The 288358-nt window shown below is 42.6% G+C and overlaps 10 protein-coding genes and 1 non-coding gene across 24 annotated transcripts; 7 read left to right on the top strand and 4 right to left on the bottom strand.

The window, feature by feature from the left end:
* Window positions 1–93476: 93476 nt before the first annotated feature.
* On the top strand, window positions 93477–93566 carry Trnam-cau. The gene is given in 2 exon segments: window positions 93477–93513; window positions 93531–93566. It is a non-coding gene; the product is annotated as a tRNA-Met (tRNA).
* Window positions 93567–96715: 3149 nt separating this feature from the next.
* On the top strand, window positions 96716–140369 carry LOC112556620 (E3 ubiquitin-protein ligase SMURF2-like). The gene is made up of 18 exons (XM_025225789.1): window positions 96716–96865; window positions 104132–104170; window positions 104569–104677; window positions 106701–106834; window positions 110998–111166; window positions 122208–122291; window positions 123614–123897; window positions 124185–124269; window positions 128769–128939; window positions 129434–129584; window positions 129755–129858; window positions 130329–130443; window positions 130782–130960; window positions 131266–131403; window positions 134121–134241; window positions 134430–134631; window positions 134918–135002; window positions 135826–140369. Exons 1-18 carry the CDS (start codon window positions 96814–96816, stop codon window positions 135923–135925), a joined length of 2322 nt encoding a protein of 773 aa, XP_025081574.1. The 5' UTR covers window positions 96716–96813; the 3' UTR covers window positions 135926–140369.
* LOC112556627 (sn1-specific diacylglycerol lipase beta-like) lies at window positions 139902–154245 on the bottom strand. Of its 3 annotated transcripts, none has more exons than XM_025225818.1 (13): window positions 154006–154245; window positions 151997–152485; window positions 151425–151515; window positions 150325–150635; window positions 149625–149754; window positions 148964–149047; window positions 148260–148415; window positions 147905–148035; window positions 147432–147573; window positions 146726–146863; window positions 146190–146213; window positions 144047–144153; window positions 139902–141091 (listed from the first exon to the last, which is right to left on the bottom strand). In XM_025225818.1, the coding sequence occupies exons 1-13, from the start codon at window positions 154098–154100 to the stop codon at window positions 141088–141090; spliced, it is 1902 nt and encodes a 633-aa protein (XP_025081603.1). In that variant the 5' UTR covers window positions 154101–154245; the 3' UTR covers window positions 139902–141087. The 3 variants fall into 3 exon arrangements, with proteins under 3 accessions (XP_025081603.1, XP_025081585.1, XP_025081594.1); XM_025225800.1 differs by lacking the exon at window positions 139902–141091 and adding an exon at window positions 141241–142957; XM_025225809.1 differs by lacking the exons at window positions 139902–141091; window positions 146190–146213 and adding an exon at window positions 141241–142957.
* Window positions 154246–154347: 102 nt separating this feature from the next.
* On the top strand, window positions 154348–160923 carry LOC112556661 (DNA polymerase subunit gamma-2, mitochondrial-like). Of its 6 annotated transcripts, none has more exons than XM_025225869.1 (11): window positions 154348–154465; window positions 155017–155227; window positions 155899–156030; window positions 156680–156723; window positions 157561–157696; window positions 158035–158140; window positions 158557–158742; window positions 158896–159042; window positions 159535–159710; window positions 159870–159966; window positions 160482–160923. In XM_025225869.1, exons 2-11 carry the CDS (start codon window positions 155052–155054, stop codon window positions 160551–160553), a joined length of 1272 nt encoding a protein of 423 aa, XP_025081654.1. In that variant the 5' UTR covers window positions 154348–154465; window positions 155017–155051; the 3' UTR covers window positions 160554–160923. The 6 variants fall into 6 exon arrangements, with proteins under 6 accessions (XP_025081654.1, XP_025081671.1, XP_025081662.1 ...); XM_025225886.1 differs by having other exon boundaries at window positions 154356–154465; window positions 155058–155227; XM_025225877.1 differs by having other exon boundaries at window positions 154465–154582.
* LOC112556726 (ER lumen protein-retaining receptor 2) lies at window positions 160886–166137 on the bottom strand. Its single transcript, XM_025225994.1, has 4 exons — window positions 165977–166137; window positions 164449–164708; window positions 163749–164001; window positions 160886–163540 (listed from the first exon to the last, which is right to left on the bottom strand). Exons 1-4 carry the CDS (start codon window positions 166065–166067, stop codon window positions 163506–163508), a joined length of 639 nt encoding a protein of 212 aa, XP_025081779.1. The 5' UTR covers window positions 166068–166137; the 3' UTR covers window positions 160886–163505.
* A 52-nt stretch (window positions 166138–166189) lies between these two features.
* LOC112556715 lies at window positions 166190–174038 on the top strand. 2 transcript variants are annotated; one of them, XM_025225974.1, is made up of 5 exons: window positions 166190–166253; window positions 167010–167053; window positions 169808–169986; window positions 172422–172573; window positions 172909–174038. In XM_025225974.1, the coding sequence occupies exons 1-5, from the start codon at window positions 166206–166208 to the stop codon at window positions 173176–173178; spliced, it is 693 nt and encodes a 230-aa protein (XP_025081759.1). In that variant the 5' UTR covers window positions 166190–166205; the 3' UTR covers window positions 173179–174038. The 2 variants fall into 2 exon arrangements, with proteins under 2 accessions (XP_025081759.1, XP_025081765.1); XM_025225980.1 differs by having other exon boundaries at window positions 166196–166253; window positions 169829–169986.
* Window positions 174039–174166: 128 nt separating this feature from the next.
* On the bottom strand, window positions 174167–177594 carry LOC112556642 (tripartite motif-containing protein 3-like). Of its 4 annotated transcripts, none has more exons than XM_025225830.1 (3): window positions 176700–177594; window positions 176136–176312; window positions 174167–175537 (listed from the first exon to the last, which is right to left on the bottom strand). In XM_025225830.1, the coding sequence occupies exons 2-3, from the start codon at window positions 176295–176297 to the stop codon at window positions 174371–174373; spliced, it is 1329 nt and encodes a 442-aa protein (XP_025081615.1). In that variant the 5' UTR covers window positions 176298–176312; window positions 176700–177594; the 3' UTR covers window positions 174167–174370. The 4 variants fall into 4 exon arrangements, with proteins under 4 accessions (XP_025081615.1, XP_025081632.1, XP_025081641.1 ...); XM_025225847.1 differs by having other exon boundaries at window positions 176144–176312; XM_025225856.1 differs by lacking the exon at window positions 176700–177594 and adding an exon at window positions 176592–176630 and having other exon boundaries at window positions 176144–176312.
* A 390-nt stretch (window positions 177595–177984) lies between these two features.
* LOC112556597 (probable chitinase 10) lies at window positions 177985–213847 on the top strand. Of its 3 annotated transcripts, none has more exons than XM_025225763.1 (29): window positions 177985–178089; window positions 178443–178519; window positions 178967–179141; window positions 179387–179639; window positions 179783–179907; window positions 180797–180899; window positions 182705–182890; window positions 188885–189004; window positions 189209–189339; window positions 189834–189913; window positions 190499–190612; window positions 191228–191402; window positions 191646–191898; window positions 192049–192173; window positions 193945–194047; window positions 195956–196141; window positions 197594–197713; window positions 197925–198064; window positions 199680–199834; window positions 200593–200709; window positions 201110–201284; window positions 201987–202239; window positions 202390–202514; window positions 203166–203268; window positions 207035–207220; window positions 209109–209228; window positions 209520–209659; window positions 212608–212693; window positions 213112–213847. In XM_025225763.1, the coding sequence occupies exons 4-29, from the start codon at window positions 179484–179486 to the stop codon at window positions 213285–213287; spliced, it is 3753 nt and encodes a 1250-aa protein (XP_025081548.1). In that variant the 5' UTR covers window positions 177985–178089; window positions 178443–178519; window positions 178967–179141; window positions 179387–179483; the 3' UTR covers window positions 213288–213847. The 3 variants fall into 3 exon arrangements, with proteins under 3 accessions (XP_025081548.1, XP_025081543.1, XP_025081535.1); XM_025225758.1 differs by having other exon boundaries at window positions 177986–178089; window positions 190496–190612; window positions 200596–200709; XM_025225750.1 differs by having other exon boundaries at window positions 177986–178089; window positions 190496–190612.
* A 2129-nt stretch (window positions 213848–215976) lies between these two features.
* Window positions 215977–263476, top strand: LOC112577121 (probable chitinase 10). The gene is given in 46 exon segments (XM_025260086.1): window positions 215977–216124; window positions 217329–217383; window positions 217791–217983; window positions 218343–218595; window positions 219169–219293; window positions 219514–219637; window positions 219851–220036; window positions 220258–220377; window positions 221017–221162; window positions 221423–221484; window positions 222107–222312; window positions 226339–226395; window positions 228777–228834; window positions 229152–229344; window positions 229550–229767; window positions 229770–229801; window positions 230594–230718; window positions 230905–231028; window positions 231541–231726; window positions 231921–232040; window positions 232482–232626; window positions 233463–233747; window positions 235182–235342; window positions 237388–237445; window positions 237614–237806; window positions 238731–238801; window positions 238804–238982; window positions 239129–239253; window positions 239412–239535; window positions 239792–239977; window positions 240274–240393; window positions 255698–255843; window positions 256357–256427; window positions 256950–257039; window positions 257042–257124; window positions 257126–257142; window positions 257972–258224; window positions 258639–258763; window positions 258921–259044; window positions 259212–259397; window positions 259693–259812; window positions 260621–260766; window positions 261258–261328; window positions 261878–262204; window positions 262785–262966; window positions 263177–263476. Coding segments are annotated over 45 exon segments (6177 nt in total). The 5' UTR covers window positions 215977–216124; the 3' UTR covers window positions 263183–263476.
* Window positions 251403–253859, top strand: LOC112556709 (acidic mammalian chitinase-like). The gene is made up of 5 exons (XM_025225960.1): window positions 251403–251495; window positions 251897–251954; window positions 252123–252315; window positions 253062–253313; window positions 253730–253859. Exons 1-5 carry the CDS (start codon window positions 251418–251420, stop codon window positions 253857–253859), a joined length of 711 nt encoding a protein of 236 aa, XP_025081745.1. The 5' UTR covers window positions 251403–251417.
* A 946-nt stretch (window positions 263477–264422) lies between the features above and the next one.
* On the bottom strand, window positions 264423–286833 carry LOC112556615 (exportin-6-like). The gene is made up of 25 exons (XM_025225776.1): window positions 286675–286833; window positions 286370–286460; window positions 285866–285978; window positions 283464–283661; window positions 282781–282940; window positions 282480–282614; window positions 281714–281959; window positions 281163–281364; window positions 280718–280844; window positions 280401–280510; window positions 279931–280039; window positions 279438–279530; window positions 278931–279160; window positions 277505–277597; window positions 277084–277234; window positions 275956–276102; window positions 273796–273985; window positions 273181–273336; window positions 269291–269405; window positions 268921–268980; window positions 268366–268477; window positions 267858–268013; window positions 267226–267324; window positions 266486–266716; window positions 264423–266248 (listed from the first exon to the last, which is right to left on the bottom strand). The coding sequence occupies exons 1-25, from the start codon at window positions 286675–286677 to the stop codon at window positions 266147–266149; spliced, it is 3429 nt and encodes a 1142-aa protein (XP_025081561.1). The 5' UTR covers window positions 286678–286833; the 3' UTR covers window positions 264423–266146.
* Between the last annotated feature and the right edge of the window lie 1525 nt (window positions 286834–288358).

Here is a 288358-nt window from a genome sequence, read left to right as displayed (position 1 = left end):
CCGCTCTGTCTTCCGTTTTTTCTCCTCCTTCCTTCTAGAAAAAGTGTAGGTACCGGTGTCAAGTGGCTTGGCGGGGGAGTGGGTGGTGTAGGCTGTGGGTGAGGGGGTCAGAATGTTCTAGTTGCTGGCGGATGCACGAAAAAGCAGCTTTGCTGCATGGTTGTCATGAGTCAGAAGGTGTGAGAGTTTCTCTCCGTGACATGCGTGTGAGTGAGTCTGGTCTTGACTCACTCAGACCCACCAACCCATCTACTCACTTACTCATAAGCATAGCGGTCTGTACAGTGACCAATGCCTCATCGGGAGTAGTGAAAAAACAAAACAAAACCCGCAAACACCGACACATACACCTGACAGACATGACCTCTCTGACATGACATGACATGACATGACATGACATGAGTATGACACAGCGTCGTGATGTCAAACAATGCCGTCGTTGCTCATGGCTTTTACACTCGCAAACCTCGTCATGTTTGTTTGTTTTTAACTTGTTTTTGTCAGGTTTTCTCAGTACTGGCCTGACGTGATGACACACCTGTGTGTGTGCGGAGGTCTGCCCACGTTTGCTAGACACGTAGATGTGTCACGTGACCTAGGGACACGCAGAGCTCAGTCGGTGCAAAAGGAACATGAAAGTTATGCGTCATTCATCGTAAAAGCTGATGTGAAAATAGAGCGAACGCCAAAAACAAACAAACAAACAAACAAAAATACATCGAATTTATTCGTCACAAAGATTATTCAACAGGATCAAAGACGGCAATGAATAAGGGCGCGAATATGTGTTTGCGTGTGCGTCCGTGCGTGTCTGTCTGTTTGTAGGGGAGCGTAGCGACAGGCGAGCAGCAGCAGCAGCAGCGTGACAGCAGTCGGCGGAGGCAGACGTTGGCACCGACGCAGCCACCACCACTACTACTACCACCACCACCACCACCCCTCACCCCCATCTGCGCGCATGCGCGACCGTTTTGGCGATCACGTGCGTGACATTCCGCAACATCTGGCGTCTGTCAAGCAGCACGTGCAGCGTGCGAGGTGCGCCGACTAGCGCGTGCGCTGTGCCCCATGGGAGCGCGTGTGGGTGAACACGCGCAGGGCACCAACCATGACGTCTGCTGGGGAAAGCAATTTCTCTGGCTGTTGGCCGCCGAATAAAAATTAAAAGGAGAGAAAAAGGAAGGACGGAACCGGAATGGACGGTGGACAATATGTTGGCGGCCAGAATTATTAAGGCAAGGACTCAAGAAAAAAAAAAAAAAAATTAAATGAAAAAAAGCCATTTTGTGAAAGAACCTGTCATAATACATTCAGACGTTGTCTTTACTAATATCACACACCCTAGCATCACACACCCTGTCCCCACCCCTTCAATGAGCATCTCGTGTAATTTTCAGGCCCGTTTCACCAAATTCGAGAACAAATCATTTTTTAAAGATTATTATCGCCTTTTCACTGCTGTTTGGACGAAGGTTTTTTTAGGATAAAAGCTTTGGGTTCTTTGCCCAGACAATGAAATATTTCGACTTTTTTCTGTCATTTGGGTTTGGTGTGAGAAGCAGAGCGAGGGCGCGATTGAGATGAATCAGTGGACGAAGAAAACAATTTTTTTTCAGTGATAATCGCCTGGGCTGAACAGGCCAGCAGTGGTTGTGTTTAGTCGCCATGTCAAGCTTACCTTGTAAGCTTTATTTCGTCCCATATTCAGGACAGTATTTTGAAACAGAAATTTGAAAAACTTATCTGAGTAGGTAGGATTTATCCTCTCAAGTATCATCTACAAATACCAACGACCAGTTCCATTTAACAACTAGCGCCTACCATCTAAACTAAGTTTTGTTTGTTTGTTTTGTTGTTTTTTTTTTGTGTTACAATGTTCATCGTAAAGGGGGTGTTAGATGCCAAACACTGGTGCTAGGAGCTGGGTGGTTATAAAACAATGTACGTGTTGAATCTGCTTAGTTCTGTGCAGCGACAAATCCAGAAGAAAGAGAGACGGAAGCAGGTTCGACTGAGTTTGTTAGTTCGTTGTGTAGAAAGTGGTGATTAAAGTGCTTTACGAAAAAAGGTGTTCGATTCCTATAAAAATGTCACATACATAAAGACATTGTAGATGCCGGAAAAGATAGATTATTGGCCAAAGTCGACGATTGTCACTGTCTTGATTACCGCTGCGCCACCGCGGCAGCCAGGGTTCAGCCGGTGCAGAATATCTCGGAGTCAGCGGTGCACGACGCACGACGGCGACAACAAAGTGCAGTTAGGTCAGTTACAGACACTTTGTCATCTACAGGACAACAGAGGAATGTGAAAAGAAAAGTGGGGCTGGGTGGAGAGGTCAGGTGGGTTCACCGGCCAGCCTCGGTATCAATGATCATCGTAAATGAGAAAACAACTTGGACAGAGCGACTACCTACCTTTGTTTTGTTTTGACTTGAAATGAGCATGAGCGAAAGGTAGGTAAGCTATCAGACATGATAAATATAACTATTTAACTAAAACATTTTACTATAATGCAAGCTGAGATTCTAGCTTAACAAAATAACATTTTTGTACGGTTTGATTCATTTCTGGAACCTTTTCTCCTCCATGGGAGAATTTGATATTTATAGCATCATTCGCAGGCCATACAAAATTATCTACTTACAAATAGTCGACTGTGTTTGGTCAAACTGTAGTTTTCCACAGTTTGTTAATACTTTCTCAACATGTACAATCCCAGCCTGCCTGCCACTGCTGTCCTCTTGGTCACCACAATCCGCCTTTGTGTAATTAGGTGCTTGAAAAATATGATAGGAAAAGCACAGCTAGACAACTGTCTGGAGTGTGCAAAATATATATTTATAATACAAAAATTCCTAATGTACCATTTTTCTTTTGGTGAAAATACTCTAATACTAATAATGGAGGTGTTAGTGACATTTACAGTGTTTATACACCTGCTACACACACAGCAATGCACGCACATGCACAACTAAACTAATATATCCCACCCGGAATGTTACCACCCAAAGCTTTTCATTTGCTCATCCTTTAGAAATCCATGACAGGATAATGTTGGACAAGAACTGAACACTGGAGTACATCGATGTGGATGATGTTATTTTTATTGTAGGAGGGGACAATGTGGAGGAACTACACACACCAAAAGCCGACATCACACTGAATGTTGTCTACCATCGGCTTGGGGTTAAAGGTCACACTTCAAAATGGTCCACAGAGACCTCGGGCAGCCACCCTTCAACCCTCGTGTGTCCTGTCTACCCCGCAATGGATGTTCCCTGCTTGTCTCTCTTAGCTTATTATTACCATTCCCTTAATACAATTTTATGTTGCTTTAAAAAAAAAAGGTCAAAGATTTACTGAACTCCGAGTCTCACCTGCGGTTGTCTTAACGTTCTCCACCCTTGCTTTGTGCACACATTAGTCTGTCATTCACAGGTGATAAGCTACCCGCCTTCACGTCATCACCCGTATCACGTGCAGGCCAGGTATTATCTGAGACAGACTTTGTTAGGACTACGACAGGTAAATTGGTGAGCACACAACCATATGTAGAGAGAGACGAGCCGTAGATATTCCAGTTTGAGGGTGAAAGGAGAGAAATAAGTTTTAAAGAATTACATATATGTCATCCAGACCTCGTGCTTCGTCAGGTTCCAGGGGCTCAAAACTCTGCAGGTTCAGTCTCCAAGCAGTCGACAGACACCATGATGTGGCGATGTGACTGTGACACACGCTGACCTTTCTGCACTGCAATTACTACACTGTGGAGGTCTCCGAGGCCCTCGTCAGCAGCCTGTCTCTGTCTCCTGTGGCCGGCAGCTCGGAGACTCGGACGTCGTCACGAAGCCTCGCTATCGATCCAATGAGCCAGGAGTTAATTACGAGCCGCGAGATATTTTTCAGAAACAAAAATCAAGTCACAAGTAGCTGCGGTTGATGACACCCAGCCTCGCATTTCTCATCTACCCTTGATGGACCAATCAATTACAGGCTTACTTGACGACACCAATCAATGACGCTAGTCTCGCGTCACGTGATCACGAGGAGGGCGCACTCGTCAAGGTCTCAGTGGGGGCGGCAGGGTGGGTGGAGATGTGGGTGTGGAGGTTGGAGAGGTGATGTTGTCAGTGGGTGGACTGTCAGACGACAACACGCAGAGACAGAGACTGCACGTGCACAGCGACTACGTCATCAACTACGTCCACCTGTGATGGACACACAAACACACAAACACACACAAACACACACACTCCCAAACAAACTCAACATTAAACAAGAAACTCAAGAATATCTAAATTACATAAGGGAAACAAAATGACGAAAAAAAAGTCAAAAAATAATTTTCGACCGCAGTTTCATTTCGTGTGGATTCCCTTCTGTATTGTAAAAGAATGAACTCGTTGAAACTTTCATCTTTTACCGTTTTTCAGACATTAAGTCCGCTTGGTTTTGTTTAGTAGAGATGATATTATGTTAAGATGTTTTCATATAGGTCTTGTGATAGATCTTGTGATATTGGCATTAATCGTCTTCACCAGACCTCAACTCAAACTCGAAATAATAACGGAGCATGCCAAAAGGTTTATAACTCTACTAACTATCTGAATAGAAATTTGGAGGAGTTTTGTGTTATTCATAAATTCAATTTTACTTATAAGAAACTGTTAATTAATTTAAATTGTTTTAATAGGAATTTTCTGTGTTCGGTGTAACATTTTCCGACCTGTATACATTACATATGTATTAGTCGACATAATTTCTAATAGAAGAACTGAAACTGAGACCAGCATGCATAATTATTATGTTTGTGTGATTTTCTTTCTAGTAAACGCTTTCAACCCACAATTAATGGTGGGGTAAAGCAACATGTAAACAAACATATTATTATTGTTGTCATTAAATTAAGAACAAAGTGTTTAACTAAAAACTCAATACTTGAGCATGAAGATAGTATCATCAGGTGGTGGTGGTGTCTGTGTTTGTTGTTGTGTTTGTGTGTGTGTGATGGGGTAACTGCACTAGTGGTGCACACACCCAGTCAAGTCTATTCCCACTTCACCTTTCCCCAAAACTCTTCCCTCTGTATATTATTAATAACTTACTGGATTGAGTTCAAAATTATAAATGAACGATATGTGAACATGTGTGAGAGAAAGAGGGATAGCTTATCACACACACACATACACGCAGACACACAACACAACTTGCATTGTTCACACGCGCGCACGTGCAGGTTTGTAAGCGTTCACAGGTCCGTGCTGCTGACATCAGGCAGTGACAGGCTCAGGTGCCGTGTGTTTGACGTTTCGCTGGTGTCACTCGTAAATCAGGCTGGCAGGCCGCACGTCTGGCCTTCCTCAATGGCCGCACGCCTCGTGGGGAGGTAGTGGAGGGGAGGGAGGCTAGTAGTGGGAGGGTCGTTTTCTACCCCACATCACACCCCACCCAACCCCACACCCCACCCCACACCCCATGCGCTCTAGAAAAGAACGGGTGGACGTGCACGTACCAGACGCCTGCAGGCGCTACCCTCCTCCTCTGGTTCCCTTCCTTACTTTGAGAACAAACAATATACCTCCCTCCCATGCGAGGCTGCGCCCCCTGGCCCCGCTCCCTTATCACACTCTGTCGGTGTCGAAGTCCAGGGTTCGGAGGTTGCTCCCCCAAGGTGTCTGACATGGTAGATATGGTTGAGATGAGTTAATCAGCCACTTGTTTGTCTGTAACAAATGAGTTGATCACGTGTATACGAGGGTTGTGCTTTAAGCATGTCTTAATCTTCCTCCTCCTCATCGTCTTCTCCTTTTTCTTTGCTTCCTCATATGTAAGAAATCGTATACACATTTTAAAACCATCGTGGGAAAAAAATAAGGAACCGTTGCCATATTGGACACTACTTTCCTGGCACTTGGCTATCCCAGCATAGACGAGTTATTAAAGACTAACACCAATGAGACATAACATTAAGGTATAGGTTATCAATGTTTTACATATTTGTTATGACTTTTATATTAATGTTCTGAGAAAATGCACATCGACTGATCTCCTTCCTGACTTTTGATGTTTTTGAAGGACGTAGGCAAAGTGAGAACTTTGACCTCGTTAGCTACGGACAGCCTCGACATCGTCTTTACTTGTGAGTTGTGACCTCAGAGAAGGCGTGGTCTGTTATCTTTCTCTAGCAACGCACCAAAACAAACAAACAAATAAACAAACACACAAAAAGGCACCGTTCACAAGCCAGGACAGGAAAGGACAAGTTACTAGCTCGTATCTTGATTAAAAGTATTTTGTATAGAATTCAACTCGGCCATTGGACAATAATTTTGTCTCAGGACTACTAACATGGATCAGTCGGTGTGTTGGGTAGTCTGTAATACATTAATGCTTATAACATTGCACTGGGATATGTTCACCGTCTTCTCAGAGATGAGCTTTGGCAACTCCAGGTGACTGAGCATGCTGTTGTCTGTGCCTCTTGTTTGTCTACTGTTCATGGCTGGTTGGATTTCCACCCAACGGTTCATCTGCACTGTGTTGATGAGGGTGATGAAGGTAAAACGAATTAGGGTCGTAAGTGATAAGTCGAGATTCGAACTTTGGGATTCCCCGTGTGGTGGCGACAAACCAAGCTTGTACCACTCGTACCACTGCGCTATCGGGGGCGTCGTCCCACTGTGCACTTGGCGTCGTCTCAATAAGTCAGTCGAGCACTTTTCTTCATTAAACTTGCCTCTAGAGAGTTTTCATCAGCAAAGTGGACCGGAGCCGGCATGAAAGACGATGATAGGGCCGACTTTGAAGGAGTCCGACACGTGGGGTGAGTTGAGAGTGAGAGCGGCGACATCAAGGTCCACCGCACCTCGTTATCGCCTCCAAAGTGTCTCGCGCGCGCCGACCAGTCACCTGAGACCGCCTGTGAATAAATCCTGGCGTCAATGTGTCCCTTGCGCTACCGAGGACGACTGGGCGACGCGGTCTACCTTTTAGCACGGCTCTGTGTTCACCCATGCATGAAGCCGCCAGCCACCCCACCGACGGCGTACGGCATGACTCAAGCAAGTCTGATAACCGTCGATAAGAGTGACGTAGGCAGGTTCCTTTGATAAAAATATATCTCAAGAAATGGTAGACTGCCTGTTGGTGAGACCACCTCGCGGTGTACCCGTATCCCGTGTTTACCGAGTATTTCTGACTTTGTAGAGGGCTGAGGCCGTCAGACACTTGTGGTTCTTTGTTCTACAGCAGGTATCCCAAAGTGTTGAAGACTCCAGATTACCTGTAGCGGAGTTGCGGGATCTTGTATTTACAAACAGGCCCAAACATTCAAGCCGCTTTGGGTACAGAGAGCTTGCTAGGGTTGTCGGTACTTACCGGAAGTGATCAAATGTGGAAGTACTGATTCATAAGTTACGCTCCGATCAATCACTGTCCGGTGGCCGTGTTATTAGTGGGTTCGACTTCTGCGCAAAAGGTCGCTGGTTCGAATCTTTCTTACATTTATGAGGGCCAACTCCTTGTGCCCATCCTCGCTTGTTCTTTCGACGAGTGGTTTTGGTTTAAGGTGTCAGGGTTGGGAGGGGGAAGAACGGAAATGGAAGGGTTCCCAGAGAAGACCATCCCACACAAGAAGCTGTGCAGAAGATCTGTCGCCATCATCTCCAGCGTCCCTCGGGACTTGGCAAGACGAATGGGACGGCCGTGAGCAGACCACATCCATCGAAGCCGTTAGCGCCAGTAGCTTTTGCAATGAGACGGATGACTGACTCGGCGAATCCTCTTGGCACTGCTGACAGTGCCGACACGTGCGGCTTGGACATTCACCGGCGCATGCGCAGACTTATGGAACCATGGAAACAGAGAGCGCTTTTTGGGCGCCACCTGTCGTCAGTCAGTGCGGCATATGGAAGCAACACTCGCGATGTCATGCTGCTACCTGTAAACTGCTTTTATGGCCTTTTTTTTTTTTTTTGCAAGGTATGCGACAATCGAATAGGACAGTGCAAGTGGCTTGTTTGTCAACTTTAGTCACTGGGGTCAAAGGGTCACATGTTGCTGATGAGGAGAACGGACAAGCAAACCTCGATGCGACATCGCTACAAACGAAGGGTTTGAAAACTCAACTCATTCTCTATAATGTGTCAGACATCCTCATCTAAAGATCAACAAAAGCCGCAGGTCAAAAGTCAGGCAGCGACAGGCAGTTGTAAGAGAAACTTGGCGAACTTGTCACCAACAAAATAAGTCCGCAAAAATCACCCGCAACAAACAATTTGCTAAAGACACTTTAGGTAAAACAAAACTAGTCGGATTTTTAAAATATTTACTGAAAATGCAACGACAAATGCACTTGACAGTTTTCACAGAATGGAGGCTGATGACTTGTGTACTCGTTGTTGTCTATAAAGATTTATTTACACAATACGAGTTAATTTCTTTTTCGTCATTAAAATATCGTTAAAAATGCGATAAACCCTGATTCTAATGTAGACTTCTATTTTAAAGTTTTTAAAAAGTCTATTATTTGGTGAAAAAGATGAAAAAATTTCCTCACTGAACATTTTATGATAAGCAGAGTGATATTATAAGTGTTGTTAGTTTGTGGAAGACAGTCGATGATTAAACGCTTGAATGTGTTGAAAGGACAAATGCGCTAATGATTTAGGATTTAGAGAAGAACCAAAATCCATCCAGTCCAGAATAACCGTGTGCCCGGACAACCATGAAAATCTGGCTGTAAATGCAAAAGTAATCCCAGATCGAGGGTTGAGCCGGAAGTCGGCTTGTCTCCTAACTCTTAGTTTCTGTAAACTAAAGGTAGAGTGAGAAATGCATGCATGGTGTTCCTGGGACAGCTGTTCATCTTGTTGCTGATGTTATCGCGAATTATCTGTACAAAGAGAACAGAATAAATGTATTTAGAGGAGTGTAGTCGACTGCGGGGTTGCTACAGCGACAACAGAATGGATGGCAGTTGCTGATCAGCTGACAGGAGGGGATAGCTGGTGCACCCACTGGCCGACTGGTGTAGGGGAATCTTTAGTTGACCAAGCTGTCCAACAGGGAGAAAAGTCATGAAGCTAAAGAAGAAGGGATACGCCTTCTCGAGGTACATATACTTATCAGCCAAGAGACAAGGAATGAAGAAATATGAGAAAACATAAACAGGAAATTTTCAGGCTTGAGGTCACTCAGAGGAGGAGTGGATGAGGTAAGTTGTTTACAGTTCCTCGCGCCACTGTTGCGCACAGGCAGACAGACAGGCAGGCAGACAAGCAGACCGGCAGGCAGACAGACAGGCAGACAGACAGACAAGAATGTACAGATGGGTTCTGTAGGTAACATGTACAAGCAGCTGTCATGACGACTGGGCCGCACCTTGATGGTGTGAGAGAGAAGCAAGAGCGGATGAACACATATTCAGTTCCTCTCACAAATGCCACCTGTGTGTCACATCCACCACCGTCAAGGTGTCAGCCTTATCGTGCTGTGTACTGCTGGTTATCAGGCTAGCCAGGTAGAGGCACTCGTGACACCTGGTCCTGTCTTGCCTCCAACAGATCTGGTGACCTTGATATCATTTCGTAGCAGCGGTTGGAAACTCGCAGTTTCTCGTAGTTCCGTTAATCTGACGAGAGGACACGTCAGCGGGAAACAATGCATGCTGGGAGAAAATTTAAGGTTATTTGAATGTCTTGCATGACACCACCATCTGACATGCGAGGACACCCCACACGATGACCCACTCACCGAGTGCCATGGCTGCGACTCCATTAGACGACGGCCCAGTCAGTCCTCAGACCGTTGGAAATCGCCAATTAGTCCTGCCTGCTGGCTGGATCCGTGTCGCTCTTGCCATGCCACACACAGCCATTAGCCTCCATAAACGCTCGGTGCAGTTCGTGTCGAGGGAACATCTAGCTCAGGTCCTCGATGAAAGACGACGATGTTACATAAGACGACGCGTTGGGTGGATAGGACTGACTGCACAGGAAGAAAGGAGAAGAAGAGATAAATGGGTGATAAATTCTCAATGCTCATAACCAAGGTCCTTCTCACATCTCAGAAGACATTCTGAAAGCAGCTACTACACTTGTAAATAGCAACAACAGTTTACTAAATATTTTCGATAATGAATTTTCAATCGGAGGAAGTTATAAGAAATCGTTATTTCAGACACAGACGCGAGGTTTTAAAAGCGAAAACACTTTTATCCTTCTTGACTTCTGCCTCCCTGTTGTGTGACACGGAGGCAGAGTTCATCCCAGACACGAGGGTCATCATGAAACCCAACAGCCGCAGGGGGAGGTTACCCATGCAAAGTGAAGGGGAGATAAGCAGGACTGTAGATCGTTCGCGCAGCATTTGTATTTGCATATCCCAGCCCCGAGATTAGCACGTTGGTAATCATTGAAGCTGATAGCAATATTAACAATAACAGCTGACAATTGTAACTCCAGATATCGTCTGTGCGACAATAAACAGTGCGACACTCGGCCATCGAACCCTTCACTCTGGTCCCCAGACCTGGCTAGTCTTGGGGTGTGAATGGGGGAAAAGAGTCGTAGGGGGGGAGGATAAGGGACGAGTAGGAAGGAGCAGGGTGGGTTGGCGTGTAGCATTTCTCTTATGAGATGGGTTGAGTGTTGGCAAGCAGGCCGGACATTGGAAGAACTAGATGCTCAAACGGTTCTTTTCTCCTTCTCGAAGACGAGCCTTAAAGAAGGATCCTTCCCTGATGGTTGGTCTTGGAAAGTGAGTTGTTGCGAATATAATCACTTCAGCCATACTTGCCCCACCTTAATATCACTAGAAAGATTTCTTGTAATCCAAAGACACTCAGGACAACTCCGAGATGCTGAGTAACAAATTTCTACACTCACCTTTCGCATGAGCACAGGTCATGGTGATGTGGGTACTCGTCTCTTTAGGACACTGCAGACACAACCTTCTTGCTGATGCTTTACGCCCGACTACACCCCTTCCTGCATTCTCCACGAATACCCCCCACACAAAACAAACCGCCAAGACATCAGGAAATAGCTCTAGGGAACATCAATTTTGAAATAATGATGATGATGATGATGATTGCTGCCTGGGTCAGAAAAAAGACATCTTTAATGAGTGTGACTAAGTAGACTGTTGACTGCGTCGTTTATAGACAAACACACAGCAGCCGACACACATACACACCAGACTAACCAAGATTCAGCGATTTAAAAGAGGAAAATGTAATTTCTCGACAGAATATCTCCCAGGGGGCGTGGCCAACAGGAAGCACTGTCCCAATGGCGGGCCGAGAGGCAGACGCAAGGACCGCCATATCAAATCAGTCCTCTTTGCGGCCCGCGCCACCGGACAGTTTCCATGGCAACCGTTTGGTAGTGAACACAGCTGCTGATGGCATCGAAAGTTCATCCCTTTCTCCACTGCACTCCCCTGCACACACCTTTTTCAAGCCTTAACGACCTCGTCCTTTCCGCTTCATCCCATGCCCGTAGGAAGTCCGCATTCTCTCACTCCTCCTCCCCGCCACTTATCAAATCCTCCCACCACCACCACCACCACCACCGTCACCACCACCACCACAACCACTCCCACCCACCACATCCACGAGGTTGGTGTCGATGCCAGCAACAGCCCGTCAGCTGTCGCTCCAGCGGGAAGTAACTTGCGGTCGCCTGAAGAAATTAGATTTTTCTCGCTTTCCCACCTTCAAAAAAGCAGAGCTGCAAGTTTTTCAAGAAAAAGAAATCAGTAAGTTTTACTTATGTAGTATTTACTATTATATACTATATTCTCAGTCAGGAAGTAGATAACGGACTCCCGAAAGACCGCAGGAAAGGTGAAAGTGGGAGGACAGTAGTGGATCTGTCGGGTCGCCACCAGCCGCAACAAAAATTGCTCTGCTGTCCACACCACGTGGAAAAGCTTGCGATGTCAACACAAACTCGTGAGCAGGGAGAGTGAGTGGTCTGTCATGACAACTCAGAAGGTTCCAAGGTTTAAACACAGCATCTTCGGCGATCCTTCCTCTTGGTTTCTGCAACTCGCAACTTCGTCAAGCAGACAGGCCTTCCAAGAAAGGCAAAAAGGAACTCTTGCTCGTACGCTTTTTTTGTTCCTCTCTCTCTCGCCCAAGTTCCCCTTCTCTCCTCTTTGCCACAGCATCCTGCCTCCCACTGCCAATAACTATTATCCGCCAGCAGGCTGGACACGCCCACTGGTGACACGCCCCCCGCCCCTAGTCCCCTGGCCGCACACCACGCCCATCAGCTTCACGACTCCCTGCCAAGCCGCCTTGGACGCCTTCGATCAACGCACCATCCTTCACACGTGCTCGGCCCTCCGTCCTCCCCTTACCCCTCGACCCTCCCACCTCTCCCCGTGCATCCCTCCTGTACACCGGCCACGACCATGCACACCACCACCACCACCCACATCATCTCCTAAAGGCTAACCCTTTCCTTCATTTCCGTTCTGCTGCCTGACACTTTCCGCCGCCTCTCAATGAAAAAATAAAATAAAAAAACTGAACACGTCTCCTCCCTGCTTCAGTCCTCCCTTCTCCCCCCCCTTCCCCGCCACACACACACATCTTCAAGGCTTTCGTCGTTCCTCTCCGCCCTTCCGCCACCCCTGCTGGCAGTTATCCTGCCGCTACAGCTGTCTGACAGGGCGGTTATCCTGCCGCTACAGCTGTCTGACAGGCCCCCACCTGAGCACAGCCGGCCTACTGACAGGCGACCCCGGGCGCACAGGTCGGCGAGAAAGCAGCGGGAGGATCTGTTTGCGCATCCCTGGCGTTCTAATCACCAGACGCCATCGCGCTCTCGCGAAATCCGACCGTTTCCCCATCTGTGACCGGCGGATAAAAACGCTCGTTTTTTTCATCCTTGCTTTTTTCTCTCTCTCTCTGCGCATGCGTGTGTGTGTCCACCGTTTTCTGTTTATGTTTTTCAGTAGGCATGCGTCGGTGGAGGTGGGAATGAAGACCACTGATTTTTTTTTTCGAAACGTGACAAACGTTTTTATATCTCGTGACTTGTATCATTTTTTGCGAATAATTTTTTTGTTAAACTCTTTCGTCGGTTTTAATTACTTGGAACAAACGCTCGTGCATGCTGAGATTTCCAGTGGACATCTTGGCAGTAAGTCGCGTGGCTAGTCATACAGCCTCCCGTCCTCTCCCCCATCACACCAGCAAACTTTCTGTTGGTGTAGCGAGAAGTCACCTGGTGCTCATGTTTATGGTTTGAGTTGAATGCTGTGAGCAGCTTGTTCCTTTTCTACTGCTTCATTCGTCTACTTTTCTGTTCACAATATTGCTGTGTTGTTGCCTGATTCAGATAGTATTTACTACCCTGTAGCGACAACAGCAAACGTCATCCGAGTATTGGGAAGAAAGTAAGAAAAAAAAACCCCGCTAAACTCGTGAGAAGAAAGAACAGGTTTCTATTATCTTTCAAGTCTACAGACGACAGCTGCCCGCGTCATTCACGTGCTGCACGTCCAGAAAGTGGCTAACAGGACCAAACTACTCTGTATTTATAGCATCCCCCTTGCACACCTCCAATCCCAGGAGCTAGAAGTTAGTGTGGTCAGTGCCAGGAGATGTCTGCCGTCCACTGCCATTTCCTCTCGTGCTTCCACTGCTCTACTCCCAAGCTCTGTGTGTGTGTGCTCGTGTGTGTGTTTACAGTTAATGACGTCACACTGTCAACAATATTTTTGTTCCACCTCAATGACTTACATCCTTCAAATACTTTTCATTCAATTTATTTTTACTTTCTTCACTTTAGTTTTGCTTTCTTTCATTGCTTTCTTTATCATCATCTTCTCTGTGTGCGCGCGGGCTAGAAGACCGGCAGAGCAACATCATCAAGGGGCGGGGAGGGCTGCTAATGACTGCTTGCTGCATTACCGCCCTTGGTAACGCGCACCACGACACCTGCTCCAGCTGCGTGCACGTCACTCCACCCTCACAGCGTCACCTGTGTCCACTCCACAAACGGCACGTGAGTCTTTGAAACTTAAAGGCTTTCAAGAGTTGAAAATATTCATCATCATCATCATCATCATCATCATCAACCACACCCAAAAGTTAGTTACTCCATAAAAACAAACCAGGACAGATTTACTGAGGATGAAGTAGACTCGTCTGTCCATCTCGCCATTGTCGAGATGCTCGCGCTCTGTCTGGAGACTGGCAGTGCACGTGAGTAACGAGGCATTGAGTCTGTTGCGTGAGTAACTGTGAGATGTGTGTCCTGGACTTTCCGCAACTAACCTAGTTGCAAAGTGTTGCTGGCAAAACATGAGGTGAGTGAAGGGCGATGACGGTGGGACGCCAGTTCAAACCAAAGTTCAAACATGTTTTGCTGCCGACTCCGGCATCTGTGGCTGTCAGTCTCACTGAATATTAGCTTCCTTCTACACTTTTTTTCTTTCCTTCGCTCACTTACTTTAACAAAAAGGGAAGGATAAGTCTCTACAGCAACACCTACCATTAAAAACGGTAACTGACGAATTCAAGACACAGGACACACGCATGATTACAAACACAGTCGCTAAAGGGAGAGTTTCTTTCTTTTCTTCTTTGTCTCTCAACTCAGCAGACAGAACCCACAGCCGCCTCTGTCTGCCCAACAAAACTGTTAGCCAACATTGCATTGCACACCCCGATGACTACCCCTTCTTTATCTTCACAGTAGTTTCCTTTTCGTCTACCTGTCCTCTCCTCGTCTACCTGTCTTCTCGTCTACCTGTCCTCTCTTCGTCCACCTGTCTTCTTCGTCCTCTACTTCCGTGCAGCTGCAAAGTTTTTCTGGAAGCAAGCCCGTGGCAGCGCATGCGCGGACTGGAAGGCAGGCGCCGCGGTGTGAAATGAGTGGAACGGGCCCCCGGCAGCACAATTACGCTTCATTTTGTGGGCGCCGAGGCGCGCAAGAAAAGTAGTGCCCGCCGACCCGTGCGCGCGGCCATTGCGTGCAAGCATGCCGTCGTGCGCCTGCGCGACTTTGTTTCCGCCAGCTTCCGGTTTCCGATGTGTCGGCTCCATTGTCCTCGGCTCGTGAGGGGAGAAAGTGTGTCCGTGCGGGGAATGTCGATGCGACCAGAACTGAAAGCCCCAGTGGGCTTGGTTGTAGAGTGCTGGCGAGGGCGTCGACTTGAGAAGATATGAAAGCTCATTACTTGGGTAGAGTTGTAATCCAGGGAGAAAAGGCTGTGTACGTGTGTGCGTGTGTGTGCGTGTGCGTGTGCGTGTGTGTGTGTGTGCGTTTGTGGGTTTGTTCAGCGTTGTGCAAATTTACGCACTTTAATTCTAACCTCATCTTATATGGGTTGTTTACAAACTATGTATATTTACTCCAATTGTTTTTTGTATGAAGCATCATTACTGTTTATATCTACCATGATGAGGTTATAGGTTGTTCTATCAGCAAAGAGAAAATGTTAACTTTATCACACCACGGAAAACGATTCAGGGGTAAGTATGACATACAGAGTCGAAACCCAAGAGGCAGCTACTCGTCGGTGAATTTTCTCTCCTTTAAGATTGCTGTAAGGAATGAGACAGGGAAAAGCCTCGGACAGACTGTTGGAGAGTCGTAAAATAGGATTTCAGTAGTGACCAAAGCGAAAAAGAAATGTGATAATGAATGTTTGAACACAAGAGGCTGAGAGTGGGTTGCTCGTATTACCTAGAGAGGTGTCGTGGAGAGAACTCGAGATTTTTCGGTGCTGGGACATATCACTGATAGGCTGGACTATCTCACTTTATCTCCTACGCGGAGGTAAATGTTGGACAAATATTCTTCATTTCTGCGTGAGGAGAATATTTCCATTTGGAGTAGAGGGAACACTTTCATCAACATCGCGCTCCACTCCCGGCGTTCACCCGATGCTCATCATTGTGGTGGAAGCAGCGGGTCTCAGCAACAAGCGGAGAGTGGACGAGGGTTAGGGTGGATGGCGGTGACAGTACCACCGTAAGCAAATTCTCACAACATCAAGGACAATCCCTTTTCAGTACATATATGGAAGAGGAAATGAACAGTTTATTATAGCTTACAGTTCTTATATATAACCTGATTCTGTAGGTCAAGAGCACAGATATTTTAGTCAGTCAGTCGGTCAGCCATGTTTTGGGACACAGCTGTGACTGTGAATTATCTTAGCCATTAAGAGGATGCACTGAAGAAGGTCTTCATCGTGAGCTCTAAAAGAGAAACTTTTATATTTTGTGTATATATAACATTAGTGTATTTCCTGTATTACAACAACGATAATGTTTACTTGTGCTGTAACATAACTTTGACATCTTTTATTCTCACACAGATAATTTAACTTGTTTGGTCAGGCATGTGATCTTGTTTGTCTTTTAGAGATAGCAGAGGAACTCCTGACATCTGGAGATTGTGAATCTCTGGCTTCACACTCACACAATAAACAGTGCAGGTGAGTTTCACGGTCTGCTTCATCATCATGTCTGATGGTGTCCAGGAAGACCATACGATGTCCTATCTTCATTGGCAGCATGCTTTGGTCCTGAATGGCAGTCGTCGAGTTCTTGGTGGTGTCTCTATCACCATGACAACACCTAAGCAGTGACCCTACCTCAGGTTCCCACCCTCCAGTGTTTTAGCCTTATATACATTGAAAAAGTAAAATTCAAACCAGTTTTCCTTGGCACCGCTTCTACCAACGTCACACATTTTTTTAACATTTGGTCTTTTCTCTTTTTTCTTTCTCGTTCCCTCCTCGCCCCTTCCCCCACGTTTGCCTGCTAATAACGGTGCTTGTGGTGATGAGGGGGGGAGTTGCGTGGGTGAATCGATAGCTCAAGCTGTGCCATCGATCACGGCTCCAATAAGTGCGATGTCCTGGGCGGGTAGCGAACAGCCGGGCGCCTGGTTGTGGGAGAGGCGGCCGGCCACAAACCCTGCGGCGCTCGATGGCTGGTCGGCAGAAGGTGCTTCAGGGTGCCTCGAGGTCGTGCTGTCACCGGCAGTCAGTCGCCGTTTGAGGTCCTGGAGCTGCCCACCACAATGCTTTCTCAGCCAAAGCTCGTTGGCAATAAGGATTGTGACCGAAGTCGAAATGGGCGTGTTTTCAAATGGTTTCATCCGTGCGAGGGAAGGTAGGAGTACACGGGGTCAGTACCAGCGGTCAGTCTTCCCTAATTGCTACCCTGGCCCCGAGGCAAAGTGGAGATCGCAGGCGATAAACCGTCTTTCTCAGTCGAGTTCTTGGTGTTGCGGTTAGAAAGGTGAGTGAAACGGTTTGCAACTGAACATACTGTCAGGTTAGGTTGTCCTACCAGACAAAGTGAGGCGAAACGGCTTCCATCTGAACATACTGTCTTTCCTTACATCTTTCTTTACTCATAAGAGGGGATAATAATATTTAATACTTTCAGTTCATTCCTCCTGATGACTGACATAAAGTACACCTCGGTTTGAGTCCAGTCTTTGAACTTTTACAAATGGCCAACAATTCACGACTGCAACATAGTGCCCCCACGATCTTTTCTCTTCTTATCTTACCCGACCATTGTGGAGGTCATCGGTGCTTGCGTCTTCCTGAGTCCACAAAACCGAGAACTGGACGCGGAGAAGACTTGTATAATCAAAAGGGTTAGGACCAGTTTAGCACCCCTGGTTTTGTTTGTGTGTTCTCCCTTGTGAGAGAGAGGACAGGAAAGGAGACAAAGGCAAACAACCCAAATAACACAAACAAAAAGGCAATGGAATTTTTAAACTTAGGTTTTATTCATCTTGTTTAGGTTGTTGTTTTTTTTTATTCCCATTGGTGACCGACATACGGCACTGCATCTGGGTTTGGGTACAGTGTTCGTACTTTTTGCACAACGCAAGTGGGCATCACTTCACGTCTGTGGCACAGCATCCATTCACCTTCTGCCAGAGCGATTTTTCTATCCAGGTATCTCCTGTCCCTCCAGAGTCCTACGAATTCTAGCATTTGTATATATGCTATTCCGAATTGCTCGATTTTGAGACAGCCACCTGTCCCTTCCCGATAAACTCGACGTCGCGACCTCCTGCTGTTTATGCAGGTTCCTGGAAGCAATGTGGACATTCAGTATCGCGTTCTAGGTCCGGGGGGCAAAGTTTCTCCACCCTCACTGGCCACTACATCGCCATCCCGCGTATCTGTATTCACTTGGTATCTTCCTCCTAAAGAAAAGTGTACAAAATCATGTGTATAATTGTAAAATCCATAAAATTTCATTTGTGCGCGCATTCACCGCACGCTTTATCTCTCATGCAAAGATGTATATCTATCCATTATCTATAGTAATACAGTAGAATACATATATATATATAATACAGTGGAATACAGATTTGGAATGACTTACGTTTTCTAGAAGTTTGGTGTGGGAGTCGTTCGGCATTATAGGACCAGCCATTTATTTCAAACAGCTGACGAATTGCCCTCTCCTTTTCTTCATCTAAATTCCGCAGTATCACAGAGAAACTCATTGTGAATGGAAAAAAAAAAACTTGTACTCAAACTAGCACGACGCAGACAGAATGAGAGCCTGGAAAAGTCAGATAGTCACGTGGTCTGTGCCAACAGACATACTATCATCTGGAGCTCGTCGTCCCCACTAGGTGACAGTTATTTTGCTAATGAAAGAATGTACCTTGCGTACATTACGTCGGGATCATCCCCATTCAATATAAAAAATTTTCTAATTTTGCTAATTTGGGACATGTGAATGATGCATTTTTGAGAAAACGGCTTCCACGGTTTTCTGCAGTCGTTGACTTCTTGAAGCGCCAGTCCGTCGCAGCTGCACTTGCAGCAGAACAGTCTCCTGTGGCCGACGGATCAGTGTGATGACAGATGCAAGGCATGCTTGCCGGAAAAATTCGTATCACACTGATCATGTTACTTTAGGACTGTCGACTCTCAAGGTTGTAAACCTCCAGCATATCACCAAAGAGACGACGTGTGCACCCAGCTGCACGAGGCAGTGGGATGTGAGAGGATGTATGCAAGTATGAATGAGTCAGGTGTTAGAATTCAAGAACACGTTCACGATCGTAACGTGACAATAAATAAGTTAGTAAAAAATAAAGGTGTTAGAAACATCAACGAGAGGTGGGCACGTCGCTAAGAGTATCAAAGCTGGGATGAAAAAACTGGCGCAAGGCAGTAAAGTCAACATCGGCAAGACGTGGCATCCTCAGCTCAGCGACAAGACAGCAGCGGTCAGATCATGTGTACTGTGATAGATCATTGCGATGGCGACCCTGTGAGACTTAGCACTTGTTGGATGGATGTATTACACATTTCCAAAACATCCACGACAAGTGTAACCAAGCCTCACCTTGCAGGCAATCCGCTCTATATACCATCTCTAATAGTGCTGACTGATCCTGCTGCTGTCAAGCTGCTGAGCGACTTTCTACACGGCCATGTCCTGTATAAACATCCTGAGGACTACGTGATGTCTAGGGACACATTTTATGTTGAAAGTTTTAATAATATATGTCTGATGTATCTGCCTAAGCGTGTTCATATTAAAAACACGATGCACTATGACATGCGCATGGGTCTCGCTGTTTTAGACTGGAATGAACATGTTGATAGAGATTCTACTTCAAATTACAACAAAGCAAGTGTACAGCACAGCCGGAGACAGCTTGGACAACGCACATTAAAAAAGAAAACTTATAATTTAGTAGAGGATATCTGGAGATGTATCACTGAACAATACAAATTTGATTCCGAACATGAGGAAAACACATTAATTGAAACAGACAGTAGTTCTGATGAAGATTTGGAAATGAATAATATAATTTAAATAACAAAATCCAACCATCATTGATAAATGAGATAATAATTTACCATCGATATTTGCACTTTCAAAACTGAAATTATTCTAACCACGGTACAACTCCACACGGACACATGTATTGTCTTTATAGACATGTTCATTCCAGTCTAAAAACTGCAAGACCCACTCGTATTTTATAGCTGATTTTTATCTTGGTCACTTTACGTTTGTTATTCTGTGATATCAATTATATCAGTAATAGTGTTAAATTTTGTGCTTCCATTGTTATACTGGTGATTTTGCTTTGTTGTGTATCAATCTGTATCATAGTGCCTCCAGCCATTGATTTTGTTTGAAAATTCACTTGTTTTTATGTTCGTGTCATTTGAGCTGTTCATTCTTCTCTCCTTTGTATATTCTAGTTTTGTTTGTTGGTGGAGAATACATTCAGTCCTAACCCTGACAGTGTGTTCAGTTGGAAACTTTTTCACTTCAGCTTTCTGACCGCCAACACAAGTACTCAGCTCAGAAAGACATTGCATTGCTAGGTTAGAGCCTGTGACAGTAGGTTCACATAGAAGTCGTTTCGCCTCAGCGATCAGACCCTGCGGCAAGTACAATGGTCGGGTGAGGAAGAAGTTTTATTGCCAGGCTACTCATCGGTGCCTGTGATGTCCACCCGCCTTTTGTACGGGTAGTAATTGGAGACGACTGGCCGCTAGCAGTCCGCACCGCGTGTACTCCTACCTTCCCTCACACGGGCGATACCACTCACTTCACTCAGGAGGGAAAACTTCGGCCTTTAATACCTGAGAAACATCTCAGCCTGACTGCTGATAACAGAATCGTGATGAGACACTTCTGGAGCTGGACAGAGGGGTGTGTGTGTGTGTGCGTGCGTGTGCGTGCGTGTGCGTGCTTGTGCGTGTGTGTGTGTGTGCGTGTGTGTGTGTGTGTGCGCGCGTTCATGTATGTGTAAAGACGATTAAAAACGAAGGGTAGAAGTATTCTTTCGGTTTTCAGGCTTTCTTTGTCGGGTTACCATTCTAACGGCAGACGGGAAGTACGCTACCCACCATCCTAACCCCCACCCAGAACACCCCCCGGGTATCTAATAGGCTTGTGTGCTGTTATTCTCTCTCGTCTATCCATCCTCTCCTGTCAAGTGATTGCGGCATAACCTTGGTAAATGCGAGGAGGGCGCACGGTGACACTGGGTAGAATAATGAACCTCACGTTGCTTGTCCACGATGAACAGTAACGTCACGTGTAGCGCGTGAGCTGCCGACAGTCGCGAGCCTCCGACACCACGAGCTCAGTGGAGGGCGTCACCGGGACTTAGCCGAGTGTAATGTTACTTCATTGTACACCTGACACCCGTTACGCAACCATCCATGGCGCCAAGGTCAGACGTTATTCTCGTAAAAGTGCGCGTGACCTTGCGAGACGACCTTGCTCAAGGTCACGCTTCATTTACGCATGCGCTGTTGTGAAGGTCAGGCGAGTGCACGGCGCCCTCCGTAGTTGTCTGCCCTCTGCGCCCTGCACTTTTTTGAAAGCTGATATTCCAGTTTCTTGTTTTTTTTTTTATCTTTATTTTTTTGTTTCTCTCAAAGTGAGATGTTTACCGTTAGTGTTGTCTCTTGTGTCCGCGAGCTTAATGAGGTTGACTTGTTTGTGACACAGAAACAAAAGACTCGGCGACAACTAGACTAATAGAGGTTGAGTGTCGGCTACCCTTGGTTCTGTCCTGGTAGAAATCAGTTGATACACATAAATCTCAGTCTGCGGACAGGAAGACTGGAGAGAAAGAAAAGTAAATGTGAGAAGAAAGGTGTGAGAGGAGGGAGGCAGTGAAGAACTGTGAGTGGTCCACTGTGTTCAGACCACGGTAGCAAAAGTCCCCAACCCTCTTTTCCCTTTCCTTTCCACTAACTGCCAGACAATAGCACCTGTCTCTGTCTCTCACTGCCAGACAATAGCACCTGTCTCTCAGTCAAAGCTTTTCCTCTCCGTGTCCACGACTCCACGTGGAAACTTCACGTACGATCATCATGCTTGGTAGCATCTCCTCCAACTGCTGCAGCTTTCTCTGTCTGCTTCCCTGCTATCCCCCTCTCCACCCACTTGTACCTGCACTGGATGTGAGCGTGACGCACAGGTCACGTGACCACTGCACTGACAGGTGCCGTGACCGTACGTAACGCGGCTTAGCCCGAGCTTAGCCGGGATGTGATGGACGGAGCGCCTGCTGCTGTAGCCCGGATTTTCCTCCTCAATTGTCTTCTTCCTTCAAGCTGTCCGGCTCCCGGCTGTGCTTCTGGTCAGACCCCAGGACATTGACTCGGGGCGAGTGGACTGGTCTGTGTATAACTGTGTAATGCTCGGCTAGACTACCCAGCTGTACACACACATGCTGAACACATTCCGGTGTGTGTGACACGAAGTCTACCTGTCTACCTATCTAGTTTTTAAAAAGTTTCAACCTGTGGTGGTACACAATACTAGCGACACCGTAATACCACGCGGCCTAGAAATGACAGGTTGCACACAATGGAAGTGTCGGGACAGGCCGGGAGATCTCCCAGCACGTGCCTTGCTCCAGGCCGACCCACCATCCAGCCAGCCAGCGGGCCCATGGTGTCGGACGCCGCGGTCTTTCCTCCTGCCGCACACCGACAGCTTCGCCAGCGGTGGTCGCGACGTCGTCGTCGCTGTGGGGGAGCGTTGCGCCCAAACACCAGCGGCAGCCGGCTGAGAGCCACTCGGCGGTGGCCCCCTGTTTGATTTAGGCCCTCCGCAGGGCTCTCTAATGTGGCCCGCATTGATCAAGGAGTGGCACGCCAGTCGAGCCGTCAGACCTGTGCACCGAGCAAACATCGCCGAGAGCCTGTTGGCCAGGTTTACCGTGCGGCCTGCCTCCGTCTTCCTCTCCCTTCCTCTCTCTGTTTCTCTTTCACATCTCTCTCTCTTTCACCATCTCTCTCTCACTTCCCCCTCCACCCTTCCCAGTGTGAGGTGGCGTGGTAACTACCACATAGGATCTCAACGGTCTGGTTCATTGCTTGATTGAGCTCGCGGTATGTTATTTAGGCCGTTGCTCAGGTACCCATCATTCCACCACCCGCTCCCTACCCCACCCTGCGACACAAAAAAATTCTGTTTCGATCGACCGTAGATAGGCCAAGGAGGCAGTTTCTCCCACGCCAACTCCTATATATCTACTTGTTTTTTCTTTCCTTCAGTTTTCTTTTTTGCAGTCGGGTTCTTTGCCCGACATCCACGCCGGCAAAGGTGAGGACTTCCTCCTGTGATGACCTTTGAGCTTCGTGATGACACCGAGGCCAATGGTGACCCTGGTGTCTGAGGCCCGCACGCGAAGTGTCGTCAGGTCTTGTTATTGAACTCAGGCTCTAGTTGGTCGTCTATCTATAGTCAATCACAATTGAAAAAACAAAATAACAAAAATAAACCACGTCGACTAAGTTGTTTGTCTCCACAGGTGGGGCAATCAGAAAAAAGAACAATTCGCATCGTCAGGATTTTTAAAAATGTAAAAAATAAATGTCCACCATTGACACAAACATTCAAATGACTTTCTTCTCGCTCAGTTTCTCTATTTCTCTCTCTCTTTCACACACACACACACTCACACACAAATTAATACACAAGATGGCTGGTTCAATCAAATGATAAAATCGTCATTTCTGGTAAGACTTCCATAACTTAGGGAAAAAAAAGAAAGTATAATCTGTTGACGACCTATATAAGACCACTCCATGCGTGCATTGTGTCAGCAAAACTGCTTTGTGTTGTATGCCTTTCATGTCTGACAACAGAATATTCAAGGCGAAACAATGACCAGTCGTTTATTCCCACAAAATCTGAGAGAAATGACTGCAAGTAGTGCCACCTGCGCAAGGAGTGGGAATGCGGCCTTTACAAGAAAAAGTAGAGAGCTGAGGTGTACTCGCACAAAAACCGTAACCAGACTGAGTGAGTACCCCTCAGCCATCCTTCAATTAGCGTCCTCTGGTGGGCTGGCTAGCCGGGACCGTCGATGTCTCGGCGATAAACAGCGTACCGCGGTAAACTGTGACGTGGGCACGCCTCGGCTCGCAGGTATCGCACCGGTCGCCAGCCACTTCTGCCGCTGATAAAGTGCGGCTCCCCATCCTCCCACCGCCGCCGAGCGCGGTTGTCGCCCCTGTGCTGGGCTTGGCAGGGTACGGCCCCCCTCCGCGCCACTGATAACCACCCCACCCCCGCCCCTCCCTGCCGCGCGTGTCGGGTGTAGACGGATCGATAAGGGGTGGTGGAGGTGGGGGAAGGTGCTGATGGTGGTGAGTGGGGCTCCGCCAGGAGGTGGTATGTACGACGTGTACGTCAGTGGCCGCACAACGGCCGTGTGGTGGGTGGCGGGTGGCGGGGCTGACGATGGACGCTCAAGTGCGCGCGGACGGAGCGAACTTTGCACTCAGCGTGCGAAGGGCGCAGATGCGCACATGGCGGCGGAGTGTGACGTGACAGGCGGGTGGAGGCGGACCGCGGACCGTTGTGAGTGCGCCGTGACGAGTTGACACCCGGGCTGAGAGAGAGAGAGGATCGGGTGCAGGGTTGGGAGGCGGGAGGCGCAGGTGATCTATTGACGAGCGGGTCAAGCAGACGTGTGACGTATACCCGCCGCCATATGTGACGTGCTCGCTGTGGATGGCGCCTGACGAACACAACAAGCAGCACGTACACGGGTACAGGAAATAAGACACTCGGAGGACAGCTGGAGGAGGGTAGTTCTCGTGAGGTTTGTTTTGAACAACTGGTCTGCAGACCCCTTACCTCTCAGTGCCGACTGCTGAGTGTTCTATCAACATAAATATATTAAAAGTATTTCAATAAATTTCTTGTCTTTGCCTTTACCTCGAGTTGGAAACGGATTTACTTTCACGCTGTTAAACTTACTGTTAAAAAATAAATTCTCAAATAGAAAACAAAACTCAATCTTCATTATTTTTCCCTAGAGAGAAATAAGCTGCGCTTCACGCTCGTCGGATGCACTTTAAGGCCAACCTGTGATACATGTTGCTGACAGGTGAAGCAGATATAGCTTTATTGTTTGTTCGCCACGATTTATGTGTTGCTTTTTATTACAGTCTTTTGCTAGAGAAAGCGCATGTCTTCATTTTTGCCTGAATTGTGATGTCTGACATCTGTTCTAAATGGTTTCAAGTCTAGGACTTGCGGCGTCTGTCAAGCGTTAGGACAGTCAGACATAAACTGATGTAAGTCAGACATTTCCGAGCATGTCCTCTTCTTTCTGCGTGAAAACGAGGTTGGTGTCCTCGTCATTGCTGTACTCCTCTCCACACCTGCTTCTCTCTGTCGGATGTTGTTGTGTGGTTTTGAGATGACATGATTCACTCTCGTCAACACGGCAGAGTCAACACAACCTGCTTTACCGGTCCCTCCCTCCTGTGTTCCCCCAGACCCTTGTTCAAACACCCGCTGTTCTCCATCTAAACACTCGGTTTTAACGAGTCTCACAGACGTAGGTGAGGTCACCGCGGTCTGTGGTGATAACATAAGCGATGTGAGCGGCGATGAGAGAGATTCAGAGGAGAGGAAGAGAAAACACAGAAGTTTACAGCCAACGACTTCCATCTCACACTCATCACCTGAATGCGCCCACTGATCCACCCCAGCCTCATACCCCGCCACCCGTGCACCCGTGCACCCGTCCACCGCGAGCCGACAGCGACGACGGCGATAGCTCGACTACGCCGGAGGCCACGCCGGGTGGAGTTTGATTGGCGATAAGGTCGCGGTCGTGACAGATTGTCTCCCGGGTGGCAGAGGGTGGAGCCTAGTGGCATGACTAACGGATGGTGACATCGGGGTAGGTGTGAAATACCGGCAAGCGGATACCCGGCGCTACGCCTTTGGCGCCAACTGGGGAGAGCGGTGCGCACGGCCGGGAGAGGGCTTACTTCCCCTTGAGTTGCGCGTACGCACCGAGTCACCTGTATTTTTTTTTCTTTTCTTTTCTGTTTTATTTTTTATAAGCTGCTCGCCAGGGGGCGCCTCTCTCGGCCTGAGGAATGCACCGCAGCGCCAGGGTTACGTCAGGCGAGCGGTGCGAGCTGCGCGCGGGGCAGAGCCGGGTGTTGGGCACTGACGGCGCCAAGCGTGCTCTCCACCCGGGGTAGATTGACATTTCAATAGTGGAGCTGTCCAGCGTTGCTGCGCACGATAAAGATGATTTGGTCACCTTGGGTGGTGGTGGGGTGGGATTCAGTTTCAGTCTCAGTTCAGTGTTCACTGTTCCTTCTCTCTCTCTCTTTTTGTTCCCTCGAGGTCTAGGTTGAGTTGGGCTTGTGATAGATAGTGGTCTAGGTTAGGGTGATCTACACGAGAGTGGTCTAGGGTAGAGGTAGGTTAATGTTGTCTATAGAATGTTCAAGGTTAGGGTGGTCCAGGCTAATGTTGCTTTCATCAGTTATGCTATAAAGGTCTCACTATAGACGACTGACAGAAAAAGACGGTGAAGTTAATTGTGTCGGCTGTTGTTAGGAATTATTACCTATTAGGTGAGGGAAAATTTCATGTACATTTTCTGTTGTGCCCAAATCCTGTAAACAGCCTGTCAGTCAGTTGCGAAGACTATAAGTTAAATCTTAACATTTATTTTACGAATGGTTTTATTACATGGAATTGTACGATTCTACGTTGTATTTGTTGTTCATGTTGTGTTCTCTTCCCTTCTGGGGGACAGTACTTTACAATGAATTAATTAATCCAGTAAATTAATCTGTTTAGATATATGTTTTACAACCAAAGTTGAGAACTGCGATGTGCAGGATTTTTATTTTTTGCTTGGGGCGCACACGGAACATTTCATGTCCAACATGTTAAAACAATTTTATAAACGCTGAGAAACGATCGTAGTTCATCGCATTCAGAGCCAAGCAATCAGTAACAGACGACAGGTAAAGAACGAGGAACAATATAAACTTTCTAGGTTTGATATGATAGCTTCTCAGTTTCTTACAATAAAAATATTTTGTGTGATCACATTTACATGACAGCGCGTTTGGTGCATGTCACAGTACGACTGATTAAAGTACACAAAACACAAAAATATATTAAAATTTGATGTACATATTTCTAAAAATTGTCACCTGTTTTTGTAAAAAGTTCGATTCCAGCATTGGATGCGTGATCACAAACTTTGAGAGTTGTCTCCCAGTGACGTTTGCAGGGAGACTACTCTGTGCTGGTATTGAGCACATGGCCGCGTCAGCCTCGTATTGAATCCAAACAACAGAGAGAATGGAGGCCGAAGGAGGAATAATATTTTTGTTCATTTGTGTATTTGTTTCTGCTGTGTTACTGCGGTCGCTGAAGGAACGCACAGTCCACGCCTGTTCTCAAGATATTGATTCATCGTCATTCTCATCGTTATCATCATCACCATCATCTCTTTGTCGTCACCACCACCGTAGCATTGTCTTAGTGAAGATTTGTGTACAGTTCAAACTCTGCCTAAACATCGATTCCAGTGGAACTAAAGTCTGGATGGTGGCTGGATTCCCTTTAATGGAGTCCGTGTGACGAGAGATCGCCGAGCCCCTCGCCGCCATCTTGTAGGACTTGTGGGATCTGTCCCAGCCAGCAGCCAATGGTTGAGGTGGATTAGTGTCAGCCATGCACCGCTAGCCAATCGATCACTCGCCTGTCGCCTTTCCTTCCACCATCTTTGCTCTGGGACTACTCTAGTCCGCCACATTATTGGACTGCGTCTGAGTTGTCTTTTCTTTCTTCTTTGGTCCTTCTTGACAGTTGCCTTGTAGCGGGTTAAACTTTGGTTAACCCTGCAGCGGCTAAACTCTTTGCTAATTTGGTTCTCGTCTATTTTCTATAGTGTCATGGTCATGGTCATGTTACATTTAGTTGTTGTTTTGATGTTTGTTTGTTGGGTTTTTTTTTTGTTTGTTTGTTTGTTGGGTTTTTTTGTCTTTTTTGTTTGTTTGTTTGTTTGTTTCTTTGTTTTCTTTGCTGGGTTCTAGAGACCGTAAATGAAGATTTAAAATGTAACACAAGTTGTGTAAAACTCCAAGAAAATCACATAACGTGCGAACTAGTGAAATTGTCCAGGAGATGGGGTGGGTACCTACCACCCTAAAGCGGTACCCGGCGAACACTAGAGAAGTCGTAGATCACATCTCGCGAGGCCATCAACTGCTGGAGTCCGACGACCGCCAGCTGCGCCTCATCGTGATGTTGGTCTGTTGGCTGAGGCCCTCGTTTGTGAGATCCAACCTATAGGGCTGCTGGTGACTGAGATGTATAACTACAGCAGGCTCAGATGGTGACGGTGATTTTATTTATTTACTTTTCTGTGTTCATCCGTTCAAGTGTTTAAGTGTTCGCGTGCGAATAGGATAGTGTGTGTGTGTGTGCAAAAAAAAAATAAATAAATAAAATAATAATAAAATGAGAAAGGAAGAGATGGGGATAAAATATAAATTAATTTAAACTACAAAAAAGTATTTTTACAATGTGTATTCTTGTTACAAACAGGCATTTGGAGGACAGGCCAGCGTTAATATTCATCATAGATGTGACAGGTGATGAAAAACAAGGGAAGACAAGAACTGTACGCACAGTATCAACACAGACGCGGATACATGACATTATGTAGAATGTAGATGTCACTGGTCAGCCACACCGGATATATCAAGACTGCTCCAGGATTTTTAAATATAAAAGTGTTACAAGAGAGCATGAAAGTAATCTGTTACATGGAACAGAACGTGGGAAAACAGACACAACGACTATGTTCTTCATCACATCCCTTCAAGACTGTGACCTTTCGCGAGGCCATGCTTCTCTCGCCAGAGGTCACTAACGTTTATTAGCTGCACGACGATGTCGGCAATTACAAGTCATTATCCACCAAGATAATTGCACTTTTGATCGGTACTTCAAACAAACATTAGAGCCACAATCGTCAGCTTCATCAAGCAGTTATCAAGTTCTCCCCTCCACCTCCACCTCCACACCCTGTGTGTGAGCATATCAAACGGTTATTTCAAAAATGGCGGTCGAAGAGCTGCAGCTGGTCCACGTGACAGCTAGTCTGGCACTAGTAGGAGGCAGCACACACTAACAACACACGGTGATGGACAGACTGTAAGAGCAGAAAGGTTGGCTACAACTCCTCCAGCAGAGCAAAAACTGTCTCCCACGTGAGCTGGAAACACGGAGTTGGACCAAGAAGTGTGGTGTGGGCACAAAAGTCCGCCAGAGACCGGCCAGGGTTGACTCCGGCCGGCTTACATGGGGGGAGAGGGGAGGGGAGGGAGTGGCTGGGAGGGCAGGACAATCAAGAGTGGTTGGTGGCATATGGGTGGGGGGAGCAAGAGGGAGAGAAGCGGGGAGGGGAAAGTCCTCGCCGTAGATCAACGGCGGGTGGCAGGTAGCGCTGTCGGTGCTGATCAATGAGAAGCTTTGTCTTCCCCCCCACTCACCCTGGAACCTGTGCCCCTCCTGCCCCTCCTGCCCACCTCTGCGTTCCGACAGTGCCCCTCCCCTCCCTACCCTCCGCTCGTTCAGTTCGCCATGGCGTCAGCAGGAAACAGAAACTGTGGGCGGCCTTCCATGAAAATATTTGTACACCGACCACCGCAGGCCGACACAGTTCATGATTCATCAAGGTATGGCGACAGCAACGTGGAACACACAAGTTTTTTTTAATATCATTGTTATCTTGTTGATTGTTTTACGCCGAGTCAACAACAGTCGGTAAACAGGTTCCTCGTCCAAAGAGAAATGAAGGTAAGTCTGAAACAGTTCTACTACAGCTTCTACTGGTGACATGGGTGAGAGGTGTGCACTGCCATGGACACCCTTGTGCTAAGTGTCCTACCAGCACAAGATTTAGTGGCACAATGTTGTATGTTTATGAGACCAGTCGCCTGATGTTAGTGAAAAATCGAAACAAAGTATCGGACTAAAACCTCCAAACCCTCGGGTGGGGTTAGTGGTGTGAGCAGACTGAGCATATACATGATGATGGATGGAAGGACATACGACGGATCTCTAGAAAGACAAAGGCGGAAGCACCTTAGGTGCAGAGAGAAGAGCATCATGGGTAAGCAGCACTTGATGTGCGGAGTGAACAAGTGGTCAGACATAGGTACAACCACCACTGATGGCAGCTGCACCACTTCAACCTCGAGACTCTCGACGCACAGATGTTATCGACAAGAGATAGGGCCAGGTAGGTAAAAGTGCTCCACTTAAAATATAGAAGTCCTCCCACAACCTGACGTCTGATAAAGTAAGGGAGTTCCTGCACCGCCAGGTGTGAGAGTGCGAGAGTGTGTGTAGGTCAAGAGACAAGGTAAGCAAGATATCTTTCAGGTATTGACGAGGGTCCACACTACAGATCACGCGAAGGACCCGACAGCAAGAGAGTCGCAAGAACAATGGAGAACTGCCTCACAGAAAGCTGCACAGGGCTGGGATGGGGTCATGTCACGGGGTATGGCAGGGGCACAGGGCGAGAAAAACTTTATTGTTGAAGACATCAACACCCAGACTCCAACACATCTTTACATCCTGTAATAAACAGTAAACCAGTAAACCACTTACCTCACCAAATCCGTTTTCTGCTGTCACCCTTTAGCAGACTAAAGACTAGTTTTACTACAGACGACAAAGATTATTTTACAAAAATAAGTTCACAGGTCAGTTTGCGACACCCGCGATACTAAAGGATGTGCACAGCTGAGGACGAAGGGAGGGGCAGGACAGCGGGTGGCCTGGCAACGGTTTTGTGGACCAGTCGTGCGGCCGACTAATGAGATTATCGGCAACCCACGGACGGGCGAGAAGGCGGGTGGGTTATCTACGCCTGGCTGGCGGGGACAGCCGCCATTGGACGAGAAGACCACAAGGTTGTGGGTGCCGCAGGGAGTGCGAGTGTCTGGGTGTGTATGGGTGCAGTACCGCACCACCCTGCACTGACCACACAGACAGGGTGTGTGTGATAAGACCCTCGTGTGGTGGTCGTGCTCCGGTCTGGCAGGTGTGGAAAGTCTGCGACACTCCAGACTGTGCTCACCCACGATGTCACCGGCAGGTGGAGTGAGTTTCTGTGTTGTGTTCAGAGTCTCCAATCGCAATGTTTTTGTTTCTTTTAATTATTATTTTGTCGCTACGTAAGAATCGAGAGCTCAATTATGCATAATAATGTATTCATATTAATTATTATAATTTCTTTCCGTCTTCTGATTCTTGGAAGAATTAATTGACTCTTTCCATGTCTCCAAATTACGACCTTTTGAAAATTAAGGACCATGCAATCAGATTCGACATCGTTTTCAACAGGTGTGTCTCATTCAATCCAGTTATCAAATACAAAGGTGATATAGTGATATGATGTGGCCTTCATACGCAACCTTGCCAAACTTTGTCAAACCTTCGACGATATCTGTCCGTCTAAGAACAACTTAACAGAAAAGAAAATGTTCACAAAATATCCTGTGACTTCAGGGTCAAAGGAAGCAAGGGAGAGTGAAGAAGGTAGTGAAGGAGGTACAATTAGCTGTACGAGTTCACACGTACAAACGCGTAGCTAAGATATATTGTAAGAGAGTTTTGCCAGCGGTCGTCCCGCACACGGAGGCCCCCAAGTGTCGCCGCCAATAAATCTGCTCGCGGGAAGCCTCGCGCGCAAGGTAACGGCAAAGCCTGCAGGCGAGCACCGCGCACTGTAAATACTTGAGCTTCCGACACGGCGAGCAGAGGACATTGACGAGGACCCTGACGTCCAGGCAACACGCAGGATACGGTGGCCGCGTAAATCACTCGGCAAATCTGTTTGCCTTGGCAACGGCCAGGACCCAGGCTTTAGGTGACAGCTCGCCACAAGACCTAGGTCTTCATCAATCGCCAACCTTGTCTTCAGCTGGACGCTGTGGGGATAGGGGAGGGAAGGATGCTGACTCTTCTCACGGGTAGACAACTGTACACAAAATAAATATATATATATATTCAAGTGGTGTGAAACGCCTTCGATTTCTGGAGTAAAATCAGAAGTATAGACAAAAGGCATACTGATTCTTTATATACCATAAAGTTATTGTCCCAACGGAATCTCTACAGACATGAAAGGTTGTCGGATGTTTCAACTCATATTTTCTCAGACTCTACATTGGGAGTTTCTTTTACACAGACAGTTGATTTTTTGAGTTAATCTTCCTTTGGGTTATTTTGGATATTACTAGAAATGATTTTTTATATAAATACCGAGCTTAGGGAAAGTCGTTCGACAGGTAACAGCTGATGATGAAGATTTGTCCACACAATGGCTGTTGACTTTGGAGAGCCTTTGCCAGTACAGTGGTGGTACTATTTGCTTACAACAACCGAAAATGAAGCATTTTTTTTTTTAAATATCGCTGCTGTTGGCTTTGCAATCTGGTGGTTTCTCTGGCTTCTGGATGATCCAAAAAATGAAAGGAAGAAATAAAGCGAGTAAGTGAAAGAAATTATGTCTGAATATATCGACATATACTGTGTATGTATATCGATAATGTATGTATTACTGTATACACAAAGATGCTATACGGATACTGTATGTCTCTAGAGAGATAGTATACATATACTCTGTGTGTGTCTATATATATATATGAGGGGAGGGGAGATGAAAGGTGTTTGTGTGCGACATTGTGTGGACATTGTGTGCTCCAGCGACATTTCCATTGTTTTTAAGAGTTGAAACTGAAATGAGAGAAGTGTTAACATACTGTTATGTCCATTGATCACTAGTTTACAGAAAACGTATTTATTATATATTCTGACACGGGGTGGGTGGACCGATGGCGACTCCACCAATTTACACGCCAGGGAAGGGCACCTCAAACGAGAATTTGAGGCCGTGGGTTTTTTCCCACAAACCTCATCGGCCTTTGTGACGATTGCCATGCAGACTACGTTTGTGCAGGTCTCCGGAAATTAGTTTAATTATTGACGAACTTGGAGAGAGAGAAGAGGAACTAATGAACTTTGACAAAGCCTGGCTGTGGAAAGGCTCGCTGTGTCATCCTTTTTTTTTTCTTTGAATGTGCGCCGTGGCAAGAAACGGTCTTTTCTCGTGGCTCTCTCTGCGCATGTCCACAGAGGTCACGTGACGACCAAACTTCATGTATCATTTATTGTGTGTCGGCCTATAAAACCCCGACTGGATCGAAACCGTCGATTTTTCTACCACTCATTTTCTTTGTGTTTTGTTGTTGTCATCCATCAGTACGACATCGTTTTCTTTTTGCGAGACATTTTCCGCCAAGCTTCATAAAAATAAAATAAACAAACAACAAACTCTGTCATTAAGAGAAGTGTGTTTGGATAATGAAAGTACTAGTAGCTACATCGGCACTGCTTGTCGGGTTATTTTACGTTTTTTGTACAGATGTTAATAGGAGTTTTAGTGATTTCCTACACTGTTATTCTTCGTTCTTCATTGTCTTCTACCTGGGGTCCCTGTTGGTGTCTTCAGTGTTTCTCATTCCTTTGGAGGTGCGCCCTCGCTCGGTAGAGCGACTACGGTAGTGTCTGGCGTTCCTCCACCCCTGCTCCGCACCCTGCGCCGTCCCCGCCGCCCTGCCCCTGAGCGGTGAAGACGGAGGATCAGCGGCGCTACCTGGCACTCCAAGCGCTACCTGGCGGGGCGGCTGTGTATACAGTGCACACCTGGGCCTACCTGTGCGGCGCGCAGGTGACGAAAGGTGCCGCGTCAGCCACGCCCGCCACGTCAGACGAGACTGCGCGAGCACGCCGAGTGCTGTAGGCTGGAGGCTGGAGGCTTGTATTTGCGAGCGTTGGTATTTGCGCAGCCAGGTGCACTCCTGTGCGCAGGCGCCCTGAAGGTGAGGGTTCCATGCCTGTTCAAACCTCGCCCTAGTCCAGGGTCCAGCTGATGAGTTGATGGCGCAGACTTTAACGGCAAGTCGTTTAGGTTGACCCCTTCATCACCTCGTACTCTCCTCAACCCCACACCCACTGCGCTAATTAGGAACATAATTAACAGTAGTGTTGTTAGAATCGGAACACGCAGAAAAAAAGTTACTAACGACCTGCATTTTAATTAAAGTAACCTGATTCTCTGAGCTACCTACACTAACAGCCTGAGCTCTGTGTGGCACACATGACGACGAGAAACAAAAGCACGAAATGAAAACGTGAAATAAAATACGAAGCAGAAGCATGCGGGGAAAAACAACCTGAAGCAATGTTGAGAATTACCAGACAAGCAAACCGCTATTTAAAGTTTGGACATCACCACCATCGATCCTTGCCCTACATCTACAGACCCCTCCTGATCCCCTGTGGCTTGGATTTTCACAATTCCCCCTTTCCCCGCGGGGAATGTTTTAAAGTCTTCAAGCACGTGGAAAACTATGACCTCAGGCACCCAACTCGGCCTGTGGTGGAGAACCTGAAGGAAATGGAGGACCGCTGCCTTTGTGGCTGCGACTGACCTGAGTAGTAGTCGGCGGTTGAAATGGAGGAAAAGGAAGAATGAAGGTCTAGCTGTGAAGGAAGAGAGAGAGACGGGGAAGAACTCATTACTGTGGCGGGTTGGGCTGTGGTGGGCTGACAGACCCACGCCCTAGGGGCTGTCGTCTTAATGAGGGCAGAGTGAACGGTTCATTGCCTCCGCTGGGTGTCGCCACCAGTCGCTGCAGTAAGTCACTCTCGTGTCGGTGCGCAGAAAATATCCGTTGAACATAAGACATGAAGGGCACTGCGGACACAGTTGAAAGAGAAACCTTAGGTGAGGTCGAGGAAAGTAGGATGACTAGAAAGAGGCTGGACTGGGAGGGAGGCTGTGATGTGCCTGCACAAGGTGTGACGAGGGTCGATGGTCGGGACTGGCAGTTGCCCAAGAAAGAGATGTTCGTGTGCGTGTTGATTCGTTTGTGTATAAATGTATATCTATATCCCATACTGGCTTATGGCCAGCCAGTGGACAGGTCCCAGTGTGACTGAGCCGATAAGATGAACCTGTCAGCCAGTCGTCACTAACAATCGAGATGGCAACTGGAACAATGCGTCGAGCGTTAAGTTCAAAGTTCAGATAAAGTTTTTATAGACAAAATATTTTGGCAAGCTGATCATTGACATGAACCGAAACTGTGGTTTGAATTACAGAAATGTTGTGTGCTGTTAACATTAATTACATACAACAAAAGAGTCCACAGTTTCATTTTTTTTCTTGCATTCAATAATCACCAGCCGGGGCGATAAGTTGTCTTCCAAGTCTGACTGTCCTTGCTCTTGGTCAAGAGATGATGACTATTTTCAGTTGCTCGCCTTCTTACGTGGAAGGATTTGACGAAAGTGGGAGGACTGCAACAAGAAGACAATATTTTTTAAAATCGGAAATACGTGACCGTACGATTTGTTGCTGCGACAATCTGAAGCAAGAAAATGTGAAATAATAGTTACCAAACCCTCGTTACATCACCAGGGTGAGAAGAAGAAAGTACTAGAAGAAACAGATAAATAGCTGCGAAGTCGAAAGGGTGGAGTAAATTAAAATAAGAGAGAAAACCGGTGGAATGTGTGAAAGCGGAGGATGTCCACAAAAGTGTCTCCAGCAAACCAAACCAGTCCCGCTAGGCGGCGACTCAGGCGTTGGGGAGGGCTGGGGAGGGCGTTGAAGAGACAGGAGCGAGGAGACAGGAACGAGATTAGGGTCACTACCCGTAGCCGGTGTGTACGTGTGCGCGCGCGCACGGGTCGATTGCATACCAGGTGGCGCCAGCGGAGTCGGTGGAGTGGTCTGGTGGCTGAGATAGCGCATATCCCCGAACCGTTAACGTTCCCCCACCACACCTGTAGCTTACCTGTAGCTTACAGGTGTGGCTACCATCGTCGAGGGCGCTAGAGGGCGTCGTTCTCGGCAAAGTTTTAACCTTTTCCACGTCGGTCCATCAAAAGTGCATCCTCCCGGCGAACGCTTTATGTGCTCACGTGCTCACCCACCGCCACCTGAGCTCGTGGGCACAACACATTTAAAACACTTTTTTTGGCCTTAAATCTATTTATAAACTAAAATTGGTTTAAATAAGATATAACTGCTGAAGCCAGGCTTTCGTCTCCGTCACCACAGTTTTTGCATTCTCTTGTGCAACGCATTCAAGTGGCGCAGGAGCGAGTACAAGAAAAGTGTGGAAACAGTTAAGTTTTAGAAACACGTGTAACAAACCCCAGGCTGTTAACCTCCAGAATACAGTGGGACCCTGGGTTCACATCTCGTCACATATATTTCTACATCTGTGGCCATCTGCTTTGCCGTTACATAGTCTTAGCTGATGGATTGCGGTGAAAAACACTGCACCCTCCCCACTTCCCTGTCTCACCCCACACACACCCGAATTCTAACCTGTAGATGTCCTCTTTTCAGAAAGAACTACTCTAATCTTTACTGCCTACCCTTTCTACGTACTCGTACACGACAAAGTTACAAGTAGGAGACCCGCTCATGCACCCAGTCATGCACCCTTTGTGTACGAGGCAAGCGGGGTGTATGGACCCGGAGCAGGGGAAACAGGGTGTGGGCGGGGCAGTGAGTGTGTCACCTCCAGAAGTCAGGAAAGCAATTTCACGCCACGTTGTAATCCTAGGCGGCGGCGCGGTCGTGTTCTCGCCGGTGAGCCCCGACAGAGGAGGTCTTCGATCCGTCTGCCGCGCACGCGCACAGCTCACGTGCTTCTTCGCCTCCATCGGGCTCGCCCAACCTTTCTTGCTTTTCGGGGGTGGTGCCTGCAGTCAGAAGGCGACTAGACAGAGCACCAGACAGGAAGGAAGGAGATGCCGACCGATCGAGAGGAGGCGGGAACAGTGACAGGATGGTGAAGGGAGGGGTTGAGGGTTGGGGGAGCTGAGGTTTCCTCCGTTCGTGACTGTCGCACACCTGACCAGTCTAGACCGCAGCACAGCCACTGGCGCGAAGAGGTTAATCTCATCAGTTTATTATCACACTCGGTGTCAGTGTCAAGTCAGTGTCCAGCTGCAGCGATAAACCATGGGCGAGACAGCGCCCCCTGTCCAACGACAGCGCCCTCTACCTGTTGGTCTCCCTGTTCAAGAACAGTCGTTTCCGAGAGTACAACAATCAGAACCCTGAGTTCTCGCTCATCCGTGAGTCGCGGTTAATCCCACGACTGGCCCTCAAAACTGTTGCCATGACAACCAGTATAAGCATCATAGTATTGTTTTGAAATTTTGAAGATCATTAGTCGAGATTCTGGTTCTGTAAACTTTGGAAGCGATCCTGAAGGTTGGCTCTTTCAAAATCACTCGTGTAATTCATTTTTAAATGAATAGGTAAAACTCGTAGATACTTTTTCTCAAACCCTAAGATCGAAAAGCACAAACATCCGTGTCGCCATGTTTGGTCAAAGATAAACAATCATAACAACTGAACTACAACTGGTTGTTCAGTTTACACCAGAAGGCGATGTGGCCTGCTTAGCGAAGATGTATAGAACTGAAGCAACCGTAAACAAAGGCTCAGCAGCAGGTTCCTTCCCTCCCACCACCGCCTCCTTGACAACATGCTGTCGCCTCTGGTCTTGGACAACTGACAGAGACATGGAAGTAAATTGCCTCCACTGTTCACAGCTAAATATAGTAACCACAAAAAGTAGGAGCCAGCTCCCCTAAAGCAGGGAAACCAATGCCGTGGCCAAGACAAGGCAGGACGCGGACAGAGTTCGATGATTCCAGGCCTGGCACGAGGAGCTGCTAGTAAACAAGACGCCGGCATTGTGTATTGCCATCGCCGAGGGTGTCCAGGAGCGTCGGAAGATACGGCGGTCCGCACTGTTTGCCGCCCCTGATAGCAGGCTGCGAGCGCCACCAGCACCGCACGTGCGTGATAAACATTGGACGAGGGACACAACTTGCCAGGGGTCTCGCCGGTCGCCTCCCGAGCAGCACGAGGCCCATCCTAGCACGTGCACGGTTTGTTGCTAATGCATGCAAAGTGCATAAATAAGTTCGGCCGCGACCGCGGGAGCTGCAGTCAACACAGATAAACTTGCACATCTGCAGCTTTTAAGAGCTGCAACAAAATTTTAGAGTGGAGATAGCATCCGACAGGGTGCAGCAGAATGCGGGGGGACATGGGGGGCACGTTGCATGTAGGTGTCAGATGGGACTTTCGAGTCCCTCCCCAAGTGGTGTCTTAATCTGACGATAGTTTCGGGGCTAAACTTGGCTCCGCCAATCTCAGGTTCGTGTTGAGTTGAGAGCTGATCAACTACGAACTGGGTTCATCCAGCTTTTGTTTCTCGGTTTGCTCTAGCCTCCAGCAGATGGTTGCCCCTAAGGGGCTGCTTGCTGAGCGGTCCTACTGTCGTAGTCCTTTAGCGAGGGGTTCCAAAGACATCGATATGAGACAGAGATGACTCCTAGAGAAGGACAGGAACAATTAAGAATCATTTCAAGCACCTCCATAGTACAAGGCGAAGTGAGTTTGCTACGCATGAAACGATATAGAAGATGGCGATAAGCAGTTTAGTGTCCAACATCTTTTACTTAAAGATAAAAAATAAATAAATAAATAAAGGAAAACAAGTAGAGATCGAAATTGGAATATTTAGACCGCCAGTTAACCTGGCAAAATATAAACTAAACCTGACAAAATAAAACAACAGTTATAAATTATCATTATGTAAAATTTGAACAAATAAACGCAGATCTCACGCTTGAGTGGACATCAGCCTTTGTGTTCGTACCGATGTCAGTGAGAAGATAACTTTTGTTTCATACACTACAGTCGCTGGGCAAGTGGTCATACTGCACTAAATAGACTGAAATAACATGACTGTTATACTGGATATTAATCAGTCCAAACTGTACCAACGGAAGCGCTGCTGTCAGCTTCTTGGACACCTAGGACAAACGCTGACGCTAGACCCACCCGAGAGACAGAGACAGAGCATATGTCGATGAATCTGTTTTGTATCGTCCTTCCTCTCCTCCATCCACCCCTGTTCTTACTCTCGAAAAAAAAAAAAAAAACCCACAAAACGTGGCAACTGTGTGGCGGAAGTTGGCGGTGGGCCCCGGGGTAGCTGGGAGGGTGGGCTTGTGTTTGTGATCGATGTGTGCGCCGCTTGCTCGCCGTGCAGTGGGCTCCAAGAGGCGCGGCAGCTGATAGAGCGCCGCATCCGGGCACCAGGCGGCTGGGCAAGGGATGGGAGGGAGGATGGTGGCTGAGAAAGAGTGGGAGGGGGGAGGGAAGACGAATGCGAATTGGAGGAGGGGTGTGTGTGTGAGGGGTGGGAGGGCTAAGGATGCTTACACCCGCGAACAGAGCGTGAAGCATCGATTGTGGCGTTCACCTCCATCGTCAAGATTTTTAAATAATTTTTTTGTATGAATTTCCGGAGGCGTTCTTCGAGGTTCATGACACGTGGACAGTTTGTTTTTGCGCCGCCTGGCTGGCCAGGATGACAGGATGGCAGCGAGTGGTGGCAAACCGGGCAGCTCCACAATGCATGTGGGAGGGCTATGTCTGTGCATGACTAAAAAGAAAAACAAATAAATAACAAAATGTGAACGTGTGTTTGCCTTTCACCCGCAGGCATGCCTGATTTTTAGAAGTAAACATTTTTGTTGACGTCACTGCAGAAGTCGCGTTCTGAGCGCAGAGAAACGATGGCTAGGGCAGAAAAATATGAGATAATGGTCAACTCATCAAATAAATATACATACTGATGTATACATACTGATAGCCTCTCTTTGATGGTGAGCTTTCTCGCCAAAAGGACTCCTGACTCAAGTCCTTTGATCCACAAAGTCCCATCACGAGTCACGAGAAGCCAACCTCATCAGTTTTCATTTGCATACTCGCAATGGACTCTCGGTCTGAAGTTGATTGAAGTCCAGCTGCACATACATTGTAGTAGCAGTTGCTTTACACTCATTTCCGTTGACTAAAACTATGTTTGATGTTGAATTCGATCTGTATCAAGTGGATTTGCTCCATCTTTCTGAGTTTGACCTTCTTACGAGGAGAGTGGCGAGGACAGTCCGAGTACAGCGACACCATCGTAGTGTATCCATGGTGACCTGTTGTGTCCAGACTACCTTCTGTGCCGATGTCACGAGGTTTTTTCAGTGTTGTTTGCGCGAATTCCTCGTTTGGTGTCAATTTTTGTTCTGGTCGACCTCAAAATCTCAAGGTTCGTGCGTGAAACACAGCTTCCTGCTGATTGGTTGTTTTTTGCTGTTTTTAAAACTGAAAGGTCAGGTATGGGGTCGTGGTTTGAAAAGAAAGGTTGCCTGCTTGATTGATTGATTGAGCGTGGGATTCTTTATTGCCATATCGCTTGCTGATAAAGGAACCAGCAGCATCTTTCTTTTCATTCCTTATCATTACCTTATCATTATCTTATCATTACCTTATCATTACCAACTGCAGCAGAGAAATCACGAGGGTAGGTATGGTAATCAGACCGTAAATCTTATCTTGCTCACTTTCAGGTTGGTTTAACCATTCATTTTATGAATTTATTTTGAATTATCTTCTTCAAAAGCAACATTTTGTTTCCCACAAAGGATTTTAGATCATTATCGTTGTTTTTTACCTGGATGTTGTTGTGTCTGAGTCGAGTAACCACCGACCGTCCAGACTTGTTATTTTGGTTTGTAGTATACAGTCCTAGTATGTTTTGTGTTACGATACTCTTTCAAGACAGCGGATCGTCACGTGATGTCCACGTGAGACAGATCGAGGACAACTGTGTTGACGGCTGTGGGTTTTTCCCCTGCACGGCAAAGTGTGGAGAGAGTTACACACCGCAACTAGTCGGCACCCCAAAGTTTAGTTGATGGATGAGAACGTGAGGCAGGGTGTTAAAGGTCACAGGAGACGGATGAGAATAAGAAAGAAGAAAGAAAAAAAAAAATCTGGGAATTTCCAGCTACGAGAGGCGATTCTTGAATTCTTCATTTTCCTCCTTTTTCTCTTTAGTTAAAAAAAAAGTTGAGCTTCTTCGCTTTATGAACTCGCCTGCTTTTTTAATTGTTGTTTGTTGTGGTTATCACCGATGTCCTCATTAGCAGAGGTAGCGGTAATAACCGTGATTACCAATATGATAGTTACTTCCCTTTCGCTTATACGCAATGTTCAACGGAAACTCTTCAATCTCACCCACCCCTACCCCATTAGTGACAGAAGCCTCGTTTTTATTCCAGGGTATGAAGAAGGGGCTGATGATTGCTATCGTCTCTCCTTCGCTTACCTACCATAACTATTAAAGGAGTGAGGTACCCGTGCACAGGTACACACGCTAGTCACACCCATGTCTTTGTAGTCGGGTGTCATTGTTGCATCTCCAGTTTTATCTCCCCCGTGTTCAACTTACTTTCAAGATAGTGAATTCGTCTCGTACAAGTAGAATAACCGGAGTAAGCCAATCAACAGACAGCTCTGTAAATAGTATAGCCTAGAGCACCTGTGTTCCTTGACGAGATCCGAACACGGACCTTCGATCTTCACAATAGAAACTGACAACCGCACCGCGGCGCTGCTGCACTGGCGGATCCGTCAGTCTGTCTTAAAGGGGCCGATGGGAGGAGAACTGTCATGTGATCAATACACGAGGCGTACGCGCCTACGGCTTTGTAGCAACAGAAGCAAACTGCCTGCTGGAGGGTTTTCTGCCAAACATGAAGTGCTTCACGATAAGGCATCTTCACCCTCCACAGACAGTCGTTCGCTCCAAACAAAGGTTTCGTCTGACATGGAAAGGGCTTCTGACGACGGCGCGCAAAGTAGTGGTTGTGCCTGGGATAGGGTGGGGGAGGGATGTTGGGTTGGGATACTGAACCTGGAGAAGATGGGACGATTCGAGCAACGCCGTCCGTTATTCTGACAAAAACAAAAACAAACAAACAAACAAAGTGATAGAGAAGGGTGGATGACGGTCATATAGAAATAAGAATGAAAAAAATCACCCCCCTCAAAAAAACATAAAAACAAAAAAGAGGGATAGGCAAGCAGATGACGTGCGATTGATGACAGTGATTATCACTTCCATCATCATTCTTCAGTTCCTTTCATCTATGCTCAGTCATGTCCGCCCCCGTGTATCCTACTGACAGGTACGAATGTTGTACGAGCTGTCATTGCGTGTGCACAGCCTCCACACATCGACAACGGGTTTTATGTTGTCAATGATAATTTATTATTTAACTACGGCCTTTATCACTAAAGTATATGAATGTATATCACCTTTTTCTGCTTGTACCTCACGGCAACTTAAAGTTGAGAATGAGAAACAACCCTTCCTCGATCTTTCTTTCCCTCGCACTCCACTATGTTCTGACGCCCTGAGGTGACGGTGTTGGTGTGATGGTGGTAGTGGTAGTGGTATCTTTCTTGGACAACGTGCCTGAGCAACACGTCCTTACTCCCTCTGACCCCTGACCCTTTCGCGTGACCTTCGCTCTGCATCCACGATTCCGTTGCCGGCGTGAGATTAGATGTTGCAGCTGACGGTGACTTTCTTAGGAACATTCCACCACAAAGTTGTGCTGCTGTAGTATGTGTGCTGAAAGATTCTACCATTAAACTGTGCCACAAGTGTGAGCAGTTGCTGAGGTCACGTGATAGAAACACACACGTGATACCTTCTCCTCCTTCTCTCTTTCCACACATACACACAGGGAAAGGGAGAGATTAGGAGGGTTTTCGTCGCGACTGTTGTCTGCTTTCGCTGCCTCCTCGACCACCACCAGCACCACCACCACCTCCACCACCACCATAATCTTCACCAGCAGCATCACCACCACCAGCACCAGCACCACCACCACGACTATCACCACCACCAGCAGCACCACCACCACCACCACCACCACGCCGCCTACGTTGTCTATACCGTGGCGGTGCGAGCTAATGTATTATTACTGTAGCCACCAGCGCCCCCGTTCACAGCACGCTGCGCCCAGCTGCCGGCACAATAGTCGCTGTCGATCCCTGCCGGGGTTGTGGCTGTCAGCTGGCGGAGGCGGCGCGAACAGGCCAGTTCCGCAACATGGCAGCCACGTGTAGCCTTATCACTGCCGACTGTGGGCTTCACTCTCTTGTGGAAGTTGCCTGTAGATGTGAGCGAAACAGAAACGTTCAGGCTGTAATACCACCACCACCACCACCACCACCACCACTGTATAATACTTCCACTACCACGACTACACGACGCTACTCCTACCACCACCACTACAATTGAATACTCATTCACCAGAAAAGCTACTGTTACTTTAAAAAAAAAGGAAACGACAGTTGCGAAGAAGGAAAAGTTGGTGGTAATGAGATTACGATGAATCGTGCATGGAGAAATGAAAGAAGAAGAGGGAGTGAGTGCTTAGCCAACGTGGCGAGCAGTGTGTACGATGGGATACGAACTCAGCAGAGTGTGAGCAGATCATCGCACGACTCGACAGGCCTATTCGATCATCACCAAGACACGACCACCATTCGATACTCCCTCGACGATAGAAATTATTTAAGCGAAAACATCCATGGAGCACGCATGGTACCTTGGGCGTTACAATGCCAGTCGTCTGCCCATTGATGGACATCGCAGTAGTCACCGCCATCTTTCAATATTCTGGTTATTACAGTGTGCTGAAACATAATCTCTTACTTGTTGAATCCTTCAGTTCTTCACTGAAGCTGACGTTGATAACCATTGTCGTCGTGGCGGAAACCGTTTTAGCAAGTTTAGAATTTTCTAAATTTAGAAAGAAACCCACTTTTAAACATTGATAAAACGCTCGCGCAACGGCATCGAAAGGACTTCAGAGCAATTTTTCCTAAATCTTTCTTCTTTAGACAAGTTTTACTTTAAAAGTATCTCATGCAACCGGCCCCTGGGGTTAGTGTGCGGGCAGAAGACAGCAAGAGTTGCGGAACTTGATAGGCAGGAAGGCGGCTCACGCTAGGGTCTCACATAACACGTGACACGTCGCACGTCCACCCGACCCCAGACCAAGGTGGAAGGTGTCAGTCGAGCTTCCATCCGCCCACAAGCCGCCGGTGTATCCTCCCGCAGCTCCTGCTTGTATACAAGGCGCCGGTGCAGCTGCGAGCCGTCATGTGCCCGGCCTGACCTCCGACCTTCTCTTCCCACACGCCAGCACGTCACGTGACCAGGCCTGGCATCTCTCCGCCAGTCACAGGAAACCTGGCTTGTCAGCAGGAAAGGTCACATTTGCTCACCTTGAGGAAATGTGTGATCATCGAGGCTCACCTCATGGAAAGGCATCCTCTGCATCTGGATTCCAAGAAACCTTCCTCCTGCCCACCCTGCTCACACAGCAGTACCCGCTCTCCACCCGTTCTCAACCGTCCTAAATGTACATTGAACTCTTGAAGTGGCCCATGAAAACGCATTGGCAGCAGACACCCCACTCACCTGTCTCACCCGGACATTAATGACAATAAATAAATAAATGCCTACTAGACAAGACTTTACTGAATGCGGAAGGATTCACAACATCCATCTCAACCTCACCATCACCACCACCACCACCACCGCTCCTAGCGAACGTTTGTTGATGATTTAAGACCAGCTTCATTGAAACGAACAAAAACGTATAATATTTTATGTTTGACCGGATATGAACAAACACATTTCAGGCTATTTATCTGAGGAGAAAAGAAAGAAGGATAAACATACGTTTGAGTTATTGCAAAAGAGAATTAAACCCTTCAGTACAACAGTAATTTTGTAATGTCTTCTTACTTTTTAAAAGAATGTATATGCAAAAACTGTGCTCGTTGAAAAATATTTCACGATACATTGAATTGAATATGTAGATATAACCTAATACAAGACATGCGAAGTTTCTTTAGATGTGTATTCCCAGGTATGTACACTGTGTAAAATCTACTGTTATTATAAACTGAATAAATGAAGAAATTTTCTGCTGTAATTAGATTGAATTAAAGTGGGCGTGACTTCCGTTTCCCACAAGGTCTAACGAACATCTGTGACATCGATCTTGGGCAAAGCTTTGACGCAGCTCTGAGGCACACGTTACCTGTGACAAGTGTGACAAAGTGTGACTATAGAGTGTCCTTGTGCGAGCTGTGGGGCTGAGGTGTGAAACTGTACGGGTACCTGGACCACCACACACACAGAGACACGCGCGCGCACACACACACGCACAGGTTGCACGTGCTGGCTTGTACATGTGTGTAAGGTCGCCAGGAGGAGGACAGGAAGTTTTCAGTGCAATACGAGTGAAATGACTGCAGGCAGCAGGCAAGCGTGAAATCACGGTAATCACCACGTGACCGTCACCACCACATCATCACGACCACCACGTCCCAGCCCTACCTTCATGGCCATCCACCCATGTGCCATCCTCCCAGCATCTACCTTTTCCATCTGCCGCTGTACCCGGATGTCAGCGTTGAATGGCGCGGCAAGATGGCACCACGGGTACCTGACGGGTACCTGGAGTAAGGTTGTGGGCGTCCTGGGGTCTGCAGCGGCGATGAACACGCGCAGCAAGTCTTGCGTATCCACGTCTGCACGTGCGGCTCACGTTGCCTGTTTCAGCTGTTGCACGTGAAAGGTAACTGTCAAAACCCTCCGACCGTGCCCACTCCTTTCTTTGGAACCTTCTGAAGCAAAAACGTCCCCAGCCATTTCTTCCCCCAAAATATTCTTCTCCTCCAGTGATTTTAGTAAAGATTTTTTTTATATCTGCAATTGTTGTCTGTCTCACACTCTGTAAAAATATAAAGTTTCTGCGTGGATATAATGTTAATCAAACTCAAACCATCTCTTGACACGGAGGACGTGGGGAAGGGACAAAGCCGTTTATAACGGCCTCACCCACAGCTGGCGATGTTTGGCAAATGTTAGGAGTAGTGGTGGTGGTGGTGGTGTGTGGTGGTGGTGGTGTGGGGTATAGGTGAACAAGAGAAAAAAACGGAAAGAAAACAAAGAAATGCGGCAAAAAACGATGAAAGGCTAATTGCTTACTGCGGCAGCTGCTACATTCTAGTGGCGGGTATAAAACACAGGTTCATACCAGGTACCTGCCTTCCTCCCACCTTCCTGTCTTTCTGTGTGTATGTGCGCGCGCTTACCTTGGCAGCAGGGGTGGATCTATGATAAACGAGAACTGGGGAGAAACGAAGAGAGTTATCATCTTCACACACACACACTCACATTATGAGGCTAGATAGTGATTCCTCTCCCTGTCTTCTCTAAACTCTCTTCTCTCGACAGTTCTCAGCATGAACATCATCTTCCGTGCGCGTGCACCACCTCCGCCAGACATTCCGCCTGCCGCTCCGCTGCCGCTCACGTGTGTTGCGTTGACAGTTGATGCATGTATTTCTGGCAAGTTCTTTGGAAGATTCTGGAACGAGCCTGCTACTTTTTCTGGCAGTGCAGTGACAGGTCAGTGACAGTTGCTTGTGTCCCTCCGATGGTGAGCCGTCACGTGGCGGCGATGTGTCGAAGCTCGCGATGCGATTGCAAAAGTGGAAAAGTGAGATGTTAGTTGTTCGACCTGACTTGAGGGTAGCCTGGCCCCTCTCCTCCCGCAGCCTTTAAAGATAAAGCCGGGTAAATACTTATTTTTAAATTTCTTAAATATAAACCACAAAGTAATTAAAGAAAAGTCATTAACGAGGTTGCAAACGCAGCTCCATTAACCTGTCGGCATGGCTGGAGCGTTTTGTACCTGACGTCCAGAGGAAGAATTGAGGAGAAATACACATTTAAAAAAATAATTATCACAGCGCACATTTAAAAGATAATTAAGACAGAGCCCTGTTAAATTATCCACAATTTTAAAGGACTAGTTAAGTGCATTTTGATTATTATTTTTATCCAAGAACATAATTCCTATCCGCTCTGCAGACTCTCCTACGAACATTGCCATCCACAGGTCAAGGCCAGCAGTACAGACGTCATGATTGTACTTGGATACCTTTGGGTTTTGGCCTCGGCCAATGGGAGAGCCGAGACCAAGTGATATTTTTAGGCGTTTATCGAGAGCAAAAAAGCACATTAAACCAAATATGGAGAAACAGTATCTTACAATGAGTTTTAGCCAGTCGTTAGACAAATGTCCGCCCTAGCACCCCTTTAAGCATGACGATGTTCGATGAGGTTTAGCCGTTAGGCTTCCCTGACACATCAGGTAGCTACTGGTAGGATGCTAGGCGATTCCACAGGCCACTTTACTCCATTTTCTCTCAACAAGGATTGTGTAGTTCTGTGATTATGTGTATTTTGTATTGTATGTGATTTGTAACTTGATAAAATGATTTTAGGTAAATATATATATAGTGAAGGAGCAAATCGGTGCTTTCAGCATTTTTCTCTTGAAATTACTGTAAACGACAACAACACTTGACTGTTTTTTTCCTTATGTTTCTCTTTTTTCATACAGATGTTAATACACACACGCACGCGAGCGCGAAAAAAAAAACAAAACACGAAAGAAGAAAAGAAATATCACACAAAGCCCTGCACAAGCAATGGTGACACAGTCTTCTCTCCTAATTTGCATAATGCATTGTACCTGAGATCTTTTCTCTTCCGCTGGAATGTCACAGACGCCCGGTGCTGGCCTCGTCCTGACGACTGGCGGGCGGAAGGTCTGCGGCTGCGAAGTGACGCACGTGCAGCAGGGGAATGCACTCCGGAAGCAAGTTGCAGGCACGTGGAAAACAAGGGCTGGCAGGACAGATCGCCCCAGGGACACCGGAGACCGCACCCGGTGTAGACTGCACCAAGTGTAATGATACAGTCTCACAGCAAACGCTTTTCACTCGAAAAACTGTATGAGTGGAGGAAAATAAAATTAAAATCAGAAACACAGTTTCAATTATGTAAAGAGAACAGCCTATTACACTTTAATTACATCGTCGTCTCTCGAAATCATATCTAATGGTGTTAACAGTAGCACAGTTCTTTAGTTTTATTTTTTGACAGCAATAATCGAATGATTTCTCATAAACACTAAATAGTTTAAAACTTTGTGTTGTCGCCACCGTTTTTCTTACCTGTTTTTTCTTACCTTGCAAGTCACATTCCAACTACTTTATCGCCACTTCCACCAAACTTCCACTGCTCGCCTATTTCTTAAATTCTTGCAAAATCTCCTGCTTTTCAAAGTCAGTTCTCTCCCCTTATTCCACGCTATTCATGCCGAGTGATGTCCCCTTCGTTAGGAGGTTGGTGATGTAAGGGATCGTACACAAGACACGTGTTGCTATAAACTTTTATACTCTTCGTGCTTTTGTACCTTTGAGGGCACGCAGGTGCAGGATATGAAGATGTATGTGTGTGTTCATTCACAGACTTCGTCACAGCTTCTCCAAGTCTTTGCTGTGAGCTTCGCGGCGACAAGCTACCCGGGGGAGCTGTGCACGTGCGAAACGGGTTTGTATGGTGTGAGAATTCCGGGTGGATTCTGGCGCTGTCCATAGTGTATAGAAGGGTTTCAATAATGTGTCTGCTTTCTGACACTATAATACTGTAACCGAGACAACATAAAACACATTTTTGAAGCGGAGGCCAAGGTGAGTAGATGACTCTTACATTGAACTGTCGTCTGTCTTTCTTTCCTTGATTGTTTTTAATGATACAAGGATGAAGAATGCTGACAAGAACAACAAAACTCATTCAACCAGCATGCTCGTCACCTAACTTGGAGTGTCGGACTACCAATATTACAGATAATAATGTCACGATTCGTCTCACTAAAATTCCTCTGAGGTAAATACACATCTAGAATATTCTTGGGAAAGTATGGGAGCGTGCCGCGCGGTGTGACAGGTGTATCGTGCGGCAGGCACCAGCGGCAAGCGGCACCGCCGGGCGGTCCGTCAGACGAGGCGCAGGTTCCTCAGACATCAGCGCACCACCACCACCACAACCGCCGACAGCGGCGATAAGCACAGCAGAAAGCAAGCAGCGGCCGACTGCGGTAGTGTGAGCTGCCGGCTAGCCGATAGAAGCATCTTCCTAAGACTGTTTTATGCCCAGGTCGACGGTGTTATCGTCGTGCACGTGTGCAGGCGGGGTGGAGATACCTGGCTTGCATGCGAGGAGGCAAGACAGTTGTGGCTTCCCGTAAACCACGCGCGAGTGTGTGTGTTTGTGTGTGTGCACGCGCTCTCTCCAACTTCCTCTATCCGACTGCAAATCAGTTACAGCATGCCACAGTCCAAGGAGATTTGTTAAATATAGTTCTCTAGTTTTTATTTGCGAAATTAATATATCTGTGACCAGGCATCGCCCTCGACTAGTAGACTATGTTGCGAGGTAAGTTTTTTTTTCACAATCCACTTTCAGACTCAGTTCCAGTTCATGCCACGCCTTCTTCCATCTCCAGTGGCGATGACATCCCCTTCAGTGAAAAATTAATCAAAATTGCTACAACTTCCCAAATTGCTAGAATTGGCGATAAAAGTTCCCCAGCGCTGAAAACAAAACATCGTGCGGTTTCGTGGCGATAAAAATGTCGATGAATCTGAAGACGAAATAATATGGGCGTGGCTAAGGATACAGCGCTTCTCCATTCATTTTCTTCCCCTTTAACTGCTGACTAAAGTTTTTGTTTTATTTTTCTCTTCTCCCTGTCCGGCAACCATTCCATCAACTGCGAGAGCTGTGGCCTCCCACGGGCACGACCTGTAATTCCTGGCTCCAGTGGCTAATCTGCGGGGGCCTGGGTTTGAAGTGTGCGCGGATCACCCCACGGCCCCACGTGCACCACGTGACCTCCTCCGCCACAGAAATCACTGAAGCTCTCAAGAGTCGGTGCACATGGCAGGAAATGAATTGTGCGTGCGTGCGTGCAGTCTCGGGTGGCTAAGGTGACACCCAGAGTACAAATACAGGATGATCATTATGATGAGAGACACTTGTTTATGTCGCCGGTAAGCCATGAGAAAGTATATCTTATAAGTCTTGTTGGCTTTGATAGATGTACCGACATTTTTTTGCTTTTCTTGGGTCATTATCCCTGTCGAGACATCAACAACTCGCTGATGATCTGGATTACATAGATAATATTATTACAGTATGCCTTAAAGCTCAGTACCGAGGTCGTAGGGGGACAAACACTCAAGGATCTCACCTTGACCTCCGATCCACAGACCAGCACCGACACGAATTTCTGTTGGCGACACGTGACAGCAGTACTGCCCTATGGAGTGTGACCAGGTGGTAATGGCATCATGATCACGTGGTAATGTCATTACAACGCCGATGGTACCCCATGGTATGGGCTAGGGTGCCCTGTAGTGTAGGGGTTAAAACACTCGCCTGTCACTACTACAGAGGCCCCTGAGTCAGATCTCATCTCCGAGCACTCGCTGTATGTGACACATGTTCGCAAGGCTGGTCGTCGGGGGATTTCTCCGTGTACTCCGGTTTTTCCCCTTCTTTCTCCCCTTATTGTGCTAAATCATCTCTAGGTGGCAGCACTCACCCGCCAAACCAATTAACTATGGTAAATAGGTAGCAGGAGAAGTGGAGAAGTAACCGGGGTTGACAATCGTGCTGGTTTCTCAACAAGAGAGAAGATGCTGGGCCTGCACATGTTCGCCAAGAAGTCTGCGAGACTGGGTGCCGGGTACCGACCTTGCAGCAGATAATTTTCTTATCAGCGAGTAACGACTGGCAGAAGCCCGTGTCCAGCTCACTAATTTTATCATGGCACTCGTCGAGACGTGCGGCCGATAACATGATTACCCCTAGCTGTCTGTCCAGGGGGAGCCAGTGTAGCTTCTACCACGATCAGCTTGTACACATCCAGGATCAACGACCATACGAACTGCAGAAGTCGGAAAGTGGGAAAGGGCGATGCAAGAAGAAGAAAAAAACTTATGGAAGAGAGAGAATCGACAAGCAGCGTATGTTGTATTGGGTTCAGAAATTGTTTGATGGATCACAACACGTCACGGGGTATCTCGGCGCCTCCCGAAAATCCACCCAGGGTTGTCTCCCGCTCTGTGAGTCCAAACTCAGAGCTGATTGGACCTCCATCACCTCTACCCGACGCCCAGGGAGTGGGTCGGTCTGAAACCTGCGGCAGCAGAGACCAGTGGCTGACAACATAAAGTTGGTTATCGCAATACTGGCTTCATCGATAGTCCATCACATCCTTTGGCCTTTAGAGTGGCAGTTGCAAATTACCCAAACCCCTTTGTAGAAAATCTAAGCTTAATGAAAACAGATTGCGAGTTCGCACTTTCAAATTATAAAAACACTGCAGGATCATCTCTTTCCAGCCACTGCTCCCTTAACTCACCCCGCTCCCACTCAAGCCCCCAATCTATATCTAACCGTTGTCTTCTCCAATACAAAGTCCGCGGTTCACCCTCCACTGCACCCAGCCCTTCTGTCATTATTGAAGAAAAACACCAGCGCGGATAGTTCGCGGAGGACAAGTGCACGCCAGCACTAACATTACACAAGACTCCGTAATTGTCTAGCCTGCCTCCCCCCTGTCCCTCCCTGCCACAAGAACTGGCGAGCGTGTGACCCCGGGTTTACTCGGCGACACGCGAGACAAAAGGCGCTGCGGCGAAGGCTGACACAGACGGTGCAGAGAGCGAAACTCGCGCCACACAGTCGGCACTGGATAGCCACGGTACCGACGACCGCCAGCCCTCGCCCCACGCCCCCCCCCCCGCCCGCACTCACGTTCGCTAGCACACACACACACGTACACTCACGTTCGCTGGAACACAACACACGTACAAACACTCGCGTTCGCCTCGCCCTGCACGCGCCAGTCGCGCCTACACGCACAAACACTCACGCTCGCTGGAACAAACACACACACACGTACAAACACTCACGCTCGCTTAGCCCCCTGCACGCACGTTCGCTAGCACGCGAACGTGTGGAAACTTAGCTAAAACGTGGATGGTGTGTCTGTGAGCGCGCGTGGAGGGAGAAGAAACTCAGACACGCATGTCCGTCTATTTTTCCCCTCGCTCGTGCGGTAGAATTTCATAAGCGAGAACGATCGGTCCTCGAGCCGCCAGACTGGACAGCACTGGCAGCGTGAACTGTCCACTGGACAATGGAGTCGCTGGCCTTAAAAATGGCGACAAGTCTCCAACATCCACTGTACCCGTGCTCTTGTCGGAATGACTCCAACAACTTTTCATGTCGACTGATGGTGAACGTTAGTCCACAGTCGGGCGGTTAGTGGATTCTGTCCACTGCGCCCTTTTAACGGGAAATCGATGTTATGAAGACACAGGACACAATTGTTACAAATCAAAGAAAGTGTAGCAGTCACCACCCAGTCACCCAACCACAACCAACTCCTCGGCATAGATCTCATCCCAACCACTCTGTCTTTATTTTCTCTCTGCCCGAGGAATCTGTTTACACGACCAGCTGTTTTGCGTGTTATACCTGTAGTTGCTTGTCAGTGTAAAACACCAGTTACACCTCCTCCGACCCGCAGTCAAGAAATGTTAGGGTACAAACCCTCCTGTAGACCAGCCACCGTTAGGTCATAGGTCAGGCTGGGTGGAGCGATTGTGACCAGCCAGAAGATGAACGCTTACCATCGCCAGGGTTGGGGTGGGGACAAGGTTGGGGGAGGGGAAGGAGCAATTAGCAGGAGGAGATAACAACAGCGTCGCAGCGGCTGCGGTCGTCGTGAGCGGGGCTCAGTGATAAATGCTAACTTGATTGCCATCATCATCCAAGCAAAGACTCAACTAGCTGGACGACACCGACAAAAGGCGATCAATCGATCGATCTTGTCTCCCCTTCCACCCTCTAACCACCTCTAACCTACGTCTGCGCTTTCTGTGGGCTGTGTTTTGATTGCCTCCCTTGTCCTGGGACCCTTGTCCTTTGAGCTTCTTTACCACCTGATGGTAGGACTGGACACAACACGACACAGCACGACCGGACAACACAATGCAATACAATAAGACACTACAATAATAAGGCTACAATAATATAACAAGTGTGTATCAAAGCAAACATTAAACCAACACAACAAGAAATAATGATGAGAAACAGATAATCAGAAAACTGTGATGATAAACTGTAAAATATTCTTACTGGCATTCAAGTACATTCAGGAAGATTTGATGAGCTCTACACGTATTTTAAAAATAGGAAACGTCCATCTTCATTAGCTTACTACCCTTGTAGGCAGTGTAAGTGGTTCTCTGTATCTAGAGTACGACATGTCCAAGCAGCCTTATGCAATACCCACCACTACTGGCTAATTAGAGCAGTTTATTAATCCCTGATCATTAGTCACCTCTGAACCAGTCACCATCTGATCCAATGTCCAGAGGCCAACACATTTCCAATTTTAAATAAAAATTAAATATAAATTTTAGAACGTTTTAATTCAAATAGTTTTACAGAAACTAAAACTGTTTAAAGCCAAACTTTTGTTCTTTTTGAAGTTTTCGTAAGCTTTCATGAAATAAATTTAAATGCCCTAAGTGCGATTTTGAAAACATTTCTAAATTTGCTTCTTTAGAACGGTTTTACGTTTATAAATATGTTGTGCAACGAGCCCCTAAACATTAACTGCGCACCTGCAGAGTTTCTGCAAGAGTTTGGTGGCATCCCTGTCTCCACAAGGCGACAGAATGGCATCCACCAACCAAAAAACAAAAAATGTCCGAGAAGAGCGGAAAAGAACCTTCAGCGAAGGGACGCAACTCAAGGTGGAGGAGTAGCGACAAGAGCAGCGGAGGGCGCGGCAATAGTTCCGAAGACGCCGAGTCCTGAGAGATGGAAAATGAAATTATTGTCGCTCTGGCTCTGTAAATTGTTTAGAAGGTGAAGCGAGGTGCGGTGGAGGACTCGCGTCACTTCCGGTTGGTCTCCGCAGCCGCTTCTCCCTCCTCGTCCCACCCTCGGTTCCCATCCCATCCAAATGCCGAGGAGCATTGAAGAGAGGGCTGGAGGTTGGGGGGAGTGCTCGCAGGTCGGCGCTGCTGTTACTGTAGCCGACTAAGTGGCACGTGATCACGGCCTTGGTAGCCGAGCCTGATCCTTAATGGTGTTTGCTCATTTTACCTACCCTGTGGGTGGGCTTTCTCTTCCTCTTGTTCCGTGGTTTTTTTCTGCTTACACTGTTCGCTCTTTTCGCAACAAACGTGCATTCAAGCGCAGGCAGCGCGAAATGCACGCGCAGTTCTGAGCAGCAACTCGGTAAAACCGTCTGGCAGCTGATTCCCAGGATCCATGGCAACCCAGAAAGCATCTTGGCTTTGTATCTTTGTGGTGCGGCTTTTGACCAATGGACGATGGAAGGTAAGAGTTTGGATATAACCACAGTTGTGACGTCAGGTAGCTGGGTATTGACCAGGTGAGTTAAATACAACAATGGTGTACATGACTATTGACAGATTGGCAGACTGGTGTTACAGACTTGGCACTGACAGAGGTGAGAACCTACCCCACCATGGTGACAGCACCAACCCGGACTTAGCTCAGCACCCTGTCCATTTATGGACATCATGGCCAATCTCTCTATCAGACAGTGAGGTAGGGTGGTCTGGTATGTTGCAGGTTTTAATGAAGAACCTCAGCCACGCGGGTGGCATCACCGCGCTGCAGCTGAATGGCTGTCACTTTTCACACGCGTGTCCCTGCATATCCACCCACGTTTATGAAGAAAGTGTTGCCGTGCCTATCTGTGGATAGGAATGTCATTTCCCTCTAACAGCACAGCACGCCGTGCCTGCCTTCACCTTTGAGGTCAGAGGGCACCAAGCGGGTTCAAGAGCTGCCATGCCGGTTTACGACGAAGCGCCACATCTGCGCAGCGTTACATAATCTGGCCACACGCGCTCCCAACAGTCGACATATTTATTTTATTGTCTCAGCGACACAAATCTGGTGTTTACGTTTACTGGGCAAGCGTTTCGTCATTTCTTTTTCCTTTTTTACAGTTTATGTCCGAGCATTTGAAATAAAGCTCATCTGTGCCCTTCATTTCAGACTGAGTCTCGTGAAGACCTCACCAGCGGGGAAAAAAAGAAGTATCTTTGAAATATCTTGAAGTGCGGCCATTACTGACTGCGCTAGGGAACGCAGCCCCGGCAACCAACAGGAGGACCACCAAGCTCGCCATCGTGACAGTAATGCGACAGGGGCGGGTCACTCGCGTCACTATTGACGCCTGACTGTGGAAGACAGTTTGACTGCTGCAGGGGACACAGCAAGGATGTGCTGCACCTGTAACCAGCAGCCACCGCGGCCTGCCGTGCTACAGAAGCGGGGAGCGCAGCAGTGATGGTTGTTAGTTGTCACCCAACCATCCTCTTGCCGCTAGTCAGCATTTCACTGATATAGCTACGAGATATAGCTATGTATAGCTACAATATATAGCTAAGATGTATAGCTACCAGATATAGCTACGAAATATAGCTACCAGATATAGCTAAGATGCATAGCTACGATGTTAGCTACGAGATATAGCTACGAGATATAGCTACTCGTCTTTCTTCATTAATCCAGGATGATGTCCACAAAGACCTCCGATGACCTGTATCGTCGGCCAGGTGGACGGTGGACGTCACTTGTGAGTGCTGCCATTGCCAACAGCCAGTCTGCTGTCAGACAGTGTCGCGAGTCCTGTTGGCGGATTGTTGGTGGCGATGATGACATGGGTAACAACTGACGTGTGTGACCTGGGGTTTCCTGTCTTTGACCTTACAACGATCTGCCGCCTGATGACTATCCGGACCTCCCACACAGCACGCCCAGAGAAAAAAAATGACGACAGGTGTGAAGTTTTGTCGCAGACAGGAAAGACATGTCCTTTGTGAGAAAGAACTGCAGGAAAACATTCCACGCGATGCTGGAGATGCCAAGCTGACCGTAGAGAATTCTTGTGGAAAGAAAAGCATAGGTGTGAGTGTGTGTGAGTGAGTGTGAGTGTGTGAGTGTGTGTGAGTGTATGTGAGTGTGTGTGTGTGTGTGTGAGTGTGTGTGAGTGTGTGTACTGATGTTCACGCCTTCGTGCATATACGGGTGCTCGTGTAAAAGCATCAATGGCTAGTGCATGTTTGTACGTACTCGCCTAGGTCCAAGACTAAGATACTTGGATTTTAAAAAAATCACATCGAGCAGCTTTTCCCACCTTCCTAGAACACTATTTCAGTCCATGGAAGTCATGTGTAAGTGGTGAAGCTGAGGCTAGCCAGTAGCCACGTGGTCAAAGCAACGCTGCCTGATCGGTCAGGCGGAACCTGCTGTTATACCCGTGTGGTCCAGTTGACTCTGGAGACGTGGGTTCCCGATCCCCTGACAGGGTGGGGGAAGAAAACGCAGCGAGGGCTGATGAGCACCACATACACAAAAGTTAGTCACGTGGCCTCTACCACCTCACTTCCCGTAGACTAAAAGTTATTGGATGACTTTCATACCTTTACAACCTTTTATTTTATGAATGAAGGACGAGGAAACACGAATATTTTAACCAGCAAAACAAAATAATCACAATAAAACTTCTCGCTGGAATAAGGTGAATGATCAAAGTGCAACATTCAGGATGCAGGTTCATTCAGGAAAAAACAAGTCACGTGTACAAGGAAACGTTTGAGAAGAGCGCGCGCACATCACGTGACCGGTTGGGCACCCAGTGGCGAAAGCGAGGCTGCCACCCTGGGAAGCACGTGCAGGTTCGTATTATAGACATTTTATGTAGTCAGCGCGCCGCCTGCCCACACCCTCCTGTCTAACTAACCCAATAATGAGTTCAAATCCAATTAGGACCTCGGCCAGAATGAAAGCGGTTGGCCCTCTGCGGAAATCTTCATCGTAGCCACTTTAATTGAAATGGATTGGGGGTTTTTTTCCCCTTCTTTTTCCCTCCCACCTCACCACTCCGACCATCACCGCTTTTCCGTATAGTTCTCTCTTCCCCACTCTGTCTTCTCTCTCTCCACTTTATCTCTTCTTCTGTCTTCCCCCTTCCACGTTTCTCCCCTCCTCCCGAACCCGCCGTTGCCCATTACCCCCTTGGCGTCGTAAAGGTCGTTTGGAGAGGGGTGGCTGGCGGTGTGACGTAGGAAGCACAGAAAGGCTTAGGGCTGCTGAAGACTTCCAGAGCGCCTGCCGTGCCGCTGATAGCAACGCCCTCTCACGCACAAACGGCGAAGTAATCCGAGAAGCAGCGCAAATGCCTTTATCTCTCCTTAGGTACCCCTCCCGGCTCAGGGTAGGTATTGATCGCCACTCCTCCCGTGTCCCTGCCTCGTCTTGTGCTCACTCAACCTTCTCGCCCTGAAGGAGGCGAAGACGTGGACATAAAACCCTCGGTCGTACTTGGCTCGATGGGTGGGGCTTCACCTGTTTGCTTACACTCCTTCTCAGTTTTGAGTTCTTCAGGTTGTTTGATCCTTCAATGAGGCGTAGAATTAGTGGAAACTTCCAGATACTTCATCCGTAGCTGACCAAGAGAAGAAGTGAGAGAGATGGCGCCATCTTCCAATCTCGCGGTTCTCGCTGCAGAACGTAGTCACGCGAGACGGGTCCCACCGTAACCGCGGTTCTATCTTTCCCTGTGACACCCTGCGGTTGCCAACGGGAACCCGGGGTGGGCTGCATGAAGAGTTATCTCCAGCGAGCCTTGTTTGCCTGCGGCGCTCCCTGTGTCAAGCCGAGAGAGGGCGCCACAAGTTATTTCTGTGTCGTGTAACTGTCTAAGGACTGGGAGACTCCGCTCTCTAGTGTCGGTATGTCAGTCCTCCACTAGAATGGATTGGGAGGATTTCGTGTACCACGCAAACAAGGGTTGACTGAAGACTTTTAACTCAATAGTTTTGTGGATAGACAGGTAACACTACCATTAATTTAACTTACATTTATGATTTCTATTTTTAAACTTCCTTACAACTCAGCACCAGACATGGTAACAATGCAAATGAAATGGAGGATTCTTTCTAAGAAACTCAGGACCAATGTAAAGTCAGGGAATTAAAGTTAAAGATTCAACCCAAAACAAAGGAACGGAAATCCCTTTTCTGAACTCCAAATACATTCCATCGTCAATGCCTTTTCCTGCTTTTGTGATTTTGTTGTTGTTGTGGGTTGTGTGACTGTTTCTTTCACATCTCTGCTGATTGTCATCGGAGGCTATTCCTGGACCATCTACAAGAAAACTAAGAAATCGATGGTCCGCTACCAACGGCACAAACCTTGTAAATAAAAGCAAGTTTACAAAAGTATCCTCCCCAATACTCGAGCTTTCCGGTCTCGCGAGAAGATAAATGGGATGAGGTCAGCGCGACCTTGACACGGAAAGCGCGGCGATCAATGGCGGACGGCAGCACACAACGCTTGAGTGACACCTGCGATCTCGCAGGAGCTGCCTACCCCGGAATCGTGAATAGCAATTCCATTCTGGGCGCTGGGCGAGGTAGGGATGGCGGTGTAATGAGGATTGACCCTTAATTTTCTCATTCCGGGGCGCTCATGCAGGCCCCAGCAACGCGCGCGCTTGGTCGAGCTTCATCTCGCGTCCGTCAAACGATACAGCTGCACCGCAGCTGCCTCTGACACTAGTCTTTCAAAAGAGTTCCGAAGCTGTGAACCTTGGCACACTGGTTCCACGGGCAAAACCGTGGGCAGAATGGCTGGTGGGTCGATGGCGGGTTGATTCCGGAGTCAGAATCACAAATCAGAGAGAAACTGCAGCTGGGAGTAGTATTCAGTCACGGGAAAATACCTTTTCTCCTCGCACAGAAAGAAAGATGAGTAGAGAGAGGAAGGTGCATGGGAGGTGGGAGGGAATCGACTGATGATGGAGGAATGTAAATCGAATCAATAACTCGTGCAAGCGAAAATAGTATTTCGCAAATACATTGTACTTAAAATGCAAACTTGGGGTATGTTCTATATATATATGTGTGTGTGTGAGGGGTGTGCATGTATTGGGGTGGTGGTGGGCGTGTATTTTGTTATTTTACATTTCTTTTGGTAGTTTGTTGCTTGAGTTTCTTTCTTTGGTGAGTGTCGGGGTGGGTGAGGTGTGTCAGTGGATACGGACTTGGCAAACGAATCGTGTAATATATCTCTCTCTCTCACACACACACAAAGAAACACATTCATTGAAGTAAGTGCGCTGTGAGTTGCTGTGAGTTTAGGATTCACTGGACCGATACACCCCCTATTAGCCTATTGATACCCAACTGCTGTCCTCCCACCTACTGGTCCTCGACAGGTTAACCAATGTCCAGTCAAGAGCCGCAGTGCCCCCAGTGCCAAACTACCAAACATCAGACAAGAAATGCGAGATGCGGGTGGCGGAGACTACACAAGAACAAAGTCCCGTCAGTCGACCTTGACCCGTCTTGGAGCGTGTCCTGCTGGTTCTGTTGTAGTTTGGCCTTCGGACTGTTTGTAACTTCCTTTTTCTGCTTCTGTTCTGGCACACGACTGTCTACCAATGGACACTCTCCCGGTGCCCCACAGATACAACAGTAAATAAAAGCCTAGAATGTTCGAAGTCTGAAGATTTTTAAACTAGTCGCAGATAGCACAGTATGTCTTTGTGAGGTCAGAGTTTTGTAAAAATACACTGGGTTTTTTTTTTAAACGCGCGCAGAATAAATAATTACACGTGTTAACATTATTTTGCTGACTCCAAACTTTCTCGGCAATAACTGTAATCTGATTGACTGGGTCTGATAAAGTGAAGGCGGACACGTCAGCAAAATAAAAAGGAAACTAGTTTATCTATCAGCCCAAGCGGCAGACGATTTCGACAATATGATCAGATTGGCAGTTGATTGTCCTTATTATAGACACAGATACACAGATACACAGATACACAGATAGTGTCTTAGTTCGGCAGATACAGCAGATGGAAATGACAACACCTGACTAGAATTTTGTCAACTATAGCAGATACAATCGTCAACACTTGATTTGCACACACACGATACACACACACGCACACACGGAGTTTAAAAGCCCTGAATATGATTAAGAATTCTATGAAACGGGGTTTCATGGTCATTAAACTAAAGATGGAAATGGACTGTTGTGTTAAAAGTCACAAATAATCTTAGAATATATTTGAACCCTGCATCATTCGTTCTTGATTTCGGCAGGAAAAACGGGGGGGGGGGGGAATGGTCACAAGTCAAACGGTGGTTTGATACCACATGACTGGTAGGACCCAGTTACGCCTGGTAGAAAATCAGGGATCTGTCTATTCAGTCTCTGTCCTGACTGATTGGCATATTAATTACTCAGATAATGTGTCTAGAAGCGTTTAGCAGCATAAAAAGCCGGTCGATGAACCCGACGCAATCTATGGAGGTAATCAGCGACTGAGGTTTCCATGGTAACCAAAAGAAGCTGAGGAGGCTGCTTCCGCCAGTCTATGTTCGCAGTTTAAAAAATGAAACGAAAGCCAAGAGAATTTTACAAAATTTACTCAAGTCCGATCAATCTTGGACTCTACTACATTTAAAACAGTTCGAACTCGGTCGATTAATCAGATATTTCCGTAAAGATGACATTGCAGATGACTGATCGAGCAGCTTCGATGAGTCTGGACAATCAAACCTGCGATTAATGACTGGACGACATTCAATAACAGAGTAGAAAGCATAAACAGCAGGAGCTGACGACCTGTTTCGCCCGCTGAGATCCTCTCACCTACAACCAAGCAAATTATTGTTTCGAGATTAACTCAAAAGCACCGAATCTCATCGCCTCTCGATTCTTCCTTTTCCGTTTCCATGTCGCTAACATATGCTCGTCTTCAACAGTTCAAACCCATTTGTCGTGCGTGTGAGCCAGTTTATTAAGCATCTGCAGGTCTCGGGGGGCCTATGTGATGTTGCGCACTTAGACACGGCCGCAGCACTGATACCATCGAGTCGTTAACCCGCGGCCCGCGAGCCGCCGCCGCGCAGTGATACACGATAACGCCCTCGCCAGCCTCCCCGCATCCAGATGCAATCGCCTTGCTTCACGCGCCGTCGTGTGAACGTTAACTATCCTTGTGCCTGTGTGTTCATTCTTTTTCCGTTTGTCCTTATCGCTTTCCTGTTGCGCACGTTTCTTCATATCTTCCCTTCTTCTTGTTTTTGTTAATCTTCTTGGTCTCGGTAATGTTTTTGTTAATGTTCTTGTTGTAAAGCCGTTACTACTGCTGCTACCACCACTACCGATACTGTTTACAGCGCTGGGTGGTTTTGCCGTTAATTAGTTTGCTGGTTTGGTGTCAAAGGTCGATTCCCCCAACCCACCCGCCACTACTAATAAAGAGTATTTATACAGCACCGTTCACCACCTAGGGAACCAGACTGAGAGTGGTTCACCCGCCCACACATACACACAGAGTGTTTATTGCTCTTGTTTTCGTGTTTTTGTGCTTGTTATTGTTGTTCATTATCTCCCAGACGGCTGCTGTATTCTGGGAAAAGGCGTTGTACAAGAGAACTTGAGCAGCGCTGCTTAGCAACCAGCGGACCCGTGTATGGACCACACATAGTCACGGGAATGTCTGCTTTTAAAACTTTCCTGAAAGTCAAGAAAAGGAACTCTGCAAATAGCTGTGGGATGGGGAACTTTAAAATAAAAACCCAACAAAATCTCTGTGTTTATTTATTTTTTTTTTTCGCGCACTCATCCCTTTGTCCCTTTCTCTGTCAGCCAGTCTACCTACCTGAATGCATGCTTTCTGCCGTTCGTACGTCTGTCCTGTCCATGTACCACAGGCAAGTACAGGTGTGGGATCCCTGGTTTGTGTGCGATATATGGTGTAACAAAGTCTGGCACAATCTCCGTGGACATGGCTGCCATCGTTGTCCCTCTGTACAACACCACAACAGGCACCAACAGCTGTGTGGTCGTCGTCTTCACCGTCGTCCCTAACGTCTGGTCATCTGACGAAGGGATCTTTAGGATCAGTGTTTTATAATTTAACCTGAACTAAAGCGGTTTCCAACATTATGAAATGATGTTTAAAAACCGAAAGCTGCAACCGTAAGCTCCGCAAGAATAATTAACTGCACCAAAATAAAAAAAAAATGCGAGGAAAAGACATCCACGTCTTGGCTGTGAGCTTCTTGAAGGATACGAGTGAAGTTAGAGACTAAAGTCCTTTTTTTTTCGCGAACGGAACTAACAACGGGCAAGTCTTGGGCTGAGTGACAGATCGACGAAGGTAAGGGTGCAAATCCGAATGGATGGTTGGGGAGGGAGGGGATGGGGTAGTGTCAGGCTGGATGAGTGTTGAGGGAGAAGAGAGGAGGGGCAGAGGGTAGGGAAATGGCAGGGCGGAAGGGAGGAGATACTGACGGAAATTCTGAAGCCACGAAAAGTGATTAGCTCCCTGCACGCGCGCGCCATCTGCATAATGTATGACCGACCGCCGACCACGACTACCCCGAAGCCCGGATCCTCTTCCCCAGCAAAATTTGCGTCGACTTTTCTGCCGAGAAGCGACGCCCGGCCGCCCACGCCACTCCATAATTTGAGGCATTCTAAAGACATTAAATTTGCCTGCTTCACTTGGTCGCCGACCCCCTTGCCTGTCCCTCGTGGTGGGCGAGGGAGGCAGAGCTTGGAGCCCCAGCCCTGCACCTCTCTGGCAGCATCCTCGCTGCTCGGCTTCCTTCACGAGGGCGCAAACCGAAATGACACGTTAGCGTCGAGACGAAATTAGCCAATCATTTTTGAGGACACAGCAAATAATTAGACCATCACTTCCGTCACAAGAAGTCCCCAATTTTCGTCGCCTGGTGTCCGATATGGTTAGCTTATTACAAAAAAAAAAAAAAAAGCTTCAAAGAATACTCAGTTCTTTGGTAGGTGATGCTACAGAAAAAATATAAAATCTTTAAACATAATACATTGTCATCTTCATTTTCCTTCCCTTGTTCCCTTTTTCTCCTCGGTCGTCTGCTATCGTCTGTCTGATTAATCTACCGGACAAAAATGGAATATTGATGGTAGGTTATCAAGAAAAAATACTGTGCGTGCGGTACTTCAATGTTTTAGTCTGTTTCTTAAAGTTCATCTTCTCTGTTTACATAAATAATTTACTCTTCATCACAAAATAATGAAGGTAAGGACCTTTCCAAAGATCCTATGTTTTCGTACGACTTGAATAGTTTCTGGACGAAGTCGTTTTCTCGAATAATCGCATGATGTACTTGCAATACAGACAAGCACAGGTCAGGACGGTCCTTGCCGTTTGAAAAGACGATGAAGGAAAACGATCTCGTCAGACATCAGTTTTGATAAATACATATATATTTTTTTGGCCATTCGCTATCGTCAACCAAAAAAAAAATTAGTAACTGAATCCTCCTAACATGACAGTTATCTTCCTTTATTATCCGAACGAAAATGAAGTTTGATCAAGTTTTGAAAACAATACTTATATCACTAAACTCATCTACCTATATTTTTTAATGGAATCTTCCTCGTAAAGTAACCGATGTGAGCAACCTAAGAAAACTGCAAGCTAAAAATTATAAATCCAAAGTAAATAATTTAAAAATCTGCCAGAGATAAGAAAACCTAGGTGATAGTCATCCAGGGAATGTGGTTGGAAAGGTGCTCTGTCAGCTAAATTAATCAGCTTTGACAAGAGGACTTGTTTATGCACAGATGTCAACAGCTTCAATCAACCAAGAGGCAAAACAAAAAGATTGAGATTTCATTTTTCTATGATTGTGGCAAAGTAGTTTTTTTTTTATAAAAAAAAAAGGGGGTGGAAAGTGTTTGGACAGACGAGCCGAAATATCCCTACGCTTCTAAAATGAAAAGTGCCCCGGGGTTGGCAAGATGGCGAGCGGCTGATAACAAGCAATCGGCTCGCCTCGCCCTCCCCGAGCCCGGGTGCCCCCGTGTTATCACCCATCTGGAGGCGGCTTCCATAAACCACGACACCTTTGTCTTCGGGGTACTGCTGTTCGCCGCTCTGTCTCCCCCGGGGCTGGCGCTAAATCATGGCCATGGCGGGCCGCGCGCCGCGCGCAGTCCATCGCCTCCGGCACGTGATCCGCGCTCGGGATCCTGGATCCTCTGTAGGAACTCCATCTGGTGTGAGGGGCTGTTGCGCCAAACCTCCTTGGTTGCTGCAAAATAAGTCTCTTGAGCAGCTAGAATGACTTTTCACTAAGTTGAAAAGGGATTTTTCTATGAGATTACCTTCTGACAGAACTAGCCACACCTCTCTCATAATTTTTCAGATATGTAGGTTTATTTTTAAGATACAGGGTGTTATAAAGTTTCACGCTTGCGACTTCAACTGCACAATGAATCACAAACCTAATTTTTTCACAAACTTCCATCATCTATCCCTTCAGCCAGCGAGGGTCCGCTTAGTGACTCACGACTCGGGGTTAGTCGAGGGTTCACTCGACAAGCTGGTTCCCTACCCACGCCAGGGTCATCAACCCAGTGACGATGGCAAGATTGTCTACATCGCCAAACAGTAGCAGCTGCCAGCCTTCCGGTCGTGTCACGTGGTTGCAACTGACGTCATCGTGCAAGAGTTTGCACGCACCACGTGCTCGAGCACGGCTCGGACTGATTAATCAGACGACTTCCTCCCGAAGGACCCCGGCCGCCCGAGCGTTTCCCAGGACAACACGTTTCGTGGGCTGCGGCAGTCGTGCAGCCTTTCCGCCGCGACAACCAGCGACGAGCGCGGCCGCTGCGTCAGACAGTTTACGACCGTGGACAGACGCCTCGCTTCGCTTGCCACGACAACGCCGACAACAAGATGAATCGGCCGCCAGGCCGGCGGACTGGGGCTCGGGCCACCCTGGCTCACCCTGGCTCACCCAGCTGTCCGTGGGCCACGCTGAGGTCGGGGTGGAGAGCGGACGATGAGTTCGTGAACGAGATTGGCTTTCCTTTGAAGAAGCGTCGTGTCCCCGCTGTTTACTGCTTGACACTCAGTCGAGGGCGTGACTGACTAACCAACGACTGGCTGCGCCGTGGCCTAAGTCGAGATGCTGAAAAGCTGGACAGTCAGCAATATTTAATAATTGTAAGAATATTTCAAAAAGAAAAAATAAGCAGAGACTAACAATTCGTCACCCTGATTGCGATGCTATTAGTAAATAATGCTTACAATGTTATTTTTAAGTGGCAGGAATCCAGAAAATGGAGCTCACGCGCACCAGAACGCACGCATCCACACGCAGGTGTTTATTTTTTGTCAGCGCAAGAAGCAAGCAGTAATAGACTCGCATCTGTGATTGCACATCACGCGTCAGGAGGGAGAAAGATAACGAAGGTGGGCTGCTACCTGTTATACATCCTTGTTCTTTGATCTGACAAAAAAAGTGAGCCGTTATTACATCCGTGTTCTTTTATGACGTCATGAATTCCTCCCTTGCTTATTTTCTGTGCCGCCATGTTTGGCTCGTAAGAACAATCGTGACGTCACTACGCACAAAAAAGTTCAAATATCAATCCGCTGGTGACGAGTCTCACAATTTTTGTAGTTCCACAGCCGAGGTCGAGAGAAGAATGAGGTGGGGAGGGGAGATGATGCTGTTCACATCACACGAGCAGGTGATTGTTACAGCCGCTGTTTGTAGAGGGCCAGCACGATGTCGGTGCGATCAGCCTCGAGACACACGAGGTTTGTTTTAGAAAGCGGATAATTCCCACTCCACGGCGAGGCAGCCTGCGAGAACTCAGAACTGTTGACTGCGGCTGAGGCGCACGACTGGGAGGCTGCAAGATAGCGACACGAACAGCAAAGGGGGAAAACCGTTCCGTCCCTAGAAGCAAAACATGCATCTGCTGCCCAGCAACCGCCAGAGGATGGGGGAACAAGAGGGAGAGGGGCATTCACGCCGGAAGTAGGCTTTTCAGCTGAAGGTAGAAGTGCTGGTGACTGTAAAGATGGCAGATGATGAAATGTCTGTACTGTACTGTACCAGCTTTACCAACGACACAGGTCGCTGGCATTGTGTTGAGGAGAGAGAGAGTCTGTGCATTTTGCAGCCAAGGATTTCAAAAGGAAACTGCTACCAACCATACTACTTCTCCCGCTAGATGGAGCCACCGTGAAACCTAATCCCACGTTTCAAAGCCGCAGAGGGCGTGATGATCGTCGTACAAATGGACTCAAAGTGGTCATAGAAGAATTTTGGTCTTTGGGCTTCGTGTCCAGCGACAGACGACTTTCTGTTATATTAGGTAGGTTGTAGTAAGGGTGTCAGACGATGAGCTACCAACCAAAGCTTTATAACTGCAAAACAAGCTTCTAGATAGAGAAAGACCATTGCCGAGATTTGAAGCTAGGATTTAAAAACCTGGTCATCAAGGTAGGTGTGACAAACCCCCGCACATCAGGCGGGACAGGAAAAGGCACAGAAAAAACAGAAAGTCTTGCCACCTAGTTGCCTAGCTACCCAGGGGCGTCCGACTGGTGATTGAGCAGTAGGAGTGGAAAAAGTAGGAAATCGGAGCACCTAGAGAAAACTCGGGATGGCCAGACCTGTAAATACGTGTCATCACAGAAAGAAGAAGCACGTTTGCGGGAGAACCGATCCCACCACTCTCGCTGCCGTGAGCGTCGTACCGCCGCGCTATCGGGGAGTCCCACTCCGCCATCAGCGGAGGACGAAGGGTTTCCCTGGGTGTTGGTTATAGGGCTGACGGTAGTGGGGTCTGTACAAGGGGCTCATGGTACCGGGTTTTGTCTATACCATAGACTGGCCTAGAGGGCTGACTGCTGTCTGTACAAGGCCCGAGGTAGTGAGACTGGGTGGACGCCACGTGTACTTTACCTACATGACTAACTGCACACCTCGGGGCTAATCGTAGGGTAGGCTGCCTACACCATACACGACCTACTGGACAATAGGTTGCCCGAACCACCCGGGCATAACTTGTGAAGTGGCTTACAGCATTGGTGTAACGGGAATTGTAAGATGTATTCGTAACAAAAAGCTGACATAACAACACACTACTGACTCATCGAGTGGAGGTGGTGAAGAAAACACAGGGTAGTGTTGGTGGGTAGCTTTGTTGGTTTACCAACTATGTGGATGACGAAAGCTCCCACCACCACCACCACCACCCTGTGTGTGCGCCAACCTCACCAGCCTTGCATTCCGTCCATTGCACACAGCCAGGGGAAGACGATCCCACAGTTGAGTCCAAGACAGAATGGTGTTCTCGAACTTTGACAGCCACACAGTGGATGTCTTGCGAAAGTTAAACTGTCAGGGTGTTCACACACACACACGTGTCCGTTATTGTAGCAAGACGACCACCTGAGTTGAAAGGAGGTGGGTGTGGGTGGGTGTAAAATAATGACCGTCATCCTTCTTTCGCCACTGGCTGCCCCCTTCCACCCAGCGCCACTTTAACCGCATTCGTCTCCCCACATCCTAACCCTTCTTCTCTCTCTCTACCCACCCTCCTTCTTCCCACGCCAGTAACTTTAGTCGTTGTCCCACTCCGCGCTGGTCATCGTCTTCGAGACAGCGCCGTCAGTCAATCCCCCCTTCCCCTCCCACCCCACCCCCCGCCGACGTTAGCCACCAGGCCCCACGACAACATCAGCCCCACCCACCCCCGTGACGGAGACTGACGTCGGAGGAGGAGGCTGAGGAGGAGGAGGAGGAGCAGCGGAGGCTTGGTGTCATCGACCAGGCCACGGCAGCTGCAGGGCGCCGCACGACACAAATTGATGGCCCGCGCGCGGAAACGCGCTTCGCGGAAATGAGTCACGCGCCGCGCTGACCCCGCGCACGGCCGCCCCTCTCGCGGGCATCCGCATCTGTTCAGGACAACAAGATGCTGAGGGTGTGGCGGGAACATGTTCTGTCCAGAAATTCTCCACATAAAAGCCGTCTTTGACTTACACTCAATTGTACAACCCAATCCGACAATAATTTGTTCCGAGAAGATGACAGGAGAAAGTTAAAAGAAAACAACAACTGCAAGTAGGGAAAGATGATATATCAAGGGAAGATGTCGCCAGTCTTTAACAATGTTATAATATTAAAAATTACAAACCAGGGTTGATCAAACTACGAGCCTGGGGTGTCGGCGAGGACAATCTTTAACAGGAGACTGTCGTTGCACGGTCACACAAGACTGATCAACTTTTCACTCAGACCTCGAGATGTTTCAAAGACAGACACAAGAAGCTGGTCCAAGGAAAAAGATCAGCACGCACATTCTTAAGTGTTTTGTGCTCTAAACATAAATTTTAAAAAAAATTAAAATTGTCTCAGTAAAGTTAATAATCGTTCCTTAATTTATTATTCTGTTACTTTTATTGTGATATCATCTAAGGATTGAAGATTGACGATATCATCTCCTGATTGAGACCCATCAGTTTTTTGAGAAAATCTCTCCAATATAAACTCTCACTTGCACCTTCATTCTTGAGATTGAGAGGAACGAGCAGTAAAATTAGAAGGATTTCTTTTTTCCAAGAAATTTATTAATCTGCTTTTCTTAAGGTCGGGATGTCATTGTTTTACAGTCCACAAAATTGATAATAAAACTTCCTCTCACCTCATGTAAGGTTAGTCTCTCACTAGTTCCCGCCATTTCGCGATTTTCTTGTTTCAGCATCACTGCTTCTTCTGTTCACAGTTTATTATTCTTACTTTGCAGTTCTTCTTAAAGCCTTGAGAACCATTCGTGTCAACAGCGATTAGCGGCACAGTAATTTTCTTTTCACAATTCTGATTGAGTGGATCCTACAAGCAGAAATCGTGACTTGACCAGCTCTGCTATTTCGCTCAAATAAAATAAATAAAATTAAAAAATAACAACAAACAAGAAACAAACGTCTGATTACTATTGACCGAAATTAAAGGCCAAGTACAGTCAAATTTTAAATTAAGTTCAAATTTACAAACATGTTAACCGAACAAATGGCGTCGCTAGTCCTCAAAAAATAGTTTTTAATTTTTAATTTGTATTTTTTATTTAACAAGTGCGTATAAATACCGAAAATCATTTTCGTGAAGCCTTTAAAATCAGAAGAAAATTCGAGTTCGAGGTCTTGCTGTTGAGTTGTTGTCGTAGCAATAGTCGCCGGAAGTCTGGACCAGGTCCTTTCAAAAGGCGAGTAAAATAATAACTGATGTTCAAAATTTATTTCTCGTAAAAAAAAAACCAAACAATAACACAAAAACAAAACAAAAGAAAACAACAACCCCAAAACAGAACAGATTGTTGAAAATTAAAATCTTGTAATAAAGTCACCTATCTCAAGAAAGCTCAAAGAAGATAAGCAACATAAACAAAAACAGTGATATTCGTGTTTATTTTATTGTTTGTCCTGCTGCTGATTGACATGAAGCAGGTAGAGGGAGTGAGTGGGAGGAGATGACTCCGCCACACAGGAGGAACTATGTTGCACTGAAGTTCAAACCACCACAGAGACAACGAGGTGTCGGACACCAACATCTCAGCAACACTGTCGGCGGCGACAACCACCGCTGAGCGATGTACATTGTGTGTGATGCGAGCTCCCAGCATCCAGCCTCTGTCCCACACGCAGCTTCCGACAAGTGCGGGCGGCACGTGCAGCTGCAGAGCGACGCGGCTGGCGGTAGACGCGGCGGCGAAAATCAAAGCAAGCGATAGGAAGTGCGTGCACGTGCGGGGCCCTACAGCCGCCCACATTTTATGCACGTTGCTTCTATTAATTTTTGTTTGCCCGCCCACAAAGAGATGCACACTACATTTGTTGGTTTTCTTGTCGCCGCCATTATGGACATACACATTATATCGTGTTGGTTGTCGGGTGCCCACCCATGTGGCGCTTTGTATGTGGTGGTTGTCGTCTGCCTGCCTCTATAGACAAGCACGTGATGGAATATTACAGTTCCTTCTTTTGTCTGCTGTCTTCTAGGCTTGACACCCCGCAAGGAGAATCAGAATTTTCCAGAAACGTGGTAACTGCTTAATGTCCAAACTGGTTTTAGTTTTCGCTGTTTATGTACATAAAAACTTTCTTTTTCTGTTTCTTATAGCAAGGTTATACGGTTTTGAGATTATGTTCAGATAAAGAAACTCTCTTTGTTGCGAATAGGTCAGGCAACAATGGCGGTGCAAACGAATGAATCAAAATCAAGAAACGGAGGTCTCTGTGAAAATGGAATCACCTGAAATAAAGGTAGAAAGATAAAGAAATATGTCCAGGTGATACTGATGGCTGTACCCCAAACTATAACTTTGACACGTGAGTCCGAATCAGCCAGTAACATGAAGGAAAGCGGATCTGGCGAATCATCGCTGAGTTGACTGGTTTATTTGTTGGAAAAATGCTTTGGCAAACGACGGGGCATCTTGTTATACTCACGTGGGAGGGGGTGAGTAGAGCCCCACCTTTACCACGTAGCATGGACATACGAGACGGCCGGGGGCTTTCATCCACCCCGGGAGCAGAGCCAGACCTGTGGGCAATGAGAACGACGCCGGAAGTACGTCATGCCTTGCCCCGAGGGTAATGATGGAGGCGCGGAGGAAGTGAGCCGACATTATTCTCTCGTCCCGAGCGCTGCAGTCTGCCGAGCTCCCAGCCCACCTCTTGATGCGGCGTCCATCTCTCTGTCTGTCGTGTGTCCAATTTTGCAGCGCCAGGCGCCGGCATCACTGGAGGAGAGCATCAGCCCTCCGCCGGCACGAGCAGGTCACGTGGCCAGACGCGTGAGGCTTTGAACGTGATCGCCTGGTCCCCCATCTCCGCTGGCGCCTGTCCACCTCACTGGCCGACTCATCAGCTGCCGCCTTTACTGTCTGACACCCACACGCAATCATTGCCAGTCCCCCGGGTGCTCCCTCCGTCCAGCCTCCACCTTTCAATCTTTCTCCGCCTCTCTTAAGCCTCGTTTTAATTGAACGATCCCTCCCGGTCTAAACCTGCTTTAAGGGCAGGAGATGATTGTGGATCCCGCTGTAGGAGTAAGAGAGGATTGGGGATCGCAATTTAGGATGGGATCCCAGTCTCGGAGACGGTTATTGCGGATCCCAGTGTAGTTTTTGTGACCAGTAGGTACTCCGGGTGGAGTATTATCAGGGTGTGAAGCAGTTCGCACAACAGGAACCTATGGTCTGGTCGTCAATCGTGGCAGATGACTGGCTGAGGTCTCATGTCGACAAAGACGAAGAATGTTCACTAAACAGAAGCAGTTGGAACATTCACTGGAGCATGGCGAGAGATCAAAGATGGCGATCGCTGTTTTTTATGGATGTCAATTAGTTGTCGCAGTCGTTGTCATTGCCAGTTAAGCCCATCTGCTTGTCGCCCAACTCTATCAGCTTGAATTTATTTGCAGGTCACCCACTTGTTTGTGGCTGGATGGAATGAATGAGACAGTTAAATAACAGTTACAGTTTATTGTATTTATGTATTTGTTTTCGTTTCCTCAACCTGTTCTATTGACACCTATACCCATCTTGCTTCAGCCACTTACTTTTTCTGATTAAACTTTTGATTGTTGATATTTCTTCCCAAGTGGAGTTTTGTCGAGCGGTTGTTTTGTTTTTAGCCAAGGGAAGCACCAAGACATCAACATAACTGCTCACCAGCGCTGGCCATTAGTACTGGATGCTCAGCTGTCTGGTCCACCATTTTACACTATGGCTAAAAGACTTTTTCCGACTCTACCAGCACGAGAGCTCAGCCAGTCACAGCTGCAGGGATCAACGAGCAGCAAACACGTTGTCGGACTTTTTCCCACCCGGAATAAAGTTCGCGATCGTAATCAAATCAGGGTATAAAGCACCCGGTCTTTTTTATTTGCTAGAAATTGAAAATCGATCTCGAGCGGTGATCCTGTTAACCAGGTTTAGACTGGAATGATTGCCCCATTAAAACAAGGCGTGGGGGAGCCAATCACGAGGTCGGTCTGTACGAAAGCAGCTCGAGAAAATCGGTCAACAATTTTAACCGAACCAAAGCGAGTTCTGGAGAAACGGATGGCCAGATGGAAAAAAAGCATTTAGAGACGGTACAGCCAACACCATCCGCGCCAATGAACTGAGGGAAAGGGGTGGGTGGGTGTGGGTGGATGGGAGGGAAGCATACGACATCGCCTCTCGCGCCGGCGCTCCGTGCCTGGCAGAAACGGTGCCGGCGCGAGTCCCTGGCGATCACTTTGATGTCGTGGGCCGGAAGCGCATAAAGTACCCGGATCTCCTGCCGCCGGAGGCTGTGGACGTCATCGAAAGTGAGGCGGAAGATGGAAGTTTGTTTCCCCTGCCTCCCGTCCAAGTCCTTCTCTCCTCCCCACAACTGGCTCGCTCCGTGGACACACGTAGTTTTCAGAAGTAGAAACAAACAAACAAACAAACAAACAAACAAACAAACAAACAAACAAACAAAAAACAAAACAAAAAAAAAAATGATCGTCCAGGAAAGCCTTGAGAAATGTGAAGAGCTCCGACATCGCCCTCATGTCACGTGGTCGTTGCCGTCAGCTGAGGACACATCGCTACGAGCCGTTGTGTGACTGATAATGGAGTTGGTTCCGCTGATGGTGACGGTCACCTAGGTGACAGGGAAGAGGAAGGATGATTACAAGCTGGATGGTCATTAAGGATGATCGGACTGCTGTTCGCGCCACGTGCCAGGTTCACAACGGCTGCCTGCCAGCGAGAAATACTCTTTGACAGCACGTGGGTCAAGGATGGAACCACCTTCGCCAAAACAATAGAAACTGAACCACAGCTGTGTGAACTACAGCTGTCACAATTGTTTTCCACCCTAAAAGAAAGAAGAAAAAGACAGACTAGTACTCAATTTTCAAATGATAACTAGACTTTCTCTGATTATTCAACCACCTATCAACACTTACTCCAGGCACAAAGTAAAGTAAGACCTATCCCACAAAAGGGATGGAAATTTCGAGAAACATCTGACTGCACCAGTTGGGGTTCATTTTATTAACGATACATATTTTAGGCTTTGAAAGATTCATTAATATAATTAATCTGATTGTCATATTTGTTTTGTCTACTATATTAGTAAATGTTATTTATCTACCATCTATCAGTCTGGTGCTTATGACTATACTGTTGTGTATTTCTTTTATTTTGCTAATGTATTTATTTGTTCTTTATTTATCCTTAAAAAATTGTTCCCGTAGGATGACCACGAGTCATAACCTTGCACTTACACAGGCACGACTGTTCTTCTGTCCTTAAACAAAGTCGGGTAGAGCAAAAAAAAAAAATAATAATAAAAAAAAAAGGGAGAGGAGAGAGAGAGAAGGAAAAAAAGTGGTCACGATCTCGTGACAATCGCACATTCTTTCAAACACCGATTGCCTTGGAGTGTCCAGATTTTGCTGTATTGATTGTGGATTCGTTTGTCTTTTTTCTGGACCAAGGACCTTGACGAGACAACAAAGATTTTCTTCAATTCAAGTCTCTCTGCCTTCAAAATCACAAGAAACATACAATAATATATCAAGTGTGGACTGACCAGGCTGGCAACGAGCACTGACAGGAGTAACAAATAACAACAGACACAAGAATCATAAACCAAAAGTCTTCGAAAACAATAACTTTAATTAACAGTACCAATTAATCCCTGTCACCTTTGACACCGACTCTTAATCTAATGTGTTCGTGTTTTTAGGTAGAGGGGTCAACATTATTTCACGAGTGTCCTTAGTTATGGAATCGTCGTGAAAATCAAACTCAGTTACAGTTTCCCAATCCGACAACATCACTATCTCTTTTTTCACGACATATGGAACTGGGTGCTCGGGGTGCGAAATTGTTTTACCCCACCATGAATAAGGATAGGTCTGGATTGGGGTTAGGGTTCGAGTCTAGGTTAGGTTTGTTGTAGGGGGTTGAGTTGACAAAAAGCCATAGATATAAACACACATTCACTCAACCCTGTTTGTTTTCTTGGCAAAGCCGCGCGTGTTGTAGCACATGACCGTGCTTTGACAAGTTTCAGTTATTCTAACCTGTTTATTGTGGGAAAGATAACTCCGCGCCCGGGGCAAGTCAGGCTAACACAATGCTGAAGGGAAGACTACAAGCCCCAGTCATGGTGTCTAGTAGCGAGGGCGACAGACGGAAGCAGGCCATGTACAGCGATGACGTGTCGGGGGGTGCTGGAGGTCACCGGTCCAGGTTGACTTGTGATCCAGCAGACGTGTGGCAAGACATCATGCGGGTCTCACTTTCCAATGTAGGGGAGACTACTCTGACCCTTGAGTCCAAAGCTTGGACACAGGCCAGTAGGGGTTAGACAAAACCTGACACACAAACAAAATGATTCCTGGTGGAGGAACCTGTAAGCTTGCGTGCTACTCTTAGTCCTGCAGTTTGACTACTGACATCTCTACACCTGAACAGTCAATCGTTCCTTCAGTTTAGTACTCATACCTTCTAGACGTTTCCACTAGCTCCAGGTACAATACATACAACATACAGTACACAGCAGTTTGTTATGGCTCACCCCGCAGCCTGGCTCTTTGGTGCCTTGGCCTCCACACATGCTCCTGACTAGTAAATTACTTCCCTTGCGTAATACTAAACCATTTTCCTCCTCATCAAGATGGCGGCCGTCGTGTGGTCCTTCATCACAGATATTTGACGACCGAAGTCTGGTACATCTAAGGTAGTGGTGGGTGTAATACCTTGTTTACAAGATCGGTTCTTGCCCAGAGTAAAAATGATATGTAATAATGATAATATCGTGCATCGTGCCAAATCCGGAGTTGCTGACCGTCTGTTCCATTTAGACGCTAACCTTCTGCCACTTCCTTGTAATCTGCTGTCTGATTACCGGCGAAATAACATGGCGGCGAGTTGAGAATGCCATTAGGGTAAGCTTGCAGCCCGCGCTTACCGGATGTCGGGCTCAAGAAAGCCTCCACACAGCCACTGATTCCAGAAAATGACTTCCCAGAGTCCTTCATCAGCCCTGGTGAGTCCTCCATCCATGTCATCCACATCAGCCTCCAACTTGTTTGTGCAGGGAGAGGGGCTTGATGTAGAATGCGAAACATGGGAACTCGACAATGTGCGTTTGTGTGTTTGTGTGTGTGTGTGTGTGTGTGTGTGTGCGTCGGTCGGACGTACTATGAACATTTGCCTGGAACACCACCAGTCCCCCACAAAGACTACTAATCTCACATCAACGACCCTCCCCGTAGTTCAGCGTCAGTCACGCGTGACCTCCTCGCGCCAGTCGCGAGGCCATGAAGTCACGTTGCAGAACGCTGTGACCACTGACTGCAACAGTAATCGCGGCCTCTGTGAAAAAAGCTCGATCTGTTGAGGGGAGGTTTGCATCCTCCAGGGCACAATACTCCGGGCAGATGACAGCCTGGCTGCTGTCCCCTGGCTGAACATGGCGGCCGAGCTCTGCCACAGCTGGGCTTCGTCTGATTGGATGTGCTTCGCAGATGTTGTTGATTTCGGAGAATCTAACATTAAAAATTGATTTTAAATAATTGTAATAGAAATACTCATAATTACTTTTTTGTATTTGTTTGTTACAACTATTTTATGAGATTCAGATTTATGAGATTTGTTTTTTTATGACTTGACACATTTTTCTACTCGCATTCATTCTTGTTCACAGACATATTTTTACTCAAAAGTGTTTGTATAGATATTTTTTTACCCCAAAACTTTGCACAGAGATATTTTTACCCAAAAGCATTTGAACAGATATAATTTTTATTCAAAATCTTTCCTATTTTTTCCATATAATTTTTCCCCCCATTTTCACCTACGTTCTTTCGCTCTGTTAAAAGTTTTTATTATTTATTTATTTATTTAAAAAAGCTATTACAAACCGTGTTTGGCATGTTATGTGTGGCTAGAATTCTTTAGTGAAAACTAGTCTTTCCCCTCGTTGTGATCTCCACTCCATGTATCACCACCATAGTGTCACTATAACCTTAAAAACTGAGTTTCATGAGGTCAAGTCCCCACTCACCACTATATCTACATGCTATGAGGTGAGGTTATATTTGTATGGGTTTAGGGGGATATTTTCTCGCAAACCCTCACAGACCTTGACAACCCCAAGAAGGAGTAAACAGACCCAAAGTATAGTTTTTGTCAACAGTTTAGTACAATTTATGGTTTGACATGGCTAGACACAAAAACCTCAAATAGTGAAAGTTCGCTGTAGAAACCTGACAGAAAATTCATGGCATGAAAACTTTTATCATATTTGACCATTTATTATTGTTCATTGATTATTATTCATCATATGAGCAAATTTCTACCTTTTCCATCTAACCGTGATGTCTGTACGCCGGTCCGGTGGTCTAACAGCATATCTTCCTCTGTGTGTGTGTGAGAGAGAGAGAAAGAGAAAGAGCTGTTTGGACAGTCTGTATGACAAAGTGACCACGGAATATATTTGTGGAAGTAAAGAAATCAACTCTAGAAATCCGATTCTCCAGTCAGTAACAAGTGTCCAGTGACTTCATAGATATAATCGGCTGATCCGAACACACCCTCTCTCTCTCTCTGTCACACACACACATAACACACATATAAACACACAGACATAATATCACATGACCGTCTAGCAGACAATAGCTGCCTTTCACCTGCAGGAAGTCTGTCTAAATAAATATAAATGATGTAACACAGCTTAGCATTGTCTCGCCGAGCAGTTCCAGAAGCTGAAATGCACACAGAATGTTTGAGGTGGAGGCTGTACAGCGCTCATTGCTGTGGCTGTTGCTATGGCTGTTGCTATGGTTGCTATGGTTGGACTCACTGAAATCCATTGGCCTGACAGTACAAAGTTTGTTATGGTTCATTCCTCAGTCTGGGTCTTTGGTGCCTTGGCTTCCAGTTTTAAAAACGCTGACACATCAGCTTTAACTTCTAGGTACTTCATGGCGGCGAACATAAAACGTTCATTCCATCCATCTATCCATTCCATGAAGCGACTGAATATTTGAAGACAGAAATCACGGCCATCGTCGCCTCCTCTGACTTGTTGCTGACACCTTCTGCCTAAGGACAGACAAAGAGAGAATTCCATGAGACTGGTGTCACGAACCTGTACAATCGTGACGTGTACTCCCACCTTTGCACGGTGGCTGGCTGACACGTACTACCTGTGCTGCGCGCGCACGTCAGCCACGTCGGCCCTGTGCGCGCGGCGCTTCTGTCGGGCGAGTGCACGCAGCCGCTAATGAGGCGAAAATCGATGGAGGCCAGAAGCGGAAGCCATCTCCGCTCCGCATCCGCCCGCCCGACCTGCCAGCCGTCCGCCCCGACAGCCACACCATCTCCAGAGTCACTCATCAAACCGTCACGCCGTGGCCCCTCGGTAACGCCCCCCGACCTTTCCCTAACCCCGTCCGCGCACCAGTCACGCGCTGGTGTTTTCTCTTCCTCCCTCTCGCGTTCCTCGCGCTCCCTCCTCTCCTGCAGCTTCCTTTTCGCCACCGCTCTCTCATCTCCTTCTCTCTTTTCTCTTCTCTCATCGCTGTCGTGTCGATTTCTCCTCTATTTCTCTCCATTTTTCCATCCTCCCTCTATCCGTCTGTCTGTTCTCTATTGTCTCCCTTCTCTTTTATTCGCCATCTCTCCGTTTCTTTCGTTCTTTCAACCTTCTCTCTCTCTATCACACGTGACTTACCTTTCCAGATGCACTCGACTGAGGCCTCGTCAGTCATCTGTATCTAGCTGCTCGCTCGTGACTAACACGCAGCTAACTATTCACTTGCTGCATGTGCACGAGTGTTACACGTGTTGCTGGCAAAAGCGTTTTCCTCAAGGGTAGTTTTTACAACAAACACTTTTACAGAGAAGCATCCCACAGGCTGGGTACCGTACTTCCCGGCATTCTCTTGCTCACAATTCCACCCTCACCTCAAGCCTGTTCTGGTGCCCGTTGCCCACCCCGTCCCAAACCCCTCGCACCTTTCTTTTAACCTGGAATTTTTTTCTTCCAGTCGGTGATGGTGGAAGTACAAACTTTCCCCAAAGACTGGTCGACAGCTCTGCTCGTGCTCTCGTTTTCCTCCTCCTCAGCAATTCATTTCTCAGAAAAAAAAAGAAAGAAAAGAAAGCCGAACTTCCATTCAGACCTGTTCACTTCTGCGCTTCATCACTTTTACCAGTCACCTCCCAGTCCTACAATTATACTCCTGGTGTGTCTTACTTTATTTGTAAATGTTGTTTGCGTTTAATCGTCGAAAGTTAGGCGTGAAAGGTATGTGACACGTGACTGAGCAGAGTCAGCAGACTTATTTGCATGTATTCTTGAATGTGTGTAAAGTTTACACAAAATATTAGTAGATTTATAGCTGCGGGCCAAAGAGCTGCTCCAGGCCTCGTGTTCAAGCACCAGTTCTCTCTTCTACACCTACCTCTTCATTACCCTCTCCGTGGTCCCCGATTGGCCCGAAGCCAGCTCAGGTAGGAAGCTTTCAAGCCACCGCCGATGGAAGCAAAGGTGTTGGAGCGAATTGTGCGAACCAAGTGGTGGCGCGGGGCTGGTGGTGTTGGAGGAGGCCGTCCTCGCCTCGTGATATTCTCATCAATCAGACGCCCAGCCCCGCGCAGTCGAGCCCTCGTACCCGCCTGAAGTATTAAACACCCATTTGGAGCAGTCACAGCCTTTGAGACTGGACAGCTACAGGTGTCACCTGGGTGGAAACACGTGGCGTGGAGGTCCCGACGGGAGCAGACGACCACGTCTCAGGTGGGGGTCACGCTCCCTGACCTGTCACAGTCCAGCAGCTGAAGTCAACACTTGCGAGGCTAGAGGTTACCAGAAGTCAAGAAGGAACAACGATTGGTGACGATGTCGAACTCCAGTCAAACAAAACGCATGTTTTGGGTGAAAGGTCACCAGCACGCGCATGCGCTGAGGGACAGTTCGCGGTGAGTTCTGGATCTTGTCTGTGGTCAAACCTGAAGTTCGTTCGCCAAACTACTTTGGAGAAGCGGGAGCACAAGATCATCACTGATGTTTGTCACGGACAGGGAACTACATTCATGTCGGAGTCACATCCAGGCAGGCGTGCACACACGTGCGTGAAGTTTCCGATTCGAGTACAGGTGTGTCAGAAATATTAACTTCGCCAAAACATGTCCGAAAGTTGTGGGCAACATCCAGCTCGTTATAATCCCGACATCGACTTCTTGCCGGAAATACGACACCACGTTTGATCGCAGAGGGCATGCTGGGAAAATGCGGACTTTAGCCCGAGCAGACGGTAATCCTAACGAATTGCTCGCCCCTGGAGCTGTTCCCGCATCACGCGCTGCAAGCCTCCGAGCTGCTTTGATGTATCTGATGTATTTGATGTATCGGAGGTCATGCGTCACAGGTTAGCTGTCGGAGCTGCGACCATATTTCACGTGAGTGGAGATGGGGGAGGGTGTGTGGAGGAAGAGCGGGAGGAAGAGGGTGTCGCCGACTGCTGGCATGGCCTCACGCACAGCCTGCACGTGCGGATAATCCAACACGAAGCTGCATGCAGTGGCTCGGACAACGTGCACGTGACAGCTTGGGGTCGAGTCCTCGGGGTCTGCCGGGGTAACAGGAAATGCGCATGAAGCGATTGGGTGATTGTTGGTGCTGTGGTCGGTCCGGCAACGCGGCGGTAAAATAATCCCCTCGTCGTTGTGTCTCTCTTTTGCACCGACGTCAGCAGGTTAGAGGCGCATGATTCTTTGCCGTCGAGGGTTTTTCTTCGACACTCTCCTTTCATCTTTCGTCTGCAGAGTAAAATTCACTACAAGGTGAACGCACTTTCATAACCAGTTAACCAAACTGTGTTTGACCACAAAAGAAAACAAGCTTAGGATTCGCCTATAGGGGGCGCTTTCGAGAAAAAGGGACGAAAATGTGTTTTGCTGCTGAGAAAAGTGGACAGGAAAAACTTTCATGCAGCACGACATATATTTTATAGACTTGGATATGTTGACTGTGCGGCAACAATACGGCCAGCCAGCCACAGTCCACAGGATACCAGCTGTGTACATTAACATAACCTTTCACCCTGCCTGCAGTAAACCACAATGTATCCTGTGTGACCCACTGCAGCAGACCATAACGCAGACCCAGTAAAAGCGCCAGACCTGCGACTCCATCGCCATCATCGACAACCTGGAACCGTTCGTCCTTTTACAACATCCAACAGACGATCTGCGGGGAGAAGAAGTTCGAGAAGTCTCCTAGCAACGCTGGCTTCCTGACCGGACACAATCGACAGTTTCTTTTTGTTTTGTTTTTGAGGTTTTTATGTGAAAACTTGTCAATAAAGTGCTTCTTGACAGCTTTCTAATGCAAAACATCATCGACAGCGATTCAGATAGCCGCACCGAGGCGCCCAAGTTCTTGCCGGCGCGAGGCTCTGCGGTAGGAGTTCAGCCCCCGTAAGACCCCCCTAAAAAAAAAACTCCCCTAAAGCAGCAGCGTGCAAAAAGGAGGGAAAGCCGATCGCCGGGGGCCTTCGCCGCCGAGATCGTGCGCACGGAGGCAGAAAGAGCGGGACCTCCTCCACCTGAACGGCTCCCCTTTCCTCCGACACCCCGCGCCACCCGCAAAACCCTCCCCACCCCCACACCTCACCGCCAGCCTCCAGCGGCGCTCCTCCCTCCACCTCCGTTACACCCTCCTCCTCTCCTCCTCCTCCCGGCGCTTGGCCGCGGCTGTCGGCGTTGTTCCGTTCTCCCAGCCGGCTGGCACTCGACGGGTAAACAGGCGCTCGGCTGACGGCAGCTCACGCTCGCGTTCCGACTGCGGCCAACGTGCGGCTTTGTGTGTGCGCCGCGCGGCTCACGAGCACACAGGCTGAAGTGTTCTACCTCGCCCCCTCCTCCGTCCCTCCCAACACCCTCCCTCCCCCCTTGTCACAAGCCCGAGGCGAGGAGAGCGGGTGGGGGAGGGGATGGTGATGGGGGGAGATGGGGAGGGAGACTTTCTTTTCACGCTATCAGCTAACGATCATATTTACGGAAACGGCGGCTCTGCCCAGCTGAGAATACCGCCGTAACGCCGCACGACATCTTCGATCGGTCGGCGGACGCCGTCAGAGGAAGTGCTGTGCGGCGGGGGCCGTCTCCCAAGAGCGGGAGGTGCTGGGCACAGCCAGCTGCGTGCAGCTGCCGCCTTCATTAGCACTTTTTTTTCTCTCCCCTCCGTCTCTTTCTGCGCATGTCCGTGAGCGCGCAACGTGTCAGCGCGAGCCGTTTTGTGAATGGATCATGTAGGCTTAGCTGGGTGGCTGGGTGGCTGGGCGGCTGACGCGAAGGTAGACCTGCGGGGCTGAGGCTCATTTCAAGCCCTCCTGTCCAGATATCCTCACTGTCGCCGCCATCAGGCAGGTATGTCAGCCTCCAGGACGCCGTCCTAAGCCGGTGTTCTTAAACTAAGTAGAAACTGGTCTGTGTGGCTGGCTGGCTGGCTGGTTGCATGGATGGATTTTGTTTCAGGTTGTGGATGCATAACAGCGAACTCGAACGCAGATGCTCGACGTGTTAATTATTATTATTACTGTACTTCAATGTTCATACAAATGAACCGCTCTGTTCACACAGGGGAAGTAACACAGCTTCCTGTTCCTGTGTGTGGCCGGCAACTTTTCTGTTCCTCCTCTCCGATCCAGCGTTTGTTAGACTGTACCCTATCGAACACCTGCAATTTTTTTGTAATTTGTCAGTGTTTACTAAAATTTGTACACATTAAGTTGTGCACTTTTATTTCTAGTTGTTTAACTTATTTGTTATTTCACAAGAAAGTGCTTCTGTCCCGCAACAACTCACTGGGGATGGAGGAGGGCGCTGTTGTTCTTGAAATCATAAGAAGCGAGCGTTTGACTATGACCAGCCGACAATGTCTGCTCTCAGTCACTCACCATACACCCGTTTTGGATACCCGTATTATGTTCTTGTCTTGGACAGTCCCATTTCCGGGTCAGTCTGTGTGATGCTAACGACTGCTGCTCACACGGCGGGGTCAACAGGAGAGGAAGCAGGTGCTACACATGTTTGTTTGTCTTGTACAATGACCACAAGAGGGTGAGGATCCTAACATAGCAGGAAGAACCTCTGTACCACAAACTACCAACACAATTGTCCCAGACACATCTAATCATCATCAGTAGTCCTTGACCCAACACCTGCCTTCGAAGCGGTTAGGCGCTTGTCATAACATAGCGAGCATCCTGTGTCCTCGGTTCGAAACTCGTCTGGCGCACGTTGTTCGTTCTCTGCACGTAGCACCTGTTGACAGGGCCGGTTGTTTGGCCGTGATGTAGCCTTAGTTTGTGGGTGAAAATAAATGTGAATGTTCGTCGCCTTCATTTTTTTTCATAGGGGAATCGTTACTAGATGGAAACTCACGAAAGAGCGCCCACTGGCGGACTCTTTGTAGCGATGACAGCCCTCGTCGTGAGGATGACAGCCACACCTGCCTATTGTCAACAAAGTCCTCACTACTGTCAGAGCTGAGGATGAGGAACACGGGCATTAATATCTGTTGTCAGACACTTCATGTTACACAGAAAACTGAATACATACATCAGCGGTTCTCAACCTTTTACTTGTGGCGACCCCCCTGACGAACACCGGTACGTCCGCGACCCCCTTCGCCAGCTAGGTCGTGGAAGAGCGGGGGGGGGGGGGGGAGCCTTAGCTAACCTCGAACGCCGCGTCGAGGAAATCAACAACGGAAGAACAAAGTTCGTATCTGCAAAAAGTATAACTGTTAATGAAATTTTACTAAAGCAAATTCTGCGGTGCTAATAAATATTATTTTATTGGACACTCGTTTTGACTAAGGAGAAGGTTGAGCCTGCTTGCTGTTGCATAGAGAAGCGAACCTGTGTGAGATGTTCGTACCCACTGCTATTCGCAGCTCAGCCTCTGCGTCCACACGATTTCTGCATTGAGACTTCAGTGCTGCCAATGTTGAAAATCCTTGCTCACACATATACGAAGTTGAAAATGGCAGAAGAACTTTCATTGCTTTCTCAGAAAGGAGAGGATATTCACCGTTGACACTAATCCAGAATGTTGTCACTGGTGTTGTGTGGAAGACCATTTTCAGGGATTGGTCACTCGAAAGGTCGATGAGCTGCTCTTCTTCTTGCGTGGACAACCCGCTTGTGCTAGGATCAGCCAGAAATCCAATCGTATTTAGTCACATCAATTTCAGCGAAGTAATGCTGAAACCTTTCTTGCAGTCCGTTTAGATGGGCAATAATTACATTCTTCACCTGATCAAGATTCAAGTTGTCAGCCTTGCACTTACACAAGCACGGAAACATATCAACAATATTTTCTTGGAGTATCTTTTGCGTCCACAACGAAATTTTTCGGACGAAAGCATTCATCTTGTCAGTTGTTTGTAATATGGTGGTGTCTTTCCCTTGCAGAGAAGTATTCACAACGTTCAGCTTCTCAAATATGTCCGATAAATATGTCATTAGCAGCAGCCATCGGTCGTTCTTAAGCCCCCACCCCGCACTGTGTGGTCATGGCCTTCTGTCAGGGACCTATAGAGTACTAGGACTGAGCACGTGCAAGGGCGAAAGGGTGTGAATGATGGACGTTTCCTGAATGCCTGCCTTTTAGATGTTTAAAAAGAGAGAGAGAGGTGTGACTGGAGAGGGAGAGGGGAGTCGGCGATGAGAGAATGGGGGAGAGAGAGGGCAAAAGGCGAGAGGAGGGAGATTGGAAGCTTAATTGTTGAGAGGGGGATTGTGTTTTGAGTTTTGGAAGTGAGAAGTCACTGCATGCCGAGACAGTGTACTTGAGTAGGGAGAAGAGATTTGGAGTTTGATTGCCCTCACCACTCGGTTACACAATCTAAGCTAATTTCACTAATACCGGTATCAGAAACTTTTAAAAAAACGACCACCTTCGCGACCCCCTTGTAGGCACGTCGCGACCCCCCAGGGGGTCGCGCCCCACAGGTTGAGAACCGCTGACATACATAGTACAGTACAGTATACACTTTATTTGCTGCTGATAAAAAAATGGTCCATCGCACGCGCCATAAAACATCTTCAAGTTGGTAAAATAGAATCTCTAGAGCAGGAAAAGGAAATTAAAACAAACAAACAAAAAACCCCATAAAAACAAATGAAAGATATTTTTGCCTGACTGTATTCTCCAGAGTCCAGACCACTGGCACCATCTTCACCGTTGGGAAGTAAACATCGACATCGACTGAAGACGTGGAGAACGACTTACCTACGTCATCTCGCTATTTGCTTTGTTTTATTCTTTCTTTTCTCTCTCACACACTCACTCACACACACATTCAACAAGAAACGAAAACAAGACCAACAAACATTTCGTAAAAAAGCACCGGAAGTTTACAAGAATCGAGGAACATCATGCTATTTCATGCCTCGTTTTCATTTTTGCAGAGTGAAAGCCAGTTTGAAGAAAAATTCATTTTCTTTCTCGTTTCAAATTCTTCAGCAAGAGAAGCTTCTAACATTTTCGTGTTCGTTCTTACCCCAGCAAAACGTAACATGGAGAACCTGGAGTGGGTTACTTGTACATTCCAGCGATGAACGGCTTCTCATCACCGCGAGGATTGAGGGATGCTCTCGTCACACCTGCGCTCGTTTGGCTTTTTGTGCAAATGTCACACATCACCTGCCTGCGAGATGTTAGTGAGGAGACAGGGAGGCTGAAACACAAACAGATTGCTGCTACATCGGGAGGTTTCACAGACAGTTCAGATACACCATCTACATTGGTCTACCTCCAAGTTCCCCAACACAGAAGATTTTTACACATCAGTCGTCTCGGGACTTTGTCCTTCTGTCTCTCTGTAAACTGGAGGCTGGTCCTGGGACAGAGTCTGTGTTCAGTCATCCATCGATTGCTGGAAACCAATGTAGGTACCAGAGTCCACCGCCTGGCGGCGCTCACACGGCGGTAGATGGAATGTTTGACTTCATGTGGAAGGTCAGGAAGGTACAAGACAGCATTATGGGATGGTCATTCAGCTGTCGAGCTTGATGAAGTAAAACAACACTTTGAGATCATTGTACACGTGTCAGACTAGATGACTGGTTGTCTCAGTGGACCTTCATACATCTGATGGCAGGACGACGTGTTAGAGCTACATCATGATATCATCGAGCAGCTGCTCGATAGACAACACAAAACAACTCTATATTAGTACAGCTGTACAGCTGGCAAACCACATAACTAAGTGGAATAATCATAAAGTCAAAGGTGATGAATTTATTTCATTCAAAACACATAAACCTTTGACAGATTTTAAGACCCACCACTAGCTTGCAGGGGTTTGACCGCAAAAGGCTGATAAAATGGTTTGTTGACCACAGCAGTCCAGCTGCACACGGCAGCTGCTTACTCTGGGCCACAAGGCAGCTGTTAAACATTTAGTCTATGATGGTGTCTATGTACACGTTTCTTGTCGGCAGAGACAAGACGGCAACGACACAAGGGAGAGAAGCAGCGCGATGATAGAGAAGCTTCGTTTGAGAGAACTTTCTCGAGTTGTCTTCCTGTCCTCAGTCGTGTCGCTGTGTGCCGCCCTCACTGCTGCTGTTGGTGCGGCGACGTTTGAAGTAGGAGGATCAAAAGCAGGCGGTGAGGTACGTTTACACCTCCCTGCCTACCGTGGTGCACGTGCCCGTCATGCTATGACGTCGACTGCACTGCCGGATGATCAGCGTTCGATCCTGCTATCGACTACTCGTCATGACTAACGACCTCCCATACTAACGACCTCGTGTCCCTCACTGATTATTGTTAATAGATATATGTAAAGTTCTTTGAGTGTGCCTTGATGGTGGGGAAAGTCTTCACCACCACGGCACCACCACCACCACCACCACCACCACCACCACCACCACCACAAGTCACGAACACCTTCATTCCTCCATTGCAGCAGCTGGACTTTGGACGCGTGTGATCTGAAATGCTTCCACACGGAGAGCAATGTATGTAAGTAGTTTAATCTCCACGAGTACGCAAGCCTCTCCCAGCAAGCAGTCTATCCCCATCCATCTGCCATAATCCTCCGTCCACTGTAATCCAAAGGGAGGGTTTCCAAAAATTTAAAAAAAAACCTCCCTTTACTAATCAAACGCGACCCCACTCCACTCACTCGGGGGAAAAAAAAGGTGGAGGGAGGAAAGAGAAAGACAAGCTGTCCAATGTATGCAAGTGCGCCGTGCTGGCGTTCCGGCCCTCGCCGAGTGGCGTTGGCGGAGCGTCAGATGGTGAGTCCCACGCGCCCCGGGGGCTCGGTGTTTTAGCGCTCGTGAGCCCCGGAACGTGGCCGTTGTTTGCCGCGGCAGATCGCGTTTATTTGAGCAGCTTCCGCCAGCACGGCGTTTGGAGAACTGCCGCAACCTCGCCTGCCATGGCGTGTCTCCTCCTCCCCGCTCCCGGATATGACGTCTAAATCCTCCAGGCTGGCGCTCCGCAGCCACAGTGGGCACGATGCACTTGCGCGAGAGAGGAAAGGGATGAAGAGGGAGGGAAGAGAAAGAAAGAAAAAAAGATGCAGACAGAGGGAGAAAAAAATATGAAGGGACGAAGAAAGACAAGAAACACGGGAGAGGAGACATAAATCGGTTGAAAGATAGACGGGGAAAAGAGACGAATGGAGGAAGAAATGGAGAAGGCAGAAAAAGAGAGATACAGAGAGAGACCGAGGCAGAAGGGGAGAGAGACAAAAGAAAAAAAGAAACTGAAAGGCGGAGACAAAAAAAAAAAAGCGAAAGGAAAAGAATCAAATCAAGATGGAGAGAGAGAAGGAGAAACAGTGAAGGGGAGTAGGCACTACCATCCTCTTGTCGGTCTTTTTTATTTTATTTTTTTTTTTTTTTTTGACGGGGTGATTTGGGTACAGGCGATGTGCGGGGCTGATTAGGGTACAGGCGACGTGAGCGGATGAGGGTGTGGATCAGAAAGCCTGTCAGCGGACTCGCCATCGATCAAGGTGTGTGCAGGACAGTCACGCCGCCATCTTACGCCGCTGAGCACTGACAGAGCAGGGTGAGTGCAAACACTTGGCACAGGGTCACGCGAGCCTCACCACCACCACCAACACCACCACCACCACCACCACAAGTTTGTGTCATGAATTAATCCAGTTGCTGAACTGAGCTCACTTCACGGATGAACATCGCAACGGTCTTTGTTGCACACGTACGTGCCACGTACTACGGGTAGTGTTCAGGGTGGTGAGCTGCAGCCTGGCGAGGGCTGATGTTGGCGTTAAACAAGTTGCAAACTTTGAAGACCGACACCAGACTGAACATTTCAGTGAATCTCCTCTCTATCTCGCTGTATTTATTCCGTTTTTCTCTCTCTCTACCTCTCTCTAATCTTTTTGTCAAGAATGTTCTCACTGTCATCTTTGTCCAGTCGATATCAACATCATGGAGTTTTCTCCCTCCCTCCCCAGCTTCCCTTTTACAGTCCTAGTACTGGGCTTGCCCTTCCTCATCTGAAAATTCTAATCCTTTCTTCCATACTTTTTTTTTTAAAGGTACTGACTGTGGGAAAGTAGAAGAATAAAAATTTGAACAAGAACTCCTTCCTGCGAAGGCCTGCCACCAGATTTCACGCCCACCGCACCCACCTGAATGATGGCTGAAAGCCCCCTGAGCTTGTGATCGAACGAAAATTGGCAGAAATAGCCGAGCGACCCCGAGAGGGAACCGCCTACCTCCAGTGTCTCCGCCTCGTCAGCCGCACCACATCCATCCTGAGGCTGCAGGCTGTGGACGTCAGCAGTGGCGCTCCCTGGTGACAGCCACGCGCGTCTTGCGGACAGAAAATCGTATTCCTGTATTTCTGCATCTGTGTGTCTGTATTTCTGCATTTCTCTCTCGGCAGAAATTTAAAACTCAGGTGGTCGCCTTGCTTCCTCCGTTCCTTTTCTTTCTTTGCGTTTCCAATCTCGTTACACTTTAAAAAATTTTTTTTTTTAATTTTTTTTCTTGGAATTGGCACCGTAACCTTGCGAACGACTTGGGAGTGAAATGCCAGCAATCTGAGGCTCTGTGAACACCCGCCATGCCCACCCAGGCAATAGAAGGGTTGGACTGCGCCCTCCACATGCCTCAACCTAGTCACCGTGACCCAGTGACAGTTCACTGTTGCTACCGGCCTATGTCACGTCTACAACACATTAACATCTATTTTAGCCCTGGCCCAACTCAATTAGCTTGGGGTTAGAGAGTTCAGCATCCTAGAAACTAAATTACAAATATCAGAAAGACTCGCGAATGGCGCTCGTAGCAGGATAGCTATTCCGAGATGTCCGTAGTCTTCGGAGTTTCCTATTTCTGGAGTGTTTTGAACATTTTTCTTACGTACAGCCGGCAGTGCCAAAATTTCCTCGAAAGGGAAGTTAATTTCCTGGACATAGGCGCTTAGTTCGAGACTGGAAAAAAAGTAAAAACTTGCGTCACTTCCGCTATATCCGTTGCTACAACGTGTTGCAGCTTGGCCTCCATCGTCCCCCGAAGATTAAACATCGATCGGTGGGCAAACACCTGTGCTCAGGTAATTGCTCGGGCTGGCTAATTATATCGCCTTCTCCTGTACGCTTCCTCCCGCTCCCTTTGACCTTCAGCATGCCTCCGCCCCTTCTCCTCCCACCCTCCCTTCAGGCTTTGTGCGTGTCGTCAGGTCCTCGTGTCGCCCTCAGTCTTTTCGTAACGCGACTCGGCTTCTTTGGTCCGCTGCCACCTGAGCCGTCTGCTGCCACATCCTGGGAATCGCCAGTGTCTGGTAGTGCCCCACACCCACCCCACACCCACACTCAATCCACACCCTCATCCACCCCACACCCCAACGCCTCTTCAGTTCGGTCTGGCGTTGATCACCGCAGCATACAACAAACAGAAGGCTGTCACGGCTCCCACCACATTTTCTGTTTTATTTATTTATTGTTTACTGTAACTCCCGCGGAGTGCCATTACCTGTGATATGTCAGTGTTTGCAGAGTAAACCATTTCACTCTCAACGAGGACGTCACATCCTGTGTTGGTTCACACTCAATGGGAACGTCACATCCTGTAGTCACTCACCCTCTGTGCACGTCACAGTCTCTGTAGTGACTATGAGTGTTTGTAGCCAGCATACTGTGGAGGGACTACAACTACTTTTTATGGGCTATAAATACTTTATACCGACCATATACGCTTAGGAGGAACTAATATTATGGGATATAAATAGTTTGAAGGCAGTTTGCAAGGGCTATAAATATTTTGTTACTTATGGCTGCCCAAAGTATTTCCGTCAGCGTCTTTCGCAAGTCAAAGGTCACGCCAGTTAATTAAGATTGAACATCTTTATTTAATACGAGCGTTCACCGGAATGTTTACACACAAAATGAGTGAGCATCGATTGTCTACATCTGTTTGGTGTTTGTCATGATTCTGGAGAGCGCTCGGAGCTTCCAGATCAGGTGGCGAAGGTTTTTCTGTTTTTACCCCAGACATTTGCTGCCTGTTTGAAGATGATGTCTGACCCGGCTGAGGTCATGGCGATGCCATCTATTCTGTCGCACCAACCGAGAAAAAATTGTGTTAGCCCGGAGGAGGCGGCTAATCATCTGCTGCGAATGTTCACAGGTCGAGCCATTTTCATTTGCCATTATTTTGAACATTCATGAAGGACAAAGTAAGGGAGTGAATGTAATTCTCAGTACAGCCCCCAACTGTTCTACTTACTGCTAACAGCTCACCACTGCTCACCTCCACACTGAGAACAGTCGTTTGTTTAGTGAGGCTTGGATGAGCAATGATGGATTGTCATGTCGATGCCTCGTTGCGACCAAAAAACAACAACAACAACAAAAACAAAAACAAAAGAAAACCCACCCCAAACAAACAAAACCCCAACAACAAAACCTTTACATAAATAGTTTTTACTCAGTTACTACTCATTTCTGTAATCAATAAGATGAGTTTTTGAGAGATTCTGTAGGTATGTGGTTGGTACACGCAGCCGCGGAGCAAGTCCATGATCTGAGGACTAGTCAGAAGTGTGGCTCCTGTCCATCTGCAGTTTTCCAGGAGAAGTCGGTAGCTGATTTATCAGGCAGATACAAGCGACAGGAGGAGGCTTCTGCATACCCTCGCCTAGTCACGGTGAACCACTTACACTCACTGTCCAGACAGCCACGTGACTAGGGCACTCTGTAACACCTCCATGTTATTTTTTGAAACCATTCTAAAACCAGAAAACTTTTCACGGTAAATATTATCTTGGTTAAGTGCTAAGGATTTTTTATAGTTTCTTACATGGTACATGTTTTTGGTACAGTAAATAAAATCAGATTCTTTTTTAAAACAGAAACGAATCAGTTTGTTCCAAGCAGAGTTCTGTACTAGCCGCAGTGTAGAGTGCTTTCCCAGAAGCCTCTGAAGAAATAGCTTCCATCCGGCGGATAATCGCCTGCTTATTATTTCTCCCTCAGTCTGTCTGTCAGAGTCCGACACTGGGGGTGAGTGCAGCTCAGACTCCATTGCGCCAGATACTGTTACACGAGATTGCACTGCGGGCCACAGAAAGAGGAGACGAGGAGGGGGCAGATGTGAGATGAGCGGGGGGTGAGGAGACAGTTACTCGTGATAACGATGTTCTCATTACGGAAACGCGACAAAAAATCTCAGTGCGCATGCGTCATTGCTACGGACTCCCTGGATAATGTCCGTCTCTCACATCCGGCGATGGTCGGAAGCTGGCGGACCAGGTGTAAGATAAACAGCCAGCCTCCTTCCTCGCCACTTTATCCACTTCGCCCTCCACACGGCCATCTGGTAACTAGCCTTATAAGCTGGCCGTGCTCGTGTTAGAGAGCAGAGCTACGGATACTTCTACAACTTGTATGGTTGATTGGTTCATTAGTTAGTTTCTTAGTGACTGTGTTAGCATTTGATCGCTCATAATTCATTTGTTCATTAGTTAGTTTGTTAGTGACTGTGTTAGCATTTGATCGCTCATAATTCATTTGTTCATTAGTCAGTTTTTTGCAGGCAGTGTGTTAGTATTTTTTCCTTTTTATTATTTATTTCGTTAGTTAATCATTGAGTCAGTCAATTAGTCATTTAATTAATTACTTAGTCAGTAAGTTAGTCCGTTAATCAAGTCCTTGATATGTTGGAAAGTGATGTACAACTAGTGAGATGAAGCAAAAGTATCTCACACAAAAGCTGGAGCCAAACTGATCTCGGCAGCTGAAGTCTGCTTTCTTTCTTTCTCCGTCAGCCTGTCGGCTCCTTCTCTCTGTGAAGACTTTGCTTCACTCGCCATAAGCACCTGCCATCGCCAAGGGTTTATTTCATGGGTCATAAACATCTAGTGTAGCCTTGATTATGCGTTATTCCTCGCTCACAGCTTTCATAAACAGAGGCTGTGTGGTTAGTCCATGGGAGCCAACAGTAGGACCTCACCCGCCACACCAAGCGACTGAAGCCAAACGTTCAAGTTTATGAGGAATAAAATGTTGACAGACACCAGATAATGTTAGAGATGTGATAGGTTCATCGTCAAACCGTGTTATTATAGATGCAGTGTAACTTACAACGATCCCCTTCCGGTTTCTAGAGACCAACACAAGAATAAGTATTATTTTATTGAGCTGCTACACAATGCACGTTTTCCTCTGTGTGTGTGCGCGCGCGCATATGTATGTCGTTTTACTATGTACAGTGGAACCTCGGTTAACGAACTTAATCCGTTCTGGAAAGCTGTTCGTTAACCGAAATGTTCGTTATCCGAAACAATTTTTTCCATAAGAAATAAAGGAAATAGATTTAATTGGTTCCCAGCCCCTGTTGACTCGCTATTTGAAAGTTACAGGCTGTATATATATATAGGTATTTGTTTTAATGAGAACAGTTATAATGCAATATAAACGGAGTTAAATAAACATAAAAACATTAACGAAAGCATTTAAACAGAAAACTTGCCGTTTTGACGGCGTGGTTGGAAACAGGTGTGGGGAGGAAGGAGTGGAATTACTGCTTTGAATCCCCTCTCCATGAGCACACGTGACATTATAAAATCGGGGGAGACTTCCCTTTTCTGTAGCTTTGAGGTTGAAGAAAAAAACTTGTCCAGTGTCTGCTTCTTCTGCCTTTTTTTGTAAAACTCTTCGGTAATACGACATCACATATCCGACAGACGCATGCCACCTTCATACTTTGAAATCATTTCCTTTTTCAATTCATTTGTTGGCCGCGTCCTTGTCATTACCTCACTACTATTAATTGCTCTTAATCTTCTTTGGAGCCATGATTGAGGATTATCTTATTAAAATAAAGCACAACAGTCACTAAATAAGAAGGATGCGCACAGGTAAGGAACGACTGATCGTAACTGTCTCGAGCGCGAATGATGACATGCTGGTCGGTCACGTGTGGTTCACGTGGCTGTTCGTTATCCGAAATTTTGTTCGCTATCGGAGACAAATTTTTAACGAAATTTTTGTTCGTTATCCGAAATTTTGTTCGCTATCCGAGACAAATTTTTAGCGAAATTTTTGTTCGTTAACCGAAAAATTCGCTATCCGAGGCGTTCGCTAACCGAGGTTCCACTGTATGTCTTAATTGTGGATTTCATTACAGTGGCACATAACGACCCCCCCCCCCTTTTTCAAAAATATTTTGTTTTTTGCTGTTGCAGCAGTCTCATGGTTTAGTGTGTGTATATATATATACGGCAATGGCACGATGCTAAAGGCACAAGATTAGCCTGTCTTCCTACCTTCTATGCCCTGTCACCAGTCACCAGAGCTTTTGCAGTCTGTTATGTATGTCACCAGTAATCCATAGGATTTCAGTCTTAACGTGCAAGTCACCAGTAATTCCTATCGTTCCACTTTTCGTGAGCAAGTCACCAGAAAATCAAATAATTCCAGTCGCCCTGTTTCAGTCCCTTGCTAACTGGCCTTGGCACCACAGACGCTGAGGTTGTTTTCTTTAATGAACTTCCTTTATTCGTCGCTGTATAAAATATACTTGCAGCCCTCGTGAGAGGTAGTCAAAGTGTGGCAGGTATGAGTGTGGAATCCATGGGAAACCCTGCCACAAACAAGTGCACGCAAACACCAAACAGACTGATCAAAAGATAGGGGAGCGACAAGAAAGAGGAAAAGAGACAACGATAGACCGGAAGGAGAGAGAGGGCGAGAGGTGTAAATGCGTCCCACAGTTTTACTCGCCTTCATTAAAATCCTCTCTCTCTCCCCGCACATTTAATTAACATTATAAAACCAATAAAATCAAGTATCAAACGGTAGCTTAAAATATCCTTCTCGGAACCCTCGCCCCGCCCCCTCCCCCAAAAAAGAGAAAACAGTTTGTAAAAATATATATTTTACATTTTTAATTTGTAGACCAACAGGTGACGACGTCGCAACCAACAGCAACATTAACAATATGAACAATAGTAATAAATACTAGCAACAATTACATATAAATATAAAAAATAATAAATCATAAAGAAGAGTACAGATATAAAAATGATCAGCAACCAGAGCTTCACCCCGACCCTCGAACATACCACGTATCCCATCACCAGTGCCACCTACCCCTGAACCCAACATGCCACCCAGAAAGTTCACAGTAAAGTACCCGCTTACAGATGCCTCGATAGCGCAGTAGGTAGCGCGTCAGTCTCATAGTCCATCTCACGGAGATATCTGAAGGTCGTGAGTTCGATCCTCACTCGGGGCAAGTTTTTTCTCGATTTTGTTTTTATTTAATACACAGGCATGAGTGGCGAGCATTGTCAACTGCAGCGTTTATCCATGGGCTCCCCTCAACGACCGTTACTAGTCAAGGGGCAAATGAATGGATGAATTACATATTGTATATACTTCCATAGTAAACAAAAACCAAATAAATTAAAAATTAAAAAGTTGATCCGAGGTTAGCATTCAATTATTTCTCTCTGCTTTTGTCATGGCGCTACGGAAGCAAGGTATTATGAAATAATGGTAAGTTTTTTAAAAAAAGCTGACGTCTGAAGAATTAGATGCAATACAAATACAATAGAAAACATCTTTATAAACCTTTTCAGAAAATTGTGTATCTGCCATGTTACTACTGCATCAGACATTACATGATACATCGAGAACAACATTAAATATATAGAAAAACCGTTAGTTCCGGGAACGGGAGCCAGCTGTGTGAGAACCTTCACTCAAAGACCTGTCCTGCCCATGATGTGGTTGTAGATGTGGATTGTAGCCGGAATAAAAATAAAAGTGCAGATATCGTGCGGTTCTGGCTAGGGGGACTCTTAACCTATCGTCTGTCTATGTGTCTGTCGTCGAATTCCTGTCGGGTGGATGAGTCATCGGCTAAACGTAGTTTGTTGTACACAAGCTACCCATTACTAGTGTTTGTCGTATAAAGCAGGGGCTTAAATGACTTTTAAAAAAATAAGAAAGAAAGGTCATTGTGTTTCCAAAGAGGCATTAATATTTTGATAGAATGTAGGAAAAAAGATATCAGGCATCAAAACAAACAACAACCACACAATGTCTTCATTCTGAGTGCACCTGTTAGAATCAAAAGGTATCGTGCGAAATTTAATTACTCCTGAGGCAGAGACTAACAGACACATTCATCCAAGAATCGTATAGTTTATTGACTGGGAAAGATATTGTTACGACTTACCGAACATGAGCATTGCCTTTTCTTTTGTTTTGATTTTTTTTTTCAATTTAGAACGATTTTAGAGACTGCTTATAAAATTGCTTGCAGAAATTTTGTTCTTGAACCGCGTTTCACTAAAAGTATTTCTGTAGATAACTATTTTGTTAGTCTTTACTGCATTAACAATAAGACGATAATGCCTTTTTTTGTGAATGTTTCGCATATGACGATACTAATAAAGGATATTTAAGTTTTCCGTACAAGAGAAAATTCACCAGGATGATTCAATTCACCAGGATAACAGTTGTTAAAATATTTCTTTCTTATTGTTTTTTAAAAAAGTACAGAATTTATATAAATTAAGCTGCAGTAAATGTATTGCACAAGACCATGGACATTGTTGTAAATGAAAGAAGTAGAGAAGGCAGCCTAGACTTGCCTAGTAAATATTTATGTGAGAGAGAAAACACGTGAGGTAGAATAATCGTAGACAGCGATTGCGTTACGGTTAAAGGGAAGCTACTCAGTTTAAGCTCGACTTGTAAACTCCCTCGTGTAGTGGTTGCCTCCCTTGCGTCATCTGAAGTCGGCGCTGTCTGCTGGGGGGGTGGTAACACAAAGGAAGGATGCCAGTGGCATTGACTGAAACGCCAAATTCTGTCCTAAATCAGTTTCCGTGACACCAGGTCTCGTGCCTGTCACCATGCAGACGTCTGACAATCTGGCGTCGCGTGGAGTTGCAGATGTCGACAACTGGAAGAAATGGGTTAAATGGTCCGAGGGTAGGAGGAGGTGGGTGGGTGAGAAAAACAAAGCAAAAATGCCGCCTTCGCTGTTTCAACGGTTGGAATGACAGAAAAGGTTGGCCAACACCGACTGTGGACAGCAGCTGACAACTTTCTGACAAGAGATGATGCAGATGCCCTTTGACCCTGCTCAATGTGAGATCAGTCCCGGCGGCTGATTTTTTTTCTTTTCCTAAACGTGATGTTTGACATCTGGTGTAGGCCCATTTTACTGTGAACCCATTGTTATTATTCACAGTTAAAAGATAAAGACACGACACTTTGGCTTTCCGGTATGAGCTATCTGTTGTTGTAGGTCTATCGATTGTTTTAAAGTCGAAAATCACTTTTATTCCGTGATCCAGGAGAAATAGTGAACTTTACCTCTTTTAATGGAGTGTACGTGGAGCATTTACGGCATTCATTCAGTGGAGGATATGACAGGCCTGTAGGCATGTACACACCCGACAGAATTAGGTTTGATTGTCCCCGGGTTTTGTACATCATTTTCTACGACAGGACAGACTAGCGTTGATTTTTTTTCATTAAAACGTTTTAAATACCAGTCACAATTGTGACAACACAGACTGTCAGTAATGTGGCACAGACAGTCTGGGGTCTTTTTCATGAAGAAGAGATAGCACTACCCCAGCTATACTGAAGTAATAGCTCCGTGACTGTAGGTATTGAGCGAAAGTAAAGAAAACCATGGAATACCAGGGTATTTGTCCTCCAGCAAAACTACAGCTTCTGAAATTTCATGCTTTTTAATTCACTGCAGTCACTGCTCAACTCAAACACTGCTGCGTGGACTTTTATTTCTACGTGCTGTACATGACATAAGATTGTACTTTACATTTTGTTTTATAACGGCAAGAGAATGAACTGTTGCATACATATAAGCGACCATAGACCACCTAGACCCATTACTGACAAAACTGATGTTATATGCGTTCACATTTGAAAAAGTACACATAGTTTGGTGAATTTATCTCCTTCTGATACTACAACCATTCACCTTGCCGTAAGCTGTTTATCCTGGAAATAAGATTTTATTTTATTCTTAAAAACATCAAAATAAATTATAATGATAAAGAATCGTGTCTACACGCTTTCAGGGCGACCGTCGGTGTTTTTTTTTTCGGGTACTCCATTTTCCCCTCCGCTCTCTCTGAAGCGGGCCCATGGCCTAATCAATAAAGTTTGTTCGTTCATTCTCACACACACACTAAATATACATTAAATATACTTCTATACTGTCTACAACTGAAAAGTGTAATTGTGTGTGTGCGCTCACGCACACGTGAAAAAAAAAGAGTTGGAGGTAGAGTGTGAGGTATTTCCCACGCTCGAGCCGCGGCGAGGGGATGACGTCAGCGTGCGGCCACCCCAACCCTTTGTCCGGACGTGACGTCACTTCTCTCATTTACATGGAGGGGCAAACTCGCCGAAGCGCCACATGAAAGAACGACACAGTGATAATGCCGATCGTTGTGAGTGACTGACGATGTTTGAGGATATATTTTCCGCCCAGGATGGCTAGCGAGAGTTCGAGGAGGAATGGGCCTATGAAAATACGCCTCACGGGTAAGTGAGAAGGGATAGAACGAGCTCAGGATTCCCTAAGAAATGTCGTTTATTTTCAACGACAGTAGCACTCGCACCTAACATGGCTGCCAAGTTTTGTTGCTCTCTGTAGTGTAGATAGTGTGGTGAAACTTCGGCTTCTGTTTTATTTTGTTTTAGCAAAGTATAGCACACACTTAGTTTTGTGCATTCAGAAAACAAATTCCATTTGAAACCGAGTCGTGCATAACTTGATAAATTTCGTAAAATGATCAGGTGCAATGATTACATTTACCAACTCGAATCACTCCGTCTGATACTGAGAAGTAGCTACTTCATTCATCGTGCTTTGCTGTACGTTTGAATGAACATGTAAATAAACAGGGTATCTGATAGCATGCAAAGTATGAACATGAGTTTGCCTTGGTTCGGTGATAGCGACAAGACAACAGCACTTATTAACGCTCAAATCACGAGAAGTAAACTGAGGAAAAAAGGCGAAAGATCGAGATTAAATTTAATCCTGTAAATGGAGATGATCATCAGTCTAGTCAGAGGGTGTAAAAGCTGGCACTGGTGCTTATGTCATGTTCTGCACCGGGACAGTTGTGAACGCCAGCAACAGTGCATTCAGAGAAAGGCGACGGCCCGAGAAGGGACAGAGCTTTGCATCAAAACAAAGAACTGTCAGGGTTTGCTGTATGACTCACTCCATTTCCAGAAGGGTATTTTATAAAGGGTAGCACCAGTCAGCAGAGAACGGGTAGCAAAACGTTCTTTATTTGGAAATAAAATTACTTCCGTTTTCTGAAACATTCCGCTTTCCTCACAGAATGAAGTTGCCAACACTAAAAGAAAATTATCGAAGGAAAATCCTTAAAGACTTGATATTTTCTTTATTGTGACTGATATTTTTGTTTAGTAGGGAGGATTAATATGAATGGTATTGATGTAGACAAAAAATTATTATAAGGCTTTTAAGGGTAGATGTTGAAACTTGAAATATATTTTATCTTGGATATACTTATAAAAGTGTTTTTGACATGTCAATAAATGACTGATTTTGATAGCATACTTCCAATGAATTAGTAGTTACATAGTATCATAATTGCTTAAAGTAATATGCTTTAAACTCGATGGTTCCTACTAAGAAATTTTAATTTGATAAAATTTATGCTTTATTCAACAAATTAAAGGTAGACGAGAAAGCAGCCACTAACATGAATGGCTACATGATGTAAGATGAGCGTGTTGCTATTTTGGGCATCTGCTGATGTTGACATACATTGGAAGTAGGTTATGAAGAGTTTAATGTAATGTTACACAACACCAGCATTTCTTTCGCTTAAAGGTACTGATGTATCTGGACAGGTTCAGATGAGGGAGGGATCAGGAATGCCCTCCATTGCTTTATTTACTGGTTTAACTGTTTAGGGTTTGTAGAAATGTAGATATATATTTGACAGGGTTCCCAGGTCCTTGCAAGGTCCTTCTAAGTCCTTTTATATTGAATTTTCGCCGAAAGGCCTTTTAAGTCCTTTTATTTGCCATGCGGTCCTTTCAAATTCTCACACAGGTCCTTACATTTTCTCTGTGACCCTTTTAAGTCCTTTTATCGATAAAATATTACCACAAATTTATTTCCGGAGTTGACTTTGGCGCAAAATACCGACAATTTTTTGCCGCATGTTTGGTCTACACATCTGTACAACACTAGTTGCCCTTCCGTATTCGCAAAAAACACTCTTTTTTCAAAAGGTCTTTAGAAACTTACTCTTTCTTGAACCTTGATCTTCTAGTACTACTGTGCATAGCTCTATTTCTCTCTCTCTTCCCGTTAGAGTGTGTGTGCGAGAGAGAGAGACACGTGAACTGACTTTTGTATTACACCAAAGAATGGCTTTCAGGTTTTGCAATTATTATTACTTAGATTTCTAGAAAACTTGGAACATTAACGGTGTATGTTATCAGCGCGCTAAGGACACTTTTTAAGTTATCTAATCTAAATATGACAGACAGGCATCAAAATTAACTCTTTGATTATTTATTACTAGAAATACATGTATTTGAGAACATAGAGAAGACCACAGATTCATAAATAATACATCTTTCCAACCACACAAGAGAAAAACTTAAGCATTGATGACTGTCACTTAGGTCCTTACGAATGCATGAAAGGTACTTTTAAGGTCCTTTTAAGGTCCTTTTTTGGCACCATCCCTGATCCCTGGGAACCCTGTTTGATGCTACAGTAAGTGCTAGTCCTTTGACACACCCATATCCCCCTCTTCCATTTATTGCTACTTCCCTACTCGTCTACCTGTTCAAACTCGTGATACTCTCAGTCTTTGTTACTTGGTTTCTCTTCGTATTTTCTGTATTTGTCCTTATTTATCAGTAGTTTTTTTATCTTTACGTTATTTGTTATTACTATGATTTTTTTTCTTTGTTCATCTGTCCCTCATATGTTGTCCTTGTCTTGTTCTTGTTCTGCTCTTTACGAGTGTGAGTTTGGGCTATATTAATCATGCATTATTATTTTAACATTAAAATAAAAAAGCTGGTGTAGTCTCACTTGAAGATCATATAATTTTGTTATGGTTTATTCTAGGTTTTATTTTGTAGCAAAACAAAGAGTCCATGGATCAAAATGGCTGCTTACCTAATCAGAATCTGGTGCTTTCTTTTCTTAAGAGCGACATTAGTGTGAAGTTAAGTAGGCCTGTAGTTGTTCTCAAGCATCAATCAGCTGACACATTTTAGTGACCTCCCTTTTGGCTTTTGTTACATAGAATGATTGCTTTGTTATTGTGGCCTGACAGAGGGCAGTAAGATGTAACATGTTGTGCCAGAAACAGACTGGTGTGTTCTAGTCAGACTCATGTACGCTGGGTTGTTAGCAGTTAAGTGATTAACCTGAAGGAAATTCTTTAAGCATCAAAAGGATGTTTAGTTTTCATAATACATTCCCATTTCCTCCTGCAGGATAAAGCTGCCTCATAAAATGCACGTGTTTCAGCGTGAAAGAGAGAACTTTTTATTTGTTAAACCAAAAAGAAAAATAGGATTTGTTTTTGTTAAAGATATGTTTTTATCAACAGGAAATGCAGTGCAGATTCTCATGGCTTAAAACATACCACTTTATGGAAATTTCTCACTCAAAGTAATTTATTATGGGTATGTCTTCAGCAGAATTGCTAAAAGTAGTAAAACTGCAGTGGATTTGTTGTTGTTGTGGTACAGACTTTTAAGAAGTGTGGCATAGAGGGAAGAATAAAATGGCTAATTCAGTGATTGTTATATGACAGTTACAAGACCTGTGGGTCTTTTTATAGTGAAAGGAGAATGGATTATAATCAGAATGACTTTTTTTTCACTTCCTGTTGTAGATTTACCCCTTTCTTATCCACACAGTGTCATAATGAACATTCTATGTTACTTATGGTCTTTGCTACCATTGTGTCAACACTGATGTGTTGAAGTTTAACAAAGTTAAGATTGTGTAATGTAGGATAAGAGGGCTTATTAGCAAAATGACAGACCTAGAAAAATGTATTGCTAGGAGGATGGTAAGTAGTAGACTACTGAGGAAACTAAGCTTGTAACTAAGAATGTGTTTTTTGCTAAACTAATAAAAACCATAAAAGAAGCGAGTTTTTCAAGACATATTTGTCTTACGCAGTTGGTCAGGATAATGGAAGTAGCCAGTATTTTTCTATACCTTGCGAATTATTTACTTTAGGACTGTAACTTAAGACTGAAAAGTATTAGATTGGGAAAAAACACAATGACACTGTGGTTATAAATAATTGTTACCTTTGTAATAAACTTTTGTGCATTTTTTTCATCTTTTTGTGGATTAGGGGGAAAAAAATAAAAAGAATCTCCAAATAATTGTGTGTATGAAAATGCAAAACATTCGGTTACACATTTTCTTTTGAAGAACAAATTCTTTCACTCCTGTCTTTGTTTTTTTCAGTGATTTTCATTGGGAGCATGAAGTATTAGCATTAGGTAGGATGGTCTGGTGATCTGTATCGTAAGTTACAAAGCTATCCTTGACCTTACTTTTTATTAGTCTTTACAATAAATTAGTTGCTAAAGTAGATTCAAATGAAGAAAGGCCTCTGATGTTTACATTTATTTAAAGAGAGAATTTTTGTCAAAATAGACTTGGGGTGCTGGGGGAAGAGCCACAGATGGATTGTGATATAAAAGACCTACCAAATGCAAAACATTTTTATGAATTTCTTTTTATTATGGTTTAATGCAATTTATTAGTACCATAAGGCAGTTACGAAGCAGTTTTCGTAGTTATAGCTAATAATCAATCCTCAAAAACTGCAAAGCGCATCTGCAACAAACAACATTTGCTTACTCATGCCCACCACATAAATCACTACCATTGTGTAAAGTTCCTGAGATCTGAGCAAGTAATAATTTTTCCACCCACTAGTTGCAATCCTTTGTGCAGGAGGAAGTCAGCCAATTTGAAAGCTGGCAGAATTATTTTATCTTTTACTTACATCATGATGTTGATGTTGTGTGGACAGATGGATGGTTGAAAGGGGTTCATGGTATTTGTTTTGGGCAAATTGACCTCTAATTTAAACAACTGCACTCTTGTTTGTCTTTAATATAAAGGTCACAGCTTTAGACTTTAAAAGTACACCTGTTGGGTGATGATGTATGTCATCTGGAGAGAGTTTTCTGACAAGTTTTCTGGGTTTGAGCCAGGGGATCTAAAATGTGATGAGAGCAAAGAATGTGGGAAATGAAAATGTTGTCCTTTTTTTCTTGTACCAGCATTGGTGATGATAGAGCAATGATTGTAAAGTAATGGCATAGTGGTAAAGTATACATTACCACAATAGTAAGACAGATTTTTAAGGCTGAACTTTTGGCTCATGGCTTTTGGGGGTGGGTGAGTGGCTGGGGAAGAATGGCTCAATCTGAGGAAGGGAGATGAGAAACACAGTGCCAGCGACCCAAGTGGTCATTACAACATTTGTTAGATGCCATTTTATGAACTAGGTTCACACATTTATTAGACGCTTTTTAGGAAACTGGGTCACACATTTTAGTTGTCTTTGCTGCACTCATGCAATGTTTCTCCATAAATTGTAAGAGGTTTCAGACCCTAGTGTAAAATTATTCGGATTTATGGACCCCTGACATGAAAATTGTTGTTTTTTTTTTATTGACTGCTTGCAAAAACCTTTTACTTTTCAGTGGCCTAGGAAGATGCTCTGCTATGGGAGTGGGGTGGGGAACTCTCCTGACAGTGAACAATGTTCACACTCGCACATTAGGGAAAAAAAGGAGGGATTGCATGAGTGCAGGCCATGTGCATACATACTGGTAGTATCACAACATATACTGCTTTGAGTGTTAAACAACAATATAACACTTAACAAGAAACAAAAACTAATTGAAAAATGATAGACAAGGTTGAATCACAGGAAATTATGTATTTTTCAGAATAAGAGAAACTCAAAAATCATATTAATCACATTTAAGGTTTGCAATTCAGTATGCAAAAAAATGCCTGTTTTGTAATAGACTTTCTTTTTCCTTTTTACAGCTGGATGTGAAAAAGCATAACTTTTACTTATTCTGTTACCCTTATAAAATAAATGAAGATTTGCTATTTGTCTCTCTTGGCTTCTCTGCCTATTTTTGTACTTTGTACTAGTTCCTGTGATATTGCTTTTGAGTCAATATCCCATAATTTTGTTGTGTTTAATACAGTGTGTTTAAGTTAAGGGATCTGTTTGAGGGTGAGCTCATGGCTGCTGAATAACAGTATGCATGTAGATGGAGTAGAGCAGGTTGGTTTAAACTGAGGGCAGTTCGAGATCTTTGCGTGTTCATTGAGTCCAGGTCATATCTGTATTTTGTATGGAAGAAAAGATGCCATACATTGTGGCAAGTCCAGTTCATTCAATTCCCATTTTACTGCTATGGATTTCTCAAGTCTTTTTTCACTTCAGACTGTCCACATTATTGTCTAACCTCTTTGGCTAGAAGCAGAAGAGGAATGAATGCTGAAAGGGAATTTCTCTTGTCCATCATTTTTTTTTTTTTGTGGGACATGCCAACTACCTCCCTCTTCCCTCCCTCCTACGGTACCGCTTACTGACATTTCCATCAACATAGTAGGCGGCAAAAAGTTGAAGCACACTTTTATGATCATTGTGACCTTTCAAAGCTGTGAGCACTCTTACAGGGTGACTTGGTTGACCTACCAGATGGCAATTAGGCTGTCTGTGAGGTTTGGACCCCTGGTTCCAGGGGTGGCCTTCCTGTTTATCACTCCTTCCTGCATTAGATGGCCATGTGATGATTATCAGTGATGTGAAAATGATGTCCTCCTGTTAGCTATAATAACATGTTCCTTAGTGGTCAGTGTCACTTCGTTTATGGCATCTACACATTTGTACTGGGATACATGCATTAACCAGGCAGTACCTTGGCAACCTAAATCATAGGAACTTGAATACACTTGAAATGCAAACACTGATTTGATATATGCTTAGGAATATGAGAGGGAAAAAAGACACAAGTTTTAGTTCATAATATTTAAATTAAATATTAAATTTTAAGGGGGTAGGGGAGCGAGATTGTGTGCAGGCATGATAAAAGAGAAGGACAGAAGAAAATAGATGGGGTTAGTGTGGGGTTTATGTTGATTGAAGGTAGAATACTGGTCAGATGGAGTCAGTTATGTGATGATCAGTACCAGCCAGTAGACTTTCTGATTTGGCAGCCATTTTAGCGGAGCCTGCAGTAGTATCTTCCCCTTGTTTCAAGTCCTTCTCCAACCTTTAATCTGGTGCAGCAGCTATTTTATTAGTCTTGCAAGAAGTGCAGCCTTGTGGTGGATTTTTGAGAGCAAAAATAGCAAGATCTGTTACTCAGGTCTCTGATGTCTTGATTTTGTCAGGATTGTCATACTTGTCCTTTGTGGGTGTTTTTACTGCAATCTTATATTACTGAGGCTTCATCTTTTTGGCAACATTTAAAGTTAGAACATATGCTGTCTCCTTTTAGGAAGAAAATCAGCTTTTTTAAAATAGGTAAATCATTTACTTGCACTTCAAATTGATTGATGAGAAATACTAGTAATTTTATATAACTGGCTTTTTCCTGTATTTGGTGGTGGGCTATTGTTTTTTTAGCACATACATCAGATTGTTGTCTAGTTGTTGAAAACCTTTTGCACGTGTATAAACTTATTCACAAGATGTCTGTATCTGAAAGAATTTTTTTTTTTATGTGTTTCAGTCTTGTGTGCCAAAAACATCGCCAAAAAAGACTTTTTCAGTAAGTCCTTATTATTTTTTGTATTTTATGGTATATAAGTTTTTGTAATCTACATACATAAATGGTGACATGTTTTAAAGAAAGTGTCATTTTCTTAAGTCATGTGCAACAGCAATTGTTTGGATCTTTAATAGTTTAGTTTCATTGTAAAGGCTAGACCTGGGCTGTTTTGTCAAAATCGGCATTAATGTAATGAACATGACTTGAAAATGTTTAACTTTAAGTCTAACCTTTGGAAGGTATAGTTACTTACTATTCTAGTTGGTAAATGACCAAAATACCATCACTCCCTTTTATTGGCATACAGATCAGTGCAATCACAATCACCTACACCGAAAGATTGATTTTTCAGTGGGCTGCATTTATTAATGAAATATTATTTCTTGAACCGTCTGCAGGATTGCCAGATCCATTTGCAAAGATAAGTGTTGATGGTTCTGGCCAGTGCCACTCTACAGACACCTGCAAGAATACTCTTGACCCAAAATGGAACCAGCACTACGATCTGTAAGATGGAATGTCATCTTTTTTTCTTAAATAAAAAAAACGAGTTTGCCATGTTAGTGGACAGAAATATTTGGTAATAATCACTTTCTATGCTCGCAGTTTTACAAATAAACAGATAAATTGTTGAGCGCTGCTATTTGTACACTAAACTTTTCCATCATGTTTCAACGTGCATTGTTTTAAATTAAAGTAACATAATATTAAGACACCTTTGCAATGATCATCTACTGTTTATTTTTAATGAGGGTCAGCTTTACTTATATGTAACAAGTAATGATTGCATCACTCGATATTGGCAAAGTGTTAGAGTTAGAATTAGTGCTATGAAAGTAGTGAAAAAAATCTTTGTATTCTATGTGTAACAGATATATACTTGTCATTTAACTCATATCATCATTCGGAGACTTTCTGTTCTTAGTGCTATAAGCAGCAAGCAAATTATATTGTCTGTTTTGATTATGCCTTTTGGGTATAATGAAACTTTAATTTTAGAGTCAACTTTGCATTTAAATCAACTTCCTAAACCAATTTTAGACATGAGGAAAATGATCAGTTATGAAGCATTTTTCTTCCTTTTTTTAACATAGAAATCCCCTAGCCAGTTGTGGTTGGAAATAAGTATTATAATAATGGCTCACATCCCATTCAAATCTCTATCTCTCCTCTGTTTCTCTTTGGTCTCAGCTCGTTCATTGTCACATTATCTGTACACTATGGTAAACATATCTTTGCCTTAAAAGTGCTGAAATCATTTAAGGATTATATTTATAGAACGTCAATGTTACAAGTCACAAATTTGTTCTTAAGTGCTAAGACCATGCTCATTATGAGTGTGTATTATATAAATTTTGCATTTATTGTTATTGAATAAAAAATGGCACAAGACAAAAAAAAAAAAGGCAAATGGTAAGGGAGGCAACTAACAAATGGAATAGGATTCCTTTTAATTGTATCATGTAAGAGTTACCTCCCTTGCTGCAGGCTTTAACTTTCTGCTGTACATTAGTGTTGGCAAGGACATAACACATGATAAAACAAGGTATTCGTAGGCTTCAAAACTGCTCTATTGCTGCATAATGGTTCATTTTTGAAAACTGATTCGGATAAAAATAAGCCAAACTTTTTTGACAGCATTTAATCTGTGATATGAGAATAGAGAACTAAACAGACATTGAGAGAGAACTTGGTGTCTTAAGTTTTGTGTTTTAAAAAAATCACAAAGGATAGTGAAGGCCAGTTATCAGGAGTAATTTTATGATGCCCCAAACAGTATTAGATTCTCAATGAAATACAGACCAAATACCTAAGTGCAAAAATTGTTGTGATCAGTTGTATCAACCTGATTTTACTCCATAACTATATAACTATGAGTGTAAGTGACACATATCTGAAAGAGTTTTAACCCCAGTCCAGTTGTTTTTTCCCCCTTTTTTTCAAGATAGTGCATCCGGTCTGTTTTAATCTACGCTGTTTTCATGCTTACCTCCATAATCATCTATATCTTCTTTTTATTTCATTCACGTTCTTTCATTTCTCATGTTTGTTTCGTACCCACCACCCCGATTCTTCTCATTGAAAGTGTTGATATTAAATATCTAATATTGTTATTTAGCATCTTAGCTAGATAATATGTACATTTTATAGTATAACAGCCAGTTAATATCGAGTGATTTCTTGAATATATGAAGCTATTTGCTAAAATTGCCTGTGCCATCTCTCACCATTCATTCTGAGTTATTGTCATGGATGCTTTCACTCTGTTCTCATTTTCTGTGATGCTTTAGTTCAACATTGCTGGCTAAGGGGGCGCGCGGACGGTTAGCGCTTTGTTCAGCGCCTGTCACCAATAAAGTGAAGGTTGAACCGCTGGCCTATGCCATTTCTCGTCACCATTCTTTTTTCTCTGCATGGATGCTTTCACTCTGTTTCAGGGCTGCTTTCTGTGATATGCCTTAGTTGCTGACAGTTCAACAGCATAGATTGATAGATACTAGTTTGAGGATGTAACTCTTTTGCTGCCCAGGTATGTGGGCTACAAAGATTCCATCACCATCAGTGTGTGGAACCACAAGAAGATTCACAAAAAGCAGGGTGCAGGATTTTTGGGCTGTGTTCGTATCATGTCCAATGCCATACAGCAGCTGAAAGACACTGGATGTAAGTGCTTATTTTCTCATGTAGTTTGTCTTGTATTTGTATATAAATGTTGACCAGACCTGTAGGTAATACTCATATCATTTTTCTCTGTTGTATGTACATGTTTTTTTTCTTTAACATATTCTGAAGTGTTCATTCTTTACCAGACACCCACTGATTTTGTTTTTCATTTTTTTGGTTCTGCCTCTTTCCTCTAACACCTGCCCTTTTGACTGGAACTGCCTGAAACTGTTAAGGTCTACAGATGTATGTTTACTTTAGACACACCCAGTCATTTTACTGCATGGTGAATCATTAGTGAAGCCTTAAAGAAGGCGTCTGGGTGAATGAATATAACCCAGTGATCTAAAGAAAAACTTATCAACTGAATCTTACCTTTTGTCAGCAACACCAAACAGAACACACACACAATAGGCAGATGTTCTGCAGTTTCAGAAAGAGCCAAAGCGCACACATCAGCTTCAAGGTGAGCAAGTGTGAGTCAGGGAAATGACAGGTAGTTCGGTAAGTTACAAACTTGGAGGATAATACAGGACATGCATGTTCCAAGAAGTGAAAGGGGTAGACTTTGGGTTGGGGAAGAAGAAAAGAGATCAGTGACATGGAGATGAAAGAAGGAAGTAAAGTGAGAGGAGGTGGTACATTTTACATTAGAAATTATTTACACAATTAGTAAAATAAGTATTTACAAAAGTACATAGCAAAATAATTAGTTACATTTTTTGTGAAAGCTGGGATACATGGTGAATTTGTTTATAAAATAATCCAGCTAGTTTCTCAGTTTTGTTTTCTCATTAATGCTACAGCATCAAGATGCACACGACTGTCAAGCTCAGCTGTTGTCTGCGAATATAAATGCCTTGTTTGTGTATGCTTAGACACAGACCTGCTGTTTATTATATCTTATCTGTTCTCCTTTAGTTAAGCAATGCCAATAAAATTATCAGTTTATCACTTTGATGACATAGTATCTTGGTCAGAAACCAAGAATGTATCAAGAATAATAGTCTTGCCAAAAGTTTCCATGAGGCTTATCCTAGAGGAGTTGGTGCTGAAACAGGATACACAAACAGCTTTGATACAAACATATTTTTAAAACCTCTACTGGCTGTCGCATTTGTTTCTTTCATTTTTAGTGTGGAAAGCCCATTTAAATAACTTTTTTAAAATTGTAAAAAAAAATTAAAATTTGCTGCTGTTGAAATAAACATAGTAGCTGCCACTCTCTTGTGATTATGTTGAGCAATAATGAAGTGCTTTTGGCTGAAACTATGAGTGTTACAAGAAAATGTGAAATTGAGAAACACTTAAAGGACATGAACATCTTAGCTTTCTCATCACAGGTTACTTTATGCACTGTTTTTCTCTGAAATATTCTCGGTTTCTGCATTCACTTGAATTTGATGTTTTACCGTGTGATGGTTTTGTAGGATGTATTCCTCTTGCATGGGTTAAGCCCCAGACTGAGAAAGAGCTTTTCAGGCAGTTACTAGATTTAGACTAAGGTGTTTCCTGCAAGCTTCATCTTTGAGCATATGCCAGGTTAGGCTTATAAATCACAGAAAGACTGTTGTAATCATGACGATTGGATTTCAAAATTTGCATTAAAATGAAATAATATACTTCTTTGTGTGCTGGATATGGCATGCTTTAGGAAGTTCACATGTCTGATTTATGCTAGTGACATATTTGCTGCTGTTCTTGCAGAATGGTCGCTAATGAGATTGTTAGGAATGGTAATTAATGTCGTAAGTAGTATCAGCAGTGACTAGTAGCAGCGATAGTAAATGCTGGGTTCTTTGAAGCTGATTTTAAGAGCTTGAACGACGCTTCTAAACAGCACAGTTAACTATGACAGCAGTACATGCGTAGATATGTGTCTGCCAGTTCCTACATGGTGCATGCCTTTATTTTCCACGGCACTTTGGTTTGAAATCAGGCGAAACGAGGGAAGGCAAGTTAAAGACACCAGAAACTGGGGACCAGTGGGTGCTAAACTCCTCTCCTCCGACAGCCAGTAGACATCAAAAGGGCGCTGTACCTGTGCCGATGTCCTAGGCCGCTAGCTCTTCCATTAGCCTCCCTTTTCTGGCCCATTGCCGGTACGCTGTCGTTTTTTCTTATACTCCCTCCTTCCGTGTTTCTCATCCCTCTCTCCCTCCTGCCCATGTGTGTCTGCTCGCGTGCACAGTCTCCAAGTCACCAGCAAGTGTGGTCCCACGCGTGGCTGGAATACACAAAGGCGCCAAAGTAATTGTGTGCAGCAGGTACTGGTGTGGGGCGAGTACAGAGATGCATATGTTTGTGTGTGGGGTGAGTGAAGGGGGCTTTGCACGAACGCATGGTGGGGGTGAGCTCGGCAAGTCTGCATGTAGCTGTGTGATGGTTGGGGGTAGGTGGGAGTGGCACCGACACTGCGTAGTGTACAGTCAAGGCCTGCATGTGTTTAATCACCCTTCCTCCCAGCGGTGAAGCTCCGACATCCAACTTATTCAGGCTGACATACTGTTTACACACCTGCGCGCACGCGCACACACACAGACAAACACACACCCCTTATGTACATGTATCTTTTCATCCTCTCCCCGACCTCCACATTTTACGCGTGTGTGTGCGCGCGCTCGTGTACGTGCTCGTGTGAATAGGGGCCAGGGTGGAGGGGTATGGTGAAGCTGCACATACAGCAGTAGGGACAGGGGGATCGGGTGGGGGAGACTGAAGGTAACGTAAGGCAGGCGACCGGCGCGGCGAACTTTCCAGGCGGCCGTTCCCCGACGCGCTGGCGGAGTTGTTGTACCTGTGCAGCTCTCACACTATAGGAGGAAGTTTCCTCCGCGGCCTGCTCCACCATCCCATCTCGCTCCCCCTTCATTCACGTCGGCGCTGTAGTTGCGGTGTTTACGCGGGAGGCTGCAGTGTGCAGTCGACTCTCTCCCCCGTCCCTTCTCCCTCCCTTCCAGCTCGTGGGTAGCTGCTGCTCTCAGTTGGCAGCTTGCCTCCTCGCTGGCAGGTAGACTGAGCTTTTTTTGGCGGGCTGCACGTGCCGTGGCAAAGTGTGTTGGGCGATTCGCACGTGCTGTGGTAGGCGCTGCACGGACCCGTCTGCCTCGACGACGCCCTAGCATCTAGCGAGAGAAACCCTCGGTCAGCAACCCATCCACCCCGATTTCCCTCCCTTTATTCTCTCGGAAACAATATTCTAAAAAATGCTGACAGTGTTGCTGATGTTGTGGTGGTAGGCGTAGTAGTGGATGTTTATATCAAACCGGTTTTGTGGTGCTTACGTTCTGCAGCAGCAAGCGGTCTTCTACTGCGCTCAGCCACCTGGGAGTTTGAATCGAACCAACCGACACACGGGGGAACCGGCTAGGTGCTCAGAATTCAAATTCAAAAGCGGTTATTGGTGATTCTCCGGTCTCACCTATCTATATATTTATATCTCAGACAGGCGGCGTTACCTCTACCTGACCAATCGCTGAGTCTGAACCCGAACCTACAGCCCGTCTCGTGCCTTTTTTCAGACCTTTCGGAGTCTCTCGGCAGTCTGTTGACATTTCCACTTGAGTCTTTGTGCGCCATCGCCAAGAGCCTGCACGCGAAGGTGATCTGGTTCAAACCCCTAGAAACAGGGTCTAAGACGCGAAAACCATTTTGACCAAAATCCGTGTACGACTAGTGTTCTTCGATTGTTTCCTCGATATTGGACCGTACAAGTTTGTTTTGTGTGGTGAATGAGCTGTGGATGAGTTGTGCAAGCTTACACTCGTGTTTGTGCAACAGGAGGGATGTCTCGTCCGCTGATGTCTGGAACTGTGTAGTGTGGTGCGCACCGTTACTGAACACTTGTCCATGGGTCCACGACTTCCACCTCGTCGGCATCGCTTGTGATTCACCTGTAATTAACCAAGCAATGAGCACCACATATAAACGTGTGAATCTTAACAGTTGTTTGGTGCCCAGCAGGGGAAGCTTTAGACAACACACTGGCTTGACTGTGTACACTATCCCCGCAGCCATTTTCATGCGAACGTTTGTCCTCAGCTGTCGCACGCGACGTTCATGAATGGTGCTAGAAATCTCCACCCGGTCCCTCCATGGGAGGCCCAACATGGCCGTCATCAAGTTCCAGCGCCGCATGAGTGTGCCATCTGTGTGTGTTTCAGTCCAGCGCCTGGACCTGCAGCGCCAGAGCTCAGACGACACGGAGACGGTCAGAGGTCAGATTGTCATCTCGCTCATCTCGCGAGATCGCGGAGGATCCGGCCCCACGGTCACCGACGCCACTGGCATCTCGCAGGCCATCCCCTATGACCCCAACGAGCTGCCCGATGGGTGAGTACACTTGTCCTTCTAATTTGGTTACAATTTTTCCTTAAGTGAAGAGGCCAGACGAATGAAAACTTTGTCTGAAATGATAGATGCTGACTGTGAATTGTTTTTGCGAAAAATGTCGGATTGCAAAATAATCATTTACTTATTTAAAAAACCAGGGGGTGGGGTAAAGCTCTGGGGGTTGCCAAATTTGTTGTCGAGGGAGTCATCCAGACTTTGAATTCATTTTCGATTTTATGCCTGATAAAATTGAAACGCATGCTTCGTGGATCTGGAACTGGTGTCATGCAGTTTCGAACCAAAAGGAGTACAGGTGATGTGGGTGGAGACGACTGGGGGGGGGGGGAAGGTGACAGAAATTACCTTTTTGTCAAGTGGTGCTGCATTCATCACAAATTAGGATCAGATTGTTTTCATTGAGTAAAGAGTATGAAACATGGCGGCCTATGAGAACTGGTGGACAGGTGTGTTTTAAATACGATTGTAAGGAAACAGTTTAAAACCCGATATTTTGAGAAGAACCTATTCAGAACTTGAGATAAACTTTAAGTTTAAGCCTGACTTGCCCTTTCCCCAGCACTTTCATTTAAACAAGGTGGTCACGTGAAGAGTGCACAAGGCAGCATGTGCTTAGAAGGTGGGAAGGGTCGCTCTTACTTTCATTCTTTCAAACACCCTGAAGCAGAATTTAAAAGGTCAGTGAAATGGGGATACTAGATGGAGGGAAGAAATCCATCCAAATTCTTGTTGGTGTAAGTGCGTGTGATTGTGTGAGTACAGGTGCGGATAGTGCACGAGTAGGCAATGGTTTTTGTCACTCTGTAATCCCAGTTATGCGATATTGTTGGATGTGTACATCGTCAGGACAGAGGGCGCTAGAGGAGGGCTGGGGGAGTAGAACTTTCTCGTTACCTTATTTTTTAAACCCCTTTTCCCACGTGCTTGCGGCGTCTGGCGAACAGACTTGATAAAGGAAATGTTAGAGCCTCGGCAAAAATGTCAGATGATAGAGAGCGCACCTGGAGCTGGTCTCGCAGGTACTGTACTTCACAGCACCGACAAATCGTCTCCTCTGTGCATCACACACCTTCCTGTACTTTCCTTACTTTTCTTCTCACACAGACACATTCCTAGCCCCACGCAGGTTCCTCCGATACCTACGTGCGATCGTGAATTGTGCAAGAGTGCACGCAGCACACCAGTCGCAAGCAGGCCAAGTGGCTGAATAAACAAACCTCCCACCCTTCAGCCTTCTGTCGTCAGCTTTCTGTTGTTCACCCAATGTTTGCTTTTCACCTGAGAGAATTTTTATGAGTTTTTCTTGCTTGGCACAAATATTTCAAACAACGAGGAATTCGTTTATACAAAAATGATGAAATGTGGCCTGTCTAAAGATTCGGCTAAAGACAGCATCACCAATGTGGATATAATAAATCATAAAACAGAGAGCTGCATCATCAGGAAGACTAAGATGTCACCGTACTAGTCAGACTAAGGTAGGCAAGGGTTTATGATTGGTTAGTTGGTTGTTTAGGTGGGAAAGTGCTTCCACCTAGAGTGAATTTCGCACTGAGGGGAAGTGTGTGTGTGTGGAGGGGCTTGCGAATAGATGTCACACACAGAGGGTGTCCCCACCTGAACCCAGGGCCTCTCACTGTAGTAGTAACAAGCGATGTTTTAACGCCTGTACTACCGGATGAATATGACTTGGCAACAAATAAACCTTTGTGTAAACAAAGACAGACGATGTAGCGACAGGTAAACCTTTGCCCAGTCGATCATAGTCTGTGAAGAAGGCAGTCGACACAGTGACAAGCAAACCGTTGTCATCGACATACAATGTAACGACAGATAAACTTTTTTTGTGCGTTTTTCTGTGATGGCACGTGAAGAATCACGAAGTTAGTGAGCTTCACGAGTGCAGAGGGCTTTTTGGTTCCAAACCAGCTTCCGTGATAGGAGGGCCTTCTTAACTGAGCAGTATGTGACTAATTGTGCTAATTGTAATGACCGTCACGTACATTGCCATAGTCACATTCTACAAGGTGTTCAGCCAGCTTTGAATGGTTCTACTTGATGGAAGGCGGAAGGCAGCGGAAAGCGAGGGTTGCAATTCGCCTTCTATATACCGCACCTTAGACACGATGAACCACTACTGTGTTGAGCCCAAGGCTACAGAAGGTTTATTTTTACTTTGTTTAGCAGATTGCTCCTGCAGCTGTAAGCAAGTCATCGGGTAAACCAGCCCGCTCTTTTCTAATTTTTTTCGTGGCGGTTATTTTTCCTCTCCCTCCCGTACTCCCACCCACTCTCCCCCACCCCCCACCCACCCCAAAAAAGTGGTCATTGATTTACTGGCGATATTTCAAGCGACTGGTGCTGAAAGCCGCTAACATTGTTCAAACAGCGATAATCGCTTCTGGTGCCAGGCGGGCCAGCCGGAGTCCGATGTGTTTGAAATGAGTGTGAAAGAGTGCTTGTCTTTGAAAATCCGGCAGGCTGTGAGGCGCATGGCGGGAGTGATTGGGCGGAACAAGGACACCCGGTGTACCCGCCACAGAAGCCACAGTGTTTCCGCACACTTACCGAAGTTACCCTGCCGTTAGGTTTTACGGCCTCGTCAGTCGCTCGTATTATTTATTGCCGGGCCTCGCAGGGCGGGCGTCTGATGGCAGACATTGGACGAGGGTCCGCTTCGATTGAACTGATAAACGGTGGCGGGGCTGTCCGCATCCTCAGGCCGCCATGTCGGCGCCAGAACTGCTGGGCCTTCCACAGACCAAGATCGGGTCTTCGACTAGCTTCCATTACGATCTAAAAGATAAAACATTATATATTTGAAAAAAAAAAACTGTCCAGACACTTCCCTACCTCAAGGCGATGGAAATAGAAGTGTAGAAGTGTTTCAGAAATTTTCTTGAGCAGATTTAGAGAAGGTGGAAGTGAAACCGGCAAACAAACAATGAGCTGTGTCCAAGAAAGATGGGTTTCCTGAAACTGACTGGAGTAGTACTCTTCACCTAAAGTGTTGGTCTTTGTTGGTGTTTTCATCATGCATTATTTATGCCTCTGTTAAAATCAGTTTGTTTTGTATGCTTTCCAGCATTTGAGTTCTTTACTTACGACAAAAATCAGTAAAATAAACTGTAAGATGAAAAATCCTGGCGAGGAAAATGTTTTGAAAAAATTGTTTTCTTTGTAACTCTATACAAAGAAGAGGGTTTGAGCCAACCGTTGCTTTATGCTTCCCTCCCTACCCCTCATAAATGAAATCCATCTTTACACTTGCCTCATACTCGCACACACCCACCCATCCACTTCACCCACCCGTACCCACGCACATGTCCTCGACTTGCTGAAAACAGTTTTCATTGAATTAAAAGAAAAAAAGTTTGGTGTTAGCGTTAGCGTACTGCGCGTAGAACACAAAGAACTCCTGTTCTTGCTAAGGATTCTGTTTCGCTGGAGTGGCATTATCTGGAAATGGTGTGGAGATGGCAGGTCAGACAAGGAGTAGCTGCAGACGTGCTTTAGACCCTCGCGAACCTTTCTGCACGCAGTGAGCTGGGAACTAGTCAACACATTCAAGTTTACAAGTTTTTCTGGACGGGCGCCCTCTCCCCAGGATATGAATGTTCCAGTTACAAGAATTCTCTTCAACACAAAGTTTCTTGCAAGGAATTTGGTCAACTCAGCAGGTTTCCACCCTGACAAAGACAAGGCTTTACAAATGTCATTGGGGTGCTGTTTTTTCCTACCTCGGTAAAGCTCAGTATAAGATACTGTTTTTCGACATTTGTGTGAACACCTCCCTTCTGTTGTTGAAATACACACTAATCAACATCGCCAGGGTCAGACAATTAAAACCGAGAGGTCACATTTGTACAGAGGCAGCTAATTAACATATGGTCCCAGCTCACTGGTGGAGGTCTTCACATAAACATGTCGAGCCACCTTCTTGACAGTTGTTGACCTGAAAGAATTTTAACAAGCGACTGTGATGTCGGTCATCCTGTACACATCCTGGCCTTTAGTTCTTGCATAAAGAATGCTGTAAAGAACACAGAACAGAAAGCTTAAAAAGTTTACAATTAACAAGGACAGCGAAGCACAAAAGTCATCTTTGCACGAGGACTGATCACACATGTACCCTGTGATGTTTGCACGTGATGTAACCGCCGGACGATACATGCACCTTCCTCAGGACCTGTTTGTGTTTATCAGGCCTGTTTGTTAATATTGTCCTTTCTTATTGAATCGTTCCTTTCCTCACAACGTAAAGTTAAAACAACAGCAAAACATTTTCGTCTCTTTTCGCCACATTTTTGTGTGTTGTTGCTGATATTCACACGGCTGTGGTGTCAGCAATGGTGTTATCTGCGAACAGTGTCGGCTGCTGTGTTCTAGACGTTTCGCCGCAGCAGTGCCCCGGAAAGGGTTTCTTTACCATCCCACCCTCGACTCCTGTCTTATCAAAGTTGCCGGAAACCCATCACAGGGATGAGGTCTCCTCCGTGAGAAGGGAAGCTGGGTAAGAATGTTTTGATGGGCTCGCGGGCGGATAATGTTATCTTGCGGCGGCGGCCGGCACTACATCTCTCCGGACAGTTGGTCTTCGGCTTGCTTACACTTCAGGCAGCGGTGAGGCACTGGTGACAAGATAGTTCCAACGGCCAGTCTTGGCTGCCATGTTGTGTATTTAGTAGGATTGAGGGTACCAGCGTGGGTTGAATGACCCAGACTGGGTCTTTTCACAGCGGATATCATGCCTCCCTTCCTCACACACATCCCCCACCCCACTCACTCCATACTGATAAACATGTACACACATTGTTGTTTGGAATGCACCACAGCACAGGAAGTGTCAACACAACCTTCATTCCGTTTCTATGACAGTCACGCCTTGTATTACGACAGATTTAATGGTTTTATTGTTGTGGGTATATCAGAGAGCGGTCTGACCCAGACGGTTGTGTATTTTCATTATCAAGTATCATGTACTGCATAGACCTATATATACCTACATACAGTTGCCAGTGTAGTAGGTTTGTTGGCACCAGCATCACCGCAAACACATCATTGGTGCCTTTCACTACGACCGTACGACGGCTACTACTCCCCAGGTAGTAGGAATTGTTCATCTCCATGACAATCGGGGACTGACAGGTCGCTGTGGGGCACGTGACTGGTGCGATGTCATTACGTGGGTCGCCACCGACTTGGTCAAGGCCCTAACCGGACTAAGTGTCAGTTTGCAGATAACCGTCGACTCGTGTATAGTCGTGGACAAACTTGATCAAACCTTGACAACCCCAAGTGTAGTCCAGTCATGGACTTGAAAGGCAGGAAACCAAACAGAAAACAACCGACAGCCATGTGCATGCAAGTGGCCATGCTTCTCCAGTGCACACACATTCTTGAAACGGTGACAGAGACGATGGAATTCCATATTGTGCAGGAATAATCCGCTTGAACCTATCTCCCCAACCCACCCAATGTCTTCAGTCAGAATCAACACAGAAGCAAAGTTAATAAAAATATTTTTTGTCCTTTTGGAAATGTGGGTGATCATTAAGTTTTAGGTGCTTTACACCATTTCCTTGCACGCCTTCTTCATGTAGTAGCTAAGGGCCTATATAAGCCACACACATACATATATATATAAACTATGTATAAATAACAGTCCGTGCTTTTTATGTATGCGAATCTGCCTGCATAAATGTGTGTGCATGCATGCGCATTTATACAAGCATCTTTAGTTAGCTGTACTTGTGAAGTCCTACACTGACATGGCGAGACTAAGCAACTAACAGTCTCCAGCTGATCCTTAGAAACAAGCCTGTTGAGAACCCCGGCACCGCTTTTCGCCATCATCGCCCCCTCCCACCCGTAATCCTTGGGCTAGTGCGTCAGTTGAAAGCTTGGCTGGGGACCAAACTGCATGCTCACCCGCGATCGGTGGGTGATTCACGATGTCTTAGACCGTTTTTGAGAACAAAGAACCCGATCGGGTTCTCTTTCCTCTCCACTCCCCAGACACGCAGAAAGTCTGGGGCCGTATCCAAGGCCTGGAAGCAAAGCTGCCTTGTGGGGTGGGTGGCTCTGAACAAGAGGCAGTGGGAGGGCCTGTAATTAACCGCTAGTAATCCTCCCGCCCCTTGTTCCGCCCATCGGAGTCATGCGATACCACGACGGTTGACCTTTGCCCTGGCTCTGTCACTTTAACTTTTTTGTTTTCATATAAACACAATCGTCGCAAAGCTGGGAACTGGGTTATTTTGACCTATAAATTAAAAATAGTAAACAGTTTATTACTCATAATAAAGTATAGCGCAGCATCCCAGCACTCCCGCATTTAGTGTTCTCAGTGATGCTGACCCAAACGAGTAATTTGTGATGATACTGATTAAGAGTTGTGCCGATCTCAGGTAACAGCTTTTTTTAAAAATTACATTTGGGACTGTTTACGCCATGCCAGAAAAATAAAGCGTTCATGTTAAAGTAGAATTTCTAGTCCCTTCACCTAAGCAGTCCTCTCGGCCATGCTGCTACTTATTGCTTTATCCAGGACCTGCAGCTAGTCGTAGGTTATGCAACCTCGGGGTAGACTATGGGCAGACTTGTCTTCAGGCGCTGGTGCCCCGTTTTTATTTCAATATGGAGGCCTGGTTCTTTCTGTAGTTTCTTCATTCTTTTAAACTTAAAGACTAAGGGTAACAGTTAACTACCTACCCACCCACCGTTTCATTTGTACCCCCTTCTGAACACCCACGCAGCAACATAGTTACCATCAAGTTAATTTACCCCCAGGGTATGCTTACTTTAGGATAGTGGCCGGAATCCACTGGGTAAGGCTGAAACAAAATCTTTGATCACTACAGCTTCCCAGGAAAGATGACAACTGGTCCATTGTTATCCCTGGAACGCATTCATACCCCGGGAAACTTTTTTGTCTATCACCGTGGTATACTTAACCCGATTGAAGGGGAAAGCTGAGCTTGACACCGATGACACAGGCAATGAAATCGGCGATACGAGGAAATTGATTCTTGAACAAATACACGCGAGGGTGTGGAAGTGTCGGGAAACAAGGTAACTCGAAAAGCTCACAAAACTTCATCAGCTCTGATCACTGCTGACAGCAGAGGGGAGGAAGGAGCTGATAGACAAGTGTCGACTTCGGAAGGTGTTGGAGCAGCTCCTCTGTCATCTCGCGAGACGTGCGCGCGCACGCGTGTACGTATGCGTGCCTGCGCATGCGCAGACAACAAAACAGCGTTTGAGTGGTAGCAGACGATGTAACCCTAGAGCAACAGTGTATCCTTAAAATAAATCTCACCGGGCAAGTAAGTAATACAGGGAGCCTCGCACGTCGGGGCTATAAAGAAACCCACAAAATTAAACACTCGCTGCTTTCTATCGAGGACTTGGGGAGGGGGAGGTGTGTGTTTCGCGAACGTTCGCTATGCACTACTTTTGGTGCCAACAACAGCAGCACTGTGGTACAGCGAACGTTGATGATCGGGTGGGTGAGAGAGGGTAGGTGGGGTAGGGGCACGAGGAGAAACGAAAGTGGCGGTGAGTTGAGAAGTGACAGGACTGTACTCACCTGGTGAATGGATAAACATGGTTGCGTCAGTGGGCAACTGAAGAAGGCCAGACTCTGCTAACATTCCGCCTTGACAGAGTCTGGGCCGGGCGCCAGTCCTGATTCTCACAGCCCAACCTTGCTCTGTGTTGTGTCCCTAGCACCCGGGTCAGTGCGCCTGCTTTTGCCTTCTCTTCTGCACCCAACCCCCCTCCGCAAACTGCACACCCCCCACTAGTTCCTCACAACCTCGCATGGCCTCGAAACAAAAAGTAGCAGTTCTCAAGGTGAGTGCCAAGAAGGCTGCTTAAAATAGACGACTTTGCTTTTGTTCTCACACACATTAGTATGTCTCTAAAGTCCCTGTAATTGGTGAACAGTCATTATAACCAACCCTTGACTTGTGATGAGGCAAAGGAATGAAAACACCTTACCCTGTTACCCCACACATAATTACACTTAGGTGTTTGAGTTCACAAGCCTACTTTGGTCAAGTGGGAATTGTACACACACCCGTTACAGCACTGATGTACACAAATCCTCGTTCGCATGTATTTGCATGAGCAGTGTCTGCTCGCTTCCTAGGCTCCAGCGTTTGTGTGTTTGAGAGAGAGGCTGGGGGTGAGGGGATGAACACTGGTGGAGATTCTTGCCTGCCTGTCAGAATACTCATGATGAAGGATAACAGAAAATATTCCTGGCCACTTTTCTTTCCTTTTTGTTTTAAGTATATGTATAGCTGAAACATTTACAAATGGGAATCACAGAGCAGAGTCTAGACCAGAAAGAACACAAACTCAACACCCAACAGGAAGCTCCTTCGACAGCTGAAACATGCAGTCTGGTTCCATCCTTTTGTTCTCCATAACAGGGAGACCTCTTGCTCATTTCACTGGATACTTGTAAAAAGCGGTGACACAAAAAATTACTTCAGTGGCTGATAGTAGTTGTCCATTTTCAGATACCAGACACATATTATTAGTTTGATTTTGGTCCTTTATTGCAATAAACGGCTACGTGCAATTTTTTTTTTTTATACGTGTAACGGTGTCGTTGACATTTGATAACTAGTAGTGGCAAAATGTCAGACGACTTAATAAAAACAAGTCAATATTACATTAAATCATTATGTGAATAATATTTGGATTTCTCTTAGTCTTATTGATTATATGTGTGATGGAAAATGTAAACCTAACAAAGAATCTGTAGAAGAAATCTCTGTGGGAAGGTAAAAACATTGCTTAGGGCATCCTATAGAAAAGAACATATAAATTTAGGCATAAACTAATAGGGATCATCAAAATATGATTGACTGATGCAGTGTATGGTATGTTAGACAATTTGTCAAATGAGTATAAAACATCCCAGTAAGAACACCATACTGTGCTGTTCTTGTTGTATTCTTATAGAGATGGATCATATGCATCACTTGGTATAAAAATTGATTGCTGGCACAAATAATAACATCTTCATCTTTGTTTCCTCTAGCCGCCCTGACTTATTTATTTATTGGCTTTAGTATGGTAATTCACATACATTTTTGCATGGGAGGAGAGCTGTATCTTTGTTGGTGTCATGGTACCTCTCAGGTTTGTACTCATGTGTGGTAGGTAGGTGTAAGAGGACCAGTGCCAGGCTTATATGAAGGATATGGAGGGAACATAGCCATCTGAAACAGGCATTGGCACTAGGAGCAAATTTGCAGGTGTGCACCTCGTGGTACCCTGCTACCAGAAGTTACTTGTATCTGTCCTTTTCCTCCATTACCACCATCACCCAGTGTTCCCCACCCTCCCATTTAGACTGTGTTAACCAAGCAGCCCTGACTCCTCCCTGACTGTCACACAATTATACCTTATCCTAATACCTGTGCAAATAAGGGGCTTAGACTATGTCAGGGCAGACTGAAGTGGAGGGAGCAGTGATGGGAAGGTTTAAAAGCTTTACTACAGTGCAGAACAGGGTGGGCTGCAGAGTTAGAGCAGCTGAGAGAAATAAAAAAACTTTTTGTGTAGATTGTGTTGTCTTCCTGCACTTTCTCTTGTCCTATCCCATTACATCACATGTGCACTAGTTCCTGTGTTGTTAAGAGCAGGAACTATTTTTGCTTGGGAAGGGGAATTGTAGTAGAAAGGCCCTAAAAAAATTAATATCTAAAGCAAAAAATATGAATGCAGACATCAGGTGGATGTGATGAAAAAAGATTTAGAAAATTTCTGATTTCCAGATTTTTAGAAAGTTAACATAAGGTTTGAGCAATAACTCAGCAAAATGAAAAGGTCTTTTCCTTCATAATTTTCTCACTTTTCTAAAGAAATGCATTCTAGTTTTAGTATCTGACATCATATGTTGAAATCTGAATTGAGACAGTCTCTTATAATATTGTAAATATTATACATAAATTCTTGCAAATCAGAATACGTAGGACAGACGAATAGAAATAGTGTATTTCGGTTTCTTCATCCTGACAAAAAGGACACTTTAATTCTTATTTTCAGCATAACAAAAGTGGAGCTTATGAAATCTGAGACACCTAGCTTAAATCTTATTGCGGCATCTCTCATACCAATATGTGAAATATAGCCAAGAAAGCTGTTTTGTATTAATGGAAGATTTGCATAAATTATAGGGAAAGAACTTTGGACTAGAATTCACTTTGATATGCCTTTCGTGATAAAAACAATCCATCACTCCTAACTTGAACTCTCTCAAAAGGTGTTTGACATTGGCAACAGACTGATTTTCCCAGTAAAACTGTGACTGTATTTGTACAGTTTAGTCACTATGTGGTAAACCCAAATAAGCTTGTTATAGTGTAAATTGAGTATCATTGCATAGGATTTTTTGGGCAAGCACTCACATGTCATTAGTATCTTTAGCCAATATGCAATACATCTAACATATGAATTAATGTACAAGGCATAGCATCCATATTCACTATAGGCCATTCTATTAGGAATTCTGTTTTACATTAAGAATTTTTTCCATAGCAAGCTTTCAACAATACTATTATCTGCAATCAGTTCTCAAATTTCCGAGCCATAAAGTAATATGGGCTGCACTTGTGAATCAATCAGTTTAAAAAACAGAGCTGAGCTGTGATCGTTAAGAGTCCACAGTACCCGAAGGATATTTATCACACCAAACTGAGCTTTATAGGCAAGGTCTTCAAGGCACGTGTAAAGGCACAACAAATAGACAAAATTATACCAAAATATCTGTATGTATTTATGATTTCAAGTTGTTTACCATCATTAAACCATTTTTCTCTTTTACCAATAAAACCACCATTTCTAAATTTCTATTAAGCACAAGGTCCAGATGTTTCACAACTTCACCCAGAACATAAAGCTGATTTTGCAGACCCACTACCATGTCAGACACTAGTGTGAAATCATCAGCAAACAGTAAAATGATCAACTGTATCAAGTCAGAGTTCTGTCTCTGCTGCAGGTGGGAGGAGAGACGAGCAGCCAGTGGCCGCGTTCATTATGTGAACCATGTGACAAGGACAACCCAGTGGGAACGACCAACTAGGTAATTACTATCACCTGGTAGAAATGCTGGCATCAGCCATGGCAGAAGAATAGTGTATCTCCTAGTTGGCAAAACTAAGAAAGATGATTCTGCATGTCTTTCTGTCACTCATCTTGCCACATTCCCTTTTCACAACACTGCACACGTGCACACACACTCTCTTCCCCTTTAAATTCTGGGGGTTTTTTCCCTTTTTTCCTGGGAAGACATCAAGAAATCCTCCTTCAGGATAGGTTCCTTAGTTGTACAGAAATATGTTTTTATATAAAATATGTTAAGTAACACTTTATTCCTAGTTTTATGTGAAAGCATGCTAAAATGAGGTTTTCAGCTTTAGCTTTAACCACCATTGGCATCTTCCAAATGTCTTTCTGATAACCAAACTATAAAAATGTTGCTAATGAGACAGGCCTAGGAAGATACTGCAGCAGAGCAATAACTTCGTCTTTATCTTTTTGAAGTGAAATCTGGTAACCAGCTTGATAAATGAGTGGACTAAGTTATGGGCTGAATTATACTCGTGCTTTGTGGAGTTTTCAGGGCTAAATGTCACAGGGAGACATGGGTGGAGTGGGCTGGAAGATGATTGAAATGAGGATTCCTTTTTTTTATTAGTTGTGGGGAAAAGGGACAAGTTAAGGCTGTCCAAAAACTGTTCAGAAATCTGCTCATTTTAGACTAGTCTTTTAATGTAAGTGGTCCAGAGAGTTGTGAGGAAATAAAACAGAAAATATGAGAGCAATCCACTTATTCATGTCCATGGTCTCAGTTAATGGAGTCGATGTCACTAGACATCAAGTGATTTCCACCCAGGGGGGTTGACGGGATTCAAAAAAAAAAAAAAAACTGTTTTCCCTCTGGAATGCATGGCTGTTCTTAAAGTGGCATTATTCTTTTCTTCTTGCTACTAGCAGTGTTTATGCATCTGTCCCAGATATCAGTAATATGTCCTGAGAAACTGACACAGATTGATACTACGTTATCAGTTTGTAAATTAGTTAGGGAAGACATTAATGAGGCTACAGTTCTTCTGTACCCAGTCTATGAGCAAAGGTTTTATGCACGATAGTTGAGCTTCATTCAGATTGGACCACACTTCATCCCCACTGATTGCAGATATGCCCTTCAGGAATTATGATTACAGAACTTGTTAAAAGATGAAACAGAAGATCAAGTATGTTAAGTTAGCAATTAAGGTATTTGGTTTACAGCGCACTCTTAAAAATAATTTTGATGGTATTGGCTTCAGACTGTTGTAGATGGAAAATGGATTTGTTTCTGACAATTTTTGTGAAACTTTTGCATGCCACATTCTTATGCAGGCCAGCAGTAGAATATGGTCGCCCGAACAGTGTGGTCAGTCCTCGTCCAGAACCCACAAGTGCTGTTCCTCCTTCATCCAATTATAGTGTGGGTAGAGATGATGGCAGTATCAACAGCAACAACAGCTACACCAGCAGTCATACAACAACAAGTCCTGCTGGAGGGGAGGGAAGTAGTGTCAGCAGCACCCAGCAGCAGTTTGTGCGACGTCGCTCAACACGGCACCGGAATTACCTCAGTCGTGCACAGTTGCATGATGCTGTGGAACTTCCAGATGGCTATGGTGAGTACCAGACATTCCTCACTATTTCAAGGAAGTTGACTGGTTAGCTTTTTAAGGATCGAACACATGGGATGATGGTTGTCCAGTGTTTTTATGTTACTATAGAAGATAAACTCAGAGAGGAATTAGTATTTTCAGTTTGCACAGTGAAATTTTATTGCAAGAAAGTAACTGTGTGCAAACAGATAAATGTTTTATTAAATTTATTTTGATTTTTGTTTTGTTTGAAAGACTGTCTTAAATTGTGAAGTTGGATTCAGACCTCAGTGGCATGTTAATTTTTTCAGAGCAAAGAACAACACAGCAAGGTCAGATTTATTTCCTTCATACAAGAACTGGTGTGAGCACATGGCATGACCCCAGAGTACCCAGGTGAGTTTTGAAATATATAAATTGGTAATTAAAACATTTTGTCCACCACTGGACAGTTGTAATTTATTTTTAGCTTGATAGATGTTGATAAGCTTTGTTGCTTTTACTTTTTAATTCAGAGGCATATGCTTACAGAAATGCTCTGAATAAAGAAATTTTGGTCAGCAGCAAGACCGCATATATGATGGTGGTCCCATAAGATTAAATCCAGGAAAAATTCTTATTACCTGGTGATATTGCAACATTGAAGCAACAAATGTTTGTGGGGATGCTGTGTGGTTAAAAAAATTAAAAAAAGTGGTGTAAACGTACCTATTGCACTGCCAGTCATATAAAACTAGTTCACATACAACTGTGTACAGCACATAATGATAATAAACAAGTGTTTGTGCATGTACACTCTCTCATTAACACTATGACTGAGTCACCTAACGGTTCATTTCTCTAAATGCATCAATGCATGACTATTTTTTTTTAAGACCTTCACGTTTATGGTATTTTGCATTTGTGAACACAAAAGTGAATTGAAGGCTACTTTTCAATGCAAAGCTATTATTGTTTATGCTGAAATGTATTTAGCTTTAGCTCTTACACATAAACACGTAGATAAATTGGTAGAAGACCTTGGAGTCCTTGAAGCCTGGCCTAGATAAGAGATAGAATGTATGAGAAAAATTGTGCATTGTTTGGGAAACCTTCCACAAATAAATGCACAGTGGGTGAAAACAATGTGCATTCGTATGATGTCTTTTCAGATTTATGAGTGTACTTTGCCTGTTTGGCTTGATTTTATTATATAGTCTGAATAGTACTCCAGCACCTCATTTGATGTGGCTGTGATGCTGCTTCGCATATTTATCAACTTTTAGTGAGAGAGTGGCCTGTATAAGTGCACCATGATAAAATTATCAGTATAATAAATCATTGTGGGTTGAAAAATATGAAGTAGTAATTAACTTTTCTTACATTAATTTCTAGGAAATTTTCAGTGCTTGATTTGTGGTTATGCTTGCAGAAGTTATTGTTACATGGAAGGCTTCTTAACATGTACCTTTATTTATTGTTTATATTTTTGTGTTTTGCGTATTCTTTCCTTTTCCTCTTGCAATCTTTTGTAAAGATGGCTTCTTTTAAAACATTGGTTCAAAGTAATGAACTTCAATTTGACCTATGCTTTTAAAGTAATTAATAGGTCCATTTGGTATAATCAAGCCATAATCTTAAAGGCATAATAGGTAGGCTTGGATTGAGCTTCAATTTGATGTGTAAGTCCGACGCATTGTTTAAATTGTCCCCAAAACCTGGGCCTGTAAAGGCAGTAAATGTAAGTGGTTCATTGTGTTTAGGGGGAAAACCTTTTTCTGCCTGTCTTTACCTTCCTTCTGTGATAAATGGTGTACCTATTTCTTCTGAGCCGCTGTTGGGTAGTCTTGCTGTGAGAGAGCCTTAGTTGAAAAGGCCAGAGGATGACCTTTACCTTACCTTTACCTTATGCTAGAAAAGAAAGCGCATTAAAATATAAAAACAGATTATCAACTTTTCATTGAAGCTGTAAGGCCTTCTTCATTTTATTCCTCTTTTACCATCTCAACGCTCCCTCCATCCTGTTGATTTTCTTTTTCCTGAAGCCGCAGAGGAAAAAAGGAAACAATTGTCAGATGTCAGAGGTGCATAATGTTTTCAGGAGAAGCAGTAGAAAAACAGGAGAAATAAGCAGATGCCAGGGCACAGGAAAAGGCAAAATTGCCACACAAAAATGTCAAAACAAGCAAACAACCACCACCCCCACAAAAAAAAAATCACACCAAGAAACAAAGGTATTTACCAGTTTTCAGACAAGCAAAAAAAAAAAAAGCAAGCTTGGCTGCTTCTGTCAGCACTTTTTTCTTATATCTGTTTATCTTTCACACTCTGTCCTTTCCACCACACTCTCCCTTCCTGTTCTTGCCCCTCCATTTTTTTTTTTCACCTTCATTAGCGACTTCAGTATGTACTTTTCCAACATACCTCAAACTGCTGGATAGACCATGTACGAGAGCTGTATAGAGGCAATCTTTAACAGAACTTACAGAAGCATCAGGCAGCTACTGTGGTACTTGTCATATTAACCAGTCCGGAACATGAACAGATCGACACATAACTCCTGAGTTTCCAGATCAAAGAACTACAGTAATTGAAGAAAGCAAAAGAAAAAAAAAAGCATGCAGTTTTGACAGTTTGCACAAAATATAAAAATAAATTGCAGGCCAGCTTCAGATGCCGAGATGGTATCACATTACCGGTACCAATATGTCAGCTTCAAACAGACCTAGGCTCTATCCATTAATTTAAGATCAGAGGCTTTCCTCTCTACTCGCCGCTGTCACTTTAAAAAATTTCTCTCACTGGCTACTTTAGTGTTTTCTTCGTGTACCTCACTTCTCTTTTATTTTATTCTCATGATCTGTTTCAGTTCCAGTCTGCTTCTTTTACACTTCAATTTTAATATGTTGCCTGTTTCTCATTGTCTGTATGATGCTGCCCCCAGCTTTTTTCTTCATTCTCCTGCTCACACAGATTTCCCAGATCTTTCTTACTTTTTTTCTGTATCCTGTTTGTATGGTTGCAGCTCAAATACATGACAGTAGTATTGTTTAGTGCACCTTGTATATACATTCTTTCATAGGTATGTTCACAGAGGCCGATAGAAGTATAGGCGTGCTGAGAGATACAGATGTGTGTGCGTGCACATGCTTATTGTTTCTGCTTGCTTCCAGTTCCCTCTCCATCTTTCACCTCTTAGTGTATTCCTTTCCATTTCTGACAGACTTCTCTGTACATTTTCTAAGAACTGAAAAAAACCCAGCCTGAACACTGTATTAGAAGTAAAGGCATGATTTTTTTGGGGGAGTCCTTTTTTTTTTTGGCCTTTCGAACAGATGTGCATCTGACTCATCTGAGCTAGTTCCAGTTTTTATCATTACCCTCAGCTTGCCAGACTTTCTGAAGTTCATGTTAAGCACTTTTTTCTATTAGTCCTTTGAGCTATAAGAGGCAATCGGTGTTTAAAACCCGTACAGCTTTCTCACCTGCACATAAAAACACAATAAAAATGGTGCCACATGCGGTTTGAAGTGCACATAAGAGCCTTCCACACATGGCTTCCTTCAAGTGCTGCAGGACACCTTAGCGTGCGTAAGCAGCACATAGTTCCTTGCTAATGACTTGATGAAGAAACCAGGAAGCACACGAATGGTTAGAATTGATTCTTGAAATGGGTTTTTTTTATTTCAAGGGATTTTATTGAGCTTAGTCCTGTTAAGCTAAGATTTTCGACATCCTTATATTTCCTTGTACTAGTTTAGTTTATTTCCTTGTACTGCATGAGAAAAATTGAGTAACCCTCACCTACGAATTTCTCAGACATGAACGTGTCGGTGTTTAAGCATTGTATCATGAAAGGAGGAAAGTTACATGAATTATTATCTTTGTATTGAGCTGAACCTAACACTTTCACAAACATTGACATCTATACCAACTTATGAAATCATATTATTTTCTGTTGCTTTACAATATCTTTCAAGAATTGAAATGACCAATATATAAAATGTGTTAGAACTATGACTGTGCACAGAATTGTTTTGCCAGATTCAGTTGTCAGCCTTTTTTTTTTTATTGCACAGGATGAATAACAAAGGCTTTACACACAACAGAGACTGCTTTTTTTTGATGATGTTTATATTTTGAGAGGAAACTCATGGGCGGAAATGCAGGAAGGGATATATGTTGTCTTAATGTGGAACAGCCTAGAATGGCTTCCAAACTTACTTTCATGTAGCCATGTTTCTTGTCTTGTTATAAATCCTGCATACTTGCACAAGTGGTATTCTCCTTATATTCTTTGCTAGAGGGGTGGTGAGCAGTCCGGTGGCGCAACGGTTAGCGCCTGTCACCAATACCGTGAGGGTTGGCTGTCCTGGGTTCATCTCTTGTCTCGGGCACTTTGTTCTTTCTCTGCATGTGGCTTCTCTTTACAAGGCTGGCTGCCTTGTGATGTAGCCTTAGCTGCTGGCTCTGCGTAAAATGCCTACTTCCCTCCCTCTTTGTTAGAAGAGTGGAGAGTTGTGCAAAAAAATGGGATGAAAAGAAGCATATATAGAGCTGTGGTATGATGTCATCATGTGTCACCATTTGTCATCTAACAATGCAAAGGAATGCTGTTTCATGCAGGCAGTTAAGAGAGCTAAATTTTAGACCATCAAAATGGCACTGCACATCGTCAACAGGATCATTTTTATGTAGCCTCATCTCCATGATCAATTTAAAAAATTTCGTTGAATAAGCAGAAAAGATTTTGACCACATTAACAGTGTACCTGTTATCACTATGTTTTGGAGCATTTCACATTTTGAAAATAATTTGGAGACCAGTCTCGGAAACTAGCATGACTTAAAACTCAGCAGGTGACTATACTTTGCTGAAACTTTGTTGCCAAACAGTGGTTTGTTTCTTTTCCCCAGGGAAGCATCCCAGCTGGAACTACAAGAAGAAGACCTGGGTCCACTGCTGGATGGCTGGGAGATACGCCGTACCAGCAATGGTCGTGTGTATTTTGTGGACCACAACAACCGCACAACACAGTTTACTGACCCAAGGCTTTCCACCAACTTAGGCATCATTCAAGAAAAGCTGTAAGTGGGTTTTAATAGCATGGATCTCCGTCCTAGCTTTGATGCTGTAATTATCACACACACTTCTTGACAACTGATATTGATACTAATGATGATTGCAGTGATATTGCCCTGACTACTCAGCTTTCAGCTTTCACTAAGCACTTGATTGTACTCTTTACTGCAAAAAGTCCAGAGTTCATTACTTAGGATGTGCAGTGGATGCAAATCTTTGGTTTTTGATGCTGAAACCATTTTAATCATACCTAGTGACATCATTAGTGCCACTTTTATGGTCTTTTTTTTTTGGAATGATTATGGTTGCTAAAGGCGAATTTTGTGTTTTGGTGTACCAGCCAATAGTCAGCACCGCATGTTCCCCTCGCACGGCGATTTGGCCCATTTCGACTTTAAGTAGCATTTGTTAGGAAAGCTTGTGACCTAAGGCAATAATTTTGTATTGGTCACTTTTATGTCTTTAGTAAAATCTTGAAAATATGGATTTCTTAATGCAGAAAATCATCAAACAAAGAGAATAAGGTACCTCATCATAGAAACAAGCGAGACCTGGTCCAGAAAATGAAAGTATTGCGGCAAGAACTACAACCTTTACAGCCACAGGCAGGACACTGTCGTCTGGAGGTTTCTCGTGATGAGATCTTTGAAGTAGGTGGTCATAATTTTCTCGAAATGTATTTTTTTAGTTCTAAATGCTTTAACTAAAACGAAGCTCATGTTAATAGTCTTTTGAAAAGCGTTAGAGACATTCTGCATCGTTTGTATTTTCAGACTAGGTAACTGCAGTGTTATTTACAAGTGATTGATTTGGTTCACAGGACTCTTATCGACAAGTCATGAAAATGCGGTCTAAAGACTTAAGGAAACGTCTCATGGTCAAATTTCGTGGTGAAGAAGGTCTTGACTATGGAGGTGTTGCAAGGTAATTTTTGAGTTTGAAACTTTCACAATTATTTATTAGATTTGCTGCCAAATGCAATTAAAAAATATATGGGTAATGTAAATCAAAGAGACTGTGCATGTGCACAAGCATCATTCTACATAGGTACATAGAGATTCATTTATACGTAAATACATTTATACACATGCTGCAGTTCAGTATACATAGCTTTGTGGAAATTAGAATAACTGACATACTGCCTGCTTTCTCTTTAAAATTCATTGCACAGAAAGAAAAAAAAAATAATATGCATTTACTTGTTTATTCAGATTTATTTTCTAGTATAGATCTTTGCTTTTTTTTAAAAGAAAAGAAATCCTTGTGATAAATATGCATTTATGTGATGGATTACAATTTTTAAAATTACAATGTGGTTGTGAGAACTCGGTCTTTCAATTTTGGCTGAAACTGCTTTACTACTTCTGCTTGTTTTATTTTTATTTTTAAATCAGGGAGTGGTTCTACTTGTTATCTCATGAGATGCTGAATCCATACTACGGGCTTTTCCAGTATTCAAGGGAAGATATTTACACTTTGCAGATTAATCCAGATTCGGGTGTGAACCCTGTGAGTTAAGTTTGCATATACCTTTAATATATTTGTGTGTGAGTGTGGATTCTCTGTCACTCACACTTTTTCTCTCTTTCTTACACTGTAACAGTCTACTTTAGAGAAATTGATACCTTCATAATAAATTGATTACAGAGTTATCACCATTTTGTCAGCAGGTTTACATTTTTAGATTAGAGGAATCAGTGCAAGAGTAGGAAATATATTGTTGACAGGAAATTCCTGAAAAGCTTAAATGGGCTACACAAAATTTGAAAACATTTTATACACAATAATCCACCAAAACTGATGGTAGTATTATACTTGAGTATTTAATGTTTGTTTTCCTTGTACAGGAGCATTTATCCTACTTTCATTTTGTTGGGCGGGTGATTGGAATGGCCATTTTCCACGGACACTATCTTGATGGAGGATTTACAATGCCATTCTACAAACAGCTTTTGAGCAAATCAGTTACCCTGGAAGATCTGGAGAGTGTAGACCCAGATCTCCATCGCAGTCTTTGTTGGATGCTGTAAGTATTACCTAGAAGTTTGTATGCACCACTGTTAACTCTCCTCATGTTCATTTGGTAAATATGGATATTGTGGTTGAAGCGTCTATAAAAAGGAATTTTCCCTCATCAGTACTCAGGCATAATTATGGTAGCTACAGATATGTACCATCTAATTAAAGACCTTAGGAAAAGAGTATAAAGGAAAATAACTCGTGGTAAGGAGCTTTGTAGTGCACAAATATGTCAAATATGCTGTTGTATATTTCAGCCACAATATCAACAGTTGAAACTGATTTTCGCACATATTCTTTTTTCTGACCCAGAGAGAATGACATTGAAAATGTACTGGACCACACATTTTCAGTGGAGCATAATTCCTTTGGTAAAGTTCAAGAGTATGAATTAAAACCAGGTGGCAAGGATGTCAGTGTTACAGAAGAGAACAAGCGAGAATATGTCAAGTAAGTAATTTCTTGATAGTAAAGTAACACATTTCAAACTTTAGAGGAATATTTATATAGAATGGCTGAGAAAGTTTTATCTTAAAAATGGAAACTGTACACCATAAATGTTTTTGTTTTTTTTTAAATAAAAAAGTCTCTTAAGATGTAGATTTATGCCATGAAGATGTTTGTGTATAATGCACTGAATAGACTGTAATATAACTGATGGACAAAGTATGCTATATGATCACATGCATGTCGACAGGCCTTTGCTTCTGTAGGTTCTCACGTAGGTTTTACTGACTCATTCTGGAAAAACTTGAATTAATCACAACTCTTGTGGTCTGCACCTTTTTTTGGTGAGCACCACAATAAAAAAGGATTTGAGTATTTTAGTTACTGTAGTGTCTGGTGTGAAAAAACTATTGAAAGCAGTTATTGCTTGCTGGCTTTATCTGCAGGAGCTTGCTACTCCAGTTACTGTGGTGTGCCAGTTAGTATTTTGTGGCCATGGCTTTTCGGGGAAAAAGACAATAGGGAGAGTGGAGTTTCCCTAATGGTTCTGTTTACTGGTTGCATTACTTCCACTTTTTGTATGTGGACATTGTGTGGCTATGTTCATGGTGGTATACTTTGTCATCTTAACTGGTAGAGGTGTCTCTGGCGTTGCAGTCTTTTGGTGATGTATTTGAGAGCTTTGACATTTAGTTTCGGACCAAGTCGTTTATCCAGAATCTTGAATTTCCTGTATAAGAGAGAAAATGAGAGAGTGTCTGTCTCCCAAAACTAGACACTTTTAATTACTTCAGTTCTGCAGATAGGTAAAGTTTCTCTCTCTCTGTGTCCTGGTAAATTATTAGTATCCATAGGCAATAATGTTTGTAACTGAATATAATACCTTAATTGAAGTCTTCATTCTTGATTTCCATCAGAGGCAACCAGTTGGGTGCAGCTGTTGTAAAGAGCACAATAGTCTCACACACACACCCTCCTGCATGTTTAGATGAGTTTATAGAAGATGAAGAAAATTGCTTTTTTTTATCTAGGGTATTAAAAAACAAGTTTGTAGGAGTTTATGTGAGATGAAAGAGTGAAAAAAACGTAAGGTAAGTGTTGACTGGTGGATAACATGAAAATGCTGGCTGTAAAACAGCACAATGTGGTGGTAACATCTGCTGCCCTATTTATCTGGAGAAAATATGTGATGTTGACTCAGAAAAGCCACTTGTGCTTGTATATACAGGTAGCGTTGGTGCCATCATGATCACATCCACCTGTTTCATGTTATCTCTGATAGAATTATGCTTGGAACTAAGTGAGTGCTGCTGGCTCAGTGCAATGTTAACAAAAGAGAAAGGCGTAGAGATTGCTTGGCAATTTTTGAAGACTTGACATTTGACATTTTGTAGGTCTGGTACGCAAGAAATAAGGGTTGATTCCACATACCTTTTATTTAAATAAGTTTTGATGGTCACTGAAGTGTGGTATTGATTTTAAACGGTTTTAAATATAGCTCATCATCTGTGAGCTGTAATTTTGGCTTTTTTTTTTTCCTTTAACATGGGCTTTATTCCTATTGAAGAGTTATATAGAACCATAGTGTCTGTAGAATTCTTAACAGTTACAAAAAAATAAGTAAGACTGCATGATTGTTAAGGTACACTTAAGTATTGAATTCTTAGAAGGACATGTAATGTTTGTGAAGGAGAGGTGATGTCACTGACAGCTGAGCATCTTGTTGACTTTTGATCGCTGATCCTTTAGCTCTTATCCTTTGTGAGGGGTGGTCCGATGGTGCAATGGTTAGCGCCTGTCATCGATACAGTAAGGGATGGTTGTCCAGGGTTTATTTCTTGTCTCAGGCACACTGTTTAGAGGGCTGGCTGCCTTGCCATGATATAGCCTTAGTTGCTGACTCGGTGTAAAACCCTATTCCCGTACCCACCACCCCAACTTCCAATTAATAAGGACTTCAAAACATTAAATGCTCTACTGGAAAAACAATTTTTTATTTTATTTGTGGGAAATTAGCACCAAACTTCAAAAATTCAGATTGTCTTGTTTTTGTGTTTTCTGATTTTTTTTGTGGGGAGATCATGCTAATCCCATTAACATTCAAACAAGATGAGGAGGTCACACTCAAAGATAGAAAGATAGGTTCTAAGGTTATAATTTTCTTAAGATAGATGTCAGCAGCTAGAATTAGACCTTGAGGTGTTTATTTCTGGGAAGTTATAGCCTGAAGGAATGTGATTATATTCCAAATGATAGAAATCTGGCATTTGAAGATGATCTGGCATGATTCCTAGAATGTAATGTAGTGTGCACAGGTGTTACTCATCGGCATCAGTTACCATTAAAAAAAAAAAAACTTTTCTAACCTTCCTAGCTGCTTTCTTTTCTGAGTACCTTTTTGTAATGCAGTATTTGTGTCTGAGAAGTGTGTGTGGGTGAGTGTGAGTTGATGGATCGATATGCATTTGTATGCACCCTTGCAAGCTTTTGGAAATATTTCTAGGTATCTGTGTGTGGAGGAATTGTTGGTAACTGGATGAAAGTAAGCCATTCAAATATATTGTTTGTGTCTGAAAATGTCTGAAAGTACAGATAAATCAGTACTGAGCACTATTTTGTTATTAAAATGTTTATATTCAGGATATTTAAGTGTATATATATAGTGATTCAGTGTTGTTTGCAATAGGCTTGCATTATGCTGGTTTTTTTGTTTTTTTTAGGCTTTATGTGCAGTGGCGGTTTATGCGAGGCATTGAGGCACAGTTCCTAGCCTTACAAAAAGGGTTTAGTGAAATTATTCCACAGCAGGTACTCAGACCATTCGATGAGCGAGAACTTGAGGTAAGCAGCTGTTTTTTCTTCGTCAGTTGTCTCCATTTCTGTTCTTAACTCTTATGTTTTTTCTAATTGGTTTATTGCATAAGAAAGAAAATGCTGTAGGTACTGCAATAATAGTTTTTTCTTAATCTGCTCTAAAGCAATGTTTACAAAAAAATGTAATTAACTAAAGGCTTATTTCACTCTTGCAGCTGATGATTGGTGGATTAGGAAAGATAGACTTGGATGACTGGAAGAAGCACACACGACTCAAGCACTGTACATGGGAGAGTAACATAGTGCAGTGGTTCTGGCGAGCCGTGGACAATTTTGATGACGAAATGCGGGCCCGCCTTTTGCAGTTCGTCACTGGCAGCTCTCGTGTACCACTCCAAGGATTTAAGGCATTGCAAGGTACTGAGTTGTCCCTCTTAATCTTTATTGTAGAAGTGGTAATGTGATGTTCAAAAACTTGAACTTTAAAGTTTACACCAAAGGAGAAGTAAATACCTACCTTCATCTGTAGCTGGCAGTATGCACACAAGTTGTTTTCTTACCTTCCTCCTGCTGATCCATTTGTTGAATAGGCACCTGAGTCCTCAAAAAGTCTTCAGAAAGATGAGAGAGGATAACTACCTCGTAATAGAAATTGTGAATTTGCCTTTGCTTGCTATCTTTGACTCAAGAGTTATTTGTTTAGGTTCAACTGGTGCTGCAGGGCCTCGACTCTTCACAATTCATTTGGTTGAGATCAACACTGATAATCTACCCAAAGCCCACACATGGTATGGAGTTTATCTGTCTTTTGTTTTCTATTTTAAAATGACAAATGACCAACTTTATTAATCCTGAAGTGCAGTTGTAACTTTGGATGTGTTCTTGGTTTAAAAACAATAATTTAAATGACCAAAACATAATAAATAAAATATTAGGGAGGTGTCAAAACCTGGCTGGGGTTTGGAGAACTCCCTTTGTCCTCCAGAGCATTGGTGTTTGATTTATCAGGAGTTGGTAAAAGTGGTGGGAGAAGAGGATTTATCTCTGTTGTCTGAGACCAATGATTCATGTAATGTTTGCTGTCTCTAATTGCTATGGAGACACTTAAAATGATCAACAGGTAACACCAAACAAATGGTGATAAGGTCAGATTCATAGGCCTAGTACTGAAACATGCTCTTTGTATCCATCTCCACTTTCTTTATTTGACAGCTGCTACTTCACTAGATTTGAGTTTTTATATCGAGTGAATAATAAGATAACTGTTCGTTTTCACCAGACTTTACGAGAATACAGTTTGAGGGTAAAACCCACTTCTCTCCGATGGTCCCTTCTTACAAGTAACATAAATGCAAACAGAGATAACAATAAAATAATCAGATAATTTACTGAATTTTTTCCCCCCAGAGTTTATAAGGATATAAATTGAGGGTAGAAACTACTGATCTCAGATGGTCCCTTTTTTAGGTAACATAATTGGCACACAGGGATAACTATAATTATCAAAATACATGTTGCTGTCTGAAACTAAGAAATGCGAAGTTGAGATATTGATGTGATTTTTTCGATCCATTAGATTAAGTTCTCATTTCCTGTCATTTTCTTTTCCAGCTTTAACCGTCTGGACATCCCACCATATGAAAGCTACGAAAAATTTTTGTCAAAACTGACTTGTGCTGTGGAAGAGACTTGCGGCTTTGCCGTGGAGTAAGATTCTGGAAATCTTCATGAACTTCTGCTCCGACAGCTTGCTTTTTATAGCCTTCCAGGACTTTGATAAGGTGCAGTCTCTGTGTTCCCCACTCCGTCCCATGAACATCTACTTGAGGTGGACCATGAGAAAAGGGAGGAGATGATAAATTTTATTTTCTGAATGACTCGCTCAATGTGCCTTGAAGGACTGTGCAAAATGACTGCTTTTGCTGGTGGGGAAGGTGGTACATTTAGCCTTCTTTGGGCTGAGTGGTCAAGTGGTGCACTAGTTAAAAGTGAGAAACCAGCAAACAGGAGAACAAGGTTGTGCCCTTCTACAACCTCTGGCTTTGTGGCCTTCTAACGAGTTATATTCATTCCCTCACATTTCATTCAGAGATTGCAGACCTTTTTACCATGTTTAAATATAAAAATGCACAGACATTACAGATTCCAACAAACAAAGCAATCAAGACTTAACCCCCTGTATATAAACCAGCACTTTTATGAACAGTTGTCAAGAAAAGATTGTAAAGACAGTATTCTGAGCATCCTTTAAGCTTTTTCACTTTTCAAAGCATGAAGGCATAAGTTGGGAGTGTATCAGTTTGTGATGCTCAGTATGTGTGTTTTGTGCCTTTAGCAATATGTGATGATCAAGCATAACCTGTGTGCCACAATATTAGAACAATCTGTAAACCAGCTCACACATCACCAGCTCTGCTTACCATAAAATGAGTAGGTGTGGTTGTCACTTCTTTTGTCCATCTGTGACTGAACTTGAAGAGCACAAAATTGAAGAAAAAATAAGGGTTTCCCCATGCGGACAAATTATTTGATATGGACCTTTGCAATAAGGGAGAAAGCTTGTCAATGGTCGTTCATGTATTTGTTTTTCAATCATAATATCAATAGCATGATGCCTGTTCTCCAGCTTTTCTCTTGTTTGCTGCCAGAGGAGAACTTTTCAGGTCATAATCTGACCAAGTACACGTCTAAGAACTAACAGATGAGCAGGAAGTTTCTGCTGCTATGATCAAGAGGCAGCATGGATTTACCGTCTTGCTGGTTCCTAGACCAAGGGCAGGCAGTGTGTGTGATAGATTTGTCCTGGCACACCAGGTTTTAAGTTAAATTTGGCAGCATTTCACCTTCTCAGCATTGTGTTGTAATTTTTTTAAAGCTGCTTTTTGTGGTTTCCCTTCTCCTTGAAAAGCTTTGTAGAGCCTCAACACAAACTGTTTGAATTATCAGCAACTAAATTTGTACCTATAGTACTCCGTCACTACATCTTTTGATTTTCCCATTTACTCCCGTCCCTTAGTTTAGCTGCTTTGCGAATTTTGACGCTTGGCAAAATGGAATTTAAAAATCTGAATCATCACCTTTTCAAAATGACAGTTAAAAGCCCTGCATTAGGAATGTTTTAATCCCTTTGTGGACATTCTCCACTGCATGCATGTGAACATACACACCTGTTGATCTTGTCATTAGGACAGCGGTTTGTCAGTTTTCATTGCATACAGCATGTCTTCACTTGATGAAGGTAGGGATATGGGAAGGAGCCAGGACATGCAGTCTACACATAAAGTTAAACTGCTATGCCAAGCCCAACCTGTCTGCAACTACCACACCACTGTGCGTGACTAAAGTACTAAAAATAAAATTAGTAAAAAAAGAACCAAAATGTATATATCTCTGTCTATATTGCTGGTTTATTGTGTACATTCATGTAAACTACTCATATTTATTCACGTAATTTAGCATCAGCTTTTGTTACAATTTTTGAGGATGTTTGATGTTTTTTAAAATCCGTAGTGCTGATTTGACACGAAGAGGATGAGGACTGATTACTTTCTCATTAACAGTCAAGCCTCCAGACTTGTGGCATTTTCAGTTCAAGTAGGATGTGACTAACAGATGTAAAATCCAAAATAACACTCACTAGACTGACCGTGGTGGATGCACATTTTACAAATAATTTAAAGATGACAATTTTTGGGGGTATAAATGTTTGATGGATCATCCCAGGTTTTGCATGAGTCTGCTGTGTGCACAGATATTATACAATTTGATCATCTTATTGTCGTGCACATGTGCCAGCTTCTCTTCCAAGAGTATGTGTGGTAGTAATTTTTTTTTTAAATTAACAGCGTCTTGTGCATGCCATACCATATGATGCTAAATGAGTGCACTTGAGTGTGTGTGCATGTAAACACATGAGTAGAGAGGAACTGAAATGTTTGCACTACATCCATTTTAGTAAACCTGTACTTTCATAGCCTATTACATTCTGCAGAAACTGGACTAGACCAGAACTAAGGGAGCTGTGTGTAAGAGTTGGAAGGTGGAAATGCTTCCAGACAAAGATGTCCTTTAGAATTTTGAAAAATTTTAGTAATTTATGTTGTTCCACACCGTGTATTTTTTAAACCCATTAATGATGTATTTTATGGTCACTTTTTGTGAATAGATACACTTGTCATTTAAAAAAGCATGAAGTGCATGATTCAGGCATCATGTCTGTAAGCCTTCCATCTTGTCTAAAACAAGCAATGTTTATAGAATGATGCAGTGGCTGATGATAAGCCTCTTGGTTTTTTTTGGTTTTTTTTGGTGGGGTAGGGGAGGGAGGTTCTGTAGGAGCATGGAGATTCGGATGGATAACCATTGTGCTCTAATCAGTTTTGTTGGACCAGATCATCCATTAACTTTGATTTCAATCAGTTGAGAAATCCAAGGGTTTTCATATTCTTGTCCACAAATTGAAGCAAAATATAGAATTACTTGTCTTCATTCCTGTATTTTTCGTCAGTTTCTAGTACCCAGTTATTAAAAAGTCAACTTTAGAGTCATAACTGAAATAAAATTTCAGAGCACTGAAGACCACTAGGAATGAACAGGTGACTAAGAAATTTGTAAAATGCTAATCTTCATTAATTGTTGAAGAGTAATCTAGTATTATTCATTTATGCAGTTGTGTGACTTCCTGTGCACTTGTGGTGGCTGAAAAATGTCTGTCTTCATGAATCATATACTAGTTATCTCAGGGGTCTGCTTCGTTTGTTGGAATTAACACAGTGCAGGGAATTTTCTGCATTCATTTTCATCACATCATAGAGTATTTTTATTACTTTTTTAATTGTTCTAAGAAATTGGCATTGTCCATCCGTCACTGTTTATTGGTCTTAAATTTACTTCACATCACAAGCTTGGCCAGTTGACCTGTTTTGAAGATATTAAAAACTGGATAGTATGTTTGCTTAGCCATTTTTCTTTAGAAACTTGCTAGAGATTTGTCAAAGAAGTTGATCAATAGGTCTATTGCAGCACATTTAGCTCCATCAAAGTTCATGCTCTAGAAATGGCATAGAAAAAGGATTGAACTTTATTACTCCAGTAAATGATGGAGGTTGTCTTGTGGAGATCCTGAATTTGGTTTTCACTTAACATTTCTTTCTACCCTTCGTTTCCCTTTCACCTGGGTGCAGCAATTTTCTCAGCAGAGACAATGGTCTCTCTCATGCTCCTTAATACATTCATGGCATTCTGCAAATTGGTGACAAAAGTTTCAGATATTTGCACTCACGTTTTTATGATAAATTCTACTTAAATATGATTTGAGCTAATTAAAAAAGTCTAAAATATAAAGTATTTCAGTGAGCAGTTTCTGATCAGTATCTACTGCATAAGGCTTTGAGGTCTCATGCTGAAAAGAAAAAAAAAATTTTTTTTGAATGATCCTATTGCGACGCATTAAGGCTGCTTAACACCCTTTGTCAAATGGATTCAGATAAGTGGACACTAGGTTGTCATTATGCCACGAATATATTATGATCCAACACCAACATTAGATAAAATGTGCTTAGGAGGGGAGGTTGGTCATGTGACAACTGGCTAGCCTTCATTACTAGAATAAATGTGACCTTTTTTACCCAGAAACCATTTGACAAATACAAAGCACGTTTCTGATGGAAAGCAACAACAGATCATGCTTTTTTTTATCGTGTGCTCAAGTAGAAGAGTTGTCTGTTTTGAAGAGGAATGTTTGACCAAACATGTTTGAGCCAATTCATGCTACAGGGTTCTTTAGAAATGGTTTGATCATTTGAGTAATTTTGGGATTCTCTTTCTTTAGTGTTTAACAGCATGCTGCTTGGGTTGCTAGGTGGTCATGCCTAACGAATTCAATGCTAATTTCTTTTTGGGGAAAAGTGAGTCACTTTACACGCACAATGTCTTGAGGCAAATGTGATGATTTGAATGGTAAATGGAGTGAAAAGAACAAGCTAATGCCTGTGAGAGATGGATCAAGTGTGCCGCAAGTGTTGGTATATATGTGCATGCAAAAGCAAGTTTAAATGTCACAGCATGGGCACATGTGGTTTGGTGCATTGCCAAGCATGCAGAACACATATTTTTTTTTTTTTGTGGTCTGTTACAATAAACACTTTGGAAATGTGTGTTATCTTAAATCTTGTGACTTTCAGTAATGTTTTAAGTTGTATACTGAATGGATAAATAGTCTTATTATACTCGCATACATTTAGCATATTAATATCTTATATTAGTCATAGAAAAGGTAGATGTAGACTTGTGAAATGAGCTAATCAAAAGTCACATACAAGAGGTATACTGCAGTTTCAGAACTGGATAGATAAGGGGATCATTACAGCAGAACAGCAGGAAAGTTGAATGAGTGCTACTTAAAAATCTTTAAGTAGTTTATGGTGTAGAAGAGCAACTTTTTTTCAAATGACTGGGCAAAGTTAAATGAAGAACAGTAATGAGTAATAAACCCATTCTTTAAAAGCAAAGCTGCAAATATTGTGCACAGTAATGCTCAGTGCAGTGTCATGAATATTCAGGAATATGTCTAATTAGTTCAAGATCTCAGCCTCCCTCACAGCACCCTTGAGGTATCATTGAAACGTATATCTTATAAGATGATACTGAGATTATATGTAACTGAATTATAAATGGAAATTACAACAGACAAAGCATCCTACACTATGATTATAGCATGTCAAGTGAAGAAGGTGATATTTTGAGGCTTTCAGGTAAAAACTGGTGAATACAAAGTCGATGGGCAATTTTAAACACCAATAAAACATGAGGCATTTTAAATTACCTTCATTTTGTGTGCATGAGGAGATTCACCTTTATTACCTTCATAGGACCTCATCTGGAATAGGAAAGAGATGATCTAATTATCAAAGTTATGAAGAGAAGCTGAAAGCCAACCTGAAATTCTAAAGCTACAAGACTTGAAAATCATCAAAGCACAACTGGTGCAGACTTTTATACACACAAATTTCAGAATAAAACATGAGCTTGGTGACAAAATATTTTTATTGTGTTGCAAAGAGCTGTTTTCATGTGGGTTTTTTCATACCATGTTGAAACAAATACAATCTGACATGAATACAGCATTTGAATCCATCAATACTACAATAATTTAACTGAACATAAATTAACAAAACTGGGTGTAAACACACACACAAAAAAAACTAAAAAAGAAATTCAAAATAACTTATGTGATGCAAAATCACAGCAAAACAATAAACATTATGAGCACTATGTAACATAGTTGATACTGTCATCTATACACAATGATAAAGAACATTCCTTTATGAGAGGGGCAGTCTGGAGACAACAGTGAGTGCCTGTCACCAACACAGTTGGGTTCAGATCTCGTCTCAGGCACAGTGTTCTTTCTCTGCACGTGGCATCTGTTTACAGGGCTGGCTGCCTTGCCGGGATACAGCGTTAGTTGCCTCCCCCCCATCCCCACCACCACCTTTCCCTTTATGAGATGAGTTAAACAAGATATTTACATGAAGTGAACATTTTATTTAAAAAACTGTCATTTACCTAATTAAAAAATTAGATAATTAAAATAGAGTGATGTCTCTTCTATTAACTGACAATAGTGACTGATCTCCCTCACTTTTAATATTTACCCGTTGATTTTCGTTAAGTTTTCAGTACATCTGTTAACAATATTTGCCACGTTCCTGGATGGATTTTTGTGTCTGCATCACTTTTCATCTTTTCCTGGGCCATTTTATTTCTACTGCCACATCTGCGCCACCTTGCCATTTCTTATATTGTAGATCTGCCCATGCAGTGTTGACTTCAAACTCTGATAATATTTGTGCAGCTGCTTAAGAAAGCTTTGAAGTCGAGCTATCGCAGCAAGCATTGCGCACAATACAGGCATCCTGTATCTCCAGGAACCTCAGTGTACAATGACCGTTAGCGTTTTGCTCTCACAAGAGTTGTGTTGATGGAATAATTCTATCTGCAGAAGTTGGGCCACTACACCAAAGATTGTGAGGTGAACTTCCACACAAATTGATAATAACTTGACAGATATCTACATCAAAATAGTTGCAGTAACAGCAATGGCTAGGCTGAGTCTGGCACAGACAACTTCCAAGTACAATCTTTCATAGTACCGCTTTATGGTTGTGAAACGTGACTCTGCTTGCTGATATGAAGAGGAGAACCCAGCATTAGAAAACAAGTGCCTGAAGAGGCTGCTCTGGATTTCAAACAGAGAACACAAAGCCAATGACTTCATATGAGAGAAAGTACCCAATGTCTTCTGCTTTTGATTGTGACTAAACTCGTTATACATGTAACACTGACTGTCCTTTTATTTATTCGGTCAAAAAATATTTTGCTCCTTCATCTCTGCCTGACTTATTAAAAACTCATCAAGCTTGATCCATCAAAACAGAACTTAAAGAAACTTAAACTACCATGTGTGGTTGTAATAAATGCTGGCAGTAAATAGCTCAGTAAATAGTTTGGCAGTTGTAGTTCAGGTATTTCCACAGTCCTGAGAAGTCAACAAACAAAGTCACTTGGTTCATGTACCATGGGTCCTGCCGATGGAACAAAGTTGCAACTTTCCAGCTGACTCAAAGCCTGCAAAACCACATCTGGAAAGTGATCCATAATCATCCGGGAACTGATTACAACGGAACTAAAGGCCTCTGGCGTAGACCACACTGCTGTATATTGAGGTTCTCCACTGCACAGACTGGAAAGACACCCCCCACCACAAAAAAAAAAAATCATTAGTCTGTTAGCCTTCAGACTAAAGACACAAATCATCAGATCTGGAGCAGCTGTGGCTAAAGTGGGGAATGGGTGGAACCAATTAGTCATTATGTATTTCTTTAACTTTAGACCAGCTTCAGTGGCTATTAGTTTCCTATATCTCTCTCTACCTGAAAGTGAGGACGTAATAGAACAGTTCTTGAGGACAAAAAGAACTGAAACTATACAAGAACATGCATGCACGTACTCACAATATTTAGAACAGGAACTAAATATAATTTTGACAGTAGACATTTACTATCTGCCTTATTATTAATAGCAGTACAGCAATTAACATGGATCTGAAAATAATGGTCTTTGCTAAAAACAATTTTGTTAAAGAATGATGATTATGAAATCATATGAAGACTTTTTATTCTTAGCGACCTGTTTAAAATGCATCATTACCAGGTGAATTTCACCATTCCACACAACAACAAAACAGCTACTCTCAGCAATCAGGAATAATTATAATAACTTTTTTATAAACACTTTCCTGCTCACAGAAGCAAGCCCACCGTATTTAACATGGAGAGCATTATATGATGGCAGTGTAACAGTGATATTAAATATCACGGTAATAACAAAAGGTAGTGTTATTACCTTTTGGTTGTTAGGGAGAAAGAGTGCATTAAATTGGGATCAGTGGTTTGCTTTTGTTTTTTTTAATAAGGATGGTGCCCTTCATCCCATCTCTCACTGGGGAAAGAATGTTGGACCTCACTGGTACTGAACATGTTATTTCATGTACTTCTGGCCTTGGATGAAAGTGTCCTAGGCACTCAGCTATCCCTCTGTTCTGCTTCTCTATATAAATAATATTGTCAGGAAAGAGGACAGGCAAGGAAACTGGATCTACAAGTTATAATATTTGACATCATGCCCTGCAGCGCATACTGTTATTTTAACTTCAGATAGCTGATAAAGTGACCAACAATTAAACTAATTAGAAATTCATTTAGAAACTTAAGAGTGACATATCCTCTTCCTCCAGACAAAAAGTACAAAGCAACAAAAAGCAACTTCTCACCGGCCTTCTTCATCCTCCGTAATATGTAGAATTTGCCCTGGTGGAAATAGCTGCCACTCTGCAGCAGCCATCTCCTTAGCGTAGTCTTCAGCCAGCAGGAGGGCCTTCTGTATGACAGAGAGTTCATACATCTATCCAACTGCTGCACTTTGCAATCATAAAAACCATCATCTGATATGCTCGGGGAACGTTGTTTGCAGACGTTTTCCTGCACAGTCACTGCCCACCATATTATGAATAAGTTGGTCACATTTTTAGAAGTATTTGGTTCTGTTTCCCCCATTTCCTTTACCTTCTCTCAAGACACATCATAAAATAAAAAATTTGATGCTTTTCCAAAATGTTGCTTAAACTTATAATATTCCAAGACTGATAATCACTGTGTGCATTAGTGCTAGGAGTAACCTGGTGAACAGATTCCTTGATCACATATGAACTCTTGTTAATAATACAGACATTTAGGTACAGGGAAGGATACACCTTACTATTTGTATGGGCAGCTGCAATATCATTCCAGATGTATCTCAACAATAATACAATGTCTGGCTTGAAAATACTAAACACAAAGCACCAACTATATTTGAACTCATAATCAAGATGTGGCTATCACTGAATCAAACATTTCAAGATGTAAATCCTTCACAAACCATCCTTAAACCAGAGATATGATATGAGGACCATGGCAAAACCAGGGTCATAGCAATCACATATACACATCATCTATACATTAAAAATGAATGGTTGCTGTTAAAACCATGTCAACAGCAAAGGCTCTATCACAGCAAGCATTTAGCATTTAACTAAAAATTAAAAAAAGAACCCACAAGCAGAGCAACCTAAAGCTAAAGATATATGCACAAACCAGACTAAGCAGTGACATGCTGTGTGCTCCCTCACTTTGCATGTGAGTACATCTGCACATGCAGACATGTGTAAATTTGACATGGCTTTAATCAGATTATTTTGGTGCAGTTTACCACCCCTTCTCATGGCCCCTCTCTGGCTCCAGAAGCTAGTCATGCAGTACAAGAAAGGAGAAAAAGTGAAACTAGTATACTGTGCTAATGTCATACAATGTGAACATTGTTGGATGCATGGACACAACACTTCAAACACATGGGATCTTTTAAAGTTAAGAACCTGTGGCCTTAGAAAGCCAATGTGCTTATCAGAATGAGCTTTGTAACATTTTATAACTTTATAATTTATATTACACTGCAAGACTGCCAGAGTTTGGGAGCTGGAATGGCAGCCATAATGGCAAGACTGGTATTTACTATCAGACTCCAATCAAGGTCACAGCTGTAAGGTGTGTGATCAATGTAGCAAAACAATGTTCGATACTCAGCATGCAGAAAACTATGAAAACGAAGCTAACATCCTACAATAAAGGGAAATTACCCAAGTACCCTACCTGTAATTAGTGATCAAATATATAATACGGTACATAAATGAATATGCAAATTAGTTACTAGCACAGGAAAAATAAAACCACAGCGACGTTCAATTATTCTGGGAACAAATATGATTAAGAGTTTAAAGGATAAACACATGAATGGTATACCAAATCACAAAACTATTTTTCCATGACTGGTCTTAGTTCTTGGCAAGTTACTATCTAAATCTGAACAAGCAACTGTTTCATTGTCATGATGCAAAAACCTAAAACCATTGACATTTTTCTATGTGCACTGCAGACTATGCTGTCATTACGATATATTAGTAATCAGGGACCTACATAACACATACTGACAGTTTTAGATTAGTCATGACCTTGATTATGTGTATGTAATTTAATGGCGTCAAACCAGGTTAGTGCTGATTTTAAGTGTTTCTTTTTCTCCCACTCACCAGCACAAAAAAATCACATCACTTTCTTGGTCCAAACTACTCAGTGAAACTAAAGTGCTGGACTTAGATAAAATGATTATTTGGTACTTATCTTGGTTTATCTTTTTGTTACACAGCATTATACACTGGTTAAAAAATAACCATGAGTGTTACAAATAAATATTAGTGGCAGCATCTTGACATTAAGAAAATGTGGTACAGCTAGAGCAAATTTATTCAAAGAGTGATAATAAAGCAACCATAACGACATAAAAACAGGCAGGTTTATATGTATCTTGCATGAATTTCCTACCTTGATATGTCTCTCGGTTCCCAGCTTAGTAGAAAAAGCATAAACAGAATTTGATCATTCTATTGAATATTTTTATAATTATGAAATACCAGAGTTTTCTGTTTTGTCTATAATGTGGGAAATTCATATGCACTGCTGCCTTGTAATGTTAAATGCAAAGCTTGCACGTTGACATATAAAGCACACACACCATGTAAGTGTGTAAAGTGCTCTGAGCCTGCCTTTGGTGTAAGGAAAAGGTATTATGTAAATGAACAACACATATTTATTTTTTTAATGCACATCATCTGTATAGGTCTATTGAACTTACATACGTACACATGCATCCACACAATCAGACATAAACACATTCTCTCTTTCTCTCTCTCCACTCTTTTTCAGTCTGTAAGGTTACCATCATCCCAACAACTTCTCTTCAACATTGTAAAAAGTGCATCATAAAATCAAACTTTCTCATAACTTTGAGTCTTTCTGGTAGTTATGATGACACAGTCTAAGCAGCTATGATGACAGAGTTTAAACAGTTTTCTCCTTACCTGAACAGGTATCATAGTAGAATACTGTGCTTGTAACTGAGGAGTAAGTGGTGATTCTTCTTCCAAGCTGCTGCTGGAGACAAAGTGAGGTGTGCACCCACACAGAATACGGAAGCAGCCTGATGCTAAGATCTTGTACTGCAAACAGCACCAATCATGTGACTATATGAAAAGTGTCAACTGCTTCTTCACATCTTGTGAATTAGTGGATGAGGAACAGACAACACCTTCCTCTTTTTCATCTGAATCTTTAGTTTCTGAGACTGTTATATGCTTGTAAACAAGTTTTCTGTCATTCTTCTCAGGACTCTAAGGGTGACTCAAGTCAAGGCAGTTTGAAGTGCTGACTAGATAGATTAGGTGACAATCAAGCCTGGGAGAAAACTTGCTACTGGAATTTTTAAGTTTGGGAAAATAAGCTACCCTATCAGACAGTTCTGACACATATCTGCACTCCACACTTTCACATTTATGAAACCATAAACAGAATGATCAAACAGAACATTTAAATACTAATCAGCCAGAAGCAACAAAGTCTATAGTTACACAATATAAAAGCATGATTTTTAAAAATGTTATGAAGGATAGTAAGAAAAACTGATAAGACTAATGCACCATTCTCAAATTATCTCCATGACTTAGGTGCAAGCATACTTCTTTGTTGAGGTTAAATAGTTTTTTTTTTAAAATTTAAAAATATGCTAACCTTTGGAGTGTTAGAGGTACACAGAGCTCTCAGCAACTGTATTTTGAGGTAACACATATTGGGCATACTTAGTCGAGGAATAATGTCATCTCCAACAACCACTGAGCATACAAAGTCTTGAGTGTAGTGGCTGGCACTTAGACTGGTGAAAAAAGTGAAGTTTCAAGTGGCCTGAATGCTGCTGACTTCAAAAATACATTCAAACACAGTTTTTTTTTTAAAAAAAAGCAGTAAGATACACTAATATAGCAGCAAAGATACACTAACTAAAAGAAAAAAAAACTTCAGTGAAAGCCCCATAATGGTAAGAGGGACTGCGAACAGGTAGTTTATGGAGTTTACATAGTTAATGTAGTCTACCAAGTCTTGTGTACAGCATAGCTTCTCTTCTTCCACTACCTTTACCTTTCTTGGTTAGGTGGGCAGAAGCAGTTTTTGCTTGAGTGTACAGAAGGAAATCCACACACACTTACCTCATCAGTCCACCAGGAGGTGAGTATGCAAAGCAAGCAATATTTGGGTATGAAGATTTTAGCAATATAGTCAATATGGCTGCCACTCCAGCCCCCAAACTGTGGCCCACAATGAACAGTCTGCTACCCTCCTTAAAAGAAAAAAAAAACATTTCATGAAGTCGTTCATTACCCATTCCTACGTATGTAAAATATCATCTGTCCATAAGGAATATGTGCCTAATTTTTTTCTTATTAATAATCCCTTCTTAACAAAGATTTGATTAAATTTTAAAAAATCAAAATATTTCAACTAAAAATAAGAAAAATATGATATATGAACACTCATATCCATGCATTTGTGCAGTGTCCTTACCTCCAAAGAAGAAAAAGCTTTTTCCAAAAGTTGTCTGTTCTCTAGTTCTGCTTTGACATACTCTGCACACCTCAGCATAGCACTGTGACAGAAAGCATCTGGGACACCATCTATTTCCAGTGGCACACCTTTTGCTGACAAATCTGTGAGAGCATCCTGTGAAGAAAGATCTGACACACTCAGTTAAAAATTGTATATAAAATTGATGAGTATATCCTTAATTTTAAAAATACATTTTGATAAATCAAACAGATGATATTCTTCCCAAAAACTCAATTAAACAACTGCTGCCATTAGCTCTGTTTATAGCTGACAGATTCTTAAGGTACCATCTAGGAAAGGGTGGAATTTTACAAATTTTTTGTTGGCATTCTATTATAGCATTCAAACTTATTGGTTTATATAACTAAGCAGTGACGAGTTTAAGGTAAGAGCTGTGTGTATGGACCATTGATTAATAATAATAATGGGTATTTGTAATGCGCAGGACCACAACCAAGAAAGATCGCACTCACTGCCCAGACCAGCAATAATAAATGAACAGATAGTGGACAGGAGATATGTACAGAAACAGAACGTAAAGCAATGGATGAAGGTATGAAGGATAGTGTAAACAGTTGGAGCCATACTTGATGATTAACATGACCGACAGTATTACAAGAAAGTAATTAATAATTTTCTTAAAAAAAACCAGCAATACTTACTTGCAGTGACAAGGTACCTCTTATACTGACAACAACCGAGCTGAACCTTCGGTCGACAGCAACATAAAATGGTATTTCCAGATACTGTAAATAGTAGTAAATTATCCAAATATATTTCTTTTTTCTCCTCTTAAAGTAAAAATATTTCAATTTAAGAGTGTTTCTTAGTAAGCTGACTAGAAGACAGAATACTGTAAATACTGAAAGGTCAAAAGTTTTAAAAAGTGTTTTTAAGTTTCGCTGTTAAAAGAAAAAAAAAGACATATTCACGAAATATTAACATTAGCAAATGAAAGATATATTTTGGGATTATATTTACTTCTAAGAAAAGTGGTTTAAATAGTCACTTTGAACTGCAATAAAGCTGGATCATCGTATGTTATGCATATTATGAATTTCATCTTTTTTGTCTGATGTGGTATTGTAGCATATGTGACACAAACTAGAAAAAGTAAGCTTTTTTTATCTGTTTGTCATAGCCATCATCAAAGCATGTTCCTTGTGCAGAATCACTTCCCCAAATAGACACATTTTTGAAAAGCTTGTGATTAAAAATCCAAACTGAAAAAAATAATAACCATTCACAACTATTGAAAAAAATGAAGCGTTGGGTGGGTCATTGTGCCCAGTCTTTAGTAGCATATTAGTTTCCCTTTCTAACCTTATCATGGAAGCTGACATATATGAGATCCTGATCTTTAATTTTGGTCAAATTTTTGATGGCAGCTGTATGACAATGACAAATGTTGTCAGACACAACATCTTTGGGTGCCCTCACACAGGCACAGCACCTGTAGATAATAATGATGATGATGATGATAATAATACCCGTACCATACAGCTATTTACACTACTGTGAGGGTGCATGTGTGCACGTGTTGTACTAGTAGGAGCTAATGAGAAATCATCCCCCTCCCAATTTTACCAGTTTTCTAAAGAAAGGCAATTGCCCAAAGTGAAGCTGCTGTGGTACTAAGGCCATCTTAAAAAATAGCTACATTGCACATTATATATTTACTCAGCTTAAAAATAGGTACTTTCCATATTTTATATTTACTCAACTTTTTGCGTACACTTTTTGGCTGGGATTTTTTGCTGTTGTTGAAGTAATCCAATCATTCAATCCTGGATCAAATGTGTTCTGCGTCATTTTCTTTCATTCTTGTTTAACTGAATTTTTAACATTTGATAAACTGAACACTTAGCTGTAGTAATTTACTAGATATTTTACGTTGAAATAGTTAAACCTTCTGATATACAATTCCTGCACTGATTTGTCTAATTATGCATGGTCAGTGTGTTTATGAAAGAAAGTATATTAAAAAAAAATTAGGAACCACATTTTAGCCTCTTATACATACCTGCATGCAATACACAATCGACACACGCCTGTCGTGAAATGGTTATACATGAAGAATGGCCAGCCATAACTACCTAGGGCAAACTTCATGTAATGAGTCATCATTGGTAATGTCATCCAGCTCTTCTGCTGTCCTCTGTTTGAATAGCTTGCTCTCATGACATCCACTCTATTATTTTCTATAGTTGTTGGTGATCTTCCAGCATTAGCACTATGGACTGCAACAGCTGTAAGCTTCTCTTTCTGGTGCCGCTGTTCCTGGCCGACCAAGACCAGACCAGCTGCTATGTCAGTGGCAACGAGATCTGTGTCCTGAAATGTTTGAAAACATCAATGACATCAGACACAAAGTACACATGACTTTTATTATTTAACACACTGCACTCTGGGCATTCATTGACAAGTTTTTGATTGCATCCACTATTTTGATATTGCCAGTGTGTTAATAAAGGAATGTTGTCTGTGATATGCTAAAAGCAAAACTGGAAGGGTAAAGATATATTGTCTGCTTTTCAAGAAAGCAGTTTTAAATTCTGGGGAATATAAGTAAATAAAGTAGTTTATCCTAGCACCCATAACCCTGTCTCATTGGTTGACCTCTTCTGAGACCCAACAACTTTTGTAGTTCCAATAACATAATACACCTGTGAGATGTGAAGTTTGCTTGCTGATACTAAGAGAATACAGGCTTTTGAGACCAAGTGCTTGAGCAGAATTTCCTACATGGACTGTGTATTAGAACAATTTGCCACCCTAATAAGCCACTGGGACTGCATCTCTCCATTTGTTCTCCCCTAAGACCAGTTCTGTCGGACCAGCATACCCATTTATCAACTGGTACCAGCCAAGGGATGAATAAATGAATGGCATCCAAAATGATATACATCACTAAACAATCTGCAATCAAATATAATCTTTTCTCTCCCTCCGTTTATGTTTTCATTCTTACACTGTTTGCCAAAATCTGCAAAAATTTCCAAATATGACTAGTCTGTCTCAACCAAAAAAAAAAAAAAAAAAAAAACAACCATAATGAACTAAACAGTTCTCTTAAGTAGGCATAATGCTTGATGTAATTTTGTTTAGAGATGTTACCCTCACCTTAAAGAAGTCAGCAACAAGCTTTGACACATCAGCAAAAGCGTTATCAATCTCCTGATTGCTGGAAATGCAGCAACATAAACACCGACACCTGCAAAAAAAAAATCAAGGGTCTCTTTAAGGTACAGTATTTCTAAAACTGTTAAGTATAAAATGCCATAATATGTAATGATGTACTTGTTATAAAAGATAAGGTAAAAGTCCCGCAGCCTAGTGGCCACATAGGCAATAAACTGTTAGTCAGCGTCTAGGAAACGACGTTCAAAATGTAGAGCCCAATCTTCTCCTGCCACTTGGTATCTTCTATTATAAATCAGGGAGAAGTTTTCTATCTGGTCGTACAGCCTTAAACCAGCAACTTTTTGCTCCAAACAAGTTATTCAACCTCCTAATAAATATTTATCACTACAAGGGATAGTTCTGATGCACTTCATTCTGCATTGTTATATGTACATGGTTGATATTCTTATAAGATTTTAATCTTTTCATTATCTTTGAACTCTGGGCCTAAACAAAATATTGCTGCATTCATATAGTAAGTCATACTGTAAAGACAAAGCAGCCAACACTACCTCTGCTCCCATACTCTGGCATTCACACTCTTGCTGTTAGCGATGAGGTACTTTGAACTTTTCCTTGAAGAGGTCTCTGAAAGATCCATATGTTGTTCAACAGATCCCATGGGGTCAAACACAATCAAAATTCCAATAAACATCCAAAAGCCAACAATCCAAGCACAGATGACTGCCCCTCTTGCTGTCCAATAAACTGTTAACTCACAGGAATACGAGAAGCCAAAAGTCCAGTATGTTGCTACAGTGATCCAAATGGCTTCTGGCAGGAGCAGAAGTAATTTCAAATATAAAATGATGTTCAAATGTCGTCGAGCATAGTCATTTCTAATGGATCCCTTCATGCTCAGCCACATCATTGCTGCTGTAAGGACTATGCCAAATGACAGTAGAATGATGCTTCCAGTATAGTAGTAACGAAGTAGATAACCATTATCACAGTTAAAGCTGCCATGGTGAATTCCAAAGAGAATGGAGATGGCCAGCAACCTGTCAAACAATCAGGTAAAGAATTCAGTCATTAAAATGCAGCACCTTTTTGATTTTCTACACAGATCATAAGCCTCTAATTTGAAAAAATATTGCGTAATCTGTTTTCACCTGTGAAAGAAACCAAGAAGTCTCATACCCCTAAAAAACCTCTTTATTGAACACAGGGAAGATAATCTAATTATCCTACTATTATTACTCTTACATAATTTCGCACTCTCCTCCTTTCACACTTGTGCATGTAAGTATGCATGCACACACATGCAGATTCATATACATGTACACACCATTTTTTAAGGATAAGAATTACTTATATCACTTATGTGAATTTACAAAACTAAAAGCCAGTGACTAAGGGTAAGAGTAGGGTGAGTAGGGTGCTGGTTTATGTTAAATGGAGTGTCTGATAAAGAGGAGGGGTATTCAGTTAAGCTGGCATGCAAGATTGGGACATATGAAACAGTGTAGTAGTGTAATATAAATGGACCCAATGAAGTTGCTGTTGGCACAGGATATCAAGACAAAAGTGATTAAGAAAGATAATGACAATTAATAGTATCATCAGTGGTAGACTGCCAACTGAGAGAGTTGAAAGTAAATAAAGTGTCCACTATGCTGTATTTTGGGTCAGGTTTAGGGGTTAGAAATAATAATGGAAGAGGGAGGAAACTCTGAAATTTGATGCTGGGATTTTGTAAAGTTGCTTAAAAGGGATATTTTAAAGGAATTTTTTTATTTGGATCGGAGGACCTCGAGGCACTGGGGATATCCTTAGTTTGCAAATATATGGATCTATATATAAATATGGATTTTTGCCACTGGTTTATTGGATTGCTATTCTGTGTGAACATGCTTATTTATATATCTGTGTGTGTGTTTGCGTACATGAGTTTAAATCTTACAAAAGAAGTTTATATGTTACAAAGTTCAAAATGACATTGACAAGCACAATAAAATACCTTAATTGCTACATTAAGTCAATCAAGGGTCAAGAATGTATACATCTTCTATGTCACACTTTTACTCAACTTATGAATATCACACTCAAAAATCTGTAAATTTATTCATTATTTTCTTTATCCGATCTTTTGAGTAAGGCAATATTATATATAGCTTCGAGCATGAATAATACTCATTTTGATTCACGTGTTAATTAAATCAAATTAACTAAGCAAACCCCAAAGCCAAACTGACTAATATATCGATCGTGCTTTGAAGCTCGATTCAGCCCGTAAAGTTAAAAAAAAAAAAAAGAGACGAAAGAAAGAACAGGCTAGACCTCATCTTGTACGTACATCGTAGTGATAGGTATAGTCGCTATATATATATATACTTAACGCACCCAAAAAAATCCTTCCACAAACCACAGGTACTCCTCGGAAGAATGTCTACAATTTTGATTCAATTTATTCAAAGTACGGTTATTTGTTTCTAATCTTATTGAAAAAATAAGCTAAGTACATGTAAAGATGAAATGTCTCAGTACAACTGTAGTAATAAAATTTGCAAGTATAGCTTACCAGGAAGATCGAAAGCACAATTCAACAAAACTGGGATAAACAAAGTCATCACTTGCAATTGCCCATCGTCGCCTTAAGAAGATTATTCCAGGCATCGTCGATATTTCTTATGAACCTACATTAAATTGTCTGAAGTCAGTGACGAAGTGAAGCCACAACAATCCAAGTCAGAAAGCTAGCAACTTTAAAAGCGGTGTTGAAAATTGTGTGGCTCCTCCAAAATGTCTTCATTGGTCATTGTATTCTAATGAACAAAAGTTCGACATAATCTTGATATACAACCCGAGACTTATACTAATATTACAATGAAATTTTTAAAACTCCTCCTTTTTAGTATTTTTGCTCTGGTTGTTGAATGTTGTTCATTTCGCGAAACTTTTTAGTGTAGGAGGAATCAGGCTTCATTGAGCACCGGTTTGGGGATTTCCGGGTCAACAGGAGGGTCGTCGCTCACGTGGAGGTGATTGTTGTTAGCGTGCATGTCATTATTTGAAGAAAACATTTGGGCAACATCAGTGTTGAAATATGCTTAAAGATGGCGTTTTGTACAATGGATAGGAGGCTTCAGTACCACATTGTCATTACTTCACACATATCAATATTCTTTGACATAAAACAATGCATTTAATTGTTTGAAATTTGAAGATAATCGATCAGAACCACTTCGACGTCACTGTGATCGAATGAAGCACATTCATATTCCAGAATGAGCGATCAAAAGATTTTTTTTTATATAAAAAAAAACCAAACACTAGCATGTCCAACAAAGCCCTGCTCTATCTCTTTCTCCCCCTCCCCCATTCCTTATTAAGTGATCTATGTGTGCCTTCTGTTGTTTAGGAATAAAGTCTGTCTTAAAAGATCACATCTTTGCCTCAGAAAACATTAAATCATGACTACTGGAGTATAGTAAATATAAAATGCAAGCAGGCCATTTTGATACAAGTACCATGCACAGTATTAACATTATTTTTAATGCATTTATTTTGTGCTGTTTATAACTTTGTGCAGAAACATTTGAAGGGGAGTTTCTTGATATTTCCCTCATGCAGAATTCAGTAGGTTCTTTGATGGGTGATCCTAAGGTGAGGAGATTTCTGAAGTTGCTGAGTGATAGAGGATTTGTGCAAGAGTCACTTGTGACAATAAATGGCATGGAGAAGAAGCTATTCCGGTTTGGCCCACAAGGCACACTTCTTAGGAAGAATATCATCAAGGAATGGTGAGGCAGTTAATGATCTAAAGATTAGGTGTCTTGTGTTCAAAGTTCATTTTGGCATTCTCCTAACACCCTTTCCCACCATGCTAGTCTTTTTACACACCTTTCCCTGCTGATCTTTATCATGATACTCTCAGTTCTTGTTATTTGGTTCCCTTTCACATTTTCTGTACTTGTTTTTATTCATCATGAGTACTGTTGTTTATTCTTTCTCATTCATGTGTTATTTGTTTTCCTGTCCCTTGTATGCTGTCGATGTTTCATTCTTGTTCTTAGGCACTAAGAGCATGCCCCTTAGGAGTGTGAGTATGTGCTTTACAAATTTTGCATTTTTTATTATTATTTTGTTCTTTCTGTGCATTTAGCACCAGTTTACAGGGCTATCTGCTTTGCTGTGATATATCCTTAGCTGCTTGTTTAGTGTAAAATAAAAGTGTTAAGTTTTGCACCTTGATCACTGCAAAGATGATATAGACAGAGGCAATGATAATGTCTCCTTGTAAAGATTCTGTAAATAAAACGTTAAGATTTAGTACAGCTGGTGGGTCTTATAAAGCTTGCTGGTTATGAAAGATAATAGTTTTCATTTTGATATGTATCCAGAAAGTATATCCAGGTTTTGTATATTTTAGAATCACAACTTGGTGTGTGAAATTTAATTTGGCATTTTGCAGGTGGGATGCTGTAGTTAGCCACCAGGTAAACACATTTTGTTTGGAAAGTTCACCCCTGATGATTAAAACTAATCCACAGAATACCAGTTCAAGCACTGAGTCTTCAGTAAGACTTGTCTCATTAGACTCAAGGTTTGCATACCTATCAAACTTCACATCTATTTAAGAAAGTAAAAGTGTATATGTTAATATTTGAAGTTAAATAGAGATTTTCAAGATATATATATATGGCTATGCTAAATATCATTTTAAACTTTGGTCACAGAAAATCCTACAGCAAAATATGAACATGAGAATTACATAGTCCAAAGACAAAAGAATCTGTATGTTTCTTAAAAATTGTGAGCCAGTTATAATTTGTAGAATAGTTTTACAGCAATAAATTTATAAAGCATAAGGTAAAAAGAAAACCATCTTGTATTTGTAATAGCATTCTGATCACTTAAAGGTTACAGTAAGATGATTTGTGTGTGTGTGTGTGCACATGTGTGCATGCGTATCTGTAAAAGTTGTTATGCCTAAACATTTTGATGCATTAAATATTTTGTTAATAAATATTTAAAATAAATGTAATACCATTTGCCTAACTTATATTTCATGAGTGAATAGTTTATTCTTGTTCAAAATGCGGGCTTTTTATTTTTTAAATTACGATTTTGCATGATTTGCTTTCATCAAAAAACTTTCTATACTTAAAAAAAATATTTGCTCTCATTATTTAACCTGTTTAAAGGTAATATTTGCATTGAAAGCATTTTAAATGAATTGATTTCTTTATCAGTTCTAATCCTGTGGATTGCGCACTGAGAGCATCTCTTTCTAAAGGTGAGTTAATTTGTTGTCTCCTTTCTTTAACATGCGTTGCATCAAGCTGTATGCTGTAATTCAGTGGTGCCCAACCCTTTTTCACCCGAGGGCTGCTCTAGGCATGACATAAAATCTCACAGTCCAGAACATGGTGGTTTTAAAATGAAATTATGTTGTGTCTGGTTAAAATGAGTGGGCTGATGAGGCACCTTTGCTGGCCAGATGATTGGGCATCCCTGATCCGAGAGGTTAGGGGAAATAAAAACTAGGCACCATTTTCACAAAGAAGCTTTCCCCGAGATAAGTGTAATACCTCACTCCCTAACAACCTAAAAGCTATAGGCAACCTTTACCTCTCTTCTTTAATGATGTAGTTTTGTTTTATACTCAGTAAAAGCATGTACACTTAGTAAAAATCATGTGGCAGATTCTGCTTGTACCAAAATAATCTGTTTATATGTGTATTCCTAATGTTGTATATAAGTGATCTCATCATAGCAAAATTCTTTTTTGTCTTTTCTCTAGATGCAAACATAAGTCCTATTGTTTTGTTAGCGTCTTTTGCAAAGTTAGTGTCTACATAAAAATGATGAATCTTGGTTGCCAAGAGTATGTAAAAATATATATCAGCTTGAAGACACCAAAACTAGTAGAACAGATTGCATATTTACACCAAATTCATGATCTGGTTAATCATTAGCCAAAGACTAAACCAGGCCCATATTGTCAACACAGAAAAAACATTAGATTATGAAAAATTTTTCTGGAAAAATCAATTGAGTAGCTTTCCCTTTGTGTGTTTTTGGTTTTAAAAGAACAGAGAGAATGTTTGAGTTCATTTTGTTTCTTCCTCAGAATGTCTTGAAGCCTACCTATCATCACTACAAATGACCAGCGGACAGTTGCCTCTATCACTGGCCAGTACAGGCCAATGCTTTAACCTTAAGACTGAGGACAAGAGTTCGGACAATAACTCTAAGCTTTTAAACAAGTATGAATCAGTTTGGTTTTTTTTTTTGAACATTTCTGGATTTGGCTGTACATATGCACACATGCTTATATATATGCATGTGTTAATGTGCAATACGTACATTTTAGTGTGAGTAAATAAAAAAATTCATTAATTAAATTTTAATCAAAAACCAGTAATTAATCATAACAGAATCTCATTTCCCTTCCTTTCCTGATGTGAGGACATGTTGAAATGGTGGCATTTAAAGTTAAGGGAGAAACGTGTTTTCTGGGAGAAAGAAAGTTTATTGCCAGCTTTTAAGGCAGTCTGTCTGTAGTCTACTTTATGAACAATGCTTGATGCTGTTGATATTTCAGTGGGTTATGTGAAACTCACCTTCTATCCCAGCATTATTTACCACCAGTAAATGTGGCTCAGGCAGTAGAATTCTGGACAAGAAAACGCCTTAGTTGGTGGAAAAAAGTAAGTATATCATGTCGTGAAACTGGAATGAGAGTGTAACTGTTGAAAGGCTTTTATTCTGCAGATATAAGTTACAGTTTGATTAGTTGGTGTCTTGTAGTAAACAAAGCATGATCATTTAAACGTTATTTTACATTCATATTTTAAAAAGTGAACACTATTACCTCCATTCTCAAAGTTTGATAATTTTTCTGACATCAGCATTAAAGGATTAATGGGGTACAACATTTCCCTGTCTGCTAGATGAAAATCCAGTATAAAAGGAAGAAATAAATTACTTTCCTGCTGAAGAGCGATTTACTCTGTTATCTTTCTAAGATTATTGCAATGAGTTTTCAACCTTAACAGTCTGCAAAGTTGATTGTTAACATCTTTGATTTGGAAACAGTTGAATTTATATAATTCATATTTCACAGTTTTCAACAAACCCTTCCAAAATATGCAGTTCCACATCATCAGTTACAAATGGCAATAAAACTAGCATCAGTAGAACCATTATTGGCTACAGCTTCCCATGGGGAATTGAACCACTTGAGACAATTGACAACCATGGCAACAGTCCTCTTCTTGATTTGGAATCAAAATCTGGCCCATCCCCTCAGGTAGAGTGCTATTGCTACCTTTCAAGAATATGCTGTCAGTAGCAGTGCATTAGTGGAAGAATGCAAATCAATGAGATCACTTTCACTGCTTTTTTGGACTTGTTGAAACTGTTTCTGTAGATCGTTTGTGATGTATGGTTTAACTTTAACTAGGTCAGACACGACAAGGCAGTTTTCCACGCTCACCTCCTCGAATGCCAGACCAGTGTGGAGAGCTGCATGGCAGCATTTTTGACAGACAGCTACAGGGAGAAAACGGTTAAGGCCACCTCTTCAGAGAAAAAACAAGATATCAAGAAGGTAAGCTTACTAGCCTACTCTTTTATTTATTGTTGGTAAGACATTTTTAGGAAACAGCTATAAGATTCACATTTTGAGGTTTAGCAGGCATCATACAAAAACTCTGCAGATAATGATTGATTAGCAAGATATTTTCAGTCATTGCTGTCATATAAAATATCAACACAGCTTTCAATTATTTAGGAATTTTGAATTTTCATTTACAAGGCTGCATAAGGGAAAACTGTAGGCAGAACAAAACTCTAGTGTCTGTTAATTTTAACTTTACATACATTGTTTTAATTCATGCACAATTTACATTTAAAAAATATATATATATACTGATTGTTGTGCACTACAAACATTCAGAGCAGAAAGAACTGGGGGGGATACAGGACAAGCAAGGTAACATCTTACTGTTCATGTTGATCATTGATGATTATTACAGATGTTATGAAAAAAGTTTACAATATACTGTTTATTTCTAAATCTTTTAATTTATCCATGTCTCAGGTCCTTCAGTTGCACCCACTGTTATGCCCTTACCACGTGGCCTTGTCTGTGACCGGATCAAAGAAAAAAGAGGTATTCATTTTGTCCCAACATGTGGCAAAGGAACTAAGAGAGGGTAACCTTTCAGTCTTGCATCTGCCAAGAAATTCAGATTCCATGGAGTCTCAATACAGGAGGTAATGCAGGCTTCTGTTATCATTATGAGTTACTGCAAACTTTTTAAAAAATGCCTTTACTTTTAGGTTACGATATTGCAAATAAATTGTTTAGGATCTAGCTGTACATGTATATTCTCAAAACCACAGTTGTTTTTACTTTTTTTTTTTTTGGTAAAGGAATGATGAGCTAGGTGTTCCTTACACAGTGGTATTGAGTGACCAGACACTGGAGAGTGGTGTGATTATCATACGGAGCAGAGATACCAGTCTCAAGGTTAGAGCTTGAACACACTACTTAGTTCCTGATCATCAAGAAGGGTTAACAGTTTTAAAAATAATGGAAAAAAATGTAAAACTGTGTTTTCTCAGGCCAAGAGGTCATGAAGTTGGTGCTGTTTTCCAGAAAATTTGTGGGGAATATCAATACTAACATAAAACAATTTAAGGTAGACAATTTTTTACCAGGGGTGGTAGTTATACTTAATTTCTTTTTCCTAGTAAACTTTTGCTGTTTGTAACTATGGGTCCAGGGGTAAAACATCATCTATGGGGTCTGGCTTTGTAATTTCAGAAAGGTTGCCCTTTTATTTCCCATTTTGCCCTAGGGCAACAACTTACCTTTGCTTATAACTACGACCACAGTAAAGTCTGTTCTTGTTACTCTAAGATTTTTGGTCAACTCTCCTGGATATAGACACACACAGTTACTTGAGTATTAAAGTGTTGGAGATCTGCATCATTTAACTCATATTTTTGAGCGCTGAAGCCTTTTTATTTTTTGTTTTGCAGCAACAACACCACATTAAAGATCTTCAATCAATACTTCTGACTAATCTCCATCCCACAGAGCTTGTGAAGTAGAGAACTGGGCAATTGATTTTTTTGTTGTTGTTTTGGAGACCATTGTGGAAACGTTCATATGCATGATAATAATGTATAGCATAATAAATGGTCATTGCCACATCAAGTACCAACAAGATACTTAAAATGCTTCTTGATCTGAAAACAAAAAGGAAAAAATGCCACACCAACCTTGAAGTCCAAGAAAACTAAAATGGGGGAAGTATTTACAGACCTGAGTATAATTTATGACTATGTGGAATACATTTTCCATCCTAGCATTGAAAAAAATGCTATAGCACAAATGTTATTTGCAGCCAGAATGCACAGAAGTGTACACACACACATATATATGCCTTCTTACAAATAAAACTTTATTTATCTTTCTGAAGCCTTTATCATGCTGATGAAGACACAAGATGAATCTACATTTTTTTTCCACCTGTCAACTTTATCATGCATGAATAACCCATCATTTTGTGCAAAACTAACAAAATAATGCTAAAATATTTATCTGACAACTGTAGCAGGAAATGATTTTCAAAATGCTTTTGGTAAACATGCAAATTAACCGAAAAAAAAAAATATATAACTCTACAATGTTTAAGGCAGGAACCTTAGCATACTGGTATATACAGCTTCTCTTTCACACACATCCTTTTTTTTTTTTTGTTGAGAAACAGGCTGATATAATGACTATCAATAATGTAACTCGATGAACTTTAAGATATAAGCCAAAATTTAAATTCTGTCTTACATCTTCAGATTAGTTTGAAGACAAGGTGATCACAGTCACCTAGAAAACAATATAAAACTAGTACAAGATTTTGTGATATGATTGTACTCATGTTTATATTTTATAAATTATATTTAGAGGAGGAAAGACATTACACAAGCATGTTGTCAAAAATTAATGCTGTTAAAAATTGCTTTAAAATTCAGCCAGACTCAGTGGTATATTCTTGTTAGCAGCCATCAAACACAAGATTAGCTCTGTTAGATCGCAACAAATTATAGCACAAAACATTTTCTCTGTAAGAATGACATGGTACTTTAATTCTTCATAACTGATTTAATCCATGTACCAGTAAAACAGCTGTTCCAAAACACTATGGCTTGCAAGAACCACAATTCCCATGTTTCTCAAGTTCTAATTGTTCCATCCCAAACCCTAGTGGTTTTAAGTGATATAATGACAGCTGTGTAGCATTAAATATAAACAGATGTGTAAAGAACACTCTACAAATTACAGTAATACAAGACAAAAAGAAGTGCACACACAAAAATATACTGAACCTGGATAAAGCTTGATGCTCAATGATCTGTGTCAGCACAGCCAATTTAGAGTAATGGTACTTTACAAACATACCTGTATTACTATGCACCACACACTAATTTAAATGTGGCAGCAAATGTACAATGCATTTGGAGATACATAACACTTTAAGGAAGTCTGAATACAAAAAACATTCACTTCGAGGAGAGAACGGTAAATTTTCAACTCCAAAACAACTATCCTTCTGAAGAGATTTTGTTTTTTGGTTTTGTCTGCTGGACAAATGAATCTAGTTGTACTGTCATGCTGGCTAACAACACTTTTACAGTATCTTAAACTATCAATGAATTAAGCACATCTTATTACAGATGACATGGCAGACAATTTTCATGCATATATGTATATTCTTCAATGTACTCTAATGCTACACTAACTTAAGACTCAAGCATAAGAGAAAGCAACATTCATAATATGAAAAAGCGCAAGGGCATGCAATGCAAACATTTAAAAATTAGCTATCCTGAAACAGTTTTCAAGGTTCGTCCACTTTTACAAGTCCAACACACACATGCTCACACGGTGAGTAATTAAAATACCTCCATATTAATGTCATAAATCAGTTCTTTAGTTTGTTATTTTTTGTTTTGTTTTCAAATGGTGAGAAATGATTAACAATTAAATGGCCACTGTAGCAAAAGCAATGCCAAATAGCTAGTACTCAGTAGGACGCATACTGTGCTGTAAATCTGACAAACTGCCTTTTGCTAGTTAGCATGATCTTGTTTATTATTAACAGAAGCAGCTAAAGAAGAGATTACCAGGAACAGGAGCTGTTTATTTATCGTGTGAGATCAGAAAACTGCCAGAGTTTCAAAAGCCTGCGATGTGGTCTGATAGGGAGACATCTTTTGACAAGTTTGACAAACACTCTAAATCTGCTACTTGTTGACATAAAATTTTAATCTGTTTTACACTGGAGATCCTGTTAACAAATTTGAACAAATCTTGGTATCCAGGTCAATGACTCTTGCTGCTGCAGATTGGGCCCCGTTAATTTAAATAGCTTGGCAATAAAATGTGGCCCTAAACAAAATAATACCATTGATTGATTCAGATTTCTACTTGTGAAAGAAAAATGAAAACGTAGGTTTCATAAGAGTACAGGTTAGCAGTGCTGTTATCAAGTTTCTTGGATTCTATGACACTCAAAAGACTACAGGTGAAAGCAAGGTGAATGGATGCTTGTTACAAAGTGACCCACAAAGTATTACTGAATGTTACTCATGCTTGCTACTGAGAATGTCATTTATGTGCAGTGAGTGACAGGTAAAAAAATTGTCTTTAATAATATTCTGCAATACTGAAAGGAAATATAAACACCAACTCATGATTGGAGGGGGTGGGGGAAAAAAAGGAGTCAGAAGGGGGTCTACAACAGACAGCAAAAGAAAAGCAAGTTGATGACAATATTAATAGAAAAACTCATTCAAAGGTGTTCCCTACCCCTTACATACAAATGTATAGTTGACAAGCATTCCACACTTTACAAACACCAGTGCCACAGTGTCTGTTCCTCTCACCAAAAGTCTCACAAAAGTTCTGCAACTGCAGAGTCTGGAAGCATGCAAACACTGCAGCAGTTTCTGACTGAAACCCTCATCCATCCAGAAATTGGTGCCTAGCCATTCACTGACCCGTTAGGCTGGTAAGCTCAGTTTTTTGCCTTTCAAGACTGCAACATAAAAGTGAACTTTAAGTGCATAAGCTCTAACAAAAGTGACAAAACATTCGCTAGTTAGAAGTTTCAGCAAACTTCTTGGAAACCTCATGGCAAAAAAAATTTCAACTTGCGATCTTAATGCATTTACTTGATGACCATACCATGGATAACCTGGTCTTGATGCTATGAATTCTGTAAAATATCCCCAACAGCTACTTACCCTTTGTGATGTAGAGGTAGAAAAAGTCACAGTAGAGAATTGTTTGAACGCATCCTGCCACCACAGCTATCAAGTCGAAAAAGCCCTCAAAGTAGTAACGGTAGACCCAGTTGAGAATGTACAAAGCGCGGTAGGAGCCAAGGGCAAACAGGTAGTGAGAGGTGATGGTCTCTGCTTCACCTGTTTTGCTGACCATGAACAGCTGGGGCAGAATGGCAACTGATTCCAGGTAGATGGAAAATGTCCACAAAATCTGGATGCAGACAAGATGATACTCACTCTTCTATAGCCTCTTTTTGGCAAAAATACAATCAATACTACTGGTAGAATAATATTAAAAAAAAAATTCAATTCTTTCCATTCAACCCTTCAGCAAGCATTTACTGGCTGCAATTCACTGTGCTGCACTGGTTACAGATTTCACTAAACATTCAGCAAGAAATGAAGAATACAACATTCATAGAGGTATCTTATATTTCATAAAATTTTGGATCATTGTCTATCCATCACTTACTACTAATTTCAAATGAAGTTACAATGGAAAGCTACTACTTAAGTGTTAATGTTTGAAATTTGGACTACTGCGGATGTGTCAAGTGGAGCCATTTTAGATTATGCAGATCCCTGCCACCCATAAAATGTTTCATCCCAAAACACACCATGTCAAAACTATTAAAACATGTAAAATAAAAATCTCTACCTCCAATGGACTAAACTCATGGTTGACAAGAAATGCAAGACCTCCAACAGGCACCACCAGAAACTCTATGCGGAAAGTGTCATGGTTGGCATCATAAGTGGCCTTAAATTTCACAAACATAAGGTACACAGTGAAGAGCGAAGAAGCAATAAAGAACATCTTCATGATGGTGTTGTAGGGAGAAATAAATGTAGTAAACAGATCCAAGTAGCGTGTCAGGAATACTAGGGCAAACAGAACTTGTGACTTGCCAGAGATGCCTGTACAACAAAAGTGTAGTGAAAAGTTACAGTGACAATTCACAGACACAAGTTTTACATATCTAAATTAGTAAATGTGAAACTATGTTACCCATTCATTTCACATAAAAAATAACCAGCACTTGTTTTCTACTATAAAATTAATTTTAAACAAGAATAAACAACCCATCAATATGAAAAGAAAGAATTTTACACAGCTCATCAGTTAAAGTCAAGTATGATATTAGTAAAATCATTTAAATCCATTAGAAGCTAGATGAAATAAGCTTCTTAAAAAAAGCTTCATTTTTTTTTTTGTCCAATCACAAAGCTGCAAATGTGGCAGTACAAATTTCTCCAAAATCCAAATAACCCGGGTCAGTCTCACAAATCCAACCATCTTTCAGTTTAGAGAAATGCCTTTTAAATTTATGAAAGAAACTAGTATTATGCTTAGTAGTATACATAGTATTATGTATTATGCTTAGCACGAACCACTCTTATGCTCCTAATCTTGACACATGTTTGTGGGATTTAGTGAAAAGATTATCAGGATGTCAAGTTGCTTGGTTCTTGGTATTTTTATGCTGAGTTAGCAAATCCTCCCATCCCAACCAGCACACAAGTGTCTACTGCCAATGAGGAAAACGTATAGCAGCCCAAATTGTAATTTTAGCTAGATCAAAAGACTAGAAAAATGAATATATAAATTTACTTTTATTTCCATCATAGAAAGTCAGAAATGTTTCCTATATCTAAATAACACACAGAAACACATACTGTTGCTACTTTCTGTGGTAAATGCTTACTACCTAGGTACCCTATGACAACAGGATGCACTCAAACTACCATGTTGTACTGATCTCCAAGACTAGAGACTACGCTACTATTGATCATGCAAACATGTATATGGGTATTATAAAGGATTCAACAAAAGCATCTCTTCGGCTGAGTGGAGTGACATAAGTACTGCTTCATTATCACTTGCATTAGTTCACCTCTATCCAAATGTTCTGTTCGTGCACTGACAACATTGACACGGCATCAAAAATTGCACTGGCATTTTCAGCCATTCCCACAGCTTTCAATAAATAACTAACGTCATCCCTACATAAAAAACAAATCTTTGAAGCACTTAAAATGCTATAGTACAGCAGTTACTAGTCAATAATCCACTTCGATGTCAACAATAAGTTGACTGACAACACAAACAACCGGCAACTACTTTACTAACTGGTGTCCTGTAAATATAATTTTGACAAAGGGTCTCTCCCAACAAAGTCATTTACCTGCACAAGATCTGGTTTTCCACATCTTCAGCAACAATAAAATTATTGCCAAAAGATGGGACATGTCCCCAATAAGCCTGAAAATATTCATCTTGAACTTCTGTGTGCGTCTGCTACGATTCCACGTTCAGCAATGGCGTCTGCGGACGTGGCGCGCAAAGCATTGTGGGTGTAAAGGGAAGCTATTCCCACGCAACACCTGGGACAGTTACACGGACGCAGAAGGGAAATGGTTGGCATTGTTGAACAGTTGACAAGTCACAGTTTAAAAAACACAGTAAATGTTGTTACCATCTACTGTTACGATACTATTGCTACCACAATCACTATTTCTTGTCTTCCTGTTTGAAAGTCGGTGTCTGGTGCATTGGTCAGTGTCTGGCATCTGTTTTTAAAGTTTTATTACTTATAGATATTTATTTAATACTAAGAATTTTTTGTAGTCTGACACGAGTTTCGCATATCCGTCTGTGCTGACTTGCAGATATTTGATGCAAGCTGAATGTATGTAGGAAACGTCAGAAACAGTTACTAACTACATTGCATTATAGGAATCCTATATTATACAGAAATTTATTTAAAACGTGCATAACTCAAAATGAAAGCAATTAACAGTCACGGTATAAACGCATACACGCGTGCGCGAGCTCACTCAGCACCTGAAAGAGATATAAAACTGAGAGGTATTGGGATTAACACAAATGTCCAGATCAGGTACCGATAGGGAAACGATTCCAAATTGCAATAAGGAGAAAACAATTAGTTCAAACGTGCATTAAAACATCTTTTCCCGTAAGTACTTATAATCCCAAACACGTGTAATAATAACTGTACAGCTCTCTACTGACCTGTTATCTCTCTCTCCCTCCTCATAATATCTCTTGATTAGTCCCTGCTAAACTCCCGTTGTCGATTACTGCTGCTGCTGCTGTTGTTGTTGTCGTTGTTGTTTTGCTAACTTGTCGTTACTGTTACAGTCTTCTCTGTCTTTTGTACTGAATCCTCATGGTTGCCTATCTTTTTGTTCCTCCAGTTTTCTGTCAAGCTGGGACAAGTAACACACCACTCTTATTGCAGGTACAGTTATCAAACTGAATTTAACATGTCTGTAAAACATTGTAAATAGATCTATATCTATTTAGAAAAAAAAATCTGTAATTTTAATTTACATTTTTATCCTCATCGATCACTGAAAATGTTAAATGCATCGCCTTTCTTCTATTTAACAATCCTTGAAACATTTTCCCCCTACCTCCCAGCCAGACTACTCCACTTTTTGTCTGATGACCGTATACTCTCTTTATCCTTGCCACCAGAACAAACCAGGTGTGGTCATTGGATTTTTAGTTACTGTGCTGCAAAACAGTGGAACTCTCTTCCCTTTCATATTCGCCATCTAACCACCACTAAATCATTCACACTTCAAATAAATTTGTAAAAGAGAGATAAAACCTCATTTTTTTCCTTGTTCCTTTTAATACACCGGTATTCAGAAAAAATTACTCTTTCGGTGGACATATTGTTATAACCACTAACACTTAAAAAAGCAAACAACCCCACAGCAGCTTAGTAAACGTTTATTTGCAGCATGGCCACCGACATCAATAATTTTACGTCGCGGTCACAAAGGTATTGATTCTAGGTGAGCAGACGTAGTGGCTCTATTTCTTGTAATAAATATCAGCTTTCCACCTTCCTTGGTAATGGATGACTCCATGCAATTATCGTCACCCATGCACATTAAAGGGGTTTTGATGAAGCGTCTCTCAAATAACCTCGAGTTATTTGGTTTAGTTTATATACCAAAATACATAAAAATATTGGTTAGAGATTGTTCATATCAGCATTCTGACACCATAATTAAATTTATTGATTGTTTCACGATCTAAATTATAAGGGAAGTTATCATACATGTACTGTAAGAATCATCACTAATACCGACCAAGCTAACATAGATTATGTGAAGTAAACTACATGAAAGAAAACAACAGCAAAAATTACTGTTTCATCATCAATCATCATCATCATAATCACAAACGAGTTATTATACAAGCTCATATCATAAATTTTATAAGACATGTGGGGGGAAAGAGTGACACGCACTGCGCAACACATCGAGCTAAAGAACGCCACAGGGCTAAACGTCAACACGTACGTTCTGTTAAAAACTTGCACAGAGCCCGGAGCTAACAGGCTCATGGTTATGGACCTAATAAATGTCAACATAAAAATGAAGTATTTCCGTGCTGTCTTGGATTTCGTGTGATGATTTCGATTTTAATGGGACTGTATTACTGAAGACAAGGATGTAATGACTACAACCCGCCACTGATCCAATGCTTAAACAGTTTTGTTAGAAAATACAACAATTTAGTTTTCACTGTGTTATCCTACGCCGAAACAACAGAGAGATGTCTCAAGGACTTATAATGGTTACATAAACAACCGTGTCATGACAAGTGGTGACCAGCCAGGCTTGCTAAAATACTCTATTTACCAGCCTTTCAGTCATCTATGATCTCGTAATGTTAACATTCTAAAACAACTATAATTACAAGAATAGACTAACTACAAATACGTAAAAGTTTAGCAAGTCTCACAAACTCCCCCTAAAACAACAAAGTTCCGAAGGACTACACAGAAATCACATTTTCGCGGGTATCCAATGTTTACACCAAAACTCAGGAACAAGAAAGGAACCGAGCTAAGATCAAGGTATAAGAAGAAAAGGTGTGTAGCTATTTCAAGGATTTCCTAGAAATAGTCCTGTCAATGTAAGGTCGTCGGGGAGTGAGAGACACCACATACTTCTGGGTCAGGAGCTCATCTGTCCCTCGCTGCCTCACCTTTCTGAACTCTATAAAGTTAGGTACGCACCCCACCTGCTGAGGAAAGTACGCTACGTCACACAAGTCTCGAACCAACCAGTTTGTGCGTATTCTGGTTTGGACGCCCTTTTTCTAACCACTAGGCCTGCGTTTCCCCAATTCTGACAATAGTCAGCCGTTGCGTCAACTCTCGTCGTTGCCGTTACAAGTCAAAACACTTCATCAGAACAAGCCCCTGAGCTGCACGCTGGTCTGTACGACTTGTCCTGCAACTCAACCTTGGCGCAGTTGTAGGTGTTTGTGCACCCGACCAAGCTTCTGCTACGCAACGTTGGGTTCGATTGCCTTGGTGTACTAGTGACGTCAGCAGTGACTTCCATTGGCATCGCAATCTCAATGGCGCTTCGACGATCACAATGTCCCACAGTCAAATAGTTGGGCAGCACTAAGGGTAAACTGGTTTTGAAATGATGAAGTTATCAAACAACTCACTTAAATAGTGTTATAATCTAATCGATCCCAAACGTGAATATTGTTGTTTTTCTTTTGCTCGCTATTTACGTCAATAGGGAAGACGGAGGCATGAGAGGTTCGGTCTTCAGATAAGCTGGGTGGGTGGGGAAGGTGGGAGCGGCCGAAGCGTGAAATCCCTCTAGCATAACCGATCTTTTTAGCCAGTCCTTTAGGGACATCGATTAAATTGATCAGTTCTCAGTGATTGTAAACTGCTAGTTGCAGGAGTAGACGGCTGCCAAACAGCGTCGTGGCTACATTGTGTGTGTGCTGCAGTGTTGCCATGCGGCAAGCAGCGCTCAACGCACGCCGCACACAGCAGCATGTTGCGACCTGTTTTCGCAGAAAAAAAAAAAACTAATCTGAGTGAACAGATGAGTGAATGTCGGTGGTTCTGAGATCAGTTTTGTACAGTAAATCTTCTGTGGAACACCTCGAACAGAAAGTCACAGGGGCAGGGGAGGAGAAGTGCTCCTTCCCCACTCTCCAGTGATTGCATTATTTGTGACAGCAGGGTACAGAGTTTGAACAAGATCGTCTGCTACCGCCAAGAGTTGGATGAGGAAGAAAGGACCAGAGCCTGCAGCAGAAATGTTGAGATTGATGGGTTAGCCGTTGACATGGACGCCGCATTTACTGTGAGCCCTTCAAAGTGTTTCTCGATGCAAGGTATATAATACGTTAATACGTTTTTGTATATATTTACACATGTTGGCTGGATTTTACACGACGCTGGCGAAGGATGTGTGTGTTTGGCCAACTGTTAATCAGTGTCATTTCAATAAGGAATTATACTGAACAGCTCCAGTGCTATTTTGGGGTTACAATTAATGTGGCATGAAAAGTCGAAGTGTCCCTAAGTACAAGTCGTTTTGTGCAAAAGCTTTCTTCCTTCAGGATTAGTACGATGAGACAATGAGTGTTATTTCCCAACCTTTTATCACGAACGGGCATGCTATCTTTAAGAAATCCATTCTGTCTCGAACAGAGCATCTTCTCCAACATAATTCGCACATCTTGGTTTTTGTCATTTTAAGACATTCTGGACAAGTGAACTGCCATTTGCGCTTGTAGTCTCCTCATCTTAATCGGAAGTCTTTGCTTAGCGTTCTTTGTCAGAAATAGCATGTGTTTTAGCATACATCTCTGACAATTATTTGTTTCTATACTGAAGTCGTTATTTTTGCTTATGTCATAGGCTCATTTGCGATTTATCACCTGTCGTTGCAGTACAAGTTCAGACAAGTTGCCTTGAATAGAATTTACTAAACGCAAAATGTTGACAGCCGTCCTCATAAGAATGTTCCTCGTGTCTGCTTTCAGTGTACTTTGTCAAGGTAAGGTACAAACTACTGTCGACTTTCTTGCTGTGTTCGTCTGTCTGTCTCGACAGATATTCCAAACACTTTGTGTTGTCATTGACAACCACTGGCAAAGTAATCTTTTGATGAAATATACGTTCTTGCTGACACCAAAATATAGTGTTGTAACATCAAAGTTGTATTTATGTGCAGCCTGAAACTACATAATATGAAATACCTTATTCAGCAACTGTCACGAAAGAGTGGGGATAGGGCTATACACAGCTGTTCTTTTCTCTAGAAATGACGTAACACACAAGAGCTGATGAGAACTTAGTCTCGTGATAGCTGTGAAGCGTGATTGGCTGTGGTGTGTCATGTGACGCGACTGACCAATTGAACGCATGTTGCCCTGGAAAGATCTAGATGCAAGCTCAGCGCTTTTCGCTAGAGACTTTTGGGGAGAAGACAGCAAAGTGACTTGGCAGTTCAAGTCTTCGCTTCCTCTTGTTCTACCGTTAGCCTCAGACGACAAAAAAATCTTGAGGAAATAAGGACACAACCCAAGAGAGCGATTTAAGCCCGCACAGACGTACATGCGCGTACAGGGAGAGCGACTTTCGACCTATGTAACAACGTGACGGACAGGTTGCTCTGGCCACCGGAATCGGCATTGATGTTCGTGTAAGGAAACTTCAGGCATAACCGGTGACAGAATAAGTGCACAGGGTGCACGGGGACGATTCATTAGAGGAATCGTCCCAACCGTCTTCTTTGTACCTCTCTCGTCGCGTACCGGACAACAGAAGAGCTAAGTGGCGTGTGCAAGAGAATCGTACGGGAAGAGTGATTGTGCAGTGTTGTGAGTGTGACAGTTAAGGATAGATCTGACTCATTAGTTATCTAGATTAGGATTAAGGAGTGTAGTGAGATAAACGGGACGACCTATGTAATTAGCCAAGTTAGGGAATCAGCTTATTTACACTCTTGCCTGTTCTTCTCCTATTCGCTTTTATCATTTGGCAATTTTTAATAATCTTGTCGTTGATTAATAATTTCTTAAATATACTAAATTGCCTCGTGTTGTTATTTTGGTGATGCATTCTGGGGGCTCAACAAGCTAATTGAAAAGGGTAGATCAGCAATTTAGTATATGCGCATGCGGAAAATGTCGACGTGATTTGGTGGGAGTATCGATGGTGGATGGTGTGTTAGACCAGGTGACAGAAATCATACCCTCTACCAAATCCACGGACTCCTGCCCCAGAGTTTACGACAGCAACGTAGTGATGAATCACCTGAAATTGAAAGTAACATTTTTACATATTTTCACGACAAAATAAGTCAATGCTACTCACCCACTGTGACTTTAGAAACGCAAGACTCCCCTAGTTGCAGTTAAACTCCATTAAAATAACTCCTGTTTTGTTATTCACTTTAAAACACATTAGCCTGGGCTACCTGAGTCTTTACAAATTTGTTGTTGTTTTTAATTATTCATCGTTTGTAGCTTTACAGGAAAGCTTTGGACTGTTGCGTCAAATTGCACTTGTGACTCTACCTGCAGAGTTTGTTTCGATTGTTCTAGAAAGAGTTTCCAAATGTCTATCCCTGGTAACACAGCGATGCTACATTGCCTTTATATTTAATGCCCATGATCTTGGTTTGCACACTATTGTAACAAAGCAAAGGAGATTAGTTTTTTCAACATTTTTCTCCAGTTATTTGTGTATAAAACAACAACATTATGTGAGTGAATGAGTGAGTCATTCAGTCGGATTTCAATTAATTATGTTTATTCAGACTTCATCAAAGCAGACAGCACCAACGGTCTTTTGCATTGTTACTTTTGCCAAGACACTTTCGAGAAAGTCTACGATCCCTACACGGACTGCCAGACTAACGTCTCCAATGTGCCAGTGGACACCTGTCTCGACACCAATAAGTTTTGCATGGTGAGCCCTTTAAGCCCCTTTCAGATGTATTTCTTACATAAAAATATGTGCATAAAGGAAGGTGGATGAAAAGAATGAGATTTATTATGCATGCGTATGTCCGTGTACACGTACTTGCATGCCTATATATTATGGTGTGTGCGCAACAGTCAAACAAAGGTAGTTGTAAAGAAGCTAGGTCCATTTGTTATTTTTGATGCAGTAGAATGACTGACTCATCATTAATAGGTTGGATGGTGTCCATTTAGCCCCGTGTTCTTTTTTCCTGTTTGTTAATCACCGACTTCTCTGAAGCAACTAAATCTGGGCCACTGGCCACTGGGCCATCTTTCCAGACTCAACGGACAACAGTGAAGGGCATCACCGTCAGTATTTCCCGCTCCTGCACAGATGAGTGTTACTACGGTTGTATGTTCTACGACTTTGGCGTCACACAGTTTATCTGCACGTCCTGTTGCAACTACTCGCTCTGCAATACCGACGCTGGTACAAGGGGATCACATCACATCATTAGCCCACCGATCTTAGTGGTCACCGTAGCTGTTGGCCTGTGGACCAGTTGCATCATACTGAAGGAAGAGTATTTGTGGAGGTTACTTTTGTGAAAGTTTTGGCGACTGTTAGATGGAAGGTGGTCAACAGCAAGAAATAAAGAAAGAGTGAAGGGTTTAAGTTCGACACGACGTAAGCCACAAACGGCCTTTGAATTCAGCCGTTTGCCACTTCGTTCTAGTTGGAATTTGTTACCGTCCGTTGATTTATTACATAAAGCAATCCTCACGTGATACCGTGTATAAATACTCTTGTAAACGCTACCAAACTGTCGACAATTACAATAATTATGTAAAAAGAAAAGGTAAAGTTATCTAATAACCTAGTTGGAAAAACGAAAAGACTAAGTGTGTACTATCATTCACTATCACCCTATCTGAAAAAATGTTTTTGTCAATGCTAAACATCTTTCCTGATATGCAGACGTGCATGAACAGATGAATTTATTTTAAGCTCATCTATGCATTTTATCAGTTCCTTCTTTACCGTGTTTGTTTCTATTCGCTTTGACTAAAATTTCAGATATATTGATTCGAATTATATGCGTGAAAACTATAAAATATAATATAAATGTTAAACTTAGAAGTATCTTGTCTGTCAATATTTCTCTGCATCGTGAGGTTCATCGTCTGTTTTGCTACCATTTGTTTTCACCGTCCACATAGTCGAACATCTTCCTCCCATAAACGAAACAAGACGTACGTAAGAAATTTGTTAGGCTTGCTGTTTTATTCTGTTTCATGGGAAGAATTCAATGTTTGGAACAAGTGCAATGACAGAGGCACCTATGGACTGTAGTTATCCTACAGCAATCCTCAGTGTAAAATGTTCACTTGTTCGTGATATATTTACACGGGGTAATCGTCGCCAGTTTCACATTAAACTTTTCTTGAAATAAAAGAATACAACATTCTGTCTTTTTCTGACTTTTTCCATTACTTAATCAGTATGTTGTCATTTTAAGGACTAACTGTTTAGACCTTAAGTCGTGTATGTGGCATACGTAAGATTTCACCCTGAAACTAAATGAGCATACATGTCTATATAAAATATCAAATTTAGATTATTTCTGAATATTTTTTCCCCAAAATAATCCAGAGAATGACGAAATTTAGATAATTGTACCCGTTTAACAGTTTGTAATTAATTCATGTCAGTCAGTACAGAAAAGATACCATGAAAATGAGAGATGTGAACATTTGATGTAATATGCCTGGGGTCATTACAATGTACTTGACAACGCTCTCAAGACTGCGACTTTCTTCTTCTCGGCTCCCGAAGATGAGGCTGAGTGAGGTCGCTGGAATCCACCGGCGTCTTGGTAAAGCTGTGTCTTCTTGCTGGAAGAGGTGGGGGCCTCGACAGTTCGTCTTCTGAACAGGGGTTCAAGGCCCGCCGATCGAGAGCCGGTAGCTTGGAGTCGGACACCACGCGGCCACGCTGAGAAAAAGAGCGCGAACTGGGCTGACTGGCTGGTCGACTAGGGTGTGTAGAGGATGAGGAAGCACTGCACAAGGTACCAGAAGCAGGTAGCGAGACAGCAGAAGATACTCTTTGAGATTTCACCGGTAATGTAGAGGACGTGCTTTCCTCTGGTCCATCCTCTTTTACATTGTTGGTGATCTTCCCTAGCGTCAGGCTGGCCAAGATGGGGGTCATTGCCGTGTCGTCTATGACGAGCTTGACCGTGAAGTGACACGGCGTCTCCAGCCGCTGCACAGCTTGTTCCAGTTGTTGCAGACTGCCGTTGATGTGCTCCTCCCCTGGCTGTCCGCCCACGAGGTGGAGGGGGTCAGCGGCGAGTCTGCCACACAGCACCCTGTCCAAGGCCCGGAGGGTGTTGGCCACCTCGTCACACTCGTGTAGGCAAGTGTTGATGACGTTGGCGCCAGCCTTGCAGTTTTCCCGGGCTTCTCGCTTCAGCGCCTCTTTGCGCATGCGCACGGCCTCGGCCACCTTGCGCAAGACTTCCTGTCCCTCCTTCTCCAATCGGGCCTCGATGTCGCGCTCGATGCGTTCCAGGTCACGCCGTCCCATCATGCAGCGCCGCTTCCGAGCCTCCAGCTGCCGCAGCAACCAGGTCACCGTCTGCTGCTGCTGCCTTGCGGCTTGCTGCGATCGCCGCGCCGCCTCCGCCAGCTCCACCACGTGCTCGCACCGTCGGTGGTCCAGTGACACGCAGCGGTCACAGACTGCCGCGCGGCAATCGTTGCAGTACAGCTCCAGCGCTTTGCTGCGGTGCTTTGAGCACACGGGCCGCTGGGGGCGCTGCTGGTGCGCTTTGCTGCGGCCATACATCTCCACAATGTCCCGGATCAGGAAGTTGGGCTTGAAGTAGGCGGCCCATTTGTCTTGCGGCGAAAGGCGGTCAGAGGCGGGCACAAATTCTCGGCAGATCGGACACAGAAAACCCTGTATGCACACAATGTGCCTCTTATATTACATACAGGTCCACATGGAGCTAGCAAGGTGTGACAGAGAAATACAGTATAACAGCAGCCACTCCCCACTACATGGTATTTATAATATAAACATCCAAGCACGCAGACATAAAGATGTTTGATGACTAAACACAATTAGCGTTAGTTCAAGTAATCATTATGTTATGCAACAAAAATATTTTCGTTGAAAAACCGATTCTGTAAAAAATACAGTCGCCCTTCAGGAAAAATATAAAATATTCACGCTCGGGAGCGAAATTTTGCAGGACTTGCTGACTGTAGGTGAAAATCACTAAATCTCCATGTTTCAGGCGTTGATATTTACAGGATGTATTTATGTTATCTACCTACCAGACTCTGTTTATCACTCGGACCAGTCGGGTAGGGCGCATTACAACGTCAGTCACTATCATTCAGGATGTATTTATGTTATCTCTACCTACCAGAATCTGTTTATCACTCGGACCAGTCGGGTAGGGCGCATTACAACGTCAGTCACTATCATTCACGCGTGCACACACAGGGGAGAAGATCCCTCACTTGTCTCCCTTTATAGTCAGGTCACTGACCTGCTGACCTCGCTGGCTGATTGTAGGGGGGCGGCTGAGTATGTAGCTGGTGAGACAAGCCTGGCAGAAGGTGTGGCCGCACGGGAGGAGGCGTGGCTCCTGGAAGACCTGTAGGCAGATGCTGCACGTGAGCTTCTGCTCGAAGTCATCAGTGCTTGCCATTCTCCTCGCGCACGGCTGAGTACAAAGAGAATATAATCATCATCATCCTTGTTTTATTTTCTCATAACAGCATGTACGTACTCGAAAGTCACCGCACGCACGCAATAACAATAATAAAAGGGCATTTTCCAATATGGATACGAGGTCTGTGCGATAAACACAAAGAGTACAAACGCTCTATATTTTATTTATTATGACATATTTTTATAATTTAAGACCAGAGTACACCACAGACACATACACAGTCATTCGCATTATATTGCACTGCATCTCATTCGCTTATCATTCACTTACTGACTCACTGACTCAACATTAGGTCATCACGACAGCCCTCCCTACTGTCTGAACAAGGTGTTCACTTCCATGCAAGCGTTTGCTTCCATATCTCTAAATTTTGCTCACCTGGATTGAGAAATGTGTAAGCGTTGGGTTTCAGTCCTCAGGTGCAACTACTCCGAGCACCTTTTCAAACAATTCACTTGGCAGGTTACCAAGCTTTCGCTGTCGCTGACGAGCTACGAACCAAAATATTACACGCCGACAACTCATGTGATATGAGTGCTGAGTACACTCTTGCACATGCGCACTCTGTAATTTTTCTGATAATGCCCTGTATCTTCCATCGACTGCAGCCAATTGTGTCACGAAAACTATCAAAGATGACGCGAAAATCTGTTGCCTTTGACCTCTGTGAAGTGCGGGAGCTGATAACCGATCTCAAGCAACCCTTAGCATGAGGGACCTTGAACATCCCTCAAAATTTTGCGAATTCTAGCAAATGCCTGTCTTTAATTCTCTGTAATGACTAATGTCTTAAAAATGTTGATTGTTTTAGTTAATAAATAGTTTTCAGAGCGAGCGGAGTAACATGTATTAGAAGTTTAACCTTAAGAAAAGATACAATGCTACTTCTAGCTCGAGCAGATGATGAGCAATGTTAGCTCTAACAATCAACATCTCTGTAGAAGATAAGGAGACTGTAAGCTTAAGCAGTCAGCAGTCAACGTTAACAAATAAGGCTAGTTTATATGTTTATCACTATCGGCATGAGCAGTCAAGGAACTCTGTTAGCTCCAATAATAGTGTTAGCGCTACTAATCAGCGCTGACTGTAAGACTAAGCAGCCAACAGGTCATCGTTAGCCGGAGCAGCCAGTAATCATTAGCATCTATCAGGGGGTTCGAAGTACAAATAACTGCGTACGAAGCAGTAATTTTCTTTCTGCTATAGTTTGTGCTTTTAGTTACTTGAGGTGACAGAGACTAGGCTTTGCTAGAGACTGGCTGCTTGCAAGAAATAATACGGCGCTGGCATCTAAAATGATGTTTTAAAATGCTTCTGAGCTTCCAAACTAATAATCAGACCTGACCAATAAATTATTCACTAACGCGAAATTAGAGAACGAGAACTGGCCATTGATTGAGGTTGACATATTAATTTTATCCTAGCAATTTAGTGTCGCAGGCCATTTTGTGAAGATTTGATAGAAAGTTTATAAATACGTCTACCTCGAGGCATTAGGTAAACAGGTTTATCTTGAGAAGGGCTTGGCGTGGATCAAGGACTAGACAAAAAAAACTACTACAGAGTTAATGAGTCTTAAGGTTTTCCTCGGTCGATGTAAGAGGATGTTGCAGAATGCAGAGATGTTGTCGTCACTTCCGTGTTAGGTACACGTAAATACGTTACTTTACGCCAGAGATGACGACACCGTTATCACTCTGCTATCGTTATTGCCGTTCTAACTCTCACAACGGAAGGGAGGTGAGAGAAGCAACAGCGACACAAACGGGTGAGTCTGCAAGTTTTGTGGATTCAAATTGCAAAATGTAAATGAATATGGAAACGCACACAGGCGGGGTGGATGCCGGGTAAGAGTAACGACGGAAGGGGGAAGGGTATAGCTGCGAAAGGCAGTTACGAATCCTATTCATAATCAGTTTCATCAATAACGGTAACACTTGGGGAATGTAAAGTTGTTATTGTGTATGACTTTAACTAAAGCTCTGAATTATGTGACAGAGTGAGTGTTTTTCGCCCTCTGTGAGACAGCGATGATTCGTTGCCGGGTCTCTGTGTTTGCACGTCTCTTGAAATAACACAATGAAAAGATAACGGCAAACATTTTTTTTTCGTTTGTCATAGACGAGGATGACGATGATGATTCTTTACTGCTGCGCTAGCACTGAGCTTCATCACAGACACATCAGCAGATCCAAGAAGTAATTTTTATGGTTCCTAGCATTCTCTCTGTCTGTCGTATGGTGCAATAGTATCAACGGGTCAAGAGCATCCGGTGTTACTAACTTCCTTTAATCAAAATGTACTGTAAAGATTGATGTTTTTTTGTATAGATGTCTATGTATGCATAGTAAGAAAGATGGTACTGAGTACAAAGCAAACGGAAACAATTAATATCCATGTTGTGGTGGTGGCTGCGTAAGCTGACTTTTTGGCCACAATTTAACAATCTAATACAGCGCAATAGTTTTTTCGGAAGCAATCTTTTAAGACAGGTTTATTCCTACCCATTAGAAAAAGCCTAACGGTTTCATTAACAACAAACTTTCCATCAAACAGTACTAACTTTACCTACCGTCCATCCGTAAGTCCAACCAGAAGGTAGGCGATCAGTCTACGAGGCTGCTGTGTGTTTTATGTTGGTGCAGCACAAACCTGTGAGCGCACTGTGTGCTACGTCGCAAACTGGTCGCAATTCAGGGCTGACAAAGCCCAATTCAAGATAGAGAATGTTGATTCTTCCTTGTGCACCCATTTCATCTTCGCCTTCGCCAAAGTACAAAACAACCAAATTGGACAATTTTACTCCAACGACGAAGAAAGGTGAGTTGAGAATGAGAGAATATGAGTTATTAATTCTCCGTGGGTGATGTTTGTAGTAAAAAGATGCTGGATATAGTGTAGTACATTGCATTCAACAGTCACTCATCTGTTTACAATCTTAAGAACCAACTTATAAAATTGAACTGAGGCCATGGACTAGATGTTAACCTTTTGGCACGTTGAGGTAGTCGCTAAGAATTTTGTTCATTTCGAATGGCGTTGCATCCAGCTATGTCTCTTGGCAGGTACAAACAGTTTACAGACTTGAAGAAGAACAACCCTACGATCAGGATACTGCTGAGTATAAGTAACTGGAAAGAAGTCTCCCCTTTCTTCAGTAGAATGGTGAAGACAGAAGCCGACCGAAGCCAGTTCATCAAGCACTCTATCTCCGTGTTGCGTAAGCACGAGTTTGATGGCCTTGACATCTTCTGGAAGTATTCAGCCAGCCAAGGAAGTAAACTGGAGCATCGACGTCTCATCACGGAACTCGTCACGGTACAACTTTAACGATATTCCACACGTGATAATATTCTGGTTAATGAAACCCAAAGGTTGCTGTTTGACACACGATATCTAGTACTTAGCAACTTGCTGTACACACTGCGCGGTTGTTGTTAGTTTGAACATTCACTGTGTAGGAACTCAAGCATGCTTACGATGAAGAATCGAAGATTTCCGGCAAACCTCGTCTGCTGTTGACTGCTGCGGTGGGCGCAGGAAAGGCCATCATCGATTCTGTTTACGACATTCCAGAGATTTCTAAGTAATCCATGACTATTGAGAGTGAAAATTAGCTCTACACCTTTTTTTGTGCTATAACAATATTGTTTCTAGAAGTTTACTAACACGTACTAGTTTCTAGTTGTGACTGTACCTCCTAGTGCGTCTTCTTTTGAATTTAAGTGATTTTCTTTCCTGTTTATTATTTCGGCAACAGTTGTGCACTGACGGCCAAGTGCTCAAATTTTATAATAAAAGCAATTTCACTATTGTCTTGCATCATGCACGTATCTATTGACTACTGCAGGTTGATAACTACGTTTTGCGGAAGAGTTTTAAAAAGTACAGGTATTTGCATACTGCAATAAACATAAGTACAGTAAAATATTGTAGTACAGTATAGGAGCAGATCTGTCACGTGTTCAAGGATGCGATCTTTATCCTTGATAATCGTGGCGACAGTCGAACGACTAAGTCCTAATAACTAAGTCTCAGATTGCCTTATGTTCACCTCCATGGTGATGGCCTTTTTCTATGATGCACTGACCTCGTTGAGCGTCGTAACCGAACGACGTAAAAGTACTTTATTTGAGCAAAATATTTGGTTTTCTAGCATCAAAAACAACTTAATGACTGTCTTTTTCCTGAATTCATCGTAATAGTATAATGTAAGTAATAGTAATCCGAGAGTAACGTCTACCCTTACTGTCAAACGAGAGATCTATTGACCGACATCAATTTGTTTTTGAAGGAAAGACAGGAGTTAGGAAGTGGAGGAACTAATAGGATTTTATTGTTATTCTGCAATATTGGTCGACAGGTAGTGACGGTTTATAAGAACAAATCGTTAAATGTAGGATACACACATCTCTTACCTCAATTCAACTCTACTGTAGTTTGTTCACGGACTCACTTGTAATATTGCCATACAGACATCTGGACTTTATCAGCCTGATGACTTACAACTTTCATGGCTTTTGGGAAAAAGTCACCGGTCATCACAGCCCTCTTTACTCCACGGACACGCTGAACACGGTGAGCAAGCTAACGGTTGCAATGTTACATGATTGCAAGAGAAGATAACGATGACTTACTTCATTGTAAACCTTTACTTCAGTAATGTATCTTTTAAGCTTTAGTTGTAATGCCAGTTCGTGAGAATGAAGAAAGAAAGAATGCATGAACGATAGAGAGAGGAGTCATTGATGTGTTATAGTAGCCTCCTTCTCACTCCTTTGAAGTCGTGTCAAAGTAGGCGATCTTTTCCTCTTTGAATTCTTCAAAATCGATTAGAGCCTTAGTTGAAAAGAAGCATGGAATAATAATGATTCTAAATTAAGGAGACAAGAGAAGTTTGATTGCAAACTAAGTGTAGGTGTAACCAAGCCGAACAAGTACGTCAAGAGAAAGGCCAGACTAAAAGGTTGCACCCTGGCCCTCCACACAGGCAATTTTGCTTTGGGCTAAAAACCCATTCATGGAAAAACAAAAGCTGTAACAGAACCCGCAACAGTACCACAAGGGCCTTGTTCCTAAGATTCCTCTCTAGAAGAGCTTATGATGAATTCTGGCTTAGGGAAACCAGCTTGCCGACTCATCTTTTGACGACCAAAGCAAGAACAAGGATAGGCACCTGGAGTATCAGAACCCTCTATGCAAGTGGCAAGCGAAATGAGAAAATACAACATCAGGGTTCTCGTGTTATGCAAAACCAGATGGAATGGAAGTGGCCAGACCAGACTAACATCAGGAGAAAGCATTATTTGCTCTGGCCACAAAGACCTGGACCGCGATCATACCCAGGGAGTAGCACTGCTGATGTCAACAGAGGCAGCAAAATCACTGATGGCCTGGGAACCACATCATCAACCAATGCTATGCACCAACAAATGTAGCAGAGGAAGAGGAAAAGAAGACTTCTACAGCTCCATGCAGTATCTGCTTGACCACACACCAAAAACGAGATCCAAAGATCATTATGGGAGACCTAAATGCCAAAGTGAGAGATGGTAACACCAACAGGGAACTCATCTTGGGAAGACATGGCGTCGGCACCTGCAACGAAAAGCGGGAGCTCTTCACAGACTTCTGCGCTTGCAATGACCAAGTCATAGGTGGCACTGTGTTCCTACACAGGAATATACACAAGACAACTTGGACTTCCCCTGATGACCAGACGCAAAGCCAGATTGACTATATAACAGTTGCTCGCAAGAGGAGAAGGAGTTTTCAAGATGTCCGAATGAGGAGAGGTGCAGATGTTTCTTCAGACCACCAGCTACGGATACGGAAACAACAGCAACAATTTGACAGCCCCTTCTGCACAAGGTCTGGAAACAAGAGCTAGTAGCAACAGACTGGAAACTAGGCCACTTGGTCAAGTTACTGAAGGAAGGAGACCTCTTTCAGTGCAACATATGGGGCTGCCTAAAACCGCTGGCGAGGTGTTTTTGCGCCCCTATGGTCCTTTACATGAGCAACAAGGAATAAATTAAACTAACCGTCTACTAGTGGACCGTTGCAGATGAGATCGTGTAGAAAAACCTGGTCACGTCAGCGTAGAACATACGACAGTCCACACAAAGCTAGTCCGTTTTCATACACACATCCCCTGATTTCCCTTTCTCCTACTCTTCTACTGTCTACCTCTGCAGAATCACGATATTTTCAGTTCTTGTTACTTTGTTCGTCTTCGCGTCTTCTATTCGTTGTCATTGGTGTTGTTTATTCTTCCTTCCCTTGTATGATGTCCATGCTGTCCATGTATCATCATCATCATCATCATTGGACCAGGTTAAGACCAATAAAAAAAATCTAAATAGTGCCTGTGACGTGTGCAGGACTGGGCCGCCCGCTACTGGGTAGAACAAGGAGCACCCAGGGACAAACTGGTGATCGGCGTGTCATATAACGGACGATCGTTCACCTTGAAAAATCCCTCTGAGAACCAGGTCGGCGCCGTGTCTGTGCGGCCTGGACAGCCAGGACCATTTACAAAAACTGCAGGCCTCTTGTCTTACTTTGAGGTACATTCATTTTAAGATGAAGCTAAAGAGCAAAGGAACGATCATGGCATTTTCCACATTATTGTTATTACTACCTTATTTTGCCTCCTCCTCCTCCTCTCTCATCATCATCATCATCATCATCATCATCATCAGCAGGCAGCAGCAGCAGCAGCAGCAGCAGCAGCAGCAGCAGCAGCAGAAGCAGCGTCGTCATCTGTGTTGTCGTCCTGTCCGAGCGATAATGATCGTGAATTATAGTATATAATATCCTTTTTTTAACTGTGAGTAGAATGTTCTCATTAAGAAGAAGACTACTAGTAGTGTGATTTCTGAGTAGAGTAAAATGTTGCAGACATTCTAGGTGCCTTTTTCTGCGACTCGCTACTTAAGTCTGCTTTAGTTCCACAATTCGTGATTTACCTACTGGTAGTACTGACTAAGCAATCATTCGAGTGCATCAGTGATTTATTTTGGGAGGAAGATGTATAATATTAGGTTTCTCATAATTCGATCACAATCGTTGTCCTAAATGAGTCTCTTACGTCGCAGTTAAAGAGGTTTACACCTGAAGTTTTGTCCAAAAAATGTTTCATGAAGTTGCTGAGGTGGGTTATGATGTTACACGTTGGCTGCTCATGCTCGCGTCGAATGCTTTCTTAAAGTCTACGGAGAAGTGGAACAGATTATGTTTGTCCCCAGAGTACTTTTATTACTTTTTTAAAACTAATTACTATTGTAATATACACACACCAGCTGACGCATTTGTCTCCAAAAAAGTAAAGAGAAGTATTACCGGACACGGAGAGTTGTTGAATTTACAAAAACACATGTTACGAGTACCTTAAGTACATCGTGAGTTCTGTTTATACGACTGCTTAGGTCATACAGAGTCAGGATGATCTGACTTTGACTTTGCTTTGGATGTGAGTTACATTAACATTTAAATCACCAATTCCGTGAGAAGACTGTGCTCGCTGTCTCTCGAAATAACACAGGGGTAGAGAAATGGCCTCGCACTTATGTGAGGTGTGATGTCAAGACACGTGAGCACGTAACTAACAGAAAAGTTATTCTAGACCAAATGGTAAGAGCCTGAAATGGCTGCGATTCGATATCAAGGGAGGAATGCTCGTCTCAAATCTTTTAGTATAGGTCGTTAGGTCCTCTTTAGACTAAAGAAAAGTTCTGTTTCTCGGAGCAACGGAAAATTCTGTGCATCAAATGACGATTCTACTCGTCGCAGCAAAGGACAACTCTGTGTCGAAGATTAGAGGCGTATGAATTCGTAAACAGGTGTAGTGCGCAAATGCTGGATAGTGCTGGCCCACGTGTTATTTGGGTTAGTTTAAGAAAGATGATAAACGGGACGCCTTCAATAATGAGTCAGACATAGTTATATACAGTCATTCGTCCCTTGACTGGTACTGGTCGTCGGAGGAGCACCTGGATTGACAAGTCCCGCTAGCAACACCTGCTTTGGGCGATAGTCACCAGGTCTTGTACAGGACGACCAGTCCAGTCTTTGACGTTCATAAGCCAGTTCTTCCCCTGACCACCGCGTCCTCCACCACCCTCCAAGTTACATCGAAAAACACTTTTAGAAAAAGGTGTGGTGCTGGATCACAGGGCTAAAGCAGACCTACATACGCCGCTTTTCTGTTGCAAGTACAAGTTGCTAGTCTCCTACGAGCGTGGCGACCAGGCTTCGTACAGTCATTGGTTTGGTGCCCTTGGTACAGCAGGGCCAGCGCAAAGCTATGCTGCGCCTTAGGAGAAAGACAAATGCAGCCCCACATTCTACCCACAAAAGGGAATTATGTATCAACAAAAATATTGGAATAATTAAATGCTTAGGATTCAGTCTATTTTCGTAACTGAAGAGGTTAACAATAAACTTAGGCTTACATATTACCAACAATGAGTGTCGTGGTCTGTCTCAGCACTCATCAGATTTCCATTCCTCGAGCACGCACACATGCAGTCATTTGACAAGTCCCGAGACAAGATCAATCGATCCACATAGAACGTAGTTTTTTCCTAAAATATTGAGATTGTAACCTAGCTGAATGTGCATCACGTGTAACATTCCTTCCTGCTAGCAGTGGCAAGCTTATCCACTCAGGTTTTCTCCTTTACCGTCCCACATACAAACCACTGTCACGGGATAAAGACCATAGATCCGTTGGCACAATGGAATTTTTTTGTGAAGCTTGACAACACCACTAACTCAGCCACTTGAATCCATACAAGACAGAAATGTAATGTAAGAAAAAAAGGAAATATAATTAAAGTATAAAGACAATTTGTGTTGTAAAATATAGGACAGTGTATAAAAATCATACCTACTTGTCGTTACAAACTCTCAGGACGTTGTGGTTGAAGTACCATGAACGTCTGTCTACTGCTGAATCTTGATTTATTATAACAACTTTTTCCAACTTTGTCGACAAATATATTTTTTCCGCACAATCTAGTCCATAGATATGTTTTTACAAAAGAACTCAGTTCAGTCTACTGATATTTTTACTGCAAAATCCTATTCACAGATATATTCTTATAGTACAATTCAGTACACAAATCCTTTGCAAGACCTGTAACATTACAACTTTGCAAGGATGATATTTTCAAGCTTCCAATCAGTCAAATAAAAAATAAAATTGAACAGCAAACTTTGATGTTCTCACACTATGTTGGCAGCTTCTCATAAATTTGAGGTTTTACAACGTCCGGCGGGTTTTAAGCTCAAAGTTAAAACTACTTTGTCCAGTCCAGCTAATCTGATCAGACTATCTTTGAAGGGGGATATATTTATCACTACCATTCTCCACTAAGCTACCCAACTTAGGTCCTTTCACCTTTTTTTCTCAATTCTCAGAGAGTGATGTCCCTTCACCTAACGGACTGGCTGTCATTTGTGTCGTCCGTGCATCTTCGTGGAGTTTTGGTTTCTCCTACTCATCTATGATGTTTGTAGCTCCGTTGGCCTCTGTTATGGATTGTTCTTCACTGTTTGTGCTGCGTCATATCTTACAATCGACATCGTCTTTCCTAACGGTCACCTGTTCTTCCATCTTGCTTTGGATTTTTGACTGTACCGGAGTTTGTGCCTCCCCTTTACTGACACTTGTATCTGTTCTAGCGTAGTGCACCATACCGTTTTCCATGTTATTTACGAAGCACGTACGATGCTGAATGTTCTGTAGATTGGATTCTGAATGTATGCGCTTCAACAATGTCGTCTGGCGATGAGATGTGTTTGTGTCGTCCTCCATCTTCGTGCGTGTCACCGATTGCTGTCGCCTTCGCTTCTTCAGTGGCACGACTGTGCTCTGCTCTTAGATGTGTTGCTTAAAACTTCAAAGTCGGTATTCCGACAAGTTTTTCTTTTTTACTGGCTTACACGTGAAATTCAAGACATTTTTATTGCTTTGCGAGGCTGAGCTTTAAAGTCCAGTGCTGGCAGGAAGGGAGTGAGCTTAAATAATGGTAAGAACACAGAAACTCATTATTTTAAGTCCAGCATCCATTATTCTTATGCTTGTGTGTCTTTCGTTTTAGTAATAGCGCTTTTACCCCGCCTTTAATGCTGGGGAAAGGCCCTATACAAATTAAGTACTTTATTATTATCATTACAGGTATTAAGTAACACCACAACGACTACGCATTTGTTGCGCTAAAGTAGAAAACTGGTTTTTTACACATTCTTTGTCCAGTCATGTCAATCTGATCTAACTGGTAATTAACTGTGACAGATTAATCGTTACCATTTCTCACTAATCACCACGGCAAGTACTTTGAATCTTTCGTTTTCTCTTGTTTAAGGCTTTAATACTCTTGTTAACAGAGAAGGTGTTCGTGACATTAGCTGAGTTCTCTCGGATTAAAAGTTCATAAGTGTAAAAAATACTGATCATAAAACCAAAAAAAAACCCCCCAAAACCCAAGAAAAGCTTTCATAGCAAAATCAGTGTTGTCCCTGAACAGTTTCCTATACCTAAGTGCGAAACTTCTTTCGACTTAAGAGAGAGCCAGGTAAGGGTGGAATTTACCGCCCCCTCCTCTGCCTCCTCTAACTCTCCACCCTCTACTTCTCCCTGGTTAGCCGGTCACTTCAAATGCGCCCTCAAATAATGGGGCTTTCCTGTAATAAATGTACTGAGTAACTCGCGTGATGAAGCGAACGTACAAGCAGAGGAGAGGTGTCCTGCTGATGTCATTCCATGAAAATGATATTTCTCTTTAACATTTTTCATCTTTAAAAAAAAAAAAAACAGCAGGCCATTATTGCCCCTCTTCCGTGATTGCGCCGTGACTACTTAGTTCGCCCAGTAGTAGAACTGGCTCTGGTACGAGGTCGGGAGCAGCCCTTCAGACACGTTCTCCATGCACACCTTTCTGTGTTTATCATGTACATGATTTACGTGTAAACATATAAGCCCTTGATTTATTAGTTTAGTTTGTTCCTTGTTATTCCTTTAGGAGCATAGGGCTGCAACAACTTGTCTTATTAATACTTTCTTATTAGACTAAACTACTGGGTTGTCTTTGGAAAGATCATACTTATCAACGCCGGTAAGTGTCACTGGTTGTTTAACAGCGTTTACCTTGCAATTGACAGAGGACATGGTCTTAATACCATGTCATACTGCCGTGAGGTCACCACTATTGAACTGCAACACAACTTTGTCTTTGTACTTTTTCTTTGCCTCCTAATGGAATACATTACCTCCTGTTCGTTACACTTTTGTCATGATAATACTTTTGTACAGCGATATTTACTCAAACGATCGGGTAAGTTGTATGTACTTTTCGTGGATTTTAGAAAGGCATTCGACATGGTTAACAGAAGCAAACTTTGGCATGTTCTAAGTAACCTAGGGGCTGATGGAAAGATGCTCAAGTATGTACCACAACATCAAAGGCGCAATAACGGATTCACAGAGTATTTTAAAGGTCCGAATGGTGAGTCTCCAGTGAGTCTCCAAACACCAAGCAGAATGATATAGGACGATGTGGGATGGTATCCACTATTGGTGACAACAAAAGTTAGATGTATTAAGTATTGGTTGTGTCACAGTTTTATGATTGACGCTCGACTCCCCAGAAAAGCTTACCAACATGTTATATGATCCACGAGAAAACGGTAAACGTACTTGGGCTTTCTTTGTAACAGAACTTCTCTGTGTTAATGGCTTAGTATTTGTGGGGGACAAATAAAAGACTTGAGCTGTATTGTAGTTCATAGCCAATTGATTTCCCCCAATGCAGTCATAAAATTGAAGATAAAATGCACGTGTTGTTTGATTGTTCTGTCTATGACAGTCATAAAGCATAAATTTGTATATTAAAATCTACCATACGACATGATGAGGGCACTGATGGAATACTGAAAGTGTTTCTAGATGACTCCGGAAAAACCGTGAAACAAATTTTTAGATATTTGCATCAAGTATTTAAAAACAGGAATGAAATGGGTATATATTGTTGGAAACATAAAGAAATGTAGTATGCAAAAATGCAACTCTATTTGAAATATTGCAGGTGTTTTCTTCATTTAAAATTCCCTCTTTAAACAAACCAAACGGTTTGCTCAATAAAGATTCAATTCGGTCTGTCTGTCCCCCCACTACATATTCAATAAATGGAAGTGATGATCATCCTCTTGTATTTTCATACGATCAGATTTCTTCATATTCTCAAGATCACTCAATATCGTCCCAGTATTCTCCTGATGTCACTGACCTTATTGTCTGGAGTCGTTACCGTTACATCTACACTCTACAGTGATCTCCCTTTGCTGGCGACACGCAGCGAGTCCTCGTATTGTCCTTCTACATCTTGGTTATTATTTAGTGATCTTGTTCAGCACAGTTAGTCCTCGCGATGTTCTGTCTTCTACATATTTGTCAATATTTAGTGATTTTGTTCAGCACAGTGAGTCCACCTTTAGCTGATATATTGCGCCGTACACATTATCACTTTATATTATTATTATTTCTTTATTGTCCTTAGATTTGTGGCCTACTGCAAAAAGACGCGACTAGACACTTTACTGAGGATCAGAAGGTTCCATACCTGCACAGTGGGGACCAGTGGGTCGGCTACGATGACCAACATAGCCTCAGACACAAGGTCAGTAGTTTTCCACGTCAGGTAGTAAATCGTTGTTTTTGAACTAGAAATATCTCTAGGTACTAACTTTCTATGTGTATCAGTTGGTCGTAATCCCTGAGCATCCCTTTTTCATTGGTTGATTGCTTATATGTGTCTGAGAGATTTGTGTGTCGAAGGTGCGTTTGAACTTATGTTCAAGCAACATCAATTTTGCACTTGCAGGTAGAACTGGCTGCCTCCTATGGTGGTGTCATGTTGTGGAGCTTGGACCTGGACGACTTTTCTGGCGACCACTGCAATGAAGGTCCTTATCCCTTGACAAAGGCCGTCAACACATATTGCATCGAGGGAGGGTAGGTTTTATTTTAACCTGTTGTTAGGGACAGGTGAGGTGGTCAGGTGAGGTTTGGTCTTTTTCTTATCACCCTGGCTAGTTGGTGATTGCTTTGGCAGCGGGCACACGAGACAAAACAGCGGTTTGGCAAGCCCGCCTGCCAGCTGTTTCATAAACCAGTTTAGGGGACTGCTGGTCACACCAAAACGTTCAAATCCGCTGTTTTGAAAACTTTGTGCACCAACTCAGTAGCTGGTCTGCTCATGCTAGGTTTTTGTTATCTCAGAGTCAACATCTGGTGCATATTTGTTTTCAAGACCTAAAAGAAACAAAAAATTATCCAACGAAACAGAGAGAGCTTTTGTGCACGCGGGCTTATTTCGAAAAAATCACTAGAGAAATGATGTTTTTTATAGGTGAGAAAGCGTTTAAGCTTTGATTATTTTGTATTTAAATTTGCTTTACGTACAACATCATAAAAACACAATTCAAAGCAGTTCCATTTTCCATCAGACCATCAGAACCTGTGAACGAATCAGAACCAGACAGTACACCAGAACCAACATCAACATCTGTTCCAGAAAAACCAAATGGTAAGTAAATAAAAGTAGCATTTCAAAACTAAATCTGGTATTTCATATTATGCGTATCATCAAAACGCTGGTATTTTGGATTTGGAGATCGTGTTACGATAATTTTATAAGCATCTTTTAGTATTTGCTAGAGGCATAGATAAATGGAAAGCAGATGATATTAGTTATTCTTTATATATATATATAATAACAATAACAACAATAATAATAATAATAATAAAAATGAAAAAATTTAATGCCTAATTTGTAAAGCGCATATTCACACTTCTAAGCAGCATGCTCTTAGTGCTTAAAACCAGAACGAAACATGGACAGCATACGAGGGACAGGAAAACAAACAAATAACATATGAGCTGTAAAAGATTAATAAACCGTACTAAACTAGTGGGTAGGTGGTGGATCTTTCTCAAAACACTGTATTTTGGACACAAGAACATAACATGCATTTCTGACTCTAACATTAGAACAGATGGGACATGACAGGATATATGCATTGTCATTTGGGTGAATCACAAAATGCAAACGATGTGGCTTGAGACATTAATCCATCGTCAAATGATTGTGTTCCGATATTTTTTTCAGTAGAGGATATCGAGGAAGAGAAATGGAATGGAACAAACCTATCAGAACCAAACAGTACCCCCGATCCTATTGTCACACCAGGTCCTAATCCAATATCAGATCCAGGACCACATGGTGGTAAGCAAAAGCGTGTGTTAAAACCGAAGAGTCTTTACCACTCAAAAAAGTAATATTTACTGGTTACCCCACATGGTTTGCAGCATTGTCTGTATGTCATAAATTTATGCTTTATGTATGAATGCATATATATATAATAAGTATGATAAATTGTACAGAATTATTAAGCCAGGGCTTCTGCTAAGGCTAAATTCTTTGGGGTCCCAGGGACCCCTTCTTCAGATTTTTCAGGGGTCCCTGATCTTAGCCCAAATTTGAAAGGGACCCCATTGACGAAAATTGAAGGGGTCCTCCGAACTTTTAATGCGCACTGTACGCAATTTTTTGTGTAAGCAGAAGCCCTGATTAAGCTAAAGGAAACTATTAATATGCATGCCATGGCAGTGGATGCGTGAGCTGACGTTTAGGCCATGCCGAAACAACAATTTAACTGCCTAATACAGTGTCATAGCAGTAGAAGCCTTTTCAGCCAGCTACCTACGATCTTTGAAAAAAACTTAGCAAATTTTTTTTAAAGTACTAACGTACTTGCGTAACCTGACCATCCGTCCATCAGTCTGACTAAACGGTAGGAAAACAGTCTACAAGGCTGCTGTGTGTTTTATGTTGGTGCAGCACAAACCTGTGAGCGCACTGTGTGCTACGTCACATGGTGGTCGCAAAACAGGGCTGGCATGGCAAGTTTTAAGCCAGAGTATGTTGATACCTCCTTGTGCACCCATTTGATGTACGCCTACGCCAAAGTACAAAACAACCAAATTAGACAATTTTACTCCAACGACGAAGAAAGGTGAGTTGAGAATGAGAGAATATGAGTTATTAATTCTCCGTGGGGATGTTTGTAGTAAAAAGATTCTGGATATAGTGTAGTACATTGCATTCAACAGTCACTCATCTGTTTACAATCTTAAGAACCAACTTATAAAATTGAACTGAGGCCATGGACTAGATGTTAACCTTTAGCACGTTGAGGTAGTCGCTAAGAATTTTGTTCATTTCGAATGGCGTTGCATCCAGCTATGTCTCTTGGCAGGTACAAACAGTTTACAGACTTGAAGAAGAACAACCCTACGATCAGGATACTGCTGGCCGTAGGTGGCTGGAACCACGACAATGCTGGCTTCACTGAAATGGTGAAGACAGGAGACGACCGAAGCCAGTTCATCAAGAACTCCATCACCGTGTTGCGTAAGCACGAGTTTGATGGCCTTACCCTGGACTGGAGGTATCCAGCCAACCGAGGAAGTCCACCGGAGGATCGACGGCTCTTCACGGAACTCGTCAAGGTAATGACAGAACTTTAACGATATTCCACACGTGATCATATTCTGGTTAATGAAACACCAAAGGTTGCTGTTTGACACACGATATCTAGTACTTAGCAACTTGCTGTACACACTGCGCGGTTGTTGTTAGTTTGAACATTCACTGTGTAGGAACTCAAGCATGCTTACGATGAAGAATCGAAGATTTCCGGCAAACCTCGTCTGCTGTTGACCGCTGCGGTGTCCGTAAAAAAGTCCATCATCGATTCTGCTTACGAGATTCCAGAGATTTCTGAGTAATCCATGACTATTGAAAGTGAAGATTACACCTTTTTTTGTGCTATAACAATATTGTTTCTAGACGTTTACTAACACGTACTAGTTTCTAGTTGTGATTGTACCTCCTAGTGCGTCTTTTTTGACTTGAAATGATTTTCTTTCCTGTTTATTATTTCGGCAACCGTTGTGCACTGACGCCCAAGTGCTCAAATTTTATAATAAAAGCAATTTAACTATTGTCTTGCATCATGCACGTATCTATTGACTACTGCCGGTTGATACACCACCAGTTGGTGCAACTTAGCTTGTAGTGGTGTGATGGATTGTTCGCCTTGTCGATCCACAGAGCTATGTCGTAGACAGGGAAGTCATCTGGATGCTGATGATCCACTATGGCATTCCACCTAAGCTCATAAACATTATCCAAGGGTAGGACGAGTCGGTTGTACGAAGACTCGTCCTGCAATGTTATTCACGATGGCAAACTCATGAAACCGTTTGTAGTGAAGACCGGCGTAAGACAGAGTTGCATATTATCACCAACAATCGTCATGATGGACATCGACTAGAGTATGCGTAAGACAACCCAAGACAACAACACTGGTATCCAGCGGACTTTTGTGAAACAGCTAGAGGACCTGGACTTTGCAGATGACATCAGTCTTCTATCTCATCGGTAACAACATGCACAAACCAAAATGAGTCAGCTAGCAGAGGAAGCAGAGAAGACTGGCTTAAAGTTCAACAGAAAGAATACCGAAGTGATGAGAATCAACAACAAGCAGGAACTCCCAATCCAACTTCAAGGAGAGAACATCATAGAAACAGACCACATCACGTATCACGTATCTTGTCAACAAGGACGGTGGAGCGGATGATGACATCAAAAGCCGCATCAAATAAGCCAGGCATACTTTCAACAGCCTACCCCCCATCTGGAACTCCCGAGTATTCTCCTTCAGCAGTAAGACCCGCATCTTCAACACCAATGTGAAGGCAGTCCTACTGCATCGTTCTGAAACCTGGAGAGTTACAGCCACCATCAACAACAGGCTCCAGACCTTTACCAACCGATGACTACGCCATATTCTAGGAATTAGGTGGGCTGATCTGCAAAAGCAGCCTGTGGAAAAGAACCAACCAGAATGCCACTAGCCAGGACATCAAAAAGTGCAAATGGGGCTAGATAGGACACACCCTGCGCAAAACAACTGACACCATGGCCAAGCAGGCACTTGACTGGAATCCTCAGGAGACGAGGTGAGTTAGAACAGTAGAGAGCGAGGCAAAGGACATCAGAACCATCTAGACCAAACTGAAGGGGACTGCGCTTTACCGGGTCCGATGGCGAGGTGTTGCGGCCCTATACTCCTCAAAGGCGCAACATGGAATAAACTAACTGCAGGTTGATATTTAAGCTTTGTGGAAGTGTTTTGAAAAACACTTTATGCTAGTAGGTTATGTGGTTACTAGCATCAAGAACAACTCAATGAACAGCTTTTTCCAGATTTCTTTTGTAATGTTTTAATGTAAGTAATAGGAACCCAGTAGTAACGTCTACTTTTTCTGTCTAAACGAGAGATTTTGTGACCGACATTCATTTCCTTTTTGAGGGAAAGACTGGAGTTAGGAAGCGGAGAAAGTATTTTACTGTTATTCTGCAATATTCGTCGACAGGTAGTGATGCTTTATAAGATCAAATCGTTAATGTAGGATACACACCTCTCTTATCTCAATTTAACTCTACTGAACTTTGTTTCCGAAGTCACTTGTAATTTTGCCATACAGACATCTGGACTTTATGAACCTGGTGACTTTCTACTTTGATGGCCCTGGGGAAAACGTCACCGGTCATCACAGCCCTCTTTACTCCCAGGACACGCGGAATATGGTGAGCTAGCTAACGGCTACATGATTGCAAGAGAAGATAATGATGACTTACTTCATTGTAAACCTTTACTTCAGTGATGTATCTTTTAAGCTATAGTTGTAATGCCAGTTCATGAGAATGAAGGAAGAAAGAAAGAATGTAGGAACGATAGAGAGAGGAGTGAGTCATTGATGTGTCATAGTAGCCTCATTATCACTTCTTTGAAGTCCTTTCAAAGTAGGCGATCTTTTCCTCTTAGAGGTATTCCTAACTGATTAGAGCCTTAGTTGAATAGAAGCATGGAATATCGATGCTAATTCACGGGGACAAGAGCTATGTCGGCGGGAGCCTTTTGCTCCCGGAAGATCTAACCAAGCCGAACATGTCTGTCAAGGGAAACGCCAGAATAAAATGTTGCAGCCTGGCCCTCCACGTTGGGATTTTGGTTTGGGCTAAAAACCCATTCATGGAAAGACAACAGCTGTTACAGACACCGCAACGGTACCACAACAAGGGCTTGTCGGGTAGATTCATCTCTAGAACAGCTTATAATGGATACTGGGGAAAGCCTTAGGGAAGCCAGCTTGCCGACTCATCTTTTGACGACCAAAGTAAGAACCAGGATAGGCACCTGGAACATCAGAACCCTCTATGAAAGTGGCAAATCAGGTCAAGAGGCAAGAGAAATGAGAAAATACATCAGGGTTCTCGTCTTATGCAAAACCAGATGGAATGGAAGTGGCCAGACCAGACTAACATCAGGAGAAAGCATTATTTGCTCTGGCCACAAAGACCTGGACCGCGATCATACCCAGGGAGTAGCACTGCTGGTGTCAACAGAGGCAACAAAATCACTGATGGCCTGAGGGAAAGAAAACAAAAGGCGAGGAATGGCTGACCACAGAGACTAGGGCAAAGAATGAATCAAGAAAGGGACTAAAGCAGAAGCTCAACCAGTGTCAAGATCAATGAGAGAAGGAGGAACTCAGAGCTGAATATTGGGAAGCCAACCGCCAAGTGAAGAGGTCTTTCAGAGAGGACAAAAGACGCTTCACCCATGAACTGACAGAGGAAGCAGAGACAGCAGCTAGACAGAGAAACATGAAGCGACTGTAGGACACGAACTGTGTCAGGCTGGAACATCACCCACACAAGCCAGTGAAAGACAAAGATGGTAATACCATAACAAACGATGCAGGACAAAGAGACCAGTTTGAAGAGATCCTGAATCGACCTCATCCATCATCTTTACCTGACATACCACCAGCAACTCTACTACTTTATGTCAACACCTGTCCTCCCACTAAGACAGAAATCATCAAAGCTATCAAAAGCATGAAAAGTGGCAAAGCAGCAGGTCCGGATGGCATACCCCCCAAGCATCAAAGGCAGACACGGAAACAACAGCAACAATTTGACAGCCCCTTCTGCACAAGGTCTGGAAACAAGAGCTAGTACCAGCAGACTGGAAACTAGGCCACTTGGTCAAGTTACTGAAGGAAGGAGACCTCTTTCAGTGCAACATATGGGGCTGCCTAAAACCGCTGGCGAGGTGTTTTTGCGCCCCTATGGTCCTCTACATGAGCAACAAGGAATAAATTAAACTAACCGTCTACTAGTGGACCGTTGTAGATGAGATCGTATAGAAAAACCTGGTCACGTCAGCGTAGAACATACGACAGTCCACACAAAGCTAGTCCGTTTTCATACACACATCCCCCGATTTCCCTTTCTCCTACTCTTCCACTATCTACCTCTGCAGAATCACGATATTTTCAGTTCTTGTTACTTCGTTCCTCTTCGCGTGTTCTATTCGTTGTCATTGGTGTTGTTTATTCTTCCTTCCCTTGTATGCTATCCATGTATTATTATTATTAAACCAGGTTAAGACCAATAAAAAAATCTAAATAATGCCTGTGACGTGTGCAGGACTGGGCCGCCCGCTACTGGGTAGAACAAGGAGCACCCAGGGACAAGCTGGTGATCGGTGTGTCATTTTACGGAAAATCGTTCACCTTGGAAAATCCCTCTGAGCACCAGGTCGGCGCCGTGTCTGTGCGGCCTGGACAGCCAGGACCAATTACAAAACGTCGAGGGTTCTTGGCTTACTATGAGGTACATTCAGCTTAAGATTAAGCGATAGACCAAAGGAAACAAGCATGGTTCACATTTTCCATATATTGTTATCGTGACTACCACTATATTTTTCCGACTCCTTATTAACATCATCATCAATCACCAATCATCATCAGCAGCAACAGCAGCAGCGTCGCCATCGTCGTCGTCCTGTACTATTCACTGTACGAGCGATGGTGAACGTGAAATATTCCATATAATGTCTGCTTTTTCACTGTGAGTAGAATGTCCTCATTAAGAAGAAGACTACTAGTAGCATGATTTTTGAATAGAGTAAAATGTTACAGCCATTCTAGATGTACTTTTGTCTGCGGCTCGCTGCTGATGCTTGTTCTACTACCGGAATTCGTAATTGAACTACTGTTAGTACTAAGCAATCATTCTAGTGCATCAGAGATTTATTTTGGGAGGAGGATGTTGTTATTAGGTTTGTCATTACTCTAGCACAACTGTTGTCCAGCAGAAGCAGATGTATTAAGTATTGGTTGTGTCACAGTTATATGATTGACGCTAGACTCCCCAGAAAAGCTTACCAACATGTTATATGATCCACAAGAAAACGGTAAACGTACTTGGGCTTTCTTTGTAACAGAACTTCTCTGTGTTAATGGCTTAGTATTTGTGGGGGACAAATAAAAGACTTGAGCTGTATTGTAGTTCATAGCCAATTGATTTCCCCCAATGCAGTCATAAAATTGAAGATAAAATGCACGTGTTGTTTGATTGTTCTGTCTATGACAGTCATAAAGCATAAATTTGTATATTAAAATCTACCATACGACATGATGAGGGCACTGATGGAATGCTGAAAGTGTTTCTAGATGACTCCAGAAAAACCGTGAAACAAATTTTTAGATATTTGCATCAAGTATTTAAAGACAGTAATGAAATGGGTATATATTGTTGGAAACATAAAGAAAAGTAGTATGCAAAAATGTAACTCTATTTCAAATATTGCAGGTGTTTTTTTCATTAAAAATTCCCCCTTTAAACAAACCAAACGGTTTGCTCAATAAAGATTCAATTCGGTCTGTCTGTCCCCCCACTACATATTCAATAAATGGAAGTGATAATCACCCTCTTGTATTTTCATACGATCAGATTTCTTCATATTCTCAAGATCACTCAATATCGTCCCAGTATTCTCCTGATGTCACTGACCTTATTGTCTGGAGTCGTTACCGTTACATCTACACTCTACAGTGATCTCCCTTTGCTGGCGGCACGCAGCGAGTCCTCGTATTGTCCTTCTACATCTTGGTTATTATTTTGTGATCTTGTTCAGCACAGTTAGTTCTCGCGATGTTCTGTCTTCTACATATTTATTAATATTTAGTGATCTTGTTCAGCACAGTGAGTCCACCTTTAGCTGATATATTGCGCTGTACACATTATCACTTTATATTATTATTATTTTCTTTATTGCTTTAGGTTTGTGACCTACTGCAAAAAGGCACGACTAGACACTTTATTGAGGATCAGAAGGTTCCATACCTTCACAAGGGGGACCAGTGGATCGCCTACGATGACAAAGATAGCCTCAAATACAAGGTTAGTTTTTCCACTAAATTATTGTTTTTGAACTAGTAGTATCTCTGATTTGTACCTAGGTACTAACTTTCTATGGGTATCAATTGGTCACCATTCCTGAATATCTCTTATTGCATTGGTCCATTAATTGATTGATTAGCTGTGTGAGAGATTTGTGTGTCGAAGGTGCGTTTCAACTCACGTTCAGGTAGCATCAATTCTGCACTTGCAGGTAGAACTGGCTGCCTCCTATGGTGGTGTCATGTTGTGGACCTTGGACCTGGACGACTTTTCTGGCAACCACTGCGATGAAGGTCCTTATCCTTTGACAAAGGCCGTCAACGAATATTGCAAAGGTGGCAACGAGAGAGGGTAGGTGTTATTTTAACCTGTTGTTAGGGACAGTCATTGCTAAGGTGAGGTTTGGTCTTTTTCGTATCACCCTGGCTAGTTGGTGATTGGTTAAGCAGTGGGCACACGAGAAACAAAAAACGGCTTGGCAAACCAGTTTTTCGAAAACAGCGGTTTGCCGAGCTCGATTGCCAGCTGTTTAATAAAACAGTTTAGGGGACTGCTGGTCACACAGTAAAACATTCAAATCCACTGTTTTGAAAACATTGTGCACGGCAGTAGCCGATGACAGAGTTCATCTGATCTGCTCATGTTAGGTTTTTGTTATCTCAGAGTCAACATCTGGTGCATATTTGTTTTCAAGACTATTACCTGACTTCTATGATGTGGATTTTCTATTTATGTCCTGTTTTGGTTGCAATTTGTAATCTAATGAGTGATTAATTTTTAGCCTCAATTCTAGTACTGACCGCACTATTCTAGCGGTAAAACTGAGGACAAGTAATACCCGTCATGTTAGCAGCTGGACCTCGTTAGACTGTCGGCTAAACGAATTAAAAAAATCTTTTTATTACGAATTTACAGTCGAATCATAGTTAAAAGTATTATTAGATGAGTTAAGTTACAGTTGTCAAGCTGGCGAGCGGCCATGGAAGGCATGTTGAAAAACTGAAAACTGACGCGAAAGTTTAGAACGGGTTCTAAAACGGCTAACAGACCGCAAACACGGGGCAAACAGGGCTGTTTTGAGTTTCGAGCTTTCGGTTTCTTGCCCCTTTAAAGGACGCTGGATGCGTGTATTTGTGAAATGGCAGCCGCCGTCCTACTTTCTTTAACACCAAAGGACTTTTCTTCGAAACCGACACTTGACCCACAAAGGCAAAGACTGGAGAGAAAGTCTGAACACTTGCATTAGAGAACCTTGACACAACGGAACGTCGCTACTGTATAGTGACGACTGCCATTTGACGAATGTTCAGTAATGACAGTTTGTTATGTATAGTCAGAATCTGGTTGTGCCGATGAACAAATGCTACCTCGCCGTCTGTAACGTTTTACACGTTATTCAGAGGATAGTTGAAGAGATCGGCAAAAACAGGCGATCCCACAATGATTTTGAAGAAACAATAAAATTAAAAATATTAAAGATGTGTTTGCGGCTCTTGGGATTTTAATGCCAAGTTTTCCCCATGTTAGGGATACAGGTAAATGGCGGCTGCAACTGTTAAGTGGTACGCATACATCGATAATGTTGTTAGGGTTGCTGACGTAGATGTTATATATTATTAAGGTTTGGGATGTATTAGGGATTGTGTAGAGGAGGTAACAAGCTTTGTGAGATTGGACAGGGTAATTGTGTCTAGGCAAAGTGACTTTGACTTTATTCAGTGTCGGCCATGGCCCAGACCTGAAGAGGGTGAGCACAAAACAAAGAAGCAAAAAACTATCCATCAAAACAGAGAGAGCTCAAACTAGAGGCTTTTGTGTACGCGGGCTAATCTAAAAAAAAAATCACTAGAGAAATGATGTTTTTATAGGTGAAAAAGCGTTGGTGCTTTAAATAATTTTTATATGTCAATTTGCTTTACGTACAACATAATAAAAACGAAATTCAAAGCAGTTGCATTTTCCACAGACCACCAGGACCTGTAGACCAATCAGAACCAGACAGTACATCAGAACCAGACAGTACATCAGAACCAGACAGTACATCAGAACCAGACAGTACATCAGAACCAGACAGCACACCAGGTCCCACATCAACATCTGTTCCAGGAAAACCAGATGATGGCAAGTAAATGAAAGTAGCATTTCAGAACTAAATCTTGTATTTAATATAGTGAATAGCATCAAAACGCTGGTACTTTGGATTTAGAGAACGTGTTACGATAATTTTATAAGCATTTGGTAGTATTTACTAGAAGCATAGATAAATGGAAAGCCGATAGATATTAGTTATTCCTTATAGATGATGATGATGATGATGATGATGATGATGATGATGATGATGATGATGATGAAGAAAAAGAAGAAGATAAAAAGTGCAAAATTTGTAAAGCGCATACTCATACTCCCAAGGAGCATGCTCTTAGCGCTTAACAGCATACGAGGGACAGAAGAACAAACAAATAACATATGAGCTATAAAAGAATAAACAAACGTACTCAGTGAAGAATAAAATCAAATGCAGAAAACACAAAGAGGAACCAAATAACAAGAACAAGAGCTAAGAGTAACCTAATATTTCAAAAGGAAGGGTATGAAAGATGACTAGCATTATGGGAAATATATTATTAGTGATGTTTACGGAAGAGGTGCGTTTTCAGTGCACGTTTAAAGGATTCACTAGTGGGTAGGTGGTGGATCTTTTTCAAAACACTGTATTTTGAACACAAGAGCATAACATGCATTTCTGACTCTAACATTAGAACAGATGGGACATGACAGGATATATGCATTGTCATTTGGGTGAATCACAAAACGCAAATGATGTGGCTTGAGACATTTAATCCATCGTCAAATGATTGTGTTCCGATATGTTTTTTCAGTAGAGGATGTCGAGGAAGAGAAATGGAATGGAACAAACCAATCAGAACCAAACAGTACCCCATATCCTATTGTCACACCAGGTCCTAATCCAATATCAGATCCAGGACCACATGGTGGTAAGCAAAAGCGTGTGTTAAAACCGAAGAATCTTTACCACTCGAAAAAGTTAAATTTACTGTTTAATGCACATGGTTGGCTGGCTGGCTGGCTGGCTGGCTGGCTGGCTGGCTGGCTGGATGGCTGGCTGGCTCAACTTCTCGTTGATCAAAAGTCATCATAAAATAGATGGTTTATGCATGTATATATATATATGTATTATAACTATAATAAATCATACAAAAGTATTAAGCTAATACCTCTGCAGGTTCCTATGATCGTTTGAAAACATCAAACAGATTTTTTAAAAATAAACTTTATAGAGTACTAACGTATTGTCACCTGACCATCCATCCATCAGTCCGACCAAACGGTAGGCGAACAGTCCTTGAGGCTGCTGTGTGTTTTATGTTGGTGCAGCACAAACCTGTGAGCGAATTGTGTGCTACGTCACAAGGTTGTCGCAATACAATGCTGGCATGGCAAGTTTTAAGCCAGAGTATGTTGATACCTCCTTGTGCACCCATTTGATCTTCGCCTTCGCCAAAGTACAAGGCAACCAACTATTAGAATATGAGCGAAACGACGAAGAACAGTGAGTTGAGAATGAGAGAATATGAGTTATTAATTCTCCGTGGGGATGTTTGTAGTAAAAGATTCTGGATATAGTGTAGTACAGGGATGCACAACCTACGGCCCGTGGGCCATATCCGGCCCGCGACACGGTGCCATCCGGCCCGCGAAACTTCTGCCCACAGTGCAGGAAATCGGTATGTTAGTAATAAAAATAAAAACCGAAAAAAAACGAAAAAGGGAAGAAGAAGTATTTATCCCCACGTAGGGGCGTTTCCCAATCTTTTTTTCGATCGACGAACATTTCGATTCAGTGCTCCGACTTGGTGTCTCTACGATGCAGCCGGACATTCAGAAGTTGGTTTCTGGAAAACAACTTCAAATTTCCCTCTAATTAGTACATAATTAATGGTAAGTACAACTTGTTCTAATAAAAAATGGTATCTGCTCTTCTTTTTTTTTTCTTCTTTTTTGTATTTTTGCGGTGAAGTGGCCCGCAACGCGGCTGTCCGAAATGGATATGGCCCGCAGGCCGAAAAAGGTTGGGCATCACTGGTGTAGTACATTGCATTCAACAGTCACTCAACTGTTTACAATCTTAAGAACCACTTATAAAATTAAACTGAGGCCATGGACTAGATGTTAACCTTTTGGCACGTTGAGGTAGTCGCTAAGAATTTTGTTCATTTCGAATGGCGTTGCATCCAGCTATGTCTCTTGGCAGGTACAAACAGTTTACAGACTTGAAGAAGAACAACCCTACAATCAGGACACTGCTGGCTGTGGGTGGCTGGGATCAGGGCTCCCGTGGCTTCAGTAGAATGGTGAAGACAGAAGCCGACCGAAGCCAGTTCATCAAGCACTCCATCACCGTGTTGCGTAAGCACGAGTTTGATGGCCTTGATCTTGACTGGATGTATCCAGCCACTCGAGGAAGTCCACCGGAGGATCGACGGCTCTTCACGGAACTCGTCAAGGTAATGACAGACCTTTAACGATATTCCACACGTGATAATATTCTGGTTAATGAAACACCAAAGGTTGCTGTTTGACACACGATATCTAGTACTTAGCAACTTGCTGTACACACTGCGCGGTTGTTGTTAGTTTGAACATTCACTGTGTAGGAACTCAAGCATGCTTACGATGAAGAATCGAAGATTTCCGGCAAACCTCGTCTGCTGTTGACCGCTGCGGTGGGCGTAGGAAAGTCCGTCATCGATTCTGCTTACGACATTCCAGAGATTTCTGAGTAATCCATGACTATAGAGAGTGAAAATTAGCTTTACACCTTTTTTTGTGCTATAACAATATTGTTTCTAGAAGTTTACTAACACGTACTAGTTTCTAGTTGTGACTGTACCTCCTAGTGCGTCTTCTTTTGACTTGAAATGATTTTCTTTCCTGTTTATTATTTCAGCAACCATTGTGCACTGACGGCCAAGTGCTCAAATTTTATAATAAAAGCATTTTAACTATTGTCTTGCATCATGCACGTATCTATTGACTACTGCAGGTTGATAACTACGTTTTGCGGAAGAGTTTTAAAAAACTACTTTATGTGAGCAAAATATTTGGTTTACTAGCATCAAGAACAACTTAATGATTGTCTTTTTCCTGAATTCATCGTAATAGTATAATGTAAGTAATAGTAATCCGGGAGAAACGTCTACCCTTACTGTCAAACGAGAGATCTATTGACCGACATCAATTTGTTTTTGAAGGAAAGACAGGAGTTAGGAAGTGGAGGAACTAATAGGATTTTATTGTTATTCTGCAATATTGGTCGACAGGTAGTGACGGTTATAAGAACAAATCGTTAATGTAGGATACACACATCTCTTACCTCAATTCAACTCTACTGTAGTTTGTTCACGGACTCACTTGTAATATTGCCATACAGACATCTGGACTTTATCAGCCTGATGACTTACGACTTTCATGGGAGTTGGGAAAAAGTCACCGGTCATCACAGCCCTCTTTACTCCACGGACACGCTGAACATGGTGAGCCAGCTAACGGTTACAATGTTACATGATTGCAAGAGAAGATAACGATGACTTACTTCATTGTAAACCTTTACTTCAGTAATGTATCTTTTAAGCTTTAGTTGTAATGCCAGTTCGTGAGAATGAAGGAAGAAAGAAAGAATGGAGGGAACATAGAGAGAGGAGTGAGTAATTGATGTTATAGTAGCCTCCTTCTCACTCCTTTGAAGTCGTGTCAAAGTAGGCGATCTTTTCCTCTTCGAGATATTCCAAATTGATTTGATCCTTAATTGAATAGAATCATGGAATAATATCTATCCTAATTCACAGAATAAGGACACATAATGGGAAAAAACGTGTGGGAAACTGCAATGAAAAGGGTTGCTTACAGACTTCAGCTTGTTCAATGACCTTGTAGTCGGAGGCCTAGTTTTTCCACACAAAACTATTCACAAGACCACATGGACTTCACCAAATGGACATACAGCAAACCAGATCGATCACATCACCATTAATTGCCAGTTTAGAAGGAGTCTGCTGGATGTCAGGGTAAGGCGAGGCGCAGATACAGCCACAGATCACCCCCTGCTTGTGGCAGTCATGAAGATAAAGCTGAGGTCCTTCCGCGACTCATCATACAGACTCCACCATAAATTCAACGTGCATTTTCTTGGAGACCGAAAAAAGAAAGAAGAAAGAAGGAAGAAAGAAGAGGTCAACTGTCAAGTTAAAAACAGGTTTGCGACACTGAAAGGACTTCTGAAAGAAACAGTGGCCAACCACTGGACAGGTTTACAAGAGACCTGTAAGACTGCCTGTACACCCATTCTGGAGAAAAAAAGGAAAAACAGCAAGCACAAGGAATGGCTGACTTTAGGGACCTGGCAAAAGATAGAGGAAAGGAAGGAACCGAAGCAGAAGATCAACCGATGTCGACCAGCAGGAGAAAGTCAAGCTCAGAGCCAAGTACTGGGAGATAAACCGAGAAGTGAAGAAGAGTGCAAGAGACAACGTGACAGTTCGCACACAGGATGGCAGAAGAGGCAGAACAAGCAGCTGGGCAAAATAAAACAAAGAGACTATAAGAAATTCTGTCAGGAAGGAAATCACCAATTTGTATACTATAGGCCAATAAAGAACAATAATGGTAGCGTCATTACCGGGGATGCAGAATAAAGATCTCGCTGAGTGGAACATTTTGATGAAATACTTAACCGGCCACCACCAACAACCACTTTGGACGTTGCCCCAGCTGCCGAACAGCTCCAAGTAAACACCAACCCACCAACCAAGGCAGAAATCATCGAGTCCTTGAATTCTGGCAAGGCGGCAGGCCCAGATGGCATTCCTGCAGAGGCACTCAAGACAGACCCAATAGCCACAGCGGAGATGCTACACCCCTGCTGCAGAAAATTTGGGAACCGGAGCAAGTTACAGCAGACTGGAAGCTTGGCTATCTATTAAAGCTACCCAAAAAAAGGCGGCATGACACAGTGCAGCAATTGGCGTGGGATTATGCTGTTGTCCATTCCTAGCAAGGTGCTGACCAGAATCATCCTGGAGAGACTGAAGAATGCCATAGACAAGAGACTGAGGCAAGAACAGGCAGGGTTTCGGCAAGACAAATCATGCACAGACCATAACGCTACACTACGAAATATTATTGAACAGTCTAGCGAATGGCAGTCGCCCCTCTACATAACAGTTGTGGATTTTGAGAAGGCTTTTGACTCCGTAGGTAGGGAAACCATCTGGAAGTTGAGGCAGCACTACGGATTTCCACCAAAGCTCATTGCCATAATCCAGCAGCGGTATGAGGACTCGACATGCCAGGTGATCCACAAAGGAAAGCTGACTGACCCCTTCGCAGTAAGGACTGGAGTGGGGCAAGGTTGTATGCTCTCGCCGACAATCTTCCTGATCGTCATAGACTTGATCATGAGAAGAACAACTTCTAACATCAACACGAGCGTTCAGTGGACCTTCGCCAGGCAACTTGAGTATCTCGACTTTGCGGATGGCATCAGCCTGTTGTCATACAAGCAACTACACGCACAGGTAAGGCATACTCGGCTTTTAGAAGAAGAATTGTTGACTGGCCTGACCATCAACATCAAGAAGGCGGTAATGCGGGTCAGCAACAAGCAAGAAGCCCTGCTCCAACTGCATGGGGAATGCATTACAGAGTCTGACTCTTTCACCTACCTTTGCAGCATAGTCAGCAAAGATGGAGGTACAGATGAAGATGTAAGAAGCCGAATAAATAAAGCCAGGCCTGCATTCCACACCCTGCTACCTATCTGGAACTCCAATGCTTTATCTTTACACACCAAGATCCGCATCTTTAACACAAATGTAAAGTCAGTCCTACATGGATCTGAGACATGGCGTGTGACAAAAACCATCACCAACAAGATGCAGACATTCGTCAACAGATGTCTGCGCCACATCCTCAACATCAGATGGCCCGAGATGTCCAATACAGACCTGTGGGAGAGAACCAACCAAAAACCTGCCAGCCAAGACATCAAGAAGCGGAAGTGGGGCTTGATTGGTAACATCTTGCGAAAGCCAGCCGACAGGGGAACCCACAGGGGAAGTGAAGGGCTGAGAGAACCAGACATGGAGGAGATCAGCCCACAGAGAAGCTGAGGCAACTGGCATGACATGGTTCGCAACTGGAAAGGGACGCCCAGAACCGGGTACGATGGCGGGGTGTAGATGCGGGCCTATGCTCCACTGGGGGCGATTAGGAACAAGAAAGAAGAATTCACGAGGAGAAGAGCAGCAAGTTTCAAAAAAAGATCATTAGGAGGTTGTGAGAGACTACCGTCTACTAGTGGACCGTCGCAGCCGAAATCATGTGGAAAACCTGGTCACGTCAACGCAGAACGTACGGCAGTGACACACTTTTGTCTTCAGACTTTTCTTCTACCCCTGCTTTAAGCACAACGGCTAGATCAATATCGTCAGTAAGAAGGGTCAGCTAAAACCAGAAAAGGGCAATTGTAAAAATAATAAAGCATAAGAAGAAACCCAGGTAATCAGTCGAGATCCCTCGTGGCTTAGTTTTAAATTAAGAATGAACCTTCGACTTTTGCTTAGAGCTAGGAAATGGGACCATGTCAACCCCCTCCTTCGTTTTCTACACTGGCTACCCATCCGTTCTCGCATCCAGTAAAAAATGTGTTTTAATTTCTTTTGTGGCACCTGTCCTGATTATTTCTCTAAACTTCTCTTGCCCTACGACCCAGCCAGACTACTCCGCTCTTCGTCTGATGACCGTATCCTAACTATTCCTGTCAACAGAGCAACAAAATATGGCCATGGGATTTTTAGTTACAATGGAACTCTCTCTCTCTTTCCACATCTGACATCCACCACCTACCAAAAATGAATTCTTCAAATCTTCACAGAAAACGCAACTGTTGCTTGAGTGTTACTGCTAACACAGTCCACACAATGCTAGTTTTTATACACTCATCCCCCATTTCCGCTTTATCTTACTCTTACTCGTCTTCCTCTACAGAATCATGATATTCTCAGTCTTGTCACTTGGTTCCTATTTGCGTCTTTTATTGGTGTTGTTTATTCTTCCTTCCCTTGTATGCTGTCCATTTTGTCCATATCTCATTCTTGTTTTAAGCGCTAAGAGCATGCCCCTTACGAAGTTACGAGTATGAGTATGCACTACACAAATCTTTATTATTGTTATTGTTATTATTATTGAACCAAGTTAAGACAAATAAATAAAAAATCTAAATAATGTCTGTGACGTGTGCAGGACTGGGCCGCCCGCTACTGGGTAGAAAAAGGAGCACCCAGGGACAAGCTGGTGATCGGCGTGTCATTTTACGGACGATCGTTCACCTTGAAAAATCCCTCTGAGCACCAGGTCGGCGCCGTGTCTGTGCGGCCTGGACAGCCAGGACTATTTACAAAAAGTGCAGGCCTCTTGTCTTACTTTGAGGTACATTCGGCTCAAGATTAAGCGATAGAGCTCAGGAATCAAACATGCATGATTCACATATTCCACATATTAACATCAACAACATTATTATCAACATCGTCATTAATATTTTTATCATCATGAGCATCATCATCATCAAAATCATCATCAACACTATCATTAACATCATGAGCATCATCATCATCATCATCATCATCATAATCGTCATCAAAATCATCATCAACACTATTATTAACATCATGAGCATCATCATCATCAACAACATTTAACTACTATTAGTGTGATATACACACACCAACTCACGCATTTCTCGCCAAAGAAGTAAAGAGAAGTATTACCGGACACGGAGAGTTGTTGACGTTACAACACGTTACGAGTACCGGAAGTCCATCGTCAGTTCTGTTTATACGAGTGCTTGAGTCATACAGAGGATAATCTGAATTTGTTTCGAATGGGGGCTACACTAGCTTTTAAATCACAAATTCCGTGAGAAGACTGTGCTCGCTATTTCACGAAATAACACAGGGGTAGAACAATAGACTGGCGTCGCACTTGTGCGAGGTTTGATGCCAAGACACGTGAGCACGCAATTAAACAGAAAAGCTAATTCTAGAGAAAACGGTAAGAATCTCAAATGGCTGCGATTCGATACCAAGGGAGGCACCTTTCGATACCATGACAAGCCCAGCTAGCAACACCTGCTCTGGGCGATAGTCAGCAGGTCTTGTACAAGACGACCAGTCCAGTCTTTGACGTTCGGAGGCCAGTTCTCACTCTAACCACCGCTGTGTCAACCAATCCTTTAAGATACCTTACAGGAAGTCTTTGAAAAGATGTGCTTGATCACATATTAGTTATTTTGGTAACCTTTTGCCATCTTTTAGTGATAATTTTAATTCCTTGTTCATAAAAGGACCTGTCTTTGCTAGTGAAAAATTGAAGAACCACTCTTGCCTATTGTAGTAAGGACGACATCTTTAACTTGTAAAATGTTCGAAGCTCAACAAAATTTATGAATGCTTTGTAGAATGAAGCTACAACTGTCAGCTGTCACATGACATACAATAACATGAGTGTTATGAATGATTCTAGTACTTCCAAAAATGAACTAGCGCCTCTTGTTGCAATAATGTTTCCCGACTTTTCTGACATCCAGTATGTTGCGTTGTTACTGAGGACGTAGTCTGGGGGCTTCTGAACTAAGTGATAATATTCTTTCTACGTTAATCAGCAGTGTAGTGTAAACGTATTACGTACGAGCACATGTCGGCCTCGATTTGAGGAGTAGAGGATAGTGTAGTTTAACAAGAACTTGTGTGATTAACTACGACCTTCTGTCTATCTCACATGCCTGTTCCTGTAGGCTCGCAACGACCTGATAGAGTCCAATGGCATACTGTTGTCAATAGGTGACAAGAATATGTCATCAGTCACTCAGCCAGAATCTTGATATGGTGTAGTTGGAGCATATTCTCGGCGTCTGTAGGTCGGCTGCTCGTAGGTTGATGGAGGAGCGGTATTGGATTGGAAGGCCAAAGCTTCAAACGTCTTCTAGAGCATTATTGATGTAGCAGAAGACGAAATATGTATCACTTATTTCCCCTCCACACTACACACTACAGTGAACTCACTGGAGTACGTGTTACTCGTACGAATATTGCAGTTGGATTTTAGAACACGTGTTCCTTTGTACTAAAAGTGTTTCTTTATGGCGTCTTTTCTTTTATTGCTCTCTTACAATTATTTTTAATACGACGTGCCATGAATGCTGCAACCTTCTTAAGACACACACACATTCTGTCTTTCCCATGTTCAAACACACGCAGATATATATATATACACACACAATATACGCCCACTAATGTTCTGTTTTCGTTATTGTCCTTAGATTTGTGACCTACTGCAAAACGGCGCGACTAGACACTTTATTGAGGATCAGAAGGTTCCATACCTACACAAGGGGGACCAGTGGGTCGGCTACGATGACAAAGATAGCCTCAAATTCAAGGTCAGTTGTTTTCCACGTCAGGAAATAAATCTTTGTTTTTGAACCAGAAGTATCTCTGTTTAGTACCTAGGTACTAACTTGGTATAGGTGATAATTGGTCGTCATCCCTGAGTATCTCTTATTACATTGATTGATTGTGTGATCAAGAGTGTGAGAGATTCGTGCTTCATAGATGAGTTTTGAAAATTCTTGCTGTCTAAATGACAAATCTTCATCCGTTACGTTAATCAGATGAGTTAAACAAAACTGCAATTTTTACGTGTTCAAGCAGTCTAAATTCTGCCCGAACAGGTAGACTTGAGTGTCTCCTATGGCGGCGTCATGTTGTGGAACTTGGATGTGGATGACTCTACTGGCCACCACTGCAATGAAGGTGCTTATCCCTTGACAAAGGCCGTCAACACATATTGTAAACGTGGCATCGAGAGTGGGTAGGTGTTCTTTTTAACATTTTATGTGTTGTAGGCTAATTATTTTTCAAATGGCGTGTAGTCTTTCACTTGTCCTCCTAGCTGGTTCATGATTGCTGAGAGGATGCTGGCTGCATGTGTTTGTGAACATATTATACTTTCTTCAACTCGTCTGCCAGCAGTCCAGTAATGCAAGTTCGTGCTAAGCCCTTAAGAGAGAAAAGAAAGTGTGTATATTTGCTCGCGCCCCAAACCACCGAAGTCGGAAGAATCACGTAGTATTAGGGCGATGTTTGTTCGCAGCTGAACGTAACATTGCACCTCCGTATGTTTACCTTGTATGACTATGGTAAGGTGAGTGGTAAGAGTTACGTTATAACTGTCATCTGGAGTCCAATTCCTCGGGGCAAGAGTCGTTTGATTGTCGAGAAAGGCAGGAACATCGTGACATAAACTACTACAGCTATAGACAGAACTGGAGTTGAGCAATGAGTATTAGCACAGCTATTTTCATCAAGATAGAGAATCTCGAGTCTGCAGCTTCAAATAGTTGAAATGGAGAAAAAAGGTAAAAGTCTGAAGAGTTCCCCAGAATCGCACATACAGCAGCAGGACTCACTGAATTGTGGGATATCAATATTTCTTCCCAGTCCACTTATGATGATGATGCACCATGCATGAAAAGACTTAAAAATGAAAAGAAAAACTTCTAGGCGCTCATGTCCTTTCAGACTGTTGAACTAGAAAAGAAGAGAGAGAGAGCAAAAGAGACAAATCTTTATTCAGAGGGTAAGAGGATAAACAAAGTTCTGTATTTTTATATCTAGCTCTCAAAAGGAAACTGAAACAACACAAAAAAACACAAAAGATTTAAAGAGGGACCATTATAATATGAACAAAGATCAGATGTGTTGTTTATATATGCTTCATGTTCATTGTTTTCATTGTTAGTAATGGGTGTTAACATTGGATGGAAGGTCTCTGCAAGCGATCAACGGTTTTGATGAAATTGTTTCAAAAATCCCACTTTGAACTGGTATAGACTGGATTTTGTTTGTCTGAAGTGTGAAGAAACGTTCCATTGGATACGTAGCTGACTATTTCAGGCTCGTTTTTAATAATTTGATTCTTGGCATGGGAGTATTGCGTTTGAAGGATTCTCTTATCATTTTGGTAGAAAACAGTGTAGAAAGTTCAGAGGCATTCTGTCTCTAAGTATTTTATAGACGAGCGTACTTTCGTGTTACCTTAGTCTGCATATTAATGGCAGGATCCCTAGAGATGAGAAATCATGAAAGTAGTTTTGGTTTAAGTAGCACCGATTTACTAGCTCTATGCTTCATGTTTTTATTGTTAGTAATGGGTAAATAGTAATGAATAGTAAAACCTTGCTTCTTGCAGCTTTCAACTTTTATTATTTATAAGATACTTAGATGGATGTTTGGAAATTAGGTTTTGGCTCTTTTGCCTGCTTGTTATAAGCATAACATTTGTTCCGTTTTCAGAGGGTTGAGAGCCATAATTATGGTTTAGTTCAGTCCAGGACTAAAACTTGTCAACACTGTGTTGTAGGAAAGCCTCCAGTTGCCCAATTTGTCACATGAATGTGTTGTGTCTTCCGCAAACATTTCGCAAGATTGGGAGAAATGTAGGGGAAGATCATTGATGTAGACAACGAATAAACAAGGACCCAAAACCGAGCCTTGTGGAATGCCAAATTTCACTACAGTGGGAGCGGACATTGGGTCTCTGTTTAAAACTCTTTGGGTTCGGTTTGAAAGGATTTGAGGAGTTGGATGGAGCAATTGCTAACCCTGTAAAGTTCTAATTTTGTATTGAGCAGTCATGATCAGTTACGTCAAAGACTTCTGAAAGGTCTACAAGCTGGACTGCAGCTTCTTGATTATTGTTTATATTGCTTACGCACTGTTTTGCTCAAGATGTTAGTTCTCTGTGGGAAGAGTGTTTGGCTATAAACCAGGTTGATTAATATGGATAAGTTTATTTTTTATTAGGTAAGTATGGGAGTGAGTGTGGAGTTTTTCCCAAGGGTTTGAACAGTGATGAAAGAATTAAGACTGGTCAATAGTTTGTAGGATTTTTTTTTATGTCGCCTGAGTTATTTAGTGGGATGACATTTGCTTTTTTTAATATGGTGGGAAAGAGAGATTTAGCAATAATTAGGTTATATAGGTAGGTCAGCGTTTCTGAAGTGGCTATTGCCGAGAGTTTTAATACTTTTTGTTGTTAGGCCCTCTGGTGTTTGTTTTCTTTAGCTGTGTAAGCTCTTCATATACATCCAGCACATTTATCAAGGTAATGTTGAGATGGTGTTAATATTCTTTGAGCTGTAGCAAATGGTTTCTTTTCATCTGTGGGACTATTTTTTTTTATTTATTTGTTAGAGTATACATGAATTTTCCCAGGATATTTCATTCTACGAGTTCACATAAATAGATTTTCTTCTTATTTCCTTTCATTGCTTCATAAGTTTCTTTGCTTTTTGTATTCGGCATCATGGCCCTTCTACTTTTCAACATGTTAGGGATACAGGTAAATGGCGGCTGCAACTGTTAAGTGGTACGCATACTTCGATAATGTTGTTATGATTGCTGGCGTAGATGTTGTCTGTTATTAAGTTTTGGGATGCATAAGGGATTGTGTAGAGGAGGTAACAAGCTTTGTGAGATTGGACAGGGTAATTGTGTCTAGGCAAAGTGACTTTGACTTTATTCATTGAAGGCCATGGCCCAGACCTGAAGAGAGTGAGCGTAAAACAAACAAACACATATTTATCTTGCGAAATAGTGAGAGAAAGAGCTCAAACTAAAGGATTTTGTCAACGCGGGCTAATCTCGAAAAAATCGTTATATAAAAGGTGTTTTTGTAGGTGTCTTTTATGTATTTAAATTTGCTTTACGTACAGCATGATAAAAAACGCAGTTCAAAGCAGTTGCATTTTGCCGCAGACCACCAGGACCTGTAGACCAATCTGACCCTGACAGCACACCAGCTCCCACATCAACATCTGTTCCAGAAATAACAGATGATGATGGTAAGTAAACAAAAGGCGCATTTCCAAACTAAATCTTGTATTTAATATTATGCGTAGCATCGAAACGCTGACATTTTGGATTTGGAAATCGTGTTACGATAATTTTATAAGCATTTGGTAGTATTTGCTAGAAGCATACAAAAACGGAAAGCAGATGGGTATTATTAATTCCTTATATATATATATATATTTAATATAATAATAAGAATAATAATGATGATGATGATGTTTCTAAAGTTTGTTAGTACATCTGGAGAATTGACGGATGGAAGATGTAAAAACAGAGAGAGAGAGAGAGAAAGAGAAAAGAGTAACAAAAAACTAGAGTATGAGTAACATAAGGACATGGAGGGGGAAAGAGCGCGTTTACACTTAAGAAAATCTTTAACACTCAAAAAGTAATATTTACTTTCAACAGACAAAGAAATCAAAGAATTTTGCAAGGGTAAGCCGAACGACATGTATTCAGACCCCAAGAACAGTACCTACTTCATTTATTGCTCTGAGGGGATTCCGTACAGGAGACCTTGTCCTGCTGGCCTCGTTTTCAGCCCTATGTTCAGACTCTGCGACTGGCCTAGGCATTGGCGTTAAGACAACAGATCCCTTAATTTTTAAAGTTTAACCCGAGTTAAGCATGGCGACAAGTTAACAGAACATTGCGCTGTCCTATTTTTTACCAAAATAAGTTGTGATATTTCAGCATTCCTTTTTTGTAAAAGTGCATATGAGTTGTCTGAAATTCCGTTGTTGGCTCCCTGGCTAAAGCTTCATGACAGTGAGAACTGGATGTCATGATTTCGGATCTCGGTTCTGACATAACTCTCTCTGAATGGAACACTTCAAGTGCGTCGGTTTCGTTGGTGTACGAATAGTTTACTTTTTTAGGTTTTGGGGCCCTCTCAGAAAGATGTGTATACAACTTATTGCAGGGGAAATATACATTTGATGAAGAATATGCTTTTAGCGTAGAGTTGTATTTCTTTTCTTTTTCGCTACATATAAAAATATAGCAAGTTTACAATATCCCCTACTTTTTGTCGACATCAGCTTCAGTAGTTTAAGATTACTCGATCATTTGTGACACTTGTTTGGAATGGAATTTTTTCGCAGATCTGTAAGACATGGACAGCATAATAAAAAATGAAATTCCTCCTCTTCGTTGGTATGAAGCATTGGGCACGTTTTGTATCATTGTCAGAATGTCTTAAGGCATAATCTATGAAATTCCAAATCGGAAGTAGCTCTAGTGCATTTCTAATGAATCTATTAACATTTACATAGAAACGCTTGTCCCTGTGTGGCTCGGACTTAATTGACTGAATCTGTCACTGCTAATGTTATATAAATGTCCCTCTGTGTGTGTGCGCGCGCGTGAGAGAGAGAGGAAAGACGCGTTTGATTGCTGCTGATAAACGTGCACACGTGCGATGTCATGTATGTAAGTTCACTGAGTCCACCTTTGAGTGCAACACAATAGTCTTTGTTGTCTATATCTGTCCAAAACAGAGAAACCTACTATGTTGGGAGCACCCATAAGTAATTAATGATACCAAAATAAAAATACAATTTTCCTCAATCACGCTCACCATTGCACTCAACCATTCACTAATGATTGTCACAGAGACGTCATAGTCTAACTTGCTTCGAATAAGAAAACTAAGGTTCACTTGCCAATAGTGTTCAGGAGTGCTTTTGTACTTGGTACGAAGGACTTGGCAAAATTACTCTTCTTATCCACCATTTCTTTGTTTCTGCGGTTAGAAGAAAGCATCTGGAAATGGTGATGCAACGGGTGAGAGGGTCTGTGATGCCGACAGCTTGGAACTTCACAGCCCTGGTCATTTTTTTGTTGAATGAGCTTTTTTAATGTCCACATGAAAGTACAAGAAAATCTAAGAGAAACAAAAGCTGAATCTCTATCTTTATTAGTTTTGAGATACTGTTGTTTGAAGCAATTGATTTGCAAATGATCGTTATTCTGATATTATTACTACAAATACCGGATTACTGCAGGGCTGTTGTCAGTCACCCCCTGTTGCATAATATTTAGATCATCGCAATACATAATCAAATTTTATACATTGGTGAGATGAAAACTTCTGGAATTGTGTAGATAAATGTTTGTACCGTAACAACATTATAACTTGTTGAGATTATCGAGTTCTTCAGGTATCTGGGTAGTTTTTAATTGCCAACATAAATGAGATGTAAACTTCAACATATTGTTAAGAGCGACCAAAATAAACAGTTTTTCGGCTATTAAAGTAATCTCAAACCACGTTTATCAGACATTTATTGAAAGTCCTTTCTCATTTTTGTTTGCGTGCTTATTCTGCAGTCTGTCAATGATAAAACCAGTTTAAACAGCATTGTCAACGAATGTTCTAAGGTAACTTGAGTCAGGCAGAGGGATTTAGCAGTATTCTTGTTCTTTTTCCTTTTATTATTATTTTTTTTAGTTTGTTTTTCTCCTGAAAAAGTGAGTATTTGTAATTTATAAGCTTATAAGTTCGTGTAAAAAATAGTTCCTTACAGATCATCTCACACAAACACAGTCCTTACAGATCCTCTCATATAAACAAAGCCAGTCCTCCACACCAACAGTGATTGATGAGCACACGCACGTGCACCCTCAGGTATGTGTAACTTTAAGAGCCAGCGCCTCCTCATAGGTTAGAAATCAAGTTCACGACCGGTCGGCCAGATGACAGTTTTTCTAACCTTCCCACACTTTTCTTATCAAATGGCTCACGAATTGATTGCATTCGAAAACAAAAACCTTCGTGACTGTCCCGGAACTGTAATTTTTAAAGACGTGATCGCAGATAATTCTTTTTTAGTTATAAAAATGTTTAGAGACAAGTATTCAGAATGCGCAAATAGAGCTAGTAGTATGAAAACTAAATAAGAAAAAGTCATAAATGTCTTTTCTGGGTTCAATGATTCTGGTTTTACTAAGGCATCTGACAAAATCGGTTTCCGTGGACGATTCCTGTCTTCTGTCTGTGTGTCTGTGTGTGTTTTACAGTTTATCCCCTGATCCCTCTTTGTGTCTTCTATGTTGGCTAGTCTGTTGTTTCTCTTGCCGTCCTTCGAATGCTGTACATGTCTTATAAATCACGCATTAATTATTATTACTGTCGAGGTACTCGTATTAAATTCACCATGGGATGTACATCTATTATTCACTGGAGGTATGTGGCCTGGCTTAGTGATCCTAGATACGTGTGCTCTTACAATGAGGGCAGATAACTTATCGTTACTACACAGCTGTCAGGACACACCTCACAGGACTCCGGACCTTCTGAGGAGTCTTTTCTCACGTCCCCTCCTCCTCCCCTCCCAGAGGCACTGAACATTTTCATCTAAAAACCGTCTCCTGCTGGACTGTCTCAGACGTTTTTAAGCAGGGTCGACAGCTTCACAAGGTAAGAAACCAGCTGTTTAGTGATTCGGCCAAAAACAAACAAAAAACAAACAAACAAACAAACAAAATGTTAATTGGCTTAAGAAAAGTTGGTCGTTTTAAACACACTTTCGAAGAATTTTCAAATCTTGCAACCATATTGCTGATGAATACAAAAATGCTCTTTTAAAGTGTGGTGAAGGAAGGATGATCTATACGCATGTTCAGGAAGATTGTAATCGAAATTGAATATTAGGTACACAATAAAACACAATGTGTGTTATCGACACCTACCTTTCCAGATGGCAGTGGTAAAAGACTAAGAATTTCTAATTGGTTGAAAATGTTACACAGACGATTTTTTCGTGCATCAGCAGCTACACACACTCAGGAGTACACCCAGCGCGTGTATTTGAGTGCCGTCAGTAGAATTTTGGTAGTAGTGATTATTTCTCCGTGCGCCTTGCACAAGAAATGACAAATGCGAAATTGGAAGAGACAAAGAAAATTGAGGGTCATTGGGGAAAATGTTGCGTCCAACGATTTCTAGACTTTTCACACAGACTTTTGAACTGCATCAGAATCGTTCACTGAAATACCGAACACAGCTCCGAGATGATGCATGGCAGCCGCCATGTTGTGTGGTGCTGTGACGTCACAAACGCTGAGCAGGAAATAGAAATAGAATAGAAAATAGAGTGTTGTCCCTGCTGCAAACAATTTATTATTATTGGTGGGTGTAATGAAGATGACATTATGCATAACTTAGTATTTTCTTTTATTTCTCAGATAAATGCATTTTCCTGGGTTTTGTTTATCAGTTACTTTCTGTGGCAGGGAAAATCTCTTCTGTTGCTGTCAAGTATTGAGGAATACGGGAATTTGAGAATGTCAGTAATTATAAATCAAAATAAGCACATTGTGATTGTCTCCTCAAAGAGACATGGGGAGAAAAGCTGCAGGAAAATAGGGTTCACCTGTGCACACATAGATATCTTGCATGTAAACCGGAGGAAATCTGGCATGCAAACTATTCTCTAGCACATTCCAGCAGGAAAACCTGTCGACACGCGACACGTGACACGTGACAAATAGCTCACTTCTTTCTTCGATGGAAACATTGCCCGTGCGTCAGTACGTACGTACATACAAACGCAGCAGCAAACCACTAACGCCTTAGTCCTGTCCACGTCCTGTCTGACAGCCATTGTCGTCTGTGATTTCAGATGATTCTTATTCTGATTGGATGTCTGGCGGCCGGTTTGCTGCAGCCAGCACAAGGTATTTATTGAGAGAATGACTTATCAGTACGAGAGTTGTATTTCTCCTTCGCACACCTCTTTGCAGTCTCTGAGGTCAACCACTGTTTTGTAGACAGATCTATAGATTTAACGTCTGGATGTGTTGTGTCAATAAATTGCTGACCATTTGACAACAGTTATTAATTTCTCTCTTCTTTTGTTATCTGTAATGAGAAAAATAACAAATAAACTTTAAAAGACAACGAAATGTATATGACAGGAAAATTATCAAGTTATAAAGAACGAAAAGTAAGTATTACAGGGAAGCCATGACACTACTGTTATAATGTAGTTCATAGTTATACAGCATCACTCATCCCTGATGAAAGGTTTCCATTGTTCTGACTGCTTGTACCTGCCGCTGTACTCATCACTTTCTATTGCCAGCTGCTGGGTGCAACAGAATCATGTGTTATCACACTAACTGGTCTCAGTACCGCCGGGATAACGCCAAGTTCCTCCCACAAAACATTGACCCCTCCCTCTGCACCCACGTCATCTATGCCTTCGCCAAAATCAGCGGCAACCACTTGGCTCCCTTTGAATTCAACGATGACAGCACTGACTGGAGCGCCGGGATGTAAGTGGCGATGAAAACTTGCTAGATCATCATCGTCATCGTCATCATCATCGTCGTCGTCATCATCATCATCATCGTCATCATCATCATCGTCGTCGTCGTCGTCGTCGTCATCGCCACCGCCACCGCCACCCCCACTGCCGCACAAATGACATCTTTATTAATCCCAATGGTCAATTATAACTGTGGACGTGGGCTTGGTTCTAAAAAAAGATAAGGTTCGAATATTACTAACCTTTAACCTTTCGTGTGACGACGATTAGTTCACGCCTCTATCCAGCCTTAAAAGAGTTCATATTTTCAATCATGATCTAATTTCAGAAAATCAGTCTTTAATACAAATTATTTTCTTTCAACAGGTACCAACAGTTTGTGAACCTGAAACAGAAAAACGCGCACTTAAAGACCATGCTAGCAGTAGGAGGGGGGAGTCTGGGTTCCGGACCCTTCAGCCAAATCGTGGGATCCCCTAGCAACAGAAAAGACTTCATCGCACAATCTATTTCTTATCTACGTAAGCACGGCTTTGACGGCCTCGACCTGGACTGGGAATTCCCTGCCAGTGGTGGGAGTCCCCCCCAGGACAAACAGCACTTCACGGAGCTCGTGACGGTAAGAACAGGACTTCTGAGTGCTCCTTGTCCTGCAACTGAAATTCGCTGTCTTAACCCTACAAAAGAACCTTCCAGGTCACAGGAAAAATTGAGTTGATGGCTGCTGTTGTATTAATGTCACGTGATGTAAAAATGTTCAAACTCTCTTCGATGGTGCTGCTGCACTTGAAACCATTCCGAATAAAAGCAAAGACGTCAGACTTGCTCGAAGTCAATATTTCCTCTATTTTCAAATAGTTTTTACCATTCTGTGAAAATATGAAAAATGTAGTACCTGAATTTCGATTTACAGGACATTATTTAATTTTCAATATTAATAATATAATTCAATAATACATCTACAAATTAATTAATTTAATTATTGACTAAGTTTGTATACTTGTTCGTGGAATTCAGAGTAAGGGATGCTAGGGAATCCTCCGAAATGAAACGCAGTAGCTATGGTTCTGACAAGCTTACATACGTCTTACCTTAGAATAAGTATTTTTTTTTTTATTCTGAAGATTTAGAATATACATTGGAGGTAAGTCAATAAAGATGCAATCACCGTTATTTAATTTTTCATCCTTAGGAAATGAGACAAGCTTTCGAGGCTGAGGCTCGCACTTCAGGAAAAAGTCGTTTGCTCTTGTCAGCCGCTGTGTCTGGTGGGAAGGAAACTGTTGATTCAGCCTACGATGTACCTGCCATCGCCAAGTAGGTCTAAGATGTAATCAATCGAAATTCTGAGAATGAGAGAGAGGCATGAACATTCCACAGAGAATAAGACATGAAAACTAGTCACCCACGCTTGCTTTCTCCTCAATTAAGCCGGTTTTACTGCAATTTTTCCAGAAACTGCAGAGAAGGGTGTTTGCAAATTCGTCTTCTTTTCTTTTCTTTTTTTTTTCCTTTTTTTTTCTTTCTTACTCTCTAGAGCGCTGGACTTCATCAACCTGATGACATACGACTTTCATGGTTCCTGGGAGTCTAATGCGGGTCACAACAGTCCCTTGTATCCTCGTGGCGGTGAGAGTGGTTGGCAGCGCCAACTCAATGTGGTGAGCTCCTTATTTCACAGCATCGGTTGGGTAGATGTTGTACCCGTATAAACTTTCGACTTAGACGCGAACACCTTTCTGGAGAGTTTGCGACCGAGGGCAATGAAGCCACGATGAGACCATCCTTCATTTCATTATTATTAGTCGATCAGTCATTAAACAACAAACAACTTACCTATGTCCGGAGAAACGTTGCAATTCAACTGTGTGCAGGACTGGGCGGCTCGCTACTGGGTTCAGAAGGGCGCACCCAAGGACAAGCTGAACATCGGCATGGGTCTGTACGGGCGGTCATTCACCCTGGCCAGCGCCTCCAACCACCAGCCCGGCGCCCCGGCTCCGCACCCCGGACAGCCAGGACCATTCACAGGGGACGGTGGGGTGCTCGCCTACTACGAGGTACCTCTAGGGAGAGACAGAACAATGAAGGAGGCATAAGACACTCAGCAGCAACAACAACATTCATGCAAAGATGTATATCTGTATCCATGGATGTATCCATGCACATAGATGTGTATTACAGACACGCACGAATGTGTGAATAATGAAAATCGTGTATAAGCATGTGTCATTCATTCAATTAGTCGCTGACATTAATTAGTCATTGGTCTTTGCACCAGGTTTGTGACATGCTGAAAGCTGGGGCCACACGAGTGTTCATAGCAGACCAGCAGGTCCCGTACGCTTACCATGGGACACAATGGGTCGGCTATGATGACCCTGAGAGTCTCAGGGACAAGGTGAGTTCGTTTCCATAGCGACCTTTTAATGAACCTCAATGTGTGTACAGATGGGAATCATCCCCTCAAATGGGGGATGCATCAGCACCAAGCAGGAAACTGTATTTTGATTTGGAAATGTTGAGTTTCATTGCAGACAGGAAAGTAAGCCTCATGACAAACCCGTTACTCCTCACAATGATGTTGTTACACCTGGGATGCTCATTCTAGTTAGGACCTAGTTCCAGCAATCTCAGGTTCGTTCTTTTCTGCATCTCTTTGGACACGAAGGTTACAAGGGACTTTTCCTGACTTACTCTACTAAAGAGCTCAGTCAACTGTCAGGATCAACCATAGGTTTCTGTAGCAGGTTGCCTGGACACGTTTTGCGCCGTTACTCTAGTTGTGCTGGAACCGGAGTTTCTATTCTTGTTCATTCTTCTGGTTTATTGACTCTGATCGCTGATACCCCTGAACCAGGTTCAGATCGAGAATGATGACCAGATTGACACGGCCTGACGACAACGACCCAGTTGTTGATGTTGCCATTGAAGTTATACATGAAGTGATAGTGATTTCTAGTGCTACCCAGCATCACAGCTTGTTGAGACATTCAAGAAGCGATATTCACCATGGTGCTTTGTGACCTTTCACCTGCAGGTGCGCTACGTGAAGCAAAATGGCTACGGCGGCGTGATGGTGTGGGAACTGTCTATGGATGACTTCACTGGCGCCCACTGCAACAACGGTCACTTCCCCTTGATGCACGCCATCAACTCGGAGTGTGGGCAGTCTACTGTACCCGTGTAAGTGGACTTAAGCCATCTGACTCTGGTGTCAAAGATAAACAACCCCACGGCCTGATGTCCAAGATAGTAATGTTAGGTGTGTCTACAACACGACAAATTAAAAGGCAGAGTCTAGTCTTCTCCTTCCGCTACACTTACCTCCCCTGATGGAGAAAAGGTTAATTGAGCGATTAGAGCAATTAAATTTGTTGTCTTGATGATGCCTTCGATTCTTGGTTCTAAAGGATGCGAGTTTAACTTGCTCCGTTCTCTAACAGGGTCACAAGAGCCCCAAGTACAACAGCTCACCCAGTGCAGCACACGACACATGCAACAGTCGGTAAGTGGAAGACAAAGGATGGTGCAGGAGATAACAGATTTTTGTTTTGAAAACCGGAATAAAAGTGTCTTTTCTAGTGAAGGTTATTTATTATAAATCTTCTCTTATATTGCTTGTAAATAAATTTTCTGATAAATATTCTGACCTAGAAAATTTCAGCTTTTCTATAGCATTCTTTCTATTGCTATTCCTCCCATTTTCTTGCAGTTTTTAAACCTTTTTTGCCTAAGATCCTTAAGATCGATTTCTAATGTTTCCAATATTGAAACTGAACAATGCTTTATTTGAAGCTATTTCTTTATGAACCTTGTTTCGTAGAAACTTTCCCTCTTCCTTCTTTTTATTTTCCTTATTATGAACTTTCTCATATATAAACCTTTTATTGTATTCTTAAATCTCAAGAACTTTATTTATTGTAAACCTTATCTTACATAATTCTACACGATACTTATAATTCTTCTCAGAATTCAACCTTTATTTCTACGACTGTGCTTTTGTGGACCTTCGTGTCTATAAACTTTCTCAGATGTCCTGTTAGTACGCGAGCGACTGTCAATGTTCAGACGGTGATGAAACTAAGCCCTAGTCTCCCCTTGATGGTGATTTCCATCTGGACTTTCAGTCACAACCCAGAAAAGTAGCAGCTCGGGTCACAACACTGCCGTGACCTGCAGCAACAAGGCTGACGGCTTCTACACCAGCCCGCGCTCCTGCAGCGAGTACATCACTTGCGCCGCCGGCATCGCCTACGTCATCAAGTGTGGCCAGGGCTTGGTGTACAACGCCAACCTGCACGTCTGCGACTGGCCCGCCAACTACCACTGCACTGTACGATGGGCCGGGGTGTCGGCAGCTTAGTGGAGGGGGAGAGAGAAGAATGAGGGAAGGGAGAGAGATTGGAAAGAAAGAAAGATGTTAACCGATACTTCAGAGAGAAAAAGCAAGCAGGACAGAGAGAAAGGAGAGAAAGAGGAAAGAAAGAAAATAGAAAATACAGACATATTGCTGTTTCTAATATCCCAAATAATCTTTATTCGGACAGATATAACTACGTCTGAAGACCAAGGTGGTTCCACTTGCTGAACCCCGCATTGTCCTTCAAATCCTGCTGGTAGTCCTGTCTTCAGAGCGACATCTACAAACAGACAAGGCAACAACACTTTCCTGAGTTGTTTACGGCGGCGTGTTAAAACTTTCTGAGGATTTCATTCTTTCAATGTTCCTACTGACTGCAAGATCCTGCTCCTAATACCGAAGGGTAGATAAAGTATCAGTAGTAAAATATTTTATTATATAAATAATAAATATTAAATAAATATTTTCTTCTTTAACACAATTATCAAACCTATTAAGTTAAAAAAAAAATGTTTAAGCAGGTGACCCTGGCTACATGGCTGTGGAGCTGTTGATTGAAAACTATTTTGTGTGTTTTCTAGTCACATAAACAGAACTTTTAATTCAGATGAACATCTCCTATGCTTTTTTGTTCTCTCTCTAGTGTTCTCGCGGTGACTTTGCTCTTAGAAGAAAAAGAACAGAAAACGAAAAAAGGGGTAATTAGATGAGAAAAAGCAGCCTAATTTATTGACACACCTATTAATTTCATGCTACAACAGTCAAAATATACACAGACAATTATCACCTTCCAAAACAAGAGGCATGGGTTACTGAAAATAACCTAGGAAAGGTGTGTCTGACAGCCGAATTGTGATGGAGGAATGGTGAGTTTCCGAAAAAAGGCAAATCGAGATTTTTACTGCGTGATTCTGTTGGAGCCACGTGTCAGTCAAAGAGTCGAGACAACAAGATAAAAAGTAATTTAATAGCCTCTACCTCACCATCAGAGGCTATCTACATGCGCTTAACAAAAAATAAAAACACAGCAATAATAAAGAGTAGATGATGATGATGAGGAGGAGGATGATGAGGATGAGGATGAGGATGATGTCAAGACAAAGACTTCATTGCATGCTTGGTCAGCGTGGTGACTGGGAGAATAGCTGAAGATGGCCTAACCTCCGCAGATAGAAACATCGTTCTATCAACACAGCTCTTGTTAGAGCAAGATGGACGCTCGATTTTTCTTTTCTGTTTTTATTATTATTATTTTTTTTGTTCCTTCTATTTCTTGACTTCTTTATTTTCTTTCTTCCTTCTTCTTTTCTTTCTTTTCAATTTTTAGAAATGACAAGAGTCAAACTAAAATTCGAAAGAAAGCAAAAATTCCCTCTCGAGCAAAAGTTATTATCTAAGTTGGAGGACTTTTAGCACCGAGCAAAAGCGTATCCAGGTTTTTAAGAAGAATCGTTTTCTTTGGCAAACATGTGGAATGCGCTGCTGTTCCTGTTTTGGTCACAACGAGCAAACCAACCACAGGCCACTCTTTCTTTCACAGTTGTGGTCGTCGTTATCGTCATCTACATTTTTTTATTTGCATCCATTTAAAAGTGAAAATAAAATTCTAGTTTAGATAAATAACAATGAATCTCATTAAAAATGATCCTATAATTTTTTCTTAAAGAACTCCTGCACACCTCTGCCCGTGAATAACAACCTCCGGAGTCAGTGTGGCTATTTTATAATATTTATGTTATAGCTCCTGAAAGCGGTGGAACATAGCCTCCAGCTTAGGGAAACAGTGGGAATACCACTTACTGATTTTAAATGAAGGGAAGCAGATGCCGACATAAGCTTTCTAGTACATTCAACCGTCAAGCTGACGTCGAAATGCAGCGATGGGAGGCTCTCAACACAGGGAAATTTCTGTCTTCAATTCTTACACAAGATTATTTTATCTCGGACTAGGATACACCAGAGGACAGAAGTGCTAAAAATACAGACTCGTGTGCGTGGGAGTGTCCCGCTGCTGCAATGGTAGGTAGTCAATGGCAGATGCCGGTGTCGGGGGCTGAAGATAAGGATTTCATGCTTGACCCTGTTTATTTTTTGTCTAGACTAACCGTAATAGCTAGTAGGTATCTTCGCTTTTGCACAAGCTGGAGTACTCTCTATCCGATGTCTAAATGAGAGCAATTTTAACATTGCTCGATATATTTTGTAGATTCACTTCTCTGTAAGCTAACAAATGTACACATTTTTTTTAAAAAGTACAGATCAACAGCATCAACAAACTCGTTCTGCTCCACGCGCTTCTCCGTGTACTGTCACAGTCACGACAGACTGGCAAACCTCCGTTTATCACATTCCTCTCTTTTCTCAGCTCTCTCCCTCATCTCCCCCATCCCCCTCCATCCCCCTCCACCCATCTCTCCCATCCCCCTCCATCCCCACCGCTCTGAGAAGGAAACTTGGATGCACAAGAGTGAGGGTGAAGTCAAATGAAGGAAACCAAGCTCTTGAATTATTCCCTCCTAGTTAAATTATCTCCCTTCATCCACTAGTAGTAAATGTTTAATTACACTTAGTAGTGTAGTCATTTTTCTGTGTGGGTTACGGATTTTACTGAGAAGTTGCCAATAAACAAAGTAGCATAAAGTATTATGGTAAGTATCTTTTAGAGACAACACCTTTTTAAGCAAATTTAAGTGATGTAAAATATTTAAAGACTGATCGTAAATCGCATCACAAGAATCCTAATTTTGACTATTTTGTCCTGCATGGACAGTTCCCGAATTTTATCTACCGTTAACTTGAACTGTGACGTTTAGATAAAACGCAAAGACTTCATATTCATATACTGTTCTATATTTTTAAAGTGCCTCCTAAATTTGCGTGAAGTATATTCTTGTCAACTGAGGTTCCGAAAATAAATGTTTTAAAGATCCAGGTAAAACGTCCAGCAAACATAAAATGCTGACATCCTCACGATTGGAAAAGAAACTTGAGTTTTATAACCTGTCTTGTGTTTGATTATTAGCAGCATGGATAATTATCTGCAGGGAAACCCGAGCCACTGGCAAGCGAATCCCACAGCCTGCACTTGTGACTGAGCCAAGGGTTCAGTTCAGGGAAAACTGAGTATTGACTCCATCACATAGCAGATGTCACGTGCACAAACACATTAAAAGAAAATGCATTCTCACCTCTTGTTATCTGACCCACCTGTGTTTTTGCAGACAAATTAGTCTGTCAGGTTGTCTAGCGATCTGTTCTGTCGTGTCATAGGTGCGCGGACTTGGTCAGGTGAATATTTGTCTTCTCTCTCTGCTTCTATCTGCTGCACTTACCTTGCTTTTTTTCTGTTTCGATGATGATGATGATGAGGAGGAGGAGGAGAACGAGGAGGAGGAGGATTACAAATATTGACAGGGTAGCTAAACTAAGGAGTAGAATGTAACATTGCTGCAACTATAGTCAAACGTAGTACATCTTTAGAGACTGGAAAAGAGTTTCTGACAAGGGAAAAAACCCACAAAAGCTTAAAGCCAACAACCAAAAATGAGCAAGAACCTTGAGTTTGAAGTGTTTGTCGAGCAAGCCTGGAGAAACCTGGATAAGTTCAGAAAAGTCAGCAGATGCCAGAAATTCTTTTTATAATCAGTTGAGATAAAGGACATGAGAACCTCAACAGTCGTATAAGTAAGCTGTGCGACAGAAATCTTCTTGTCAAAAGTACTGCTGGTAATATTCGGATACCGACGGCGAGAACTGCTCTTTATTATCTGCTTTTTCTTATTCTTTGTCATCGTCACCGTTCTGTGATCATCGTCTTCATGGAGTCAGTCTTGCAAGGTCCATGCAACACAAGGCCACAGGCTGAAAAGCGGTTGCACAAGCTGGTGTCTTATCTTCACAACAACGGTCACGCCCAGCTTCCATAGCCCCTCTCCTTATCGTCCTACCCACCCCTCTCCCAGTATGACAAAGACGGTCTTCTTCTTATAAATACTTTTTTTTCTGGTAATGCAGTTCAAAAGCGAGCGGAGGAGGGTACCGCACACTTTGAAGACGGTTTGTATTTTATAAAGATTTGTTTGACAATAGCCAAGGTTAGTCAAAGGTAGCCCTTGATAGTAGAAGGGAAATATCTACAACAATCTGTTTTATTAATATTCTAAGTCAGATTTTAAAAAATCTACACGTAAATAAAGAACTATGTACATCCAGACGGACACCCTTTGTGTAATAGAGTTCAGAGCAGCGATGTAGTGAGGATGGGTGGGGTCCAGATGGCGATGACCGGTAAACATGTCGTTAGTGAATGATTGGAATAAAGCCTCGGGCACAATGAACGGACACCTGAGGAACCGGTAATGGTTAACACTTCCCCCCAACACGACAGGGTCAGGGAGTAGTTTATCATGAAGAGGATGCAGGTGAGGACATAGCCCGTGGACAAAACCATTCACCTGCTGTATGATACTAAACCTGTCCTACCTGCACGACCCCAACAAGCAGCATCCCATGGCCTGACTACTCGCAATTACAAACATAAATATTTCTGTGCTCCTGTAGTGCACGATCAAACGATGTGAATTAATAATATGAGCTACTCTTGCTCATTATTGGTTATTTTCAACTATTTCAGTATTGATAAGTAGTTTCTCTGACAATCGCCAATAGTTTCGACATCTTATTGACTGCAAGGGACGAAAACATTGGTGACCATCCATGTGTGTGTATTTTTGGTGCACAACACACTTTTGCGTGTATTTTCGGGAACCACAAAGTCGTAAAGCTTGAGGCGATGGGACAGTCAAGGGGTTGCTACGTGGCTTCTGTTTGTCCCCAAGCCAGCCAATCCCCAGGCTCGGTATCGAGTGTCTTGGTTGAACGATGGACTGTTTGCACCTGTTTATAGGAGGTAGAAGCTGCCCGCATCCCACAGTCTTTACTTTCAATTACTTTTATATTGCAGAGAGGTGTACAGAGTCTCGGAAACGCAGGTGAGAACTTACCGTCTGAATGATTTCTGTTGGTAGAAAAATGTAGCTGACCTGGGGACATAGGGTGTCACCACTGGACCTTAGACAAATGGTGGGAGACAGGCTTTATCCCAAACTAGGACTGATAGGAGGAATACAGATTTGCAGCAAAAGATATTTATCACACAAACCTAAATAATGATTATTTTCTGAACAGCTACGTGTTCACCTGTCAGATTACCATTGGTTACTAGGAGGTAGGACTACTTGCATGCTAAGTACAGTTGCTTGCCATGTCTCTGACAGTCGGTGTCATTCTCGTGATCTCTGGATTAGTAGGCTTGACTGTCATCAAAGGCCAGGTATATAACTAGATGGTTAACATGCAAACAGTCAGCAGAATTGGGGATAATATTCAGCGATTGTGACTTCAACCCTTTGACCCTTTGACCCTAGCGTTTCATGACTGCTTTAACATCTGTTTCCATGATTGTTCACCGGGGCAGAAATTATAGCTCTAATTTCGAGTATCCTACAAAATAATAGTTTCATTCATTCCAAACAAACAAAATATCCTTCAATTTAGGAACAAAATAAATAAATATTGTAATGCATTCAGCTTTTTGTCGGCATGCTCAGCGGAATGAAGGGAAAATGTCTGGACACAAGGGTTCAGGACCAGCTGCTGCCGTGGTTCTTATCTCACCTGTGTGTGGAGTTACACAAAGGCAGCAACCTTCGAGCTGACGACGGACTTTAGTCTAGTTTCACTGCAAATGTCTCTGACAACATGCAGCAACACAGCACGACTGCTGTCCTCAGAACTTCTTGTTAATAAAAACTTTCATTTGTTTTCTCAAAGAAATAGCATGACTGCTTTAGACATGTATGTAAGCAACACATCAGTGTCTGATGGCTACCTAGGGTGAGCTAGTCGAACCACAAACAACACAAACATCGAATTTCCACACTGAAATTTAATTTAGTTTCGCTCGGCGGCTGGCCTGCCTTCTCTCTCTCTTCCAAATTCACAAAATGTCCCACACCACTGTCAGCCCCGCGACTTATTTTCCCTCCCCTCGAACATTCTAGACCTCCCCCACAACCAAGACATTCTACTTTGTACTCTACCAGAGTGCTACATGTAATAGCAAAACTTACAGTAGATACATTTTTTTTCGAAGTTAATCGAGCGCCAGTCTTAGTTCAGACTCTTTGTGGTTTGCGAAATGGCCATGTCCTTGTCCTGTATTGCCTTTTAGTCTTTATTTTACTCTGACTGGACTCGCATGTCGTATGCCTGTATTCTTGTTCCTTTTCTTACCTTTTTGTCTTCTTATTCACCTTCTCGCATGTCAGGTCTCTATGTCATATAAGTTTCTATCTCTGTGCAAACTCTCTCTCTTTAGTTGTTTCATTGGTTTCTTTATCTCAACTGTCATTGTGTGTGTGATTCTCTCATTTCAGACAATGATGATTCTGATCATTGGACTCGTGGCAGCCGCCATGCTGCACTCAGCACAAGGTACTGTTCTGTATTTTCACAATGTATGTTACAGATGTGAGTGTAAGTGTGTCTATCCTATTGGCCATAAAAAAGGGGAGCTGTAAGTGTGTCAGTGTCTCCAGGCAACTTTCTCTGATGATAAATCACTAGTTCACATCCCGCGTGGGCAGAGGAAATCTTCCAGTCACAGGAGCTGGCAAGATTTGAAGAAATGTGTGTGTGTGCATATTTGAGTAGTGTGGGATATTCTATTGTTTTTGTTATATATTTCTAACCTCCCACATGTACCATCCTCACAGAGTTGCTCTTAGCCCCGTGAATGTGGATTGTTGCAGGTGACGGCTGTAACCGAATCGTGTGTTACACCACCAACTGGTCCCAGTACCGGCCTGGCAGCGGCAAGTTCATGCCAGAAAACATCGACCCCTCCCTGTGCACTCACATGATCTACGCCTTCGCCAAACTCAGCGGCAACCAGTTGGCGGCCTTCGAGTGGAACGACGACAGCACGGACTGGAGTGTGGGGCTGTAAGGCTTGAGACTCGACTTTTACTTACCTACACCTGCCGACCCGTCTAGAAATCTTGCAATCCAGTCAATCACCATTCACTAACATCATTGCATGGGCTTCGGCCAGTACAATTGTGACGTCACTCTTACCAAAGCGAAGCCATGTTTTAACAATCCGTGGTTAATGTAGTTTTCTTACTTGTGTGACTTCCGGTTTCAACAGGTACCAGAAGTTTATGAACCTGAAGCAGAAGAACCCGAACGTGAAGACCATGTTGGCGGTCGGAGGATGGAACCTCGGCTCCGCCCCTTTTACCCAAATCGCGGGGTCGCCTGGCAACCGGAAAGCCTTCATCACGCAGGCCATCTCCTTCCTGCGCCAACGTGGCTTTGACGGCCTTGACCTTGACTGGGAGTATCCAGCCAACCGCGGGAGTCCTCCCAGGACAGACAGCACTTCACGGAGCTCGTTACTGTAAGGACAATGGCAATTTCTCCAATGAACGGATGTCTTTATTTCCCTCCTCCAGTCCGCTCTCGCCAACAGTTTTGAGGGAAAAGACTCTTGCCAAACTTCCTTTTTGTAACCAGGCTTCTAAGTAGGAACTCGTAGTCGCTCTTTGTTGTTTCAGCAAAGCTTGTTGTCGGCAACTAGCCCAACGGTTCGTATGCAGAGTTTTTAGGATTTGCTGTAGCTGCATATAGGTATACCATACTGTCCGCCCGCACGATATTAAATACAAAAAAAAATCTCAGAAACCAAACCTCTACCCTAAAGTTTGTATGTTCTTTTGAGAATTTTTTTTTCACTTTGTTTTTCTGTAACTTCCACAACATAAATCTCTTCGGAAAGAAATAATCTTGATAGAATATTACAGTATTTATCACGGACATGTATGGGGGGACTGCTGTCTGTCTGCCGAGACCAACGCTTAGCCTCTTGCAAAGTTCTCCGTGTAAGTCTCGGCGAGCCTAAACAGTATGAATGTGACGAAGCCGGAAGCTTTGTATAAACCAGTCTCGTTTTAGTAGTTAAGTGGAAAAAATCGTCTGCTAGCAGTCCAGTAATATAAGTTCGTGGCATTTATAGCATTTATGTGTTAAAGGCTTTTGTTGTCTTGCTAATAGTTTGTTTGGGAGTCTGTCCTGTACATCACATTGTGTAAATGCCAACATTAAGTGTACATTTAGTTTTCTTCACTACACTGGTATGACCATAGGTATAAGTCTCTGAGGTAGTTTTGTCAATCCAACTGGACATCTGCAGGAAATAAGACAAGCCTTTGAAGAAGAAGGTCGTAGTTCAGGCAAGGGTCGCCTGCTGCTGTCCGCTGCGGTGGCTGCTGGGAAGGACAACGTCGACACTGCTTACGACGTGCCAGCAGTCTCAAAGTGAGCGACAGTGACGACTGCTGATTTCCTACCATTTGAATTCCTAATTACTTTTAATTACCTTCAAGGCACACAGTGACACAGTATTAGCTAAGTGCCGTTCACCTGAAAAGACTGATAATTAAAAATGTCAACTAAACTTTTACTCCACCGTTGAGTTAATATGTGTCTAATTAAATCAACCAGGCAGGTGGACTTTATCAACCTGATGACCTACGACCTGCACGGGTCCTGGGAGACCTTCACTGGCCACAACAGCCCTCTGTACGCTCGAGGCGATGAGACAGGTGCACAGCGCAACCTCAATGTGGTGAGCTGCTCTCCAGCATCTCTTGAACACCTGGCTGTGTGCTAGTCCACAGTTTTCATGAACTGTGTTCACCCAAGTGTGCCCACCAAAGACCGGGGACACTCAATGCGCGAATGAATAATTGGATTTGTTCAGAATAAATAACTTTTCTTTAGTTTCTTGCCTGCTTTTGCGATTTTTATGCTTTCTTTAAGCTTGACAAGATGTGCACAATGTCAAGCTTTTCAGAGAATTTTAGCTAAGCCAGTCGGTTAATTAACCTCACCTAGTCATTAGTTTTGGAATATGCATATAGTTTGTTTATTGGCTGAATTCAACCCATTCCTTCCATAACCAAGCATTCGGACAAGTATACGCATGGGTAAATGTTCGATGCCGATGAATGCAAGCTCAATGTTTACATAATGTTTTCAAACATCTACTCAAACACCTATCATTCCTTTCTGTGTATCGTAACCTGTTTTCACTTTCGTATTTCTCCTGCATTAGTCACTGGAGTTCGCTGTGTGCAGGACTGGGCGGCTCGCTACTGGGTTCAGAAGGGCGCACCCAAGGACAAGCTGAACATCGGCATGGGTCTGTACGGGCGGTCATTCACCCTGGCCAGCGCCTCCAACCACCAGCCCGGCGCCCCGGCTCCTCGAGGAGGTCAAGCAGGCGAATACACACGGGAGGCAGGCTTCATCGCCTACTACGAGGCAAGTCTAGTGTGGAGTAGTCTTCTAGAACATTCGTACCTTTAAAGCAAAGCAACAGGTCCGCAAGCACACAGTAAGCATAAGTGCATGTATATGTTTGCACACATGCATAGAAATGGACAGACACGTGACATATATATATAGATACATGCACACACACACACACACTTACTTATTCTGCGTCCTTTGTACAGGTGTGCGACATGATCAAAAAAGGAGCCACGAAAGAGTACATCGCCGATCAGCAGGTGCCCTACATTCATCAGGACACTCAGTGGGTGGGCTACGACGACCCAGACAGCCTGAAGAAGAAGGTAGGAGGAGGTGAAGGGGTCTCACCTGTGTAGGGTCTGTCATCATGGTTGAACATCTTCACGGAACAGTCGTTAGCAACAACCGTTTCCCTCATTTGTCGTTTCTTTCTCTCCTCGCTCACTACTCACGTACCGAGTAATCTGAGCATGGAACCACTGACTCGAATGTAAGGTCTCGGAGCCAAATAAGAAAAAAGTAAATTGTATTTAGGACTTCCGAAACATTTTATTCTCGCAAAAATTCCTTAAGCTTTTTACCTCCTTTGCTGTGACCGTAATTTCAGCGGGATAAAAGGACTCGAAAGAACTCGTCTGACTTTCTGGAGGTGAAGCCTGCCTAGCCGGCAATGACCTGATCTTAAGTTGCTGAGGTCATAATAATGCCAATAGTTACCCAAACAGTCCAGCAGCTGGTCCTGAAGCTGAACTTTCACCTTGCAGGTGCGCTACGTCAAGCAGAACGGTTTCGGCGGTGTCATGGTGTGGGCCCTGCCCCTGGACGACTTCTCTGGCACCCACTGCAACCAGGGGCCTTCCCCCTCATGCACGCCATCAATTCTGAGTGTGGACACACCAGCGGAGACCTGTAGGTGTCTGGCAGCTGCAAGTGCATTTATGTTCATCTAACTCACTAATTTATCTGTCTTTATTCACTCTTTCATTTCTCCATGCTTCACCCTTTGTCACAATTCCTGATACTATTACCGTCAACACCATCTTTGTTAAGTGTACTTTCACTTCGTCTTCTCTCTTGAAGAATCCTTCTGAATGCCGCTTGTTTATTTCAGTGTAGCTTAGGAAGGGAACAGTACACAGGTTGATTACTTTTACTTTCAATAGAATCATGAAATGCTCACTAACGTATTGCCTGCTTCACTCTATTGTTCATTCATTCCCTGTCGGAAAAATCTGAGTATTGGTTCTCTCTTACACAGACCCACCGCGCCTCCAGTGAATCCAGTGACCAGCAACCCTCACCAGACAACACATGCACCAGCCAGTAAGCACATAATCAAATATCAGTGTTTCTCAGTCCCTGCTACCAGTCTCTCCACAGTGTTGAAGCACACCTGTTCTCCCATTAAGTCAGTTCTGAGTATGTTCTTGGTGTAACTCGTTAGTAACGCTTCCAAATGACCGCTGAAATGAATCCAGAACTCTGTAAGATATATTTTGTCTTTTAGCGGAAACAATTGTTGACAATGACAAGTTGTTGATTCATTGAGAACATTCTAGTCTGTGTCACAGAATAATCTCTTCTGTTAAAAATAGATACAAACAAGAAAACAAGATTTTTTTTTACGAAGATCTATAAAAAATGGGAAAATGGAGATATAAAGTAGTCATCGATATGAAGACGACGACAATGATGATGATAATGCAAACATATGGCAGATGCCATAATCACTGTCACTGTTTCAGCTACAGCTCAAAGCCACCCTGTGGAGCGTGTGGACGATGGCAGCTGCAGCAACAAGGCCGACGGTTTCTACGCCAGCTCTCGCTCGTGCAAGGACTACATCATCTGCGCCGGTGGAGCCGCCTACTCCGTGCACTGCGCCGAGGGACTTGTCTTCAACGCCAACTCCGGCATCTGCGACTGGCCGGCCAACTACCACTGCACCCTCGGGGACGCTCCCGTGGGTCATGCCACTACCCCCGGGGCAGTGCAGCAGCACACCACACGGGCGCCATCTGGAAGTGTTGGTGAGCACCATGCTAATCACATCTGTCACTGACACGGCATGTCTCTGTACTCTTGAGGTACACCACACTCCGGGTATTGACGAACAATGTAGTTTGTGGATACCCAAGATAAAATCGTGTCAGGTCCTTACTACCACATTCACATTTTTTGATGACGAATCTTTCGGCAATCATTCCAGAAAAAAAATCTGGAAATTTTACTAAGCGCACTTTTATACGCCTTGCTTTAGACCTCTTGCACCCATGTGCCCAGTCACGTGCCAACCAGAAACCAATACACCTGCACACATCACCTCATCCATATTAACAACCAGTCAGTTCATCTATGTTAGCATATTAACATTCTCCACGATTGAACTTTGGCCTCAGCCACAGCAAGGACGAAAGTGTAATATGATATATTTGTCACCCACTCCAATAACTTTCTTGTCGTAAATAAAACATGACTGAAAGTGGGGCAGGATGTGCAATGTAGTTCCGTTTACAGCCGGCACAAGCTGTAACCCTCATCTTTAAAGCCCTCGTCGCACTGCCACACTGACCTTCCGAAGGTTTCGTGAAGAATGTACCAACTGTTGTCGTGAAAGCTCGGTTTCTGTGACAGTTAGCAGCATTCTTTCATCAGGAGGGCAAACTTTCAAGCCAACATGGTTAGCAATGTGTTCGGAGACAAAACAGTTAGTAATTTATTTCAAAGACAAAAAGACGGGACGGTGATGGCGAGGCTGTTCGAGATTGTTGACAAATGCAGGTTACTGGGAGCTGCTCATGATAATCTCAAAACATCAGTAAATATCGATTCATATCTGTGTGAGTGGTCAACAATGGACATACCGGTTCCACTGGACTGGTCGTGGTGCAGTGGGGACAGCTCCATATCCTCCTCACACGATTTAGTCGACTCTTCACTGAGGGCCTTCTGGTGATTTCTCTCATGGGTGGTTTCATAACCTAATCAAGAGATAAAATTGGTCTGTAATACATAGTAAACATCCATCCAATGTTCTGAGGGACAGGGGTAGGGATCTGTGTTCTGTGTATAAACTGCTTTCGAAACCAGCACATACCCTCGTCTTCTCTGAACACTTCTCTCTTTCTAAGGTCAGGATGCGGGTATAACTCAGACCAGTAGATCTTCCGGCTACCCGAAATCATTTATTTTTTCTTTCATTTGTTGCCACCACTTTATCGGAACGGTATATAAAATCTTGCAAGTATTTATGTACAAAACATAGCATGTGGATGTGTGTGATCAGGCTCTATCCTATTGTAGGATGGACAATCGTGGTGAACTGAGAGCGAGCCTTTTTTAATTGTTCAGTGTTGCGGCTACATAATTAGCTACATCACTTGTAGTATCATCATTCCTATCCTGGTGAGCGAGTGGCTTGAGATGTCCTCAAGGTAACCAATGTTTGTATTTGATTGTTACAGACATAGACAACTTCTGCCAAGGCAAGACTGACGGGATACAAGCAGATCCCACAGACTGCGCTTTCTTCTTTGACTGTGCCAACGGTCGCACCTTCAGAGAGAGCTGTGCTCCGGGTACAGTGTTCAACCCCGCCATCAGCAACTGCGACATGCCCGACGCCGTGCCCAGCTGCAACCACAGGGCGTAACTGACAAGAATTATCGTTGTTCTGTGTACTTTGTGGCCATTGTAGCTGCCAACATCAAGATACCTCGTAAATTACAGTCTGGAAACTTCTCGTTGTTCGTGTTTTATTACCTTCTATTTCATGTTGTTCTTGTCTTCTAATTCTTCTTCTTGAAACTTCGTGTCGTGATCATCAACATCGTCACTGTCGTAAAACTCTTCACCTTGAGGATCGCAGGTACCGACGTCCTCATTTTCACAATCGCCAGATACTTTTCTATTTACTGTTGCCCTGTGGAATGTAAGAGATCAGAGGCGAGACAAAGAGAGGGCAAGTCGTTGCCCCGGGGCGACATGGAAGACTCAAGGACAAGCGTCGCCTTCGTATTTATTAACCGGTAGCAAAAATACCCTGGGAATAAAGTAAACCCTCGGGGTCTAAACGCCGCTTTAAAAACAAGGAAACATAATGCCTGTTCTTCATCTGCCCATCTTGCCCCGGGGTAACAATGTTTTGTCCGAGGTCCTTGGGTCTTGACATCAACCACAGGGGTTTGGGGTTCAACTGGCATTCGACTGAAATGAAGGTCAGGTAGCATCGTAGGTAACACAACGATTTCGTTTCTACTCTTTTATCTTTAAAAACGCGGGTGGGTACTGTTCACATCACATATTTGTGAACACAGTGAAGAGAGAGTAAAGCTCAGCCAACCCAACAACGCCGTCAGCGTCACGTGACTACGACGTACACGACTAAACGCCTGAGGCAAGAGCCAGCTACCGGCGAGAATAAAAACACAATCAGTATTAATTGTTTTTTAATAAAATAAAACATTGGTAAATATGTTTACTTTAAATTGCGGAATTTGTTTTGCTGAATGATGGTCTTTGAAGATTTTCAGTTGTAAATAGTTTAAGTGTCAGATGACATTAGGATAACAACATAAACTTTCTCTTGACACAAGCACTGATCTGAAACTATTATTAACCAATGTAACAAGGCAAACAAAGAATAATACTGTAAACAATAATTTAATAAGAAAAAATCCTTCAAAACACTTTATCTCACTAAACTGACTCATTCAACAAAAAATCTGAAGCATATGTTTTTCTTTCGAACAATAGTCCTGATGTACAGTATTTACATCACAACTATCAGAGCCCGACCACACGATTTGCCCTAATTTCTAAATTAATTGTATGTTGCGCTATGAAGCTTTTCATCATCATCGTCATCGTCGTCGATATCACCATAATGGGTAGCTACGTGACGAGTGCCCTCGACTTTGGAGCAGAAGGTTGGCACGAGTTGATGAAAAGTTTTGTCCACCCCCAGGAGACTTGCTGTCTAATTGTTCAGAAAATGTCAGCAAGCCTCCACCTGACTTTCTGTGTCCTTCACCCGACAAGATGTTTACTGCGACCCCGACTGGCACTTAGCCTTTACTATCGCCCTCTTCGTCAAAATGATGGAAGAAAGGAGGAGCAATGAGAGCATTTGTAACCATTGTGCGAAGATCAGATTTACTAACCCCACCCTCTCTCCTTCACACACATACACGTGCACGTACTCACTGTGTGTGACACCTATTCCAATCATCACCCACAGGTGAAAATAGTTTCTAGTCAAGTAAACCAACCATGAGCAGGAAGAGGAGGAGGAGGTGGTGGTGGTGGTGGTGGTGGTGCTATGACTAGTGTTGGTAGTGGTGTAGTAAAACCTTATTTAACACTTTGCCGCACCTTGGCCTGTTGACAGCGCCCCCAAGTGGCTGCTGATAACATGCTCAGTGTTATCTCTGATTTACTCCGTCGTCAACTACCCTAACAGTTCCTCGATGTGCAAACCTCTCCCAGTGTAACTGTTGTACCTGCTATCTACCAGCTGCTCTGTCGGCAACACAAGCACTTTCATGACGGTAGGTGTTTAGTAAGTGCTTCTTGTATCGTCTGAGGTTGTTGACAACTTGTTGTTGTCCTTTTTCATTGAACCTGCGTAGCCATCAGATACTGATGTGTTGCTTACATTTTCTTGTGCAGATGTCACGGCTGCTTCTCCCGGGTTTTCTCGTCTTGGCATTGACCTCCCTGACACAGGGTAAGAACCATCGTCGACAAAGCTCGTCCATTCATTGTCCATTCACAAACGAAGACAGTTTATTTTGAATGTTAGAGAACAGTTTGCTTGACTAGCTACCATCGCACAAACACCAACGATAAAACTTTGTTCTCCTGCCAAAAGCTTTAAATATATTATAAATTCTAGGTGATTCCTGTGGGAAAATCGTGTGTTACACCACCAACTGGTCCCAGTACCGGCCTGGCAGCGGCAAGTTCATGCCAGACAACATCGACCCCTCCCTGTGCACTCACATCATCTACGCCTTCGCCAAACTCATCGGCAACCACTTGGCTCCTTACGAGTGGAACGACGACAGCACGGACTGGAGTGTGGGGCTGTAAGTTGGCTGACGATACTCAAAACATCATCACCATCACCATCCTCCTCCTCCTTATCATCATCATTAGCTTCGAGCTTTATGGGATGATGTGTCTGCCTATAAGATCTGATAGGTGATGACGAGTACGACACCGATATTTGTCTGATTTTTTGTCACCATCTGGGCTATTAGCAAGACAATAAGGTGCCTCCTCCTCATCATCATCATCATCAAAAACCTAGTCTAACACCCTTCAATTATGATAAAATACCCTAGACATATTTACGCAGTATTGTGCATTATCTTTTGTACCCTAAGAATATCACCTTTGATGTGTCGAGCATTGTATTTGCAGTTGGGGTGAACAGTCTACTCAAGGTAACACCATTCATACATACTGAGACATCATAAACTGACAATAAAGGTGTCAAGCATCACACTTAAATATCACAACGCATTCTTAATATGACTGTTATTATCTCTAGAATTGCTCTTAAAGGGACTTTCAAGTAACATTTCTTAGGGTAACACTTGGGACATGCTACAGTCGCTATGTCGCTTGACCAAAAAAAAAATTCACAAGTGCTATCATAAATGACACACACACACACACTCTTAATATCTGGGATAATCAAATATACTTCTGAGATTGCAAATGATAGGTAGAAGGCTTTTTCTTTACACCTTGGGAGAAAGTTAAGCTTTAAAGGGAAAAAATGATTGATAGAATAATTCTGTCACTAAACTGATTTATAGAGCAATTAGAGGGCTATTGTCATCACAATGCTTTCTTAGCCGGAGACACATTGAGACATGTGTAGCTATTTCTGGACCTTCTTAATATGATCGTGGCATAAATATTTGCCGACCATAGTCAATGATACTCGACGATGTGTGTCGGTTAAAAGCCGCTGGACTCTAGAATAACGGTTTATTTACAAGATACGAAAGATTCAACCGATTGAAGAACCTCAACCCCGCTCTAAAGACATTGCTTGCCGTGGGAGGTTGGAACATGGGTCGGAGCCTTTCAGCAGGATCGTGCAGTCGCCTAGCAACCGCCGCGAGTTCATCACACAGTCCATCGACTTCCTGCGCCAGCGCAACTTTGACGGCCTGGACCTGGACTGGGAGTACCCGGCCAACCGTGGCAGCCCTCCAGAGGACAGAGACCACTTCACGGCTCTTGTCAGGGTAATAGTTCATTTTTTATTTTATCTTTTTTGTTCTTTTGTGACTTTCCGCAGTGAAGAGCTTGACGAAACTTGAGGCACACCTGTAGCTTATGGCATTATCAGGCCCAAAATATTCATCTGTAATGTATTCAATGCCTTGGACAGGAATTCAGAGAAGCCTTTGAGGCGGAGGCTGCGAGTACAGGAAAGCCTCGGCTTCTGCTCACGGCCGCAGTGGCTGCTGGGAAGAGCACCATTGACACAGCGTACGACGTCCCAGCCATTGCCAGGTAAACTACAGATGTCTAGTTCTGTTTTAGGCAGCTCTTCTCCGACTGAAGTAAAAATTAAAAATAGTCTGTATACAGATAGGTTTTAAGTAGGAAAAATTCAAAGTAGCCGCTGTACTGCTTGGAGCAATGAAGACTTTTCTGTTTTCTTCCACTAGAGATTTCGACTTCCTCAACTTGATGTCATACGACCTGCACGGCGCCTGGGAAACGAAGACCGGGTTAAACAGTCCCCTGTACCCACGGAGTGATGAGACAGGCGACGATAGGTACTTGAATTTGGTGAGCAAAGATTTATTGGTATAGTCCGTATACAATCTGCATGCAACAGTGTTGTCCTGAAACAGTCTGCATACAACAATTTTGTCTGGCCCTCCACTCTTCTCTTCCTGCTATCGACATCTAGTTTTTCCTCAAAGTTTCACACCCTTACCAATCAAGTTGTATAAATAATTGTTAGTCCAGCGTAAACAAGTTGACAGCAAGTATTGCATGCAGTGTTCACCCTGTCACATCATCTGGACGATGTCTCTGGCAGGATTTCGCCGCACAGTACTGGGTGCAGAAGGGAGCGCCGAAGGAAAAGCTTATCATTGGGATGGGGCTGTATGGTCGCTCCTTCACCCTGGCCAGCCCCACCGACACAGGAGTGGGGGCCCCTGCACCACGCGCGGGAACTGCTGGAGAGTACACGAGGGAAGCCGGATTCAAGTCTTACTATGAGGTGAAAACTCTTTCTGTCTTTCAGTCTGTCCTGTCAGGTGACCGGACTTTCTGTCTTTCAGTATGTGCTGCTATGAGATGGTGACTCTTTCTGTCTTCCACTCTGTCCATGTGGGTGATTTCAGCCTGTGTGCACTTCTTTTAGTAGGAGATAGTCACCATAAAATGCACTCAGTCACACACACTTACACATGTATCCAAATGTATTTTAAATATTATATATATACCGATATGTAAGTATATGAAAATAATAAAATATTAAAACTTCGTGTCTCACTTGTCACTCGGTTCTATCAGATCTGCAATATGAAAACCAGAGGAGGCACGGTAGTGTTCCACGAGGAACACCGCGCTCCATACATGTACCTCGGCGACCAGTGGGTGGGCTTCGACCATCAGATCAGCCTTCGAGAAAAGGTACAACCATAATATGGCGGAAAATAAATATCTGGACGTGGGGCAGTAGACTACAGAGTCCAGTTTAATATATTCTGTGGCACGTCCAGAGATACCACAGCGCTGTGCTGTGAAGCTATTTAACACATTAACCTCGGGGTTATGTCACTAGTTACCAAGTAGATTATTACATTTTAAAGCTTTGTGTTTGTTTTATCTGTAACTGTTGGCGCTTGTGCTTTACAGATATACAAAACTTGTAGTTATTCTTCTTCGTCGTCTTCTTCGTTCCTATTCGCCCCAGTGGAGCATAGGGCCGCAACCACACGCCGCCATCGGACCCGGTCCTGGGCATCCCTTTCTAGTTAGGACCATGTCATGCCAGCTGTCTCTGCCTCTCTGTGGACTGACGTCCTCCACGTCTGTCTGGGTTTCCCAACCCTGCGCCTCCCCTGTGGGTTCCAGCCCAGAGCTTGTCGCGTTATATTGTCGGCTGGCTTTCGTAGGGTGTGGCCAATCCAGCCCCACTTCCGCTTCTTGATGTCTAGGCTGGCAGGGTTTTGGTTGGTTCTCTCCCACAGGTCTGCATTGGAGATCTTCTCAGGCCATCCGATGTTAAGAATGCGACGCAGACAGTTGTTGATAAATGTCTGTATCTTGTTGGTGATGGCATTTGTCACCCGCCATGTCTCAGATCCATACAGAAGGACTGACTTTACATTGGTATTATAGAGGCGGATCTTGGTGTGTAGAGACAAAGCCTTGGAGTGCCAGATAGGTCTTAGGGAGTGGAATGCAAGCCTGGCTTTGTTTATTCGGCTTCTGACATCTTCATCTGTACCTCCGTCTTTGTTGCTGACTATGCTGCCAAGGTAGGTGAAATGGTCAGACTCTGTAATACATTCTCCATGTAGTGGAGTGGGGCTTCTTGCTTGTGTGCTGACCCGCATTACCTCCGTCTTCTTGATGTTGATGGTCAGGGCCAGTCATTGCTGCTTCTTCTGCGAGCCGAGTGAGCTTTGTCTGTGCGTGTTGTTGCTTGTGGACAACAGGCTGATGTCATCTGCAAAGTCAAGATCCTCAAGCTGCCTGGCGAAGGTCCACTGAACGCCCATGTTGCTGTTAGAGGTTGTTCTTCTCATGATCCAGTCTATGACGATCAGGAAGATTGTCGGTGAGAGCAGACAACCTTGCCTCACTCCAGTCCTCACTGCGAAGGGGTCAGTCAGCTTTCCCTGGTGTATCACCCGGCATTTCGAGTTCTCATACAACTGCTGGATGATGGCAGTGAACTTTGGTGGAAACCCGTAGTGCTGCATCAGTTTCCAGATGGTTTCTCTGTCTACGGAGTCAAAGGCCTTCTCAAAATCTACAAAGGTTATGTATAAGGGTGACTGCCATTCGATGGACTGTTCGATAATAATTCGCAGAGTAGCAATCTGAACGGTACATAATTTTCTCTGCCGAAAGCCTGCCTGTTCTTGCCGAAGTCTCCTATCCAGGGCGGTTTTCAGTCGCTCCAGGATGATTTTGGTCAACACCTTGCTTGGATTGGACAATGAAGTTATTCACAGTTTATATTTTAAAACATAGTTTATTTAACTTTTCACATTGTCCAGAACTGAACAACAACTATGGCTGTAACTAAATCAACACCATGCAAAGTCTTCGAGTTCAGAAGTTTATTATCGTTGTGACCATATCAAATTTGTAACTTGAATGTTTCCTCACACGAGTTTCAAGTCCGTGAAGGTCAAGGGTAGTTGTCACCCAGCAGATGAAAGCCTAGAAACTATCACTCGCCTCATTGTTCAAGAACTAATGAGATGCAATCGCCCCCTCCTTCCTAATGATCGGGTTAAACTCGAAATAACACTTGCCATCAGGATTGTACTTGGTCACGTTTACGTCGCAAAGCCGGTATAATGTTAATTGTATCTGTGTACAAACGTGACGTCACGATTTTGACTGTTGGTAGCCGTGTATCTCGATAACGAAAGAGTATACACACAGAATTTGGTAAATACTCTCTTGCACTGAGCTTTACCAGATTACAGACTATTATTTTAGAGGCTTGCCTGTGGCCTCTGAGGTAGCCTTTGCCTTCTATTAATCACGTGCTGCACCTGCAGGTCCGTTACGTCAAGCAGCACGGCTTTGGTGGAGTGATGGTGTGGGCCCTGCCTCTGGACGACTTCAAGGGCGATCACTGCAGCCAGGGTCCCTACCCTCTCATGACCGCCATCAACCAGGAGTGCGGACACAGCACAGGCACACTGTAGGCTGTCATAGGCATAGTTCAACCTAGTTATAGGCATAGTTAAACCTTTGTTTGCTGTTTCAAGTGCAGTCTTCATATTCCTCGGAATTTATAGGCTGCGTCTTCAATCTATTTATAGGATTCCCTTTTAGTGTATTGATAAGATACGTGGCTAAGTATATTTTAGCCTTTGTGTTTCTGTTAATTCTAGGTATCCCATTTCCCTCCTTAAATGGAGACAGTGTTTCAGGTTCAAATGGTGCTGATATGCGCATTTAGTTGCAACAGGATTTTAATTTAAAAAATGTATTAAACTTGAAGCTTTCTTAGCATAACATATTAGACTTTTCTAACAATTTAACATTTGAGAAAAATTCACTTACAATCAACTAACTTACCGGAATCAGTATATGTGCTTAATAAAATCAGTTGGTAAGAATAGGGAATTTTGACTGAATAACCTCCCTGACTTCATCTTTTCTCATTTATCAAAAGACCAACAAGCTGCGGCTCCTGGAACAACCGCCCGCACCACCGCTGACCTGGAAGGGACCAACACAAACACTTCTCCAGGCAGTAAGTGTACAAAGCTGGCTTGGATGTCGGGGAAAAACGGAAAGAAAGTAAAGTGAATCAGAAAAATGTCAAATCAAAAAACAGAATATTTAAAGGTACGCAACGACCACCCATCTACCGATTTCTACCTTCACCCCACCACAACACACACAAGCTGTAGCACCCGGCCTGTCCTTTGGTCTGACAGGCTGTCAGCTCTCACAGCCTTCGCGGGCCAGATGAGAGGAGCAGTGACAGAGGGAAGTTGTCCTCAGCCATGTCTAGCGAAGGGGAATTAAAGACAGATGTTGTGCCAGCCGCAACTTTCTCGACTACTTGCTCTCTCTACTCTCTGTCTCTCCATTTTTTTTTTTTACAGGGGCTAGGTAAAAATATCACGTTGTTTGCTTATTATACTCGTTTACATTATTCTGTGTTTGTTTTTTTTTTTCAAGCGAGCCTGTGAGCGTGTAAGCACATGTTTACCTCATACAGACACGCTACATTACAAACTATGCGATTCACGTGACTTAACTCTTCTTATCCACTCTTCAGCCACCACGCACCGCACGACAACCCCACGTCCTCCCATACACGGAGACCCTATGAACTGCAAGGGTCTGCCTGATGGCTTCTACCCGAGTTCCCGCTCGTGCCGTGAGTACTTCGTGTGTGTTTCTGGACTCACCTACTCCTTCGAGTGTGCCGTCGGGCTCGTCTTCGATCCTCGCACGTTAGGTTGCACCTGGCCCCACCTGTACGAGTGCACCATAGGAGATGCTCCAGCAGAGGCTTCCTCCTCATCTCTACTGCAGACTTCCGGCCAGAACTGGAACTTTCAGAGCTCGACCTCACCTGCCATCATTTCTACGTCTCACAGTTCCTCGCCAGTGCCTCCACAGACTGTCAGCCAGAAGGACAGTGTTGAGTCCACGACCTTCCCCACGTCAACGTCACAGACTCCAGAGGCAACCCAGAGCGATGTCCTGGTAAAAGGTTCGTCGCCAGAGATGATAACAACGAAAGGGACACCTCTACCAATGACCACACTGCTGGTATGAAGGGAGTTCTTGACTACCTGTCCGCACTCTTGTACATACCCACCTGTGTAGCCATCTAGTTTTATAGTAATAGAGTACAAAAGCTGGTTTGGTTTGACCATGTTTTCCGTCATGACACCTTGCCGAAGACAGATATGGGATACGGTTTTATTCTGTACTCTTTACGTGATTCCAGACCTGCGTAGCTACTGCAGACACTTGCCCGACGGAATTCGGGAAGATCCCACAGACTGTCGGTTCTACATCGACTGCGCCAACGGCCTAACCTACCGCATGGCTTGTCCGCGGCACGCTGTTCAACGTCGCCATCAACAACTGCGATGCGACATACAACGTCCCTACCTGCACAACGACGCCTCCGTCAGGTGAGAAGGAAGATCCTCTCAAACTCGTTAATTATTTCTCAGATTTTTTTGTTACACATGTAATCCCTCAATCTTTTTTCAGAGTTTGATGAGAAGAAAACATTCTTCATTTTTCAGATTTATTTATGACAACAAAGCTCGCCAATTATTTCTCCGATTTGTTGATTGCCCTGTAGTTTCGCAAACATTTTCTACTCTTTGTCCTGCAGGCTTGAGCGAGGTTTGTCACCATTCTCTCAATGGCGTGTATCCGGACCCACATGACTGCGACTACTACATCCACTGTCTCAATGGCGAAGCCCACCGACACCATTGTTTGCACAACTCAGTCTTCAACCCTTCCAAGGGTTTCTGTGATCTACGTGAGAATGTACCAGCCTGTCTTTGAACACTCTGTCAACTCCCATGCAAAAAATGTCACACATCGGATGGGATGCGATGGACATGCCTGCTATATCCACAAGTCCAAGAGTTGCCTCTGAAAATAAACCTGTCAATGAAAGTATAAATCGTTTTTGCTTGCCGTTTGAGTTGTACAACCTAATTTTGACCGGTCCTTTCTTCCATGCATCCTCCTGTCATCTATCCATTGGTCTCACAAGGAAATAAGGCTTAACATATGCAGTATACAACACACAACGGCTTAAAAAACGGGATGAATAAAGTAATAAAGTCATTGAATAAATCTTCTGTCTGCTACATGTAGTCTCGTCACCAGTAGAGCCTGGGCAGCGTTTATTTTAAGATGTCCTCGGGGTTTTATGTCAGAAAATAAACCAACACGAGCTGATTAGCGCTGTTAAAAAAGAAGAAAAATAAAATAGGTAATTAATAAGTTACTATATAGTCCTGATGTACAGTATTTACATCACAACTATCAGAGCCCGACCACACGATTTGCCCTAATTTCTAAATTAATTGTATGTTTCGCTATGAAGATAAGATAAGATAACTTTATTGTCCAGCAAAGGAAATTTGTCTTCCAGCATGCAAGCAGTCAGAGAGAAAATCAATAACATCAACAATAACATCAGCAATGGCAGAAGTGAGCACACACACACACACGCCCGCATCAAAAGGACAATACACCAATTTCCATGACTACATAATAGCAGTAATAACAGAGATGGGATCAGAGAGCTTAGATGTAGAGAGGGTTCACTCGTGACCGCGGGAAAACTCGTCGGTTAGAGTTATCTTTCGTAACGTGATGCTACGAAACAACACGGCACAAGGCGATCGTCTGAGGCAAGGTGGGACAATTTTGTTCTGCAATTAACTGTCAGAACGCCAGATTTAAATCAACCTCAAAAGAAAAACGTTTCCACAATTTCCCAAAGGATGAAGAGAGGTAAGCTACAAATTTATTCTCAAATTACGATCCATAAGTGTACTGTAGTTGAGAGCAGTCTACTACAACGCGTTTGCTTGATTTCTGTGATTATTAAAACGACTTTACTGATTATACTGTGAAACTGTGTGATGAATTCTCACTTATCTGATTACAAACCTATTTAAATTTGTTATAGTATTTTCATTTAAGGCATTCGTCACTGGCGTGAGGTGTTATAAAAAGATTTGTTATTAATATATTGAAAAAATCATTACAACAGGTGCAACATATGGATGAACTTTACGAGAAGGAAAGATTTTGACCATCTTACACCATCTGATGTATATGGAAAAGGATACTGTCTTTGCTCGGATCATTTCTAGGAAAGTCAGTACAACTGTCAAACCCCTTAAAAAAGTCTTGTCTGGAATGCAGTACCCACAATTTTCGCCATTCCAAATCCACCATTCAAGGTTGATAACTTATGATTATTAGATAATGATATGTTCCAATATATATTACTAAGCCATATTTTATCATCATGGGCCTTTGTTTCTGTCATATTTTAGTTTTTAATTAACATTTATCATGAGAGATCACTCTAACTGGCACATAAGGCTAATGATGATCATAGCTTGCATCTGGGCATAAAGAGTTTCTCTGTGACACTTTGCAATGGTTGCACACTGTTGAAACACCCTCATCCAATGCACTACCTTGTCTGACAGGGTGGAAGATGACTGTACAGGCTCTGCTTGAGCTTTTTGATGAGCTTCAGACAAATCATGGTATTTCATTACTTCTTACAGAAAAACTGAATCAAGACTGCTTAGAAGACTTTTTTTTCTTGCTTTCAGGGAAAAGGGGAGCATCTACATAACCCCACTGTAGAACAGTTTAGATTATTCTTCCGTCAGATCATGATTGAGAACCTGTTTCATCACAGTAGTGGAACTAATTGCCAGAAGGACAATGACAGCTCTTTATTGACTCTGACATCTGTGACCACTGACAAACAACAGGACATAATGATATGTAATGTAGATATTGACGAGAATGACTATGACCATGACATCGATTGTTTAAATGACAAAGACATTATTGATAAAGTAAATATCACTTTCAATAATTTTGATGATAACTGTAGTCACCTTCTAGCCATTTTCTCCATACAACCACCACCAAAAAAACAAAAATTCTGAGTGAGACAGTCAAGATATTAGAGTGTACCGGTTGTAAAAATATTGACCAGTTACTTCCTGGGAAAAAAGTTAAATCTCAGTTGATTCGACTTCCGTGGGAAGAGCTAAAAAGCATTGACCTCTGTTGTCCACTTGGTGCATGTGATCTGAAAGGAAGTGTGATTAATCTATTTATCAATGTTTGCCTTCATTTTTCTTTGAAAGATAGCTCTGTGTCCTTTTTTGAAAAAGGAACAAAAAGAAATAAAAAAATGTTGAAGTTACATCATTTGTAGCTTTTAAGCTAAAGTAATTTAAAATTATTATAGAAAAGTGTGAAAGAAAATGTTATAAATCTTCATTTAAAGTACATGTGAGAATGATCCCTTTTGAGTATCTGCTTGCTGTATATTTCATAGTAAGCATAGCTGTTATCTTCAAATTGTCAACCAATGTTCTTACAACAAGGGGTATGAATGTATATAAATATATACATTATTATTAATAGTAGTATTATGATTTGTTATTAATTATGATTATTATGATTTGTGTGAGAATTTATTGCCCATGCTTGTATGTAAACAGAAATCTATATGTCTCAGTATATATGAGCAAGTCTTCTGAATGTGGCTTGTTTATATTCATGTGTAATTCTGTTTTTAACTGCTTTTCTCATATTAATAAATTCTCATAAATTAGATTTTTATGGATTTTAAATAAATGCAAATTTGTGCTCATGGATGTGCTGTTTGAATTTATAAAAGTTATCCTATTTAAATATAGTCAGCTGTCATACATGTATTAGAACTCTCCCAAACTACCCTCATCTAAGCAATTCCCATGAATAAAAGACACAAAAATCTGTTCTTAGATAAAGGTCATTTGATATCGCAAACACCTAGACATTTACTCCAAAGATAAACACTGCTAGCGCCGACTTTGTTTAGTAGTGGTTGATAGTAGCTACTGCGGCGTAGCATCTTTTTTCGAAGGGACGCAACTCCGTCACTACTTTTCTTAACAAGTAAGGATAAAGAAGGAGTGCACCCTCTCTACATCTAAGCTCTCTGATGGGATTACGTCATCCCATTGTGTGTAACACTACTAGTCGCTTATAGTTTTTTGTTTGTTGACAGCAGAGATGGCCAATGGGATGAATGACCTTCTGTAAACGTTCTTTTTCGCAAGAGGGACCCTCAACCTCCGTCCTGAGGGCATAGGCTCGAAGCGGGGGTTGAGTGGATGGGTGGGGGTCAAGCATGATTTGTGTTGCTTTCCTGACAAGGGCTGAATCGTACAGGTGGGAAAGGGTCAGCTGTTGTGAGCCTACGATTTTGCTGGCTGTGTTTATGGTGCGCCTCAGTTTGTTCTTGGTTGTCACGCTTGTCTGGCCATACCAAGACACAATATTAAATGTCATTATGCTTTCTACCGGCGCACGATAGACATCTACCAAGATGTGTTCGCTTACATTAAAACTACGAAGCTTCCTGATCAGATACAACCGTTGTTGTGCCTTCTTAGCACTGTCCCTACATGTTCAGTGAAATTCAAACTATCGTCTATTACTGTTCCAAGATATTTGAATGTTGTCACCCTTTCAACCTCTTCATTTCCGATTACTAATGGGAGTGGATATTTCTTTTCCTTTCCTCTGATCTATAACTAGTTCTTTCGTTTTTCCAACATTTAGTTCTAAGTAGCTGCTTTTGAACCACTCACAAAGGGCCTGCACTTGTGTGGTATAGTGGGCCAAAGATTTCTCATCTCTCAGGTGACCAATCAGTGCCATGTCGTCTGCATATTTAACTAAACAGAGAATTCCGTTATTTATTTGCATCTCATTGGTGTATACAGAGAATAATACTGGAGATAGAACACACCCTTGTGGCACTCCTGTATTCAATATCAGTTCACTGGATAGGTGCCCTTTAACATTTACCCTCTGTGGTCTGTTACTCAAAAACTGATGAATCCAGCGAATTAGTGAATGACTAACTTCTAGGTCTACTAGGCGTTGAATGAGAATGTGTGTCTGCAATGTGTTGAATGCTGAAGAGAAATCCATAAAAAGTACTCTGATGGAGGTTCCTGCTTTGTCTAGGTGGTTTGAAACTGTGTCTAGGAGTGTTAATGTAGCATCTTCCACCCTCTCTTAGCCCTGTACGCAAACTGCATGGGGTCTAGACGGTCAGAAACAGCCGCTACAAGTCTATTGCATATTATCCTTTCAAAACACTTGGCTATGACTGGTGTCAGCGCAACAGGTCTAAAATCTTTGTTTTCATTAGCATCGGGTTTTTTGGGGATGGGTACAATGGTAGAGGATCGCCAGACGCGGGGTACAAAGGGGATGTTTAGAAACAGGCTAAAGAGCCGGGTGAGTATGGGTGCGAGTTGTTGCGATTAAGTTTTTAGAACTGATCCCCTCAGTCCGTCAGGCCCCGGAGCCTTGTTTGGCTTTAAACGCCTTAGACACCTCTCAACCTCCTGCTCACCCACCTCTAAAGGCGCTGCATCTGTGGTCAACTTAGAACATATATTTTCACATTTTGAGCTGGAGTCTCCCACGTCAAATCGGGCATAAAATCTGTTGAGTTCCTCAGACAGCTCCTTTGGGTTGTCACTTTTAATGTATTGGCTTTTAGTTGTTCTGCCCATCATATTGTTGAGTCCCTGCCACGTTCTTCTTTGGCATTCACTGTCCTAAATTTATCTTCTACTTTGTCCTTATATTCGGCCCTAGCCTTCACAGAGTTTGTTCTAAATAATTTCGTCTTCTCCCTCACTGTGTTCATATCTCCTACGGCAGGGATGCCCAACCTACGACCCGCGGGCCATATTCGGCCCGCGAAGCGGTGCCATCCGGCCCGCGAAACTTCTGCCCACAGTGCAGGAAATCGGCATGTTAGTAATAAAGAACCGGAAAAAAAAACAAAAAAAGGGAAGAAGAAGTATTTATCCCTACTTAAGGGCGTCTCTCAATCTCTTTTTCGATGGACGAACATTTCAATTCAGTGCTCCGACTTGGTGTCTCTACGATGAGGCCGGACATTCAGAAGTTGGTTTCGGGAAAAGAACCTCAAATATCCCACTAATTAGTACATAATTAATGGTAAGTACAACTTGTTTCTAATAAAAAATGGTATCTGCTCTATTTTTTTTTTTTTTTTTGGTATTTTTTGCGGTGAAGTGGCCCGCGACACGGCTGTCCGAAAACCTCGCCCAGTGTAACCGTTGTACCTGCTGTCTACCAGCTGCTCTGTCGGCAACACAAGGACTTTCATGACGGTAGGTGTTTAGTAAGTGCTTCTTGCATCGTCTGAGGTTGTTGACAACTTGTTGTTGACAACTTGTTGTTGTCCTTTTTCATTGAACCTGCTTGAAGTCTCTGAGACCATGTCCCGATGGCTACACATACTCTACCCAAACAATTTATTACAATGGCCTTACACTAGTCTCATTAGTAAATAATTTGTAACATATTACTATTTGTCCTATTTCGTTTATAGGTAGACAGGATATGTTTAGAATGTTAAAATAAAACAGATTCGCGTAAGTTAAAAGAAGACTTGCCAAGGGGAATAGGAGAAATGACCGTCAAAGATACAATTCAAAACCTCTTCCGATCGCAATGATCCGATACAGAAAATATCATTCTGCTGCTGTTTTTTTATTTATGAATACAATTAATTCCTTTGAATTGTGGCGTGAAATATAATATTGTCACCATTTTTAGAGATAAAAATTAAAAACTACAATAAAACCTAAAAACCTCGGTGTTATAATCAGCGAAATCAAATATTTCAAGGTACTTCTACAGAATTGTTTGTTGGAAAAATGAAAAGATGTGAAATTGAAAAGAAACCTGAAAAACTGAGAAATTAAAATGTCGGAAAAGATTTACACGTGCAAAAGTTTGAATCATAAGAAAAAAAGCAGAACATTGTCCTCGATGTTCACGTTTACAGTGTTCAGACAGCATCTACCAAAATATCAAAAGGTTTATCAATGTGTACGGCTGTCTGTCACCTACCCTACCACCCGCCACCCCATCACGAGCATCATTCTCGATGCCGCACACAGACTGCATCTGTCCTCCTACTGAATCGCCATCTCTCTCAAACTGTTGACCGGTCTGTCGAGGGTCTGTCTGCATCTTCAGGCGGGAGTAGATGGAGGTGCAGACTCGTGTCCCTGCACCATTTTACCAGTAGAGTTCGATGAGGACCCTCAGTGTTTCCCCATCACTTGTACCACTGGTAGCACAGGGTTCAGCTATAGTGACAGATGTTCATCAACACTATTGTCCCTGTGGGGTCGGAGGTTTGGGGAAAGGGTCGAGACTCGGTGACTCACACTTTGCTGGTGATATTTTTGTAGCACTCTAGTAGTGTACAAAGTAGAATGTCTTTGTTGCTTTGCATCTAGGCTCTAGAATGTTCTGCACCTAGATTCTACAATGTTCAGAACTGTTGTAATGTACAAAGTAGAATGTCTTTGTTGATGTCTTTGTTGCGACAAAGTAGAATGTCTTTGTTGCGACAAAGTAGAATGTCTTTGTTGCGACAAAGTAGAATGTCTTTGTGGCGGGGGGAGGTCTAGAATGTTCGATGGTAGGGAGAATAAATAGCAGGGCTGACAGTGGTGTGGGACATTTTGTGAATTTGGAAGGAAAGGTTAGGCCAGCCGCCGAGCGAAAATTGAATTAACATAAACTTCAGTGTAGCCATCAGATACTGATGTGTTGCTTACATTTTCTTGTGCAGATGTCACGGCTGCTTCTCCCGGGTTTTCTCGTCTTGGCATTGACCTCCCTGCCACAGGGTAAGAACCATCGTCGACAAAGCTCGTCCATTCATTGTCCATTCACAAACGAAGACAGTTTATTTTGAATGTTAGAGAACAGTTTGCTTGACTAGCTATCATCGCACGAACACCAACGATAAATCTTTGTTCTCCTGACAAAAGCTTTAAATATATTATAAATTCTAGGTGATTCCTGTGGGAAAGTCGTGTGTTACACCACCAACTGGTCCCAGTACCGGCCTAACAGCGGCAAGTTCATGCCAGAAAACATCGACCCCTCCCTGTGCACTCACGCCATCTACGCCTTCGCCAAACTCATCGGCAACCACCTGGCTCCCTTCGAGTGGAACGACGACAACACGGACTGGAGTGTGGGGCTGTAAGCTGGCTGACGATACTCAAAAATCAACATCACCATCCTCCTCCTCCTCCTCATCATCATCATCATCATCATCATCATCATATCATCATCATCATCATCATCATCATCATCATCATCATCATCATCATCAAATACCAAGTCTGACACCCTTCAATTATGATAAAATACCCTAGACATATTTACGCAGTATTCTGCATTACTGAGACATCATAAACTGACAATAAAGGTGTCAAGCATCACACTTGAATATCACAACGCATTCTTAATATGACTGTTATTATCTCTAGAATTGCTCTTAAAGTGACTTTCAAGTAACATTTCTTAGGGTAACACTTGGGACATGCTACAGTCGCTATGTCGCTTGACCAAAAAAAAAATTCACAAGTGCTATCGTAAATGACACACACAGACTCTTAATATCTGGGATAATCAAATATACTTCTGAGATTGCAAATGATAGATAGAAGGCTTTTTCTTTACACCTTGGGAGAAAGTTAAGCTTTAAACGGGAAAAAAAATGATTGATAGAATAATTCTGTCACTAAACTGATTTATAGAGCAATTAGAGGGCTATTGTCATCACAATGCTTTCTTAGCCGGAGACACATTGAGACATGTGTAGCTATTTCTGGACCTTCTTAATATGATCGTGGCATAAATATTTGCCGACCATAGTCAATGATACTCGACGGTGTGTGTCGGTTAAAAGCCGCTGGACTCTAGAATAACGGTTTATTTACAAGATACGAAAGATTCAACCAATTGAAGAACCTCAACCCCGCTCTAAAGACATTGCTTGCCGTGGGAGGTTGGAACATGGGGTCGGAGCCTTTCACCCAGATCGTGCAGTCGCCTAGCAACCGCCGCGAGTTCATCACACAGTCCATCGAGTTCCTGCGCCAGCGCAACTTTGACGGCCTGGACCTGGACTGGGAGTACCCGGCCAACCGTGGCAGCCCTCCACAGGACAGAGACCGCTTCACGGCTCTTGTCAGAAGGTAATAGTTCATTTTTTATTTTATCTTTTTTGTTCTTTCTGTGACTTTCCGCAGTGAAGAGCTTGACGAAACTTGAGGCACACCTGTAGCTTATGGCCGGCGCACACCGTACGACTCGGTAGAAAGAAGGTGGCAGCCTCGAACTTGTCCGTTTATAACATTTGATAATAAGATTTCCCTCGCGGCTTTCTACTTCAAACTTGCAGAGATTCGTCTCTCTTAAAATCGCATTCTTATTGTATCCAGCTAACATTTGGTTTCTTTTGTTGGGACCATCTGAGCCTGGCCTTAGGAAGACGATTGAAACTATTTTGAAACGTGTGCGACATCTCTGACATAAACTGATTATCCATGGCACCATGGCACTCTCAGGCCCAAAATATTCATCTGTAATGTATTCAATGCCTTGGACAGGAACTCAAAGAAGCCTATGAGGCGGAGGCTAAGAGAACAGGAAAGCCTCGGCTTCTGCTCACGGCCGCAGTGGCTGCTGGGAAGAGCACCATTGACACAGCGTACGACGTCAAAGCCATTGCCAGGTAAACTACAGATGTCTAGTTCTGTTTTAGGCAGCTCTTCTCCGACTGAAGTAAAAATTAAAAATAGTCTGTATACCGATAGGTTTTAAGTAGGAAAAATTCAAATTGCCGCTGTACTGCTTGGAGCAATGAAGACTTTTCTGTTTTTTTCCACTAGAGATTTGGACTTCATCAACTTGATGTCATACGACCTGCACGGCGCTTGGGAAAAGACGACCGGGTTCAACAGTCCCCTGTACCCACGGAAAGATGAGAAAGGCGACGATAGGACCTTGAATTTGGTGAGCAAAGATTTATTGGTATAGTCCGTATACAATCTGCATGCAACAGTGTTGTCCTGAAACCGCGCAAGTTATATAAATAATTGTTAGTCCAGCGTAAACAAGTTGACAGCAAGTATTGCATGCAGTGCTCACCCTGTCACATCATCTGGACGATATCTCTGGCAGGATTTCGCTGCGAAGTACTGGGTGCAGAAGGGAGCGCCGAAGGAAAAGCTTATCATTGGGATGGGGCTGTATGGTCGCTCCTTCACCCTGGCGAGCACCACCACAGGAGTGGGGGCCCCTGCCGCAGGCGCGGGAAATTCTGGAGTGTACACGAGGGAAGCCGGATTCAACTCTTACTATGAGGTGACAACTCTTTCTGTCTTTCAGTCTGTCCTGTCAGGTGACCGGACTTTCTGCCTTTCAATATGTGCTGCTATGAGATGGTGACTCTTTCTGTCTTCCACTCTGTCCATGTGGGTGATTTCAGCCTGTGTGCACTTCTTTTAGTAGGAGATAGTCACCATAAAATGCACTCAGTCACACACACTTACACATGTATCCAAATGTATTTTAAATATTATATATACACCGATATGTAAGTATATGAAAATAAAAAATATTAAAACTTCGTGTCTCACTTGTCACTCGGTTCTATCAGATCTGCAATATGAAAACCAAAGGAGGAACGGTAGTGTACCACGAGGAACACCACGCTCCATACATCTACCTCGGCAACCAGTGGGTGGGCTACGACGATCAGACCAGCCTTCGAGAAAAGGTAGAACCATAATATGGCGGAAAATAAATATCTGGACGTGGGGCAGTAGACTACAGAGTCCAGGAATATATTTCTGTGGCACATCCAGAGATACCACAGCGCTGTGCTGTGAAGTTATTTAACACATTAACCTCGGGGTTATGTCACGAGTCACCAAGTAGATTATTACATTTTAAAGCTTTGTGTTTGTTTTATCTGTAACTGTTGGCGCTTGTGCTTTACAGATATACAAAACTTGTAGTTATTCACAGTTTATATTTTAAAACATAGTTTAGTTAACTTTTCACATTGTCCAGAACTGAACAACAACTCTGGCTGTAACTAAATCAACACTATGCAAAGTCTTCGAGTTCAGAAGTTTATTATCGTTGTGACCATATCAAATTTGTAACTTGAATGTTTCCTCACACGAATTTCAAGTCCGTGAAGGTCAAGGGTAGTTGTCACCCAGCAGATGAAAGCCTAGAAACTATCACTCGCCTCATTGTTCAAGACCTAATGAGATGCAATCGCCCCCTCCTTCCTAATGATCGGGTTAAACTCGAAATAACACTTGCCATCAGGATTGTACTTGGTCACGTTTACGTGGCAAAGCCGGTATAATGTTAATTGTATCTGTGTACAAACGTGACGTCACGATTTTGACTGTTGGTAGTCGTGTATCTCGATAACACAGAATTTGGTAAATACTCTCTTGCACTCAGCTTTACCAGATTACAGACTATTATTTTAGAGGCATGCCTGTGGCCTCTGAGGTAGCCTTTGCCTTCTATTAATCACGTGCTGCACGTGCAGGTCCGTTACGTCAAGCAGAACGCCTTTGGTGGAGCGATGGTGTGGGCCCTGCCTCTGGACGACTTCAAGGGCGATCACTGCAACCAAGGCCCCTTCCCTCTCCTGACCGCCATCAACCAGGAGTGCGGACGCAGCACAGGCACACTGTAGGCTGGTCATAGCCAGAGTTATAGGCATAGTTCGACCTGGTCATAGGCATAGTTCAACCTAGTTATAGGCATAATTAAACCTTTGTTTGCTATTTCAAGTGCAGGCTTCATGTTCCTGGGAATTTATAGGCTGCGTCTTCAATCTATTTATAGGATTCCCTTTTAGTGTATTGATAGATACGTGGCTAAGTATATTTTAGCCTTTGTGTTTCTGTTAATTCTAGGTATCCTATTTCCCTCCTTAAAATGGAGACAGTGTTTCAGGTTCAAATGGAGCTGATATGCGCATTTAGTTGCAACAGGATTTTAATTTTTAAAATGTATTAAACTTGAAGCTTTCTTAGCATAACATATTAGACTTTTCTAACAATTTAACATTTGAGAAAAATTCACTTACAATCAACTAACTTACCGGAATCAGTATATATGCTTAATAAAATCAGTTGGTAAGAATGGGGAATTTTGTCTGAATAACCTCTCCGACTTCATCTTTTCTCATTTAATCAAAAGACCAACAGCTGCGCCTCCTGGAACAACCGGCCGCACCACAGTTCGCCCCAACACAAACACTCCTGCAAGCAGTAAGTGTACAAAGTTTGGTTGGATGTCGGGGGAAAACGGAAAGAAAGTAAAGTGAATCAAAAAAATGCCAAATCAAAAAAACAGAATATTTAAAGACACGCAACGACCACCCATCTACCGATTTTACCTTCACCACCACCACCACCACCACCACCACACACAAGCAGTAGCACCTGGCGGTGTGGTGCCCGCGTGATGTCCTTTGGTCTGACAGGCTGTCCGCGCTCGCAGCCTTCCCGGGCCAGATGAGAGGAGCTCAGTTGCCCTCAGCCATGTCTAGCGAAGGGGAATTAAAGACAGATGTTGTGCAAGCCGCAACTTTCTCGACTACTTGCTCTCTCTACTCTCTGTCTTCTTTTTTTACATTTAGGGAGGGGCTAGGTAAAAATATCCATTCACACACGAAGACAGTTTATTTTGAATGTTAGAGAACAGTTTGCTTGACTAGCTACCATCGCACAAACACCAACGATAAAACTTTGTTCTCCTGCCGAAAGCTTTAAATATATTATAAATTCTAGGTGGTTCCTGTGGGAAAATCGTGTGTTACACCACCAACTGGTCCCAGTACCGGCCTGGCAGCGGCAAGTTCATGCCAGACGACATCGACCCCTCCTGTGCACTCACTTGATCTACGCCTTCGCCAAACTCACCGGCAACCACCTGGCTCCCTTCGAGTGGAACGACGACAGCACGGACATGGAGTATCGGGCTGTAAGTTGGCTGACGATACTCAGAACACCATCACCATCCTCCTCCTCCTCCTCCTCCTTATCATCATCATCATCATCATCATCATCATCATCATCATCATCATCATCATCATCATAATCAAAAACCTAGTCTAACACCCTTCAATTATGATAAAATACCCTAGACATATTTATGCAGTATTGTGCATTATCTTTTGTACCCTAAGAATATCACCTTTGATGTGTCGAGCATTGTATTTGCAGTTGGGGTGAACAGTCTACTCAAGGTAACACCATTCATACATACTGAGACATCATAAACTGACAATAAAGGTGTAAAGCATCACACTTGAATATCACAACGCATTCTTAATATGACTGTTATTATCTCTAGAATTGCTCTTAAAGGGACTTTCAAGTAACATTTCTTAGGGTAACACTTGGGACATGCTACAGTCGCTATGTCGCTTGACCAAAAAAAAAAATTCACAAGTCCTATCATAAATGACACACACACACACACTCTTAATATCTGGGATAATCAAATATACTTCTGAGATTGCAAATGATAGGTAGAAGGCTTTATCTATACACCTTGGGAGAAAGTTAAGCTTTAAAGGGAAAAAATGATTGATAGAATAATTCTGTCACTAAACTGATTTATAGAGCAATTAGAGGGCTATTGTCATCACAATGCTTTCTTAGCGGAGACACATTGAGACATGTGTAGCTATTTCTGGACCTTCTTAATATGATCGTGGCATAAATATTTGCCGACCATAGTCAATGATACTCGACGATGTGTGTCGGTTAAAAGCCGCTGGACTCTAGAATAACGGTTTATTTACAAGATACGAAAGATTCAACCAATTGAAGAACCTCAACCCCGCTCTAAAGACATTGCTTGCCGTGGGAGGTTGGAACATGGGGTCGGAGCCTTTCACCCAGATCGTGCAGTCGCCTAGCAACCGCAAAGAGTTCATCACACAGTCCATCGAGTTCCTGCGCCAGCGCAACTTTGACGGCCTGGACCTGGACTGGGAGTACCCGGCCAACCGTGGCAGCCCTCCAGAGGACAGAAACCGCTTCACGGCTCTTGTGAAGGTAATAGTTCATTTTTTATTTTATCTTTTTTGTTCTTTTTGTGACTTTCCGCAGTGAAGAGCTTGACGAAACTTGAGGCACACCTGTAGCTTATGGCCGGCGCACACCGTACGACTCGGTAGAAAGAAGGTGGCAGCCTCGAACTTGTCCGTTTATAACATTTGATGATAAGATTTCCCTCGCGGCTTTCTACTTCAAACTTGCAGAGATTCATCTCCCTTAAAATCGCATTCTTATTGTATCCAGCTAACATTTGGTTTCTTTTGTTGGGACCATCTGAGCCTGGCCTTAGGAAGACGATTGAAACTATTTTGAAACGTGTGCGACACCTCTGACATAAACTGATTATCCATGGCACCATGGCACTCTCATTCCCAAAATATTCATCTGTAATGTATTCAATGCCTTGGACAGGAACTCAAAGAAGCCTATGAGGCGGAGGCTAAGAGAACAGGAAAGCCTCGGCTTCTGCTCACGGCCGCAGTGGCTGCTGGGAAGAGCACCATTGACACAGCGTACGACGTCCCAGCCATTGCCAGGTAAACTACAGATGTCTAGTTCTGTTTTAGGCAGCTCTTCTCCGACTGAAGTAAAAATTAAAAATAGTCTGTATACAGATAGGTTTTAAGTAGGAAAAATTCAAAGTAGCCATGGAATGCTTGGAGCAATGAAGACTTTTCTGTTTTTTTCCACTAGAGATTTGGACTTCATCAACTTGATGTCATACGACCTGCACGGCTCTTGGGAAAAGACGACCGGGTTCAACAGTCCCCTGTACCCACGGAGTGATGAGACAGGCGAGGATAGGAACTTGAATTTGGTGAGCAAAGATTTATTGGTATAGTCCGTATACAATCTGCATGCAGCAGTGTTGTCCTGAAACCGCGCAAGATATATAAATAATTGTTAGTCCAGCGTAAACAAGTTGACAGCAAGTTTGCATGCAGTGCTCACCCTGTCACATCATCTGGACGATATCTCTGGCAGGATTTCGCTGCGAAGTACTGGGTGCAGAAGGGAGCGCCGAAGGAAAAGCTTATCATTGGGATGGGGCTGTATGGTCGCTCCTTCACCCTGGCCACCCGCACCGCCACAGGAGTGGGGGCCCCTGCCGTAGGCGCGGGAACTGCCGGAATGTTCACGAGGGAAGACGGATTCAACTCTTTCTATGAGGTGACAACTCTTTCTATCTTTCAGTCTGTCCTATCAGGTGACAGTACTTTCTGTCTTTCAATATGTGCTGCTATGAGATGGTGACTCTTTCTGTCTTCCACTCTGTCCATATGGGTGATTTCAGCCTGTGTGCACTTCTTTTAGTAGGAGATAGTCACCATAAAATGCACTCAGTCACACACACTTACACATGTATCCAAATGTATTTTCAATATTATATATACACCGATATGTAAGTATATGAAAATAAAAAATATTAAAACTTCGTGTCTCACTTGTCACTCGGTTCTATCAGATCTGCAATATGAAAACCAAAGGAGGAACGGTAATGTACCACGAGGAACACCGCGCTCCATACATCTACCTCGGCAACCAGTGGGTGGGCTTCGACCATCAGATCAGCCTTCGAGAAAAGGTACAACCATAATATGGCGGAAAATAAATATCTAGACGTGGGGCAGTAGACTATAGAGTCCAGGAATATATTTCTGTGGCACATCCAGAGATACCACAGCGCTGTGCTGTGAAGTTATTTAACACATTAACCTCGGGGTTCTGTCACTAGTCACCAAGTAGATCATTACATTTTAAAGCTTTGTGTTTGTTTTATCTGTAAGTGTGGTGTTTGTGCTTTACAGATATACAAAACTTGTAGTTATTCACAGTTTATATTTTAAAACATAGTTTAGTTAACTTTTCACATCGTCCAGAACTGAACAACAACTCTGGCTGTAACTAAATCAACACCATGCAAGGTCTTCGAGTTCAGAAGTTTATTATCGTTGTGACCATATCAAATTTGTAACTTGAATGTTTCCTCACACGAGTTTCAAGTCCGTGAAGGTCAAGAGTAGTTGTCACCCAGCAGATGAAAGCCTAGAAACTATCACTCGCCTCATTGTTCAAGAACTAATGAGATGCAATCGCCCCCTCCTTCCTAATGATCGGGTTAAACTCGAAATAACACTTGCCATCAGGATTGTACTTGGTCACGTTTACGTGGCAAAGCCGGTATAATGTTAATTGTATCTGTGTACAAACGTGACGTCACGATTTTGACTGTTGGTAGCCGTGTATCTCGATAAAGAAAGAGTATGCACACAGAATTTGGTAAATACTCTCTTGCACTGAGCTTTACCAGATTACAGACTATTATTTTAGAGGCATGCCTGTGGCCTCTGAGGTAGCCTTTGCCTTCTATTAATCACGTGCTGCACGTGCAGGTCCGTTACGTCAAGGAGCACGGCTTTGGTGGAGCGATGGTGTGGGCCCTGCCTCTGGACGACTTCAAGGGCGAACACTGCAGCCAGGGTCCCTACCCTCTCCTGACCGCCATCAACCAGGAGTGCGGACACAGCACAGGCACACTGTAGGCTGGTCATAGCCAGAGTTATAGGCATAGTTCGACCTGGTCATAGGAATAGTTTGACCTTTGTTTGCTATTTCAAGTGCAGGCTTCATGTTCCTGCGGAATTTATAGGCTGCGTCTTCAATCTATTTATAGGATTCCCTTTTAGTGTATTGATAGATACGTGGCTGAGTATATTTTAGCCTTTGTGTTTCTGTTAATTCTAGGTATCCTATTTCCCTCCTTAAATTGAGACAGTGTTTCAGTTTCAAATGGTGCTGATATGCGCATTTAGTTGCAACAGGATTTTAATTTAAAAAATGTATTAAACTTGAAGCTTTCTTAGCATAACATATTAGACTTTTCTAACAATTTAACATTTGAGAAAAATTCACTTACAATCAACTAACTTACCGGAATCAGTATATGTGCTTAATAAAATCAGTTGGTAAGAATGGGGAATTTTGTCTGAATAACCTCTCCGACTTCATCTTTTCTCATTTAATCAAAAGACCAACAGCTGCGCCTCCTGAAACAACCGGCCGCACCACAGTTCGCCCCAACACAAACACTCCTCCAGACAGTAAGTGTACAAAGTTTGGTTGGATGTCGGGGGAAAACGGAAAGAAAGTAAAGTGAATCAAAAAAATGCCAAATCAAAAAAACAGAATATTTAAAGACACGCAACGACCACCCATCTACCGATTTTACCTTCACCACCACCACCACCACCAACACCACCACCACCACCACACACAAGCAGTAGCACCTGGCGGTGTGGTGCCCGCGTGATGTCCTTTGGTCTGACAGGCTGTCCGCGCTCGCAGCCTTCCGGGCCAGATGAGAGGAGCTCAGTTGCCCTCAGCCATGTCTAGCGAAGGGGAATTAAAGACAGATGTTGTGCAAGCCGCAACTTTCTCGACTACTTGCTCTCTCTACTCTCTGTCTCTCCGTCTTCTTTTTTTACATTTAGGGAGGGGCTAGGTAAAAGTATCACGTTGTCTGCTTATTATGCTCGTTAACATCTTTCTATGTGTGTTTCAAGCGAGCGTGTGAGCACATGTTTATCTCATACAGACACGCTACAAACTGTGCGATTCACGTGACTTAACAGTACTTATCCACTCTTCAGCCACCACGTACCGCTCGACAACCCCACGTGCTCCCGTACACGGAGACTCTACGAACTGCAAGGGTCTGCCTGATGGCTTCTACCCGGTTTCCGGCTCGTGCCGTGCGTACTTCGTGTGTGTTTTTGGAAACACCTACTCCTTCGAGTGTCCCGTCGGGCTCGTCTTCGATCCTCGCATGTCAAGTTGCAACTGGTCCTACGTGTACGAGTGCACCATCGGAGATGCTCCAGCAGAGGCTGCAACCTCAGGTCCAGCAGAGGCTTCACCCTCAGCTCCAACAAGGCCTCCAACCTCAGGTCCATCAGGGGCTACAACATCAGCTCCAAGTGAGTTCGCTTTTCACTGCGTCACATCGTGTCTCCCCTACAACTCATAGCTCTGATAGAAGAAGAAGACAGGTCTCGAACCTTCGTGTATTTATGTATGTATGTACTTTCCTACACACAAGCTGATGTTCCAGGGGACACCGACAGACGCACCTTTCGACACCCCCCTCCCCCACACTCATACACATACTTATATGCAAGTGAATGCCATTCAAGTACATGGATACCTAGCATTGAGACCACTGCTTTCCCTGTCGCCACACTGACCTACAGACGCACAGACAGACACACAGAACATGTGAATAGGTGTCCTGCTTACCTGTCCACTTGCACTCTAACCTTCTAACCGAGTTCTAACCCTGAAGCTGGATCCTAGTCCAATATTCATATTGAGGTTCTGTAGCTGTATTCTAGTTTTGATTTATTTTTAATCTCTGTAGCCATATTACAAAGTATGTAGCAATACTTTTCATTGTGCAATGTTTTCAATTCTGTAACAATCTACTAAGTTTTTACCTATCTTCTGTTTGGCTTTATTCTAACTCTGAGGTTTTATTCTGTACTCTTTACGTGATTCCAGACGTGCTAAACGACTGCAAACACTTGCCCGAGGGAATTCGGGAAGATCCCACAGACTGTAAGTTCTACATCCAGTGCGCCAACGGCTTTGGCTGGCGCAGGCCTTGTCCTCCCGGCACGGTGTTCAACGCCGCCATCACCAGCTGCGATGCGCCATACAATGTCCCTTCCTGCAGTTCGGCGGTGAGAAGGAAGATCCTCTCAAACTCGTTAATTATTTCTCAGATTTTTTTGGTTACACAGGTAATCCCTCAATCCTTTTTCAGAGTTTGATGAGAAGAAAACATTCTTCATTTTTCAGATTTATTTATGACAACAAAGCTCGCCAATTATTTCTCCGATTTGTTGATTGCCCTGTAGTTTCGCAAACATTTTCTACTCTTTGTCCTGCAGGGTTGAGCGAGGTTTGTCACCATTCTCTCAATGGCGTGTATCCGGACCCAAATGACTGCGACTACTACATCCACTGTCTCAATGGCGAAGCCCACCGACACTATTGTTTGCACAACTCAGTCTTCAACCCTTCCAAGGGTTTCTGTGATCTACGTGAGAATGTACCAGCCTGTCTTTGAACACTCTGTCAACTTCCATGCAAAAAATGTCACACATCGGATGGGATACGATGGACATGCCTGCTATATCCACAAGTCCAAGAGTTGCCTCTGAAAATAAACCTGTCAATGAAAGTATAAATCGTTTTTGCTTGCCGTTTGAGTTGTACAACCTAATTTTGACCGGTCCTTTCTTCCATTCATCTTCATGTCATCTATCCATCGGTCTCACAAGGAAATAAGGCTTAACATATGCAGTATACAACACACAACGGCTTAAAAAACGGGATGAATAAAGTAATAAAGTCATTGAATAAATCTTCTGTCTGCTACATGTAGTCTCGTCAGCAGTAGAGCCTGGGCAGCGTTTATTTTAAAATGTCCTCGGGGTTTTATGTCAGAAAATAAACCAACACGAGCTGATTAGCGCTGTTAAAAACAAAGAAAAATAAAATAGGTAATGTTACTAACAGGTAACACAACATTTGACGATGTTGAAAAATCCTTTCTAACCATTCAATGAACAATATTGTAAGCATGCATTCATTTGAAAGCGAACATTATTCCTCATTAACATCCCTCCCTCTTCATGCTTTATCCTGAGTTGATCAAGCAATTAGCAGGTAGAAATGGAAACTAGCAGTTGTGTGCGCTATGCATCTTCAATAGTTGGTGACATTTCACCCGCTTGCTAGTCGCCATCACCATGCAACTACAGAATATCTAGCAAACATTGCTACTGGACGGCACTTAACGTTGTCAATCTCAAGGTTGAGAAAAATAAATAGTTTCTATTATAAAATATTAAGTTGCACTGGCTATTTTCCTCAGATTTCACCTGAGTAAGCCTCATTATTTCTGGGTGTGCCACACAAGAATGACTGTCCAATATTGTGAAGTTAAGGATGTGCAGATAAGCAGATATCTTTGAATCTTAAAACAATTTACAGGCAAAGCGAATTTCCTTTATTATTTTTACATTTATGCTTTTGTTTTCTTCATGGTACTGAATTCCAGAATGCTTAGGATAGTATCAACGATGATTTGGTGTGCATACTCTTTTCTTTGTCTAAAACACACACACAGTCTTTTATGAACCATTAGTTTTATTTGAAGGCAAGAGCAAGCGAGACTAAAAGCAGAATGAAAGAACTGGCATCATTCTCTCCATGAAAAAGCTTAATGTCAGCATAATTTATGTTTTTCATTTCCAATTCTATTCTCTTCAGTTTCAGAGGAGAGATATACAAAGAAATGCTTTGTAACAGCTTCTGCTAAAGGCAAAAAACTAAATATTTTTCAGGCAGTTCAAAACAAAATGATTACATTTGTTCATTCAAAAATGATAAATGTCTAATTTTTCAACTAGAACAAGTAGAGGAATGAGTAGAACAGCAAAAAGCAAGAATGTGTTAGCTTTTGCTCACACACATCAACAGGTCACATCATTGCATAGATGAATTTCTATGCTAAGGCTTATAATCAGGGATCCACCAAATTCTTGCCTTTATTTTTTTTTTAAAGTTGTATAACAATTTTTTTAACCTCAGTGGACTTGCTCAGCTTGAGACAAACTGTCTTTTGTCACCCTCAGAAGCAGTCAGCATTGTGCTGACCTACAGTATTGTGCCAGGCTTTTTTCACTGTCTCAGATCAGTCATTCAGTGGTACAGTTTCCAGTTCATACAGTCATAACCTCCATTCCTGACATCTGTCAGTTTTTGGAAATGTGTTTTTAAGTGCTGAGTAATGTTCTCTTACTCACTGTTGAACAGAATCAAACAAATGCTCAAACATATGTTCACACATGCACCCCTGCACACACACACAAACACTTGTTACATGCTAAAACAAGTAAACTGTGACACACAAAAAAGTAAAAGAAAGTTTACAGAAGGCTCTGTAAACTGTGCTTATTTGTACAGCAGGAAAGCTTCCTATGTGTGTCAAGTGGCGTACTGACCACATCTTTAGCTGACAGCAGCAATCAGCACATGCACTTGTTCTTAAATCTCTGGATTATCTCTGACTAAACAATTCAACATCAAAGCTGAAATTTTAAAAGGATAAAATTGTTGGCACCAACAGAAAGAATTCTTCCAATGACTGTCCACTACCAGAGAGCTTTCCTCAGGCATCAGTCCATTTCAATGCTGCAGTATCTACTTATGTGTTTTCATCTCCCTGAAGATACAGTCATTAACCTTTTTTTTTTTCCGCAAACAGCATAATCCCAGAGGGGTCAGGAGGGGTTTTGTGAACACTTGATCTCTTTAATCTCAGGATTAGAGACAGGGTCAGCACTATCAAGAGACCATCCATCTCTCTTGTCCTGCTTGAATATTGTGAGTTCTTATCTAGGCAGTGTTACAACAAAAAAGTGATAAATGCTTGCAGGCAGATTTTATCTGGCATGTTATATAAACCTGAAAATGCAACACAAAGATGGTCCCTCTTGTGTGAGAAATAAATGCTTGTTTACTATACTGCATGTTTGCTTGCAGATGCTAGCTATTTACAGCCATATGTATTAATGCTGTCAGAACTGGGTTAGGAAGATCTGAGCCACAAGATACTGAAACGGTCGAGTTCTGGAGTTATGGCAAAGAAGTCAGTATGAAAATTCTGTTTCAACCATGTCTGACTTTTGTTCAGCATGTTTCAACCTGAAACCACCTTCTTCAACATAAAATAGACAGAAATCACATTCCCATGAGACACCATCTCCAAGAGAGAACACTTTTCTGAAACATCCACAGGATCCATCCATTTGTATACCTGGACCAAAAAGACAAGAAGCTGTTCGTCTTTTTCAGAAAGTAACGGACCCTGCAGGTAGGCTGCTATTAATCTGTCTGTAGTATCTCATGTCATTGGTGAAGCGATGTACAGACTGGGTAAAGGATGGCAAGTCCTGTTGTAAAAAAGAAACAAAATGTCAAAAGCTATTTTGTGGATTAGGTCTACTTTGTTTTTTAAAGCAGTTAAAAACTGAAATACTGATATGATTAAATCTGTTTGAAAGTAGCATCTTGCAAAACAGAAAAGAGGTACTGGGTTAAATTCTGGAAATTATTACCTTGTAATGGATTAATACTTGCCATTCCAAACAAAAACTACACATGGGTGAGTCTTTAAGAAAACTACCCACCTTTTCTATCTTGAAATTCTGAACTAGAACATGTTTCTGGTTGTCATCAAGGCCATCAAAGTTGGTCAGAAAATGAGGTAGAAACTTGGCATAGAAAGTGTCAAAGTCCACAGCAGCCATGTTGTAAACTGTGATCACTACTTCTTCCTGCAGCAAGTCATGAGACTTGTGCACCAAAACCTGAAGGAGTACTGTAAGGAACTGCCACAACATGGTTTCACGGAAGATGGCCTAAAGATATTGACAAATGAAGTTGTATGATGATTACTATTTTCATCATTGTGACCGGGGTCAGTGTTTTATCATCCAGTCTCAAAACATCTTTTGTAGTCAATGTTAACTTAATCTTGCTGCAAACAACCAGTAATGGATTGCATAGTATACTAAGAAGAATTCACATCCATTTACAGAGATTTTTTTTTAAATGGCCCACGCTATCAAGAACCACCCGATTCAGCAACACTTGTCTGTGCTCAAAATGTATGTAATATACTCTTATTTTGTCAGCTCATAATCACACATCATGTAACATGATAAGCATATACTGCACGATCCACAAACTGCAGTCTGTTCTTACAGTTAACTGCTCAACATAACTGCTCAGCATTTTGCTATGGCAGTCTCATGCCCGAGTTGCATTTTTGAGTTTTACTATAGAAAGGACTTGCTGCTGATGTTGACTTTGAGACTGAAAAATAAAGTAAACCAGCAGAATTATAGCTTTCTTATGTTTTTCTCACCTTTGAGTAAAGTTTCCATTTGAAATCAAGGCTATTCAAAGACTCTAGATTTTGCCGGAATATGGCAATGTCAGGTTGCAGGAAGGATTGTCCGTAAGCCTACACAACAAGGAAAACACATGTTAAGTTTCAACTTCTTTAAGCAAAGTTTTTAAGCATAAGAAATCATTTCAAGTTTAAGGTCACAGATGCTACAAGATGTATCAGGTTTAAATCACATTACACATAGACACAGTTTAAACTGACAATAAGAATAAGGTTACATTTATAAGGAATCATCTTTCTGTGAGTAACCAGTTTAAAGACAAAAATTTAAATACAGAAATAACAGATTTCACAACTGTAAAGCACATAATTTTAATTACACATAACCCCCCCCCCCACCCGCCAAAAACCCAACTGCTGTACTCGAATGTGATTTATATGAAACTGGAAATGTGTCAAAAAGTAGGGTGTTGATGATTTTAGTAAAAGAGAATGAGTGCAAAGGGTTACGATGTGTCTAGTTGTGTGAATGATCAATGACCTAGGACCCTACTGTGATGGTCCCTATTTGAGCACAATACTCTATGCAAGGTATAATATGTACCTAGTTACTTAAAACTAGACAGACGGAGTCTCAACAAACCAACCTGGAAAATCGCTGTGAACTCGCTGCTATGCTCAACAGTTTCCTCAAGCTTTTGCAGAGCAGATAAAACATTGCCAGGAAAGAAGTAACGCCAGTTGTTGGCAACTAGTGTATGGAGCAGCTCATAAAGCACATTCTTGATGTCTGGAGACTGCCTCTTCACCACACAAGACACATGATAACAATGCACAGCAACAAACAGAGCTTGACAATTGGTAGAATAGATGATTCAAATTTTAAACTAACTAGTACAGCAGCCCTGACAAAAATGATAATCTACTAAATGGTAATGGATAGTGGTACTACATAATACTGGATAATGGTAGTAATTCTGAAGAAATGCCATTGCCAGTGTTTATATTTGTAACTGATGTGCTGCTGTAAGCCCCTCATCTTCCTTCTGCACAGTTGCAAGTCATGGACTGTCTCTGATGATTGTATTTACATACAAGTACCATTAAAAAACTCACAAAAAAGTCGAAAATAAAAAAAAGTCCACGGAAACTCACTGGTGAAATTATGGGATATATCTGTTCCATGCAGATGCTGATAACCTGAGGCAGAAAGGCCTTGAAAGCTGAGCCAGGTTCCACTACTATCAACTCCAAGATCTTCAGAAACCTAGAGAGTATATGGTATAAGCCAAACAATGTTATCATTCACAAAGAAATGTTTTTATGCAATCAACACACCAAGTGTAACAGGACTATAAATGTTCATATAAGGTAATCATATCAAATTCTTAATTGTTTGGTGTTTGTTACTTATCAATATAGCTTTTGTACTATCCACTTTCCAAATTGCAAAGAGTTAAAGGATTTATGTTACCTTGGATGTTTCCATCTTGGATCAAAGATTTTTTAAAATAACTATTCTATGATTGATAATTCCATCCTTTGTCCTACCAAATGCTACATTTACATCCTCATAAATAACAAAGGACATGTAGAATGATTTACATTAAATAGTCACAAAAACATGTGTGCACATATATTGATACTACTTTTGTTTCCTTTCCCTTCTGCATAGACCAGTGCCGTACAACCCTAAAGTAGACCACTTACTTCTCAATGACCCTAAAAGCAACACCAGTCTCCTGTTGGATGGTCTCCAGCAGTTGCTCCCTGCAGACATAATGTAGTGATGTGATCTGCTTGTCAATGCAAGGTATACTTTTTCTATCTCTAAGGTCTTAAATTTACAACCCCCATCCAATCTAAACAATCAAGTTAAAAATGTCTTTTAACAGGTTTCTTCCAGTAAACATTTCGGCCATTTTCAGAATGTTTTCTTGCAGGAAGCAGGATGCCATTATAGTGAAAATGTTTTGACACTTCACTTCTCTGTGAATCTAATATTTTCTCCTGCTGAAAGTGTTGAGAGTGAGTGGTTAACAGCTTGATACTAAATACTCTTATCTGAATAAATTCTAACCTGGAGAAAAGACTTATGAAGGTATGGATGGTTTGTTCTGTGAAGGGTACCCCCATCTGTACCCGCAGTCCTTGGAATAAAGCCAGGAAAAAACTCATGATGTCATCCACAATGTCTGGAAGAAAAGGAAGGGTAAATGAACAGCATGTAAGGCATGATATGGATGTGGATACAAGGTGCTACAAGGTGATAAGCAGTATAATGCTCACCTGCAGTTTTCAAATTTCTTCTTAAGTATACTCTAATTACAGCCTTGTGGGTAATTTTTTTTATTTAAAAGACTCATTTGTAGGCAGTCATATATTAAAAAAAAGATTTTCCTGCCCGACTAGGGTTTCTTGCAAGTACAGAAAGAGGAACTGATTTACAGTATGGGGTATGAAGAAAAGAGAAGCAGACTTTACTATACAAGTCCGATCAATGCTTTTGTAGCTGGCGCCCTGCGTGAGGCTGCAGGGCAGTGACGAATTATAAAACTGGTTACTCTTCATCTACCCAAGCCCCCAGTTGCTGCCCTTTAAATGCACATTTAAACTCATTATTACCTCTCAACAAACAGGCCAGACACAGGCCTTGTAATAGCCCAGCCTAAATGACCAGATGAGGACTGTAAAATTTCAGACCTCATGTTTTGCACTTCCTTAAAAGCCAAGAAACCACAAATTTGGAGTTTTGGAGTACATGTATGGGAATAGAAACTACACCTTCCCAAAAATACGGGGTAAAAATAATCATTTTTTGTGCTTCCTATTATGAGATAGCAAAGAGGTAAAGAGGATGGCAAGAACCGACAAAAGAGACCACATAGAGAAACTGGCAGATGAAGCAGAAAATGCAGCAAGTAAAAATGACCTGAAGACACTGTACAAGATAAACAAACAGCTAAACAACGGGTTTAAGAACAGTGATGTGCCAGTGAAAGACGTGAACGGTAATGTCATCGAGGGAGAGGCAGAAAAACTACAGCGCTGGAAGGAACATTTTGAGTCGGTTCTGAACAGACCAGATCCCCCTCAGCTTGCAGACATCCAGCCAGCAGCTATAGACCTTGACATCTGCACAGACCCACCAAGCCTGGAAGAAGTGACAGCAGCAGTCAAGACAATGAAGAGCGGCAAAGCACCAGGGGCAGATGGAATAACAGCAGAGATGTTGAAAGCAGATGTGAATGTGACAGCTCCCAAGCTGACTGAAATCTTCAGACAAATTTGGGAATCAGGGCAGGTCCCTGTTGCGTGGAAGACAGGGCTCATCTTCAAGTTACCCAAGAAAGGAGATCTTGGAGACTGCAATAATTGAAGGGGTATAACACTTCTTTCCCTCACCAGCAAGGTCTTCAGCAAGATTGTTTTGTCAAGACTGACGGCAATTCTTGAGAAAGACCTCCGACCACAGCAAGCAGGATTTCGTCCTGGGCGATCCTGCTCCGAACACATCTTCATTCTGCGACAGATTCTGGAGCAGAGCAACGAATGGAACACACCGCTGTACATCAATTTCATCGACCTGGAGAAGGCTTTTGACAGCATCCACCGCGAGTCCTTATGGAAGATCCTGAGCATTACGGAGTCCCTGCAAAACTTGTTCAGGTCATTGCAATGCTGTACAGCGATTTCAAATCCCAGGTTGTCTGTGACACGGAGCTCACAGACCCCTTCAACGTCAGTACCGGGGTGAAGCAGGGCTGCATTCTGTCGCCGTTCCTCTTCATCCTGGCCATGGACTGGATCATGAAGACTTCCACGACAGTGAGAGGAGAGGATCAGATGGACCATGACTATGACAGCAACAACAACGCTGGAAGACTTGGACTTTGCTGATGACATTGCCCTGCTGTCACACCGCCACCAAGACATGCATGAAAAAACTAATGCCTTCTCAGAAACAGCTGGAAACCTTGGCTTGAAGGTCAGCACAAAGAAAACGAAAAGTATGAGAGTGAACGCTAGAGTCCAAGACGGCATCAAACTAAATGGAGAAGAGATTGAGGAAGTTGACAGTTTCACCTATCTTGGGTCCAAAATGTCAAACACCGGGGATGCGGAGGTGGAGATTCGAGCCCGACTGGCGAAAGCCAGCCAGGCCTTCGCCTCACTCAGGAGCACATGGAAGGCAAAAAACATCAGCCAGAAGATCAAACTGAGAATCTTCAAGTCAAATGTGATCAGCACCCTCCTTTACGGATCAGAATCATGGAAGATGACCAAAACCATCAGTAACAGACTTGATGTCTTCCAAAACAGATGCCTCAGGCGCATACTTAACATCTTTTGGCCAAATACCATCAGCAACGAAGAACTCCACCGAAGAACTGAAACCGAGTCCATCACCACGCAGGTTCAACGAAGGCGTTGGCGATGGATTGGACATGTGCTCCGCCAGCAGACAGCAGACCTTTCCACAGTCGCCCTACGATGACTCCATTTGGCCGAAGAAAACGAGGCCGCCCAAAGGAAACTTGGAGAAGAACAGTGGAAGGGAGATGAAAGGAAGGGCTGGACATGGGTCACCTAGAGCGGGTTTCAGCCGATCGACATCGGTGGCGGACTCTGGTTGAGGCCTTATGTGCAACCTGATGCACGAAGAGGAATAGATAGATAGATAGATTATGAGATAGCCATTTATTCTTGTATCTATTTTTTATTGATTTCTCTTGAACAGAAGTTTTTTTTCAACAACGGATTTTATTAATACAGTGTCTTATTTCATGTTACCTTGGTATACATGATTAGCTTAGCTTGCATCAGGGCTGAGAAGATGAGCTGGAACCACAGACTTTGTTGCTCAACAACCAGCCCAGAGAAATGACAATAAGCCTAAGAGTCAACATTGTCAACAAGAGTCAACACATGCATCATGTTGTGACAAGGCCATCAGGTCCAAAAGGCATCGCTTACCACTGAGAAGTTGTGAGCAGAGCAATGCAGACCCTAACAGATGATGTCAGGATTTCATATGTATTTAGAGGGCACTGGTTCCCGAGTGACAGTGTCAGGACTTCCTCAAAAGAGTGACAAATGATTCCGCTGTATGGTCAGTCAATTCCTATAAGAACTTCTATCTTTCAAAGCCACAGGCTGTGCATCCGAAGAAAAGCAATAGTTGAACAAGAACTGAGCTGTCAGAAAGGATAGTGTTTCTTTTAGGATATGTTACTGCATTATATGCATGCAAAGTCACTAATCTGAAAGCAAACTTTTACTTTTTAGCTAAATGATTCATGGGTAGTGTATGTGACCTTGACTGGTTGTTGCTGTTGTCATTGCTTTTGCAGAAATTCAAATAAACAGGTAAACAGGGCCTGCAGAGGCAGATTTAGCTGTCTTTGTGGAAGAACATGCAAAATGTCAGGCTGAATGCATGATTAAGACAAGACAAACATGCACCTTCATTTACTGCATTTTAGAAGTGAGTAATTAAGCTTTTATTTCATCAAAACCTTTTTAAAGAAAATTGCAAAGTCAACAGTAGCATTTTCTGTAACATGTATTGCATTTGTTTACAGAAAATGCATTTGGGTTTATCAACAATTTTATCATATAAAAACATCGTCAGATTCTACTGACTTGTTTTACCACTAATTTCTTTTGGAATCAATATGAATGCCAAATCTTGTCAAGGCTTTATTGATAGGACATCCAACGACACAACAGTTTGAACCTTTCCATTTTTTAAAACATCCATTTACATCTGTAAACAAATGGTGTGTCTGTGTGTAGATCTTAGCAACCAACGGCTGGAAAATGTCTCTCTAAAGGAAAGCCAAAACTGACACTGGCCTTGACTCTGAGTCACTTATCCAGTAATGAAGTCCCATGCATGCTGGAGTGTTGTGACATACAAGCATTATCAGGTACAACAGTGGCAAGAAATAAAGCCCCAAAGCATACCTGTCTGGCTCAGGTAGATAGGAAAGATGCCCAAGGTGGTCTCTATGACAGGTGTCAAAGACTGGTACAGCAGTTGCTTTGTTCGAACTACCTCCCCAGCTACTGACTCAATCCAGTCCTGGCACACTCGCATAGCCTTCCTGATGACTGATTTGGCTGCAGACCAGATTACATCTTGGTCACAACAGTGGGGTCATGGCCCAACATTATACTGTCTAATGACTTGGATGATTGATGTGGTGGCTCTTTTACAACAGGTGGAAATCTGCTAGAAAAGTGACTGACTAATACAGTAAAGCAAAAAAAAAAAAATAAATAAATAAAAAAAATTAAAAAACAGTAAAACTGGGCCTAATGTTGATTCTTTGTTCACAAAATTATTTGGAAGAGAAAACTGCAAGGAAAAAAAAAAAGGCCAAATTAAAAGAAGAAAATAATGCGAATAGTTTTAGTTTATTGTTACTTCTCAAGGAGCATAGGGCTGCAAATAATGAGAATAATGCCTGAATAAAAGATTAGCATGAATAAACGAAAGACTACCACAGAACAACATTTAAACATATTTCTGTGATCTGTAGCTTTCTGACGACTACAGATCTGAGCCTTTCAACTTGCCTCGCTCTTGTAACTGTTTGTCCGTGGCTAGGTCAAGAGAGCCTTTAAGTGCCACAAAATTCTTGGCAAGTTCATTAGTGAAGGTTTGGTGATGGGTTGCACGACTTGTCCAATCCTGCTCTCCTTCAGCTAGGCTCGGCCATGGCAAGAGCAGGTAATCTGACAAGGAGCGGTATAATAGCAGCTGTACCTGCAGGCAACAGCAATCCCGGGAGGTTCAGAAAGACTTGACAAACTGTATTGGAAGGCCACTCTAAACATGTATGAAAGCTAGCACCCAATGCAGCAGATACTCCAATCTGACATTGCAGGTCAACATATCTATTCCTCTAGTAATGTGTGTACATCATTTGAAGTGATGGCAGAAACTACAAATCTTAAAGGATTTGCTGCTAGTGAATAAAGCATGAAAATGTAAAGGTTGCTCTCATTTAGTTCATTCTCAGTGGAAAAGAAACAAGACAAAATAAATGCACATTTAAACTCATTATTACCTCTCAACAAACAGGCCAGACACAGGCCTTGTAATAGCCCAGCCTAAAAAAAGGAGGAAATCTTACAGGCAAGGATGGGGCATTCTCAAATTCAAATCACTCAGTCAAAAACAGAACACAGAATCACACACTGACAACAGAGATCAATTGCAGAATTAGTTTGGTCAAAGAGTATGAATTTCTGAAAATACAAAAAGGCGCTGGCAATTTTCCAACACAGATATTGGATAACAGGTTATCATTGCTATCAATACTTTGATAATCTCAAACTGAAGATGTAGATTAAATTAATCAGACCAACAGATTTTTCTTCTTATAACTAAAATGACATCTTGACTAACAATCTCCACCAGCAGTCTTAACTTGGTATCTTTAAGTGAATTTTCCAGCCTATTAATATTTACTCATTTCAATCTTCTTTGGCTAACCAAGCCATTTCTGAAATTCCAATGTATTTACTTTCACTAAGCTCTGATAAGCAGACGAGAAATTGTGCAATTCTTTTATATGTCAAAGTAGTTGTTACTACTCTAAGCAAAATATTAAACTTCAATACATACACTACATTTTGCATTGTGCCTTCATTATTGCAGTCACAGGTCATCAAATTCTACCCTTTAATCTATGACTTGCTTTGCCGGCTGTCTTAAATGTAGCCCTGACGTTTTTTTTCTAGAGGGAAAGGCCCCCATCTCTTCTCCACCAACCCCATCCCCAATCACTAATAGCAAACTTCCTCCCACCTGTCCATTCTAATGACAATGATCAACTTTATTAGTCCCAATGGGCAATTAGAACATGGGGAGGTGTTCTAGTTACAGGTACAAGTCAGAAATAAAAGTAAAAATAAAGTTCATTGCAAGATGCAGCGTTAAAAGATGTCAAAATTAAAAATATTAGCAATGAAAAAAGAAGGCAAGTGACAATTATATATATAAATATAATATAAAAGAAGAACAAACTTACATCAAGAACAATCATGTGCACACCTAAATCACACACACACCATTGACATTTTATCTGAGGTTGAGGAGCTGGACCGCAGATGGCACAAATGATTTCAGGTGTTTATTACTTTCAAATATTGGCATGGAATAACATTTACCTGAGCTTAATAATACTAATTCTCTCGTTAGTACATGTTCAGGTATTGATAAAATGCGTGAAGCTTTCCTTGCTATTTGTTGATCACAGAAAGAAGCTAAATCCCTCTGTTGAATACCAATTATCTTAGAACAGATGTGGACAATACTGTTCAGACTATTCCTGTCATAGACAAAGAGATTGCGAAACCAGCATACAAATGAAAAGGATAAAAGACTTTTACTAAATGACTGGTAGAAACGGCCTAAGATTGCTTGACTAGCTGAAAAACTATTCCCTGAGCTTCTGTTCACTCTCCTGTGATCTCTGTTGAAAGCACTAACATCCTTCCTCAGGCACTACAATATCAAATGCTTGCAAACCCTGATCCCTTTCTTTTTTTGGTGGGCAGAATTTTTTTTTTCCAACGGAGGAAATCTGCTGAAAGCTCTGACAACATCAATATGAAAAATACAGTTATCAAGGCCATAAGAAATCTCATGTAAGCAGACTTCCAAAAAGATCTACAGATTATTCAAAAGTCTAAACTGACAAGGTTATGAGCATGAAGACATGCACTGACCTCAATGCTGAGTCCCTGACAGGCCCCTTGACTGGCAGCTGTGTATAGTGTCTGCACTGCTGGCAGCCGTAGCAAAAATGGAGGCCGGACTGTTGTGGTGATTGACAGCAAGAGATGCACAGCAGAATGGACTACTCTCTCTGGAACCTGTAGCAGAATAAAGGTAGATCTACAGCAAATAATGCTGATTATAAAAAAAAAATCAGATCTGGCAATTAGTTGTGATGAAATGCACAAGACTTTAGACTTTAATACAAATGAAGCAAAGGAAATACATAATGTAATCTTGGCATGCTCAGCTAGGGACCTGTGACCTTTGTTTTTCAATACCTGCAAGCATTATAATAATGAAGATAGTACTGTTGCTTTACAGCCACATATGGGAGTGGGATTTTAGAAAGTCTACTCATCTTATCACTAGCTTTTTCATAAGGAAGACCTCCATCTCTTCTGCGGCTCTCTAAGGAGTTACGTACCCATTCCACAATGGCTCATAATGGAGGGGTGGACATCCTAGTGTCCAGGGCAACAGCGACTAAACCTGAAGGTGTGCGCACTAGCCAATTTGATACTCATGTGACACAGTGTATTTGACACCTCCTCTCTCAGTCAACCCAGCTGCAGAGTATCTGACTTGTAGAGGACTGGGTAAGGCAACAAGGGAGAGATGGGCATCACTCTCACAAAAGCTGGCCCCAAGATAAATGAGGGTCCCAATACCTCACTTCCCAACAACCATAAGACTACTGACACCGACTCTACTGTAATGACTAGAGAGTTCAATCTAGGTGTTGCAGAATCAGAGGCACAGCTCACTTACACAGAAAGTAAGGTTATTTCAAAATCAATCCTTACTACTTTTCTAAAGTGAAACTGTTCATTTTTCACAGCCAGATGACCATTAACTACTTACCAATCAGTTTAGGACAGATCACATTGAATGGCTTAACTAAACAATGATAAGATGATTTGGAAAAGGCTCATTCTTGCTATGCTCAGGCAAGTAAACTTGCAAGTGTAAACAATAGGTCATTTTTCTTTCACTTTTCCCTATGTACTCTGACAACTATCATAAAGACTCCTTGTAAACATAGAAGTGTAAAAATATGCATGTTTAAAAAGAGCAACCTGTTTATTAATGAGAGGAGAAAGTGATTCAATTAATGTCACAATCATGTTGTAGAATTTATCCCTTTCCTGATTAGTCCGTACAGATTCACTGTACAGCTGCTCCAGCCAAGGGGCATAAGCTTTTATGGCTGCAAGAGCTTGGGCATGTCTGTAAAGCACAAAAGACTACAAGTCAAAGATTGATCAACATACACATATTGATATTTTTAGACGAGACAGACATACCACTGAAACATGACAATCCTGTGCATTTTCTTTTCAACATCATATGACCAGTTGTATTTTAATACCCAATCATGTGTTGTATCCATAGCTTTCTCTCTCTAGTCTACTTCTCTCCCTTTGCCTATATCAAAATAGCAAAGCGAAAAAGATGGAAAAAAATTTTTTTAAATCCTTTTCAAAGACAATAACTTACACTTGCACAAAATCCTGCTGCAGTACAGATTCTGTTGTTGTGGACACTTCAAACAATTTCACTTTAGACCCATATGAGACAACTTGAACCAGGCTGCAATTAAATATATGAATATGCTGAAGAAAATAGCGATTTTAATAAAACAGCTACCTGCTTGCCCCTTTTTGCAAAATCTCATCTTCTGGTAAATTCCAATGTCCCCAAAATTTACTCATAAAGAACTGAAAGAGTAACTCCTTCTCTAATCCTTAATTTTTTTTTTCATGCAAAATTCTTGCTGTCTTTTTTAGCCTTACCACATATAAGTTAAAGGTTCCAGGTCTCTGCCTTTTTGTGTTTTAATGAGTTAATTTTAATTTTAGTGTCAGTAGTTAGGTCTGAGCCTTTTGTTGTGATCTTCATAATTATCCTGGAGGACTGTTTCTTCCTCTGTCAAGTTTTTTTCACTTTGTGCTAATCAATTGATACTTATTAAGCATGGTAATTGCAATCTACAGTCACAGACACAGTGATGATGGGACTGCCTAGATTTAATTATGATAATGCAACTCTTAAGTGATCCTCTTGAAAATATGAAGTATATAGTTTCACTGTTACATGGCTATCATGAAATCTGTTGTCTGCTACACAGTTATCTAGTGGAACGATATGGCTGGCTCTGGAGAAATATGCAACTTCTGGTTCAGTGTTGTGAAGAACCATGGTAAAGAGCCACCAGTCAGTAGGACACCACTATTCTGGAGATATCTCAATGCCAGCAGCGGACCCTACATTCCTGTTGTTGTCTTTAGATACGTTGAGTACTGACATTTTAGCCTACCTACACACAGTACTGAAATTTCATGACTGATCATTAGCTGCATTCTCATCTAAATAGATTCTGAATATAAATTATGTGTATAAATAATGAACTCCTGACACAACTCACTACATTTTTTTATCTGCTTCCTGGACTCTTCTAATTCTTCTTCTTAATAGATTCTTCTCAGGGACACTGCTCTTTCCTTATCTTGCCTGAAATTATATTTTTTTCCCAATATGCCTACTTGGGCTGACTCTAACACTTTTCTCCAGCTGCTATTATTGTTTAAATGTAGGAGATATGCACTGGGTGGCTGACTGGTTAAAAAGAGATGTATGTGTATGTATGCAAGCGTATGTGTGTATAGACACTGTAAACTTTGCTATGAGCTCCTTTATCAGGAGTGTACTAAGTATTTATTATTATCTTTAAAGAACCATAAGCTTGCCCTTAAGGCTGGAATATGACAAGTTACAACTTCATTATTATTACATAGCAAGCATTACTACATAAACTTTCAACGTTTGAAAATTAGTTCCATTGTATTTCAACCATATATTTAAATATGAAACTTATCTCTGATTTATTTAAATGGTAATTTTATTAAATATTTTAACATTTTACCGTTCAACAAGCATTCGAGCGTTAGAGTATCTGTCTGCAAAGCGTTCTCCAATAAAATGGTCTGCCAAACGCCCCACAGCCTGAATGAGTGAAGATAAGTCTCGCAAAGTGCAATGGAGTCTTCGGCAGTCATTTTCTGCTGTGATGGTCAGACGTCGCCCCTGCACTCCATTTGTGATATATTTCTCAAGTCCAAAGTAAATATCCACATGTTCTTGGGTTGGTTCCCACTGTAAACAAAATCACAGGTGGGTGAGAAAATGCTTAACATGGAAATAGGATGGCTTCAAGCATAAAATCAAACTTACAACACTGTCTTAGCAGTATCAATAAACAGCCAACAATTTTTTTAAGAGAACTGACTCAAGGAGTTCGTACTGAAAGTAACAAAATGAACTCAGGACAATGGCAACTGCTGGAGCCTGGATTTCAAGAATAAATTGTTAAAATGACTAAAAATTTTTAAAACATGTATTTTATACTGTTTTCAGCGATTAAAAAACTCACAATAAGCTGAAATGTTTCTGCTGTAAACAGCTCTGCCACTTTTGCTACCACCTCCAGACATTGACACAGGAAATGCTGCCATTCTGTCTCACTCTGCAATGTAACCACTTTTATGAAAGCTTGCAATGTAACCACTTATATGCACAGCTTGCAGCATCTCAAAAAATTTTTTTTAACAGAAATTATCATTCTTGGTGCCTCTTTTAGGCTATGTCTAGTATTGATGTCTACAGGACTGCCAAAAACAACCACAAAAAACATATTACACACATATTTCTTTTTTTACCCATTTCACATTCTGTAATTTAAAAAAAAGAAAATGAGCTTATGCCTCTACCAGCAGATTTTCCAAAGCCACCAACCCTTCTTTGTTCTTTTTTTGTTGTTGTTGGTTTGTTTTTCTTTCACAATGTGACAAAAGGAATTATGCACAATTGAGGTTTCTTGTTAAATTTAATTTTGTGAAAATAGTGCAAAAGTGAACAATAATTACATTATCATCTAGTGTGTCATCATCCAGTTCTTCTAGCTGTGACTGGTTAAAGCGAAACAACAACTTCTGAAGAATGTTGGAGACCAAAGAGGTGAGAGCTTCCTTGTACCTGTCAGAGAAAGTGATGTTGAAAGTGAGAAAAATGTGACTGTATGTGAGTATCCCCACATATTAGTTTCTAATAAAGCAGCAAATACATTTTCCCTTACAAACCAAACATTTCAATCATTCTTCGCAATGCATAAGGACTGGTTGATAATTATAATGTTAAGGACTCACACACACACACACACACACACACACAAACTCAGAGCAGGATATCAAACCAGCATCATCCCTCTCTACAGGCTAATCTAAGCTAACCCCAACACACATTTATTATAATGCTATCTACTTATACCAAACTTATTTTTTTAGTGTTTATTTGTAATATAAATATAAACATATCAGAAATTCTATTGTCTTCTTACCTTCCTAAAATAGAAACTTTATCTGCAGAACGTTCTTGCAGTCGTGTACTTAGGTAGTCCAGAAATGTGACCCAGATGTCCAAGCAGCGGAAAAAGCCATCAGTATTTGGCTGTAGTTAAAGTTCACAAAAGTTCAGCCCTTGTAACAATAAAGTACTTTATGTGTTCATGCTCTTTATTTTCTCACAAAGATATATTTCACAGATAAATTTTATAAATATGTTAATATTTTCAGATAGTGTTTTATGTGATAATGAATGTCTTGCCAAATAGATCTTGTAATTAAATACTCTTTTGAAACATGTAAATCTTACTACCTGTCGGAAAGTGTACTTGAACATCAAAGCCAGGAATTCAAGAACAGGAAAAGTTGGATTGGACTCAAACCGTCGCAGATGTACACCCACAAACAATCGCAAGAAATCAGTGAATCTCTCCATGTAACTGTAACACAATTCAACAGTATTCTTCTGAGATTATTCTAAGTAACATGTAGCATACATAAATCTGCAATGACCATAAGGAGCAAGTAATAACAGCTAAAACCCAGTCTTTATAAATTATAGTAAGAATTGCATTTAGAAAAAAAACTACAGCTCCTTCACATATAATGCAGAAATCAATCTTTACAAACTGCTAAAAATGTATAAAGCGAATAAGCAATAACCATTATGGTTCACCGCAAATCATTCAAAGATTTACTGGTCACATCTAGAAACCATGTGCACAATATGGAAAGTGAGATTCCCCAAGTTAACTCACTCTTCATCCAGTTCCTCAAGCCTATTGCCAGAGGAGTTGGTGCTGCTCTCCTTTGTCAGTTTCTGCAGGAGGTTAAAGGTCTGCTGGAACATTTGCAGCAAGAAATCTTCAAACTCTTGAGGAACACAATTTTTGCTCAAAAGTTCATTGATACAGTTCATTGACAACACACCCAGGTATGGTGTCTGCGTGCTGTATGCACCTGCAACAAGTCATAAGGTGACAAAGATGACAACCTCTTCATGGTCAGCAAGCCAATATTGTTTGAAATCTACCCACTATATACTTCATCTTCACATCTCATCTGCGCAACATCTTCATGAATTGTCAGCATTTCTTTTGACTGATCTCCCCCAATGGCATGTCTATGCACATACTTGTGTGTGTGTGTTTTCATGTACAGATGCCCATATTTATAATTGATTCAAGTAGTAATCTTATTCAAACATGCAAAAATAAACATTAGACACGATCAGTGAAATAGATGAAAGATCACCAGATGAATCTGGTGCTGAATTAAAAGCTTGTTTTCCAAGGAAGTCTTTGCCGACCTGTTGTATTGGTTCCTCCACTGCTAGAATGGCTTGCTTTTCCTTCACAGCCAAATGCTGCAAAGTGAAATATTGTTGACAGCAGCTGAGGAGTTAAGGTGGTGGAGAGTGGAGTCCAGGTGAAATAGTGAGCCAAACAGGTAAGTGTGGCTGCACTCAGCTGCTGAGAGGCCTCATCTAGTGGTGGTAAAGCCTCCATGTGGGCTCCACGACCAGGACTGCGAAACATGCTGCTTAATAAAGTATCTGGAATGAAAAATGATTCTAACACATTTTCTTATATATACGAACATTAAAATACACCAAAATAAAAAGTGATGCCTCTGACTATAAGGTGAAAATATCTGTTTCATATATACAATTTCTGATTTGAAAAAAAAAGTCAATGAAAATGAGATCCTAGCCATCGTCTAACCTTTAATCTAAATGATCACCAGGCATCTTTGAAAATTTTGTCAGTTTAATTTTCTTCAGTTTATTGAAATAAACTACAGAAAAGAAAATCACCAGTTGGTGATACTTCTAGTGACAACAAGATTTACTTTCCTTCACAGTAAATTATTATAAAGTTTCACTTGACAATGCTTGCAAAGCTGCATGTGGCCAAGAACTGCATGACTTAAATAAGCATTTTCTCATATGATTCAATGAGCCATGCCTGCATGTGAAAGGGCTTAGAAAGCCTGCAAATGGATACATTGCTCATGAAGACCAGAGTGACACACTTTTCTTGAAGAAAAGCACTTTAGAGATGATGATGGCTAACCTGATCGAATAGGAGATGAGGAGAATAGCAAAAGTGAAGCATGTCTTGAACTCTTAGATTCTCCTTGTGTTGGTGAGGGTGGCGGTGTGGCTGCAACAAGGTGCCTGTGCTTCTCCAAAACAGATTCCAGCAAATCTATGACAAAACAGTTTGCAGAGTTATTAGTCCCTTTTCTTTGGCAAAATTCTACAGCAGTTCATGCAAAAATATCTGAACAACATAAAAGCCTGTCAACTTTGATGGAGAAACATCAGAAATAATCTGCAACAATAAACATAACAACCGTAAAATGTACACGTACTGTTTAAATGGTGGAGGATGATGGGCACTTGGGCCAGAAGAAGGCGGTGCAGCTCTTCTCTACGTGCCATACTCAAGTCTTCACGGGGTGCTGCTAACTCTTCTGACACCGTGTGAAGCAAAATCACCCCAAGAAGGGCTGTGTCTGGATGTTGCACTAACTGGTAATACAAGTGCAGATCATCATGCAGGTGTACAATCATTTGCATTTTAACGTGCATCCACACACTGATGCATGCAAACACATGCAGTTTCAGTAGAAGGTTGCATTAACACATCTGGTAGAGTGGGGAATGAGGGCCCAATAGCTTACAATACCAAAGTAATTTGTCTTTCTATCTCTCTCTCAAAATTTCAATAATGATAAAAAGGTAATGGCAAAGGGTTCACGGGTTAATGAATGTGAGTGCGAGTAGCTCCCCATGTCTTGCAGAGGACATGCTGGGTGCAAAGTAAGGAAAGAGTCATAGCAATAATCATAATAATAATGATGAAAACTTTCAAGCTGCATATTTAGGTGATTTTAAGTATAATATTTGTTTACAAATATAGGCAATGGTCAAAGATTAATGCTAAACTATAACAATAAAAAAGAAAGTAGTGTGTTGCTCAAGTAAGCCTTTACTCTGTAAACTCAATCAGATTTAGAAAAAAAAAAAATACTCCACTTTTTCAAAACCTTACCTGCAGTATACTAGGTAAGAAGTCTGGGTAAAAGTGTGGCCAGTCAAGGCGCCCAATATCCACCACAAGTTTGACCAGTTTATTTCTAATGTAAGTAGGTACAGCTGTATGATGAGCCAGAAGGTACTGATTCAGGGAGTTACGAATCTCCATTTTATCTCCACTTCCTACACCAAGCCATTGCTTGTTGATCACCGACTAAAATGAAAATGGGTATTTTGTTTAAAACATATCCTGACATTGTACGTTAATATTTTGAGAGGTAAAATGTAAAGACAGAAATTAGAACAGAGGACTAGAAAAACTAGCAATAAAATATTTGCTGCAAAGCAAGTTTTTCGTGGTATTATAAACTTAGATAAATATGAAAATAGCATTTATCATAATCAATAATTTTTGTTCCTTGCAAATTCACCAATTCAAACAATTTGTACTGCATACTGCAAAGACCTGTACAACTTCCAGCTGAAGACCAACACCTCCAAAATAACCTGGCTAGAGACATTGAAGCTACAGACCTATAAGTCCTATGGGAGGAGATTGAAAGAGCTGTATGCAGTCTAAAGGGAGGAAAGTCGCTAAGTGTTGACAATGTGCCATCTGAACTGCTCAAGCAAAGTGGGGAAGAAACTACAAAGGCCCTCACTGTCCTGTGCCAGAGAGTCTGGGAATACAAGAAATGGCCCAAAGAACTGACGCAGTAACTAATCATACCCCTTCCCGAAAAAAAGGAAACAGCAAACAGTGCCAGAACTACAGAACCATAAGCTTTATCAGCCACTCAAGTAAAATCATGCTGAAGGTCATGCAGGACCACATCAGCAATACTGCAGAGGAGCTGCTAGCAGAAGAACAGGCTGGATTCAAATCACATAGAAGCACAGTTGAGCAGATCTTCAACTGTCACATTCTTATAGAAAAGCATCTTCAGCACTAATGGAACCTTTACCACAACTTCATTGACTTTAAAAAGGTATTTGAAAGAGTATGGTACAAGGGTCTATGCCACACAATGCAAAAATTCAACATCGAAGAAGACCTTGTTCAAGTCATCGCAGCATTATACAATAATTCAACAGGTACAGGACTTCTGAATAATCAAATAGGAGCTTACTTTCAAATTGCAGTAGGCTTACATCAAGGATCTCCACTATTACTGGTGTTGTTTAATATCTTCTTGGAGAATATTATTCTTGAAGCTCTCCACAACCATCATACTACTTCCATTTCCACTGGTTGAAGACCAATGTGCAACCTACGCTTTGCAGACGACATACATCTATTAGCAGGTACTAACAAAGAACTGCAAGACCTTACAAACAGATTGACAGACAGTTCAAATGCATATGGAATGGAGAGGTGGGGGGGATGGGTGTTTTACGCCAGCAACTGAGGCTATATTACGGCAAGGCAGCCAGCCCTGTAAATAGATGCCACGTGCAGAGAAAGAACAGCGTGCCCGAGACGAGAAATGAACTCTGGGCAGCCAACCTTCTCTGTATTGGTGACAGGTGCTAACCGTTGCACCACCGGACCGCTGTATATGGAATGGAGACCAGCACTGAAAAGAGCAAAAGTTATGATCAGTGGCAGCAACAAAGCAAAGAGATCTATAAGAACAGGGTACAAAGACGTAAGCAGCTTCAAGTACTTGGGAGCCACCCTCTCTAAGAATGGCAGCTCCACGCCAGATGTTTGCATCAGGATTGTAAAAGTAACAGAGGCAATGGATAGACTAGCTAGGATCTGGCACAGCTATAACATAAGGTTCACTACCAAATACAATCTGTCCACATCCCTGGTGCTCTAGGAATCCTGCTGCTCTAGGGATGAGACACGTGGACTCTGCTTGCAGAAACAGAAAGGAGAATCCAGGCATTTAAGAACAAGTGACTGAGGAGGCTGCTCCGGATCTCATACAAAGAACATAGAACCAACGAATTTGTACGAAACAAGATCTCAACACTCACAGAACTTCAGGAACCTCTACTTTCAATGGTCAGGCAACGTATGATGATCTTCTTTGACTATGTGACACCACATGACACCTTGTCAAAGACTATCCTACAAGGAACCTTGGAGGGTAATTGATGATGCGGTGGCCAAAGAAAGAACTAGCTTATGAACATTAAAGGCTGGATTGGTCATCCTGTAGAGCACCTGCTCACCATTGCCCAAAATAGGCAAGAGTGGTGGATCCTGTCAGCTGCCACATCCATCCACGTGCTCCCCACTAACGACAAGTGCCGGTCAAGGGACGAATGACTGACTGACTTCATGTATAACAGCAATCTGTCTAGAAAACTCTGACTAACAAATTATTTTGTTCATAAGTAATAAATACAAAAATGGATGTATGTGCATAATTCTAAAAAGATTGCCTAAAACACAGTGTCACTTACCTCCAGTACATTTAAGCAGTACATCATAACATATTCATTGTGTGTATTCCCAATGAAAAACAAACACATCTTCCATGAGTCCTTCATTTGTGAGAAATTATTCAACACATTTTCTGCAACATAAAAATGATAAAAACACATAACTAACATGTATATGCAAAATTCTAACTGCAGCTAAACAGACAAAAGATGTCTTTAAAAATATTTCAACATTATTTGCCAATTCCAACAACTGTTTTATGGGAGACTAAATATGATTTCTCTGGAATTAAACGATTAAAGAAAGAAATTGATATTTATAATGTCATTAGATGTATGGCAGCAGCCATTAGGCATCTGAAAATAAAACTTACGACAAACAGAAAAAAGAAATCGTACAATGAAACGATACAGCTATCATCTTTACTCTTTCTGAATAAACTATGAATAACCCTGAAAACCCTAATTAAAACGCACGAGAATGAGCGATTATAAGAACAAGTTTGAGCAACAATAAAATATTACCTATTTCATGCTTTCTTTCGTTTGTTGTTGATCCTGTGAAGAATTCCAGCATCAAAGTCTCCAAAGCCTGGAGAGATTCCATATTAGACGCCTACACATAAAGGGTGATAAGACTGGGACAGTTTTACATTTTCTAAAAACGTATGATACTGCCCACAATATTCATGCATATTCTCACGACGCAGACTTTACTATGAATGTAATGTTTATACGAAGTATAATACGAGGATGTTGCTGAAGGAAAATGTAAATATAGTTCTAAGCAGAAGTTTTGCGATGCCAAACCAAACCAGGCACAGACTTACCATACTGCTGAAGAAGCTGAAGCTTATGTTTCTGGTACCTTATCTATGTATCTAAAAGCCACAAACATTTACAGAAATACCAAAACATTGTCTATAGCATTCACGTTAGCAATGAGTGTCTCCATTTTGAACAAGCATTATGGGGAAATTACCTCGAGTAGTTTCCCCTGATGTCACTGGAGTTTACTATTATTTCGCTTTTTTGTGTCTGCTTAGGACCCTTACATTTTATATGTGTGTTGTGAATGAAGATAAAAGAACTTAATATGGCTATTATTTTAAAAATCCCTTATTATTGATATTATTTTAATATTTCATACTCCCACAAAGCGCAGTCAAAGGAGTCGTCCTTCCATTGACTAGCTGCCATGTCTAGGAGCAGACGATGTTGGTAATGTCCACCGGTCGATTCGACCACCAACCAATGCAACCATGCAAGTCGATTCGACCAAAGATCACCACACTGTAGGGACCTGTAGATGCTTTGCAGATGACTACTAGTTTTATCTCGAAAGATTGCCTCCAAGTATGTTAAATAAGGGGAACGAGAACAACACCACGACCCTTAGTCTATTCGACCACAGCCCAGAGTCAATTGGGCTGACCGGTAGCGGAGTCGTTTCGACCACAAAGAAATTACTATATATTCAACGTAATGACACATTAGTTGCTAATCATATTCGAATAAAAAAAGAAAAGAAAAAAAGAAAACGATTTTTTTCTCTGTACAAATTAATCACGTGATATATGTGTAGGTCGCTTTGCATTATTCTTAAATGTAAAGTGCACAGTGTTATAGATATACCTATATATAATTACATATACACCGTATGAAAAAGAAAAATTCCTTAATTGCTTATTTTAATTTACACAATTGCAGAGCAATCAGTGTGGTACAGCGGGTACATAACAAATTACCTATTTCATGGCCGAATTATGATAATTTGGTCAAATCGACCATGGTTTGTGGTCGAATCGAACTGATGGTCGAATTGGCAAATGGTGGAATCGACCGGCCCCTTGGTAAAATTGGTAATGAGGATGGTCAGCTGGTTTAAATAATGGATTTTTTTATTTTTTATTTTTTGCTTTTCGTGTTTATTACTTTTTTGATAAAATTGTAGTGTACACGTCTTTAGAGACTGTATAGTTGCTCCACACACTATATACATGTACAGTCAAATCTCCCTACTATGCCACCTACCGGGACCGAGCAAAACTGGCATAGTAGCGAGAGTGGCATAGTAGAGAGGGTTCGTAAAAACGGCTTTATTTGTTCAAGTTACCCGTCAGTCCAAAGCAGGGGTGGGCAATTAATTTTCCCAAGGGGCCGCATGAGAAATTGGGATGGTTTTAGAGGGCCGGACTAATATATAGTTAACTCAGTTTTACCCAACACTGTATGTATAGTATATATACTGGCGGGCTGGCCGGTCAGAGACAGGAGTCCTTTGCCCAAGTCTGGTCCAAAGCTCTCAAGAATCGTCGGCTTCGCTAGCTGTCTCCTCTCATTCTCCCCCTCACCTCTTCATCCTCCACCCCTCCCAACCACATCGCGCACCTGCATCCTGTCGCTAGTCGACCCCCTCACACCTTCCCTCTGTCACGTGGGCTGTCACCCGGCCAGCGACCACCCCCACCCCCCCACATTGCCAGCCTCCACCCTCCCTGTGTGCGTGCTATG

The sequence above is a fragment of the Pomacea canaliculata genome, linkage group LG1 (assembly GCF_003073045.1).
Source record: "Pomacea canaliculata isolate SZHN2017 linkage group LG1, ASM307304v1, whole genome shotgun sequence".
NCBI lineage: Eukaryota > Metazoa > Mollusca > Gastropoda > Architaenioglossa > Ampullariidae > Pomacea > Pomacea canaliculata.
This window is presented reverse-complemented; position numbering and strand designations above follow the sequence as displayed.

Bases quoted from the DNA above. Each gene is read 5' to 3' on its own strand.
- LOC112556620 (XM_025225789.1), top strand. From the start codon at position 96,814: ATGGCTAGCGAGAGTTCGAGGAGGAATGGGCCTATGAAAATACGCCTC. The intron at 104,171-104,568 runs GTAAGTCCTTAT...AACCGTCTGCAG, and splicing joins CGCCAAAAAAGACTTTTTCA to GATTGCCAGATCCATTTGCA. The intron at 104,678-106,700 runs GTAAGATGGAAT...TTTGCTGCCCAG, and splicing joins TGGAACCAGCACTACGATCT to GTATGTGGGCTACAAAGATT.
- LOC112556627 (XM_025225800.1), bottom strand. From the start codon at position 154,100: ATGCCTGGAATAATCTTCTTAAGGCGACGATGGGCAATTGCAAGTGAT. The intron at 149,755-150,324 runs GTATGTATAAGA...TATTATCTACAG, and splicing joins CGATTGTGTATTGCATGCAG to GTGCTGTGCCTGTGTGAGGG. The intron at 144,154-146,189 runs GTAGGAAATTCA...TCTGTCATACAG, and splicing joins GAACCGAGAGACATATCAAG to AAGGCCCTCCTGCTGGCTGA.
- LOC112556661 (XM_025225869.1), top strand. From the start codon at position 155,052: ATGCAGAATTCAGTAGGTTCTTTGATGGGTGATCCTAAGGTGAGGAGA. The intron at 158,141-158,556 runs GTAAGTATATCA...CATATTTCACAG, and splicing joins GCCTTAGTTGGTGGAAAAAA to TTTTCAACAAACCCTTCCAA. The intron at 159,043-159,534 runs GTAAGCTTACTA...TCCATGTCTCAG, and splicing joins AAAAACAAGATATCAAGAAG to GTCCTTCAGTTGCACCCACT.
- LOC112556726 (XM_025225994.1), bottom strand. From the start codon at position 166,067: ATGAATATTTTCAGGCTTATTGGGGACATGTCCCATCTTTTGGCAATA. The intron at 164,709-165,976 runs GTAAATGACTTT...TTTGTTGTACAG, and splicing joins GAAAACCAGATCTTGTGCAG to GCATCTCTGGCAAGTCACAA. The intron at 164,002-164,448 runs GTAGAGATTTTT...GTCTGCATCCAG, and splicing joins ATGAGTTTAGTCCATTGGAG to ATTTTGTGGACATTTTCCAT.
- LOC112556715 (XM_025225974.1), top strand. From the start codon at position 166,206: ATGGTTGGCATTGTTGAACAGTTGACAAGTCACAGTTTAAAAAACACA. The intron at 166,254-167,009 runs GTAAATGTTGTT...TTGTTCCTCCAG, and splicing joins GTCACAGTTTAAAAAACACA to TTTTCTGTCAAGCTGGGACA. The intron at 172,574-172,908 runs GTGAGCCCTTTA...CCATCTTTCCAG, and splicing joins ACACCAATAAGTTTTGCATG to ACTCAACGGACAACAGTGAA.
- LOC112556642 (XM_025225830.1), bottom strand. From the start codon at position 176,297: ATGGCAAGCACTGATGACTTCGAGCAGAAGCTCACGTGCAGCATCTGC. The intron at 175,538-176,135 runs GTCAGTGACCTG...GTGTGCATACAG, and splicing joins TCAGCCAGCGAGGTCAGCAG to GGTTTTCTGTGTCCGATCTG.
- LOC112556597 (XM_025225750.1), top strand. From the start codon at position 179,484: ATGGTGAAGACAGAAGCCGACCGAAGCCAGTTCATCAAGCACTCTATC. The intron at 191,403-191,645 runs GTGAGTTGAGAA...GTCTCTTGGCAG, and splicing joins TACTCCAACGACGAAGAAAG to GTACAAACAGTTTACAGACT. The intron at 192,174-193,944 runs GTAATCCATGAC...TTTGCCATACAG, and splicing joins GAGATTCCAGAGATTTCTGA to ACATCTGGACTTTATGAACC.
- LOC112556709 (XM_025225960.1), top strand. From the start codon at position 251,418: ATGTTCATCAACACTATTGTCCCTGTGGGGTCGGAGGTTTGGGGAAAG. The intron at 251,496-251,896 runs GTGATATTTTTG...TTTCTTGTGCAG, and splicing joins CGGTGACTCACACTTTGCTG to ATGTCACGGCTGCTTCTCCC. The intron at 251,955-252,122 runs GTAAGAACCATC...TATAAATTCTAG, and splicing joins ATTGACCTCCCTGCCACAGG to GTGATTCCTGTGGGAAAGTC.
- LOC112556615 (XM_025225776.1), bottom strand. The intron at 280,511-280,717 runs GTAGTAAGATTT...CTTTAACTACAG, and splicing joins TCAAGTACACTTTCCGACAG to CCAAATACTGATGGCTTTTT. The intron at 277,235-277,504 runs GTAAGTTATTGT...TGTGCTTTACAG, and splicing joins CAGCAGGATTTTGTGCAAGT to ACATGCCCAAGCTCTTGCAG.